Raw genomic sequence first — 288,358 nt, forward strand, 5'->3', positions numbered from 1 at the left:
TTTGCTTGTTTTCCCAAAGGTATTTTACAATAGGACCCAGGGTTCCCTTTAGCAATAACAAAAAAAGAGTTGAAGAGAGCTATTAATGTACTTTAAATGCCCTGCAACTACAAGAATATGAGGATTTTATTAGTCTTCAGAGACGATGCACAGGTGGGCAGCTGCTTAAAGCTGACAGCATGCCCTGCCCAGGGTAGCAAATCAGCAGACAGTGAAATTTGTTTTGCCCTCTAAAAGGAGCCATGGAAAGAGGGATTTTCACCATCCTGCCTTCATATTTCAGTTTCATTGCTTATGTTTCACTTGTCACATAATCGCGTACCACGGCAGGTTTTGATTTCTGCCACATTGGCACTTCTAAACGACTGCGACGTTTCTAAAACTCAACTGAAATCCCTCAAACAAAACCTCAGACTTTAAAACCTTAGATGGAGCAGGGACAGAAATCAGACTCTAACAAACCATAGTCTTAAGCCACGATCAGTGTGCTACCATCACTCTCAAATATACCTCAAGGCACCCAGCTGACCCCATTTATACCTAAAAATGTTAATTAGTCCAACCACAGTCAGGTGGATTTCATTACTGAGGCATCAGCAAACAGAGGTCTCCATGGTAATGCAAACGCAACTCCACCTCCTGACTACTGCTCTACCTACAGAAGGTAAGCACCTTTTTAAAAAAAATGTGCAAGAAAATTCCAAAAACTGTTAAACCATAAAGTGAGGCATCACGACGACAGGGTGAAGGAAAATGGGAGAATGCTCAGTGTCAGAAGAGCAAAGAGGAGAATGAAAGCTTTGACAGACACATCTCGGCCGGGACGACAGCTCCGTCAGTAGCCCGGAGATGGCTGCCTGATTGACAGCTAGCAGGTGGCGGCTTGAATGAAGTTGTCAGCTTGGCTCGTGATCAGCTGCTTGTCGCCGTGACAACAGCGGAAGGTTAACCGGCTACCCGAGGTGATTTCTCGTTTTACAACAGGGGTGGCCAATCTTATCCAGAAAGGGTCACTGTGTATCCGGGTTTTCACTGCAATTCCCTAATTAGATTATTAATTAGAGGACTGATTGGCTGAAGATCTTGTTCTCACACGTGGGTTTAAACAGCTGACCTAAAGGTTATCCCAAAATCCTGTATACACACTGACCCTTTGCAGATAAGATTGACCACCCCTGTTTTACAAGCACGAGAAAGTGGAATTCACGCCTTTGGAGAGCACTGTGTCAAAACACTGTTGAGCATGTAACATAAGGCGCTTTGAGATTTCTTTGGAGCATTGAAGTGTGAACCTGATTTGTAATCAAAATTAATGAAGATGATGACACTACAGTGAGTTGTGAGTTCGAATCCCACCTTGCTGCTAATTTACTATTACTATCTTTAAATAATATTTTGTTCTATAATACTACAATACTCTGTTTTTCAGGAAATCCTATGTGTACTGTTTACATTTACTTCTTTGCACTATGAGTACTGTCTTTCTGCTTTGTCTGTTTGGCATTATATGTATGTTCGTCTCTGCACTACATTCTTGCTACTGTAAGCACCAGAATGCCCCTCTGGGGTCAATAAACTCCAACTTTAATCTTAGTCTTAATCTGTATGTGTAGAGCTTGTGTCGCTCCCTGTTTCCTCCTGCACCCAAACACGCAGTCAGGCTAATTCGCATGTTTAAATTATTTTAAATGCCTGTATGTGTCCTGCAATGGACAAGGTGTAACCCCCCCTCCCCCACCCATGGACTCTGATCAGGATAAGTGGGGGACACGTGGATAGACATATCTAACCACAATTATCCATTTAAGAACTAGCTATTTTTATTATATTATGTCAGAATTATATTTAGCTTAAACTACTTATTGCAAAGTAATATACACCATAAATTAAAGTGAATTACTGAAATGATTGGGAAGATAATACAATGTCCTAATAATTAGGTAAAAATTAATGGCATGATATTTGCGTGTTATAATACGATTTTATCCATTAAAGGAACTGCTGGGAGATTTTAAAAAGTATTGCTTTATTCTCTCCTTTTGTAATTGTTAAACAGAATTAAACCATAATGAGATAATCAAAGTGAAATGTGTAAGATATTACAATGAAGTTACCTGCAGAGCACAGAGAGACAATTTCTTCTTTGTATTCATTAAACATGTTTTTCTCTTTAACTTCATGTCCATTACCAGACCATACCCCCCTCAAAAGCAATGGTCATTATCTCAGATGAAAATAGGAAAATGCATTTGCTGTTAATGAAAAGATCAATTAGAGCTCCGTTACTTCCGACACGTCTCGCCACTCAGCACCAAAAGCAACTAGTAATTCTGTGTCCTCCTCCCAGAGAGGAAAACTGCAAAAGTTTGCAAGTTCTGTTGACTTGTGACACAATAAAACAAATGCACACCAATATTTACACACTGCTGATAGAACACCAGCAAACAGTATATTTTAAATAGATCAATATTTATTTCAGCACAGTAGAGTCTATAAAGACTTTTTTAAGAGGGGTATCAGAAAAGCTATATATGACTTCTATATATAATTATAGTATATTTACAGAAATATCACTCTGTTTTTCATAGGTACTTTCATAAGTAGCATTACTGTGAGCCAGGAGTCTATCCCAAGAACCACAGGGAAGAAGAGACGCCCTTGAGCGGATGCTAATGCATCACTGGGCACACACACACTCGCCCATACACAGTCAGTCTGCTCAATTATGGCAAAAAATCATAATCATGATTATTCTGCTCAGTACTGAAATCCCAATTATTTAATATGATTACTCACTGACTTTGGAAATATGATGCATATATTTAACTTTTAAAAACACTAGTCTTGCCTTTTTTGAGTTCCTGGAACTCTAAGTATAATTCAACTGAAAAACAAAACAAAAAAGTAAGAGCTGATGGGGGCTGGAAAAGGGGGCCCTCGGATTATAACACAAGACAAAATGGGAGCATCTCTGCAAAACTAAATATTGCCACAATAATTGTTTTTTCTCAAATAATTTATTTTGATAATCGTTGGAAGCCAAAATCAAATTGTAAGTAAAATGTGATTCACTGCTCAGCCCTAATACACAGTCACAAAGTCTGGGGGGTTTAGAAACACAAATTCACCCAAGTGTATGTTTTTGACTGTGGGAATAAACTGGATTACCCAGTAGAAATGCATGCAAACACAGAGAAAACACACAAACTGCACACATACTGTATCCAAACCCCGACCAGGAGGTGTGAAGCCGCAGTACACAGTTCTAGTTTGCTCAGTGAGATTACTTGCACAATTCACTTTGATTAACCTCTCAGGGGTAATATTAATCACAAAAAAGATTTGGGAAGCGGGATTAAGTATGGAAAAATTGCATAAACTTATTATACCCCTCAACTGGAGGCATGCTTGCAATATGAGTCAGAAGCAAATCTTTTTCTCACTTTTGCATTTTCCTGAGCTGCATGTCTGTGAGCTGTGTGTAAAATGTCACGGAGCAATGTGGAGCACGTGCAGAACCCCCCACACACAGAATGGGGGGAAGGGGGGGGAACAAACCTTCTACACTGGAGGTGTGAGGTCAGGGTGCAGCCTGCTGAGTCGCCACGCCACCCGCCTTCTGTCATATGAGAAAGTCAACGTGAGGGTAGGACATGGCGTCCGTCCATCCCCCAGGGGGAGAGTCAGCTGTGCGGGTCTGCCTGAGCTACACCTGTGCCTTATTGCCAGCTTAAGATCTAAATTGCTGTGTTCATTTTGCCCCTGGTAATCTGGACCACATCCTAGATATCAGTCCTGAGACTTCTCTGGCACACAACATGATTCATTGAAACAGAATCTTTTTCTGTCATATTCTATTTTGTGTTGTTCTGACTCCTCCCTTATTCCTGGAAAGGAAACCCCAATAAATATACCCTTCCCTGCTAAATCCCTGTGTCACATGATTCTTTTCATTCAGAGTGCTTTTGATAGGCATGTAAAAATGCCTGAGCAGTATAATGTCTGATCAGTAGAATGAACAGATGTTTACGGTATCTATCAAAGCATCTAGAAAATAGATGGATAGAAGGTTAATATATCAACAAAGCAAAATGTATTACACATTTTAATACCTCATGTTAATTAAAATTAAAGTAAAATACTTTGACTGAAAATAAACTACCACAGTTTTCTTCATCATGTTCAAATGTTAGTTTTCAAACTATTCAGCCAAGCAAAAAAGGATTGATAATTAATACAACGCTACATAATTGTCAGTACCCAGTGACACTAAGCATGAAAGTATAGCTGTAAATAAGTGGCTACTAGCACAGATTCTCTATATCTCACTTGTTCAGCATGGCTCATTTCAGCCGTGTAGATGCTCTTCACCACAGTACAAGCAATATTCTTGTTATGTGAATGATTTTAGTGTATATTATTATATAAATTATTTATCTTTCATACACTGCAATTCTTCAGGAAAACATGGTGGAATTCTTGTATTTATTACAATTTTGCTTCGACACAATAAAATAAAACTTGAGAATAATATGATAAAATACTTTATTTGAAATTGTTCTCTCTTGTGCTGTAAACAAAATGGATGACAGTAAAGTCACAATTGTAACATTCTACTCAATTACATCTCCAATGATTAGTGTCTGAACATCTGGCACAGAGTCTTTAATGGAAAGCAGCATTATACACTTTGATGGATATCTGGAGGCAAAATATATCTGAAATTTTATCTCCAGCAATAAACTCTTAGAAAACAAATAGAAAGTCAAGATAAAATATTTGGAAAAAATAATATGATCGTCAAATCAAGTGGATGAGAAAATGGATGAATGAACAGGCTAGAATGCCTGGGATGTGACAGATCTCCACATCCTTTCTGAACAGTGCTACAACCTTATGGACGACATTGGTGTCTTATCTAAATCAGTGAAGATGAAAGGTACTAACACAATCATTACACTGATATAGTATGAGGAAAACATCATTATAACTTCAAAACTAAGTAAAGCACATATTGTGTGTGTGTGTGTGTGTGTGTGTGTGTATATATATATATATATATATATATATATATATATATCATATACTTAAGTCAGTAGTGCATAGTAGAAAAGCGCGGTGGTTTTGTTGGAAAAGTTGTCAATGGAGGCTTCCAGAAATTTCCATGCCTGATACCTCTGAGAATGGGCACATTCCAGCTTGTTGCATGGAGATCCTGTAGGATCCTGTACCTTCACAGCTCGTATATGCATCTATAACGCTAAAGGGAGAAGTGAAAACAAGCTGTCAGCTTACACCTTGTATTAGTGAAAGCTGAGCTAATGTCATGCTTTTGTTTTCTACTTTCTGCTTAATTCTCTGTCTTTTAAGCAATTTTGTTAAGTGTGAGTGGGAAGGGAATTGTTTTTCCACATTGACTGGCGTTGACTTTCATTGTAAAAATAAGATGATTTTCCTCAGTGACTGCAAAGGAGAGATTTACTGCCCCAAGCAAAATACAGATTCTGCTGTGTCTTTTCCAACAATATAACACTGGAAGCTCTTTCCTTCTCACACACCCTCACACACCCACACAAGCAGAGCAGTCAATCATTCCAAACCAACTCCAATGCTTACCACTACCTAACAATGTGGAAAGGCATGTTTTTATATGATAGACACCCAAGGAAAAACACTAAAACTTACTAACATTTGTTGTCTATTTTATGGAACTACTGCATCTCCAGCATACAAATAAAAGTCATGAATAAATTTTATATTTAACTAGGAATTAAAATGACTCATGTGCTCATTTAAGTATTCCTCCATTTTTGCTCAGTAGAAATAATATCTATAAGCCTGAAAGGCTCATACTACTGTGCCCAAATAATTGCATTTGTCTGAAACGTGACTGACAGCTAATCAGGAGAGCGTTCTCTAATGTAGGCGTAATGCAGACCAGGAACTTAAGAGCACTAGTGTATGACTGAAATGTATTCAGAGTTGTGCTTTATTCCTTGATCAAGTAACACCTGCCGAAGCCTGTCTGATAAACTTGTTTAAAGTTTTAATGCAAAAACAATACTGTCATACCTGCACCAGTGTAATAGAGTAGCAACGTCTTCATAGACACATTTGGTAATAATAATTCTGTAAAGGAATTTCATAAAAAATAATTCTGTAAAGGACACACTAGAAATAGTTGGTTCTCCTTTACAATAGACTTTTTTGCTTGTCTGCTCCCTGTGTTTTCCTTGGGTGTGGTTGAAGCTTGTTAGTCATACCTCTTGTTCCTGCCCTCCTGTTAACCAGCCACAGCTGCCTTGTGTTTACACCTTCGTTGTGTATTAGCGTTTCTTTGTCCTGTGATACTTGTTCAGTCATTATTCTCTGTCCACGTGAGTTTGCCGGCTTTTTCTCCTAATAAACACCCCTGTGAGGGGTTTTGCTTGCAAACAGTCTGCATTCGTGTCGTCCTTCCCCTGCTCCAATGTAATAGAGTGGCTGAAACACAACAACAACTCCACGGCTGTTCTTCCCCGGGTTCCAGCCAAGGATTTGTTTACCTCTGTTCCTCGCTTGATTCTGGAAAAACTCCACTTCTGCAACCAATGGTGGTACTGGTCTGATGCCGGAGAAAGGGGCACAATGGAAGACACATCTTGCTCTCTCCCCGTGGTTCTAAAGGAGCTCCTTGGAGATCCCCGGCTGTAGGGTAGTCACCCTACTGCATCGGATTGGGACAGGATTGGAGGCGATCTCCTCAGTCTCTACTCCCCGGACTTTGTTTGCTTTGCTCCAGTGGGTGAAAGATACGACTCCACCTGCTAATACGCTGCCAACCGAGGAGCCTTTACTCGAGTTGCTCTCATCCGCTGCAGCACTCCTGCCTGCCCAGTTCACCTCATCCAAACTCCTCAGTGAGCCCACTGCCGGCTAAACCGTCAGTTAGCTCCCGACAAGGCTGTTGTTTCATAAGCGCCTGACTAAGGTAAGGCCTCTGCTGCTCCGTGATCACCCAGCCCCAATGAAGCCACTGCTTCGCACTCACCCAATCCGGAAGAGACCACTGCTCCTTAAAAAGGCCACTAATTTTGCAAGTTCCCAGCCCAACTGAGGTCTCCGCCTCCCCGCAGATGCTCAACCTGGAAAAGGGCCCTGCTGTGCCTTGCTCGCTGCCCGAGGTCCCTGCTGTGCTCTGTCTGCTGCCAGAGGTGCCCGCCATGCTCTGCCCACTGACAGACAGGCAGCTCTTGCCTGCCCTGTCCTGCCCGCAGCCATCACCCAGACGGCTCCTGCCTGCAGGCCCACCTGCTTGCCCATGGCCACTGCCCTGTCTGTTTTCAGCCTACCCGCCCTCGGCCACCCAGGCTGTGGTCGTTGCCCTTTAGGCTCCCGTCTGATTGGCACCTCCTCGCTAATGCTAGTAACCTGCCCCAGGGCCCTCCTGGAGGAGGCCATGGGGAGGGGGGTGCAGCAGGATTTGGAGAAAAGGAGCCTTTTCCATTACCGGGCCCCTCACTGGAGTCCGCCACATCGTAGCTCGGCTCCCTCCCAGAGCCCTTTGCAAGATGACTAGTGGTCACATTATTGGCTTCTTCCACTGGCCACCACCAGCCCTGTTCCTGACACACCAGTAGCCAACGACCTGGTAACTGGCATGCCAGTCACTCACGACCCGGAGGAGTCAGGCCCAGAGGAGGAACTTGAGTGGGACTCTCTGGGCACTGCCCAAAGTTTGGGGACCCCAGCCCAGGATTTAAAACACACTGGTCCTTGACTCTGAAAATGTCCCTGCTATTGGGAAAAGCCCAAGAAAGGCATAGGCAATCTCCATCTCCCGAAGAGTGACACATGGGTACACTATTGGTGGCAACCGGGCCTGTTCCAGCTCCTCCCTTGCAGAAGCCCCAGGACCCTCTTTTCCCAGTTTCCATCCCTGTCTCTGCTCTCGCCTGATAGGTCCCACGACATCCATGAGTTCTGGCTTGGAAGTCCCAGTGGTCCCTCCTTGCCCTGTGGTGCTGGCAGCACCCCCTTGCTCGGATGTTCCTATAGAACCCACCTGCTCCAGCCTTAGTTCCTGCCCTGCAGGTCCATCGATGCCACTCAGCCCAGGACCAGCCATCTTCTCCATATCCTCCTGCTCACATCTTGACTCCCAGCATCCTGCCTCGGTTCCATTCAGCATCCCAGTCTCACCAATCTCACGGCATCACCTAATCCTGCTAACCGTGCAGTGCCTCCAGGTACCCCGGATCCACAGATGCCAAGGGGACCATCAAAAACCCCCAGTCTGACCTCACTCTCCTGCCTCAAGCTTTGCCCTCTCCTCCTGTGTGGCTTTGGTTCCCTCCCCCGGTATCACTCTCTCCTGTCGTCGTGCCTTAGTCCATTTCCCCTGTGATCCACATTAGTGTTTCTGTTCCTGTCGTTGTGGTCCTTTCATATGCTTGCCCTGTCTTGTTTCTCCAGTCTGTCCTCCCTACAGTCCTCGCCCTGCTCCTGGTCCATTCCCTGTCCTGTGGTGTCCTCTCTAATCCCCTATGACAGGGGTCTCCAACTCCGGTCCTGGAGAGCTACTATCCAGTAGGTTTTCTGTCCCACTTGGCTTCTGATGAGCCACACCTGCTCCTGGTATTTACCTGAGAACAGGTGTGGCTCATCAGAAGCCGGGTAGGATAGAAAACCTACTGGACGGTAGCTCTCCAGGACCGGAGTTGGAGACCCCTGCCCTATGATGTATTCCGTCAACCAATTCCTTTGGTCCCCTCCCCGGCTTGCCTGACACACCTGGTGTGTGCGCCTCTGGGGGGTTCTGTCAAGTCCAGCCCCGCCCTGCTTGTTTGCTTCCTACATTCCCCTTGGGCATGGCTGCTAATCAGCCATGCCTGAAGCTTGTTAGTCATACTTCTCGTTCCTGCCCTCTTGTTAACCAGCCACAGCTGCCTTGTGTCTACTGTACTCCTTCGGTAGTCATGTATATTAGCATCTCTTAGTCCTGTGATCCTTGGTCAATCATTGTTCTCTTTCCGTGTAAGTTTACCTTGCCTGTTTCTCCTAATAAACACTCCTGTGAGGGGTTTCGCTTGCAAACAGCCTGCATTCGTGTTATCCTTCCCCTGGTCTAACATAACATTGTTTATTCATAATGATCCAGTTAAATTTCTCTGCAGCTTTTGAGAAAATGTTCCAACAGATTATTACTACTAAAGGAACCTTTGCAGTGATATACTTGGGTCCTCCTTGATCTGGTCCTCCAAGAAGAAGGACCACCACAGAAGACCTCCTACACAGTTTTCTTCTCAAATATTCTTAGATGGTACTCCAACAAATTCTGCCTTTAACATACTGCTGATCTCAAGCGTTTTTATAATAATGTCCTTGTATCATAATCACAAACATATACCTAAGGTGTCATATAGCCTTGTGGCCTATGGTGCTTAAAACTGAACATTTTTTGGATTGAATTAATTGAATTTGTTTTAATATGAATGTATTTTTTTTGTTGTTGTTGATTTTTTGTTTTGTTTCACACTGTAGAATATAGGTATAGTGCTTGACAGCAGACCAGAAAACTGTAGAAGAAAATAAAATTACAGAGAACCTAGATAGAACAATATCTTTATAATTAAGAGATAAACAAAACATAAATTCCAATATAGCATCTATTTAGACTACGATTCAATTATGCATGAGCCAGGCTATTTTAATTAAAAGATAAATCTGCATGACAATCCACTTCTGAGTTAATCATTCAGTAAGGTACAATAAAAACAATACCCATTAAGCATGCCTTCATCCTTGTTTTTTCATCAACTGGGATAAAAGCACAAAATATGTAATAATTGTACATCTTTTCAAATTCAGATGTGAATTAGGGATTAAATGTCGTTTACAAAGTGGAAAGTTTCAAATATATAATATAAATTCCACCCACACACATACACACAGGATTCTAATTATATGTTTGTGGGGACTCTCCATTCATTTCTATGGAATAAACAGCATGATGAACTTAACCCCTACCCAGGCCTGATCTTAACCATAAGTAACATAACAAAATGCAAGACTTTTGGCATTTAGGTTTTTTGTTTGCATTCACAGATCTTGTGTCAGAAATTTTGTCCCCACAACATAATATATGCATACACACACACACACACACACACACGTGGGGTTTAAATCCTTATGTCCAAATCAGACCTTGCTGGAGCATAGCCCTACCTCCTTCGACATCAACTTTTTTTCTTAATGTAGGATTCAAAGTGAATAGTTTAACAACAGGTCAGTTTTAGAAAAACGTTTTGTTCATCAGCTTTAATGTTAATTTTCATTTTCAAGTGGCTGCCTAGATATCTGTCCCGTTTTTTTTTTACTGTGACATATTTCGCTTGCCATACAGTGGCCAATACGTCTCTTGCTAGCTAGACCTTTTCAGAGGAAAGATATGTGTAAGAATCATCCATCCATTTCGTGAAACCACTTGTCCTATTCAGGGTTGTGGGGGCTCCAGACCTATGGATGCATGGCATGGAACAACCCAGCATGGGGCGCCAACCCATTGCAGGGCACAAGGCTGGGAACAACCCAGCATGGGGCGCCAACCCATTGCAGGGCACAAGGCAGGGAACAACCCAATATGGGGCGCGAACCCATCATAGGGCACACTCACACATAATTCACTCACACATGCCCACCTATGATCAATTTAGCAGCGCCAATTAACCTCAGCATTTTTTTGGACTGGTGCAGGGGGGGGGGGCGATTGGAGTACCCAGAGGAAATCCCACGATGACACGGGGAGAACATGCAAACTCCACACACATGGAGCCACGGCAGAGACTGAAACCCTGATCCCAGAGATGGGGGGTAACAGTGCTAATCACTGCACCATCATGCTACTCCATGCATGTTAGAATCAGTCCAAGAATAGCTTATTTTTTATGCATTTTCACAGGGACATTATGAATATTAAGAATATTACTTGTAGTGATAAGCCATTTTGAACCATTTTTAAGTTTCATTTAAATTTTATATTTTAAAAAAATGCAAGTACTATTTACCAACACAGTACAGTATGTAACATACCCATATGGAATAATGGTAGGGTGACTAGATAATACATGTCAGGGATGACACTTGACAGTATTTGCAAACTACCGTTTATGGTGTGCCAAGTGTTAAGCGTTCATTTTTATGCACAAAATACATTCTGTGCCACAAAAAAAACATAATTTAATTTAATGACGAAATCAAGTAATTGTCATGCCCAGAGGGGTGGGGCAGGGCAGTTGCAATCAATTTCCGACTAATCACTCCGCTACTTAAAGCAGAAGCGATGTCTCACATATTGCAAAGTATTGTTCCCATGTATATGAGCCTTACTGAGTGTTCTTTTGTCTTGTGCCTGTCTTACCTGCCCTGCCGGTATGACCTACCCTGCCTGCCCAACTTGCCCTCCTCGCCCTGCTCTCCGGACTCATCCTCCTTGTTCCTCCCATCTCATTGTTGCCCCATCCCGTCATTCTTCATAGGACTGACCTCTCCGATGCCCAAACCCTGGAATTCATCATGACCACTCTTTTGGATTCTCCCCTTGGTCTACTGGTGTACCCGATTCCCTAATTAAAGTCCCGTTCTCCTGCATTCCGGGGTCCGCCTCTTCTCTGTGATGTCTGGTTTGACAGAATACTTCACCCGCGTAACATGGACCCCGCGCAGAACCAGAGGCTCCAGCAACAGGTGGACCAGTTAACTATGCTCGTCACTCAGATGATGGAGGAACAAGCTGGCTGGTCCAACCTCCCTGCCTCTCTGCCCAGGATGTCAGTTCCCGTACCCGTAGCCATGCCGGAGAAATATGATGGGAACCCTGATCATTATCAGGCATTTCTTATGCAGTGCGGGCTGTACATCAAGGAGCACCCCGAGCGATTTGTGGAAGAGACTGCTCGGGTACAATTTGTCATTTCTCTTCTCATCGGCCAGGCATTGTGGATGGACGACAGTCCCCACCTGAACTCGGCATGGGAGTTCCAACAAGCTTTCAAGGCTATTTTCGATCATCCCACTGTGGGGCGTAGTCTGGGCGAACGCCTCTTTGATCTAAAGCAAGGAACCCGAACTGTCGGCGAGTTCCCTTTAGAATTCTGCACCATCACTGTGGGACTGCACTGGCCGGAAGACTGTTTGAGGATCCTCTACCGCCGAGCGCTCAATCCCGAGATTCAGGACAAGTTGACGTCTCGAGGAGCCGGACTGTCATTCAAGGACTACATCGGATTGTCTGTCACCCTGGACAACACCATCCGAGAGCGCCGCCACCAACGTACTCGTTTGACCATCGCACCAGCCCAGCCAGCTGCGGTTGAGGACCCAACAGAACCCATGCAGTTGGGATGCTCCCCTCTGTCAACCGAAGAACGACTCCGCCGCAGAGCTCATGGTTTCTGTCTCTAGTGTGGCACTTCTAGTGTGGAGCCCTCCGCTCCTGTCCAATCCATCCATACCGCTCAACTCCACATGTTCAGGTAGGAGCCTCAGCTTTTTTCAGGATATCGCTTAAACAACTTACGGTGCCAGTGGTTTTGACCAGTGGGGAGGAATTGCAGTGTACCAGGGACTTAATTGACTCGGGGGCAGCAGGAAGTTTTATGGATGTCTTACTGACCAGAAAATTACAGATCCCACTGCAAAAGCTCTCCACGCTGATTGCTGTCTTGAGGGTTAACGGGGACAATGTGGACAAATTACATTCCAAACCGGGCCAATTACTTTACGAGTAGGGGCTCTTTACAAGGAATTGATAGATTTCCTAGTACTCCTCACTGCAAAGGATCCAGTGATTTTAGGACACCCGTGGCTGCAGACTCACAACCCCCAATTTGACTGGTCATCAGGTGAACTTACTGTATGGTCGCCTCTGTGTTTTCAGTTGTGTATGGCGATCCCTTGCTGTGCATCCCTAGTGGAGAGTCCGGACCCAGAGGACCTATCCGTCATTCCATCTGAATATTCTGACTTGTTTTTAGTGAAGAACTTTCATTTCAGCTGCCCCCTCACCGGGAGTGCGATTGCGCCATAGACCTCCCGGAGAGGGCGCCACTCCCTAAGGGCCGTCTTTACCCTCTGTCTGTCAATGAAGAGGAGGCTATGGAGAAATACATTCAGGAGGGACTTGCACAAGGTATCATCCATCCATCTACCTCTCCGGTGACAGCGGGATTCTTTTTCTTTAAGAAGAAGGACGGGGGGCTCCGCCCATGTATTGATTATCGGACCCTGAATGCCATCACCATGAAATTCCGTGAACCCTTACAGTTGATGCCTTCCGCACTAGAAGCAAACTTCTTCACCAAATTGGATCTTCGCAGCGCTTATAATTTGGTACGGATCCGACGAGGTGATGAATGGAAAACATTGTTTATCACCAGCACCGGACAATACGAATACCGGGTTATGCCTTACGGATTGGTTAATAGCCCCTCTATCTTTCAGGCTTTTATGTACATGGTGTTCCGTGACATGATTAACTGATTTGTCATTGTCTACATTGATGACATTTTAATTTACTTGCCTTCCCTTTTCCAGCATGTAGACCATGTTCGGCGAGTTCCAGTTCTTGGGGTACGTCATCCGACCCGGCGTGGTGGCGATGGACGAGAAGAAGGTGGCAGCTATCCAACAGTGGCTTCATCCCCGCACCACCAAGGAATCACAACGCTTTCTGGGGTTTGCTCATTTCTACCGCCGTATCATCAGGAATTTTAGTCAGGTAGCTGCACCCCTGACTTCCCTTACACGGGGATCCGGTTCACAGTTAAGTTGGACCACGGAAAGCAGAGACCGCGTTTATGTGTCTAAAACAAGCCTTCTGCGCAGCTCGTATTCTTCAAAAACCCCATCCGGAATACCCATTTGAGGTCGAGATCGAGGCCTCGGAAGCCAGTGTCGGGGCTATACTAATTCAGAAGAATCAGGTAACCAGTCGCCGACATCTGTGTGTGGAATTATGATGTCGGGGACCAGGAGCTCTTAGCCATTAAGCTGGCCCTAGAAGAATGGAAATATTGGCTTGAGGGGGCTCATCACCCATTCCAGGTGTTCACGGACCACCACAACCTGGAATATCTACAGAACGCAAAACGGCTTAATTCATGACAAGCTCGCTGGGCTATGTTTTTACATCCTGTTAAGAAGGATGTAAAAGCCAATGCCCTATCTAGACAGTATGACCCACCTGAAGCTGTCGACTGATCAGAATCTGTTCTAGCACTAACCTGCTTCACACACACTATTACCTGGTCCCTAGAGGAGGCAATCCGGACCACCAACGAATGTGCGGTGGCCCCGGCTCTATGTTCCCAATCCACTCCAATCAGCCGCAATCAGATGGCTACATACCTCCCATAGTACGGGGCACCCAGGGGGCTTCGTGACCCAGCGGTTAGTATCACAGAGATACTGGTGGCCAGGCTGGCGAGCGGAGGTTGAACAATATGTCACATCTTGTCCTGAATGCTCATAGCTCAAGTCGTCCCACCAACTTCCGGCTGGGCTACTCCAACCCTTACCGATCCCATCTCATCCCTGGTCCCACTTAGCGCTGGATTTTATCACTGATCTTCCCCTCTCCAGAGGTAATACCGTTGTCCTAACAATCATAGATTGGTTTTCTAAAATGTGTCGTCTGATTGCTCTTCCCATTACTCCCGAGTGCTACAGAATTAGCAGACCTTCTGATCACATGGATCTTTCGATATTATGGCATCCCAGAGGACGTAGTGTCAGACCGTGGTCGACAATTCACCTCTCAGATATTTAGATCATTCTGTTCGGAACTCAAGGTTTCCTCAGCTTCACCTCAGCATATCATCCCCAGTCAAAGGCCTCACTGAATGGACTAACTAGGAGGTGTCTAAAGCACTTTGATTGCTCTGCAAAGACAAACCTGCTGAATGGGCTACACATCTTGTCTGGGCTGAATACGTTTTAAATGCACTCATCACTCATCTTTCTCCCTTCCAGTGTGTTTTAGGATTTCAGTCTCAACTTTTTCCCTGGGATTCGACGGTGTGTTCCCCAGATGGAGGACTGGTATCAGAGAGCCAAGGAGGTCTGGCGGAAAACGCAACTCACTCTCTTTGGCTAAGCGTCCCGACAGAAAACCCAAGCGGATAAACATAGACGAAGTGCCCCGAAGTATCGAGTAGGTCAGTGGGTCTGGCTCTCGACCCAAATTCTGAAACTCCCATCATGCCGTAAGTTGTCTGCCCGGAAGGCAGCCGTAAGAGGGGGTACTGTCACGCCCAGAGGGGCGAGGCAGGGCAGCTGCAATCAATTTCCGACTAATCGCTCCGCTACTTCACATATTGTGAAGTATTGTTGCCATGTATATGAGCCTTACTGAGCGTTCCTTTGTCTTGTGCCTGTCTCAACTGCCTGACCTGCCCTCTTCACCCCTCTCTCCGAAACCATCGTCCTCATTCCTCTCATTTCATCGTTGCCCCGTCCCGTCATTCTTCGTAGGACTGACCTCTCTGACGCCCGACCCCTGGCATCCGTCACGACCACTCTTTTGGATTCTCCCCTTGGCTACTGGTGTACCCGATTCCTTAATTAAAGTCCCGTTCTCCTGCATTCCGGGGTCCCCCTCTTCTCTGTTTGCCTGGTTTCACAGTTTGCCTTGCTGCACTTTGTTCATGAAAGCATAAAGACTTCACTTTCTTTTGTGCATAGAAATCAAAAGGAATGTTTTATTTTGTGCACAGAATTGATATCAGCACTTTGCATTTCATGGTCAAAAGAGAGCTATTTTGTGGACGAAATGCATTTTGTGAATTAACGAAAGTCATTTTCTGTTTGAAATACATTTAGTGATTCCACAGAATCAATTTTGTCTGCAAAATGTGTGTACCATTCAGGGAATGCATTTCATCTTTTGCTGAATCACAAAAAGCACCACGAAATGCATTGCATCTTTTGCTGGGTCACAAGTGTGCATGGAATTCATATGCATGTGTGTGCAGACTTGTCTAGGATTGTAAATCTCCTGTTAGCCAGCTGATCAAAGTTGACAACCCTGTTTAAATGTCAGAAAGAGATATCTCTCGCGAATTAGGAGCATAACAAGAACCCTCCTTACCAGGGGATTTTCTAGCTATTGAAAAGATCAGGAGCTAAGGTTATGTGGGGCTTGACTTTTTCACTCTTGAAGGAAGATTGGCATCAGGGCTAAGATACTCGGGGCAAGGCTTACAATATTCAGGGCTATAGTAAAAGTAGTTTATTGTCTGACCTGACCCATCAAGGACAGTGTTATTCAGGGGGAAATGGCATGGTAAACGTGGCCTACAATTGGAGGGATTCAGCATCGAGATCTTTCATTGGCTTGGCTTAAAAATATTAAAAATGAAATGAAATTATAGTGCCACTAATGAGTACATACAACAATAAAAGTATGAGCCCAGAAGTTTTTCATATTTTTATTACAAGTTGAACATAATTACATTACAAAGACTGCAAAATCAAAGTTGGCTCTCCATCTTCTGGTCATTGGGAGGTACTACCCCCCCCTACAGGTGCGCACCTGCTACATACCTCTCATGACTCAGCAAAAGACGAAAGGCATTTCGGGACTCAGCTAAAAACGAAATACATTTCGTGGTGCCTTTCGTGATTCAGGAATAGACTAAATGCATTTCCTAAACGATACATAGTCATTTCGTGGGCAAAATTGATTCTCTGGAATCATGAAATACATTTTGACCACAAAATGACTTTCTTTAATTCACAATCTGCATTTTGTCCACAAAATGACTTTCTTTAATTCACAAAATGCATTTCATCCACAAAATGATTGTGTATCATTCACAAAATGCATTTTGTCCACAAAATGACTTTCTTTCATTCACGAAATACATTTTGACCACAAAATGACTTTTTCTGTCCACGAAATGCAGTGCTGATATCAATTCTGTGTGCAAAATGAAACATTGCTTTTGATTTGTGTGCACAAAAGAAAATGAAATCTTTATTCTTTTGTAGACAAAATACAGCAAGGCACTACTTGATTTCGCCATTAAATAATTCTTTTTGTATATTTTGTGCATGAAAATGAGCGCTTGACACTTGTCGCACCATAAACATTTCAATTAAAAAGACCTGTATTTCACTTATGCTTAGGCACTAAGTTTTTGCTGAGTACTGATTGGTCAGCTGGTTGAGTCTTTCAGTCAAGGAAACAAACCAGTTAAAGCACAAGAAGAACTGAATTTAGCTAAGCACAACTAACTTATTGATATCAAATATACATATATATATACACACCCGCACATATATACATACATACATATACAAGGTACATATATATGACATGACATATATAACTGTATGTATATGTCTGTGTGTGTGTAGTTGCTAATCGTAATCCAATACATTTCAATGGGCTAATAACGGTAATACTGCACTAACAATAATACATCCATCCCTTCAAGCCTTACTATAAAACCTCTGAATGCTGTATACACTGAATCTGATGGAAAAAAAACATATAATTAATATAAATAATATTACTAGAAGTCAAAACCAGTGTATATGTACCTCTTTAAAATGTGTGTTTTAAGGGATTCACATGAGGAAATACAAAGCGCAGTCATTGTATAAAAGCAGGCGATGCTTGTTCTGGGAGGCCGGACGTTATTGTGGGAAATACAGGATAAAACTATGCTGACATTTTACAAAAAAACTAACGAAAAAACACCGTTTAGATGGAAACAATATTTAATTCCTTTATAAAACATTAGGTTCTTTATTATGTGTATAACCATAAATAATTGCCAAGGGTAATAACAGACAGTGTAGATGTTATAAGCGTAGGAAAAACTGTACTGTTTTACACAAGAGCAAGGAGAGCATGATGATCAGAAGAACAAAGAACAGGAACATCATACTATCTGTTGTACATTACTGACAATGAACCGTCTTTTCCACCACTTGTTTATTACTGTTGCTGTTGTCATGACATTTATGGGTAGCAAAGAGAGATCATTCCAGGAATTGGTAGGGGAAGGTACTGTAACAGTAGCACTGGAGCACATGGTAAAGAGGAACATTCACACAAATACGGTGTTCAGGTTTGTTTTTCTTCTAATAAGTAAAGTCTCTATTTGTCCTTAGAAAATATGAAATAAAAATGAATTATTAAAATGCATTTTTTTTTCATAACATGTTGAAGCACTGATTTGTATACATGTACACATATGCAAAAAGGGAAACTTTTATCACTTGTAAGGAGAACATATGCTAAAATCTCTTTTGTGTGAAACATCATTCAAGAAGGGATCACACAAACTAACGATAAGGCAGTGGGAATTATACTATAGAAAAATGCAGGTCTGTTACGCCAGAACCCTAATTATAAAGCAACTTAGATTAAAGATACAGTCTAAGCATGTGTTCTTCTACTCCAGCATATATAAATAACAATAATAATAATAATAATAACATCTGAATGATAAAAAATGTCATGTCTTCATTGCCCTAATTAAGACAGAGTTCACTGATACCAAATATTACTTTTATTTATAACTTAGTAATGATAATATTAATTAGCCATTAAGATAAAATTAATTTAAAAACATGAACAAAAAGCATAAAAGTAAAAATTAAATAGTACAGTGACTTATGTTCAAAAGATAGCTATACATTCTTAACAGCTTCCATCCAAACAAAACTGAAATGTCTTACATCATATGATATAAAAGTGAAACAAAGGTTACACTTAAGAACATAAGAACTATACAAAAGAGAGGAGGCCATTCGGCCCATCAAGCTCGCTTGGGGAGAACTTAACTAATAGCTCAGAGTTGTTAAAATCTTATCTAGCTCTGATTTAAAGGAACCCAAGGATTCATCTTGCACTACGTTATCAGGAAGACTATTCCATACTCTGACTACACGCTGTGTAAAGAAGTGCTTCCTTAAATCCAGTTTGAAATGTTCTCCCGCTAAGAGTACCACCACACCAATCAGACAGCATTCTATGCATACCAGCCTGTCTACAATGTTATACCAGCATGAGAGTCCATCCAAAGACCATCCATAGTCATTTAATATGAGATGTAACGTTTTATTTGTTGCTTAATGCAGGTGACCGGCGAGGCTGCTGTCTGAGGTGACCTTCTGTCTGCCTGGCCCAGAATGATGGCCTTCATCACCTGGGAGTCATCAGACCATACATGCAGGATATATGTGCTTTTTAAGTAGTATTTTCTGATAAAAAAAAGTCTCAAGTTTTAAAGATTCCATGTTTAAACCTGCAATAGTTATGCTGTATAAACAAAAAATGTAATATCTCAGTATTTATCATACATTGTAGGCAGTGGTAGTTTGTTGTAATTGTACTTTTGGTGATTGATCTTAAATTATTAAGTTGTATAATGTATATGAAAGCTATGAACCCAGTACAATATTTCGATACACCTTTATAATATGAATTAATATGTTGCCTGACATATGGTGGCAGTAACTTGGCCCCTGTGTTGTTGCACCTCCCTGCAGCATCACTGGTGAACGAGCCGAGCATCCCCGGTGCCCCCCCGGCTCTGTCGTCATTGTTCCCAGGGGTTTCCATGTCCACACGCAGGGGTTTCCATGCCCACACGCAGGCGCTTGAATCGCCGGTCGGGGTACTGGCTGTTATCGAAAGGCATGCGGTGAACACACACCACGTGAGTCTTCAGGTTACCTTTTTGGCAGGCACTGTAGGGACAGTATTGGCACTGGAATGGCCTCTGTCCTGGATGGGGGACAAGTATGAATGGCATTTAATTGCATTTTTTTTGCAATATATTGTTATTTTCATATTAGTTTGACAAACTGATTGATGCAGGTTACAGTTTTACACCATGCAACATTTCTATTCAAAAAGTTACCTGTCCTGTGATTTCAGGAAACTTTCTCAATATTGAAGGTACCTACCACGCTAGTCATCAAGCTTAGCTACTGTGGTAGTTGGGCTGCACAAACATCATGATATTTGTGAAATTTCTACGAGTAAAATTGTGACTAAAAAAGAAATGAAATTACGGAGAATAAGCTATAGCCCAATACAATTTATCTACCATTAGTGTATCAAATAAGTTGCTGGTATTGCCTCGAGTCTTGTCAACAGACACAAAACAGTGCCGACAAATATAATTGTTGTGCAAGCGCACACCGCCATGACCATGCTGAAACGGTATATTGTGCAGCCTTAGTGATGCAGTACCTTGGGTTGGAATGGTAACCCGGACCATGTGTCGGCAATTGGCAGTTTTATTAGCTGTTTATTAGGTTTTCTGTAGCTGAGATCACATAGGGATGATATCGTGATTGCGGAACACGTGTACTAAGGGTGCAGCTTTGGCAGGAATGAAGAGAAGCAAACCCCACAGATGGGTGCGTAACCTGGGAAAATGTCATCACAAGAGGCCGCTTTCGGATGGGCAATATAACTGTGGTTCATGTTTGCAGGGTCAGAAAAAGAACACAATAAAGTTATAGCAGTTGGCAGGGAGAGCAAGTGAGCTGAATTATCATCTGTCCATCCGTCCCAAGACGGATGTCAGCATCACCTCCTCCCCCACAGATACATTAGTGATGGTACATATGTACAGCCTTGAATCCCCAGCTTCCTTTATGTTCCTTAATAAGAAACCATCAGGATATTACAGCTTATAGGTCTTCCTTGGAATGGAACCAGTGTTCATGCTTCACTTATATTAATAATAACAGATTTGTAGTGTACTCATTACCTCGATGCTCCCACTGATCAAGACCAACAATCATGTCCCTGTCACATTTCAGATACTCAGCAAGCTTATAGGAGCCTAATCCAGTGTTATGGTTGCAGGAATCAGCATCTCTTCACTTTTTGGTGTGTAGGGAGATTTTAATAACCTCATATTTGCCTGAATTCCTCCACTGGGTCCAGGAAGCTCAAATTAAAGAAAATTTAAATTAAACAGAAGGTTCTAAAATAGATGTTGAGTAGGTGCATTGAAAACAGATTGGCTGAACGTGTGAAATGTAAATCAGCATGATAAATCTAAAAACTTAAAAATATCAGGCTACAAATTCCTATGTCGAATCGAACCTATAGAAATGATGATGTCAACAACAGCCAGGAATCAACTGCATGCCCAGGTACTGTTACACATTACATGTTTCAGGGCCCTAATTGATGGAAGGAGCTTGATGGAAGGAGCTGCATAAAACAGAGGGGCCATAGCAATCTTTATATCATCCCATTTCACAATCGGAGGGAAAACTTGCTCAAACAAGTATAATTTTCTGCAGTATTTAAAGTGATCAGAAATTTGTTTCTTTTCATTGCAGGGCAAACTCAGGATAAATATATTTTAAAAGCTTCAGGAATTTCATATAAGGTTCTATACCAGACAAGGTGATGCCGAGTTTGGGAAAATAACAAAATATGAAGCACACCATTCTTGCCAGGGAAATTAGGAGAAATTCACACAGTTATTTCCCATTTCCGTGCTTGGATGGTTATGCAAATAAAAAAAGAAATATTCAAAAGGACAGCTCTTAGAGTGATACAAAATTAATTGTAAAAGGCTACAAATAACCACATTTGCATTCAGGTTATGATATGTGGAGCTTCATAGACACATATGGTAAAAACATCCTGGAAATACAGTATAAATGTTACAAATTTAAACAAAGGCAGCCACTATTTATTTAAGCTTTTACAGATTAGTGAAAAGACCTCTATTGTGACTTTATAGTAAATATTATTAAGAGTACAAGTGTGCTCAGAAACAGGATACTGATCCATGAAGCCAAGAAAATGAAGAAAAAAACAAATTATTCAAAACCATGGCAATTTGCTGTAAGAATGGAATAACAATTTACTATTGCAGATTCAGGAATTTAGGATACAAAAGAAATATTTTGGAAATCCAAACATGTGGAAATTGGGTTATATATCTTTTTTTTTAACCTAAAGTGTAAAAACGGCAGATTGATTACGGAATGGAGCCCAAGCTAGACCTTGCATCTATGTGGCTGCAAAGCCTTCTTCAAATGCTTTGGCTGTCTGTTCTAGGTGTGATTGTAAGTTCATCTGCGGAATGACAGATGTCTGCAGCCAGCTGCACAGAGGCATGTTAAAGTCTCTGTCTAATCCACTTACCTCAGAGGAGTCACACAGCCCTGAATAAATGGCCAGCAGTGCCTTACATTATATAAAACATGCCAGCATTATTCCCACGGACAAGGCAGCAGACATTCCATGTTTTTTTTCTCTCCCTCTCTCTCTGTTCTGTTTTGTTGTGCTTTTATCATCCCTGCTCTTACAAAAGAAAAACACACCTCTTCTTTGTAAAGAAGCCTACCTTCTCCCCCAGATCGGACATCTGTCCCCAGTCACGCTTGGTTCTACCCACTCAGCAAGGGTTTATTTACAGCACAGCGCGTCGGTGTGAGACTCACAATGTGCACAATGGGCCAGCAGCTATTAAGGCTGAACCATAAGGGGAGCACAAATTCCATTCTTCCTCTCTACATTTCAGTGGTACTGGGCTATCGCTGTGGAGGCGCTGAGTGACATGATTCAGGATGGAAGTCATGACACAACACTCCCCCCTGGTCGATTTCCTACCACCCTGCCCTCTGGTTAATATTGCCAAGTTGAAAACAACAGGGAAGAAAAGAAAATACTTACTTGCCTTGTTCTCATTACTTAGGAATGATATGAAATTAACCTCGTAACTTACTAAATGTGGGATTGAGGATGTGCTATGATATGACAGAAAGCCGCAGTTCTGCCACAGCTTGAACCGAAACAAGCTCTTTACCTCTCCCTCCCGCACACCCTGTAAAAAGGACGGGGAGCAGCTGCGTGAAGCTCCCTCTCCCCCCTCGGAAGCAGTCACAGCAGCCACACAGCACCAAATCCCTGCACATGGGCTTAAACACTGGATTTAACCCCGGCCTGACGGAAAGGAAAGGGGTTTCCAGACTCAATGGCTGAAGAATGCTGAGAAGATCAGTGGAATCCCCCTCCCCACTCCATTGTAACCCTAACTCCACCCACTAGCCCCAAAGTACACTTGTGCCTCTTTAACCTTCCAATAGATTAGATAGATAGATAGATAGATAGAAGTAAAAAGAAGTGCTCCCTCTAGTGTCTATCCTGCGCACATGCACACGCCTCCTTGGCAAAAGTACAAAACCACTATAAATTCTATCTGATGCCAGCGCTACCATCTGTCAGCAAGAATGCTTCACCTACATCTGCTTGCAGAAAGCACCCTCTCTGAGAGAGACAACAGGGCGAAGAAGGGACACGGAGCGCGGAAAGGGGGACAGGGGAGTAGCGAGGAGAGTGTTTGTGAGGATGGAGCAGCAGAGAGAGCAAAAAAATGGATTCATTTGCAGAATCTTGGTGAATTGCTCATATTTTATTTTAACGGCTCATCTGCACTTGACAAATCCCTGGCTCTGAGTGCCAGGGATGCCAGTGGGGATGCCAGTAGGCTTTCGTATGTCTGCATGTGTGTGTGTGTGTGTGTGTGTGTGAAACTATGTGTGTGCGCTGGCACCTGACAGACTACAGACCCCCTAATGGCTTTCAGATGCTTACAAACAGTAATTCTATCTTCCGAATAAGAGGAAAAAGCTGCAGGGGGAAAAAAAGGTCAGTTCGCCTGTTTCATTTCGGTTCCTGTAAATTATTTGGGGGTTAAACCCTGACAAGTAGCCTGCTGTTTCAGGATTACGGGGTCAGAGGAAAAGGTGGCAGCTGGGGGGGGGGGGGGATCTCCATGTAAACCAATAACAATTCGAGATCCACACAATCACTTTGGACTGAGATTTTAAAAAGGAATTTTAAATCAAGACGTTTCAAATGAGGTAAAGTGGCACTATCACAAATAATTGGAAGGGACTTTTGCATTAGATGTAGGTTTAAAAGGTCTTCACATAGGTGGGACTAAGGAGGCCCTATTGACTAACAAGCTTTGAAATATGTAATGGGTTCATTACTAACTGAAAACATAAAAATAGGTTTGCAGCCCTTTAGGATAACAACTGAGATTGTGTCACACGGCATGTAAAATTAAACCGCAAAATCAAACTGTATGGTACTGTAAATGCAGCCTAATAGTCTAAATATTGACACTAATTCTGGCGAATGCTTCTATCGCTCCGTGCATCAGCTCTGTTGGCTCATATGAATCCCTGTTCGTTTTTTTAAAGGGCGCCAGCTGAACATCATTAATTGGGACTATGCCGAAGGAAGAAGGCATGAGCTGGTGGCAGAAAATGTGAAAACTCTGGCCCTGTGCCCTCAAATCACCAGCTATGAGAACAGAACAACTATGTGAGTATGGAAGAATTACACTTTATTTCCCAGCTAACAAAAATGAGATTTCAAGATGAATTAATAATTTATGAACGAATTCAATCTTTGCCAAATGGCAGCACTAAAAAACAAGCTTTCCAAAAAGAAATTTCTGGACTACATATATATATATATATATATATATATATATATATATATATATATATATATATATATATATATATATAATACAGCGATATCGATATCACAGAAGGTGTACGTAATAAACCATGGGGCACCATCTGTCGGTGAATAATAACCTTGTAAAGCCTGGGATGTTACTCAGCAAACAGTGCTTGCTAACGCCCAAATCCCCTGCCAACGTTAGTGCGTAACTCCCTTCTATCCATCGTTCCGTTTCAATTCGGGATCCGTCGATGGGGTGTCAGGTGGGGAATATTTGTCCTTCAAAGCCATGTAAATAAAACGTTTTGCCAAAAATCTACAGAAAAATATAAACTAAAAAAAATATCTGTTCCCAATAAGACTATGCTTACATCACATTTATATGGATACTGAGCATTTACAGATGCAGTCCAGAAAGATAATTGAACAATTCCAAAAATCACATTTTTTTCATCAGATACTTTGATTATGAAATCTTTTCAAAAAATGGGACCACCCTTTTATACAGATCATGAAACTTCTTGGTGGAAATTTTGATGTTGCTGACTTTACGTCTGTACACGGGGAACCACATTACTCATCGATCACATAGAATGAAGAATGAGTACTTTGAGAAAATTTTAATAGATTTTTCTCACTTATTCTAAGCAGGACGGAGCTAAGCAGGTTTGGGACTGGTCTTACTTAGATACCAAACTAGGAAAGCTGGGTTGGAGCTGGAAGAGGTGTTGGTGTGGTCAACAGGTCAGCCCGTCCGGTGGTCTGTGTGGATCCCAATGCCCCAGTGCAGTGATGTGGACACTGTGGTCAACAGGTCAGCCCGTCCGGTGGTCTGTGTGGATCCCAATGCCCCAGTGCAGTGATGTGGACACTGTGGTCAACAGGTCAGCCCCTCCGGTGGTCTGTGTGGATCCCAATGCCCCAGTGCAGTGATGTGGACACTGGTCAACAGGTCAGCCCGTCCGGTGGTCTGTGTGGATCCCAATGCCCCAGTGCAGTGACGGAGACACTGTGCTGTAAAAATGGTGCCCTTCTTCGGACGAGATGTAAAACCGATCTCCTGACTCTCTGACATTGTCCTGGCTAAAACTGCCCACTGTGGGCCTATCAAATCTGGCCTCCTAATCATCCCCATATCTAACTGGTGAATTCTCTCCTTCCCCTTCGCTACCTTAGCTGTCGTGTGGTGAGTGTACTGGCACAGAATGGCTGCTGTCACATCATCCAGGTGGGGGCTACATAGTGGTGGTTGAAGTTGCTCCCCGTTGGTTCTGTACAGTGTTTTGGCTGTTTTGAAAAGTGCTATATAAATGTAACATTCATTCATCCATTCAGCTTTGAGGGGAGTATTTATTTTACTTCTTATTGCACTATTTGGTCCTAATCACAGTTACCTAACCCCGCTATGGGATGACATTTCTTGATGTCATGGGCAGAGTGCAGTGTGTCCATCATGTTGTAAAGGAGATGTCAACAGTGGTCTCAACAGCACCTCCAGCAGGTCTGCTCCAAGGCTGCTGAATTTACCCAGGGACTCCACACTCACTGAGAAGCTGTTCTGCACCGTGCTGACCCATCAGACCAGACCTATAATGCCACGGTACAGCTGCCTGTAACCATATGGCTGCATGTGTGTGTGTCTGTGTGTAGCTGGGGATAAGAGAAAAGGACAATGGTGAGAAATACACAATCCACTCAGCGTTTGACAATCCCACCTTTGCTCTTTCTTCTCTGCCAGCACTAGTAACGGCGGGTTTATACGTCATAGAAATATCCCCCTCACTACTCTGAACAAAATGTGTAACCATTTTGAAATATAAGGTCTGTACTCACATCATAGCTACACAGTCCTTGAGGGGACAAAACACACACACACACACACTGAAAAAATAATGTTTATGACCTTTAAGCACACTGGTAAGGGGGGGGGAGGATAGCAGAGAAGTGAAGCGAATTCTTCTTTAAGATAGCCACGGCATAAAAACGACAAAGCAAGCACTTTGAAAAGTACAGACAGTGTCAGCTTATCCTGCCGTACGCCAGGTGCTATCCAAGGACTTCCGGCCAATTAAATACCTGGAGGGAACAGAGCTGATACCAACCGAACGATAAGCCAAGGGGGTCCCATGAGCAAATAATAAGAGGATACTGAGGAGTTTAATTGTTAGGTCTCTGTTAGTAGCTTGATTGTTAAGTAATGTTGGCGTATACCATTACATAGTTATTACAAGGGAAAAAATGAAATGATTCTTCATTGGCAAAACACATTAGTGTTTTTTTTTCCCTCCACATATCCCATCATGCTTTGCTTTCTTGAGACATAAACAGTTGAGAGAAAGTTTGCGGTCCAAGTACAGGGTCAGCCATTTATCTGGTGCCCTTGGAGCTAAGAGCCACGCTTATGGGTCCAATGCAGATGTGACTATTCAGCTGAGGCCAGGACTTGAACTGACAGTGATCCGAGCCCAGGCAGGCAGACCTAACCCCCCGAGCCTACCCCCCCGAGCCATGCACCATTTCCTCATTTGTCTACGCTTATTTATTTAGTAGCCACTTTTGTCCAATGCAACAGTCAGTATATACAGAAGTATGTATCTCTTGGTAAGTTTTCTTTTACCATTTTTTGGTTTCCGTTTTGGTTTGTAATGCGTCAGGCATTACAAGGACAGCTAAAGACTAAACATTTCACCTTAGCACATCAATGAACGGACGAGCGATCACTGACTGGCGGCAAGTGAATCAAAATAAGCATCTATGTATTCTTGTATAAAAGGGGTGTTGTGACCAAGGAATGTGTTTCGCTGTATTGCCCTGTACACATTTGTCTGCGCACACATATGCATGCGAGAGATCTGTAGGGGATCGATGCCTCCTGACCTCACTCGCTACCAGGATACCTTCATTCATTCCTCATTTACTTCCATTCAACTGAATTCAATTGAAACATTTGAACATTTTGCATCTGAAATACTTGATAGATCGCAACAGCCTGCAGTAGTTAATCATTCAGCCCAGAGATGGTTTCATGGCCTGCAACCCCCCTGCCCCCCCCCCAAAAGCCACTCGGTCTCTCTGAGGCCCCGATTCGTCTGCTTTAAGTGAAATCACTCAATTCTAAAAAGTCAGTAGAGGACTTTGGAAGGGGGAGGGTCAGGAGAGGGCCACCTCCAAATAAGTTCCATTAATCACGGCCTGGAGTCTAATGTGACTAATACTTTACAATTAGAGGAGACAAGACGGAGCTAAAAGCCATCTATCTCTCTTACACTACATGATCATCGATTCATAATCCAGAGCCTGTGAGCGGCGCACAAAAAAATGCATTCATCAGAGAGGGGATTTGGTAAGGGCGGGGGTGTGTTTGTGTGGTTTCGGTGTGTGTGCATGTTCTCTGGAAGCCCAGCCGTGGGGGTGTAGGCCAGAGTGTATCCAGGGTGTATGGGGGGGGGGGGGTACTGAATCTGGAAATAATGACCATGTCGAGAGAGCGTGGCAGAAGAAAGCAGCCAGCAATGGGCGGGCAACTCAATGGTGACGGATGGCTCAGGGCTGACCATTGATACCCCACAGACAGGGAGTGATGGCCAGCTCTCCTTCTCCAACACGGCCATCCACTATTATCTCCCCTGAGCGATGGGGATCCAGGTCCTCCCAGTCACCACTCTGCTCCCACGTCCGCCCACCGCCGCGAACAGAAGACCTGCCCAATCCCACTCAAACCGCCCTTGCTTTCCTCCTCTCTTCGCAGCCTCTATTCTCTCAATAAGACTAACATTGCAGTAGGTTTGAGACCCCAAAACGCCATCTCTCTATCTGCCCACCCCCTGCCTATCCCTCTTTACATCCCTCTTTTTCTATCTCAGTAATCAGACGCTATCCATCTAAAGAAACGCACTGAGATCTGGCCGCAGACCTGTGACTCGAGCGCCACTTCCTGTTTCGTTTATCTTCACTTCCCCTCCACCTGACTTTCATTCCACCCCCACCCCCCCATACAAGCCCCAACAGGTAAACGGCACGATAAACTTCATTCCTTCAGGCCTGGTGAACCCAGTAGAAATGCCCGTTACACAGCTGGCAATGCGGGGCTGTTCCATTCATTTTTCATAAAGTTGCAGACGCTGCCGTTATAAAGAGCAGCCGCATGACTGCTGGGCAGCAGATCACAGCGTTCATGAAGCATCGCTACATTAATGCACAGCAGCAATGCCTGCGACTGGAAAACGAATTGGCTGAGTGACAACATTACCAAATGTGGATCTCTCCATGAAATCGCACATTAGACATTTCAAATGAAACTGCTACCCAAGCGAGCTTAGGAGAAGAGTCCTTTGTTCTGAAAATAGCCCCTATAATCCTTTCCATTAGCAGAATTATTTAATATAGGGATGGAAGTGTATTCACATATTTGCACAGCGTTCTTTGTGGAGACTTGAAACTTATTCTATTGCAACTGATGCTTAACGACGCTTCTACAAAGCAGATGGAAATCGATGATTAATCACGTTTTCAGTTTTATGTGGAAAAAAATAAACATATATATATATTCTAATTGTGTGTTTTTCAAGAATTCTTCATATTCTCAAAAATATATACCTTAACACAGACATTAACATTAACATGGTTAATTTACATGCATCTTTAGTTGGAAAAAAATAGTTTCACCACAATAGTTATGGAAATACAGCGTAAAGCATAAAACCTAGAGAAAATAGAAAACCTATAGACAGTAAGCTGGTCTCTATCGCCCCCTCGTGATGAAGGGAGGAAGTGCAGTTCAGAAGCCGCAATGCAAAAGCGAAATACAGCTGAAGCACATGATCAGGTTCAGCTGGGGGTCACCATCTGCCTGGTTACAACTGTTATGCTGGGACACATGGACTGAGCCTCACTGTCATATTAAACACATCAATCGATGCCAAACTGTATGAAGAGGGAGGGTGATGCATTCTGGCTATAGAAACAACAACGTGTTTGCTTTGGAAAATATATACACATAAAGATCATTAGTACAGTGTTCCTTTATAAAATCCAAGACGCAACTAAAAAGGAACTCAAACTATCAAATCAACCAATGTAATTTTAATTCATTAACACAAGCAGACACACAAACATGTGCAAAAACCAAAGGTTGGCATAGTGTTACCTGAGTTTTAGCCTTATGATTTACTCGTAAATAAGGAGGCCTCATCAGATGCTGAGTGAAGTTGTTTGTAATAATATGGTATTTCGAAAAGTGTAATCAAACGTATACTCCCAACAAAAAAGAGTAAAAGTTTTACTTTTTCAAGAAGTAAGTTTTATTGGAAACACATTCTAATATTATATGTGACTCACATCTGGTTTTGCGTGTCTGAAAATTAGCCAGGCGTTAACCTCCGACTCTATCGTTTAACTTCACAGCGCTGTCAACGGTGTTCCGTTAACAGAAGGGTGTGTTTCATCAGCTGCGGCTGGATGAAATGTCAGTCTATTTCGGCCATGCTAACCTGGAGTAAAGCTAAATGCAAGTAAACCAGCAGTGACCGCACACAGAGTACTGTACATATGTCATACGAGTGTCTATACTGTTCGCTTTATAACAGTGGTATGTGCAAGTTACAATATGCTATGCCACTGGCGTATCAAAAGGTTTGTGCGGAATGTCTTCTGGGTTATTCACATAAAGGAGGGCTCTGTTCTTCAGTTTCATGGCTGTCGACTTTGAATGAAACATTATGCTTGTGAGCATCTCAGGGGGGAAGCAGAGAAATATTTCTGCCTGACAAGTAAGCGCTGTTATGACAGACCACCTTCATCAACAGATATAACACATTAAGAAGAGGCCTTTTAAGTATTAGAGTATTATTAGTAATTAAAGATATATATATATATTATTTTATTTTTTTTGCATTAATGTACACCACAAAACAATTTCATTATAGGACCATGCAATTGTCATTTTCTGTTCCTTAACAAAAAGTTAAAACCCTTAATATGACTTTGCATATTTCTGCATAATCCATCAAATAAAGACCCATGAAAGGATAATCAAGAATACTGTTTTTTGCAGTCCAGGCCATATGTGAAACACATCTCTGTACAGTAAGTACCTCCTTTCTGTGTCATACTCAACTGCTTTTCATTAACACTGGTGATACATACACAACACATTCACATGCACACATAAAATGCTAAAAAAAATTTGTTACACAGACATTTACACTATATTGCTTTATTTATTTTAGATTTTATATTGTTACGTTTGTATATTTTGTTGCATCTGTGAAATACCCCTTTCCGCAGTTAATACCATGTTGCCAGAAGATGGCAGTATTGATGCAGCATTACTGCAATCGGAATCGAACCACATGCTACAGTACGCCAGTCAACATGGACTAAATAATTCCACTTATTCACATTCACAAAACCTAAGCACAAATGGATGAACACCTAATTCATGAATCTAGCAGTCCAACAGCTCTGGTTTTGACAAATAACCCCAGAGAATTCACACCCAGGGTGCATCACTATCTTATGAGCTATGCTACGTGGAATAAGCTTCCCCTGGCTACCTGGACCAGGAAAAGTTGTTGGAAAATGGATGGAGAGATGGATGAATGGGTTGTACAAAGTAGCAAAGTGATTCCTCAAAATCCTAGCAATGCAATTTAATTAATAGGATCATATCTAATCATAATGAGAGAAATGTCCTGTAAACCGCTCTGGGTGTCTTACAGTCAGCGACTGGGCTCTGTGTTGTGTACCAATGGCAAAATAAATAGACATGGTTTGAAAGCACTTTTTTATTGCAAGTACAGTTTTCATAGTAACAAAAGGAAAGCGCTGCCATTAAACTTGTACTGCCATGATAATACAACAGAGTTTACAAGTCACAAATCTTCCTGGAATGTGAAATGCACTGAAATCCATTTAGTTAGTGCCGAATAGACAGCCCTCCTGGGTAAACAAAATAAACCGAGCACTGGACGTCATTTTTAGACGTTTTTTTTTTTTTAAATAACAAAAAAGAAACAAGGGAAAAATGGATGTTAGTGGGTCGTCACACCACCGCAATCCCCGAATCCAATGCCTGACCGAAGGTACCGTTTTTAAACATTATTATGATCATTATTATATGTGTTATGCATCAATTAATTACACGGTGATTTTGGCAACTTTAAAGGCAAATAATACTAAGTTCATTCAAAGGTCATTATGGAGAAAAACCTCTGCGCATCAACAGAAAGGGAAACAAAATAATTGATTATGATTTCAGCAGGATATCTCACCTTAACACATGACAGACTGTGTGTGATCTGATGTGCATCACTGACATTCATATAACAAAGTCTTTATCAAAGCCATACAATACCTAAACTTCAATATGCAAAGAGATTTAGGACTGTACAGACTGAAGAAAACTGACTGGGGTGGGGGGTGTTCCACAGGAAACAGACACTTTTTCCACAATTTCAAGTGACACACAAACACGCATTTATTTATTTTTTAGTTCATTCGATAAGTACTGCTATATTTGTTAAAACCAATATTTCATGAAAACAATCACAGTGCAAAATACCTTCGTAAATTAAAAATTCCTCTATGCTAAATGAATCATGGGTATATTCTCACAGCACGTGAAAAGATTGTCAAAAGTGTTTATGTAAAAGGCAAAAAGTACAGTACTTGAAAAACAACCCATTCTAAATGCTAAATCTAAATCAGCTACTTTTGTAGATGTTACAGAGTATTGTTGTATCTAAGGCTAAACAATAACTACATTCTTTTTAATTTTGTATTCCTTTTTCATGTTATATATTTTTATTACATCAAACCATATCAGTAGTGAGTGATACTTTGCAACATTGACAGGTGGCAATATTTCATAAACATTTCAACCACTATAGTCCTTTAAGTCAACAAGATAAATGTAAATAAAAAAAAACAATATTTTCTCACATTCTTTTATTTTTCTATATATCTACCTATTTTGGATACAATTCTGTAAACTAATGACAGTTACTTTAGCAATTTTTGCAACATTCAAAATGTTGTTCTTTTTCTCTTTAATTAATTATTTGTTTATACATTTAGCTCTTTGAGAACTCGGAGAAAATCAACGGCAAGTATGACACTCATGCTTAACTCGCAGAGTGCTCCATCACACCTTCCATACTGTATATATCTGTTGTCCTTAGTCTCCACAAAAAAGTGCAACTGACCAATTGAATGAACTTACTGTAACAGCTACCATAACAGACCTGGACATTATTTCAATGACCCTGTTCTGTAAACAACTAGATTGTCAGCTAACATACATGAAACTCTGGCAGATACAAATGGAACGTAATTTTAAAACAGCCCAAAAACTGCATTCCAGTTAAAGAACATGGTCTCCCTCAGAAGTCTGTACTGCATTGCTAAGCTGCTACAGAGCTACGGCTCAGAGAAGCTTTTTTTTTATATCATAAGTGAGTTCTGTTTAGCTACTGGGCAGCAAGTGGAGTGGTAATTAAAGGACTCAAACCAGTTATCTGTAGTTTAAAGTCCCAAACAGAGTCCTGTACTCACTCTGGTACAGTACCACTGAGTCTTGTACTCACTCTGGTACAGTACCACTGAGTCTTGTACTCACTCTGGTACAGTACCACAGAGGTACTTCACCTGAATCACAGTAGTAAAATTTCCAGCTACTGTATATGAATGGGCATAGTGTACAACTGTAATTTGTGTAATCTTTAGATAAAATCATCTTGTCCTTCGATAATTTAATGTAAATAACTCTTTACTGAGAAGAATGGCTACATCATGAGCTCTAGTACCAAAGAGAGTGACGAGCTGCTGCACTGTAATATCTAGTAACCCTGGAGTGCTGAAGAACGTGCTGCCTGCAATTCCTGGTGAAGTGCTGCCAAAGTGAAAGAGCTTCCCACCTGGCACAGTGCTGATCTGAGGCGTATTTGACCAGGCGAGAGCAAAGTCTAGCCGCAGGTAAGATCAGTCAGGAGGAATGTAAAGTTGAACGAATAGCCAGTCAACAGCGTGAAGACATGCTCGCGCACACACACACACAGAGCTCAGAAAGTTGACAGAAAAGCATTGCATTTGAAAGATTCGCTTTGCATCCCACAACTGACAAAATCAGGTTTTCAGTGTTTCATACTGTTCCTTCATTTCTTGACTGGTAACTGACAGAAGCTCTCTCCAGCTGGGCCTTATGGTGTGTTCAGGGGCTGCATTCTCTGTAGTGGTGCACTAGCCTTTAAGAGAGTCTTCCATCTCACTGTCACCTAGGTTACATTCCTGGACCAGCATGGGGGCAGAGACTTGAGGGTCTTCCTCCTCCTGTTCTACCCAATGAGGAACTACAGTTTAAAGAAAAAATGCAGATTAACACTACATGGCTTACGGGCAGACGCAGAAAAAAGCTAGACATCAGGCAAAATTTGGTTCCACTGGAAAACAATGTCATTTTAACAAGACTGTTGTGCTTTGTGTTTTCCATTCATTCAATGCCAAACCCAACTTATCAACCAACAGTAATGCTGGTATTCTGATTTGTCAACAGAAAGACTTTTACAATGGAACCAAAATGCTGCTTTACAGAATTTTATTTTGCTTAAATGTAAACAAAATGACATTCAAATGACATTCAAATGACGGGGGTTATTGTGAACAGTCATAGGATAATCTAAGAAATTTAACTATGTAATGTGTAAGACACACATTCAGTGATATATATATATATATATATATATATATATATATATATATATATATATATACAGTATATATATATATATTTTTTTTTTTTCTTTCAAAACTCTTTTCCCAAGCAAGTTTAGATTTCATGGAATAAAACTTATTGTAATTTCATCAATGATATTCAAAACACACTAATATTCCAATCTGCAGTATTATTTAAAAGCTAATTTAAAAATGAAGTACATAAAATGTCCATGAATACTGCACTACAATTCTTTTGTGTAAGTTACAAGGCCAAAATAAAACACATTTACGTATCTGAGTAGTCTTTGAAGAATTACATTAAATGGAAATTCAAATAATAATCCTTTGATTTTTATCAATTATAGCAATATGCAATGTGCTTTCAAGTGATTAAAATGGCAAAATAAATTGTATAAACATTTATTAGCTTGTATAATTGTATTAACATTTATTTATATAAAGTTATTAGCATGATACATTAACATCAGAAGTAAATATTTTCAGTTTGACTCAGTTCAAAATTTAGAGGAAAACAAAACACTAGACGGTGGAAAAAACCATCTGCTTAAAACAATTTAAGTATTTTGAAATACAGTTTTTAATAAAACAACTGTGAGATTTACTTTTAAAAAAGGACAGTGAGATTTACTATGTTGTTCAGCTGGGTTTTCAATTTGGGGGTGCAAAGATTTATTTGAACTGCACTAAATTGCTACATTTCACTTACACAGGTCAGTTTGTTAGTCTTTATTCTGTTACTAAACACTTGAGAAAGTACACATGATTAGTGTAGTATAAAAACTCTCAAAATGGTACCAGTACTGCCCCCTGGTGGCTGTAGTGCACTTCTTCAGAGATTTAAATACATTTTACACAGAGGTTGAAGGTGCAGGTCTAGAAAGTAAAAATCCAGACCAAAATTCTGTTTCAGCCAATCAGTTGAGTACTCTGTAAATGTGACTCTTCAACTGGTTGGTTGAAACAAAACCGTGGTCTGGATTTGCACTTTCTGAACCTGAACTTTCCACCTCAGATTTTAAATGTAGGATAGCAATCAATATCATATATGCTTCTTTATTTTAATCTGCCACATTATACCCTGGGATTGTAGTGTTATTCCAATAATCTACTATGACTATCCTATGAAGTATGGAACTGCATAATTAACCACATGAAATTCTTATATCTGGCCTAATGTTTCAAAAAATTCTTTGTGCTTTCAGCCAATCAGCATTTGAGATTATGGTATTTTTATAATGTTACAGTTTAAATGAACAAGATCTTTTCATAGTAGGTTTAATAGAAAAATGCATTTTCAGTTTGTGCTGCACACTAAGGCAGTAAAATATATCACTAATGCTCAGCCTCCCCACAAAGATCTGCAGCAGTTGAATTTTTAAAAATCATGCCACTGGTGTGAGCGCCCTCTGCTGGTACATTGCAAGGATGCACACTGAGGATTAGCAAAGAGACCCCGGAGAAATAAAGCCATATGGTAAGAGGAAACGTATCCGCTGGATCCAGCTTGTGTTAATACAAAAGTGTCTTGGGTAACTGAATAGATTAACTCAATGGAACAAAAGGTCAAGCAATGTTGAAAACATATTGTAAAAATCAAAAAGGATGATGAGTAATACAGGAAAAGGTTTTTTTTTTTGTCCAATTAATTTCACGGTCTAAATCTTAGACTCAACATGAATCTATCTATTTATTATCACGTGGAGCCAAAATTCCAAAACAGACTGCATTTATATTTTACTAATTCTGTGTCCATTTCATATATTTAGTAAGAGTTACTCATTTTAAATTGAAAGATCGGTTCAATAGAGACAGACCCGAAGGTGTAGAGATCAGTGATAATTTACATTGAAGTGTCCTAAAAATTGCATGGTTGCACCCCACAGACAAGATGTCAGACTGTTAATTCAGTGCCATAAATCCTCATTTGAGGGGTTAAAGAGAGATGCTTTTCCACCACTTCAGACATTTGTTATTTTTTGACAAAGTAAAGCTCACTGTCCATCCAGCATCTTAACATATGTAAAAATGGCTGTTGCACATGTCCTGAGCACCAGGAAGGCATGAAATTTAAATGAATACAGGATGTTTATAAATACCATTTGCTGGAAAATAACAAAGACTGAAAGAATTTCCTATACAAAGCACAACAAAATAAAATAAAGATAAAAGACAGACGGCTTAAATTTAAAACAATAAAAAAAAAAATCCGAAACATAAATCTTCAGCAGGAATATAAGACATTAACAAGTAAGAATAAATGCTTAGCCACAATGTTTACAATTAGTTTATCTTTATTGTTTTGTGGAGAAAAAAAGCTGATAACCTTGGTTGTCTTGAATTGAGGGATGACTCTTGTTTGGAAAGGAAAACTTTATCCTTCTATAGTACATAAGAAAGGTTTATATCGAAGACAGTAAAATAAATGGCGCTTTTGTTCTGATTTATGAACTCTATTTTTGTGGCAACGATGACCCAATACAAAGTAAATTGGACAACTACTAACAATATAAGTTTAAACTGCAGAAAACAACTCTAGCCCATCCTGAAATATAATAAAAGTATATAATATAATAAAAGTATCTAAAGTGACTTTTTGTACTTGGATTTCAAATATTCAAACTGTCAATTTTTTTCTTTTGCTTTCTAATTATTCGATCTCTTCCACAAAGAACAAAAACATGCAACAGGGAACCGGAATCTAAATAAGGAAGTTTTCTGAAAAGTAGGAAATGTGGACGAGATAAAGCATTGGTGAAGCAGCTTCTTAGCATGCATGTAAGATGCCCTGGTGCATGCGTCACCCGTACACAAGGGGGCAGCTTGACTTTTTGGGGTGAACTTTACCCAGCAGCCCAGTGTGTGGGGGCTTCGCCAGGCTGGCAGCTGAATGTCGCGTCTCTTAATTCAGGCTTATGCCCGGCTCTCACAGATACCTCGAATCCTTATGCCTGAGAAATCCCACCCCTCAGCCCGATTCATCCCAAACTCTCTTTCCCACAGACAGGGAAGCCCGTCATATCAGCTTAAATACCCCCCCCCCCCATTAATGTTAGGAAATGACACTCTGTTTCCATTTGATCTCATAATCATTCCTGCTGAAATGATAATTAGTGCCAGAGTCATCCCAGGGAAATAAAGCAAAAGAACCCCATCATTGTAGAAAATACATCTGTCATTATGAGGTATTATCTTAGCTGATACATTGAGGACCAACAAGTACATTTTAAAATACCCCCCCACCCCCGAGTCTGTTGGTGGAGTCCTCTTTCTGATTCTTTTCAGCTGACATAATTCGGATTGATTCGTTCGGCAGATAAAACTAAAGCCACTTCTTCCCTTTATGGCTGGGACATAATACCGCTCTTTATTCACTAACAATGAGACATAATGGTGCTGGAATGTGCAAAATGACTGCATCTGAAATGACTGCAACGCACAAAGGGCCCAACACAAAATATGGCTGAATGTGATAAATCATTAAGCACAGATTACTAACATGTTCCTGCATCAACAAGGTCAAACCGAGGCTGCGTTCAAAAAGAAAGAAGAAGAATCTCCAGATATGTACAAGTCATCTGTGCATGAAGCAATTAAACGCTGTATTTTTCTGCCTCTCTTCCAGCTCCTTTATAAAAGAGCCTTTTGGTTTGACAACAGGAAGAGATGTGGTCAGCTGGAATTTCAGCCTGTGTGGAAATTGGGAGTCTTTTTATTTCTTTTAAACAGAGCTCATCTCAAAATGTATCTGCAGAATGAACATATCTGCCAATTATCACAGCCTTAGCATTCTCATAAAGGCCCCATCCATTAAAGGGAAGAGTCAAAGTGCATGTGTTTACGGTGTTTTTATTGCCTGTGCTTAGGTTTACCCAGCCTTACAGGTTTACCCAGGCCAACGTAGGCTAACCCAGGCTAATGCGAAAACACTTGCTCAGCTACGTATCTCAGGTTGTGTGCCCTGCAGAAGGAGATCATGATGCTGTTGTAGCTAAACCGGTAAACAGCATTTGTCCGATGTCTCCCTGACCAACAAGCAGAGATGTCTCAGCCTGAACAACGTCCCTGGTAGAAAAACAGGGGAACACTGAGGATCAGCTAATGAAAGGCCGGCTTGTGCGAGCTGCTCGTGCTAATCTCGGGCCGCTCCACTCCATGCCATATTATTCATACGTTCCACAGCTGCTGCATCTAGTTGCTAATTTTGTGTGCCGTCGGGTGGGGGGTGGCGGCTGTGCACAGCGTTCGATGTCACTGAAGCACATCCTGGGACCCCCTTTTCTCGCTGAAGCTGTCAGTCACTTTGTAGGAGAATAAAAGGTAGCAGAGCAGGTCTTTCATATCTATTATATCGGGAGCTGTCACCACAAAAAACACACTTAACGCGACTAAAAGGCGCAGAGCAGCAGACACAGATACACTCTGTCATGGTGCATTTTTTGGGGGTGCAAGGTGGGGGAGAGGATTGAGAGGACGGTCCCTTATGGTGCAGAAGTGTCTGAACAGTTGTGCTTTTGATGAGAGAGTAAAAAAAAGGAAAATGCATTGTGAACGACGTTAGATTGACAGATTTTGGATATGCGACTGTGACGTAACTTTTTCTGCGGTACAATTAGACAACGTTAAATTCTACCCACCCACTTGCCCCCGACTCTGAATAGTACATTGAAAACCTGACAAAACCTTTTGAAACTGGAACTGCGTAATATGGCCTGGAAAATTAAAAGAATGATTTCATGAGACGGGCTTTTCATAAAAGCCAGTGAATGATGTGGTGAATAAATTTAATCAATGCTATCATCCCAAAGATAGTCATTCTTTCCAAACAGAGGCTTTCCTTTACGACTGCAAAGCAAGAAAAACACAAGCCAGGCCTCACTCTTTATAAGGGATCATTTACCTCCTCAACTCTCTGATGACTCAAAGTTCTTGGTAAAACATCTGTTACTCACACTTACTGGATCTCAATTAAGATAGCACAATCCTGAATCAATTTCCAAATTAAAAATGCATTTCCCTTAAAATATAGTTTACAGAACTAATACAAAAGGCTTTTGGTGTTATAAGTTACCAAAATGTACAGTAAGTATTGGAAAATCTATATTTTTCAAAAAAGCCAGCATTAGTATTCTGGATACAAAAAGGCACAAATATACAGGTAAGATTATGTAAATTAAAATGGGGTATCCATTACTGGATGCATTTTTGTCCCATTCTAATTTAAAATCTCCCATTAAAATATCCTCTGAGGACTCGAAGGATTGCTTAATAGGATAATTATGACAGACAAAGCTTCCAGGTTCACGTTTCATCCGGAGCAGCTCGTATTTTAGACAGTTAGTGTCTCTCCTGTGAAATCTGTCATTTGAATTCTGTTAAGACCCCCCTGTGACAGTCCATGGCGTCATCCTTGAAACCTACTTACCTGAGAATGTACAACAAAATGATGAAACATAATTCAGTGAATGACTGCAATAGAAGCAGCATCTTGGCCAGGGCGTACCCCAGGCTTGTGGCCTGTGCTGCCTGCGATGGGCTCCAATCTCGCTCTGTGACCCTGACCAGGATATGCAGTTATAAGATGGATGGATTGCAATACAGAATTTTGCGCAAATTTTGTGTCATTTACATGTAAAGTTGTTCAGTACTTTTATTCAATATTAATATGTGTAAACAGTAATAATATAATGTATATAGTTTAGCATGAGAACTGTTTCATTTTGTGTTTAAATTAAAATGGGACTGAAACCTCAAATGCACTGGGAGTAAAACCTTCCATGTTGTGTATAAACTCCTGAGGTTCCAACCGAAATACAGCCTTACGCTGTTTCAGCCAACAGGCCCTGGCCCACTACTGGTCTACCGATTCTGAGAGATCCAGGATATTTTGGGTCCATTCCCATTTCTCATGACTGCTTCATTTAACACAAAAATGTTATATTAAATTGCATTTTCTGAGTAAGGTTAGATAAAAAGGCCCATGATCTTCCACAGGTTATTTGGGCCTCCATAAATACCCAGAATTCCCCTCCTCACCAGTACCATCACCAGTGACGTTTCTGCAGCACCTCCTATTTCTTGTGCTAGTATAAAATGGCCAGTTAAATATCCTAAAGTCTACATTATATTTTGGGTTTGCAAAGAGGTATGGCTTTAAAAGGAAGTTCACTGTTCATGGTTTATCAGAATTGTGTGATCTCAGGAGCCCGCAGGTCATTGAAATTCACTTTCTACCCAGAATTCTACCAGCTTTTAACCAAACACTCACTCAGTCACACACATTCTCAAGAAAAGTAAGGGTCGGAGGGTGGGGGGGGGGGGATGGGCATTCACTCAGCACAACCCCATTGGCCCGCCAGAAACGTGCATGCCTTCACCTGTACTTCCATTTCACTGTATTATAGAAGGCTACAAAAGGGTAAAAAAAAAAACGGAATAAACAATAATGGTGATTAAACATCTTGACAGATAGGATTCCTTCTTAAGAGATAGATTTTCAAGCAAAAGAATATACTTTGATGTATGTAAATTGACGATTTACATACATTATCTGCATTATAACTTGAATTACCTTAATTACTGTGTTTATATCCAAATGTACAGCTCGCTCAGCTGGGGCCAGTGTGAGCTAGAGCGTACTGTGTGAAGTTCAGAGCATGAGGGAGTGGGAAGACGCCCAAAGCAAACCCACACAAACATGGTAAGAGCATGCAAACCCCACCCCCAAACTGTGGAGATCATCACGCTGACTGACCTTCAATACTTCTCAGCTTGGAGGAAGAAGAAAAAGTGCTTCAATCAAAGTAGTGAAATTCCATCCGATTACAAATTTGCCCCATTTTAAGAAATGGAATCAAAATACATTTCAAATATGTAAAATTTGAAAGCTAAGAAAGAAGCAATGCACTGTAATTAAAAGAAATACTTATTCTACACAATGAGACCTTGAGAAGCTTTCATTTTTCTCTGGTGCGATAATGTGTTTCATCAATAATTTATTCTCAAACACTGTTCTAAAGCTTGTGTTCTGGATTTAATAAGCACAGCCATAACAGTATTTCACAACATACTTTAGATGAGCTGCTCTGTGAATCATTACTCTGTATGCACTTCAAATGCAGTTTTAATAATATAAGAACTAGCACTACAAAAACATCCTCCATTTTGGCATGCTAAATTTAGACCACAAGACTGGTCAAAACAGCAACATTCATCCTTGATGTTATTCTAACAATTTCCCCTTCCTGTTGTATTCCTCTAAACTTTTGTGTTGGTTCCTATTTAAGACAAAAGCAATAATTAAACCATAAACCCACAACATAAGCTTTTCACTACAAGCTAACTTCAGTTGGACTAACTTTGCTTTTAGGCACAATTCAGAATATACCAGTCAGCGTACTCTTATTGCTCCATTTGTGTCAATTCCCTGTTTATCTTAAATACCAAAAATAATATATGATGAATATATGTAAAATTATTACAAAGTAAAACAAACAGTCAACAATCCCTATCAATGCACTGTGCATCATTACTCAAACAGCAATACCTGTACACTCCTTCCTCTTTCCTTGCTGTGTTTTCTCCACACTTACATACTTACACTAATATCACAATTGTCTCCATTCTCACTTTTTAAAATCAAAGCCCCTGTAACATCACACAAGAGAATGACTAGTCTTTTGTAATAGAAACCAGTAATATATACCTGGGATTATAAGACACTGGGAAAAAAAAACCTTGCTGATAGATGTGCTAGATTTTGTTCAAAGCAACCTGACAGACTCTGCAGAGAATAGTAGTCTTTATCAGGTCAGTGATGCCATGTGGGGAAATGTTTAAAGTCACACTGATATTATTTTTTATTACAAGAACATTCTTCTCCTTTGCCTATATGTATATGTATAGCAGTGCTTTTAAATCGGGTGCAGTTTGTGAACTATGAAGAAAATTCAAATCCGCTGAGTATATTGGCAGACTAAGTTAAATGGGATAGATTTTTTGATCGACTGGAAAAATTTGTGCCTTTTTTTCCCCTCGCAGCATGCTTCAACCAACTCAGTGAAACTTACTCAGCTTCAGGCAGTATTTGTCAAGTGATGGGTGACTAGACGTATCACAAGATTGTATAAATAAAGATTTTTTTTTTGGTTCCCTGAAGTCAGACTTCTGAGCATCTGTTACTTTCTGTAAAGCAATTGTTCCCTAGAACTTTAAAGCCTATAGAGAACTATGGGAACAGTGCAATGCATGCTCTTATTAGGCTGATATGTACAATAGACTTGCTGCTGCTGTGTTACTAGTGAGTTCTGTCATCCTTTAACCCCTTGTTGACCCTCACAACCTGTTCTGGTGGCAGCGTACCCATGAATTGCGCAATATGATTTCACCATCTATCATATTCTTTCATTAGCTTTATTATTCTTTAAATAGGGATAACAACAAATAGAGTTTAAATTTTTAGCAAAGGTACCGAGGTAGCAACAGCTGTAAGACCCAAACATCCCAAGAAACACATATCGTTAATTTAACCCACCAAAAAGACAACCTGTCGATAAACATTTAACGATTCCATCCTCTGTGGCGAGACATTAAGCATGTCAGCTGCTTTGACTTAAAGTACAGTTTCTGCAGAAACTTCTAAAAAGTAATCAGAGCTCATGAGATGAGAGAAAAATCACACTAATGGTTAAATGTATTCCCTGTGTCTGGCCGCCATCTGGACGTATGGGCTGCACAATGATCTCTTGTTCAAATGAAAGCCTTTGTTTATCTGTCTATAACTGTCTGGCATGCAAAGATAAACAGATAAAGAGGGATCAATAGATATCATACAGAATCAAATGAAATAACAACAAAAGAATGAGCATGATGGGATTATTTTTCTGGTCCTTTTGAAGTAAGAATAAGGGGACAGAAACACTACTGCCCAAGGTGATTTCGGCCTAAAAGAGCTACAGGCTTGCAGAGCACAATGGTCTTTTCATGCTGCAAAAATGACATTCAGCATTTCATTATGCTCTTTGGTATGGAAGTAATGCCCTGCTGAACTGCAGATTAGGGAGTCAGCACAATACGGGGAGTCTGGATGTCACACGTTACGGGTAGCGAGCGACGGACGAGAACGACGGTCCGGCCATCAGGCGGAGACCTCGGGAGAAGAAAAGATTTGCGATCGAATGTCAAGCCAGCAGTTGCTGGGGGGAGGTGGAGGACTTGGGAGTAGTCAAACTTCCTCAGACGATGTGTGACATGCTTAACGCAGCGTGCTCAGGAAGTGTGCGGAAATCCTGGGGGTCAACATTTAACTGAAACCTCCTGAGAGATGCAAATGATCACACCGATGGATCGTCTAGCTTTAGATCCTCATGCACTTTCAGTGACTTAAACCAGCTACTTTATTATTTTGCAATGTCTAAAAATGGCCTCTAGGTGGAGCTGGTCTTTTATGTGTGATGCTAAATTTTACAAGATTAAAAAAAAGAAACATTATCTTGTGTTGAAATTATTTTTGATAAAAATGTAAAATGATGCCCGTGTGAACTCCGTAATAAAGCACAGTCCATTTCTGCAGCTCCTAATTTGACTAGTTAAATGACTCCTTTATATGTCCAACCGAGGAAGGAAACCATCAGTAAGCTGTTACTTATGCACTATCTCTGCTTTTCTTTGGCCCTGTCTTTTCATCTGATTAAGAAAAATGCAGAAAGTAGAAGTGTACAATGAAACAATGTGTTCTATTGCCATTCAATAAAGATAGCAACATTACACTCAGTCACCTTACATGTCTTCAAAAGAGACATTTACAGCCACCTTCATACTATCTCTGATGTTTAGACTTCAAATAGAATCCTACCACCAGTTAGGTGAAAGACAATTCAACCAGCTTAGTGTTGTATGGTAAATGTTTTTATCTCATTTAGTAGTTTCAGTTTCATGATATTATGATATTATATTTTCCAAATATTCAATAAGATTAATAAATATATATCATTAAATAAATGTCTAAATAAATAAACAATAAATGTCTTTACAGTGTTGTGTGGGTGAAATTACTATTGGTTCTCATCTTGTAGCACAACACAGACTTACTGATAGATAACGGTGAGATTAGCACATGCAAAATGTGACAGAAATACTGGTACGCTTCTTTTTTATTGACTGTTAAATATGTAAATTGGGATTTTTTTCTCCTAGGGGAATGGGCAACATCTTGGTAGAACAGCATGTAAATATATGCATAAAAAAAATATCACAACGATTAATGAAGGTGATTTGCAAGTGCAGTGTGTTGTATATTTATTACAGTGAGAAGGCAGGTGGTAACTGTAACTCCAACATAGATTTACACATGTACAAACATAGATGTACAAAGTCAGGGAGCATTAGAAAAGGTATGAGTAGGAGCCTCTATGATGTGGGACATCGACATGAGTAAAGGGAACATGGCTGAAAGGCAGTGCAGTACTCAGTACTCCATAATATGGGATTCTCAACATGAGTAAAGGGAACATGGCTGAAAGGCAGTGCAGTACTCAGTACTCCATAACATGGGATTCTCAACATGAGTAAAGGGAACGTGGCTGAAAAGCAGTGCAGTACTCAGTACTCCATAACATGGGATTCTCAACATGAGTAAAGGGAACATGGCTGAAAGGCAGTGCAGTACTCAGTACTCCATAATATGGGATTCTCAACATGAGTAAAGGGAACATGGCTGAAAGGCAGTGCAGTACTCAGTACTCCATAATATGGGATTCTCAACATGAGTAAAGGGAACATGGCTGAAAGGCAGTGCAGTACTCAGTACTCCATAATATGGGATTCTCAACATGAGTAAAGGGAACATGGCTGAAAGGCAGTGCAGTACTCAGTACTCCATAATATGGGATTCTCAACATGAGTAAAGGGAACATGGCTGAAAGGCAGTGCAGTACTCAGTATTCCATAATATGGGATTCTCAACATGAGTAAAGGGGACACTGCTGAAAGGAGGGGGGCAGTACTCAGTGACCCATAATATGGGATTCTGGATCTGAGTAAAGGGGGTATGGCCAAAAGGAGGTGCAGTACTCAGTAATCCATATTATAAGATTCTAGATATGAGTAAAGGGGATATGGCTGAAACGGAGAGTAGGGCCCAGTACTTCATAAACCAGCACCGTGATGCTCAGTACAGTCCACAGCTGTTCATCTGGCATGCAAAGATGAGCTTTCATACGGAGAGACCCAACCATGAACAGTGCAATACAGATTCACTTTTAATAACACAACATCTAATGCAAAACTGATGGTCCATTCATGTGCAATATGCCATTACTTGCACACACATTTCTTCCATTTTTGTCCATTTTAGAAAATTCATTATATACAATAAACAGATTTAAAAAATCTAAAATGGCGCTCCAAAGGTCTTAACTTAGCTCTGAACTTGTTATGACTCCATAAATTATTCAAATTGTTTTAATTTAAACAAATACAATTTAACCAATACCCCGATTACAATTTTTTCTTCTATGAAGACAGACAGACAGATTTTATTATTACTGAAAATTAAGGTGCGATGATGGAACGACAAATAAAAGACAAATCGGTCATGAAAGACAAGCGACAGGTCAGAAGGGGAAAGGGTACAGAGAACAGCGAAGGCACAGCATGTTGGAGAACGGGATGAATAAACATGGATGGTACACACAATGTACCAACGGAATTCAGCGTTTGCAAAAAAAAGACATGCTTATAGTACAGACATTCTGTGAAAAAATCACCTGTAAATGTATGACCTGTATGTCTAAAAGGTTGTAAGAAAAGAGAATTAATCAGTTTAATGCAGGCAGAAGTTCCTGAGCAAGGTAACAGTTGCAGACATAGACGCAGATAGAAGTACTTTTACACCAACAAAAACTTGAATAACTATTTATAGAGGAAGCTGGTGACAATCTGGCCAAATGTCAGCAATGTGGTCGAAACCTCATTAGTGTGCGACAATTGACGTGCCAGAGTGTATGTGGGTGGAATTTCACTGAGTGCCATTTTTCAAAACGGCACAAAATGTTACCGGGGGGGGGGGAGCATGTTGCATGACTCGATTCCGTTGATCTGCTACTCAATCGCTTTCATCTCCACAATGATCATATTTGTTAGGGAGTTGGGCAATGCAAATACCCATCATGCAGTTCTCCAGTGACACTGTTTTAACAAGTTCAATTTTTAATCTCTAAAGGAGACATACCCGTCAACTCAACACTGCCTGGCAATTACACATCAGAAATCTATCCATCCAACTTCCAATCACTTATGCTGCTTAAGGTCACAGGGACATAAAGATTACATACATTATAACTTCAGACCCGATATCCAGCATAACTTTAGGCATTTTCATAGATGAAAACTGCCTTTAAACGGCGATTTATTAAATTCACGTTGCAAACACTTTAATCTCAATAAACACTGAGCATAAGGTAGGGGGGCACCGTGGATTGGCACCGCAATCCATCGCAAGGTAAGTCAGCCATTGATTCACAGGTTGCCCCGAACAGCATGTCTTTTGACAGTTGGAACTCAGGAAAAGCTCACTGGAGCGATAAAAAACTTGGGAAGAAAGTTACCAGAGGGACTCATTTTTCAGTAATACCATACAATCAGCAGAAGTTCACCTACAGGTTTTCTATGCTTTTTTTTTTTAAATACTCACGTAGTCTTATTACAAAGCTCTATCATATTATTTTTAGTTATGTATAATTTGCTAAATTCATGCCTCAATAAGATGTAATTGTCTATTACCTGCCCTTTTTAAAGAAATTTGTGTTTTTCAGTATTTAGAATTAAACTACATTAAATATACTATATTTCTTAGAACACTTTATACATATTTTTGTTTTTGTTTTCTCTATCCATATAATTCCCATTGTACATATATTCAATATGTAACCTATAGGCTGTAACAGGAATGTTATAAAGAAGGGAAAATCGGCCCTTTAAACTTTGTGGGAATTTTCAGTGCTGTTCCGAGGATCAGACCTCGTGCTTGAGTCTATGCCCACTGCTGTGCTGTGCCGTGCTCTGGGCCTCGCTGAAAAGGCAGCTTCTGAGGTCTTAACTGCCAAGGTTACTTTGATATTCTCACTCCAAGTCTATCGGCAAAGACATACACAAAGAGCGGGCAGGAAAGTAAGGGGATTTACGAAGGCATCTGTGAAGGCGCGTCAGCCAGCGGCTTCTCCGGGCCTTTTGATGTCCCCCCCCCCTGCCAAAACTCGGGTCTCTGGCAGCCCCCATAGGCAGCATAGTGCACCATGTCACAGAGTCACAGAGGAGTCATTTTCGGGAACTCCTTTTCCGCTGTTATATAATGTTATTACTTTTATTACTACTACTACTACCACTATTACCACTAATAATAATAATAATAATAATTATTATTATTATTATTATTATTATTATTACAATGTATTTTGGGGTTATTTGTAACTGATTGTCCATCTGTGTACTGTATAAGTCTTTGTGTATCAAAAATATTAATCATCAATCTATCTATTTTATATGCACAGTCTATCGATACAAGAAGATTGTCAAAAAATAAGCTCAGCTTAGCTAAATAAAACAGTAGTAAGCAAAACAGACGTGGGTTGGCGGAAGTGAGAGAGTTAACAGGCCTTTTTAATGTCTCTGCATAACCAGATTTCGTTGGTGCTTAACGTAGGCTCTAAATTAAAGCATATCATTTTACAGACATATTGTGTGCATATTACTAAGGCCCAGCTGCTTGTGTCCTGGTTCTAAGAGCCATATGATTAAGTTAAGCAATATCAGATAAGATTTAGGCCTTTTTGCCATTGGCCTTACTCTGGAAGTGGGCTATTTGCGTTTTTCCTGGAAAGATATTAAATGTTAAAATGACATTACTTTTAAGTGTATGTGTAATTATGACCATACACCTGTGGCTCCTGTCATTTGTGACCGGAGCTTAATTGAAAGAAAGTATTGTTTTTTTACAAGGGTTCTTGTATGGGGATAAAATTATCCCATGGGGGGGGGGGGGGGGGGTTCGGGTGGAGGGGCAGGAGGAGTATAAATGATGGCCAACAATTCCCAGGGAGCAGATGTAATCTTCACAACAAAATAAAAAATGGTGGCTTATATGCAAATCAACAAGCAATTCATAGGGGTTATTTCAAATTCAGTGGTGGAATAAACAACAGATTGAATCTGAAGAAAAATATAACCTGTACAGAAATCTGTTATACAAATATTAATATGTGTCAGCACATTCAATACATGCATTAAAGGGTGTCTATTTAACATTGCTAGCCCCACAAAAACGATTAAATAAATGAGAAAAAAACACTGAAATTTGAGAGATTACAGTTAAACAGGATAACAAGCCACACAACATCCACTTTCAGACGTGTATTATGTACTTTACGTATCTTACTTTTCACTTTCTCTCGTTAGAAAAAATGACTTGGATTGTTACAGTTAAACATTAGCCATTGAAAGAAGTCCTCCTATCATTTCGGTTGCACATTTTCCAAGAGTCATATTTAACATCACGCAAAGTGATCCATTAGAAAGCACAGGTGAATCTTTTTGGTACTCATTAGCATATTGTCAAACCTGACACCAAGTAAGTTTTTCCAAGGACACATCAGTGTTTTAAGTTTTCTTTTTTTTGTTCTGTCAACTTTTATCAGCCCCTGAATGAAAGTGAAATCAAGTCACAGCTTCCCACAGATACGCCATACCGGATCGGCGATATGCATTTTGGTTTAATTCCAAGCAAAAGAAAACAGACGGTTGCAAATCCAAAGCTAACAGTGGAACGCCTTTAATGCTTATCCTCCTGTTATAAAGTTATGAAGGACTTTCAAGCATAGATTTACTGTAAATTTCAGGAGCGAATAACCATAGCAAAAATATCACTTAATTTTGTGCTGTGTTTGCCTGTCTCAAATGTCCTTTTTTTAAAATTGTGCACAAAAATCCACTTACACTGAGCAGCATATGCCGTGATGTATTTTTAAAAGTACAAAAAACAAGTACTGTGAAGTTGTATTTGTCTGTGTGTTTGTGTTTCTTCTTTTGGCTTCTGCCAATTTAGTTATAATGTCAGAAATGAAAATCGGTCCCATGATTCTTACAGTAGATGGTTGTTATTAATTCAAATGTTGGCATTTAAAAATCCGCTTCAATTGTAAGTATTTGAAATGCAAATAAACTGAATACACTGGCAAAGTAAAATACAAAAACACAGGAGGTAAACACATTTGAAATGATTCCTTTATACATTTACTAGTCCAAGATTTTCCAGCATTTTTTTCTTCTTAGAAAAAAAATTCAATGTCATACAACTTTCAGAGCAACTACAAATACATGAAGTAGCCCATTCCTTCCATCCATGAAGTAGCCCCTTCCTTCCATACATCCATCCATCCATCTAGTTTTACTCACTGGATGTGTTTCCCTTTCCCCATTATTTGTAAACTCCAGACATTATGGTGAGTGAACATCTCAGGAAGGTGGCCGTTCATGCTGTTACCACCACGTCTTGCACTAACAACCACAGCACGTTCAGAATCTCATAGATCAGGCGTCTTAGCCATTGTAATGCTTAGGTAAACAATAAGTGAACCCCGTGACCCTCTCCGTGTGCTATATATTTTCAGCTGCAGACACAAGATTCTCTCCATGGAGGAGTAATATGTTTATGTTAAAACGCAAGTCTATCTAAAAGTAATAGCTCTTCAAACATCTATCTCTTTACAGGTCTATTATATATCTCTAAAAAGAAAACAACCAAAAGTTACGTAATATCTGACAACAATATAAGCACAAAAGATTCATTATAAATGGCTCTACATATATCAAAAACCTGAGGACTTTTAAAAAGTAAGATTTATTCCAGAATAAATAGTCTGTAATGTGCTTGAAGCAGAAAGGATCAAGGGGCAGTTATTGGATTATCCTTTAACAAAAGCCCTACTGTTAGAGACAACGAGGGCTCCTCACATACTGTACCTTTCAGAATCAATATGTAATCATATCTGTTTTAAAAGGCTGATTCATATTACTGCAAATGCATGAGAAAGTTGTACCTATCTCCAGACCTGGGAAACTTGAGCATGATCTTAATGAGACCCACTTGGAGAGTGGTCTTTGTGAGAAGTATTACATTTGAAATAATAGCCCATTACGTTTTATAATGATATAAAGCATCTTTAGTTTTTACAGGACAAAGGCACTAACTGTGCTTGGTGCTAGGTCATGGTCATTTCATATGTGACTAGATAGAATAAATGTCAGATGCTGCCTTGGTTTACCGTGACCCATAAAGTCACTGCAAGAAAAAAAAAAAAAAACAGGTGTCTCTCTTTGCATCCCATTCAGCTAACTGCTAACAGCACTTCAGGAAATACAACTTGCCTAAGAAAAAGCACTGGAAGCTATTGCTTTGCAGTTCAAATAATTGAGTTATTCAGAAAAGTAAGCACTGCAGAAAAGATCTTTGCATATCTGACACTGTCTTACTTCATCTACAATAGACACAAAACTCAATGAATCATTCTACGAGTAAACTGTCAGTAACATGCCAGCTCCCTGACAAGGATAAGTGGAGATGGATGGATGGATGGATGGATGGAGGGACAGACCAGGAAGCTTTGGTAGAGCAACAAGTATCACTTGATGGGGTTATGAAACACCAAGAAAAGCATTTGTGTTTTCAGCCTGCATTTGGATGGTGGGGGGGGGAGTTGATATTCTGTTAATTTACCTCAGTGCACGTTAAATATGGTAATAATGCACATGTGAAATTGCACCTCGCATCGAGTGATAATCACACCACGTCACATTACACTCGATGAGAACTAGTGTTGCCAGCAGCGTGTGACACCTCTTAGTTACGGGGAAATACAGGACTGAGAGAAAATAATAATGCAAAACACAGGCTTTGAGGTCCTGACTTACTGGAAGTGCCGCATAAACATGTGACCTAGCAGGTTAGCCAATAGCTGCAGCCAGCTCTTCGGTATTTTCTAGGCCCCTTTACTTGCCTAGCTGCAACTTTTATCAAAAGCAACAATTCTTATCCATACAGTTGCCACTGGATATGGAGCAGGTTAAATACCCTTCTCAGGGTATTACAGCTACTGGACACCATCAGGTTATGAGTTCATCTCTGATACCCAATATCCAGGCAGTCTCCAATTTAAGAATGTCGTACTTACAGACAACTTGTACTTACAAATGCCATAAACCATATTATATTAAAAATTCAGGTTAAATATAATTATAATGGTTTGTAATAATGAACACAAACGCTACTTTGTGACACTTGTGAAAACATTGCGAGGCTACATTGGTTCGTCAGCTCAAGGTAAAGTACAGAATCACATATAGCAGAAGTGGACTCACCATCCACTCACACACCATTCACTCACACACCATTCGCTCACACACCATCCGCTCACACACCATCCGCTCACACACCATTCACCCACACAATCCGCTCACACACCATTCGCCCACACACCATTCACCCACACACCATCCGCTCACACACCATCCGCTCACACACCATTCGCCCACACACCATCCGCTCACACACCATCCGCTCACACACCATTCACCCACACAATCCGCTCACACACCATTCGCTCACACACCATTCGCTCACACACCATTCACCCACACACCATCCGCTCACACACCATTCACCCACACAATCCGCTCACACACCATTCGCTCACACACCATTCGCCCACACACCATTCACCCACACACCATCCGCTCACACACCATCCGCTCACACACCATTCACCCACACAATCCGCTCACACACCATTCGCTCACACACCATTCACTCACACATGCACACCTACGGGCAATTTAGTAACTCCAATTAGCCTCAGCATGTCTTTGGACTGTGGGGGGAAGCCGGAGCACCTGGAGGAAACCCCACGACGACACGGGGAGAACATGCTAACCCAGGCGGAGACTCAAACCCAGGTCCCAGAGGTGTGAGGCAACAGTGCTAACCACTGCACCACCATGCCACCCAGTGAGATATACAAAATGCAGTTTTTTGTTTGCTATGAGATACTATAGCTGTACCTTTTGTGGACCTAAATAATAGCCGACATGAGGTGGTTGCCCCTGTGGGCAGCAGAGGACTAATATTACCAGGGGGACCTACACCCCTTTACTGTCCCGGGGACGCAAACTGACCCCCCATTTTCCGCCCAAGCCGTCCTCCCTAGTACGCCACTTTGGACAAAAGCATATGCAAAAAAAAATTGTTAAATGTGCAACCCAAACGAGACAATATTAAAATGGTAATTAAACACGTGGATTAGATGATATGCGGAAAACATCAAGTTTAAATGGTTTGCACTTCAAAAGGAAAAAAAAAACCATTGTAACAGATGATACAGCTCCAGAGTGTTGCCACTTCTGGAGACTTCTCTCTGACTTAAATTGATTTGACTTTATATGTTTCGTGGCTGTGATAATTAGTGTACAGGAAACTGAAAGAGCAGTCAATGACGGAACGTATGTATATGTGTGCAATGGGGGGGGCTTCTTTGCCATGGAGATAGAACCTAATATAGACTGTAATCCAGTACATCTGTGAGCTCCCTGTGTTTGGTGTATGGACCGTATGCTTTTAATTACCGTAACAGCCCAAGAAGAACCTGTTCAGGGAGAATCACACATACGATCTGTTTTATTGCACTGGCCTGTAATTTAAAGTGTTTGGGTGCAGGCAGCCTGCCACTGGCCTGACAGCCTTGCGCCATTTACGACCTCTGCAGCTCCAGGTCAGGTCCCATGCAGCGAGGGCAAACGTTAGTCCTCTCCACCCTGACAGAAGTAATTGGCCACCAACGACACTATTAGAGTTAAGTGTACAATTCCGACGATCCCCCGCACGCACAGGCAACCACACGAAGTTGTCAAAAAGTATTGTACCAGAGCTAAAAATACCGCACAGCCTCGAACACATTTATGTGTTTTACATAGTTTATGGGTCTGACACAGACAGTGTGTGTTTCTGTTCTCATTACAGCCCTCCCCCCTCCCACTTTGCTCTCCTGCTGCCATGAGTAAACACACCGCAATGTGCAGCCTTCTCAGCGGCTAAACCTACAAGCTAAATGAATATTTCCCTTCTCCTGCTCCCCAGAAGGCAGCGTCCTTTGCGCACAGGACGGACAAACAGGGCAGGTTCCTTACTCTTCCACCAGGTGGGGTAATGTGCTAATGAAATGCGAGAGTCTGTAGGACATGCTTTTACCGTGCTTTACTTCTTTCTTCTGAAGTTTTCCCCTGAAGTTACCATATTTATTACCGGATGGCTGCTTCTGACGGTGCTATCAGAGTTCCTGCACGTTGAATGCAGCCACACTTATTGGACTCATGCCTATTTGTCTCTGCCTTAATCCTTATAGCACCAAATAGCTCCATTAATTGAATTAGCAATAAACAATAAACAGCCAACATAACTGAGCACAAAATGACAGCATTATCATTATATAATACAGTAACCTAATGCATGTGCTTTTATTTAAATAGCGGCTAATTTTATATGATTTTATGTTTAATTTATTCAATCTTTACAACTGCCTTTAAAATGTATATTTGATGAGGCATGTATTGATTTCGAAGTAATAGTTTCTAAATTGTTTTCTGGTATTATTTATTATTTAAATCTGATTGCCTTTAAATTAACATCACTCAATTAGTCAATAAATTGACATATTTTAAGGAGCTTAAAATACATTTCTCCCATTATCAGAAAACCTGAAAGAATGCATACTTTTTTGGTAAGATGATATCAGTTAAGATGGGATGAAAGAATGATCTATCATCAGCTTCTACCAGTCACAATACAGTTACATGCTTTGTTCCTGAAAATGGCTAGTAATGGGCTTGATGCCCAAAACACAGAACTGCCCAGTCCAACTGGCATGAGTTTTCTACCATTTAAATAGCAGCTTTTTATCAGTCTTGTGCCATATTGACCCATCATGGAAGGAAAGGCCCATTGTTAGCACTGTGATAACAGTGAACAAGATGCTTATATTGATGATCATTATGACGATGATGATGACACAGATGTAGACCCAGGCTTACTGACTCTGAGTCTCCATGGTCGTATGTGAATGTGATCATGTCATGGCCAAACTCCCCCTTTAATATTTGATGCAAATGGACTTTATTAGGGTGTGTACTTCAGTCATATTGTCCCACGATGGTTTGACCTGCTGACTGCCCGACACGTGCTAAACAATTTTAATACATGAAATAGTTATCTGTGCAACCCCATCAATTTTAATACATGAAATAAATTGTGCGATACCATGTGGGCTCAAAGCAGTCAAGTAAATAGCTAGTTAGCTAAAGCAAACAAACAACTTGAAAACCAAATAAGGTCTTCCATGTATGTCCACTAGCCTATTACCTAGTCTGTTATTACACGCCTAGTTCAAATTTCACAGAAATGTGAGTTACGTAATGGCTTTGGTTAAGTAATTTATTTAGGCTTGGCCCCTTTTTGGAGATGTGGGTGGGATGTGACCTCCCACAGTTTAATTGTATATAGAGCGTTACTTCCTCACAACTGGGGCCCATAAACAAAGTTGACTGATAGCCTTGTACCTATTTTCTTTTATTACACAGACCTTTTACAAAACCGTACTATTAATATGTACCTACAGAATCTGTATCGCATGCCTGCAATTTAGTGTAATTCTAGACTATTATTGTTAAGTTCTCACTGTGCTGTTTTCGACTGAACCCTTCTAATTTAGACTCATAAGTAAGGACAAAGGACACAAAAATTTGCACGATGTGGCACTGCTTTTTCGGATTTCCTGAGAGGTCCTTCACATCAAATGCTGGCAGGTCTTCAACACAGCAATCGCACTCTAACAGAGACTCAGTTGTTAGGATGACAGCTCACACCAGAAAACGCAGTACCTTTGACTAACACTACATATTCTATTCTGAGGATGCTATATGTTTACTTACTGTAAGTATTATATTACAAATCTGATTTTTCCATCTCATAATTCATCGTATCCACAAAAAGGGGAAAAGTTCTATCACATTCGATTACATTCTATCGGCATTCCGTTATTCAAAGTATATCTTGAGCTAACAGATTTAATAAAATGAAAGGTCAATAATAATGATAATAATAATCACCATGATCACCATCACGGTGGAAGGAATACATCAGATGGCATATTTTCAGGTCAATTTGTAACTAAATGTCCACCTGTCTATGGGTCTCTAAGTGTAACACTTGCAGACGCGTGAAAAGCTGTTAACTGCTGTCTGGTGTGTCCCTCGCCCTGAATAATGTCAACCTCTGTTCATGTCACCTTTAAAGCCTCATGAACCCAGTGGGCAGATGCTGCCAAGAGGATGAATCCAGAGGTTAAAGCACTGCTTGGCTGACTTCCACCTGGCAGCGCACAGAGCTTAATAAGGCAAGAAAGTACTTTTATAAGTAAGGGGACACGACGATTAAAGAGTTTGAGCTCTGCCTGTCAGTGGGTGGGATAGGGCTGGGGGTGTCCCTCATGACCTTAACGATCCTGTGCCACCCTAAGCTGTGTATACAGTGAAGTCTTATGAAAGCTGCTTTGGGGAACATCCAGAGGGGAGAAGATATCTCCCAACCTTTGATTTAAACTCAGCCCTCACCGCCGCACGGGAGGTCCTGCTCTGAACATCTCTATCTTTCCTGTCTACCACAGCAGGACTAAAACTGGAAGAAATTTGGTTTACAAATGTGCCAGTCAGCAAGCACCTCTGAAAAGGACAGCCATTTGAGTTTGTGTGTGCAATTTGTGCATTAAAGACAGCTAAAAAAATGGCTTTTGATTGTGAGTGAGATTAAAACACAATAGGTGTGCATTTTCAGACATTAGCAGGGGATTAAAAACTGGTATTCATTTTCATTACGAAGATTGACCCATTCAGGAAATTAAAATGACTTTTTTTAAAACCAGAGGGGAGACATTTTTTACAAAGTTCTGCCTTAATTGCAAGTACATTAATTAATAAAGGTTGCATTATAATTTAAGCAAGAAATTTTATAGTGGAATGGAATGCAATTAATAAGACTCTACATTCAGATGTAATAATATCCTTTTGCTGGAAATATGAAGTGAATGTTTACCCATGTAGTGAAACTAGTTGCATTACATTTATATTTGTGAGTTAAAATCTCATAGCTTGGAGCTAGTTTAAAAGATATACATGCCTTATTTCTGCATTACTGAGTGAAAGCAGAGCGCCTACTGTAATTACCCCAAATCTGGGGCATTGTAATGTGTTCTCATTTACCATGCTTAAAGAAAAAACATACTTAAATATGGAATACAACCTGGTTGGGAACCCTTCACACAAAACATGCTTGCTGCAAGTGACAGTCACAAGTGACAGTTATACGTGACACAGCTTTGATTTGTCTTTCCTAATACTATTTCTATTAAATGTGAAGGTTTATTTTGATTAGCATGCTACTTTCCGAATCAAATAATATAAATCAACATTGTTTTCAGTTTTACAGCAGTGAAATATGAAAATTAATATGGAAATTATATATTAGTATGTTAAAACAAAATAACAACAACAACAACAATAAATAATAATAATAATAATGATGATAATGATAATAATAATGTGTATTATTTGTGGTTTTATTTTAGACAAGCTTTAAATGATTATATATCTTGGACTGAATGAATAATAAAATATTGTTATAAACCTGTCTGAGAGCACATTCTGGAAAATACTGCTTTAGCATAACATGACATGGCACTCATGTCAACAAGATTTCAAAGTGATGCTTTTCCCTTAGGAGACACAGTTTTTAGGAGGATAGTTCATTCTTCACAACATAAAGATATTTATGTATTACAGATCTCTGAATGTCACGCGTAGGGGTCATATGAGGATAACTGACTGTGCTGCTGAGACAGACAAGGCCTGTCTAAGGTAGCCTCTGTCTGCAGACAGGGTTACTCTTATCCTTCCAAGTTAATGACAACATCAACAATTTCAATTAGCAATAAAAGCTTAAATTACTGCTCTTCACCAATCAAACTGCTGGTAAACTTGCTTGAAATAAGGTTGAAATGATATTTTTTTTCTTTTGTGCCACAGCAAATGTCATGAGTTAATGTGTGCAGATGTGGGGAGGTAAGGGGATCAGAAAAAGAGTTACTCACCAAACATGTCTGATCTCTTGGTGCCACTGGTGCCGTTTGAGCCGTTTCCAATGCCGTTGAACGCCGCTCGGCGCTCTGTGCTGTACGCCCTCAGGACAGACAACATGTTCATCTGCTGCTCAAGATGGGTCTGGCCTGCTTGTGGCAGCCCAGTGGGGGCTCCATGAGATGAAAGGAGGCTAAGGCCTTGCCATCGCTTCTCCAGACGCGGAGGCTGGGGAGGCACCGGAGCCTCCAGTCTCGGGGCCACCTTCGGGTCAATCTCGCTGGACGCCTTCGCCAACTCCTCGGCCCCCCCGCCTTCCTCATCCTCCATCTTCTCCTCTTCCGGCTCATCCTCTGCTTCCTTAGACGACAGCGGCTCTGTGACGGGCTCCATACTGTCATCCGCCATTGCAAGTCTGTCATCTAGACACTCCTGCTCTGTGGACGTCTCCATATCGCCGAACGGAATCTCGTCAGACGATTTGTCGGACGGCTCCTCGGTGGGTGAGACACCCCCACTCAGACCAGCAGATTTCCGGCTCAGAGTCTCAGGAACCTGCATCTGTTGATCGAGTGACCCAGGGAACATGGGGCCAAATCCTTGGGGACCTTGACCTCGGGAAGTTTCATACATAGTGAACTGCTTGTACAAGTCATTCTGAAAGCCACTCATGATGGCGCTGTTCAAATGGTTAGCCTCCTTGATTCTTTCTTGCTGGATCATTTTATTTGCATGTGAGCCTTGCTTGGAGGAGATGGCCTCATTGCCAAGGTGACAAACAGCTGGAGCCAGCCTGGCTTTATTCACGGGGGAAAACTCGGCCGTTAGTTCCTTGCTTGTGACTTTCACATCCAAGGAACTGCTCTCCTTGTATTTGCCTTTCCCCAGGTGATTGGCCTGCAAATGGAGAACCATTTGCTCTACAGAGGAAGTTCTGAAGGAGCAAAACAAGCAGCCGTGCCACACCACGTTGTCTTGGATGGTGACGGAGGATCCTGGCAGGGATACTGAATCTGGCCTGACAGATAGATCTAGCGGTTCATACTGTGATTTCTCGGGTTTGCCTTTGGAAGGCCTGGCATCTGTTTTTTCCCCGCTATTCTCGCCTCTCTTGGCTTTCCCATCGCCGCTCTCATGGCTGAAATTCTGCTGCTGTTGCGCTGGCGGCTGGCTCTCCCTCATCTCCTTGTCCTTCTTCAAGGAAGTCAGAGCGAAGTTGTCCATGAAGGCCTGCAGGGCCCCTTGGAAGCTGCTTCCGTTTCCCAGCATGCCGTGGTAGGCCTGGCTGAGGTCGGAGAAGCTTGCCGGCCTGCTCGTTGGTAACCCATCTGAGATGTTCAGGTTCTCAGAGGGGTTTTCAGAAGGTCCTCTATGGCAGTCTTGTTCCTGGTCCTTTGGGGCCATAATCCCAGGAGGGGTCCACCGGTGGGGCAGTGCCGAGGCACCCCTGAAGTCCATGCTGCTGGCTGTGCCTTTAAAGACACTACGCAGGACATCTGGTCTGATAAAGAGGCTGTTCTTGCTTCCTGCCTGCTCCTCCTTGTGCTCAGGGGAGTGTCCGGATGACGGGCCTGCACCATTCTGTCTCTCCCTGTGGTGCCTCTCCAGATGATACTTCAGCGAGGCTGACTGTGTCCCAGCGTAGCTGCAGTGAGGACACCTGTATGGCTTCTCGCCTATTAGGGAGAACGTAAGAAACAGACAAACAAACAGGCAAATAAATAAACAGATAAACACAAAATTCCTCATAAGAGTGAACTTACACGAGTAAATCGCATTCTCATTCTAATACCAGCTGCATTGTTTTGTAGAAGAATTATACTACTGACGTAACAAGAAGAATCTAATATTTATCACTAATATCAAGTCCTATATTTTTCATTCAGCATATGCATATTCCTGTTATCTGACCTTTCAGTCTTATAACAGAGAAGATGGAAAAAAAAATGCCAAAGATAATTCTCAGATGCAGTAAATGTTATGTTTCAAACATGTTTAAGTGAAATGCCAATTTAAAACAGCTCTAAAATTAGAATCCTTCAGTTTATTAATCAATGCGGTTTATAGCAGGTGTAAAATCCCCAAATGAAATGGTAAAGAAAAAAATGGAGGTGAGACTGGGTGGAGGCAGGAACAGATGGTAAGTTAAATGGATGGTTATTCAGCAGGAACTGTATATATACAATTGAAACAAATATTGAATGGAAAAAATGCCTGCATTACCATATATAGCAAAAACTATTTTTATTTATATTCCATATATGTGTTTACATACACTGTACTATTATACACATGGAAACCATTTCAGCTCTGACTGAACGCTGCATTGTTACGCAAGACTGAACTGAATGATTCAAGTCTTGCTCTGCAGTAAATCATGGATATAATTAGCAAATGGCATACTGCTCAAGTAATTTATCATTATTTGGAGGGCACCATTCCAGAAAAAAGGAAGAAAAAAAGAAAAGATCTGCAGATCTATTGCATTGTTCCCAAATAAAGGCTCGCAGATACAAAATCAATATAATATTAACAGCAGAGAACTAGTCAGAGGTATAGCTGCGTTTAATAATGCTTCAGAAGAAACCAAGTGATAGGGTTTTAATATTCCGGGCTAATAATAAAGCTATTTGTGACAAGAACTATAAATATATGATCGATAAGTTTATTTTCATGTGTTTTTTTACAGGAGAAAAAGGGAATTTTTGAATCCTTATGGACTGCTTATAATATGATGGTTAAATATGTACATATCCATTGGCGGGTGGAAGTAGATTGATAAGACAATTTGCTCCATCATAAATCAAAACTTCTTTGGAATTACAGCCTTTATCTCATTTTTGCATACTTTACTATTAAAGATAATTAAGGATCTCTTGATCCACTTTTTACTGTCATCTCAACAAACACCCAAACCTAGACGAAAAGGATAAAAAGCATAATATATGTTTTTATTATAACATTGTATTATGACGATTACTGTCCTTCAATACTGGGACATGACAGAGTCAACATATTTAATTTTTTATAAACCTTTGCAACTGCACTAAAAATGCATAAAGCCTGTTTCATTGATTATCTTTAAATCCACCCTTTGTCATTCAGGATATTGAATGAAGCTGCTACTACAAGCATTAAAGTCACATAGATGCACCGTAAAAAGTGGAAAGATTTCTACAGCTGCTTACTGCTAAACGGCACTTTGTCCAGAAGGGGACAATCTGTGTCTCTAATTGCTGTCACTGAAGCTTAGATTCATTATGTGACTTTCCCATTAAAATGTGAACATTAATTTGTATAATGAAATATCACCCACTACAGTGTTCATTAACTGTGGCTCACATTGTATACTGCACAGCGTTAGCAACCTAGAAACTGGAGTTCATTTAGTTAATGGATATTTTCCTACTCGGTGTTGGAGTGGAAATTAATACTGTAACATTAGCTCTTTAACTTTTAGAGAATTTTCTGTTCACGTTGTACCTTTCAACAAAATATTAGTGTGTCATTATTTTAGAATTTTATTTCATGCAGTAAGTGGTTTGAGTTACCATGTTTCTGTACTTGATGGAGATCTGCAGGTCTGCTTCATGTTGCTATAAATATACTTCTGTATCTTACTGTTTTTTATAAAACTGTGATCATCTGGATGGGGATAATTTTTATACTTGGAAACGTTTTTTGGGAACATTATAATGACAATAGCACCATAAAGTGGATGCAGCTGTTTATGCATCGTATCCCCTTATGCTACTCGATGCGCCGCATTGTGTCATCTGAAAATAAGACGATAAAATTAGATGCTGAACAGCTTCCATAATACTGAACTGTCCAGCTGTACTAGTAGCATTAGTAGCATTTTTGTAATTTTTTTTAGTAACAAACATTCTAATTGCAGTTGCTTTGACAAAGGCTTAAATGAACTGTATTCTAAATATCAGGGTAAAGATTCCTGATTATTTCAGGCTATTACAAGTTCCTGTGACACTGAATAGTCAGTTTTCCTTCAAAGCTGAAGTATGCGTTCATTATTTAGAGTTGTGGCTTGGGTGGTCTCCTTATTTAGCACATACTAAATCAGTGCCGCTTTCAGAGCTACAATAAATATTCTGTTTTGTGGGTTCAAGAAATCTCTCTCTCCTTAAATGTGTACTGAACACTGTGGTTGAAAACCTGGGCTTAAACTTTCTTTGACAAAGGAGTCTGATCCAAATTGTGTACAAAATCTTGAGGGGAACCAGTTGAAATATGACAAAAGAATTCTTTAGACAACGGACAGAAGGACCGGTGGGGAAGCCGTGAGAAGCCTGAGTGGTTTCCACATGCTTGCTGTTTCTGAAACATTTGAAATCCTGGGAGGGACAGTACTGATTTAGCACTGTGCAAGGTGCTGTGTAAACCATCTAAGGGTTTGCTTAGCAACTGCAAATGTAAATACCCAAATCAGAGCTGGGTGGTTACCGATTCCTACTGAGGTCATAAATAGATGTATCGATTAATATTTTATTTACCACAGTTCAGGTGATTAAATATCACTGCTTACTTTATCAACTTAAAGATTTCCCTTTAGTAAAAAACAAGTTAACAAATGTGGTTAAATTGTTGACATGGAATACTTTAAAAAAAATAATGCCTCAATACAATATTTTACACAAACAATAATAGTAACATTTCAGCTTTAGGTAAAGAACTGTTCTGTTTATTTGTATTTGTTAATAAGACGTCTTTAGTGTAGGATTTCAACCTGTAATTGGGAGTATAAATAAAAGTCAGATAGTGGATTGTTCCGTTGTTACTAACATGAGACATTTTGCATTCTTTTGCTGAGCCAAAGCACTTCAGGACAAAGCAAAACCTTGCAAAAAAAAACAGGTTTCCATTTCAAGGAAAAGGCCTGTCACTGTACCCCAGAGTAGGCCACTCGCTGTAACCTGAACACCTTCAGCAAAGATCATCTGTACAAAAGAAAAATGGATGAAAATTGTGAGCTTTGACAGTTGTTTGAAATGAAATATAATGTGACTTTTTATGTGATAGATTGGCATCCTGTCCAGGGGGATCCCCGGCAACTCGACGCATTTTTCCAGGGATATTCTCTAAGCTTAGTATAACCCTGTACTGGATAAGTGATTGGATGGGTGAACCAGCCTATGCCAACTACTATATAATGAGCTACATAATGTGCAAAAGAATGGGAAGTTATTCTGGCCCATTAGGCCCGGGCAGCCGCTATGCACCGTACCTGTGTGTATCCTCAAGTGGACCTTCAGGTGGTGAGATGTCCGAAATGTCTTTCCACAGTAGGGGCAGTCCTTTGTGGCCGACGCAGGCACCCTCTCCCTGTGCTGGGTAGGGGGCAGAGCAAATCCCACCTGCCTTACCGACTCGTCTCCGGCGTCTACGGAGAGACGACACACACACACTTCACTCGACAGGTTTTCACCGGAGCCAGTGATCGCAAACAGTGCATCTTCTGCATGTCACCCCCATTTTACTGCCTGTTTCAACCTGACAGATTTCTGACTGTTTCTATCCCTTTTATGAGTCTTGTGTTTCATTTTTCCCCAACCGACCCAAAGCACTCTCATCTGAATCCTTCACCCCCAGTATTATCATTCTCTGGTGGGCTATGATGGATTGTATTAAAACGAACAATACAAGAAAAAAATAGTAGCTAAGTCAACAGGGTTTATTGCTTGTTGTAGCTCCTGACTTACTGTAGGTGACACCTCCTCTGCCAGACTTATAAAAACGTAAACTGGGAATCACTTTTGCTAGACTACATCATATTTGCATTTATGCCAACTCCAGGTAACCAACAAATACAATTTGCCAACTATAACTATAAAGACTGGTCTGCGAGTGAACCATTAAAAGCTGTACTTAAATGTATAATGTACAGTACGGTAAACCAAGCAAAAGTTACAGTACACCATCTCCGCTTCCAGTAGATGAACAGAAATCTACTGTACCTGGTGATAGCAAGAATCCTTCTTTGGCTTAATTCATGTGAATAATTCAGGCTTTTTAATAACACTGTTCCAATTACTGCAAAAGTCATACGGCATCACATAACCACAAATATCGACGGTTTATTGCACGGGACATTTATGGTATTTGAAGGTTACCTTTCACATTGTGGAGATGTGTGTATTTGCCTGTGTGTGTGTTAGAGATGTAAGAAACAAATTACATTATATGTACCACAAAACCTGCAATCGCACACAAATATACTGACAGAAGCATATATACTGTATATATACACAGTATATACATACATGTATACCTGCACATAATACAGTGTATTGTAGCATCGCAGAACAAAGGCAAAATGTCACATAGCAGTCATGTAAATGAGTGACAGTTCATCAGTTATTCCAGCTGCTGTCTAATGCTGTATCCATCCCACAAAGAGTAAAGCGTGAGCAACACTTCAGAGATGCAGGCATCTCTGACGCACTCCCCCGGCATGCATGTGAGTCCGTGTGAGAGGCTGGAATTCTGTTCGAAAGCCTGTGTGATGAAGCGAGTCAGAAAACCACTCAGCTTGCCTTGCGAGAGGCTGTGAGAGGTGTGTTTTCGCAATATGGCGCATGTGCTCACATGGTAAAGTGTGCGTTTGTGAGTCTGATCAAAGTGTGAGCGTGCACTCCCATCTTAAACAGGAAAAAAAGAGTAAAAAAAACAAACTACAGCATACGCTTTTGTTGAACCACTCAAGTTAGACCACACCCTGTTTCCAAAAATAAAGAAAAAAAAACACAATCCATTTACTGTGCCCTTGAAATGACACTTCTGAGCATAATTATTAAATGATTATGATTACTGATATGTGACAAGCCAAGAATACAGGGAAGCAGAAAGACGAAAAAAATATCCTAAAAAGGGTTTAATTTTGACAAGCCACTGACCTCTTCTCTTTGTGAAAACCAGGCAAAAGGAACAAAATAAAAGTGTTTAGCATAGCAAGGGAGAGTATAAAATTTGACTACACTACTGACGATACATTAGCGTTTAAAAAGAGGTGGGGGAGGAGTCACATCCTTAATAAATATCAGTATAATAGCATCCGGCGAATACACTGCTCTGTTCTTTATTTGGATGGGTGCCATCTTTGTAAACGCCAGGCCCATGCATGTTAATAAATCTGCGGTTTACATACGTCGCTGAAACATGCATGATATAGGCTGTTAGTGAGGAATCTGAAACTCGCAGTATTTAGTAACCGCATGCCAATTAACAATAAACAAGGCTGCATTACTGCTGCTTTTATTACCTGACAAGCACGACTTCATGAATTTTTAAATTAACATTATTTGCAACACACCTTAGGTAACCAGGTACAGAAAGAAACGTTGAGGCACTCTGACCAGCGCACACATCAGCTGGTATCGCAGCAACAGCCACATAATCATTTCTGGATATTATGTCAAAATAAAAGAACATACAAATACAAACAAAATGCAACCCCTCCCCCATTAAATTTCTGTCACTTACTGTATCATACGTTTGCCCGGACAGGGCATTTTTTCTGACCTATGTGTCAAAAATATAAATAAATAAAATGTTTACTACACAATGTTTGCAAGATGAAACAGCCGCAAAATGTGTTACATATAAGGCTTGTGAGTAAACAGGGGCACCAGATGTTCTTTGATGTTAATAATGGCATTTATTATTAATATTAATTAGACTGCATTCAGCAATACATTTGGGCCATTTCCAAGTCAATTAAGCGAAATGGCATTCGGGAGATGTTGGGAACGACATTTTAAAGGCAGGTGTTCATCAGTCCCCTAATAAAACATTTTCACAGCTACAGGAAAACAACAATTTTGAGCAATTTTCTGTTGTCTATAGCAGAGCTACAGAACCTTGCACAAACTATATACATATAGAGATATATAAATGTATATAGGATGCACAGATAAATATACAGAATAAAGATAAATCTTTACATGGCACAGCATAAATCCATACATAGACTGAAGTTATATAGCGTATTTTTTCAAGGTTGAGTAGTGTGTCTGAAAAGTAAACAACTACAGGTTTAACTCACAAAGATTTCGTTTCAATGCAAATGTTCAGCAGAGCTCTGCTTTCAGCTTCACCTACTCCACATTTAACAACTGATAGGGGATAAATAATGTATGTACTGTAGTTCATTATAACACCTGACATGCCGACACCTGCAATGCATGGATCAGCAGTATGTTTTATGAATGCATCTGGGGCATCAAAATTGTTGTTTGCGTTATATGCAGGTCACTACAAATGCAATGAGCATATTAAGAAGAATGACTGGATGCTTAGCTGTGGGTTAGCAACTCAGCTACGCGGAGCTACCAGCCCTGTTCAGCTTCCCAGCCAGAAACAGTGCCATAAGTCTTTTTTTTGGCTGGAGTCCATCTTTGTTTTCTTTGTGAAGTCTGTTTCAACCCTTTCAAAAAAAGGTAAAGAAGCACTGAGCTCTTATTAATTTTATTATTATGCTGCCTGATCACAGTTGCTGATTAAAAAAATAGTTTGTGACTTGGATGATAATGGAGATGCCTGTTTATATGAGAGAGACAGAGAACAATTAGGTTTTATAGGCTTGATCTGCTGGGACATTGAATCTTTAGGATGTAAAGAATGGGATGTTATTTAGCGTAAATATTCACCCCCCCCCCTTCCCCCTTGGCAAGACCTGATTGTTTATCATTAGCTAAGGCCGGGTAGTTTCAGTCTTGTCTTGGGAGGGATATCCATGAATTAATTTTACAGGGATGTAGAAGTGAGTGAGTGTGAGTGAGAGAGAGAGAGAAAGAGAGGGAGGGAGAGAGAGGGAGAGAAGCTGTTTATTTCACTCAAAAACAAAGGTAAAATGCAAAAGAGAACATTAATCTTTCCACAAATGACTGAGTCATAGTTTAGCATGTATAACTCGCAGAGCAAACATCATAGGAATAACTCATGATCTCATTTTGAAGTTTATACCTTGTCTAACCGCTGAAGAAAAAAGCCACTCGAGGCTAACATCGGTTTTCCACTATATTAAATTAACACCTATTTTTAATAATGTCACCTGATCTGTAAGATGTATTTAAGGTTTCAAGCTTTTGAGCATTGTGAAAAAGGTAAAATATAACAAAAGAAACACATGGAAAAAATAAATGCAGATTTTAATAATAATGTACAGTGTAAACTTAGATGGTATATATACCTACAGTATAATCAATATTTTAAAGAATACCACTTTCTATGTTTTGACATTTTAATGATAGTATGATAGGTATTAGTATTGTAACTATGCAAACATGCAAGAATGGTAGTGCTATCATAATAAAATAGCCTTTATCTCAAAAAGGATAAAACATAACCAGATATGGCCCCTGACTGTCAAGCCCATCTTCTCTCCCAACCTACATTTCTCATGTATATGCAAGCCTGAACAGAAGGATGTGTCACTGTACGCGTATTCCTATTAAAATGAACATACCCCTCCCCTGCCTGAATGTTAATTTGTTATGAAGGTCATTGACAGAGAAAAATAATCACCATTAGGGATCTAACAATTTGCCATTTCAGAACATCTCTGCGCTGATGACTCAACTATTAATAGACCCCATCTTATATGACTAAAAACTATTCTGGTATTTTCACAAAAAAAAAAAAAAATCCCGTATGTCTTCTGTTACATGTCACATCTTTTATCTCTGAAGATCTTTGACATTTAGCACAAATTAATGGGACCCGAAACCCAAAATAAATTTACATCATGACTAGATATTGGAAAATTAAATACTCATGATTCAGCTTGAACTGTGACATCCTTGTGTTCCCATTATATTTATTGACGATATTTTCACATTTCACTTAAAAGGATGAGTCTGAAAATAAGGAAAAAAGTTAAATACCTCTGTATGCTTCTATATCAACAAAAACTGGTATTTATCTATGTATACTTCATTAAAGCAATGTATGACCACGCATCCCATGCATAGCGTACCGATGCCCTGTGTCATCTGGGGTAGGGTCTATGCCCCCCCATCACCTTCACTGGAATAAGATATGGATGGATGGATGGATAACATTTTCAAGGGAACATAATGCCATATGTATTGGTAATTGTTAGGTAAACAATCTATCAAAGCATCACTTTTTTTTATAGTCATAAAGTATATGTTGTGTATCTGTTATTGTTATAATTAATTTAGTATATTTATTATTATTGTTATAATATATTCAAAAGCTTAAATTCTGCAGGTGCACAAATTTATTAAATTCCAAAAAAAAAAACAATTACAGTGTGAAGCAATGATACTCTAAGTGCTGTTACTGCTTCAAAAAAGGGAGGCGGTACAAGATTGAAGTGAGCAGATGCTTAGTAGTTACGGTTGTGCTGTATACAATATTACGATAATACAGTAATCAACACCTTTAAAGTGAACGTCAGACAGGAAGCAGCAGCATGGCGGCTGCTCGCATCTCCATAAACTCGCTAACTCCCGCTGACAAGTTGGGGGATCTGAGCTTTGATTGGCCGCGCCATTGCTCCTTCACTTCCTTTCCTTACTCCTCAGTCGGTGCACTGTGATCCAGTGGGGGAACTTTGGGCACCTTGACTGGCGTTAACTACTTGTGGCACACACAGAGGAAATAGGTCATTAAATCAAATGAGCCCAACCAACCTCAGAGGATCCCTGAGCTGTTTCTAATCAGAATATTTCCGTTTTAAAGGAGCCAGAATTGCACTCCACAATGTCTGTCATTAATTTGGATTTTTTTGCTCCCTTTCCAATTTTTGTGGCTTTTTTTAATTGTGTAATATCCCTAAAGAGTGAAAAGGGCAGCCATTTTGGTACAAACTAAATAATTAAAGGTTACTTAAGGAAGAGCTACTTTACAGCTCCTTCGTACTTTAAGGAAGATATTTACATTCCTACAGAAACAGTACACAACGAATAAAAAGGAATACCACTGATTAGTCACGTATACAAATACAGGAACTACGCACCAGACTGACAGAAATGCACAGGAACATAGACCAAATGAATATACTGGTAACTGTATTGCAAGAGCATCATTCCCCATAATCTTTACACTTGCCTCTAAAGAGAAATAAATGCTAACCTTGGAAATATTTCAAGGTCATAAGAGTAAAATAAAATTCAGCAGTTAAAAAAAAGTGTGGTCCTGAAATGGCAGGGAAGGCAAATAAGACAAATCTATAAAGATCAGAGCACACTGTAATGATTTAAGTAGTAAGGTCTTGTAATAGCACTTGATGGACAACTGTATGAAAAAGATACATAATTTCTCGACTTGCCATTTACCCAGCATTGTGCCTGAAAGCAGAGCAGAATAATAGACAGTTTAAAATGTCAGGGAGCTAACTAAGAAAAAGAAGGGATTGGTCTGTAGAATCTCAATTAGAAACAGAGCTAATAACAATGGATTTTCTGAGGAAAGCGGCAAGATGAGCGGTCTACTAAAACACTTCCTAAAATGCTTCATTCCAATTAGACTCTTGGCTTGAATTGACCAGTGAGAAACAAAATATGTCGAGTTATGAAACCCGTCATAAGTATATTCTCTGTCATGAAATGCATGTATAGGATTTACCTATCTATCCCAGTGCAGACCTGCGTATTGAGCGGACGCCAGCAGCCCATGATTGTGTCAATTAATCTGCCATTGTGAGCTGGGGAACAGCTGCAGTGGGCCTAGCGGAAGTGTTGTCAAAGGGAAACAAAGCCACGCTAAGCTTCTGACTGAATCTTCCATTACAAAAGGAGGTCTAACACAAAATAAATTCATAAATCCATAGATCAATTTTTACCAGCACTAATGTCTGACCTTTAAAGGGAAAAGGTTTTTACATACTTAATTTCGGCTTGAAATATGGTCAGAAATGTGATACTTAGAAGGTGAGCCAAGTCCGTGGCTTCGAAAACAAACCAACTCGAGGAAGGTGAATGTGGAAGCTGGAAAGACTTGATCTTTCAAACAAAAAACACCAGGATTCATCAACCGAGCACTGTTATTTTAAAACAATGGGTCTAACGAGATTAGACTGAATCCATCAATCTCTGTTACGTGGCTTTAATTTTAGGGGATACTAGATTCCCTGAAAGACCAGCCCCATCCGCCCCCCCCCGAAAGACACTGTTGAGGGCAAAAGATCTGTTTTTGAGCATCAATGACATCATTTTAATGTAACTAATATTACAGACCATTCACATAATTCTCCCTACACATTCTTTAAAGAACTGCAGCAGAGATACAAGGAGCTTCCCAGGAAGAATAAGATAAGTCTGAATTAGCATCCATCCACAGTGCATAGCTGAAATACTGGTGTTAGTCTGCCAGATGGTTCCTCTTACAGCTTAGAACCCCTAATGCAATGACACCACTGGGACTTGTGAGACAAGAGTATCACCAGCCTTAAATTATACCTTCACCTGTCCATTTTAATACTCCATTAATGCAACAAAATAAGTAACCTCTGTCTCTTCATTTAGTTTGCTTCTTAAAATGCTTATTACCCATCCTTCTTCACACTACATTGATGCAATATCAAAATACAAAGACTGGCTATTAAACTTGTTTCAAATTTCAAATATAATTTAAAAATGCATGTATATTAGCATTTCTAGCTTTACACATTTGTCTGCCAAGTACTTCATGCAAAAATAATTCAATAGAGAAGTAAATGTGGGACAGTATTTATTTAGTACTCATTTAGTGCAGAATAAAAATCTTACTGTTATTATTTTAACCATGCCTTATTCCATCAATTCCCTGAAAATGCATCTAAAATACATGACTAATATAAAAGTTTATAAAAAATGTGACTTTATTAATTGTTAAATGACCCTAAGATGAGAATTACATGAACTTTAGTTGTTCCTACTATAGTACCATCACATTCGAAGCCGACATGTTTACAAAGGTTAAAAAAGGGAATCCTGTAAGCCACGGTGCAATAAACCAATATAAACTCTGTCCATTGTTCCGATTTAAAATGTAAAAGCAAAACACTACACTGCAGTTTCCCATGTAGACAGGGACATTGGAAATTGGAGGGCAAATTCTTACACAAATTCACGCCATGACTAACTGAGACTAAAAATGAACTTCATAAAAATAGAAATCATCGAAAGGGAGGCATGATTCACTTGAAAGAAACTTGATAAACAAAATGAATCGAGAAACTTGCTCTGTGAACTTCAGAAAAAGCATCTTTTCAAATTTCACTAGACCAGTACAATTACATTATCATATTGTATGTTCATCAGGACGTACAAAAATTAGCTGAATGTGTTGAGCTTAGGGAAGCCCTGAACCGGATTTCACGTTTCCCAGAATCCTCTTTCCGTTGGGCTTCATCTCTGTGTCTAATAGCACACACCTGCTACTGGCCACTGGAGAGGTGTGATAGTGCCATTTTGCAGCACATCACCTGAAGAAGAAGCCAAGGGATGTGGCATTTTGTCCTCAAGGGCTCACAGATCAACCAAGACTTGGCTGAAGTTAATATGATGAGAAGCCCCAGTAGATACCAGGTTTCTGAGTCTGCCCCTGAATCCTCTTGCTCTAAATCCCTTTGTCAATCCTTTGACAAACCCGCTGTCTAACAAGTTTGAAGCTCACTGCACTCTACACAACACAGTTCAGCCCGTCTCCAATGACTAGCATGTTCCTATCAACTCAGATATAGACCCCCAATACTGGCCTTGTGCATTTATCCTTCAGTTAAATAACATGAGTAGCCAGACTCACCGAATCTTTAAATGGCTCAATCTGTTTCTCTAACCTTCAAAACATTTTAAATTGAAAACAAGTTAAAGGAACCCCCCCTCCCACAACCCCCCACCACAAAAACAGCACAGTGTGACCATGGACTCCCTTTTATCGATGTGTGAGAAAGAAATTGATGGATCAGTCGGTTCTGACATGTACATTTCATTTAAGATTCGTGTTAACTGAAAAAAGACTCAACTGCATATCAGCCATATGGGCCAGAACACCATGAACTGTGAATGGAAAAAGCACCGTGACCCTGATACTAAAACCTCAAACAAGGCCGAGTGAAAAGACAGATGCAACCTTTGGAGACAGTGGCTTTCTTATTTACACACAGAAAGCAGACACTTTAGCAGTTTTCAATTATCACTTCTAATACTGTATTTGTGTACAAAATATACTAACAATACTCTCTACACAAAAGTTCACATCAAATAACATATGTGCTTAACTGCAACAAAAGGTGTCTGATGAACTAAATTATTAGTGTGAATAAAAGAGCATTGTTTCCATGGCATCCAAAATGATACATTTTCAGGACTGCGTGCATTGTACTAGCGGTTTTGATCATGGCATTTGAATTCTTTTATATATGAAATAAATAATTCTAATCACGGACTCTGTGTTTACTGTATCAGGAACAGTTTGTCAATTTAAATGACAAACTAATATCAATATAAATCTATGTATATATTTGAGCATTAAAAGTATAGCTATAGCCTGAACTACAGCTTGCCAAAATATCGCTTTCTATCCATCCAAATGAATTAATTTCGAAACCTAATTAATCCACAAAGGTTCCATGTCTTAATCCTCAAAGTCACGGGGGTTATGGTCCTCTCAAATGAGGTCAGTGCTTCTCCCAGAGGAAATATCGAAAAAGGGTGCACACTGTGCTCTCTTTTTGTCACTCCAGTACAAGAACACAGACTGCTGTTATACCATTTGGGTACAAGAGCCTAACTCCTCCCTGTCTTTGTTTCACCTCCTGACCCCTGCCAAACACCACACATACTCATAAAAGACCATTTTATTATAGCGTATGACATAATCTTATATAATAATCACTTCTTTACTTCATAATATGTAAGACACATATGACATTTAAAATATAACCACATACATGCCCTCGGAACATTCTAACATATAATACCTACTACTCTTTCAGGTTGTATTAGAGGTATTTTAAATCATAAGAGCAGGGAATATATAAACAAAGAGAGTTAAAAGAGATTTGATATCAAAGGATTTGAGAAGCAGGAGCTGGGCAGAGTGGACAACTGTTAGAGGAGAGACATAAGGCCATTGGGCCTTGGCAAGAATTGGGTTTTCTCCAGGGTGCCACAATGGTTGGCTTCTCACAGACACCGTCTCTGCAAGCAACTACACCTTTATGATCCACAGCGACAGAATCCTGCCAGGGTGGACTGGCAAACAAGTAGACATTATCGGTAGCCGGATGCCTTTTCTACGTACGTTTAATCTCCGCTGGTACCTCATTTCCTCTAATTAGAATGTTACACTGGAACTAGTTGGTAGCTTAAATATGGCTGAGGTTTATGAAACGTACGGGTTACGTAGCAATTTCCTAGCTGAGAATATGTACGTAAGGGAAAAACACACTCAGGCACATACACAAAGATAGATTTTACAAGAGGCTTCACAAAAGTAGGTAAACCAGGGGTCAGTAAAAGGCCAGACCACGACCCTAAAGGCCAGACCACTGACCCTAAAGGCCAGACCACTGACCCTAAAGGCCAGACCACGACCCTAAAGGCCAGACCACTGACCCTAAAGGCCAGACCACTGACAATAGACCCTATTTTCAAACACCTTGATTCTTTGCATTCACATGATCTTCTCAGGTTAAGATTGATAAACATTCACTCAGCATATACAATATAAAACAGAACATAGTACCAACACTATTCTTCCTTTACTGAGGCGTATGTAAGGTATATATCATACTGTATGATTGCAAACCAAAAAAATATGTTGTGGAAACTGATGAAATATTAACTTTTCCTATTTTTTTTCCTTGAAGCAGAACCATTCAGCATCAGTACCACAGCACTGTATTCCAGTGCTAAATGGTTAAAACATAAGGAATCTGACAAACTTAAATTGGAATTTACAAAATTAATCTTTCCGTATAACATTGTCTCAGATTTACAGTTTTACACTGAGTAACACCTGATCTAGTCACGTCCAATCGCATTCACGTTTGAGGTTCCTTGAAAATAATATACAGACGCTCCTCTACTTACGAACTTTCAACTTACGTACTTTCAGGCATAAATTGTTTTCCTTGGGCTCCCGTTTCCTGTCCGCAACATCAATTTTCTTTCTTCCCGCCAATCCCGCCTAGTACGACTTCTGGCCGCTACTCCCGCCGCGCAGCAGCGTAGCGTGCGTACTCCCAGCATCCAAGTTCTTTGTACTTGCGTATGCCCTTAAAATGATGTTGAATAACGACTTACGAACATTTCAAGTTACGAACGGTCGTTTGGAACATAACTCATTTATAAGTAGAGGAGCGTCTGTATATACACTGATTGAGAAATGCCTGAAAGTGGTGGTAGTATGACGTGTAACAGGTAGTAATACAGTATGTATGTAATAATGTATATATGATGGACAGCTACAATACTGAGATAAGCCCAAAATGGCTTGCGTCCACTGCGAATGCAACGCAAGGCTGTATTTATGAATGTTTCTAGTGTCCATGAATTATCTATCTATCTACCTGCTTATCTCAGTCCAGCTGTCCTTTGCCACCTTACCATAAACCAAAGGGAACTGACACAGGATGGCTGAGTACAGGACGACGAGTAACATACATGGTACCAATGACTCAAAGGCAGCTGGAGTGCCACATGCATAGCGTATGCGGCCACGCGTTGCGGGTAGCTGATGGGGAGCGAATCCCAGCCTGTTCCCTCCTACCTACAATACAGCAGAGTCAATTTATTCCAATGCGACAGTCACAATCAATAAACAGCACTGCAGATTTCAACCCAGATCTAGGTTTTAAGAGGGGCACATGGGGAAAGGCAGCTTAATTTAATTAGCTACTTTCTCCTTCTTAACACTTAAACATTAGGGGGCCCTAGTTCTAGACCTCCTGCATCCTTCGCGACTGCAACATTCGTGATGTGCCATATTTTGGTGACATCTTGCTTTATTTCTAAGATGCAACTTATGACCAAGCGAACATATAAGACACACAAGCGAAACCGATTGAGACTACCCAAACACAATAAAAACAATATCACTACATTATGAAAATGGCAGGGTTATTATTTTAAAAGGAAGTGCTCTATGAAAGCTTGGTATTAGGAGAGTGATGAGATGTATTAGTTTGCCATTTGCCTAAGGAGCAGCAGCAAGCAATCCATTGCATGCTGTGCTACAGAAGAACTTAGTACCATATGGCTGGTGAGAGATTTCCTCCCTCCTTTCTCCTTGCCTCTCTCTGACAGCTGGATGTCTAATAACAGGGGACAAGACGCTTGGCAGCTGCGAGCTGCAAGCGGCTCTTTGATGCTGCTCGGAGCGAACGCAAACTTTCCACAGGTGGACAGTGGGGACCAGGCGTATAGCTTTTGTATGCGCGGAGGACTTGCTGTGGGAGTTCTGGGCTTCTGGGAGCACATTAACACGCACAGCTGGTCGGAATAAGTGAGAATTTTTACTCCAAGAAAATGAGCGCTCATCATTTATTTACACGTCTATACGGGCTCACAAGAAGCCATTAAATCAGCTGCGACCAAGACCTATATGTGCCGTTGGTTTAAGAGCAGTTTAGCCCTACCTGTTTATTACACAAGACTGAAGAATAGCACACTTTTTATAATATGGATTAACTGTTTCAGCAGAAAGGGGAGACAGTAATCTTCCTCAGAAAGGTAGAGGTCCAGTGCTGTGACCATGTGTTGGGAAGAGGAAATACCCCCCCCCTCCACAAACCTCGCTACAGGTGCACATGGTTAGGGTGACTAAGTGAGGGCACCTCACTACTGGTTCTCTTGGGGGTCCATAGCCCACTTACTTTCATTACCGAAGCACATTTTGGCTGTTTATTTTCATTAGACCCTATATATGTGTAAATAACAACAATAGTTTATTCATGTTTTAACCGTAATTTGTGGACTTCCCAGCCAAGCAGCAATATCTCATCGTTCATAGATGAGGTGAGCAAATGAATGAGACTCTGCACACTCTGTCAATTCCCCCAGCAAGTCAAGTGTAAGCTGCATTTGCACAGCCCCAAGTTAGAGTCAAAAAAGAAAAACAAAACACATCACGGGTCATCGTGGGCATTAGAACTACTGAACCCTAACGTGCGGTTACACTGCAGAGTGATGCTGCTGCGCTCACTCTCTCTCTCTCTCTCTCTCTCGCTCGCTCTGAAACAATCACCTCACAACAAAAGGCTAAAAGACAACATTAAATAATAACACATAAAGATCTACCAATAAAATATGTTTACCCTAGCATCCCGCTCCATCACCATGACCTCCATACAGTATATTAATCCCACTCGAATCCACTATATGACTAATTATGTCTAAGTAGCATGATTATGTTTTTCTACTTCAGTGTGTATGTATGAGTGTGTGTATATATATATATATATATATATATATATATATATATATAGACCTATACATACTCCATCCCTATCCTTCTCTGTCTTCTCAGTGAACAGAGAGCCAGTTTGTCACTCCTGTTCTCTCAGCCCCCTGTTGCTGTCTGCTAGCCTGAGTCGTGGTGTAAAGTTTGGCTGGAGCCGCGAGGAGCAGCTGGCCCAGGCTAACGGAGAATAATAATGACCCCAGAAATCTGCCGCTCGCTCCACTACAATAGGGTGCTCAGTCTAGTGGAAAATTGCGTTCATCAGCTAGCTCTGCTCACTTACTAATTGACATTGCCAAATATTTTAAGAACAATTGGAATGTGCAGGCAAAAAAAATGGAGATCTTAATCCTTACACATTTTTCTTCATTTCGACCCCCCTGTATGCGATTATATGATTACTGCAGCAGATTAAAAGTACAGAAGAAAAACAAAACATGCAGACCTGTGACAGAAAAGGCTTTTAGGAGGTCTGCTCCCAAAAACAAAATAAATTCTGCACATTTGTGCTTGAATTAAACTTCAGAATCTGTAAATGTCATCTCAACTTTCCTATGAGCAATGCGTTTATTTGAGAGTGTTCCAACCCCCGACCGCCTGTATACATCTGTGTGCATGTGAGAGAGAGAGTGAGCAAAAGAGAAGGAAAGAGAGGAAGAGAAAGAGCACTGTGTGTGATATTTCCCATGAATAAGGCAAAGGTCAATGCATTTCATAGCTTTGCCTTAAAAGAGCCTCTAACACACTTTCTAATCTACATCACCAATTGGCAGACGTCACAATGGAGGAGAATCAGCTTACCTACATGCCGTGCGATATACAGGAAAAGAAAACCGTATAATTAGCAGGCTGTTCCCTCATTAAGTGTCAACTGCAAAAGATACATGCAAAAATGTCCCTAATCTTAACATCCCCCCACAGCCCACCCCCCAATGTATTTCATCACTTTCAATTACTGATTCCATAAATTGTTTTTTAAATCCCTGTATTTAGGGATCAAGACAGAGATGCATCCATTTCAGGAATGCTGCTCTTTCCTACAACAAAAGACATTTTATATTTCTGCTTTTAAATATAAATATTCAGATGGCCTCTCCATCTCAGTGAGGCAGCCTTCTGTTACGGAAAGATAAATATTATGTTGCAACTATGAAAACATAAAATAGACATGAGGAGGGGAAAAAAATGTGTGGCAGTTGTGCGGATACTTATCCAGGAGGAAGGCGAGCAATGTTTTGGCGAATGCGTGTATTTTAAAATGTGAAAGTAAACTGCAAGTGTTTCACCAGCGAAACACGCAACACTAAGCGTTTGTGCCTTTCATACATAATAAACAGGAAATCTAAATATAGTCATTAAGGCATTAGACAGAGTGCTAAATATCGGAGTCCAACTGTGACATGTTTTATCAAAGGATTTGGGAACTGGCTCATAAGGACACATACGGTCTTCCTTAACATCTTAAATATATAACGTTTTAGATTTAAAATATTGAAATATGAGCATGAAAAGCCACATCGTACGTGCCCCTTTTAGTATTTTGTGGTTAAATAAGCTGTAAGACAAAGTTTGGTGGTGTTACACATATACATTCTATTTGCATCCCATGCCTGTATATTAATATACTCAACAAACAGATGGAAGCTTAAGAATTTTAAAGAAAAAATATTGACCTAAAGCCTTTTATGCAGTCTTGTACTAAAGAGGAATTTTCCAACTGGCATATCTTCAACATAATAACTTCACAACAGAGTGAAGGCGGGTTTTCAGACTTTACAACAGTAGAGGACAACTGTGTAGAAAGAAAAAAAAGTCCTATATAGTTGTCCCCCGCTAATTAGCAAGGGAAATACAAAGATGAAGATTGCCCTAATTTCAAAACACTGCTACAAAACATGATAAGCCAGTACATAATAAATGTAAATCTGATTTTAACCTGCATAGTATGAGGACTGCATGTCTCTTTTAATCAAATAGAAAGATGTTTACCTAGCAACTCAATATTTATATAGTCAACGGTCTTGTATTTATATTAAGACTTAAGCTGTGAATGAGCATTCACATGAGCAATACTATATACAATGTTGCTTTTTCATACCTTTCATACTGTTCTGTGTGGGAAAAGAAATTATTATGTATCTGTGGTCATTCTCTTTTTTTAACTAGCTATCAGAGAGTAAGGGCAGTCTGTACTAATAATTACCCACATTGTAATTATGTAATTAGACGTACACCCATGTCTTAAAACGTAAGCCATCAGAAAGCAAATCCAATTTCAATTTGTATGGAGTGACTATTTTGCCTTTCTGTGTCTTACAGCTGTAAAGATCTAGGGATGTATGACTAATCACTGCCATGTTGAAAAAACACTGCTCCTTTTAAATATATTTAGACATGGAGGATTCAGTGCAAGGAAAATAAAAGCATTAAGTTTGGAGCCAGGAGCATGGGGGGCGGGGGGGTGTCTTGGGGGGTTTCAGTGACGTTCCCATTTTTAAAACGGTGACAGGAAGCTCTTTCTCTGAAGTCAGAGGTCCAGTTTCCAGCAGTTGATCTTGAATTGGGCTTCTCAGCAGTCAATCAGGTCCTCACAGCACAACATTTTCTGGTTCGCTGGTGTTATTTTCATGCACTCAGTAATTCAGGCAGCCTTTTGCCGGCATGACAAGCTGCTGTTACGAACCCCAACCCCCCCACCCCCACCCCCCGCAGCATGTCTGAGTCCTTCATGTCCCAAACCCTTTGCCCTGTCACACATCTCTGTCATGACTGTTGCTGCTTGAAAATGAACAAAAAGCATTGTTTAAACAGTTCTTCGCCTTCAGATTCTTCTTTACACATTATTTCATCATGTAACAATGGGCATTCATCATAAGCGGGTTCCTAAGATCCTCCTTTAGGTTTCATTATAAATTCACTTATACCATCATTTGGAGAGGCTCTTGTTTTCTGAAATTAAGTCACATTCACAGGACAAGTACATTAAGAAAACGGTACAGATCTTCACATACTGTAGGTCTGACTTGCATTCACAGACCGCAGAAAAGATGGCATAAACTGCAGAGGAAATGATGGCATTCATCAAATGAAATGCACCCTTTCTAAAATATATAAAAATTCACTTTAATATAAGATCACTTATAAAAAATTTGGAACATTCATAATATCGCTAAATGTTACTTCCGTATTGTAAACAGCCTGCCTTTTGATGCTAAATGCTCAATATTAAAAATGCTGTAGGTTGCCTATTTAGTCTGTGGTGTAAATTTGCTGGGCTCTGCTTTGCAAAGCCATGCGAGGACACGTGAGCTCGTCCGGCCCCAAAGTTGTGGCATGTGTCGTCGTGTAGCAGGTGACGGTCATAGAGGGGGGTGGGGAGCTAATCCAAACCGGTGGTTTAAATGCAGATAGAGAAACAGCCGGCTCAACCAGCAGGCTCTCCAAGAAGTAACTGAGACAAAAGGGGTGTTTAGGGCTAAAGCAAGCTGAGGATTTGACTGCGACCTGATGTCAGTGTTGAAGACAACAGAGAGCAGCCTCTACAATTCGCTATCTAGAGCCTCTGCCAGACTCATGCACGCATTTGTTTGTTAATGCTCACTTTCCAAAAATGATTATCAAACCTAAAAGCTTTTATATTTGATAGATTGACTTTAAATCACATGCCTGTATGAATGGGAAAGCATTTTAGCCTTTTATGTTTTAATATAGAAAAAAAATCAGCATATATTGGAACTAAATATCTCTAAGATAAAAATGGAAAATTTATTAGGACGTTGATGTCTACTGAATCTCATTCAGAACATTTATTAAATATTGGAATCATAATGCCTGTGAAAAACGGTAAATGGGAAAATGCTTGACTGTCTACCTGAGGATGGTGAGGAGGGACGTGGGCTGTCTTCCTGAGCGCTGCCGGTCTGGGAGATGCCCCCGCCAGTTCCACTCTCCTCTGTGACGTTAGATGAGCCTGGGGTGGTGGACCTGCTGATGGACTGAGACTCCGGGTCACTGGCGGAGCCACGGCGCTCGTCCAGGCCCACGCTCTGCTGGATCCCCTCGTCTGCATGCCGACGCTCCTTGCTGTGCACCCGAGAATGGACCGCCATCTGGTGGTAAGTTCTGAAAACCCGACCGCAGTCGGCACACTCACTAGGTTTCTCCTTCAGGTTAACCAGACTGTACTCGAGGGTCTGACCCAAGCTGGCATGGGACACAAACTCTCTGTGACCGTCAAAGGCACCATCATCCTTGCAGGAGGCTATGCTACCACCCTTGGCTCTGTGAATTGCCTCCAAATGTGACGACTGCTTGGAGCCCTCAGAGCCAATTAATGGATAGTTGTGCTTCTCTTTTGAAAAGGCCATGGTGCCCTTCGTCAGCTCTTCATCCTGGCTACGTGGCACACACTGCTGATCTTGGGGCGCGTACAGCCGATCCATAGCCATACCTCGGGCCATGATCTGCCATGCCTGGTAGCTGTTGAGGTGATCCATCTCTACCACCTTTGCCGCTGCCTGTAAGCGCTCCATGCAGCTAGATTTTAGAGGGGGTACCATATTTAGGCAGCTAAACAAAGACTGTTTTTCCCCCTCAGTCAATCCATGGCTTAGACCTGCTACAGGAGCCAACAGCTTTCCCAGCATTTCCTTCTCCTTCACTGCCACACCTGCTTTAGTCAGCATCTGGTGTTGATCAGACAAGTTCATTTTTTCAGCCGAGAGGAAACCACTCTGCAAGCAGGAGATGTATCGAGAGTAAAGGTTGGCATGAGCATCTTGAGAGGTGTTGTTCATGTTGATGGACATCTCGGAGTCGCTGGGCGGCTTGCTCTTGATTGTCAATTTGTTCAGGTGGACCTTCATGTGGTTCTTCAGGAACCATGGCTCCTTAAAACGCCTACCACAGATCTGACAGCAATGCTCGAAAGAGTCCTTGTGCTTCCTCATGTGGCCCTTTAGAAACCAGGCTTGGCTGAATACCTGACCGCAAACGTCACAGCGAAACTCATTAGTGGTCTTCTCCCCGTTGTTACTTAACCCTTGCCCCTGGGCAGACTCAGCAGTAATGTGGGCCTTCTCCACGTGGCTGATGAGATCTTCCTCCTGCGAAGCAGCATACTCGCAAAGGGTGCACTTGTAGGGTTTGTGTAGGATGCGGATGTGCCGGTCCAACTCCTCTCGCTTCTTGAACTTCCCTTTGCAAAAGGTGCAGCGGAAGCCCGTGGTCGGGGCAACCTGCTCATCATGAGAGTTGGCTGGCTTAGGGGATGGTGATGGTTGTGACAGGCTTTCAGCAGAGAGCAGACTGCTTGGTGCAGGGTGACTGCAATCAGAATTGGGTGGTTGATACTGGAACTGCACAGGCAGCTGCTGATGTGAGACAGCCGGAGTTACAGGCTTTATATCTGTCTGGGGCTGCATTTGACCCTTTTTCAGGTGTTTGTCCCTCAAGATGGCCCTCTCTTCCAGCTCGTGCAAAAGCCGGTTCTCCTCACGCACTCGGCCACGGCCCTTTCCAAGATTCCCCAGCTTATGTGTGCGGAGATGAATCTTCAGGTTGCCCTTCTGTGCAGCCCTGTGGTCACAGTAAGGGCATTTGAAAGGTTTCTCCCCAGTATGAGTGCGCATGTGCAGCGATAATATGCTATTGAAGCGGAATCTCTTTCCACACAGAGGACACGGGTACTTCCTGTTCTTGCGGGCATCCTCCTCAATGTCATTCATCTGGGATATGATGCCTATGTTCTGCCCATTCAGGAACTGTTGGAGATCCACTCTTCCATTCAAACCCAAGCTACTTGCATCAATGTCCCTGTTGAGCTGGTTGGCTAGCAGTGCCATTTGACTGTTGATGTGCTGGCCGGGGAGAGCCGTGCGGCTTTTCTCATCCAATGGGGTGGCTGCTTTTTCCTCTGGGATCTGCTGTCTCTTGGGGAAGTCAGGGAATGCATGGCCCAGCTGAGTGGTCAGCTGGTGCATCTTCTGGCTAATGGGATAGCGGCCATTGAGAGCGGCGTTTTTGAGATGGCCGTCAGCTTCCGGAATCGCCGAAGACACACCAAGGCACAGACTAGATTCCTCCATCCTAAGCGAAAAGAATAAACACAAAGTGCTAACTGGGGACCAGATACACTTCCACAACACTGTGTAGTAAAGCAATTACAGGTCAAATAGCGTACGTTTAACCGTGAAGAGAAACTGAACATGAATTGTGGGGGGAAAAAAAACCTGAAAAGATAATTAGATAAGTTTAACACCGCCTCCACCTCATAATATTTACTCCGATTGTATGTTATGAAGGCGAGATTCTATTGTCATGAAACTGCTGATACACAATTATAATATTACCAGCAGCACTTAAAGCAAAAGGGGCTACTTGAGTAGATAGATGCACTTATCTTGATAGAGTGAAATAGTATTTTTGGTTCATTATTCAGTGTCTCTTGTAACATATCCCTCCACAGACTTTCATCTGTCAATGAGGTGGAGTAGTATTAAGAAGATAAAAAACTATAGAAATAATGCAATTTGCATTTCAAACAACATATTTTGCAGAAATTGCATCAAAAGTAACTAAAACGATTGTTCAATAAATAAAACTGTTTTCTAATATGCTGCACACAAACACACCCTATCGTACTTTCAGTTGAATAACTACCCTGAAGATCCTGATTGAGTTATTGATTGACTGATCGATTGCTTTATTGATTGAGCTTTTCAATTTCAAGTTCTGAACTAATATCATACAATGTCAGCTGATTGATTCCCCACCCCACATTATTTAAGGAGCAGAATCAGTTAGTAGATATTAAATCTTACCAATATTAGAAAAAATATAACGTTTTGCTATTTACACATAGTTTTTCGAATAACAAACAGTTAATTTTAACACAGACTAAATCAAATCTTCCATTGCAATGTTTAACAGAACATTAACTGATGAGTACAGGGGAGTACCGTTCTTATACGTCACTGCTATTGCACAATCTAAAACTACTGTTTGTCCAATTGATAAAATCTTTGCAAAATCTCAAAACCAGTACAAAAAGGAGGCATTTTCTGAACCACATGTAACTGAACACAACTGTACCTTCAGCAGAGGTATGCTGAAAATCATGTTTATTTGACTTTTTTTGTGGTTTTAGCTTGAGAGAGTACCGACATTGAGATGCCTGCATTCTGGAGAATACTGTGTACCGAGACTTTGTCCCGCTCTCCTTAAATGGCTTAAACTTAAGAGCTAAGCTACCAGTGTTCCTGTTATAACAAGCGTTCGAAATGTGTACAGATTCTTGTGAGCATTCAGAGGAATTCCAGGAATTTACTAAATGGATGTATTGTAAGTGTTGTACTGTATACTGTCATAGACAATTCAAAGTCATACTGCCTACATGGTTTATACTTGTAAATGCCATATACAATTTGTTAGTATAATACTTAAAAAAAGACTACTACCATAAGACATTTAAATATAATATTGTGCTTTTGGTTAATTTCTTGCCACCATTCCAATATTGAACTGTGGTACTGATAAAAGTATAGCCTTATTAAAGACATACTATACTTTTCTTGTTTCTCTGGAGACATGGTTTTATCATGCATACACATAATAAATATATGAATAAAAGGTGTCACCTAAAATAATGGAACATAAAAGGAAATCTATTAGTTACACTTGCTTTGCAATTTTAGGCACTTATTGACCATAAATTATTGACAAATTTTAATTGCAATTAAATATTTATAAGTCTATGTAAGTATGTAGGTAACAGAGCTATGCAGTGTAAGATTTAAGCCAGACTGTGATCTGTTACTTATTCCTAGATCAAACACCAAACCCCAGAATATTTTTATATAACTGAAATATAAAATATAATTATTACATGAGTATAGAATTGCACATCTAATGCATCAGCATAGATTACCACACAATAACAATATTTATGGAATTACTAAATAAGTGTTTATTTTCAGGGACACAACATTGAAGGTGGTAGCTAATTACAATATTATTGAAGTAGCTAACTAAAAATCTAACTTGAATCGGCTAAATGTTTTATACATTAATTTACAAAAACTGTGCTACTGATTTCAAACACAAACAAGCAAGTAAAACAGAAGTCATACACCTCTGGCTCTTTTGCTCTCCCAAGACTTCAACTTCAAGATTCAAAATTCCAACGAAACATGAAAAATTATTAATACTCTTTATAGAAAGCAAATCTTCTAATTATATTTCATTCGGCCTTTATTTTATCCTTATGACATTCGACGATTTTTCTTCAATGAGAATAAAAGAACAGACAATAAACAGGTAGGAAGCCATATGCTTTTGAATCTATATTAATTATGCCATAGTTAATGGACTCTTTAAATATTGATGTACCGCAGACCCTTTTAATTCTAGGATCTTAAAAATCTTCATTCCATCACTATGATGAAGTTGCAAGATAATGTGGGGAAACTTTTAAACTCTGAAAGCTATTCAGTCATGGCAATTATGCAATGTAACTGTACTGTATGTTCAAACAGAAGTTTAAATACCTCACGCATCCTGTTTAAGCAACTAACCAGTCTTATCAAAGCAGCCAGGAAATGCTCTCAGTTCTTAGCAGATGCTACAATGTGTTTATTTGCTTCACCACAACTGTTTTCAGCTCTTAGTGGAAGTAAGGAAACGTGATATTTCTCTTTTGATCATAATGTGGTTGAAAGTTGGCAATTATAGTCAAGTTTCACGCTTAAATGTGAAAGGAGGAAAACAGACTCCTTAATAAGAGCAGAGTACATTTATTATGGACTAATTGAAATGAGGAAATCTAACTGGAGAGCTGCTCCCAGGAGAATGGGTGGGGGACTTAAGGGAGTTTCTGTAAATGTTTATTTATTGAATTATATCGGAAATGGGGTGGCTTTCTCTCCTAGGATTGGATGCCTTCTGAGAAGTGCAACTAGAGCAAAGCATTCCAGCATTTGCGTAGACCAGCACAGTGTGCATCGATGAAAATCCGTCACAATATACGGCTTTCATAATAAATATGATGCACTGTGTTTAGTCCAGAACCTCCAGATTTATGTACTCGTTCCATGACCTCCCTCCGAAGCTTCTACACAGGATTATTTTAACTGAATTTGATTTTATATTGAGATAAAGTGAAGAGTTTATTAGTTGGGTTAATGGAGAGATATTTATGAAGTGTTCTGCTGTAAATTGTGACACGGATTCCCTGGAAATGGCTTCTTGCATCTTTTGGGATAACGCATATCCTTAAACCAATTAGAAATTATACAAAGTATTACTATAATGCAGAAAAAGTTTTACTCCATGTATAATTTAGTGCAAGGTGAATGTAATCTCTATGCATTTATATATTACTATTTATCTAACAGACAAACATTTTTAACATGTTCTCTGAGTAAGGCATATTTCACTCACAGTTCTCTCCATAAGGATTGCTTTATAGGCAATAACCTTTTTCAGGACTGTTCCTTCACTGCTAACAATATTCAGTAGTTCTTCGGGGACTCATTCATTCTCGCTTCTCTTTCTCCTGGCATACATTTGATTTGCATCTAAATATGTATATTAAGGACAAAATATACAAAAATAGGCATGAAATCACCAAGAGTGGCCAGATGTCCGTGTTTAAATCCATGTAATACAAACTCTACTGATGTGAAAAAAGGGGAGGGGGGGAGCTACTAAAAAAGGAAATATATTCTTATCATAAAACCAGAATCCAATTTCATCAAAACACTCATTAAGCACATTATAAGGCAGGGCATAATAATCAGGACTAAAGCACCTGCCTCATTGAATCTGCTACACACAGACTATCCTTGTCCTTTTTTATGATACAAGGCATTAAATCATCAGTGTCCTACAGCTGGGATCTCTTGTCAGAAAGGCCTGGGCACCGACCGCAAGGCTGACGACACGGTGCCACCATCACAGAAACTGCTCGTCGGAGGCACTTGACGGGAGTTTGCAGAAGCCGGGGTACCTACAGGGGCAGGTTAGCGGCAGACCCCGGGGAGAACACGTTACCCTAACCCTGCCAACAACACCCCATAGGTAGATGGGTTTAATCTGCCCATCCCATCCCCTCTTGGCAGCACGCGGCTTGTTTGCAGATCCTCCACCCGTATTCGCTTCCGCCTTCCCTCACTTCTGCATCTGATTAGGTTAACAATGTGCTGTTATTTGCATGCTGATTTCACAGAGCCTCTCTTTTACAGCTGCTCTGAAAGCTGGCCCTGCGCTCAGTAATATGATCGCACAGCAGTCAGTAAATTCAATCTCTGTCACCCAGGTGTGCTCTTCACTTGGATCTAATTCCTTCCAAGCCCCCACTGCCCCCCCCCCCCCCCATTTTAGCTTTTATAAGCTTCCATTACAATCAAATGTAGAGGAAAACCACAGTGTTCCTTTTTTTAATTACAGACTAAAAAAGATTTCAGCGTGTTCAGAAAGCAACTTCAAAACAGGCTGTCATATAGACTTCTATTCTTATCACATTTAAATGTCAATAGTGTGAAATACTGTAAATACTGTAAGTTGTGGTAGACTTCAAACACCAATGCTCATTTAAATACAGATCTTCTTACCTAACTGCTTATTTTAAATAATTGCATGCATGTTAAATGTACATTTTTGTTTAATTATTATTTGATAGCTGAGTACTGTGCTTTATAATATATACATTGGCTTCCACTGTACAGGATGCTGATGTGACCTTACATTGATTTACCATTTTTAATTTTTTTCTTTAAATTATGTTATCATACCCACCCACCCCTCACCCCCTCCCCAAAAAATACACACACACACACACACACACACACACACACACACACACACATAAAAGAAACCCATGGGGCGGAAACGGCTATATCTAGGACAGAGCAAAATTTCATCAAGTTCCCTCCACCCATTTCCTTATTATAAACAGGTTGCAGTACTGACAACAGCTATTACAATTTTCCGCACATTGTACTTTACACCCAAAAGCACGTCTTCCAAGCCATGGTCCCAAAAAGGCTTTCACCACGTTCACAACACATTCCTGTGGGCTTCCTCTTTTAGCTCTGCTTGAAGTTTTTTTTTCTTCTTTCTTTTCTTTCTTCTCAAGTAAAATAAATGTTATCGCAATTTGAAACATTGTATGCAACACTCATCACCACTGGTCAGGGGTGTTTTATGGTCTAAGGTATTTACGAATAAAAGCAATAAAAATTCAGAAAAGATACATATCCATGTGTATAAACTTCTACTCTGATACAGGGAATTTGTTATCATTATTATAGTACAGAAATATTTTAAATAAAAAATGTAGTATCCGTATCAATCCATATCAATTACATATTTAAGAAGAACAAATTACCAGCTAGCCACATCTTTGCTCAAGTATTGTGGAGTTTAGTGTCTGTGTAAATGCTTTACAGAACCTTTTGATATGATTTCAGAAAGTTGGGAACACCTGTAGGACTCTATCCAAAGAAAACTTCAAAGTGTTATACGTCTATAAAGCGGAATAGTTTCTCAGCAAATCAGGATAACTCCCTTTGTCCAGGTTATATCATTTGCCTCCATCAGCTAACCAGCACAGAGACTCTTCAAAAAAGGTCAGTCCAAAAAACCTTGTCAACCTTGTGCAGCGTTAATGCTGGAAATGAGCAGAAATAAACGTCCAGTGGATGCACATGAAGAATCATGATCAAATAAAGATTTTAGTCTAAGAAAGATGGAAGTTGCAAAGTAAATTGGCTCGACATTATCTAAGCTGCTCTTTCGTTTTAACTGCTACTGAGATCAGAGACATAGACATCCACAGTACATACCATGTAATGCACAGACTACCTGTTATTACCTTTAAAAAAGTGAGAACAGTGACTTATTCAAAACGGATCATGGATTTTTTTAAAGAACCGAGTCCATTATGAACATTACTATATCATTCTTAAATTTGATATAATATTTAAAGTACTTCAGAAAAAAGCCAGACTGAACTGTACATCACATCAGTGACAGTGACAAGACGTCTAGAGTGTGTGCAGTTTAGTAATCTGGCTACGGACCCGTAGGTAACTCCTCGATGGATATGAACTGCATACAAATCACTAATAACTAAGTTCACATCTTTAAAGATGGTTGTCATGTCAGTGCTTTACAATACCCTGAGATTTATTTAAATGTATCACTACATTTTTTAAGGTGTAACCTTTATATGACCAGACCAGGAAAAATGTGCATTAGATGTGAGAATTTATGTGACACCAGCAGCATTTAAAATTTGCAGGAAATAAAGCTTACAAAATCATGCTTAAAAGAGATATACGAGTTGATGTGAAAATATCACCGAAGCCCAAACAAATCTGGAAAGAAGTCAATCAAAAATAGGAGGTGGGGGTGACTGAACTACAATGGAGGTGCAATCGGCCACTGGGATAGTAAGAAAGTTCACAGAGACCCACTGAGGGCCCAGTGATCTATCATAAGACCCGCCATGAAAAACACAAGTGTCCTCAAAATTCTTATCCCCTTGAATGTCGAGCATAAAGAGCCCTACTGTTGTTTTCTTTCCTGACAAAGCACTTTGATGGATTCTCCCTGGAAATAAAAAAGGGGGGTTAAAAAAAAAAGTTTTAACAAAGACACAGACTAAAAATAAAAGATGCTTGTGTGTCTGGCCCAAGACCCTGACAAAAAAACAATCAAGGAAATAACACTGAAAAGGGGGAAGAGAGATGTGTCAAATCTAGACCTTTCAGTAGCACTGAGGGTACAATGCTGGCCACAGATATGTACTGTATAAGTTTACTGTCTAGTGCTTATCTGTGAAACTGAAAATGTTCATACAGTAAACCTCAGTCATTCGGAATTCATTTGGAATGGATTCATTCCAGAGTGGCAGATCAGGGAAGGGTATCTGAAAGCTGAACTCATCTGACAATAAATACTAGAACCAAGAACAGCAGGCAATGCTTCACCCGATACCGAGTTTCACGTAACAAGGAATGCCTTCTTTAGACCTGAAAATTCAAAGGCAAACCTTCAACTTTCATAGTAACCATCAGCCACTAACTAATAAATTTAGATTACAATGAGCTGTCCCATGGTCCAGACACATTTTCTGTCTTTATGAGCATAACACCAGGAATCATACAGCCTGCATACGCATACACAACATTAGTGTATTAACACTAATAAATACATACGTAGTTTGCCACAAGCTGCAGTCATTCTTTGTCTCCAAAGCTTTGCATGTTTTCATTGCAGTACAGAACTATAAATATTCTCAGCTACACCAAGATGAGAAAAGACAAAAGACAGAGCATTGCTCTTAAGCACAGGCATTTGTGTTTATTTCAGCGCTCCATGCCAATAATGTTTTGGAATAAATGTTTCTCTGAATTCCCCCTCACTTTGTTGAATATATCTTTCTCAGTTTGCCTCATTTATAATTGGGTTCTGAAATGCTCTCAGTGTCTTTCCACGAAACATCCTTGTGCTGAATTCACACCAAGTGTTTGCATTCTGTTCTTTCTATCTATCTTTCTATCTATCTATCTGCATTATTTCACCACATATCCTACATAAACTACATGGACAGGACAACGCAAGTGTTCACTGCAACGTGTTATCAGTAGAATAAAATCTATACATTCCTAAACTACTTCCTAAAACTAATCTAAAATTTCTAGAAAAACAATATTGGTTTTAATACCAAAAGAAGAAGAAATATAAAACATAAACAGTGCACTGACATTTATGAGTTTGTTAGGGCCCCATTCCGGCAGTTAATATTTCTGCTGAATTATAAACGTAGCATAGGAAGAGGAATGTAGAAATATGGATTGATAAATTGGATTTGACACCCTACGGTACCAAAAAATACTGCATGCAAAACTGTTTATGTGGTCTGCAACTGGTGTATGACATTAGCATTTCTTATTTTACTTTTATATCTACTATATATGTCTACTTTTTATATTCAATATTTATAAATGCCATTAGAAAGCATATCATCAAAAAAAGAGGTGTGATTAAAAGACATGAAGTCCACCAACCAGATTGCATGTTTATGGATAGCTAAACTAGTCTGTTATGGAAAAATAAGACAGACTATGGCAACTGTCCATTTAACCACGATTTCTTTGTTCCCTGAATGTAATGACGTCTATAAATACTCTACTGATGAAAATTGCAAAACTTTTTGTTTGTTATAAACTTTCGCATCTTTTCCAGTTTCACCAACCTGGAATCAGGAAGCACCTTTGCAGTAAAGCTAAAGCACATACCTGTTAAGATGTGTAACATTAGCAATATGTGTGTTTCTTATGGAATATATTAATAGTACACAGTGAGAGACAATGATAAAATGATAAAAAAATATCGCCTCTTTGTATCCACATTAGAAACTTTTGAAAGCCACCACTAACATATGTTTAAAATGTCATTTAAAACAGAAAACAAAGGCAGACCAACAGGGTTTACTTCTGATATCCTTAGTTCATTCTGTCTCTCTCTCAGTTCACTTGGACCTCAATGTGAGAGAATCCATTCTGCATTAAGTTAAACACTGATTTCATCATCTGGGTAATACACATAACTTAAAATCGAAATCGGATATTAAAAATGACAGGCTATATGAGTTTGGTGACTGAGTTAGGGTCACGGAGGGAGGGGAGAGCGGCCGGCTTGTCAGGCACTATCTGTCAGAGTGAATTAGGGACGATCAGAAGAGACCGAAAGGGAAGGTGATTGTTATTAAGGAGCGGGGATCTGAGCAAGATGCCCAGATGTGGCCGTGCATATGAAGAACAGGAAACTAGCAGTTTAATTCAGGAAGCGCAGCCGCATGCAGAGCCCAGCACAAAGGATAAAAGTCTATTGTCCTCACTAATATGGAAGTGACTTTGATACTAGCGAGTCTTAGAGGGGAAAATAGCATATTTTCTCGATGAGAAACTTCCTATTACTATCTCACGAAAATACCAAAAAGAGAGGAAAAAAATAAAGCAAGAAGTTGACCTAAATGTAAAACAAAACACAATGCTTGAACCAACTGTTCACACAATCACACAGATTTTTTGACAGTCGCTTTTCAAACAACAGAAATGCTTAGTTTTGATAGGACGCCATAAGATCTTGTATGTGCCGGGGGCTCTGGGAATTTCTTAGAGTCGTGGTCTTGCCTCTAGATAGTTGTCACTGACGATAGATGTTTACAATATGCTCAAGGAGAGCGGGCTTGATTTGAGTGATTGTGACACACATCTACCCACATACAGTCTTAGAGGCACATTTATTGATGCTAAAGTTCCTACCTAGTAAACACAGGTCTTGTAATACTCAATAACATTCCAAACAACATATCTGTACATGTCTGAAGAGACTAAACATTTACTTCAGATTCAACCATTTAGAAAGAACATATACATTTATAGATATTATGGGTGTTTAAATTGAAGCAGAAAACACACCATTTATAATGTTTTAATTACGTCTGTGCTTTTTATTATGTGTAATTTTTCTATAGTGGAGACTGGTCTTCTCATAAACAACACTAAACTAGTTTGTTCTTGTATTTGTATGTTACTTTCTTCTGTCAGCTGGAGTTTTGAAATGTTTAAAAGGAGTTCATAAGCTGTAAGTACATTTCTAAGCTTCACATTTGTATATCCTTTGTATTTCGCTTTGGTATTTTTGATTACAAAACAGATACCTTTAAATTGTTTTTAAACCTGTTGCCAGTATTGCCAGCAGGAGGAACACTGAAGATGCGTTTGTGTTACTGGTACATGTAACTATTACAGCATTCAATAATCAAACACATTAAGTGTAGGACACGTGATACAGAAGATGCATGAATGAATGAATGACCGACCTGGTCATGGTGTAGGTAACGTTGACAAATAAGGGAGTACATCTTACCTTAACACGCTAACTTCATTCTTGTATAAGGTCTGCCAGGGAGGTTAGAACACACAGAGGCAAGAACTACAGATGATTAAGGGTGGCAAGGAATGAAGTCTAAGGTGGTTTCCACTTCCCTGTTATAAAATAAATGGGGCAGAGACAGAGATGGAGGTTAGGAGCAGAGCAGGACCCTGATGTCAAGTGCAATGTAACAAATGCGGCAAATTACAGCAAAACGCAGGGGTCAAGGAAAATTCAGCTGAAAAGGTTGAAGATGAAATTCAATCTCGTCCATGCGGCAAGAGAAAAATCTATCCCAAAACCAAGGCCACCAGTGTTGTGCAGCAGACGGGAAGCTAAACGCTGCATTGCACTGTGGGATCTTTTATTTTCATCAGATCAATAAGAGCTTATATTTGTCAGCCGTCCAAGTAGCTGCTACTTCTGACAGCCTCCACTTTATTTTCTCACTCCTCCTGCTGCTAAATCAAGCCCAGCTACTGCAAACGAAAATCAAGCCTTCAGGAATATTTACACGTCCAATCAGAATTCCATTTAAATATATATATATATATATATATATATGAATTGTTAAAACTTTATTGGCAAACGTTAATCTTACATAGCCTTTGGTTTATACCCTAAAAGAGTCACTGCAGAAGAACCCAATTCTTAAAGCTTAAATCCCCAGTATTTGTGCTTTTAGGCTAAATCATATCTCAGTGCTTAAACATCTACCTAAAAGGACAACAATATAGCACACAAAAAAATAAACAAACAAACAAATGTGCAGAGTAAAATCTTTAATTATGTGTAAGGCAAATTTTGCTGTTAGACATTTTAAATAGATTATTCCTGCTCCATCTGTGTCATTATTGATTTATAAGACATTACGCCACTTCAGCAAAAGAAGCATTTCCACTATTATATTCAAGCTCATATATACAGAACAGCTTTACTGGCTGAGATATAAGTACATATGTAATGCATACCTACACATATACTCATGTATACTTCAACCTGTAATGATCTTAAAAATAAATAAAATGCATTAAAATGTGGTGATAATAATGGGAGAAGAAAAGCTGAAGAAGAATTCTGACCCTGAATAAGAAGCATCATTAACATTTCAATATTATGTGCTATTTGTTAAGCAAGAGCAGATGTTGGTGCATTTAATTGACCTATATGTGAATTGCAAGCAAACCTTTAACTCGTGTTTTCTGTTGTTTGGATGCATTTCACAATGGCACTACTTCTGAAGATCCACACGCCAAGGTACAAAAAAAATGGGTTATTAAAACAAACTAAGAGAGAAAGAGAGAGCAGATGAGGCCATCTTAAAGAAAGTCTTCCACTTACATGGAGGTTCAAAGGTTTTCAAAAATTACAGGACCTTATTATTCCACTTCCATTCTATGTGTCGGCATTATATATATGTGTGTGTGTTTGCTGGTAAGAATGATAGAATGGTTGTATGAGGGAACAATGAAAATCTAAAATGCTGTTTTACTATGTTTCAGTCTGGAAGGTCTTGCCACTCCCACCCTCACTTGTCTTCTTAGGAATGTCATTACATTATATTAAATAGTCTCTGTCCAGAAGGCAAGAACCACCAAATATATAACAAGGCATAAAAGCCCCCACCAACCTGCAGCTATTGGGCTGGAATATATAAGGTCCGAAAGTCACAGAGCAAGTATGAAGCAGTGTTGAGTGTTCATAGCTTGCCGTGTCACAGGCTAATAGACACATAGCTAATGAATTACAAGCTTGGAGAGTATGGCAAGCTGACATTTTCTGGGAGCAAGGCAATTTCATATTTGCTGCGCAGAAATTGCATCACGTGGAGATGGCAGGAGATTAGCATAAAAATTAACACTTAAATTTCAGCTTATTGTCAACCCCTCACATTCCCCTTCTGCCTCACAACAATCAATTCCTATTATAAATCTGATTAGATTTCACGATGCTTATTATTCAAAGCATGTTCCTATGTGTGATTCTCAGGCTTGAAGACTATTTGTATAAATGTTACCAAGGAGTAAATAAATCTACCGTAGTTACATCTTCCGTTGTGCATGTTCCTTCATTGGATTCTTCTGCATTCAGTATTTGAGTATAATTGTCATTTTAAAAGCAAATTTGTAATTACAAAAAAAACAGTTTTTTTGTTTATTTGCAGATATAGTGAGCAAGTCTGTTTTCTTGTCCTTCTGCATTCAAGCCTGTCACAGAAAATGGGAGAATCATATAGCCACAAATCTGAAACAGAAAAACCGAAAACTGAAGAAAAACAAAATGTTCCAAAATATCTGATATTTATTTAATTGGATTGGTAATTCAGCATATTGATGGTTATCTGGTTATGTCCTTCCTTAATGTCAGACAATTGATCTTTCAGTGTTTAACTATGGAAACTTCTGAAACCGTAACGTGTGCACTTTTTTTCTCTCGTTCAAATCCTTGTCTACATTTCATCAATGCGAATAAAGTTTAACTGAGGCTGACGTCATAGTAGGTTTCTGTGCTGCTTTGTTCATCAACAACCTCAAATCTGTTCATTGTGAGAGAAAAGCCCTTATTTGGGTTTTAACCAAATTTTACATCTGGATATATACAGTATATACACATCTTTAGACAGCAATGTTCAAGTGCCCTCATTTGAGTATGATTTACCAAGACATTAAATACATACTGCTCACATACACATCTCTGACATTCATGCCTAAGAGTTGCACTAATACTGCAGACATTAATGTTTATCTATAAAGTAAAGCAACTGCAAGATCATTTCTGTGGAATTCTGCCTTGGAAAGATCTCTCTGGAAACTCTTAAGGTTGCTGCAGTAAAATATTTGTCCTTATACTACATTTGAAAATGCTGGATGAATAGCAAAAATGCATGTGCACTTGGGTGGCTTGGGAGATTCCTTCTTTGTTTAGTTAAATGCCATTTCATTGCATCCAGATGTCTTCAAACGTAGATCACCCACTATCCCTTTCAGAACAAAAACATATCTAAACATACATTATAACCACATTCCTCCACTGACCTTGCAAAACACAAATATGTCTCGCATCCTAGAAGAGTTAATGTTAAATTGAGATGAAAGTCAGATCGATGGACTTAATGTAATTGGTTAAAGGCCTCACCTGAAGTTTGTACACATTTTCAGCTGGCGACAAAAAAGGTAATTTTGCACTTGTTTTCAGTGTGAGTTTGGCCCATATGCTGGCGTAAGAGGAACTTTCTGAAAAAAGTCATTCCGTACAAGAAGCTATGCTTGTTTCCCATGGTGAAACATCGCAGAAAATAGCCAAAACAATTTAAAGTGCAAACAACAAAAGTCACAATAGCTACTACTACATATATCTACCGCTACAATATGACCCACCAAACTGAGAACAAACTGTTACAAAACAAACTAAATGCAGAAACAAGTTTTGTTTTCCAGCCCAAAATGCTGTCTGTCCACTATCTAGAGGACTTTCCCTCTGCAGATTCATAGAGATGTGGCATTTCATTGGAAGCTGGCATTTCTGAGCAACTATCATGTTTGCACTGATGTCTATTTTGCAGGCTTTTTGGAAATTATAAGGATGAAAACAAATAGCTACCATCATGTGAAATGTTGTTGTGAGTTAGTCAGGGAAAAGCTGGCGTTTGAAAGGTAGCTACTGATACGTTTTCCCATTACGGTATCAAACCATGAACATATATTGCAGGATAGTGCATTTAAAACAAAGGAAACTGTGATATGACACATACCTTTTGCAAAAGTCTACTTTCATACAGAAATAAGATCAACACAAGCAAGTCTTATATTTTTCAAATTTAGCTTTAAAAACGATGGCTAGTAACCTCATATTAATTAATAATTGTAATAAAAAGCTTTATAAGCCCTACATACCACCAGATAATTCCCGATTATAATCACACCTGCACTTTAAACTAGATGTTCACCTATTTTTATGTTAACAGGTTAAAAAGGGCTTGACCACCCAGCTACGAAAATGTTAGTATGTCTGTTTTCATATCAAAAATATGTAATTTATTTTCAGGGTATATATTTCATATGACTTATGAATAATAAACTATATATTTTGATACAGTTTCCAATTTGTCTATATTATACTTAAATTCAAGTTAAACTCATACATTTTCACCATAATCCCTCCATAAAAAGTTGCACATTCTTATTCTGTACGTGTTTCATGTGAATTCAGTTGTTCCCCAAACAGACAATCTTGTTCAATACTAGACAACTATCTTCTCTGATTTACAGGTATATTCTAAAGGTAAGTAATCTTTCACAGCAGTGGCTACTTTTTATTTCCACAAGGACACATAATTAACTCAATGTGCCCTGTCTTTTTGTCTCTTTCTCTTTTTTGTGAGGTGTTTAACGTTTGTTTAAACTTTATTGTGAAATGTTTGCATTCTCAACATTCACAGGCCACACACAGATTATTATTTCATACTTCATTTTGAAAAGTTTATACTTTTCAATAAAGCATCTCCCCCTCACACATACTCACTTTCAATCTCTCACTCATTCGCTCTTCCAAGAAACTAAAGATAAAACATGTTTTTGGACTTAATTTTACACACATGCACACACACACACAAACACACACAATTTAAATACACATATTATTTAGCATTTAGCATGTAGCACAATGTGTACTGTTCGATAATTTATCATTTTCCTTGCCAAATAAGCTGTAGTGGATTATATTAGAGAGCAGATGTCTATTATTGATTCACATGAATGATTCACATTATTGGTCACCAGACCTTTCAAGGCAAAGGTTTGAAGCAAGGCACACAATGAATGTGAAATCTGCATGCTGATCGCAATTTTTGTACCTTCTGTGGTGATAGCGTACCTACTGTTCTTCTCACGCAGCGAAATAACTTGTAAGATAGGGAAGGAGCCATCAGGACAAAGTGAAAGAAGGTTCTAAAAAGAGAATTGTCTGTTTAAAACTTAAATTCATTGTTACAGTCTGTCTTCTGAAATATAACAATAAAAAATCTCTTATATGTACAGACCCCATCAAGCTTATGCTTAAGTCAAATCCTCATTTATCAGACATACATTTCATTATTGTACTAATTCATTTAACTAATTTACCAAAAAATACCTCCAACTCAAGAAACATGACAAAAAATTAGGGAGAGTAATGTAAATCTTTCCAGATGTGCAATTCCATTTTGTGTCCTTGTATACTTGTCTACTACCTAATTTAATGTAAAACTGAATTACTCATCATGAGTATATTTAGTGAGTACTAGACAGAACCTGAAAGCATGACTTCAGGGTCAAAAGGTTACACACAGTTTTTATATTGCACTTCGCCTGAGTGTGTATTATGGAGGAAAGAAAAGGACTTGATCTCCTGAAAAAGGCCACTCAGATTAGACCAGGAGAAATCCAGTCTCAGTAGATAATCTTAAAACATATATGACTCAAACATCTTGGCGTCCGAACCATAGTATGCAGATTGTACAGATGGAAACTTCAGAGCTGGGCCTGTCATTTTTTGATTAAGAAGAGGAAATGATTTCACGTTAAAGATATTCTCCCTTATGTTGTTGTAATTTTAGTCCTCATGTTCTTTCCACTGAGTTAGAGAGATTTATTTAGCCCCTCTAGATGTTTAAGCAATAGCAACTTCACTGTAATCTCAACAGCCCATCTATTTTCCTTCTGATTGTCCAAATATCACAACTGTAAAATACATTTGCAGTCATTCTGATGTAAACAACTCGCGAAGCATCAACAGTATATAACATGCACGCATTGTGATTATTTCAAATTGTGAGAAAGAAGGGGGAAAAATTATACATTTTTAAGAAACTAAACAATCCAAATGTTTTGAATATTTCACTGTTTAGCTCCACTCAGTTTAATGAACTCTTGTCTGCTCCAAAGTCATTAGTTACTAATAATACAGTGATTGTACTGGAATACTGTGTAATTCATAACAAAAAAGCTCAATGAAATCTAAAAGATGTATAATTCTGTTCATACAATCTCTATATTTTAGATATTAAGGAGTGTTTTCCCCGTTTACCCTTGCCACAGTGAAGGGCTTCCCACATCTCAGCTGACCCAGACTGCGAGCTGAAGCTCACTGACGGCTTCCATTAGCATCGCTGAAAGAGCTTCTGCCCACCAGAGAGGCCCCCAACCAACAGCGTGACTTCATAATCTGACCAGGAAGAGAAGCGCCCCTCCCACTCCCTCCACTCCTCCCCTTTCCTACATTTGGCCTCCATTTGTCTGTCCCATATGAGTTCAGATCATCCCACTGATTTTATATATGGAGGTGAAGCTCAAGTCATCACTAACAATTGCATAATGGGGGAGGGGGCAGCCAATTAAGAGGACCACCTAGCTGTTTCCGACTGAGTCCTGTTCCACCAGTTACTCTGAAACAACTGCCAGACTGTCCAGAATCACAGTGTTTCTAAAGGTATTAACATTTAATTTTTTTTAAATAAACATTACTTGCATTTATTAAATTCACAATAACTTACTACTGCTAGTTATTATTACATGTACTTATGACATGCTAATAAAATGCACGTAACTCACAAAAATGATTCAATGATCAATTAAATGCACTTAAGAATAACATTTTATGTACTTACAAGTAACATACAATAACAAATGTAACTGTGACTGATAAATGCTAATTTGAAAATAAAAATAATTCAAGTTTCACATTATATCTCATCCTTGAGATATGAATTGCATGGTTTCATGCTAAATATTCTTTCCATTTAATCTAACTAACCTTTTTAGTACAATTCCTAGATATATACAGCTTGGTATTTTTGGCAAATTAATAAAATAGGGTGACATTCACCATTTGAAATATATGACATTTCTTCTGCTGTAGAACAGTGGTAGACATCCATCAATCCATCTGTTATCCTGTACAGTGTGGTAAAGGGGTGGGGTGCTTGGAGCCGGCCCACACACAGCACAGGGCATGCAGTGAAGAACCACCCCGGACAGGAAGCCAATCCCTCACAGGGTATGGTGATATAGATATTAAATGACATCAACTTTTAATGGCAGCAATTTGTAACCCCGATGCCAGATGTGACGTTTATTATTCAGCTAGTTAGTTCCCCAAAACAGGTCAGTGACATCCACATTCTCAACAGCATGAAAGGCATGAGAAAATCAGGACTTTCGACACCCTCGGTGGGTGGGATTTCCATACCCTGTCAGTCACTCACTGGCTAAACCTACTTCCCATTGTACACACACTGCATCATAATTAGCTTGTGTTTACATGACAATAAGTGAGCTTGTGCAAATAGGTGATGATTCTGGAATAGCGTTCGGTAAAATTGTGACTGAGTGTCACACCAGGCTCCAGACCACCTCCCCCCCCCACCCCACAACGTTGTAAGTCTTTTATTTATTTTGTTTTTATCACTTGTTTAACACCAAACTGTACCAGTAACAAGCTTCAGCACACAATCTTCAAACTTAAAAAAAAATATCTGCTTCATCTATTTATACAGCAAGACTGTTCTATACGACCTTGTGCAACAATATTCATTACATCATTAGGTTACTTCTTCATTAACTTTTCATCATTTATGGGGTCGCTTTTTTCTAATGGCATCTCTTTCTTGGAGCGAAAATAGACAACAGCACCAGAGGAATCCCCGGACAGTTTCTACTTGTGCTGAATTGTAAGATCCATATTATAAAAAGGCCCTTACAATATTTCCCAAAAAATACAAACTGTGTATAACAGTTTAGAGCTTAGCCTTTATTCCACTATTTGCCATACATGATGTTATTGTGCCCTGCCCACAATCCTGTCAAAGATGGCACTTCCACAGAGCACTTTGCTCTCGATATGTCATTGCAGTTGGCCGTCATCTGTCAGTGTTAACACAGACTGTATGAAGAAACCCTGGCCATAAATAATTTAAAAAAGAGGCAATTATAAATATAAAACCAATGATATTGTAGTAGGTCAGATCTACAATTGAATGTTTTATTTAAATGCCTCCTATTTGCTTATTTTTAAGGTAATTTTTTAGTCCTAAATGGCAAGTAGTTTGCAGTGAAAAAAAGTGGAATACACATAAATTAACAAGCGATTGGAATTACTAAGTCATTCATATGGAAGGGGGAATTTAGAAAAAGATAAACGATTTACAAAATAGCCAGACAGATATGTATGAGATACGAAAAGCGGTATGCTAATATCATCTAGCCTGTGTGACTGCACAACAGTGTCTATCGTCCCATAACATACTAGCCTCCCAGCACCAAATGGAAATCCTCTTGATGTCTTTCACTTTGAGCTACTTGGGGTTTCCTTCTTTAACAAAAGTCTATGGATAAAAGCCACTGGGCTCCCTAAGAGTCCCATTTTCTATGTTTAATCTGATATTCAGTACATATAACAGAGTGCGGACTAAATAAAGGAAACACCTAATAATATATTAATTTACAGGACATAATAAGGAGTGGGCTGCCCTGTGCCTTGAGAAAAGCTTCAGTCATTCTTGTAATGCTGTCATGCAAATCCTGAACTATGTGTAGTGTGGCACTAGAGAATGTTTGAACAAGAAAAGCCCTAATTTTTTTAAGGATAAAGCAGGTGAACATCTTCTCTGCATTATTCACTCTAAAACATTCCATAAAGGTTCCGTGATGTTTAGCTCAAGTGAAGGGAAGCCTTGGATGACGTCTGACATCCTAACATTCATGAAAGCATTCTGTGATCTGTTAAGCAGTGAGTATAGGGACATTATCAACATGGAATATGGGAACATAATTAAGGAACAGTGTTGGAAGCACCTGGCCCTATAATGACCTCATATTGCCTGTCTGTGCAGACCAATTACTGGACATAATGACTCCCATGAGATGGCTGCCCATACCAACAGACAGTGGGGGTTGAGGGCATCCTTTGGCTTTCTACAAATGGCGGCCAGTCAAGACAGGAGAGGAGGGTTAAAATGCCTCCTCACAGCATATTACTTTTTAAAAATTCTTTAGGGGTCCAGGTTTTGTGTTCCTTACACCAAGTCATGAGTCTTTGCTCCTTAGCCGTGGATGCAAGCAGGTATCGAATGGCAGCCATGCCGTAAATTCCAGGATTTCATGTAGAATGTAGACTTTTGGTCGAAACAGGGTCATAAAGGTACTGATTCAGTTCTTGGATATTTTTGGAGTACATCCTAGTGTTTAACCGCTAACCTGTCACATGTTTGCCGATTCCTATTGGTGAGCTTTGCCTTGCCATCACTCTTCGTCTTTGGCAATATAATTTGCACGTTCAGCATATGCTGTCATTATTTTTGAGAATTTTTTTTTTTACTAATGTATTAGAAATACGGGAATTGACTGTTTGGCCTCTTTGCTTGAAGTTGCTTTGAAAACTCACATGTCAAAGCACAGACTCTCATGTCTGTTATCACTGACCTAGCTAAATGTGTAATTTTTATTAAGTTACTGAAATGTACGTAACTGAAATCTTTTTCATGTGGTGTTTCCAAAGTGCATACTCAATAGGTCACAATTAATGTGACAAAGAATTTCTCTCTATGATTTCATAATAAACAAAACAAAATCTCAAAATTTATAAAATTGAAAACTGAAAACTATTATTATTAGTAGTAGTATCATCATTATTATTTATTATTATTATTACTACCACCAGACCATAAGATTGTTACATTATTACCAGACTATTGATGCGTGGCAGAGAAGAGCGACTATCATACATGATAATTTGATCATCAGATGCTCGGTGTGCATCGCTTCTCTCTCCAAGCTGCATTGTCATCGATATTGGCATGTGATTCACCCATTATGTTGACTGGCCTACACTACAGATTATGCCTGTCATTTTTTTCCTTTTCTGAAGTCATTTTACAGAAAAGTCATACAGATGAGCTTCTCAGATTTTTAAAGATTACCAATTACAGCATGTTTTACCAAATACTTCATTTAATTTTTTTCTGCCCTCTCTCCTTTGTCAACGATGCTTAAAATGTTTTTTTTTTTTTTTTTTTTTAACATGAAAGTATTTTAGCAGCTCATTCATTTCATATTTTTAAAACATGGATATTCTTCCCCTGATGAAAGACTACCTAGTGATACAGGAACGGATATTCCATCTGTCTATCTTTTTGAAGCGACGTCTCTTTTTAACGATTTGTGTTTTTTTTTGTTTTTTTTTTGCTTAGCATTGCTTATCATCATGCCTGTGTTAGAATCTTAACACTGCATTTCTGTGTCACAGACCCTCTGATCAAAATTAGTTAAAATGGTTGGAAGGGAACAGATGTCAGAGTATGCTGACTGCCAGAAAGATTGAACAAAGCCAATCACAGCCTTCCTGTCCAAAGGCAATAAAGGGAAGACCTGAAAAAACAACCACTGACATTAATACCAAATGTGCTGCCTGTCAGTTCCTAAAGGGTTGCCGACACAGACAACCAGATTTTGTTGAAATAAATTGGTTAAATGATTGCAAAGGATGTGAAAAGTATAGAATGACTTTTCAAAATGGCAGTGAAACACAATCCTTCAATGTGATAGCACACTAAGTCCTCTCCCTTCAATGATGAGGTCATTTTCCCCCATCAGATGCAACTAAGTCTGAAAATCAAGCAGCCTTTTGTTACTGCCTATCTAACTTTAGAACATTAATGTATATAACGATGCAAAATTTATCAAGCCCCAATTATGTATCACCTTTACACACTATCAGAGACGAGGTGAATTTATCGCTAAGGCTCCAGGCACTGCTGAGAGTTTGGATGGTGTTTAGCTTATGTTGGAGAACATATAAGACACTTAAAAAACAGAAATGATTCTAGGAAGAATATATATGAAAATCCATAACCGTGTCTCTCTCTAAGTGAGAGAGATAATGGCAGTGGCTGAGCTGCTTTGTGGAGATCATGCCGTGAACAGCTGACGTGGGAGCTGCACGCGTAAATGTTTGTGGCAGAGTGCCATCCCACAACCCTGGCTATGCCTTTCAGCTCCACGGCAGTCAGGGTTAAAATCAAAAGGAGTGCCGGATCTTACAGATGGACACAAGGCGATAGTGACTGGCAAAGCGAGTAGCTCTTTAGAAATATTTGCACGCTGAAACCGGCGGCATCTCGTCGAACGTTGCCAATCCAATTGAGAATGTTTGTCATGACAAACAGAAAAGACCAAAAAAAGAACAGACCAGATGCCTTGACATGTGAGATTTCTGAAGAAGGCACTTTTTCTCTCTGAGCGTAGGTGGCTACATTCAGATTCTGGGTAAAAAAAAAATTATAATAATAAGTCTCCCATGGCTTCTCTGCAACTGTCATGGAACATGACACAGACACGAGATCTTGGTGATAAGATTCGGTGACCTTTACCATTAGTCACATTATAATCCTTACTCTGTTTCATGTGTTGTAACATGCTGGCTGTTCGTGACCCTGCAGCTTCAGACCAGTCTGTTAGCATTTAGCCATATGAGACGCAAACCATCTATCATATGAATGAGACAAATAAAATCTGGCTTGATTCAAACATCACACTGTGATTTAGGCACAAGGAAGAAGCTGACTAGAGCTTAAGGAATGATTTGTTATTGGATGGCAGTTTAGAATACACAATGCAAATGTGGTTGTTAAGAAACTAGTTTGAAATCTTGTTGTTTTTCTATTGCCTGATTTTCCCTGCAATATTGACTAGTACATAGTGTACAATGATTTTGGCTGTATACGTTGGGCACGATCTGGATCAGGATGCCGACCAGAATCGGTGACTGCCTGTCTTGCCGATGTGTGTGGCACGGTCAGACACGGTTGGTCCCCATTGGCTCTGTTTTGGCCAACTGAGCATGTTAAATCAGCATCAAAACTAGTTGGTGAAACCAAGTTCTTTGATTCGGTTGTATGAAAAGCCATCATCTCTAATGGTGTTGGTGTGTCCCAGTGCAAATTTACACAATCGACAGGGGCTGATCACTTGTGGACCTCAGTCGCTGCTACTGTAGTGGTGTGCACTCAGCTTTAGGGACAGTATCAAATAAGTTCTGGACCATCACAATCTCTCAGGTTCATTACAGTAACAGAAATTCATTATAATTCAAACTGAGGACAAAATAATCTGTCCCTGCTTGACTTACTTACACCACTGTTGTAATTTGATCTACTGATCTACTAGATGCCTTACTTTTATTCTTTTTTTTGCTCTAATAGGCATTTTTTTGCAACAATAATCTCATATAATTTTCCCATCACTTCGCTGGGAGACAGACACAACTTCAAGAAAGACCAATCCACTTTTTCCCCAGGCTACAGCCTCTAGCTCATTCTGGAGATCCCTAGACATCCCCAACCCAAATGGGATTTTGTCCTGGGTCTTCCCCAGGACCTCCACCCTGTAGAACATGCCAGGTAGAGCTCCTTTGGGAGCTGACCGGGTGGGATCCTGGTTAGATCCCCAAACCACCTCAGGTGGCTCTTCTCAATCTGAAGAAGTGAGGTTATGTGTTGAGGTCCATGAACCCCTCACTCTGTGATAAAGAATGAACCTGACCAGCCTATGGGAAACAAACCTAATTTCACTAACTAGTATCACCAGCACTTACTTATATTCCCCGATTATTTATTTATTCATCCTTCGCTACATTACATGCCGTTTCTGACTGTAGGTAGACAGTCTAGTGTAGGGGTCACCAACCTTTTTGAAACTGAGAGCTACTTCACAGGTACTGAGCCATACGAAGGGCTACCAGTTTGAAACGCCCTCCTAAACTTATCTAAACTTCATGTATAATAAACATGTTTTAAATGCTTTTTTAGATATTGTAATTTTCAAATCTATATAAATGCAAATGTAATTAAAGAAGAATAGCACCAGGATAAAATTAAATTTTAGACGCTGCTCACTGGTGAGTTTTGCTATTTTTAGAACAGGTCCGTGGGCAACTCATGTGGTCCTTGGGGGCATCAAGGTGCCCGCGGACACCATGTTGGTGACCCCTGGTCTAGTGTAAAAAGTATGGGTAAAAATCCATGTGTACATTATTGCATATTGCCTAGGATTGTCTTGCATATAGCTTGTTATGCCGAGGGCCCAACCATCAAGACAAATCCCTTGTATGCTTGGCAAATGAAGATCTTTCCTATTCTGATTCTGATTGCATTCTTGACCATGTTCTTTCAGTCATTACTCATAGCCCATGACCATAGGTGAGCATTGGGATGTAGATTGACCAGTAAACAGCAAAGCCTCATCGTACAACTTAATAATAATAATCATTCAAGTATAACATTCTCATTTAGTCAGCATATCTATCTCAGAAGTAATAAGGTCATATAGTTGTTGCCATAATCACACATTATTTGCACAACTTCAGAACATGTTCGGCTGGACTATTACAAATCAGGTGTAATATTCACTGCTCAATTGAAATGAGGCAAAACTAGTCTACGACGTGAAAACTTTATTTGATTTCTGCTGCCAAAATGCTTCCGCAAAGGAATACAAATTATTACCTGATGGATTTTTATTTTTAAAGGGTCTGAAATAGCTCCCCCACCCCCACCCAAAAAAAAAATAAAATTTACGCGCTCAGTCAATCAATCCTATAGTGGCAAAGGAGCAGATGATCGCATCATCGTGTTAGTTTGCCTGACTGGCTCGGCACAAAGAAGGTGGGAACACACTCGCAAGCTGGGATGTCAGCACTCGAAAAATCAATCACCATCTGGGCTACATTTTCTGAAGAGGAGAAGGGAAGCTTGTGTGCCGTCGTATTCCAGGCATGAGTACCTGGCAGTGCTGTGGGAACTGTCCTAATCAGCCAGCAAATCAGCACTGTCCATTGTACTGCAGCCTCAAAATAGCCGTTTGCTGTACTCTAGCCTCTCAAAGCCTATAGGCTTATGCCTTGACCATGACTGAACTGCTGAACTTGCTTAACACAACATTGCTGCCGATTCCTTTTCGCTAACTGCATGATTAGTCTTGTTTATTATTAATAAACATATTTTAGAGTTAATGGAACAGATGTGTGATTTATTTTTCAGAAGGGGCAGTAGAGAATATAATTCTGATGTAGAAACTGTTCTTTTCAGTTAGACAGCTGCATGAAAGATACCACCTAAAGATGAAATAAGAAGAAGAACAGTGAAGTTACACTGGAATGTAACAGGGGAAAAAAGAACAATTAACAGTAATTATACAGGAAATTGTCCCTTTCATTCTTTTTTTCTTAAGAAACATTCTTCAGTGTCCTGGTGATTTAAAAATGTATTTTTTTTTTTTAGTTTAATGCCAGGAGCATTTAAGTTTGGTCCCCAACTGAAAAAAAGTTCCTGGGGACAAGGACATCCTTCAAGGTATTCATTTGATAAAAAAAAGTAAGCAAATCGAAATAATAAAACAAAACACTGAAGAGAAAGGTAAGGTTTGGAAGATACGTGTTTGTCACACAAATAAAACATGTGATAAACATGAAAAAGGTCACCTAAATTCTTATTTAGAGGACATAACCTGCCCTGGCATGAAAATGTTTAATTTAAAACAGTAGCTGAGGATTCATCCTTCCAGCTGCTTTCAAATCAGATAACAGGAGTTTCATTTCTTCATATATGCATGTACACACAGACACACACACACACATAATATACATACATACATACATACATACATACATTTTACATTTATTAAATACATACATTTATTTTACATTGTGGGGACCATTTTTCAGGTCCCCACAAAGATCTGTGAATGCAATCAAGTAAAACAGTAAAAAATGCCAAAAGTCTCGTATTTTGTTTGATTACTTATGGTTAAGGTTAGGGCTGGGTAAGGGTTAGGGTCATCATGTTGGGATTAGAGTTTTCTATAGCAATGAATGGAGAGTCCCTACAGAGGTATAATTACAACCCTGTGTGTGTGTGCGTGTGTGTGTGTGTTTTAGCTGAATTCTCCTCCAAAGCTGTCATTTGTTCTTGCTATGTGTCACGTGTATTTCCTTAAACATATCATAAAGCAAAAATGGGTTGAAACCATATTGAACTAAATGCTAAGTAAGACTGAATTTATGGATGAAGAAAACCTACTACAATTTAATGTTTAAATCAGTCTGACAATCAATGTATCACTATATCAATGTATCTGATAATCAGTTTATCACATCACTCTGATTATCAATTTCGGGTGTTTGAAAACATGCTTTATATCCTAAAAAGAGACACACTAAAGAAAGCTGATTGAATCCATTCCATAGTTACCAGCAACATTTATAGCGGAGTTTTATAATGCTACATTATCTTTAAATCAGTATTTTGCAATATGCTAGCTTTGTCATTATTTTTAAAAGAAGCAATTCTTTAGAGTAACAGTTTAACATTTTTGTTTATATGCAATTCTGTGTCCTTTATAACATTTTTCTTCCTCGGGAGTTTGCAATTTTTTATGGATGTGTTTTGTCAAATCACTACTCCAATCCAGTGAAAACTGGTGAAGGTGATCCAAGAAAATTGTTTCAATAGGAAATCAACATACAAATAATATAGCATAAACAAAATCTAGAGACAATGCTTAGGTTCAGTTGTTCACTGACTGAGACTAAAAGCAGATATACAGATGCAAAATAACCATATATATATCCCTACCTAGACATAAAAACTGGTTCCAAGTCCCATTGATCCCCACTGTATATAATTCTGCAAAGCCTGCAGTGTGCATTGTGTTCCGACTTTTCAAAACTGGCACAGTATTGTCCTTAATACCTAATTATTATTATTATTTCACTGCTACGCTGACACTTTTTTTCCCCAAAGTGATTTACCATTTACCCATTTATACAGCTGGATATTTTTAATGTAGCAATTTAAATTATGTACCTTGCTCAAGGGTACAACAGCATAGCCACGCAACATTTCGGGTTAGAAATCCATGCCCTTAACCACTGAGTTACCTCCTGACCTACATCTTTTATTCTGTCTACAGCATAAACGGTCTATAAGCACAATCCACATTTAATTGTGGTAAAAGATGGCTATGTGCATGTCTAAAGTATTGGGATTTTTTTATCATCTTCTAAATGGTTTGTGGAGAACAATAGAAATCTGAGCAAGGTTGATTTTAACAATGATTACATTATTTCAATGCATGCAGTTAAATAACCACAAAAGATTTCATATCCTGAGTTGTGCTCTCTCTTCATTTTTGGTGTTCTATTATAATAATTTAAAATTAGTTATAGTAAGATTATACAGGCATTAATATATAATATATCTCTATAGTATGCAGCGATGGTACCGTACCAAAGTCTAAAGAATAAAAGGTACATGGAATAGAAAATGTGCCTGACAACTTAACATCCTGAATCAACATTAGGAACAACTAAGTTTTGGTAGATCATCAAAAAGTTATTCATCATTTCATGCAGGAAATCCTCCTACACAAACACAGCCCTGACATTTTATAAACAGCCTAAAAATCCCAGGGCCAATCCAATTCATACCCTATTAGTGATGGGTCACTCCTTCTTTTGCGAGCAGCTGAAGTGGCACAGTCTTACAGCCGTCATCCTCTGCCATGCAAGCCAGTGCGCGCTGGCTTTAGACTTTCCTAGCTGACCACAGCAAATACAGCCAGTCGCCACAGTCGCTCAGATGTTCCCATCAGATACACCCTTTACCATGTCATTGTTGTTGTTATTATTATTATTATTAGTAGTAGTAATAGTAGCATCAGTAGTAGTAGTATTAGTATTATTAGTATTAGTATTAATAGTGGTAGTAGTAGTATACTCAACTAATACTTAAGTAATGTTTCAATCAATACTTAAACTTTTATGCTTAAGTAAATAAATGAACAAGATAATTTATTTCTTTTTTGTTTGTTTGTTTTTAATTTTTATTTTGCACAAATTAGATTATGGCGTCACACCCAAGACACCCCTTCCTGCGGTGTGAACCATAAATGCATATTTTCAGAGCTTGTTTTACGCTTATCGTGGCACATTTCTGCAGGTACCTGCAGTTTGCATGCTTGGATTAATCAAACTTTATGCATAAGTTACCGAATTTGACTAAATTGGTTTTATGAGGGTAAGGGGGAGGGGGGTTATTCTGATTACCAAAATAATTTGAACTTGCAGTGAACTTCCTTCGAGAAATACAACTGCATTACATTACGCCGTACAATTATTCACTTCATCGCCAGATGAGCAGTATATTGTACTCTCCCTCATATTTTAGCACATTAACTTTGCGTCATCCTCTGGAGAGCAGATGAAGTTTAAATCCAACGGCTGTCTTTAGAATTGAGGTTTGCTGGCCTCCTTTTTAAAATATAAGTACATATACTGTAAATCAACAGAGCTCTGTGTAGCCAGTATGAACATTTTTCCTAAACTGTATCCACATCTCATCATCACGTTTGCGCTGTTTTATTGGAGTCTTTTCGGCAGGTTTACAAGTGCAGGCATTACATAAACAAATCCTCATGGATGTGTGTGTGTGGGGGGGGGGCACAGCAAGCCACAGCAGAAACACAGCCTGGAGCGTTAGAAGGAACAGTGTAACTTTAAGGATCTGACCCACCTCTGCCATGGTGGCACTTATGAGATTAAATTGGAATTAGCCATGCTACGTTTACACAGGCCTCTCTCTGCACGCACAGACGTCAAACAAGGGCAGTCATCCACACTTATCATCATTATCATTATCACCCCACAGACTGAATCATGTGTACAACAGGACCATGCTACTGGATGAGAATATGCTACAGACATTGGTCTTTATCCAACCCTTTATATTCTACTCTCTCTCTCTCTCTCTCTCTCGACTACCTGTTCATACCCTCTGTCCTCTCTCACGTTCCCCCTGTTGCCTGGAAACAGTCTGCTGAGCTACAGGTGGTGAAAGTGAGCTCTCATGTCAACCACCTGTAATCACCTGCACTGGAATGACCTCATGTCGTAACCCTTCTGACCTCTGACCTCACTGAGAAGTGCTGGTTTTGGTATCAGATGCACAGGTAGCACTTGGAGTGTGACTCAGTGCTATAAGCGCCACATTTGCCCTGATTCAGGAAACCACACATTTCATTCCTTTCTTTGTGCAAAGGAGAATGATTCTACACTCCTTAGCTATGGAAAAAAGTGCATGATTAGGAGCTAAGCATTTATGATGTTTTTCCCCCATGAAACAGGCCAGGGGAAAAAAATAAAACTAGAAAAAAATAACATTATTAGAATTTGATATGTTGTTTGGAGATTGGAATGAAAAAGTTGCATTTTCAATAAGGGTTTCCAGAACACAGGACTTAATTAATTGACTAGGCAAACTGTACTGAACGAGGCCTAACAGAAGATCTTTTAAAAATGGTCTGTTTGAAAGTATTGACTGCACACTCTTACAGGGGGCTGTTTCAAAATATGTTCTATTCTCTCTCTCAGATTACAGAGTATACATGCAACTGACCTGCTATTATTTTTCAACTAGGTACATTAAAGACTATTCATTCACTTTCTTTTCATTCAACAGCTAATGTTTGACAGGTTGATTGAACCGGATCGCACTAGTGAACTAGCATAAAAACGGAGGACTGAAAAATAATTAGAATTACAATTACACATGATAGCCATTCTCTGTCTCGAATATACACAACCAAAGATCAGACTGTTTTCTGAGTAAGTACACCGACCTACCCTCTAATGGCTGTGCTCACACTGAAATGAGTCGTGTGCAATACGAAATCAGTCACACGTCTAAACTAAGATCAATCGTGTGTAGATTATGCATGATTAGAGTGCAAAGCTGTTGGAACAGGTCAGATGCAAAGAGCAAAAAAGAAATAATTGTAATAATGAAAGAAATAACAAGTGCCCTTCTCGCTTATATTCTCCCTGTTGAATACATAAGATTCCGTATGCTGTTTTAGGCTGTTAGAGCTGAAGATAATAAACAAACTGTGAGATCTTATTACGGGCAACAAACACTTACCATATGTTTGGACAGTTTTGATTTGGCCAGATAAGATGTTCTTGAGCAGGCTTTTCCCACCTGTTGCCTGTCAACACATTACAGACATGAGGTGTATAAAACTCAGTAAAGACAGTTTCCTGAAAGGAATGAAGTTTCACTGCTCAACAGCAAATGACATAAACATTCATATCTGCATCATCATAAATAAAACTATACCAATTGTAGACAATGTGAATTATTGTTATTATTATTTATTATTATTATTATTACTTCAAAAATCTAAGCAGTTAATTCCTTTCCATAAAATGTATAAATGACATTGTTAACTTTTTTTCCTTTTTAAAGATTTGCAATTATTTGAGTAAACAAAAATACTTTACACTGTGATACAAAGATTCAAAAACTCTTTTTTTTTTAAGTCTATGAAAAGTGAATTACATTCATTTCAGGCATACACCTAAGTGCACTGACCAAATTAATCTTAAATACAGCCATAACACTCATACTCTGATTGAATGCAAATCAGACAAGTAATAAAAAATAAAATAATAATAATAATCTAAAAGAGCATATTTCTTGTAGTGCAAATTAACAGTGTCACATTCAGAAACATTGTTTGTCAAGGATCCGGGCGGCTCGGGCACGGGAACGAGTAGCCACAGCAGGGGCTGACCCTGACATTGTTAGAGTCCACATATTTTTATTATTAGTGTTGTTGTTGTTCCTATAGGAAGAACTCACTCTCATACACACACACACACACTAACACACAAACACATACATACATATACGAGTGGAAGATACTTTTCTTTTGGTGGACCTCAACAGGATGTTGGTACATTTTAATAAAGACACTATAATGGCACACTATTATTAGATCACATTAATCATTATGGTGCCAAAGGCAGTGACAGCAATGCCAAGAAGGATTGAGAAAGCTAGTAATGGGTATAAATGAGCCATCATGTGACAAAGGGTTTTTCTCCTGAGAAAGTACAGTAGGAGCAAAACCAATATAAACCAGTTATCAATGAAATCTGAGTAACTGTACATTACATTCCAATACAAGGATCACACAAAAGGAAGACCCTACAAGTACAGAGACCTGGGCTGGTGTGCAGCAGGTGTATCAGACACATCTCTGTTATTCTGAACAGTGATAAACAGCAATATATCTCTCATCTACCGAAATATGGCGCTGGAGTTCAAGCAATGACCCAAACAACTAAAAAGCAAGTAATTAGAAATCACACTCAAGGAGTTTGGGTAAAATTAGACAAGATTCACCTATAAAAGATAGAGAGTAAAAAAAAAAACACTCTATCTAAAGTTATATCATCACCCTCTGCTCAGTAGAATGTCACTCATACTATTCACTCTTCGCAGAGTGAATCGCAGGACCCCAAAAACCTAACAGCTCCTTCACAGACAACAGTTCTAATTTCACAGGAATATATAAGGGTCCCTTTAGTATGGTTCTTTATTGTTTTATTATAATAATAATAATAATAATAATGACAACAACAATAATTTTCTGCCTTTGTTTTCACTACACAGTAAATTTGGCAGTATTTTTGAATATGCCTTTTTTTAACAATTCATTGTTAATTGTTCTGTTATTTTAGTTTGCACGTCTTTTGCCCCTGTTTCCGCCGGATCAGTATTTCATTAATTAAGAATATCAGACCTGACCTTTGCATTAATTACCTCTAGCTGCCCGAAAGCAGCTTTGTACTGTCACCTGACGGTGCTACACACGTCCAGCTTTCCATTTCCAGATACGTTCAGAAGGTGTTAGAAGAGAGAGTGAAAAGTATAGCGGATAAAAAACAACATGTCCTTTAAAATGTCAAGTGGTGATTTACTCAAATTTAACAGCACAAAAAAGTTATGAAACATAATTGAAAGTCAAATTAGAGTGAGAGGAAACCTTCCTTTCCAAATTTAGATGATGTATAAAAGCCACAAGTGTATCTTCTGAGTGAAGTGTCACAGAATAAATCCTAATGAAACATTAGGTTCTAAGTTCATCTGGCACTATGAAAAAGGAGAGAAATGATTACAGTATTTTAATAGATTCTTTCTATTAAAAGACCATTTTTAGATTTTCCAAAAAGGACACGTTTTATAACAACTCGACACCTTGTTGACGTGACTGCTGATGTGTGAAACGCTCATTCATTTTGAAAAGCGGATAAAACTTTGTGACCATATAAGGCTTGACCCCACTGTCAGACAATAATGGCCTTGTTGTTAAATTGGCACAGCCTTTCAGCGGCAGATCCTTCAATAGCAGGGCTCAACAACGGGGCGTTTTTCTCATGATCAGAAATAAAATGACTAGTGTCATTAGTCTGGATCAGAATCAGATATTATGTGTACTATTGTTTTTTTTGTTTTTTTTTCCCAACATCACAATGGAAATTTAATGGATTTCCATTTTTCAGTATGTTACACAAAGGTAAGCTTACATTTATAAGACCTCACGTGAAGGTCAAGATCCACTTGCAAATTCCATGCTGAAGATAAAAGGGCATTTCTCTGCAGTGTACCTGTTTGGAGGCTCGTGTTCTCGCGGTTGTCAAAGGGACAAAGTATCATACATTCTTTTAATCTGAAAGTTTACCTTAATCTAGGAAACAATGAGTAAATAGTGTAAATAATGTGCATTACAAACTGCTGCAAAAGCACAAATAGTTTGTGCTTGAATCATAAGATCTGTAGGTCTATTAAGCTGCAATTCTGCAAGACAAGAAGTTTGTGTTTGTGCAATGGAAATTATACGAGAGGAATACTCTTCTTGCCGTACCTATTATTATCACTATCATATAATTCATAAATTTTCTTCACTGGGCAGGTCCTAACTCAGGGAATGTGGGTACTTGACCTGTAATGGGAAACATTACCACCCCGGTTGCATGTTAACAAACAAGTCTCCGTTCACATTAACAGTGGTGAAAATTAAATTTGAGCTCTTTGTCTGTCAATGCCCTACCCCAACAACGGCCTTTTTCTTTCTTTTTTTTTTTTAGAGCACAATGGAGTCATTAGGGCTCTCTCTTCATTACTTCAAAAAACAATCATTAGACACCAGAGTATATACGTAATTAGAAAATCACTTCCTTTGCAATCCTGGCTAAGTAGTTTACATACTGTAATTACAGGGACAAAATCAATTTTTAATCATTTCACTGATTGGGCTCATCAGCTCAGTAGGAACATTGTATCCTGCTTGTTGTGCAAAAGTAACATCTGGGCTAAAACAATTACCCTTTTGTGTTCCTATTCAAAAAAGCTTTCTGCAAAAACGACCGCCGCCATAAAATCAAATTGCAGCCATCGTTTTGCCCTTGAATAGCGTACAGTGGATCCATTTAAAAGCATTATGAATCGATACACTGCATTATACTATTTTCAAGAAGCTACATATTGCCCTTCGCCATTAAATGTGTTTATTAATGCTTTGGATCTGTCTGTTGTGTTTTTCCTCCTGTATTTTGTTTTATCATCTACAGTATGCTAACTTAACATTTATTTAAAAGTTTCCTTTCTTAGGAATACGAGTTAATAAAGCAATGGTATGCAATACTGTGTGACATTTTTACAAATATAATACAGTAATTCATTTCCATCATACTTTAATTTATTTCTTATTTAGTAAAGATCTGACCTCTACCTCTGCGAAGACCGCAAATTAATCAAAATTTGAAAAATTGATCGTGCGTGATGTATGCAAATTACAGTCGCTTCTGTTTCTGTGATCAATAAGGTTAATTAAAAATGTGTTTTATTGCACTTTTGCTGTTCTGACATGCTCTTCACGCTGCCACTGTGAATGAAAATGCATTAAAATGACAGTAAATTTTAAAATACAATTTTTCACAGGCCCAGGACGTAATGTAACAAGGCGACAGTACACAGGTAGACAATAAGCGGAATTTTTAAGTCAAATTTTAAAGCCAAAGCAAGATTTGAAAAATAAACAATGGAAGTTTATTATACTATTGTGAGTTCTTTCATTAATCAGTTTCAATAACTGGAGGTCTGTTTGGCCATTCAGGAGAACTGATTGAAAACAGTCCACTGAAGATCTCTACCAGAGACAAACGTGGTTAAAGTTTCAGTGATAGTGTACAGATTACTGAGGGACGCTTTTGGAAATTATTATTATTCCCAAAATGCTCTTTTGTGATTTGCTTTGAAGGGGGAAGTGCTTGAATGTGTGGGCTGCAGAGGGGTTTTTGCTCATTTAAAAAGCTTTCCAGTTACACAATTAGTAGGGAATGTAGGGCAGCTTCCTTCGTGTTCCAGTCAGTCCTGCCGTAAAGAAGAGGAGGCTTTTCTTCCTCTCTACTCATGTACAGCAACAACAAGAAAAAAAAAAGAAAACGTGCACAGGCTGCTGGCATTGACACTCACCCAGGCCGAACGCAACACGACGTGGGCGGGCGACGTCCAAGTACGCACTACAAAACAGCGAGCGTATTGGCGCCAGTCGTCTGAAAACAGTGATGGGTCTCAATGCAAGGCTCGGGGCCCTTCTCTTGGACCCTCCGTTCTTTGCCCACGACTTTGCATTTATCTGTGACTCGGCTGATTAGCTGGCTTTGGGGGCCCAAGTCCAAAAGGCCCAATTATGACTTTGATTGTGTTTTTGAGCTGAAGTGATTTTATATTGTTCGTCCTTCAGATTGTCCTCCTACGATGGGCTGGTGTTAAACGTAATAGTTTAATGTGAAAAAAAAGTCCAAGTGCCATCTGTTTGCCTGTGGATTTCCAGTAATCGCTCTTGACTGATTACACTGATGACTATATGAACCTCTTAAATAATTATCTGGCAATGAAAAAATTTTAAATAATTATCATTAACTCCATCGCAACTGCAGCTGTGCCATCTTGACTATAAACAGCAAATAGTGTTTATCCTTCTTCTCTTTAAAGATGCCTTTATTGGTTTTAAGTAATTTAATTCCAGGTATTCCATTAACCAAACATGTTACTGCAAATGTTTTTGTAAATCTGACGTCACGACCATAAAAAGAACATATCTACACACACAGGATAGAAAATGGGTAGTTGCAGAAATTTATATTCAGCTGCTGTATTTTTCACAAGCTTCTGAACAGTCAATGAGGGCAACGGGCTCTTTTAAGGGTGTTTGTGGTATGTGTGTGTAAGGACTGACATGTAACGGGTCAGACACGGCCTCCCTACGGCAATGTCCTTAAATCCAAGGACCCAAAAATGCTGATGAAATTTCTACACACCAGTGTGACCGAAGAAGCAGTGTTAAAAAATAAAGTTTAGAAGTAAAGCATAATTATTACTCCTGCAATTTTACCCTGAATATCACACAGTAATTTCTCTTATAATTCAAGTACAGTACTAAGACAGTATTCGAACATCCAGGCTTAATCAGTCAGAGCCAATGTAGGCAAAACCTCCAAAGTGTCATACTCATAATCTCCCGTCAGTCTAAGTAATGTGGATGTATTGCCACAGGCTTGGAGAATAATGGGTGCACCTGTTTACTGTGTCACCTTTTTTGTAATTGCCTCCTTGAGCGACATTGGAGGAGTTAAAAAAGTATCAAATCAGACCATGTTTCAAGTGCAATTGTGCTTTAAAGACTGGTAAACGAAGGCCAGCGATACAATGCTTGTTTCTTGGTTAGAGAGATGAACAAGTTCTACAGTTATTACACCTGTCAGTTTGCCTTAAAAGAATTAAAGTAGGTGTTTCCTATTGCCATCGTATATACATCACAAATGAAGGCCACGATCAACACTTTCAGTCCCACCTTCACAAAACTCTGAGTGTGTGTGTGGGGGGGGGGGAGAGGGGGCAATTTGCCTTATCAAGGCCATTGTAAATCCAGAGGACAAAGTAGGAACAGAACAATATTTTGGCAGTCATAAACTATGTCATGCAACTCTTTGTCGCTGTATAAATTTCTGTTTATCACTCCATAAAATCAATAATGCATTCGCATAACTTTCCCAAAATGGCATTTGATTGGCAAATACGCAATCTGTGGACTGTAAAGTGGAGCTATCTGCTCTGCAGTGCGACAGAGTTTCTCCCTGTTGACTGAAATATCTCTGATCCTGGAGTAAGAAACTCGAACCCGGGACCCACACAAGCACTGTATCCTGTGTAAAAATAAACTATCCCATGCCCCTCAAACAGTCCATTGGGTAGGGTAACTCTTAGCATGCAACACGGTCCCCCATACCCCAATAAACCCCAAAGACCTCCCCATAGCACTTCTCTACATCCTACTATATTCACCCTGATCATCCACTTCTAATTCAAATACATGCATGGCCCTACCCCCCACATTCAGAACAGGCATGGCAAATGTCCACAAAACATCACGCTTAACGCTGTCCACAAGACCTCATTGTTAATAGTGCTCACATTCCCTCATACTTAACATTGTCACATAAAACCATCCACAATAAGTCATTGTAAATGCTGCCCACCATTCCTAACACTCACTTAACTGTCCACAAACCCTCATAGCTAACACAGTCAATTCAACACTGTCAACAAGCGCACACACCTAATACAGTCAACAACACTTCCCGCAGACCTTCACACCTAACACTGCCACCAACACTGTCCATAAAACCTTACACCTTCACACGATACACATAACCTCATGGTCAACACTGTCACACAACACTACTCACAAACCCTCAAACCTAATACAGTTACAACACAGTCTAAAGAACCTTAAACTTAATCCTGTCCAAAAAAATCTCCAAGTGCCACCACCATTGTCTCGGACATGAACATCTATCTGGCAGACTAACATCCATCTGGCTATGTGCATAGAAATGATCAGTCTGCTATGCTTCTGTTGACTCTGTTGTTTTCCTATAATTAGTTTTTTTTTCCTTGTATAACTGCATTCAAGGTTATTTTGAATCACACAATCCCCCCCTCCACCCCCAAATTAATCTGAGCCAATCCCTTATGAATGCACCTTGTTTTTTTCCAAAGCTTTTTTTAAAATTTATTTTCATATTATATTTTCCGCACTGAAATGAATCCAAACACGCAGAGAGAAAGTAAATCTAAATAATTTCTTGATTTTCTTTTGTGATATTGCTAAGACTAAACACTGAGGTAGCATGAACACGCCACTCGCTTGTAACCATTTCGAATACGCTAACTTTGCAATTCTTCAAGCCTTTCCTCTTAATAAACAAACCTCATTCCTGCCAGGGCTAGTTGTGCCAAATCCCTACAAGTTGCACAGAATATTGGCCATTTGCAACATTAGATGTCATTAGCATTAGCCAAATGCTCAATCAGTCCAATGTACTTGTACATGTTTGTCCCAACAGGGAGACCAAGACAGCAATACTCTATACAACAGAATAATATCAAACAAAAATACAGGCAACACATTAAAGAAGTCAGAGACTTTGGTATAAAGGTAATTTCCTACTGCACTAGTCTTTTTCTATCATCTCACAGCCTTAAACAGTTACAGTTAAAGAGTATGTCTGTAACCTTGGTGTTGACACTGCAACAGTCAGACGTGCATCTCATTCAGTAATACAAGGGGAGAAACCGCTGTGACAAAGAACTACCAAACATTTCCGACAATTCTGACGAAATACGACACAAGTGATCCAACCCATAAAACGCCACAGTCTGCATCCTCGCTCTTTAAAAGTGTAACGCGTAACCCAGTAACTTAGTTTTCAGCTGACCCATACAGTCCACAGGGGTAGGGTGCAGATGCAGATCTCGAAGCAGGCCACCCTTGGAGTTTGGGAAGGAGTTCCGATCATAGCCCCTATTTCAACAGCATGCCAAAGGAAACATACGCGCACACGCACACGCACACACACACACACATGCACGCACACACACACACCCAGACGCACAAAAAAAGAAAAAAAAAAAACTCACTTGCCTTAAGTCACAATCTAAATTGGCTCCCAAGAGCTCCTTACCCACCTTGTTCACTAATGCTCTGCGCACGTTCTCTGAGTGTTTAGCATATGCTGTGTAACCTGAGATCTTCTACACGTACATATTGTTTCCAGAGGTTGTTTTTTTTTCCTTGCCTAAACTATTTCCCATCAGGAGCTTAATTAAATTCAAAATAGTGCATGCATATCTATTTTCTTGAATTCTCAATTCCCGCTGCATTCCAAACGCACAGTTGTGGGAGAGATATGGAGAAGGCTTTTCTTAAGAAAGAAAAAAAAAAAGTTAAATGAACTCTCCTCCTGTTTCTATTTAATGTTGATGAGAGTCTCTCAGCATGTGCTACTTACTGCATTTCCACACTTTACAGCACTTGTGAGGAGCTTGGAGGTGTCTGGATGGCAACCACACTCACCCAGCACTACTGAGACATCAGGCCGAATGCAGCTGTAACAATTCTGATGGGAAATTAGCAACCAGTCTGAGACAGTACAGAGAGCTGGGGGGGGGGGGGGGCTGGAGAAAGCATTGTTATATGTGTTATCTTCTTTGGCAGAGACTTTTATTGATTGGGATCAATATAGCGAAATAGAGGCAGAATCAGAAACTGTCAGTCGGATTAGGAGGTGTGAATGATTATTTATCCTGTATATATTACATCATCTTCACAACCTTTGTGAATGTGCACATTTCAAACAAAAGGGAGAAACCCACCTTTTTCACAGAATATGAAATGATAGATGTTCCCTTGCAGATACAGCTGTTGGATTCTCCTGTGCTACAGTACTATGTACTAGTACTATGCTTCTGCTACAGTACTATGATTCCAGACCAGCACAGAATCCCTAAAATATTGTGGAAGATAGGAATAAATGTTGATTTTAAAAATAATTTGTAGAAAACAATATATGTAATGCATAATAATTTTCCTTTGACAGCAGTCTGGCAGGCAAAGTTAACATTTTAGCAGAAATATATTCCTTGCCTCCAATAGACCAATGTAATTCATTTTCCATCTCTGTTCATTAATCATTGTTAAAATTAGTGATCCATTTCTTCCACTCTGCCATCTGCACTCAGCTTCGTTACAAACATGACACCTTCCCGCATAATAAAAGCTGACATCCACAAGGAGCCCCTTCCAAATCGCATTCTACATATATGCACCTCCTCACTGATGCTGTTGTCAGACAAAAGTAGGTTATTTAAGCAGTTGCTGCTTTACAAGACACGCGCAGACACACACACACACACACACACACACATTAAGCTAAACTGGAATGTACCAGACCCAAGGCATCCTGGGCCCTGTACAAAATGCGGATCTCTGCATTTCACAAAGACTGGAGTCAACAAACGATAAGCAATAACGGCAGAAGAATTGTCATCATTACAAATGTGTCACTTATGCAAACGAGATTTCACAATAGATAAACATCACAAATTTCTCTGCCCTGACTTTTTTGCCTTTACCTTTTTTCCCCAATTTTTATTGAAAACATTTTGTTTTCTCATATACAACTAGAGCACCAGAAGACACCGTAACTGACCCACTGTTAAAACTACATCTGTGATAAAGGCCGGGGATAAATTCAGAATGTAGCATATTTATTACATCCAGTTAAAGCAGGCACGCTCTTTGTTCTCCCATTTTAAAGAATGCACCTCAGATGCACGAAAAAAAGGCGCTTAAACACGAGTGCAAGCCGCTTGGGAGCGTAGCGGGATAATGAGCCGCCCCGACCAGATGATGCACCTCTTAAAACACACAGCCGCGCCGCAATCCCCCGCATATCCAGCCCAGAAGTCGCTGTTTGCTTTCAGCAGGAATTTGCGCCGGCTACCCTCAGCCGCGCGTGGCCCCCTTAGCCAGCAGACGCAAACACGGGCTCCCCTGTGAGGTGTCGCTTGAGGCCTGTGGAACAGTAAATTAATCTATATAATGCCCAGGAAGAACCAGGCTTTTCACAGTGCTAACAGCCAAGTCCAACAAAGAGGACGGATGTGTGGAGGTACAGCTGCCCCCCCCCCCCCCCCCCCGAATCTAAACCCCCACCAGCCCCCTTACATATGTACCATATATGCATATATCCCACACACGCCCCCCCCCCCCCCCACCTTATCAATGAAAGCCAGTTTAAAAATACGCTATTGATCTGAATTAGACTGTAACCCGGGGTGAGAGCACAGTCACGTCTCGCTTACTGATCACCTGACACCACCAACGCGATACGAGGGGCGATGGTGTTTTTACTCTGTTTTGGCGAGTCAGTCACTTACGTACCACCACTCACCCTCTCCTACTGTATCACGCACACACAAACACGCTGACACACACCAATTCAAGGTCTGCGTACTGACACATTTAATTTCAGGTTCTTAGCACATCTGAATTACAGAAAAGTAATGGGGACACAGGTCAGGCCTCTCCGGGCTGATTAGCATCGTTTAAGAAAGCATTCACTTCTCACGCTCTGGCAGCCTCCTGACTCCGTAACTTGTAGTTCTACTAGTCGATACTGGCTAAATCCCATTTTAAATGGTCCTGGTCATCTCCTGCTTTTTTATTTCTAACTTGGATTTGGAATAATTTCATTAATATATATTAATATATTTTACCTGTCCTACTGCTTACAAACAGCACAAAAAGTGAAATGTCCATACACACAAAATCTGTCTTTAAGGGTGTAAAATTATATATTTTTTCCCCTTCTTCTTTCTTCGTAAATTAGATAAGCCATTCAAATGGCTTAAAATTTTGTAGAGCTTTGGGAAAATCCTACTTATGGCGGCAGTCCTGTGCCAGAAAGTTCATCTGGCCTGTAAATTTTAAGCATGGATTACAAATATTCAAATCATGAGCTTACTGCTCAAATACACATTTCCTACAGGGAGAAAGTTGCAAGGCATACACTTTCAATATAATTCCTCCCGTCTAGCCCTCCCCTTGCTAAAAAAACACACAAAGAAAGAATGCCAAATAAAGTTAATACATTTTCGTAGAATTATACGCAACACACTATTTGCTTCATTAGTGGAACTGAGAACTTTTTCAGTTCCTTATAAAGACCAGTCAGCTTCAATCTTTCCACCTGAGAAAACAGCATTTTTTATACCAAGGGAAACAGGTACTATTTCATCAAGTGCCTGGAAATAAAGCCATTTTTTTTCCTCCTAGCGCTGGGGCCTGTTAATACTGTCCTTCACCTCTCTAGATCTATATATCAAGATACAGAACCCACCTTGGGCCTTTGTGCCTCTTCCTGTTAAATGCCCAGCATCATCAAAGGATATGGATGGCACTTCTCCAGTGGAGTTGTGCATTAACTTCTTCCACATTTGTGAAATTGCAGGCAGATGCAACTGAAGTGTCTGGAAATGAACTGCCAAGACGATGTTAAAAGGGTGATTGGGTGTCATTAGGACTTTTTATGATGAATGGGCAACATCAGTGTCTCAACAAACAAATGGGCACCACTCAAACTGATTACTATATACTATTAACAGTTTGGATTTGGTATTTCAATATTCCAGATATTTTTCACGCAATGGTTCTCTAACCAGGATAGGTGGGTAGAAAACAGATGGATGTTTTTTTTTTTTAATAGGATGTTCAATACATGCTTTGCCATCGTAGTAATAAATCTGGGCTTTCTGAAGAAGTCTCCAGAATGACCACCACCACATTCAAATGAAGAAAGTGAATCAGACCTGTAATTTTTGTTGTATATGTTATTTAAGTTGTATATAGTTAGTTAATGTTGTATATCAAGATTGTATATCCAAACACTTAAATTAATATTCAGAGTGAAAAGCAACGAATCTTAATGCAAATCATATCACACAACCTCAAAAGAATCCTATGTTAGTAAGTGGCATTATAATTGTCAGGTTTTCAAGTATTTTAGCAATAAACATTTGAATACAATAAAATGTGATACAAGTAAATTGCAAAACAACTAAACGCAGAACAGACAGTGTTAATTAACAGAATTGACCCTCTGTTCCTACATCCTTCAAACCTCCTACACTTGTGGCATCTGAGGCCATCCCAGCCCCAGACGAACACACTCTGTCTGCGCTTTCAGGAGACAGAAATCAAGTGCGTGTGAATCCGAGGAATGCGAACGACAGAGATTCCTCTCAGCCACCCATATTATTCTTTCCTGCTTCACTCTAGCTGGCAAAAGAAAATTCCATAATTGAGTGGTACAGGACATGTGCCCCCCCATGCAAAGATGACAGATGGATTATAAAAACTTCAAAGGCGAGCATTTGGAGCACCGAGGGAGGGGGAGTAGGTATCTGAACTATCATCCTTTACCCGGGAGACAATGGCAGCATGACATGGCAGATACATCAAGGAACAGAGCAACCAGAAAGGCATAATCTTTCTTTTCACTATATATTCAACATCCTGTTATGAGCAACTTTCAGCCAAGCGTAAAATCTGCGAGGAACAGAGAAGGAAATGGTAAGGTTTGTAAGCTGCTCCTAGCCCTCGAAAGGTTAGCTGATATCTTTAGCTCTTCTTTTTTTTATTTAGGTGACTGTTTGTTGTTTGCTGGTTGGTGTATGCGTTGTTCGCTGTTGATTCTGTAGCTCGACTGAGATGCAACAAATGTTGGACAAGGCTGTAATAACACAATACAAACAATAAAGATATACACAACATCTGAACACAGGGATTGACTTTAATTGTGATTAACCTCTACAGCCTTCCCACCCCAACACACACACACAAACCCGAAACAGCCCTTCAATCTCGCTGCAAACGAAGCTACGGGAAGATAGATCGTTAACGATGGCGATGATCAAAGCAGTGTGCTGACGTAACCAAGCGGGTTGAGATCTACAGCTCCTGAGCAATAGGTTAGACAGGGGCTAATCAGTCCTGACCTCCGCAGTCACACCATTTAACATCAGTTTCGCAGCTCAGCCCTGCTGGAGTGCAGAAAAGTCTGAATTATGCTGATGGAAATTCCGCTGAGGCCCAGAGCAACTTCTGTCTAATGTATCCAGCGTTGCCACTTCTTACACACACAGACACACACATACACACCATTACAAAAAAACAAAAGGTAGCGCATACTCTAAATGGACCATTGTGTCATTCATATCATTTTTATCTCATCTTTTCCCTTCATTTAAGCTTCCATTTAGCTTTCTAGGAGCGGCATAAAACCAGTGAAAGTTACTTTTTGAAGCACACCGTGAATTAAACCTGAGCTTTATTAATGCGATTATATCCCAAAACGACGGCCTCCTGACTTCTCCTCACCTCACCAGTGCCTCCTGTATGGCCATGGAGACCTCACTGGTTCGTGTGTAACAATGGAGCCAGTGTACAGCTATTCAGTGTGTGATAACCTTTTCAGTGTGTTCATCCGGATTTTCTCTTTCGATCTCACTCGCCATGACCCTCGATAATGGGAAGGTTGTTTGGATGTAATGGACTCCTTCTCTCCCTTCGTTTCACTCATCCCCCCCCCCCCGCCGTTTTAACCACTTTGTTTACCATCTGAAAGTGGGACTCGTGCAAGGATTGAAAAGGAATCTAAAACACCATTAACATGAACGAACGAAAAGCTTCATACTCTTATTACACCATAAGAACATTTAATAATGAGCACATTCTCCCAGTTAAACCAACTTAGACAGTGGTTCACCTGTTTATGTAGTTCGGTTTCTCGATAAAGCAGATCATGTTAAGTACCCCACTCAAGCATACAAAAAAGCACACCTCCAGGGACCATTAAAAAACACCATGTTTTAAAACTCACCGTTTATACACAGTTTGGCAATTTTGTACAGCATCAAGAAGCACAGACCTCCTTCGTTCATTGATCATAATAGCCAATAAAAATTACTTCATTAAATGAATAATGTGAATGGTACAAAATATGGTGCCCTGGTTCACTTTGTCGTTGGTTCACCAACTCCAAGTCCATCTATATTTCAATGATTGTGAAATTTACTCCCACAACTGTTTGATAAGTCTGAAAGATTTGTCTTTCATTCCATCTTACCAAACACCTTTGGTCATTTTGGAATAACTGAACCAAACATTTTTGGACATGTTATGTTTGCTTTCTGCAGTTAGCATAGCTTAGTCAGTTTGGCTGCTCAGTGAAGCACATCTGCATCTCTCTCTCTCTCTCTCTCTCTCTCTCGCTCTCTCTCTATCTGACTGTAGAGGACTGAAGAATGGGAACTTTGTCAGATGAAATAACTATGTGGTACAAGGACTTGTAACAACAGTTAGCAGAAACATATTAGTGTTCTACATTTTGATGAAAGCCATGTCTAAACTGTGCAGGACCTCCATAATTAAGATCATTGCTCCTACAAATATGGACAGCAAACCTTGAGAGTATCCACCTCCAGAAGAGAAAAGAGGGATGGGAGGGGAAAGAGAAAAGGCCACATCACATCACATTCAGCGCCCCATGCATTGGGTATCAGGTCGAGTGTAAAGGGAGCCCCTAGAGGTCTGGAGAGTTAACTGGAAAATAGCTCCTATATTTCTCTTTAAAACAAACATTTACAACTGTGAAATATTACAAATAAATGGTGTTATTATATAAATCCTTTTAAAAAGATATCCATATATAGAATCCAGATAAATGACATGAAACAAATTGTATGATATTAGTAATGGGCTTCATCATTATGGGTAATTTGGGTAATTTTAATGCAGACCACTCCAGGTATGGAAGTTATTGTATTTCATGAAGTTTCATGATTTTTTTTTAAACCATAATTCATGAAACTATTGCATAATTACAACTACAGCCTATAAATATATATATATATATATATACACACACACACACACACACACACACAAAATGCAACTAAAATATATCCAGAAATATAATTTCATCTATAATAAATATACGTGTTTAAAAATGGTTCTCGAAAAGACATCTTTATGTCTTTAACAAGATTAATATAAGCAGATTTATGACGCCATTAGGACCTGAAATACCGGGAAAATGCTGAAATATAATTTTAATTGTTGTAATTCATTCCAGCTTAAAAAAAGACTCCAGGATACAAGCTGAAAGGGATGTGATCCCAAAAGGAGCAACACAAAATAATTGAATGTATTTATTTAAGGCTGTTAGGCTGTGGCAAAGTAATCCGTGGATTAAAGTTAAAGAAAATAAGCAGAAGAGGAACTACTGTTCATCTCCATTGGAAGAGGAATCTTTGCTGAAACTGAATAACTACCAGCAATGGTATAGCACAGTAAAATGAAGAACTGCTGTTTTAGGACTACAAATCTTGTCAACTGCAAGTGGTTTGAACGGGGAAATGATTTTGCCCTATTAATGTTAAAACAGGGAATAAATGCTGGATCTCACCCATTTTTTTTCCCAAACTGACTTCTGAAAATGGGTCACATTTTATTTTAAGGAGCTCTTTATATTGTTGGTATTGCTTGATCACTTATTAATGAAGAGTGATATCAACTGAGAGAGAAGAAACAACACATAGGTAAAGACTTCTGTTGTTTACACACTTCTGCTTATCCATCAGTATTGCAAAACCTAGACAAAATTAATTAAAACCAACCAGTATGAATAGAAAGTGGATTTTTCACAGTCAAAAAAATCCTCATATGAAATTGTTCTGCTTTTGGGCCACTTTGTAGCTGCTTACAGATTCCAGTCAATGTTACCAACCCAAAATGAATATATTAAATTCTAATAATATACAAGGGTAATTAAAGTCAACATTGATGTCTACCTCTTATAATGTTGATCACACATAACTTTAAATGAAGCATGATTTGTGTTGTGCATGAAAGACTGATAGAGCTGGACAAACATTCTAATAAGCATAAACAAAACAATAGCAAAGGCAATAATCTACAGTCTAGAATCTTCCGTTGACATTCTTATAATTAATTTGATTGATATGCAAAAGAAAATCAAGCAACTACTCACTGAAGTATAAAACTAAGCAGAATAAAGATGATCAAAATTTTGGAAAACGAGTGTGTGGAAGCCATGTTTTAAATCGGTTTACAGCTTTAATGGTGCAGGAGGACACATCAGCATGAATGAGCAAACCTTAGGGCCCAAACAGGTATGGAAGAGTCTCTGTGTCGGGGGACTTGCCTGAAAAGTCTTTTTAAATTCAGCACTGTAATAACACAGCTAAATAAAGATGAATTCTCCAAAGTAAACACTGTTTATTTTATATCTTGGGCTGTGGTTGAAAGTATTTTAGACAGAACTGACAAATCTCTCTCTCTCTCTTAAGTTTTTTTTCTTGTAATACACCTGTAGGTAATCTGTGGGGATGGAGGCGGCACTGGGGCATACTGGGCAAATAACGAGTCCCCAGTCAACCAAAGCAGGGCCTATTATACTCTGGTCACTACTACGTCAATTCCTAGTTTCTTCCCACATACCTGCTCACCTTAACCATGTGCTATTTTCATTCTTTTAAAGCTAAAATGTTAAACTTTGATCAGATGCATTTTTATTTCCATCTGGCTCACACTTGTACAAATAAATTCCATTTTCCGTCTATTTGTACAATGACAATACCACCCATTTGTCTTTGATGTTTACATATAAACCACAGCAGCATAATCGCATGCCGGGTTTTACCAATTCATAAAACAACTCAACCTTTATATATTTCATTATAAATAACACATAACTGTCTCAGAGTATTACGTCACACTTCCGATAGGTGAAATCCTCGCCATATTCTTGTAAACCTGGAAAAGGAAGATGTTTTTTTCCCCCCATTTTCATGACCAATCACTATCTCATGTTAGGCACTAATCTGTCTCAGAGCAAAGAAAAAAAAAAGGCAATGCTATCATTACCAGCCAAATCAACCAGCCGGTGCACGGAGAAAATCTGGAGGCGTTTGCTCCCTCTACTAACGCGGTGACATCATTACCGAAAGAATTAACAGCAAGAGCTGTCGGTCCACGGGGGGCAGAAAAACAATGCTGTAGTTAAGGCTTTAGCGATTCATTGAGGAATTAACACGTGTGGCCTCCAATAACACAAGGTTTCTATGGCTCTTCCGGAGGCCATGCTAACATGCTATGGGTGTTCGCAAAACCGATGACAAACAGCCCAGAATAACTGATAGAGCTGCAGCTTAAGGTAACAAGCTTCTATATACCGCTACTGTGAAATTCAAAGGTAAAGGCATTTAGCACATCCACATTTAATTGACTTTTCATTTCTAAATGACTGGTTGGCTAACATGACTGAAATCTTTAAAACTAAATTTTAAATGTATTATGTGCTTTAGTGGCTTATCCTTTTCGCTGTCATTTGAAGTGAAACATAAATAATCCAGGTTTAATTCTTCTTTTATTCCTAAACGAGAAGCCCATCAAAAAGACAAAATGTGTGACCAATTATATTTAATTCCCTGTAACATTCATAATGAATTGGAAACAGCTATATTTAACATCTGAACCTTCACCTACAGAGAACTATCAAAAAAAAATGCTTTTTAATTAACCAATAACGAAATATTTCAGTGACACTAAGCAAAAAAGGGGGGGGGGATGGAGAGGCTTTTAAAAAGCTTCAATAAAAACATTCTGAATGCATTCTTGAAATCTGACTGCTCTGGATTAGAAACTGTCAAAATATTTGCTACCGAGGAATTCCAACTGATCAGCTCACTGCAACAAAAGAGCCATCTTCCTTGTGTAACAATTATATGAAATGAGTACAGTCAGAAAACCTAAAATCCCCCAGGCTAAAACAAAAAAAAAAAAAAAAAAAAACAGCTATTGTAGTAATCACCCGTGAGACCTGGCTGGGAATGTACAGCTCTCAGAAACATTTCGCTTCCTATTTGTAGTTACAGCACTGATGGCCTATAGCACAGGGAGGTCAGGGGGATCTTAAAGGTGCATTTATCATATAAAAAAAACAGGTGAACCTTCACACTGCAGTATTTAAGTTTGCTAATGAAAAAAAGAAAAAGAAAAGGATAGCATTAGGTTTGTTCCATGAAGAAAATTTCAATAAAGATCCAATTATGCAAATACGGTCCAGGAAAGGCAGTTGAATATGCAGTATAATACGGTACTGTAATAGCTTCACACAATATACAACATTAGGCAGATTTACAAGGCAGCATAACATGCCTCTATTCTTGCAAGGAACCCTGTGGATGATACTTGATTTGTGTCATTTTTCCCCCAACAATCATCTTGCAGGAACCAAAGGATTGGTGCTCAGCGATGGGAACCAACTCAATGAATACTAAAACAAGTAATACTCAATGAATACTAAAACAAGTAATACTCAATGAATACTAAAACAAGTTACAGCTATAGCAGGACCACCACCCCAACCCCCCCCCCCCCCCCCCCCCGAAAAAAAAACACCCCCATGACAACCCTCCAATTAAATTTACTACAGCATTGCAGATATTTGCTACCATATTAAGTTTACCTCCTAGAATGTAAACGTGTACACAGGGACACTTGAAATTGGGTGATTGATGTGTGGTTGCCTGTTTGTGTAAAGCTCTTGTCTAAAAAATGATGTGGCTGTAATTGTCTGTTCTTCAAAAGATCAAACAAGTCCTCCAGAAATGACACACTACCGATTCACATGCAAAGCATTCACTTCATACTTAAAAAACAAAAATGTAATCATTATTCTTCTAATTTTTAATTTTGACAAAGATAAATATGTATAGGTTAGGCTCATCCGTATTTAAAGGAAAACTGGTTTATGAAAACAATATCTTGAAGTTAGAAGGTTACTCATGTAGAAAAATGGGGGCCAGAGAGCTAAGCGATCATGTCTCTCAAGGCTGAACAAACGGTTCCACCTTAACACATTCAATTATCGAATATAAACATCAATCCAAATCTCCAGGTTGGGAATCCATATTGATTTTTCCCAAAGCACCCGGGACACATGTGAAGGCTGCTGCAGACAGACCAGAGAGGTAAGGCGCAAGTATAAATGAGAATGCGGGATTATTTCTGTCCCATCAAGCCGCCCGTGGAATCGATAAGAAAACTTACGGTATAGGGGTACGATGCATCAGGAAACATCACGCCCCTCCAGAACAGCCCCACATCGCCCTGATTTACACATACTGCTTTATTACGAGATCAAACCTGTTATTAGAGCTGAATTAAGCTCCTCTTTATGCTTCACAAAAACAGCAGGGTTAATTTAACACTAAGAGTGTTTTAAATAGAAATAAGGCTGCGAGCTGTAATGGTGAGCTGAGTGTGTCCTTACGCCATATGCACGTGAAGCTTTTAAACACCTTAGTGAAAACTGCCTCATGCACTTTATGTGGAGAAACTGTCATTTAAAAACCATTACAGTTATGAATGCGTACAAATCAAATGAATTGGTTGCAACTTCAAAACAGTTTTTAAACCCCAGGTTTAGAATATAAAAAATATTTTTTCCCTGTTTATGTCCTCAGATGAAATGTAAATAAGAGGGCAAAACACTGCGAGATCTGAGACCTGCTCCCTGACCTCTGCTCTTAAATTGAAAAGCTGCAGCTTCATTTTGTAATAAACACAAATCCAATGAAGTAGCCTTCGACATTTTTAATTGCTCCAAAACATAAAAGGTCAACGCCACCTCTATTGAGCAATTGCGTTTATACTTTGTTAGTTGATGTCTATTCCTTGGGACACCTTTTCTATTTTTGTTACACTTTTGTTGGAAGAACATCACCGCTTCAGAAGACCCAACTTTTTCAGAAGCATAGTTTGTTTTAGAGGCCAAAGGTGTTCATGGAGTCACTGTCACATGGGCAACATCCTCAACACTGTGAGCATGGTTGACTTGTGGAGGTGGTGGTAGTTGGGGGGGGGGGAGCAGTACATGTATCAGTTAATATAGAATCTCCAGCATTGCACTCTCCCACTGAGACCCAACAAGAGCCATGCATCTGGAAGACAATTTCAAGCAATTAATAAAATAATCAGTAAGTGTTGAATGCCTGCTTGATACCATCTCCAGACTGGACTCACTTCACTGCCCAGAGACTGACGGCAATGAAAAGAAGTGAGGAAGCAGTTTGTATCCATCTCTGATAGAGCATCACACAGCTCCAAAGATGCAGTGGGAATTATTCAACCATGGTGCAAAACTGACAGGTTATGAGCAAAATGGGCCAAAATGGGGCAGCCCTCTCCACTCTTAAGAGACTCTGGCTCTCCGTACACTCCTGGGCCAAAATGGGGCAGCCCTCTCCACTCTTAAGAGACTCCGGCTCTCCGTACACTCCTGAGTCAGATGAGAGTTAATAACTAACTTTACATGTTAACTAGCAGTTAGAATCAGAAAAGTCAGGAAGCTGCAACATCTATCTAAAGAATTTAAGATTTTTTGTCATAGTGACTAGCAGTAGCCGTGATTTTTATTTATTTATTTGTTACTTTTAAATGGTCTTTGGAATTGAACTCGTTCCTGTCCATTGTATAAAAGGGCAGTAAAGACATAATATCCGCTTAACAAATACCAATGAACAATGAATGCTGTTTCATACGCATCTGCATGCACACCCACTATTCGTCTCTTTCCTATAACAATGCATCTGAGGGGAGGGGGGGGGGACAGTTATCTAATTTAAACTTTGCGGAAGAAAAAAAAACTCAAATAATTAAATATGCATTGTTTCAAGCTACAAGAAGTCATATCCTCTTAAAAAATGAAACACTTGGTTTACGCGGCTTTTAAGTTGTCTGCATACTCGGTTTACACCTGAGAGACATCCTTTTCTTCTTTAGATTTGTCCGCATATGCGCTAGATGCGTTATAATCTTGCACGGGTATTACACAGAAATCAATTTCAAATATTTAGATAAGAGAACTATTTTAAGACAAGGTATTACCACAAATTGTGCTTTAAAAGTTGAAATTCGATACAATAGGCTTCTGCAGAGTAATAGTTTCCCTTTTGTGAGTCTATCATAGACACGTATCATTCACTCCTATAATCATTATTATTTTAAACAAACTTTTTTCAATGACACATAAACATTTGATTTCTAATGATATATTTTTCATAATAAATTACATATGTAGCCGAATCAGTGAGCATTTTTTTCCCAAGAGATCTGATCACCCCTAATTCCGTTAATATTAAATATTCCTATGTTAATCCTGGGAAGAATAATTATTTTCCTGAATATTTTCGAGCAGCCAGATAAGACTGGAGCAACGTGTTTTTTATGCGTACCGATATTATAGATATTATATATAAATACATAATCTTTTATGGTAGGCATTTCTTAATTGTTGTATTGCCATCATAAGGTCCCTCAAAGCATTTACGCGGCGCTCCTATTCATCTGAGGTCGATCACTGCACAAAATGGCAGGTCTCTCAAGCCATCCCCTGCCATCCCAAGTTTTTTTTTGACACATGGCATGCTCCAGCAAAACTTTTATCGCGATTCCCCTCGCGATCCGTACTCAGGTCCCCCCGAAATTGTGAGCTGAAGCCACTGAGAGCAGAAAGTTTGAGGAAAGGATTGAAAGGGGAAAGTTTTTGGATCGCGTATACTGCGATAAGCGCCTAGCTGCCTGGCGAACGCCATCCCTCTCAAAGTGAGATGTTTACTCTCACGTCAGTCTTTTGCGCAGTTTTAAATATTGTATCTGTGTGAGTTGCACAGATTTAAAGCAACGACAGCGGTCAAATGAACCATGCTCGCGATAGTGTTCAATGGCTTTCTGATTTGCTTTCACTATATGTTGCTGTTTTCTCCCTTGATAATCCCATATGCAGACGTCACTGGCACGGATATTTAATTATGCTGTATTTTTAAATCATAAAACTAAGCGTCGCCGCGATGCTTAAAAAGACACAAACCACTCCTAAACGAATTAAGTTAATCCCATTTCCTGTTGTTAAAAGAGTCTAAAAGCTTGGTGCTTCTTACCTTAAAATCGTACCGCAACGGGCAGAGAAACTCCTGCACGTTAATGAAGCAGTGAAAAAAATGTGTTTATTGAATAATGAAGCATGTCCACATGATTGACTTGTTCGTTTTCCTGAGCTGATGAGAGGAAAAGTCCGTCTCGGACCTGTTAGGTTTTGCCCACTCCTAATATCTCGCTGTAACTGTTCCACTCGCAACCCGGCTGGAGGAGCGTTTCATTTTATTCCGTGTCTTTTCAGGACAGAAGTGTCCATTGATAGCGATCATCCAACATCACACGGCATTTCCATCTTTCAGCTCGGACACCCCCTTCCCCCTTATCTAATAGGTGAAATGCATTGTACCGTTAAAAAAGGAAAGGAGGAAAACAAGCCCATTGTCGTCGTTTCGCGTAATTCACAACAGTCTTGCGGCGTTTTGTGGTTTTGATGAGCCGAAATCTACAGCCTTGATAAAATAACTGGGAACATACGGAAGCGTCTAATCAACAATCTTAACCATGTGTAGCAATTATAAAAGCATTTAGCAAAGCACAAGCTGCTGTTGACCTTGAGCTCCCCTAAACATTCATTAAATTGTGTTTCTTAATAACGCACTCAGATAGTCAGTATGCACTGTTAGGCAGAGATTCCCGGCTTAATATGCACTGATACTGAACAACCAAATAAGAATTACAACAATCGGCGTTACACGGGAATATGCTCAAGTATCCGTGTAGTTAAACGTTAATTCTTACCTTTTTCCAAGAAACTACTTGAAGTGGGGTTTTTTTCTAGCGAAAAACTCCGGGGTACATGTGCGATAGACGGCGCGTCCTGAGCATCAGTCAGCGCTCTGGCGCTTAAGAGAAGTAATCAGCGATAAAATGACGCTGATCTGCACTGTAACCTTGTGGCGTGTTTAATGTAAATAAGCCAGTTATGCCTCCCATCGTTTGCACACATGCCCAAAACACGTCCGGCAAAGAAGCACAGTTTTCTTTTTTTTAACTCTTCTTGGAGAACCAGCTCTCCATTTAACGCGTAGTTTCAGGTGCGATGTTTTTGAAACAATGGAAACATTTATTTGTAAGTATGCATTCGTTTAGTGACAGACGTGCGCCAAGATGGACAGATCTGACTACGTTGTAACGAAGCGTTAACGTTGTTTTATGTGGATTTTCCCGAGCGGGTAAATCTGACAAACTTTTTTTTTAACTCCAACTTTGGAGAGTAATGTACGTGTGGATGGCACAGGCATAAAAAAATTAAATGTTACGAAGTTTTGTGGTAGGTTAGTCTTAAAGAAAATGGGGGAAAGTTTAATGAAATGATCACACATTTCACATACTTGAACCCACAAAAAGGGTATGTGTGTGTGTAATATTTCCCGATATAATATTTCGTTATTACTCATCATATTGTCATTCAAAATTTAAAAAATGACTAATTGCCATTCAGTCTTACCAAAGCACACTGTTCCCTATGCTTTTTAATTATTGAGAATCATGTCCTTGCTTCCGGTTCCAAGTGTAAACAAATACCTTGTTTCCAATGAAGCTGCATACCTATCCCATCAATTTTATTAATATCTCTATAGTTATTCAAGGAGAAATAGCTCATTATGTGGTGCTTGTTTAAAACTATTGTACCACTCAAGGTGTTTTCACCAATTGAAAAGCGGTTAAAAAAATAGTATATGAATTTTCATAAACTCTTTTGGCCTTTGATAAACTTCTGTGCATATGTAAAGACAATAAATAGACATGTGTTTTTGTCTCTGCATGGGTGTAAAAAGAGAATAGAATAGAATGAAATAAGAAGAACTGAAACTCAGCTAATAGAACATGTTCCTAAAACTTCCACTTATAAGCAGAGGTAAATTGTCACAGGTGCAATTCAGCTTCTTTGGACTGAACTTCACAATGTAGTAGTGATTTATTCTCACAAGCCCGATTCATAACCATTTTAGCACCTGTTCCACTAATAGCCAGTTCTGTGTCATAGACTTGTGGACCTTTAAAAGAACTGAAGATGTTCCTGTTGTTTACTAAATACCATGAGGGGTCCAAAGAAGCAGGTTCTTGAACAAACATCTTCCTGTTGGCTTTGAGATGATTTATGATGTTTCTTCACACACACAAAGATATAGCACAATAAAGCAATAGGGGACAGCAGAATGTTGTAGTTCTCTTGTATTTGTTGTAAGTTGTATTTTTACAAACCTTTGTGTATGTTTCTAACACCTTAGCAATGTTTTAATGTCTTTTCAAATATATTTTAAACACTCTTAATGAAAAGTTTTAAACTAAGTTACTCAGAGTGTAGGTCTTTCACTGAATACACAATCTCCAGGTTTAAACATGAAATTGTCCATTGTTTACCCTGAGAATATATATCTGCAACAGTGAGTCACTGTGATTCATTAGTTTAGATCAATTGGCTTCTAATAGCAGTAACGTTCTGGCTCTCAGTCCACTTTCCTTGGCACCATGGTTACATTAATGGGCTTTGGTTATGCTATGGGTGTTAACAACGTCAAGCCTCTCGTTATGAGTTCTGAATGACGTTGTTGGTTACTGTTATCATGCAGTCATAACCTTTTACACCAATGCTCACCTCACCTCACTAGTCATGTCTTTTTCGCTTCCATAATGCTTAGATCCCTGTCATAATTCTTGGTTGGACCCGTGTGCCTCTCAAACTCACTCCTGTCACTACCACTTACTTTGGATGTTCTGGGAAACCTCTCAACACCGGGGTGGCAAAAACTTCTAGAGACTTGTAGACATCTTGTATGTCTAATGCTCCAAGGAGATGTCAAGAGATACGACAGACATATCAGTTTGTCTTAAGCCCTGAGTGTGAGAGAGGTTACACTTGACAGTGTGAAAGATAAGCTGGAATCATTGCTTGTTTCCTCTCTCCTCTGTGAGTTACTATGTTTTCATCTGCAATATGCTAGCATAAAATATTGACACCACTGCTGTGCAAAGGAATATCTTTTACAGAACTTTTCCTTCACCTCAAATATTCTTATGCATAATTAAGCGGTGAATGTAGCATCATTTTTCACCAATGTATTTCATAACTCATTGCATACAGAAATACACCCCTGTAATGACCAAAAATGTGCTCCTCTACTTTTAGTGCAAGTGATTAAATTCCAAACTGATACCCAGGATTCTGTTTTCTTGTAATAAAACAGTTTACATTTTATACAATCCAGCAGTATTGAAGGTTATTCAGTGGAAGTAAGGAAGGTAAGACAGCTGATCGGGGGTGAGACAAAGACCCAGCTGGGAGCATCATCACCTCACACCTGCAGGGTTGCAGGTTCAAATGTATTCTTATCAAGTTTGTGTTAGTGTCTTCCCACGATCTAATAGCATGCTGTTAGGTGAATTAGTAACACAAACGTCCTTGGTGAATGACTTTCTATGTCGCCAATGACGGTTTGCTCCATCCAGGTCTATCTTGTTCCTGGGATAGATTCCAGGTGACCAAAACCCTAATTAGATAAGTGATTATTAAAAATGGATGGTTGTATAGTAACAAAGTAGACTGCCCTGTGCAAGACTAACAAGGTTATATTAAGCTACAAAACTGTGAGAAATTAAACCTAAGAGTTACATTTCACAGTGTGGTATTAAATTTCTAGGTATTCAGGTTCACAGAAAGAATGTTTGGGATTGACGGAATACACAAGGCTACACTGAGCAGCTGGTTGCTTCCACGTTTAAAATCTCTAAGACAGCAGTACACAAGAATAAGGTGAAGCAGGAGACACTGGGAACAACCAGAAACCAGCCAGGTAAAGACCGTCAACTTATCTGGCAGTTTCTCATGAATTGTTGGATGACATCAAATGACCTTCAAAAGGAATGGGACATGTGATGTACAGGTGTGAGGTGCACTGCGAGAAGCAGGGAAGAACCAGGTTATAATTCATATATATATACTGTATATATATATATGAATTATAAATTCACAGATGCACACCTGCACACTCATAAATTGAGAAATGGGTGCTATGGTTTCTTAATTTTTTCCACGGCTCTATACAAGGTATATATATGAAAACCTTGTTTCTGTAATAACTGTTCACTAAATGGGCCACAGATTACTAAAGCATGTATAAAGGTCAGTTTTGCGGTAATATCTTTATGGAGGACATTACAATCATTTGCTGTTTAGAAGGACCAATTAGTACCTCTTTGTAATAGGAAATTACTGACATTATATTATGGAATGAGATCAGCATCATTCAGAATTTTTCCCAAAATATATGTGCTAACTAAGCTCTGCATACTTTTTGTGTAATACAATTTAAGTATTATTGAATTATATCACTTTTAAAGGTAATGTTCAATTATCACATGTTTTCGTAGCATTTCCCCAACCACAATTTCAAATCTTCAAATTATTTATTTGTTTGGTTATTTATTTTATGATGCTTATGTGTTCCGTGATATAAATATCCCATATACTTTATGCCACATATGTACAATGGACATTCTCGCATTTCTGCCATCCTCATACAGATATGAGTTTTTTTTTTTAAAGGTGGTGACCACCGATTCTGCATTTACATGTAAACAGAACAGGAAGTGCACAGCATCTTATTAGAATAAGTTTCTTACATTGATCCTTGTCAGCTTAGTGACCTTTAAAGTTGCCTGTGCATAATAATGTAACTGTTTTCCCTATGCAGTAAAACTGTATAATGCTCTCTGCACATACAGACAACACTAATTATATATGTCATATATATATACACGCACACACACACACACACACACATATATATATAGTATGTAAATGATTGGCTTAAATATAAAGCTACCATTCATAAGAGCCTGATATATATATATATATATATACACAAACTCACACACACCTATAAACACACATTCAAACACACACACACATATACACACACACATATATATATATATATATATATATATATATATATATATACTGTATATTAGTATGTAAATGATTAGCTTAAATATAAAGCTACCATTCATAAGAGCCTGAGCATTTTAAGTTTTGAGAGTATAAGTGCTGCACGTTGAATTCCACGTTTCTTTGGCTACCAGCTGTAAGGTGGTAATGGGATTGCTTGGGGGTGGGGCGTTTGAGTCCAGCTTAACATTCTACAGTGCTTCCCTAAAGGAATAAAAGGGATGAGTGCAGAGTTTAAATTAATTGTGCTTCTCACATGATTTTTTTATTGTAATTGTGAGAAACGTGAAAGCGGAAAAAAAAAATAGCTATAGGTTAATTTCATCAACCCTAGGACCCAAGGGAGGAGATGAGCGCGTGTTCCCTCTTGGGTTTCACACAGGGCTGGAAAAGTAATGAAAGTTGAACAATTAAAGAAAAAAAAAGATTCAGGTGAATATGTTTGTGGTGTGTGTGTGGATTATGTTTATATCACGTTGTGGGGAACTAATATTTCCCACTTCTGGGACAAAGAATATGCAATTCTTGTACATTGAATGCAGGATATAGTCTAAACTGCTGTAGAAATATTGTGTGTGTTTGTGGATTAGGTTTATATTACATCGTGAGGACCAAATGTCCCCCACAATTTGATAAAACCTTATTATTTTGATGTTGTGGGGATCATTTTTTGGGTCCCCACAAAGATCTGTGAATGCAATCAAAAAAGTAGGGGCGAAAAGTATTTTGTTCGGTTACTTATGGTTAAGGTTAGGGCTGGGTAGGGGTTAAGGTCGTCATGATGTGATTAGAGTTTTCCCTATAGAAATGAATAGAGTCCTCACAAAGATATAATTACAAACCTGTGTGTGTGTGTGTGTGTGTGTGTGGGTGTGTCTGTGTGCACATGTATTAAACCAATATTGCTTAATAATCACAAAAACCCTTTGTGGCAAAAGCATTGAACATGATCTGTTAATTTACTAGTAAAAATTAAAACATTAAACTTAAAACTATTAATAAACTGAAAGTTTATTAATTATTTTCTCTCACCTGGGAAATGACAAATACATTATTTAAAACAACTAAGAAGAACCCACCTTGAAGTCTTTTCTGAGATCAGTCTTTTGATACTTGTTCCATCATGTCCACAAGAAGGAGGTCAATATTCTCCTCCAGACATATCAAATCAACAATTTGATAATTACATTGATATAGATTCAGCTCCAGTACAGACCAAACTCATTTTTCACATTTAAGAAGCTTGAATACTGAACATTGTGCTGTGAGGAGCTGGTGTGCTTTTCCTGCCCATAATTGAGGACTAGATTAGGCTTACTGGGTGCAGGTACTATGGGGACGCTACAGTCCTCTGAGTAACAGATGAGACCATTCCTGTAACTTGGCTTTTAGTTGATCTCTCTTTAACCGATTCCCAAAACTCCAAAAGAGGAAATCATTAAACAAAGAAAAAAAAAAGGCATTATTTTACACTTCACAAAACTAATCCTATAATTCACGATCAGCTAGCGTTGCATATTCACTAATTAATAACACCAATATGTATGAATGGTGACAACTTGTCAACTGTTGTTCTTACTACTGTATTTCCCATTGACATTTTACAGCAAAATTAAATGTGACTTATTTGGTTTTTAATGAATAGAAACAAAAGTTCAGGCCAGATATCTAAAAGAAAAAAAACCTGAATGCAAGTGTGACAACAATGACAGTTTTTGTTGAAGAAGCTTTTACACAGAACATAAAGAGAAAAGGCTAATTATAAAACCCCCCTACAGATATAAAGAAATAAATAAACTGCTTATGTGTTACCTGATTTTATCAAAAACATTGTAATTCTATTTGCATCTATTCATCTACAACCGGTGAACCTGCAAAAATGCTGAAATGCAATGTTTTTCATAGTTGTCTGATTTTTGGAATAATATATATTATGCATTCCTTAATCTTATATTCTCTCTCAACTTAGATATTGTTTTTTCTCTAATTACAATTAGTAAAAAACATAAATGGATTGAAAACTTGCAGATTAATATATACTTGCATCAGCTTTATGAATGGACAGTGTAACTACAAGTGTCAAAAAGTGGCTGTACTATTCTGTTTAAATGCTCAATTACATTTGACTCACCTTATGGCCTAGATAAAAACAGATATTTTTGGCAATTGTTTTTGTAGCATTTCTATTGTTTCTATTTTCAATTCTTGCTAATACAGTGCAATAAGCTTGTGTTCTTTAGTGAACCAGTCTCAGAGCTTACAGCAAGCCATACAATATGAGTGTTCAGAAGGAGTTCTCTTTCATTAATAGAGAAGCTTATAGACAATGGCTTTTCTTTTATTGTTAAAAAGCAGAATCATACAGCCAAACCCTTATATTGATGCAGAGACTGGATACAAGTGCAGAGTGAGGCATCATCAATAATACAGTCTACAATTGTACTCAAAATCCTGAAAAAAGGGGTCAAAACCAGGCAAGCAAACAGAGTACAAAAACCTAACCCCAAGCCAATAATCAGAAAATGGTCAGTCAACAGGCAGCCAAGCATCATACAGAAGGCTCAGTGATAGCAACAAACATGCAATAACTCAAAGAACTTCAAAGGGAGCAAGAGGCTGTATCTATGTAGCAACTAATTAGAAACAGGTGATCTCAAAATTCAGGTGAGGCAGGGTGTGAGAGCTGAGTTGGGCATGCTGGAAGACCTGGGCTGGACCTCGGCTGGATCTGGATTCCACTGGCCTAACCTGAGTGTCTGTGCTGAGGGATGTTCAGCAGACATACTAATCTGCAATTTGCTGTTACTAATAGCCATCTTCTTATCCTGTTCAGGGTCGTGGGGGACTGAAGCCTATCACAGGCAGTGAAGGGCACACACTGTAAGGGCAAGGTTGGGGCACACATTGGAAGGGCACAAGGTTGGGGCACACACTGGAAGGGCAAGGTTGGGGCACACACTGGAAGGGCAAGGTTGGGGCACACACTGGAAGGGATCCTATTCCACGGCAGGGCACATAGGCACACACTCAAACACTCAGTCATAGACAATTTAGAGACAGTAATTAATCTGACTGCATGGCTTTGACCTTTGAGAGGAAACCACATCATGACATGCAAACTTCACACAGAGTATGCATTACACTAGGCATTACCAACCTCTTTTTGACCAGGGGATATCCCGATTTAATAAGTTTAACCCCCCCAACCCCCTGCCCCCCATGCCTGTTTCAGTGTGAACCCAGAGTGAAAGTACCAAGCTACCAAAACCTGGCAATATGGAATAAACTCCAGATCAGGGTTTCAAAAAATGTGTTAAATGCACAACATATTTTGCTTGGATTTATCAAAGTATGCAGAATTTAGTAATAATCCTGAAAGAATACCAGCTGAGTAGAAAAATTATGGAAGGAAAGACAAAAAAATACCACCCTTAGTTTATTAAAGATGTCAAAGTAGCAGCGAAGACTTTCATGCCACAGTTTGTTTGAAATGTTCAGAGGCTCCCTGAAAATGAATAAATCTGTATTTAACATGGTCAGAACTTCATAAAATGTGTGTGCGACTTTCAGTCTGATGGGATGAAGTTGTATCTACTTTTATTTCTGAGATTAGCTGAATTTATAATTTTATTTGGTGTTTTGATTTGGACGGGAGCTTCCAGCATGTGTTTTATTGTTTGTGTTTTAAGCTATCACTGTGAACCCATGGCCATAAACTCGGCAATACTGGAGCGGCTATTGAAGACATTTCCACATAGAATACGATAATCCCCGTCGAATGGGGACAAGCTACATAGTTCTGACTTTGCGGCGGAATGATGTCACACATTCTAAGCATGTATTTAAAACGTAACTCCTCATCTCCACTTTTTCTTCTGAAGCAGTCGGGCGACTCTAATAAGCAGCTTCTACTGAAAGTATTTATCAGATTGAGAGGTAGGGAGATTACATCAAGTACAAATATATGTCCTTATTATCCTTCTAGAGAACAGCTCACCCTGCTGACACTGGAGGTGACATAGAAAGGGAGGGAGGGAGAGAGAGACAGGATAGAGGGAGACTGTAGGGGATAGAGACAGAAAGATGGAGCAAGCTCATTATCTCCCTCACTTTTGTATCACTGCCATTGCTTAGCTTTTATTTTCGGACAGTATCATGCACATTTCTCAGTAAACAGGACATGCAATGTCCAGATAACACCTGGCATATGGGAAAAATCAACATTTTTAAATTTGCTTGTATTTCATTTGTTTTTCTTTTCCTCCTTTTCTGATCTGCATGGTATGCAGAGTACCTCATCCTGTTATGCACATTTGATATTTTGGATTGTTTTGACAACCTGGATGTAATATAACATGTAATTCCTGTGTAATTTCTTTTCTTGTTCTTAATTGCCCTAAAGTATGCAAAAATCATATAGATAGTTTTCAGATGTACCTGAAAAAGCTGTTATAAACATAAGCAGATAAATAGGGTTTGGCTACTTTTTGAATTTAAACAATCCTGTTATGTAATATTGATAAGTAATATTAATCCTCAATGAATGCAATATTCTTTTGAAATGGCATTAGTATTAGGATAATACTATCAATTATATCTTTCATTGTATTCCCATCTGCCCCTTTCAAGATCTAAATTATATGCATTAGTTCGTAAATTAAGTAACGCCTGTCTGTATTTAGCTACATGCCATGAATATATTCTCTGCTTCAAGAAATAATTGGTGGTTCAGTGGTCATTTAGACAGTAACTATCTCTACAATATTCGTGTCATTTTGAGAAATAACTACCTCTTAACCTTTGACAAAATTCTACAGAAACTCCCCTGATTTGATTAATCTCACACAAAAACATGACTCAAAGAAAATGATATTTTTTACATTTGTTATCTAGAGCAATCTGCCGGAATATAACAGGTAATTTGTGCAGCTAATATTAAGTAATGGTGTGCTGCCAATCTCATTACTTTTATTTTCGAGACAATTAGATAACAACATACACAGGTCATTTGCTTTCTTGTGGTTTCTCTGTTTTATAACATTTGCATCAGCTAAGGAAATCAAAGAATATTTGCCAAAAAAGTTAAGGCAAAACTAAATAGAGAACTGCTGTAAAGACTAAAACGTCTAACCCATACACTTCATACTGTACCTTAAAGCTTCTTACCTCATTTTCCATTCTTGTGAAAGACATTTCTCTGTAAATGTCAATACATGCAAATCTATAATCTCCAGACAGATTTCTCATATAATTTATATATTATTAATATTCATATAATATTTAGATACATTTTTCAAAAGAATGTAAGTTTATTGTTACTTATCAATGCAAGGATCTGCAACTAAGTGGGAAAATCAAACTGGAAAACTGACACAGACACTTCTCTAGCTATATTTACTGCAGGAGAAAAAAAAACAATACTTATTTTCCTGTACATTGACAAATGTTGTTTTATTGTTTTCAGGGTTTATGTGACATCTGAATTGTAAAGCAGCGTAAATCCCTTTCATCATTCCTACATTTGGTATTTGTGCTGGGTACCTATGGGTTAACAGAGGCATTATGCTATGTTTAACAACATTGCATCTCCCTAATGGATGCACTGGTCTGGTGAAATTACCGAACATACATTATATTCTTATATACATTATATATAGTATATATTCTTGCAAGAATGTACTCCAGTAATTCAAAACTTGTACAAGTAGCAGGAAGGACAATGTCTGTGTAATTGAATTTAATTTCTACAGTTATTTTGTCTGTAAAGGCAGTTGTTTTGATTGTGTAATAATTCATGAGAGATGCAGATATGAACATATCGCTATTTATACAGCATATGACATTCATGCGGTTCTCTGCTGACAGTACCAACAGCCTGGCCAAGTGCAGTTTTTTTTTTTCAGGAAAATCTGCTCTAACATTATTTGAAGCGGCATTTTATCATAGTTTGGTTGTTCTGGGTTTTATCAAGATGCCCCACAGAGTAGGAAAATATTAGAAGACCAGAAACCTGCCAATTTAAACTTGCTTCAAAAGCATATTGACCACTCATCTGAAACTGTATTTCCATGTGCCTCGTCCTTTGAATTGCTAAAATCAGCTTGGCAAAAGACACGCTACCATAACATTCAGCTGTGGGCTTCTTTCAGCCAAAGCGCTTTTCTTTTGTGGGGGGAAAAAAAGCGAGCTTAGGTCTTAGCTGGGCTGGAGTATGGAGAATGCACGGGTCCATCTGGCACCCATACAGGAGGCTTTGTCAGGTTTGATCCAAGACACACTACTGCAGAGGGGTTCTTCTGAAACACCTGCAAAACACCTTATTTACTCACAGCGAAAAAAAAAATTAAATTGGCTCTGATATTGCACCAGTGTCTCTATGTTCCTTTTCACAATAACAAAATTATTTCTTTTTGTTCTATAAGAAACATTTCATTTCTGTTTTGTGGGTTTATTTTAGACAAAAGAGAAATTATCATATAAAACATATAAAACGTAATATATATATATATATACACACACACACACACACATATATATATATATATATATATATAATGTAATATATATAAATATATTTACATTTAATGTATACATACATGAGCTGAAAAATGTAAATGTCATGCATTCTCACAGCCAATTTCATTGTCTGCGGATAAAAGAAGAACCACACTTCACTATGGTGTTCGTGTAGTGGATCGCATTAAGTAAAACAAAGCCTTTCAAAGGGCCTTTCTGAGCTGCTAAATTCCAGACCAGGGAATGTGGAGCGAGTGGTAATAGCACTTCATTACCAGGTCACACATACCAGATAAAAATGGATACTAATGTCTCAAAGTCTTCCTCTCTTCCCCCTCAGTTTTCCAGTTACAGATTGGAGCTGGCTATATTCAGATGGTACCTGTGGTGTCTGAAGGAGGGATTTGAAAACCTGTGAGAGGCTCTGTGCTTTGGGGTGACCAGGGAAAGGTGTAAAGTATTTTACAAGAGGTCAGGTTTCTTTTCAGCTACAAGGTTTCATATCTGAATGTTTGGGTCACGTGTGACCATTAGCATAACAAGTTAACCCATGAATATCAGTCTAACAGAATATAACACCTTGCAAGAAATTCATTCCCATTATGACCACACAATTTTTCCATAGCTTTTTCCTACAGCACTGTATTGTATTTACTAGATATGCTGTAACATATTCAGTAAGTCTTAACTCATCATTATGAAAAGTGTTATGCATTCCAATAAATAATGTCCTGGTCCCAGTGAAGATACAAAGCCACGAGAATGCATGTATGATTGTAATTAGTAGTGATATGGCACTCTAATCAGAGCGACACGAAAACCTCGACACACCTGAGGCACACAGGCGGTCAGTAGCTTAAAAGGAAAGATAAAGCAGAATTACTGGGGGTTTAACCCATCAGAGGGTGAGACACCCCGTATGAGGCTTCTGGGAGAGGTCTCCCACCAGGAAATCGCCTGCACATTATTTCCAGGACTGAGAAGCGTCTTGGAAAATGAACTAAGTTGCACTGCCTTTAAATTCCAGGAATCCCGGAGAAAGCAGGATAGCACTAATGGGAAGACATTCTCACTTCTTCCTCTGTGATCCAGATGAAGGCTACTGAGGCTTGTTGAAGGCTCTTGAATCCGCTTTTATTGTATTTTTATTACCAGGTCTTCCTTTTCATTAAATGTGTATAGTGAGACTAATATTCCCCAACAGCTGCCATTGACATTGACTCCATGTGCCCTTACAGGGTGACATTTTCGCCGAAAGCTCCCAGTTTTCTGTGAAAATTTACCACAGCTTACATTTTGAAGCCTGAATACATGAACTTTCAATCAGGGATTAGCTGGATTTTGCTTCTTTTAAAATTTGGCCAGCATGGTGCCTATTGTTGGCAATGGGAGTGCAAATAGAATATGATTCATGGGCCAAGGGACCGCTTTGCTTATTTCAAAGAAAGACTTCAAACGACACAATTTAGCCTCCTCAATGAGAACGTGGTTGCTGGGTTTTAAAGTTTGTTCTATCCAAGAGAGTACCCAGAAATGTCACTGCGGTCAGGAAGTTCCAATCAGGTAAGTAAAGAAAAAGATACCACAATTAGAGCATCCATGTATTAATCCAGTCTATTTACTTTTTCAGATGCTGAAACATACACACACACAGGAGTGCAAGTATATCTTTGTGGGGACTCTCCATTCATTTCTATGGGGAAAACTCTAATCCCAACATGACGACCTTAACCCCTACCCAGCCCAAACCCTAACCATAAGTAACCAAATAAAATACGAGACTTTTGGCATTTTTAGTTTTTTGATCGCATTCACAGAACTTTGTGGGGACCCGAAAAATGGTCCCCACAAAGTCAAAACAACAGGTTTTTATCACATTTTGGGGGACATGTGGTCCCCACAATGCAATATAAACCTAATCCACAAACACACAGACACAGAATTTTCTAGACTACAGACTATATCCTACATTCAATATACAAGAATTGCATATTGTTTGTCCCTGAAATAGGATATTCTTTTCCTTACTTGTAAGGAATTGTTTATATTTCTGAGCTGAGTAAAGTGATCGCAGGGTACAGGCCTTCTTGTAATTCTTTAAATCAGTATAAGGACTGCTGGTGGTAAAGCGTTCAGCTATAGGGCTACTAGTTTACTAACCAAATAAGGGATTTCTTAGAATAGAACAATATAAATCTATATTGATAATGTACTATGTTGTATTAGCTTACTACTGTATGCTGTACTCTATGCTTACTGTCCTTGCATAATGATGCCGGTGCTGTCCCGCATGGTGCTGTATATCATGAATGGCAGACATACTTCAATAGTACTAATACTCATAGGTGTTAAGTATGTACATCAGCAGACCCTGGAATAGTGAGATACTGTACAGCAACGTCATAGACTGACCTGACAGTCTGCTGATCCTCAAGAGCTCAGCAGAACACGACCACTTCTTTCTTAACATTAGTGCTAATAGACCTCACATCCTTATATCTGAGATGTTTTGAGGGTAGGGGGCTGAACTTGATCCTCCAAGGTTTTTTATTCATGTGGCATAAACACACATTCAATAACAAAGATGAACACACTGGGAAGTTCACACACTTCACAGAACCTTTATAGATGCTATATAAACGCTAACAGGTTGAGCTGAGTTCTCAATACATTTATTGTACTTACACAAATCTACACAAAACAACTCAGTGAAAAAAACTAAGCACATTTGAGCAACCTATAAAATCAGATATCTTCTTTATGTATGTAAAAATGTATCTAAATTAATAAAGGGTGCAACATTCATGAAAAGAAAAATATTAGTATTTTTTACTGGAATGTATGGATAGTAAAACTATTATATTTGTCAGTCATAGCTGTAGAGTGACTATGGAAAATCTCCATTTCCCACTACAAATGGTGAGTATAGAAATGTAGGTCAACTAATTTTGGAATTTTTTATTTTCTGTAATTTATATGGACATTTAACTTTATATAGCAGAAGCTTTCGAGGATTCATTTTTAGTTGACAGGGTTTACTGCATTGTCAGTACTTTCATCGCATAGACCTTTATTGGAGTTCTTATTTCACTAGAATCTCTGTAAAGGGTTCAAGAATATAATTGTCGAAGTCCCAAAGCACTGATGACATTCACAGATGAATGTCACAAATGCGTAGATGAATTCTTAGTATGCAAAAAGAAAAGTATTTGAAGGCGTCACAAACAAACTTCTGACCAAATGATATTGCAAACTCAATTATGATGTTTAAATGCATCTGTCTCTACAGTAGCTGCTAAAGTTAGAAAATACATTCAAAGTGAAGAAAAAACTAGGAAAACAAATAATAGTCTAAAACTCTGAGAAGACATTGTGGAATACCACTGATTTCTAAGCTATTATCAATTGCCACGGTCATGTTAAACAATAATATGTAGAAGGTACATATCACTACCTAAAATGTTCTTGTTTCCTTAAATTAGCAGATGGACACCACTTTGGCAAGCCATCATGAGGCTAATGGCTACTCTGATGACCTGCAGAGTTCCACAGATGAAATATTGTCCATGGGTCAAAAATAGTTTGAAGGCTAAGGATTATTGATAACCAATCCACAAACTGGATTTTACAGTTTCTCCTTTTCTATAGAGGCAAGTGTTGCAATTATGTGAGACATAACAGTTTGCATATTATTCAATAACAATATAAATTCTAGATTTTTAAAAAATTATTTGACATTTGAAAATGGAAAAAAAAATTATTAGGTTTTGTATGATTATGTTCTAGAGGCATTGCTTAATTATTACATACCAACAGTTAAAAAGAGAAACATTTAAATTCTGGTAATCATCTCCATTTAGAAAGTGAATGTAGTATTGGTCAGTTCATCCCTAACTATCTTAATGTTATAGTAGCCATTTTTAAGGTATTGTATAATTATGAAGTCAAGCACATAAAATGCAACAGAACCCTCTTTCACATAAAACCAATAATGAGTAAATTCTAAACAGGCACTTTTGAGACCCTAAGCTGAAGGACGTCAATCTATAAGGTACATCTTTTCTTTCTGTCTTTATGTTCATTAGCCACTGATGATTAATGGTATCGATTGACCATCTATATTTCCCTTTTTGAATTTATGTTCCTTCAGCAACAATGTTGCATGATAATAATGATTCCTCATAACCACAAATGATGAATGTTTCCAATAAAATGGTGCCAATATCTCTTTGGTCAGCATAATTAGTCAGGCACAGTCCACTTCTTCTCCTCCTAAAGACAACAACACACACATCCACTTATTTTGTCATTCAGACATGGCTTTCTCTGCCCTGTCAGTAGTCAACTTGTCACATTGTAAAAAATTAGTTTGTGGACTGAGATTAATTCACGTTAATTATCATGAATTATTACTATTATTTATTATTTTGGTAACAAATTGAAAGAACTGTTTTTTCATTGTTCTTAAATAAAAAAGCATATATGCTTTAATTACATTTCAACATAGACATAGAACATGCATATTGAATGCATGTTTCATATTGAAAAATGCATATTGAATTAGATCACTGTGCTGTATAATGAAACAGAAACAGGTGTTCATTTGCCCAGAGTTGTTTGTAATATATTGAATAGTGAAATTATTTTGTTTACTTTCGTCACATGCTAAATACACTCAAGAGGTTTTGTTGTTGAACAGAAAAAACAGGCTTGATGAACTACTGAAAAACAATGTATTAGTATATCAGTCATGTATGACTATGAAAATGCATGAATGAAAGACAATGACCTGCAGGGGTCTCCTGCATTTTCTGTGCATGTGTTTTGGGTTCCTGTTTTATGATTTTAACCCTCAAACAAGTACTTGATTATTAGAGCAGTGTTTCTCATTTCAACTTGGTCCTCAGGGGGCCCTACACAGTCCATGATTTTGCTCCTGCCCAGGTCCATGCCAGACTAGGGGTCCCCAAGACACTGCATTAGAGATACAATTAGATATGTGTTCACATCAGATAAATGCTTTACCTGACATAGCTGGGGCACACATACATTATTTCATGTTCAAACTGCTTCCATGAAATGTCTCCAAGTGCTCCTGCGGTTTATTAGAACTAAAACATACAAGCTATCAGTACAAGCTATTGCATCCCTCAACTGTGCCAAATAAGACAAGCAGTTACAGAAGATGGATGGATGGATGGATGGAAGCCATGTTTTGCAGAATGATCTACCAATTTACGACTGGTGTTCATTTAGACTAAACAATACCAATGTAATCTCATAAAAACCTAAAGGATGAGCCAATATATTAGCCTAATCCAATCCAGAAAACACCTTCTGTCCCGCACTTGAGACATGCAAACATTGCCACAAGTCGGCATGATGCATTGGAAGGGAAGCTTTTTATGAATATTACTCAGTTCAGGTGACTTTTTAAAAATGGTTTTAATCCTTTCTGGGGAAGTTTAATGTGAGGGCATGTATTTCAGTGCAATGGCTGAAATGTAGGATAAGTGAATACTGTTAAGACATTTGTTTGGTTTGTTTTTTTTTTGAGGGGGGGGGGCTTTAAAAAAATGTATAATCAATTTAATGAGGTGTACTACTTTTAAATGAAAACATGAATTGCTTTTAATGTAACTTTAGTCTGGTTTCACATAGCCAGGTCTGACAGAATAGACATACCTTATACATTTTAAAATTGAATCTCTTATTGCACTTTATTAAATGCATTACAAGGGATTGGGGGTGATAGATGGTTTAGGAGACGGCGTCATACGTGTAGAAAAGCGCCCCGTGAAGAGCTGTAAATTCTCCGTCTGGTTTAAACTAGACCAAACGAACAGGTGCAGAGACAGAAAATTGCCGCTATAAACAAGGCTAGCCTGTATAATTTATCATTAATCTGCCAGCTTCTATGAGCAGTTTTGTGCTTATTTGCATTCTGATAACCATGTCATAATTCTTACGTGTGATTTGTCGATGCTTTTATGCTTGCCCTTCCTATTCCTGCTTATATAAATGGCACCAGTATAGGGGAGTGGACATGGTCATATACCTATATGAGTGCTCAAAATACAGCTTATATTCAGAACATTGCTGTCTTCATGTATAATTAGTATTTCCTTGGGTAATACAATGTGCTCATTGCTAAAGGTCTTGCACTTGATCAGTTAAATAGTTACTATTTGCAAGACCATTATGTATATATTTTACAAGGCATTTATTTTGCATTTTAAGTGATACTTGGCAGCTCAGGCTCCTTATTTATTTGCTGTAATTAATTAATGAAAAATCTCAAGGCTGCTCATGTTTAATAATTAATAAGTAAAATATTATATTAGCATTTCTAGTTTTGCATATGTTTCCAGAAATAAACTATTATTATAACTTCCTTGCAGGGTTTTCGTGTGTAATGGGAAACTGTGATTACTGACTACATCAACTGCAGTAGGTACGAGCAGTAATGACCAGTGTAATGCTCTCAGAAACGTTAGAGGCTCTTGAATGCATCTTTGAATGCATTGTCATGTATTTGAATCTTCCCTCCTTTATTGCAATCATTTGTTATATCATCAATGGTATCTGTGCTCTTTCAGGAGGTTATTAGTCAGATAGCAAGGCAATGATATCATGCATAATAAGACTTTCAATTAATGGATGGGCTGCTGTCCTTTATAGTGTGCATACTAGAATATGTGCCACGGGGGAAAAAAAGCTTTGTGAACTTTGCAAATATTGTTCTGGTTTAATACTTTTTTGTGATTTTGTGATCACCTTGCTCGCTCTCCTTCTGTGTCCCAATCACTGACTAAGATGCTCAATATCTATTTACTCAGATGTTTCAGAATGATTTTGCAGTCTCGTCTGCATATCAAAAGACAAGCAAACAAACAAATACATACTGTATACAGTACAACAAACAGGCAAAAAAGCAACTGCTACCCCAATTCTCATTTTAGAACCATACTTCATTCATCTTCAATTGTCCCAAGCACTGATTAGGCTATCGCAGTTTTTCTGTACATTATACCGGACAACAATGCAGGAGTGTAATCGGGAACGTCAGGAGAATTCCCATAAGACTGGTAACATTTCAGGCTGATTACTGTGGGTTAACAACACTGCATTTATGAAAGTGCCTCTCTGCACTGTCCAGCCAGCAAGAGATGAGGCGTTGCTGTCTGCTGTCTCCACCAGTGGTCGTCGAAACCCATGTAGCGTCATAGCTATAGCCAGCTGCAAGCCCCCCCCCCCCCCAACCCCCCAGGTAAAAGTTTTATAGCTTGACATCCCATTAGAAGATCCCACCTTGAGTAATTCCCCATGCTACCTTTGCCAGGATCTGCCACCTGCCTCCACATATAGACACACACATTAAACACACTTTGGTCACATCCAATATCTCTCTTTTCAGTACTTCTCACAAGTGAATGAATGGCCTTTTCTTGAGGTACAGCCCTGGTTTGCCTTAAAGTCCAGCTAATTATGGACACCTATGCAATTATTTGGTAGCAGGTACATTGCAGTGCTGTATACATTTCTCCCAGAAATGCTTCATTACCCATCTGTTTCATGAATTCCTCTACTAACCTGATGATCTTGACATTCCATGAAGGTTCTTAAGTTGCACTTGAAGTCTTTGATTCGTTTTATCAGGTTCTTGCCTTGTTGTAGTGAAGCCCCTGCTCTAATAGCTGTAATACTGCTTACGCTCAGCCTTGCTGGACTTATGCCTAGTTATTTCCTTGACAGCATGTATGTGTGCAAAGTGCTATTTTCCTTACTTGTACATTGCTTTGGACTAAAGTGTCTGTTAAATAAGGTATATATAAATATTAATGTACATTCCAAACTTGAAAAGTCAACAGCAAAAGTTGGTATCATGTGACAATGATTAGCCCCTGGAACATTTCTAGCAAAGGCCTTCACAGACTTTATCTTATCCTATAGCATGTATGCGGGCATTGAAGAAAATATTGATACTGAATTGTACAGCATGCAACAGGTGTGCACATTGTATAATGTTAGGGAAATTAAGAAAATGATAGGATACAGGTTTTAGGAGCCAGTAACAATATTTCAGAAAACTACATTTAGTTTCTTATGATTGATTGCAATATTTCTAGAAATCCAGGGGAAAATATGTTATAATATGTGTGGGTTTTTATTGCAAAGAAATGTGAAGATATAATTGTTATAACAGTCAATACATTACAAAGAAAATGCATGTTAACTACACGTGTTAGCTGGTACAAACTTGCAGAGCACAAAGGGGGTTCTCAGAACTCTCTCTCAGACCTAGAGACATTCAGACCATATCTCTGTCAGACTCACGCTTGACAAACCAAACACTAGGATACTTTGTTTATGGAACAGGATTGTGATGTTTACTCAGGAAAACACCTCCACACTCAGTCTAGCCTATGGCCTATTTTTAATGTGTGACTTAAAGTCTAACTAAAATAAATAATAAATCCACAAATCATTATCAATTAATGTGTGTGTCTGTGTGTGTGTATATTCTTGAAAAGGTTTAAGATTCCACAACGGTCTTTATATTTCAGGTTCTCTTGAGGTTACAGGCAGTCCACTTCTTATGTATTTGTTTGTTTGTGGAAACTAGAACGGACTATTAGCTAATTTCTCAGTTGTGTTTCAATTTGTTTTTGTTTGTTTGGAGGCATGACGGCTGCATTAATACAGGGTTTTGTTGACTGATCTGCATCATGTAACTTCTGGGCCGAAAGAAAGTCCCACTCCAGGCCTGCTGAACAATGACACTTTTCCCCCTCTTTCATTGTCGCTTTGAATTTGGGGTTCAAAAAGCAAACCAGCTCCCACATTCAACCCCATAATAAACATTAAAATGCATTGGCTGCCAGGAAAGAGATTGGGTTACTGAGGATTAAAATACCCTATGATGTTTTTGTATACACTTGAAAAAAACATAGACTTTTTAAGGAAGTTAATCAGCTGACAATTGTGAATGCCTTTTCAGTTACTTTTTCCTGATGTCAATGAAAAAATAAAAAATGAAAGCGTCTGTCTTCTAAAGATAATATATTGATATTAGTTTTATAATCAAAACTATTGAATTTAAAAAAGGAAAAAAACAGCAAAATCTTTAAATTCTGAATAATGTTCTGAACTACATACAAAGTGCATAAAAAACAGAAATACACTTCATAGAGATGTTTGATATATTGACTTGTGCTCTTAATAAGAGGAAATTTTGGGACGTTTATGTCACAACCATTGCTGAAAAATTCAAATTAGAGCATAACCCACATAAAGAAAGATAGGTGACACTTTGCTTAAAGCAGTCATGTATAATGCATTATATATACCTTCGTAAGGCATTATAATGCATTCATAAAGCATTATAAACATGGCTATGACTATTTATAAAAAGTCATCACATTATAGCCATGTTTATTATGCATTTTGAATGCTCTATGAAGCTCTCATATATAACACACTATAAACACCTCCATAACGCAGTACAAAGCAACCTTAATTCTTATATTGACCATTATAACGCATCATGAAGGTATCTATAGTGCATTATTAAACATGGCTATAATGTGTTATGCCTTTTTACAAATAGTTATAGCCGTGTTTGTGATATTTTATGAGTGCATTATAATGCATTATGAAGGTATCTATAATGCAGTATGATGACTGATTTAAGTAAAGTGTTACTGAAAGGTATATACTACTACACATATAGGAACACTTGAGAGACTACAAGAAAAAGACTTACTATGATAAGAAATACTATGACAGAAAAAGGAAGATCAATAAAGTTCTGTTGGAGAGCTCAAAAGTGTTCAGAAATATGAAGACATGTAAAATGACACTCAGGAAACACCTGAGATTGGCTCATAACACAGGGGACGTCCTGCAGCCAGCCCAATGGCAACACAAGAACTGCACTGTTGGCAATCAGTGGATGTCCAAGTGGTCCTTGCATGTTGTCATGCCCCCAGCACGAGAGGAGAGCATGCTACATAATGTGATTACAGTGTGAGTATCAAAAGAGGCATCCAGGGTCAATAATTCAGAACTACTGGTGTGTATAACTTTCATGGCATTTGGAAAATACTGAAAACCATCAGTGCGATTAGTGCATTTCTGTGGAACTTTGTATTAAGTGTACCCTATTCTTATAGAGGAAATGTCTGAGCATAATTAAAAATCAGCATGTACGGTTAATGAACATTTTAAATCAAGATACAAGCCAATGTCAGATATCATATATACAGGTACATCCTGTATGTTAACATATCTATAAAGAAATGTCTACTGTCTGAAAGATTGGATGGGGAGACGAATAGAGAATCTAGAAGCAAAATGCCACTCCTGTCCTAGATTACCGCAGAGTTTGCAGCACAATATACTGATTTGTCCAAAAAACCCCAAATTGATACAGCTTTTAAATTGAGTTATATGGGGGTGAGAAGTGAATCTGGATTGAACCATGAAGCACCTACAGCAGAGCTGCAGTTTCAACAGAATGGAATCTTCAGTTTTCCACTATTGGGCAAAGGGCTTAAATCTTTGTTTTTAGCGGGGCACTGACCATTTTAATGCCAGTGTCCTCTGTATGTATACAGATACACAACTGTGCAATTATTGATGAAATTCATGAAAGCATTTTACATTGTGATAAGAAACATGCTACTGTGTGTATGTATTTATCAAGTGTTCCATATGCATGCTTATGGTAGAAATGTCTGAGCATAATTAAATAAAATTCAGCATTTACAATTAATAAACATCATTTGAAAGAAACATGCCAGAGTCAAGTATGAAATATGCATGCTTACAAATCTTTTTCATATATCACATTTATATATATATAAAATTCTCTGTATTTACCTGTAATATCGTTTCTCTTAAAATGTTATAGATATATATATATTTCAGTCTTCAGCGTAATAAGCCCTTCAGGCATTAAAGGTTTCCTGATTTAAAGGCTCTTCCATTCATGGAAATACAGCACCACCTTTCTCTTTTTGCTTCCATTCTCTCTCACTTTATCTTTACCTCTCTCTAGAGAAATGTTTGGGTCCAAATCAAATGTGCCCATTTCTACATCCCAGTGAACTGAATGTGATAGCATTAGTCAGACCAACCATATTATTATGGATTAGCACTGTATGCGCCGGAAGGAAACCAATTTATCCTTTTAAACCCTGGGATTTTCCTCTTGCTAAAATTAAAAAGGGAAGCAATATTTTATAAAAAGATATTCAATATGTACAGTTTTGTACAATATGGACTATATGAAGTGAGATTAAAAAACATGTACAGAAGTGTAGTCAGATAGCAATTATTCATGAAAAAACTTCAATTCATTGTTTTCAAAAATTATTTATACTGCATAGCCACAACTGGTAAGTGTATCGAGTCTATCCAAAAGTGTTTAATATAATGACAAATTCAGTTACATCTTTAAAAATACAAAGAATTAATTTTTGGAAATCAAATATTAAGCATGGCTGACCTGAATGTCATGTAAAGTGCAGAGGAAATGCAGTTTTTCCACGTCTTTCACATGACTCAGTTTGGGAATGAACAAATCATCTCTCTGTGTGCCAGAAACAAAAACGTTATGAAGCTCACCTTTACCAAAAGTTGTATTATAAAGCCATTTCTTTGTTTTGAGCTGCCTCATGTGAAAACAAAGATCTATTGTTTTACATTTTGTGGAATGGTTCTAAACCCTGGAACAGCAATCATAACAGCCAAGTGTCTGTCAGTTTTGAATTGGTTTGTAACAGTATTGTTAAATAATACATTTTTATGACAATTTGAATCAAAATAACCCTTTTCCTTTCTAGCTTGAAACTTTTGACCTCATACATTGTAAAAATATCTCTGTTGCTCTTCAACATTCGTGTTTGAAGTGTTGTCATAAGCGTCCTCAAAAGAATTAAGGTACCCTTTGTGAATGCATGAAAAATCGTTGTCACTGTTGTATGGTATGTATTGGATCAGCCTTGACAACGTGCCGAAGGTACTATATCTCCTACCTGCTCTCCAGAGACCACAGAAAAGATGTGTCAATAAAATATAGGGATCTGCATTAAAATAAAAACAAAAGTTTAATAAAATAAAATAAAAGTACAAAAAAAACCAAAAAAATGATTTCTCAATAACTATGAGTAGTTAGACCAATTTCTCTAATACATAAACAATAAGCTACTAGTTTTTGATGTTCTATTTTTGATGATGAGAATAAGTGTTTTTATTTATGATTTGGATATTTCTGAAATACTTCCAATGGCTGACTCCAATTTCCAATGCATGATGACCCCTGACATAGATAAAGCCATATTTACTCACCATAAAATGAGTGTGTGGTGAGTTTCCTTCATGCTAGTGAGGTTGACAGGGAAGCGTCAGGTAGCTAAGTTTCATCTCCTCCTATCAAAGCTTTCGTTCTCACTCCAAACTTCTTGCATGTTAAAATATTTTATTTTTAATGCTGCTGGGGTTCAGTAGGTGAAAAATGTCTATATCTGGATTGGGATGGGGGTGGAGATTAATTATATTTCCTTTTTACAATAAACTAAATCCACCACATTCAATTTAAAATAAATATATCATTCATAGGATGCTGTTATGTCTACAACATGCTCATGTCCATAAGACATGAGTTAATCAAAGTAATTGTATATTTCTCTATTTAATATCTTTACACAAAATACAAATCACCAATGTATCTAAACCAATACATTATAAAATTACTGTGCACATGTACTAGCTGTCTGACCCTCAAAAAAAGAAAAAAAATACAAGTCACATTAGTCTTCAGAGAACAATCTGAAACTGTTATATTCTTGCATTCTTTCATGAGAAATAGTCCCGCAGAGAAGGCCAGCATGAAAACTTGTCTAATATTTACATATACATTTACTTTTACTACAATGTTAATACTGTAAATGAATTAAAGAAAAAAACTTTAATGACAGTTGTTTGGCCTTTTCATAAATTCAGCATAAATATATATGAAGGCAGAGAAAAAAAAATACAGCAGGCTAATATAAATGAATGAACTAGTCAGCCGTAAATTTTCTGCGAGAGATATGCTTGTTCTGATTGGAAAGGGCAGCCGCTATCTGCAATATTGATAATACTTTTCAAATTTCATCTGCTTTTGTTTGCATTCTGGGCTGCCTGTTTAAACACACCAGGAATTATAATGAGTCCAAACATTATCTACCAGTTTTTTCAAGGCTGAACATATAACTTTATCACAAAAGTGATTTGAATACTTTGGCAGAGTTGTATCTTTTTCATTAAACCTCTCACTATCAGGTTAGGACAGTAAATCAACCATCGGTCCATATGTCATGTGAAGTGGTCTGGTGCCTTTAGTGGTCACTATTTTTATAATTTCACTACAAAAAAATAGTAAAAAAATATCCAAACATGGTTGCAATACAAATGTGTGCTATAGAAGAAATGCTTAAAAAAGTTTTATTTGTGGTTATAAAGAATGTGTACTATTAGTTATGATATAATTTATGACTCATATTTCTAAAATACATGCCTCTAATCTGTCTATATTAATCTACTCAGTTTTGACACCATATATGATGTGTACTGACTAGTCTCCACATAAATACCACAGCTTCATTTGTGATACATCACAATTTATCATACATCATGTTTACCATATTCTTGGCTTTAAATACTGTTGGCCATAATCTTTCATCACATCTGAAACTGGCGTGACACTTTAATCTCTCAATGCCAAACAAATTTATTAGAAAATATGGGCATACAAAGATCAAATTTAAGAATAATACAAAATAATAAGAGGATTAGCCTTTAGCCAGAGTTAAAAAGATGAAACAGGTATGGAAAAATACACAGTCTGTGACATCAGCTGCAGGAACATTAGCAGAACTGCTGAGAGTCACAAGTACATAAGTATCAAATGGGGTTAGCACACAATGAAAACAAATCTACTTCTATTTCTTACTTTATTATTTAAGCTGCTCTTGAAAGGATACATTCTCATAGAAAAGATGTATAAGCACAAAATACTGTGAAACTTGGCAAGTCCCAAAGAAATTACATTGTAGCACACTATACCTAGAGGCCTGGATATTATTGACAATAAAATAACAAGCTATCATGCTGTATATCTCCCAAAACCCTGGGAATGACAACAGTATCAAAGTGATCATACAGAATTTAAGGTGAACAGGAAATCATCACTGATTAGGTGCATTGGAGACACTTATACTAATTACAAAAATATCAATAAATGAATATTTTCAGGCAGTGAACAGCATTAAGACTCTCAATAATGTAAAAATCATCTCTCTTGATTCACTTAATTAAAGCATGTGGCCTACAGGTATTATAAGACTCATTTATACAAAGGAATGTAATGTCATTGAATAAACCTGACTTGTTCCAGTTGACTCCGGTTGCTTGAAGCATAGGCCCAGGTTTCTACAGAATAATCCGCAGAGTTGATAATAAAAAGTGATACTTTCAGTAGGAATATACATCTTAATTTGCACCCATTTCAGAGGTTTTTCACCTGTCATTCGTAAGTTTACTTTCATATTTTGCTGAGCAAAGATTATTTGCACAAGACTAAACTCTTTCTTTACCAGATCATGTAAGGTTTAAGGTATTAAATTTCTGCTGTGTGTGCAAATGTATTAGGCGTTAAAATCATTTTTAAGGAGTGCCATTTCATCACGGAATGTGTCATTTAAGACCTGGTTCTTTCTTACCTATTCAAAAAAACTTAATAATGAGATTACTACAGAATGGTAATAGATGTTGCAGAAAGTCAGGAATCTAACTGCTAAAATGTATTTTTTGAATATTTTCATTCCTTTAATATTTGTCCTAACTTATCAGCATTTTAAATATTGATTCAAAATCATTTCACCTGTTCAATGACTTTTGCTGCGTATAAATGCAATATAATTTCAAGTTAAGACCTCACGATACACTTTGTCAGTCTAGAGTGTCTAATGGTTTTTGCAGTGTAAAATAACTACAGCGACTCAATACATGTTAAACTGATTTGAACTGTATGTGTGAGAGCTGAACAAAATGGTATAAAATCATTACAAGTAAATGCATATCTTTCTACTTTTTGGTAGCCCATATATCTAAATGTATATTGCATCATCTGAGAGGGAGAGATTCACACCACTGCTCATCCAGTAGGGTGTGTTAGCTTCCCAGGACACACCCTACTGATTTTCACAAAACATACTCTATTGCCATAAATATGAGTGAACAAAGGTACAGGAATGTATCTAATAAGGGTATTGGTGATAATTCAGGTGCTGAACTTAAAACAAAGCTTCATACAGCCTGTTGAACACAATGGTCGATGGTTTGCTAAGGATTTCAGTGATCTTTCCGTAGTTCCTTAATTTTTTCCATAAGCCCTGTTATTTTAATTGCAAAATTTTCCATTACACAAGGTTTTATTAGAAACCTTATGGCAGATATACACACACACACACATACATACACACTCACTGGCTACTTTATTAGGTACACCTTGTTAGTTTCAGGTTGGACCGACAGTGGTCCATGTTGCATGATAGTATCATGCAGTTGCTGCATACTGTACTGTATTTGTTAGCTGCGCCTTCAGGATGCAAATCTGCTGTTCCACCACATCCCATAGGTGCTCTGTTGGATTGAGATCTGCTGACTGTGGAGGTCATTTGACTACAGTGAATTCATTGTCATGTTCAAGAAACCAGTATGAAGATGGATCTATGCTTTCATGTTGTTTACACCAAATTCTGACCCTACCATCAGAACGCCGCAATAGAAATCGAAACTTGTCTGTCACTGCATGATTTTATATGTTGTGCTGCTGACATATCAATGGCTGAATAGATATATTCGCTTCAACGAACAGCTGAACAGGTATCTCCAATAAAATGGCCAGTAAATGAGTTTTTCTCCTAAAGCAACAGTGTTCTATATAATAGATAACATAAAGTAATTTAAAATAAACATTAAAACACTGTCACAATATATAGACTTAATATACATATTTTAAATAACTTTTATAATTTCAGAAGGGTAATTTACAAAACAAATACTTTGAAACTCATTTAACAATGGCAGTGATGCTTTCATTTCCTTTTGTGGTTTGTGTTTGTGTGTGTTGTCTCTGTCTCTGCTTCAATTGATTTGAACAGCTCTGCAGACAGAGGCTGAATGCTTAGACCAAGAATCCATAATTTCATATGATCTGATAGCCCTGCAATATTAGATAGATTTTTTTTCCAATATTGACATTAACGAACAAGCTGAGTTTGAATACTTTTCATTCTAGCGGAAAGCTTTTCATTACAACTAAGAAATGTTGTAGTGTAATTCAGAGCAGGGGAAATGGTGGTCACATTGTTTAACTGGGACATTACCCATAATAGTCTTAAGGTACAAGGTAAAACGTTTGAAAGCCTAAAATTTCGATTACATCTCTTAGTACACAGTAACCAGAGACCAATTTACCTGGAAACTTTGGCCAGCTCTGCATGAATGCATTACATTTCATGGAGAATGCCTTAAATTCCCCACAAATTAAACTTTGCAATGATTAGCATTCTTCTTTTTTTGTGTCTACCGCCAGACAAAAAGGGAACTTACAGCATCAGATTCACACATTTACTCAGGTTGTCAGTAGTATACTGACAGGCAAACGGATTTCAGGACTGCTCTTTGTGCAAGGTGAACTCGCTTTAGGAAAAGGTCAACAGAAACAAAAGACTGGCATCTCTGTGACACTTTACAACTTAAGATGATCAAAAAGAGAGATGGTCGAGAGGCAACTTTCCGAAAACACAGGCAGCACCATACTCCTGTTTCGCTCAGTTTCACCCTAAACCCACACCCCTGCCACTTCCTCCATGTTACAATCAAGAGTGATTAATGTCTAGCACAGATTCAACGAGATACAGGGGAGCACCTGGAACACCATTCATTTTTATAGCAGGACTATTTTTAAACAGACAAGAGTCTGTCATATTCATTGTTCACCATCACCGCCAACAGAAAATGCATTGCCTGGTCTACTGTTCTGTGGTTATTTCCTGTTAGAAGTAAGTCGTCTTGAACAACAGTCTTACTGTTTGCTCACTGTAATAATAATAATAGTGAAACATTTAAAAAAAAAATATATATATATATATATATATTTTTTTTTTTTTTCCCCATTCCCATCTTGAGCTCATTAAAGCTAGTGATATATCATGGAATTACCTGCCTTTTTTATATCAGAGACAAACCAAATGAATATGATCCCACCAGGGACATTTAAATGCTTCCCGTTATCCAAATCCCCAAGCTCTCAGAACCTCAGAACTTATCAAGCACCAACTGATAGCATTTAAACTGTCTTGGTTGCATTGCATTGCATTGCATTAATTAAAAAAGAATCTTCTTTTATGCAATATACATTAAAAATACTATGTTGAAATGAGACAGACGTGCCATAACACCCACTTAAATATAAATGTACATTCTTTTGAATTGTTTGTTCCCAATACACTTTCAGATAACACAGATAACCCCTTATTACTTATAACAGAATGGGATATAAATCGGTCTAAATTATGTTGATTTATCAATGCAATATATATTCTATCATCGTGGGTATTTTAATGCATATTTGTACATAGTTTGAAAATCAGAATGTATTTCTTCCTCTGCCAATGGTTTTTGGATGCTGAAGATAATATATAATATTTCTTATTTCCTTACAATACATCATTCAGTTCTCCCTTTTGCCTGCATGAAATTCATTTTCTAATGGAAATATTTGTTTTGTAAATCAAATATGTATTATGCACAGAATGCAAAGCACAAATTAAATTATGTTAATGAAATGAAAGAAATATGAAATGCATATTTCATGGACAAAACATAACCCAAGCGAACAGCAATTTCTTGATAAAATCTTTAAACACAATCTCATTCTGGGAAAGACATATTGCTACAGAAGATAGGGCCTCATTAAATTGCTCTCCTTTAATATCAATGCTTAGTATATGTGGGATTGTAAATAACCACCAGGGATGAGAAACCAATAATGAAATACTGTCTTTAATAGCATGCTATTGATGTCAGCATAAAAGAATCATAGCGGTGGAATATTGGAATTCTGGTGCATAAACACATATAGACAAAAACTGTAAATGATGATATTTAACTTCAGCTGACTGAAGCAAAGACGATACAGCTATTGACGCTTTGCCGAGAATTATGTTGATTTTACACAATACACCACCACCACCACCAACAACAAAACATTTTAAATGTAGCACTGGTTTCATTTATTGAATAATATATTCTGTTTTGTGGTAGAAACCATAATGCAAATAAAAGTATTTTAGCCTGATGTAGTAGCAAAAAATTTGAAATTTCTTTTGATCAAGATGAAGAAGCAGACAAGGAAACATCTTTTATAAGTGTTCCAAAACAGACACAACATATCTTCATGTGCTTAAATCTCATATAAAATAAACATAAGTGATTTAAAAAATGTGTACCCTGCTGATTTGTTTTTGTATTTAGACCTCTTTATATCAGTTTCTATGTCAGAATGCTGCTGTATCAGTGAATTGGAGTAAAAGTCATTTTTTGGGTAACCAGCCCAAGGCTATGTGTAATGCAGATAATAAGATAAACTACGTTAATATGATTTAATATATTCCATTAGATATTTCTACTGAGATGAAAAAGTGGTTTGGACAAGAGCTGACTGGCCATGGCTTGGCATGTCATAGAAATTTACTGCACATCATCCTTCATCATCCTCATCACCATCATCATCCTCATCACCATCACCATCATCATCATCATAATCATCATCATCATTTTTATTGTTAACATCACTATTACTATTGGCAGTTGCACCATCGTCATCATGAGCATCAAATTCAACATGGGGCTGTGGGGAGGCAGGGAAGCTGACTGACCAAATAAAAATAACTATTTTTTTTTAAACACATTTTCCACATATATTTTTTTTCTCCCAATCTTATGTTTAATTTCTTCAAGTCAAGTGATTTATGCTTTGATAATTTTATATGTGTGTCTGTGTGTGTTTGTGTGTGTATGTGTGTGTTTGTGTGTGTGTGTGTTTATAAACTATATACAAATATTATTAGACAATATGATCACAATAATCCTCAAAAGTCAGGCTAAAATAAAAAATGAGGCATATTACAAATTAAAATATGTTCTTTTCTCTAATTTTAAAAAAAGAAAAATAATATAGCAATAAAATGAATTCACATAACATAAATATATTTTAAATATAAATGGAATCTTTTTGAATCAAATCACGAATGCAGTATTTTTCCAATATTTTCTGCATGTACTCCATGCGTTTCTTTGACTATCCTGACAGTTATTCACAAAAATATAACAGGAGAATGATGAGACAATTTGAAAAAAAAATAAACGATTGTGACTAGGAGCTCACAACGGGTGTCAACGCTGGAAGCTGACTTACTTGGCAGAAGCAAAACCAAACACATCAATGTATGCAAATTGCTGAGAATGATGGCAAGGGGCCACAATCCCCAAAACTCACTATTAGGGAAAGTCAGGTATGTGACATGAACATCTCCTTAGTGGCCCAATGGATGGAAGGTTTACCCGAAATCTGTTCTGCTGCATGTTCCCTTTTCATGGCATTCAGTATAATTCTGTGACAAGACCAATGCAATATGAAGATCCTAAAAGCTTTGCTAGAAAACCTGTTTACGCCTTTAGTTTGGGATATTGTGTTTCAAATCCCATCTCACTCTGTTCCTAGCATAGCTTCTACAATGCTTATAGCTACACCATTGATTTGATATACATAATTCCACGTGTTACTGTGAAATTGAATGAGAAGATATTAATATAGCATCCTTACTAAAACTCCTTACTATTTATAAATAAAAATACGATACAGGCATTCCCTGGGTTACGAATGTCTGACTTACAGACAACTCATACTTACAAATGGACTGCCCTAAAGCATACTATATAAAAATTTGGGTTAAATACAATGGATAGTAATAATTAATACACACACTACTTTGTGATGCTCGTGAAAACATTGCACAACTTCAGCGGTTTGTTGGCTTGAGGTAGAGTATAGTACAGTACCATAAATAAGTAGCCTAATTAATAATAATAATAATAATAATAATTATTATTATTATTATTATTATCATCATCATCATCATCATCATCATCGTGTGCTGTATTATTATGTTTAAGATGTTTTAATGTATTTGGAAAACTTTCTTAGGTGTTTTATATGTATAGAAGGGTAAAATATATACTATGTACACATTTTACTAACTGTATGTTCCTTTTCCGACTTTCTTACAAATTCAAATTAAAGACAGACTTATAGAACATATCTTGTTCATAACCCGGTGACTGCCTGTACAGAAATAAACAGGCAGTTGGATCATTTTCTATCTGATTGGTATCTTCTCTGCCGGCATATGAAGCTGTAAATGAAGATTGGATGAGTTGAGTAGGAGGTGGTGAGTTAATGTTACCTTGGCATTGACTTTAGAAGTCTCAAGTGCGTCTTCCAGTCCTTTAACAACAGAAGAATGGAAAACACCTCTTCCGTGACACTTACATACAATCAAGGGCATAATCTATCCTCCAATTATGTGGATACATTTTCGTCATGCCTCCTTTAAGGGAAAAATATAACAATGCACAAATGAAAAGCTTTAATGCAAAAATGTAATAATGTAAAAATACCAATAAATCTACCGTTGCCATGTGTCGCTTTGATGGAATACAAGAAGTCCAGTGTCCTCCAATTTTGCCATTTTTATTTTATGCCATCTGGCCTTCTTGTCACTGGCAAAAAGAAAAGCAATTCATGTTCTAATTCCGGTCCCAAGCATGATAAATAGCACAAGTCCAGGTGCTACACTATGAGTTTAAAAAAAAGAGATTAAGGAAAATTACAGATGCATACTGTATAATTTCCTATTGTAAACAAGACCCGCATTAAATTCTGACAATGATTACAAGCTTCCCATTTCACAATACCTTCTCTTTTGCAATGTTAATCATTAGATATTTTAATTAGCTATTCTAAATATCTACGAATGCAAAAATAAATCTACAAATAGCAATTGAAAAAAAATCTGGTAATAAGAAAGGGAAGAATAACAGTCACAAAGGTCACAAACAGTGTGATTGTATCTATGGGCCTGAATCATGCCAAGTACACAAGCATTTTTTAACTCTTCGTGCCGTACGTTTCCAGGAGGGACAGCTCAAAGAAGCCATGTTCCTCTTTAAGCAGTTTTCTTTTGAAAAGGATTCAATCACCATAATGAATCTGAATCCAGGCAATAATCCTCTCCACAGAGACAGTTTCTAAAAGGTTATAGAACTGATAAAATGAGCAGCTTGGGGAAGTAAATAGTTGTATGTGGGGGAATCAATTATCGTAGGATACGCAGCACTCATAATGTTTAATAAACATCAGACTGCATCTTTGCCTGGGACATGGTGGATATGGATGGTGTTTGTTTTTGGGCCTTGCTGAAGCGTGATTCTGGTGATTGAGGGGTATTAGAAATACAGGATATAACTTTAATTTCATTTCTTGAAAGACAAAAACTCATAGAACTGTTATTAAGTCATGCTAGCATGTAAATATTTAATTACTCAAGACATTCTGACATTTCAAAATCCTTTAATTTTATGTATGTGTAATGCGAAAAAAATAAACAAAAACAAATATCAGATAAACAAAATATCAGAGTAAAGCAGTTGGGTAAATGTCTTAGGTTGAAGTGATATATCAATAAGACTACATAGGAATATTGCAAAGTCTTTTAGGTAATTGTACACTGGAATAGTATTTTGTGTTGTATAACGTACTGTACTGATTATATGTTTTTCATGGATTATGGCAATATAGAAGGAACTCACAGCTTAGGCTAAGCTTTCCTTTGGTGAAGAAAGTATCCTGGGATGTATGGGCCAGGAAATCAAAGAGAGATTACATAGCTGACCATGTATCATCCTTAATATATTGAACGTAGCCTTTGTAGAGATAGGGCAGTCATAAAAAGTGGTATTGTGCAAAACTGAAAGACTGTGTGGGCTCTTTTGCATGACTAATCTGTCTTCCTGCATTAGTCTTTTCAATCCCGTCTTTCTTCGTGCCTTTGACATTTTTTCCACACTTAGTAGGTTTGAGTGAATGGATACTATTAAACATTTTCAAAGAATTTATAGAAGCCGTGGATAGGGACTCTTTGTTTGAGTTTACAGTTCGTCAGAGAAAGTAATGTTTTAGTAATTCCATGAGGTGGGGGGACATTTTCAGAACATTTTAACAATAAACACAACATTGAAAGATTCTCGATTGTTTCTGCCTCTGTTTCCAGCCTGCTGCCCTAAAACAATCTGCCCAACACAAGCATGAGTGTGGGATGACTATGTAATACCCCGCTTACAAAAAAGTTTTGCAATCAAAGAGATAATTTTGTTTTATGAGCATTACCGACACTGACTTTGCATCTGATGCCAAACCTTTAGCACATCATTTCACATGGTTTTAATTAAGTCAGTGTCTTGCAGGTATAAATACTAGTTTTTTATTTCCCAAAAACTACATAATAATTAGTGACCTAATGAACCAGTTTAGTTGATTGTAGTGACAATAATCAGCAAATACATGCCAGTGATTAGCCCACATGAACAAAACAGAATGAACTGGGAGAAAAAGACATGTAACTCAGACAATACAATCATTGTCACTTCTTTATATTTATCTGCTGATATATGTTTTGCTATGTAGAAATCTCTCTGTGGAATGGAGATTTAACGAGATTGGGCTACTTAATTGCTATTTCATGTTCAAAATGCAATGAGTAACAACCTCCTGCACAAATATATAGACATGTACACACATCGACAAAATATTCCCTGTTCACTTCAGGTCCTTGTGAAGAAATTAGACAAGCCATGTGGATATTTAGCAGTTATATGTCAGGTGTAGCTTGAAGTTGATGAGCCTGTCACATCTGATTATGTCTCTGTCAGCGCTGTTGTCAAACAGGAAAATTCAGTAGTACCATTTATATTTGGTCAGACACATGGCAAAGCATCTGACACTCTCATGGGAGAGGGGGAGACGATCTCCTTCATACCTACAGTAGACTGCTGTTGTCCAAATTTTAGCTTTTAAGTTCGTGAGGTCTTAGTTTGTGAACCTATGATTTCTCATACACCAAAACGAAATTCTACATAAAAGGACCAAAATTGCTGGCTCTTCAATACATATTTCAATCTGTAAACTAATTTAAAGTCTCTGGAAAAAATATGCATCAATTATATGGGCTTAATTCACAAGGAAGGTTTAAATGTTAATATATTCAACAGACACACAATTCTTGGGCACATTAACACATTGATTTCATGAAACTATTGAGAAGTTTTTGATGGTGTGTTTTAAGCAAAGATTAGCCACTGAACAGCAATGATCATTAATGGCTGAATTAAACAGTAAAACCAGATGGGCTCAGTCCTTATGAATACCTTTCTACACATTTTGTTCATCAGTCCTGAATTTATCTTTCAGAACTATTACTTCTTAGAGCTTCCCTATAATTTATTTTTCTTGAGACCATGAGAATGGGCCTCTAAGCAAATCTATTTTTTGAAATGGATTGTATAATAATGCCAGTATAATGTGTCTGTTTTTTTTCCTCTCTTGCAACCATTTGAGGTGCTGAACTAAAATGCTGTCTGTCAATTTCCTTTATAATTTAAAAAGAAAAAAAATACACCTGAGATTATAAATAGTACCATTAACCCCTCAATGAAAGTATAAAGAGTAACGCTTTACTAATAGAAAATGAACAATGCCTGAATCCACCAGTTCTATTCTGCATCGTAGGCTTTGTTTTTCTGCTTTAACCAGTTATGGTTAACCGGTTCCTCTAATTTAAGGTTAGGAATATCTGATTTATGGACTCCTAAACTCATACTTACAAACTGACTGCGGTAAAGCCTATTATATTACAAAAGTTTGCATTAATGAATGCATGCACTACATGAAAACATTACTGCTTCAGTGGATCGTCGGCTTGAAGTACAGTACAGTACTATTTGTAGTTACTTGTATTATTTCTGTATTGTTATTATTAGGTACTGTATTACTACTGTTCCGACTTAGCTACAAATCTGACCTAAAGACAAACTTAGGGAACGGATCTTGTTTGTAACATGGGGAATGCTTGTATTGTCTGGAATATTGAACGTCGAGTTACATGCTATCCCCCAGCTGAACTGCGTCACCAGATCTCTCAAAATCATCACTCAGCTTGTCTCTCTAAGTCAGTAAGTATACTTCCAGTAAATTTTGATGCATTTTACCTGTTTCACATAATATATTTATACTGGAGGAGTTGATCCTCTTCAGGGGCTTTGTTACGTGATTAGGTGTGAAGGACTAGATCCCTTGACAGTACTCTATGATTTGATCAGGGTCCATTGACTAGATCCTCTCATAGCAACCCCAATCTGATTAAGGGTTCTCTCCAAACCATAACATGTCATTGTTTTCCATTCCCAGTCAAATTAAGGCATATAGACTAAAACTTCAGAGTTCCTTCCCTGTGAACCAATGGCTTAAAACTAAAGATCATGCTTGGTTTAGAAATAAGCATCGTTCTTTTACCAAATGCATGTAAATGCATTAAAATTATGTTGAAAGATCACAAGGTCACTGTCAAGATATTGCAGATGCTTTATCAGTACTGATATTATGGTCTGATTGCCGTGTCTCTTTCAGAGACACATATTCAAATAGCCCTTGCATAGATAATGGAAATAATAGACCTGGATGATGTAGGGAAAAAAAAAAAAAAACCTAGAAGAGAATGGCTTCTCAGCAACAACATTGATTAGAGTGCTTTGTGGCACAAAGAACAATGTCTCACACAAGCTTCCTCCTGTACCATGCCTAAAGCTTCGGAAAGGGCAGTCTGAGAGATTGTCAGGGCTGCCTAATATGCCTTTAGGATTTCAACACTAATCACAAACCCCAACTACATGACCAATTACTCTACACTCACTTGAATCTTAGTGACAGTGCCAACTGATAGACAGCCTGTGTCTTTGATGTGGGTGACCAATATGATATGAGAGACATAAATCAGTTTTGAACAGAGGAACAGATCTTTCTTCTCACTGATGACACACGCTCTGTAGCCCCACAAGATGAAACTTTTAAAATAAGGTAAAACCTATTTACATATCAATTTATATTAATATACAGTTTAGTGACAGTAATTCAGCTTCACAGTTTTTTTCCGTAAAGCTTTAATACTGTATGCGTATTTCTTTTGCCATTTTAAAAAAAATTCCTTTTTTTAAAACATATTCACTTCCAATAATAAATAATCCAAGAAATCCTTTGCACCAAGTATTAAGTGTGATAAAGCGGGTATTTCATTCTGAGCTTAGCATGTATCATTTTTTATTGACTTCCCTTGACAAATCAGCGAGCATAATTTTTAATTATGTTTTATTATTTGCATAGGTTACCAAAGTCCAAAGGCATCATCTTACAGCATATGCCTTTTCCAGATGGGGTATATTGAACAAGGTAAGCAAACATAAAATGAATATAAAGCAAGCATCTCCTCTTTAGTAGCTAAAGGGGCCTATACAAGATTACTAAACACAGCAATTGGACTATTCATCATTGCACATGTCACATGCTGACCTCAGAAACAACACCCTGCTACTTCTTCAGACATGGGAATTCCAGGATCTCTACATATATTCTGGAATGATACTGTAGATGCAATCATTTTTTTGTGTCATAAAATCCAGATGCATATTAGGACTAGTATTAACATGGAACACAATACTAAACATCAAGCTATACTATATAATGTTTAGTATTTTTTCTAGTGAAATACAATTCAGAATTAGATGATATGGCTTACTTCAGCCTCTAAGTATTTCAACACATTGCAATATTACAGTATTGCTTTTGGTATTTTGTTTGGGTGACATTTTTAAAGTTAACGTGTAGATTATTGAATATCTTTCAGTAAAAAAAGGGAGCAGTGGTCAAAGGTGAAGCCAAGGAAACTGGAAAATACACAATTACCGCAAAACAAATTTGCATTTGAAGTTAAGGTTAGTTACTCACAGAAGCATAATGGTATGCTAATTCTGCACAGGAGGACTCGCACATGCTCAGAAAGAGCCTCGGCATCTGACTGACAGGTCTCAGAAGAAACAGATGCAGAGAAACATTCCCCACAACCTCCTTTGATTCCCATTTATTCATTATTTTTCCTTGTCACATAATTGTATTTATCATCTCATCCTCCAGGCGTGTTGGATCGCATCAGATGGCCTAATTATTGTACACACTGTTCTCCCAACCTTTGGCTCTGCCTTTCCACAGGCTTTAGATGTGCATGACTGGTATGCTTTGGTAGGGGAGAAGGAACTACCTTATGTCACATTATCTCGTGCGAGTCTTCAGAGCTTTTGATTTGTATCGACCCACGAGCAACTCATCTGACAGGCCCCGCTATCCATGACATTCAACTGACAAAAATAAATAAATAATGAGCCCATAATCAGAAGAGGGAAAATATCATTGCTTAGAGCGCCATGCTCATAGCGTCCCGCTCCATGTCAAATGCATACCGACGAGATGGCAGATTGACAGAGGAGATGCATATTCCAGAAACATACGGAGCCAGAGCGGAGATCGTAAACATGGCGAAACCTAGGCTGCAGGAGAACGAGACATGAGAACGACAACGGGCTCTGCTAGAAGACAAGTCTGTAAGCAGCAATGTTTACTAGAAATTATATTGCCATGTGCCTGTATATTAAAATAAAAATCCTTTTGAGAGCAATCTAAGGTCATCCTCCTTTGTGAGTATGTTACTCTGAGTGCATTGGATTCAAAAATAACTATAGAATAAGGTCACATTCCATGCAGAAAAATTACCCAGAAGGCTTTGCATAAATTATATGTCTTAATGATTTGAAGTGGCTCAGATATTTCAGGATGTTCATCTGAGGTCAATTCCATTTAAAACAATGCAAAGACAGAGCTAAAGACAAATGACTTATGATGAACAGATAAAACATCACAGAGGGCTTCAGAGTCGGCTTTTATAAATAAAAGACGACGAAAAGGGAAATATGCCAGTTGCAGTGTTTAGGAACTAGGTCTTGATTGGTTAGGATTTATAATAAATAATACATTGTTGCATATCCTCTAGCTGCTTATCCAGTAAAGGATCAAGGGGCATTGGCAGCATAGGGCACAAAGATGAACACCTTGGAAGGGATGTCATTCATCAAAGCATACACATATACACACTGCCGCACATACACAGTCATGTTTTATGAGCAATTTAGAGATGCCTAACTGTATGTCTTCAGACTCCAGGACAAAACCCGCACAACACAGTGGGAGCAGTTCCTGGGCTCTGTATGGCTGCCCCATCTGATCTCATGCCTACCCAAACATCCTGCCTTCCTCCATCTTTTCTCTCTCCCATGTCCTCTGTTTCTGTGACAGCACGCCTATCTGTGCTTAGCATCAGTTTGAAAGCAAATTAACAAAAAAAAAATACAAAGTGCTTGAGTAGATTGACATTTACATTTATCTATTTAGCAAGTTTCTGTCAAACGCGAAGTGCGGCAGATAATGTATCAGTGACTGTGCATTTTTTTCTATTGCTTTACTTCCACATTGCAGTCAATCCCCAGAAAGTAGGCTGATGTTAAACGGAAGGGCAGCAGTTAAAACAAAATTTAAAATTGGATGTTTTCTTTTCATACGGTATCCTTAGATCTCAAGTGGTTGATTGGTAGGTAAGTTGGTGAGTTGCTGTGATCCTGTTAGGGAACAGGGGAAGTTGGGCTTCCCTGAACTTAGCTAAACAAAATGCTAATGAAAATAAATGACTTATCAACTGCCAGGCAAACATATTTCAGACATTTATCAATGTTTTCATAGATTTTTATAGGATCCCACCTGTGCGTATCTGAGCCAGATCCCACGGCATTTCTCCAAACATTGCCACTGTCGTTGTCATTAATTTTGGCTTATGTGGCTCTCTGTTGGCTTAAAAACACTATTCGCTAGCCACCCCCAGCTGTGCCACCCCCGTGTCAGAAAGCCCACTGATTTGATAAAAAAGAGAGGATCTGGACTGCTGTGCCTGCCAGATGTGATTTGCAGAAATTTAATCATAAAAGTTCTGAAAATAGGCAATAGATGTGTTTTGTACTGAAGAAAGCAATTGTGGTGGTAATTGTCGATATGTCGTTTCTTGTATTTAATTATGTATTAATAGACACAAAGCATTCATATGTTTGAGAAATCAGTAACACATAGGAGCGCTAGAAACATTTAAAAACTCCAGCACACATCCTTTCACTATCTGGTGTTATACCCACACGTTATAACAACATAGAACTGAGAACATACAGTAGAAGTACATTTTCCCATCTCTAATTGTTCAATGTCAATGGTCACTGGCATTTTCAGAGAAGACACCCCTACTGTGTCATCACATGGTATCTTCCTTCAGCAGATGAGCAATGGACTGCTGCCAGGTCTGGTCCTAGGTGGTCGGATGTTGTTGCCATGCTATCACTGATGAAGATCGACATAGCAACCCCATGCTTCCTGAGAGGGCATCAGCAATTAGGCCAGACAAGGTGTAAGAAGAGAATAACTGGAGAGATTACAAACATTTAGGCATGATAATATTCTCACAGACACACACACACACACACACACACACACATGTTGGTGTACCTATCTATCTAAATGGGGACCTTCTATGGGAAAAACCCTAATGCCAATCACGACACCCTTAACTAACCCCATACCCATCCCTAACCTTAACCATAAATAACCAACCCAAATATAAGACTTTTGACAACTTTTTTGATTCACAGATTTTTATAAAACTGAGGTTATCCAAATGGGGACCTCAAAAGATGTCCCCAAAAGTAGGGAAATTTCAGGTTTTACTACACTTTGGGGACAATTTGGTCCTCAAATATGATCTATGCAAACACACACACACACACACACACAATAGAGTGCATGTTCTGTTCAGTGGATGCCAAACATGTAATAATGGATAAATGTCAGAATTCTGTACAACATGCCCAGTCACACAGCTTCTTTAGACAAACTCCTGAAAAAAATATAACATAAGTCAAGTGGTTTTACAGCTTCTCAGCACAAATACACTAAACACCGCTACCAATCACCCAAATGTGCCAGGGAGGCAGGGTCTGTGGAAATGCTCCTGTTTTCTAGGTCAGTGTTACCTAGAAATCTGACAAACTTTTTGCCCAGAGTGATTGCATAAGTAGGATGCTTTCATCTATCATAATTAATGAGAAAATGCCACGGCCGTCGTTGCTTATCAGGGGTGTCACACAGACCAAAGAGAGTCACTCTAGTTGTCTCCTGTCACCCCCCCATCTCACTTCAGCTCAACATTCAAATGACAGCGCCACCTATCAGCCATGTCTATATATATGTCCAAGGTGACAAGTGAAGATATAGTGTGTGGACACATTAAAGCTCTCCAGATTCCAGAGGCTTTGTGTTTTAACCGTTAACGCTAGTTGACAATTGATGGAATCTACTATGATGGAAGAATATTAAATATGTGATGCATAAATCTAAAAGAGACTCAGGGTGAGGAAGAGGAGAGAGAGGAAAGGAAGGCCTCTTGTCCTGCTCCACAGTGAATGTAATTCTCTCCTTTTTAATGGGTTTAACTCTTCGGTCAGTCTGGCTAAAATCATCACAAGAAAAAGGAACAATTATTTGACCGACCAATTGCTTAAGGTATTTATGGCTCCCCTACTCCACTAACAGGCATCAGGTCTGAACTTCAAGCAAACCACTGCCCTTGGTATTGGAAACAGTGGTGATGATCTCAGACACCCCAGATATTTAATTGGATTTTGTTTGGAAATGATGGTACAATCTCGCTTCATTTAAACAAGACCATATTTGATGACATTTCCTCATATTGAGCATATAGGTAGAAAATACAAGAGACTGGGAAGCTAACTGATTACAGGTTTCTCTGTTTTTGGTATGATTTACAATAGACCAAAAAATGACTATGCGCGAGATTTGCCCATTCAGAGACAAATGCATTTCACAAACATTGCAATAGAATTAAAACACAGAAAAGAAAATTACCATTTGAATATATAACCGTCTCCTTCCACATCAAATCTATAATGCACTACATTTGTTGTTTATTGTTGCTTAAAGCCCGGTATAAAGACATAAGGATGGATGCAGAATTCCCCAGCAGTTAATAGTGCCACTGCAATAACAATAAAATGTCATCAATCTGCACAGCCTCCTGCTTCTGTCACACCAAGTTTGTACAGATTAATGACATTACAGCCCAGCTGCAGACAAGCTCTTAAAAGGCAGACTCTTAAAGGGGCCGCGATCCCCTAAACAAACACGTCCGTCACCTGGGGGTGGGCTGACTTTCTCCTCAACGGTCACCAAGAAGGACGACGGTGGTACAGCAAAAGTCAAAAGGGAGCCATTAAATGGGGACCTCCCCAGGATGTTAGCGAGAACAAATAAAGGTAACTCTTTAGTTAAGGAAAGGCTGTTTGCAAGACAAGGGGGGAAAACATCTCCAGATTGTAAGACAGGGGTGGGGAACCTGATCCATGGAGGGGTGCGGGTTTTTGGGGTGGCCTCTGAATCAGCCAATCACAGTGGGTCCCCAGGACAGGAGTTGAAAACCACTGCTTTATTATTGGCTGATTGAGAGGTCATCTGAAAAACCTGCACCCACACCGGCCCTCCATGGAACAGGTTCCCCACCCCTGTTCTAAAACAAAAAGCAAAATCTAGGAAGAGATTGTAAAACAATCAGAACAAAAAAAGAACAAGACTAAAAAGCTTTAACATCCAAAAGACCAGGCAACCTGCTGCCTTTTATAGTACAAGAGCAGAAATGGACGGGGGGCATGTGTAGCTACAAATGGGTCCAACTTTGTAATTAGTTTGCATTCATATCAGTTGTTCCAAGTGATAAATAAGCAAAGGACCTAAATCAATGGCAGATCCCAGGTTGGCACAGAAACAGCGGCTCAGTTTGAACCGTCCACTTGGTCCTGATCCTGTTTCTAATTCCATCCCTTCAAACCCGACGTCTGTTGTGGCTTCTCATTGGGGCCTGTTTATTTCTGATTAGTTTTTGTTTATTAGCCGTTTGTCGGGTGCCATCCTGCCCCCTTTTCCTCTTATTTTTTTATTGGTTTTGTGGTGCGCAATCGTGTTGAAGTGCAGCACGAGGACAAGGGAGCTTGAACCTTCCCAGCACCGGTGTCTTCCCTCAACGGCTACGCTGTTTGGAGATGGGAAATGAAAGAACACTCCAGTGAGGCTAAGCTGCCTTTACTGCACACACTGCGGCTCCTTTCCTACTGTTCAGCCTCAACACAGCCATCACTTCAACAACAGGCCATTAGATTTTTATTATATCAAATTAGGGCTGCATGGTAATTGCAGCTAAAATTTCATGTTAAACCAAGTGGATGCCAGAGATTTTGAAAAAATGGCCTATTGGCAGGCCTAATTCTACACAAATAGGCCAATATTAAACAAAAAAATGCAAATACAATATTGAGAAATCTACTGAACCCCATCATTCTTGTTTGCTCCTTATTTTTTCTAGTAAGGCAAATAAGACAAAAATATAACCCAAAATTAACATTAACATATACATGTTAACCAAAACACTTTTTATTTGAATAGAATATCAGTATTGTGTTGTACAATAGCTCCTTTTAACATAATAGCTTGCATCAAAGTAAAGAAAGCAGCGGAGCCATTATATCAGCAGTTCACAGGACATGGCACCAATGATCTCTGCTCAGCAGTGAGAAAGATGGTTAAATTACCCCATTTAGGACAGCCCCTGAATCCTCATAGACTGGGGCAGGCTGAAAACCAGCAGAGATTACAATGCATCAGACTCGGGTTGAGAACCTCTTCTCCACAGTCATGTTCCTCTTTAATGCCCACTCACAGGAACAGCATGAATGGAGCATGAAAGAAGCCAAGAACATGTTTTAAGTCATATTTATTATTGAATCTGTTATTCAGCATATTGGGTTTTTGCTGAAGATGCTGCTCACTGTTGCCATCTTCTGGACTGCTGGGAAATAATTACACATTATTTCCTATTTACGTTATCCCTCAAAGGTGGCAATTCAGAATAAAAATTAATAACACGTCAGGCTGCCACTGCTCTTAATGATAGTTGGAAGATAATTTACTAATTGTTGGAAGCAAGTTGGTACCATTGTGCTTGATTATTCTGTCAAACTATTAATATGCTTCACTAATGAAGAAGGCCGTCTTGGCGTTGCCCTTATTCTGTGTTCCGTTTAATCCCAAACATGTTCTGTCAGGGTTGAAATTGGCTACAGCAATGATATTATCATATATTTGAATCACCAGGACTTGCCTTTCATCATTAAGAGTATTTAAGAGTCCCTTTGCTTGTGGTAGGTAGGATTTTTTAAAAGACAAATATGTGACATTCTAAGCAACAACACACTGTATCACTTTTCTCTATTTCCAAGTTTCTTGTCTTTAAATATTTAACACTAGAAATTCCCTAGATCCCATCATAAGTAATCAAAAAGCAATTTAATATTCTCAAGATGAGAAATGCTTCTTCTTGTGGATTTATTATTTGTATTATTTTCTTATTTTAACAGACAAATAAATTCCATTAAAAACATCAAAAATACTATGACGAACAGAAAATCTGTGACCTACTTTTCATCTTCAGTTACACAAATAGAAAATTCATCAAGTAAATAAAACAACATTAAAAACAACTGCGTGAGAACTGAACTATCATCCAAATGGGAAAAAAACAGCACACATGGAACTGGAATTAAAAAAAAATCTTTTTAGGAATCAAAATATATTACTGGATTTTAGCTCCTGAGGTTCCAGAACAACTCTGATTTACACATAACTTCGATAACTGTGAAATAGGTGTAAATCGCCAACTTTAAAAACCCTTCGCTAAAAAAAAAAACCTCTATTAGCAAAATACTGCTTGTTTAAATTCAGTTTTCTTTTTTGAACTAGAAGTAGTTTGATCTGGGTCTAATACATAACAGAACCCTCAACCACAAGGCCAGAATTGGCAATTACTTGCACACTGCTGTGCCTTAAACCAGTTATCGCATGTAGACATTTCCTATTTATCCTTGTGTTATGCTACCGCCACAAGTTTGGGCTTAAAACACCCTGTTCCTAATTTAACACAGTGTGTTCACTGCATATGTGAGACGGAGGTTCGCTAAAGCTATAATTTGAGGCCATGTGATCTGATGGTGAGAAATTTTCTCCATAGTTTCATCTTACCAAGAATGTCATCCCTTTGACACTGTGGGTTTGTCAAATTCAATAACGGGTTGCAGATTTTATTACAGCATTACATTGTATGCGCAACTGAAATACTGTATCTTTCCCCCAAATAAGGGAAAAATGTTATTTTTATGTGTTTATAATTTGGACAGGCAAGCCTTATTTTGGGACTATAATGATTAACCTCGATTGATGCACCTGCAGGAGTTTGTGAGGCTCTTGGCTAATTTTCTCTTTTTAGTTAACTATGCTTTCTAAGGTTGCTAAGAAATTCTGAAAAAGACCTCTGTTCTCGGATGATCAGTTTAGTAATGCTTTAGTGAAAAATTATGTTCATCAAATGTATTTGTTTTCTGTGCTTGGTTTCACTTAGTAAAAGAAATTCCACTTCTTTCTCTCCTTCAGGAGCAAGGTTTGTGTGGAACTTGAAGCTTCACTTCAAATTTAGTATAAAATATTTAATCATCTGGGGTATTATCATAAAATAATCTTAGTAAATAATTTGATATATAATTTTTGCACTTGCATAGAAATTATTTTAACCAAGAAAACAGCGTTTACACATGATTATTTACAGTCTTAATTGAAATGAGTGCTAACTGTGGAGAGGGTTACAATCTTTATCAGATTGTAGTGAAGTCTAACTCTCGTAATGTCCCAAAAAAAAAAGCAAGATGACATATAATATTTCACCCATTCGCAGACCAACAAGAGACTACACATAAACTTAAATATTAGGCATGTGTATTTACATAAACTTGGCATCCAATAAGGAATGCAGGAAAGAAAACATAATGCAATCTGCAGTCATGTTAAGAATATTAAAGAATATTAAAGACGAAGGACATTAATTACATGCTGTAGTGGCAGGTGGTAAGTAACACGACCTCATAACCTGAAGTTTGCTGTTCCTGGGTTAATGTATATAGAACTACACACACACACACACACACACACACACACACACGCACATCACATATACAAACACACAGAGAACTACATACACAAAAGCTAATCAAATAAATGTCAAACATTAGCACGGTTAGCATCACACGCTGTCCTTCAGTGGCTCTCCACAGCTCATTCTTCCACAGACATCAAATCTGGATGACAGACAGTGGAAATTATTTATCTGAGATTCCGTTCTCATTGTGAGCTCTTTAAGTCGTCAGACCAACAAAGGTCATCAGAATCGGAGCCTGCTGGCAGTGGACACTGACAGGGCCTCATAATGCATCACTGTGTGCATCACATTTCAAACTTTTTTCTGACCTTTTGAATAGGCTTAGGCAGCATGTTAACACGGAAACTTTCAAATAGATCTCGGGAGCCGTCAGCAGAAACAAATACCAGGAATTGGATTATTATTCTCATTTTAAAGGAGGATCAGAAGAAAAAGGGGGCTTTTAAATAATAGTTCATGGGTAACTGCAATGAAAAAGATATAATTATCCACAGCTAATTACCTGACAATGGACAGCAGGGTTCATGCTGCATACTGTTCAGCATAATTAAAGTAGCGGACATACATCAGACAATAAAGTGACCATAACTGACCACAGAGGCAGAGGACACATAAACATAGCTGGTTCAGTCTCTTTTCCCAGCACCCGGCAGATCCTTGAGCGTACCTGGTGGCATCCCTTTAGACCCTGAGAAATGCAACATGTCAACACACATATGGTGTGATCTTTTAGGCACATATATGGTGTGATCTTCCTTATCATTAAAGGCATTAAAAGCAAGCCAGTAAAAGCTGGGGCGATACGATGTAGGTTCCCTTTAAGACATAATACAGAGATGCGATATGCACCGATCCCCCCTCTACCCCCACCCCCTGGAGCTGAAAGCCAAGGTTGCACAGATGCAAACTCCCTCCTGACTGCTGATTGCCAAGACACGTTTCCCAAGCCCTTCGCCAGCTGGGAGCCTGCTGATGAGGCCAGCGCATCCATTTCCGTGGTAACCATGTTCTCCCCATGAAATCACTCGTGACCCCCCCTCCCCTTCCCTCCAGCCTCGCACCCAACCTGCCTCTAACAAGCTGGACATCACCCTGTATAGATACCACCACAATGCATGCCACTGAAAACTCTACCTAACTGCATAGGCTTCAGACTTTTCCCTATCAATTTGTTTATTTTTTTTTCTCCATTTTTATTATTTTTTTTCTGCCTGGTTTTACACAGTATGTTATCATGTCTGTCTCTCCCGTCCACACAGACTTCCCTGCCTACTAGGAAGCAGGAAACAGAAAGAACCTGGGCTTCTCAGAAACCTGTAGCACTTCTGTCTTTGCTCAGTAGACTCTGCAGACTGTGCTCAGAGACATGTGGGAGAGTTAAGTGCTTATCTGCAAGAGCTCTCGCTCACTGATCCTCACTGCTGACGATCAAAAACTATGAAATGCCTGCCAGGTCCAAGACGCCAATTCTATATAATCCACCGTACCACTAGGGTCCGTCGGTTGTTGTCAGATCTTAACTGACTTAACATTTTTTTTTCTTTTACATAGAAGCTCTTCCCATCCAGTTCCCATTCAACAGAAGTTGGATGTTTGCATATAAATATACATAGATATTTAAAGTACATTAAACACATTTAATAAGGGGACTACATATAAAGGGCAGTTTAAAAAACAGTTTTTATTTTTGCATTAGTGTTTTATTGCAATCTGTTCCAAGTGGAAGAGAGCCTAAATTTGATGTCAGTTTTATCATAGATGCTATCATAGATGTCTTGCTGTTTGGGAGAGAGACGGACAGGATTGAGATACACCAGTACAACATGCTTGGTTCTTGCCCCCAATAACCTTTGATTATGCAAGAGAGAGGACTCTTGAGCTACAAATGAAATGAGAGGAAGAGGAAACGACTTTTAAAGAGGTTTATTCACATTAATATTTCCTCATTCCAGCTTTTAAATGGCACACTACAGTCAAACAGCATACGGACCCTGCGAAAAACAAGTAAAAGGCAAGGAGGTTTGTAATGTAGTTAAATGGCGGAATTATGGTGGACTGTTCATGGACTCTGGACATGAATAAAGGAAACGCAGAATCAAATTGGTGTTTAACATAATTAGAGTTCCCAATTCTTAAATAAAGCAGTTAATTTGGATGTAAGGAAACAAAGAAATGGTCACACAATAATATCAGTATTTTGCTGAATGATTAACCCCCACATTCATAATTGTTACGTGCTCACTCATATTCTCATTCATTATACTCAAAATTATATGTTATGTTGAAAACTTCAGTTATGTTTAACCACTTATTCTGGACACTTCTATCCTATCCCAGACAGTGTGCAGCACAAGGCTGAAGAACATGGGATGGGATGGCAGTCCATTGCTTAGTCTTTAGTAATATGAGGTATACAGTACTTTATAAAAGTTTTTTAAAAATTAAAATACTGAAGTGGAAGTCTATTTAAGCTTTCAATGTCATAAAACTTTGCTACAGAATAAGGTTTTATAAACCCACTTTTACAAGTGGAATATTCAATGTAATTTTTTGATTGTACTAAATTAAGTCAGGAATGGCTCTGTGCAACCATATTGTTGTCAGAGAGCAAAAATTCCCACAGAAATATATATATAGTTGCTCTATTGATATATTGTTATGTATTAAGCATATAATTTGTGATATATGATCTGTTCTAATACTGTGTGTTGTCTGCTACACTGACTACTGATGTTTACCAAAATCTCAGATAGTAATGACTAAATATTTACCAGCCTAAGGCAACTGTTAGTTTGCTGGTCAATCATATTAGAAGGAACATAATAATCAGAGGTGGAGATTTCAGGTCCAGAGAGTACAAATCCAGACCAAGATTGAGTATAAATACTCACAGTCACAGTGTACTCAACTGGTTGGATGAAAGAATCTTGGTCTGGTTTTGTACTCTCCGGACCTGAAATCTCCACCTCTGATAATAATAGTGAAAAAAATCTATTTAATAATTAAAGATTAAATCCCGTCATCAGTCAAGGTAATTTCCCATCCTGCACTTTCTATTATGCATTTTTTTTACAATATATCTCATTCATAACAGTGTAGTAAAAGACATCTGTACACTATAAGCACACACATATATAGACTGAGAAGCCATACCTAACAAGTATCATGCTGTTATATCCTTTGTTTAACTAAAATGCTAAAAGACACATTTAGCAGAAATGACATTAAATTTAGGCCCCAAACACAAGTGCCACATGCGGTCTCACATACATTAGGTGACTCTACATTTTTCTCTTCTACTTTTTCAATTCCTACCATATTCCCCACTCCATATAAGCCAAAAACTGATGACACCTACATTTAAGTTCTGCCAGAATAACTAAACTAGCTTGAATACAAACCAGTTGTCCATCACCTTCTGTCTGGTCTTATAAGAGCACCCACACAAACGCCTTCCATATGCTTTGAGCTGTGATCTTTAATGCTTACACTACTACACGAGTCTTTGATTTTTTAATTAAGTCTTTGAACTTGCAAATGTTAAGAGATTTACTTGTCCTTTGGCATATATGTGCCTTCTTTCCTGGGCTCCACATTATCTAAATGCACTTCAGGATGTTTTTTTTCCTTTTCTTAAGGCTGACTTTAGTTATTCTGGTCAGACCACACAGGTAAGTTTTCCCACTAATTACTAATTCAGACTGATCTTGTGCCAAAACCAACATCACTAAACTTTTAACTTTTTTCTGACATTTTCCAAAACAGTTGCCAAAATAATGGGAAGAGTTAACTGGGGAAAAATAAAATAAATAAATATATTTGGAAACTGTTTTCTTTTTCCATTTTTATTTTATTATGTTTCTTAGCTGACTATATGTTTCTATATTGAAATGATTCTTCTTATTATCATCATCATTATAAAAATACAATTTTGCAAAAATCAAATATTAAACAACCCAAAATGCTGTCATTTAAAAGCATTAGATTTCAAAAAGATTTTATCGCAAAAGGCTCCACTTACTGAAAATTATCATCTACCTTTAGAGGGGCACCAGGCCATTAGGGATTGACATTAAAACCAACCATTACCGTATCAGTGTGATACCAGTAATGTGGAGCTCAGTGTAATGAGTGTGAGATGACATTGAAGCCAGGGGGCAGATCAAGGTTGCCGTGCGTCCAAATCACTTGGCATGACTGTGACAGGCTACACACCACTTTGCAACCATTCACAGTTTTTTTTTTCTTCCCCTCAAATTATATTTAATTAATTTAATTATATTAATTATAAAGAAAGTCCATAGACTTGTTTTTTTAACACAAGTGAGAAAAAAAACACACAGTTTTCTGATTTTCCATCTGTGTAAATAATTTAGTTAAGTAAATTATTACAAAATGACTAGCTTCAAGGCTACAACAATATGACTGGCAGAGACGAAAAATAGCCTTTATGAAATGAACAGCTCATCCTGTCTTCCTTTGAGTAAAGGACGTTCCTCTGTTAATTTAGTATACACATGCTATCTTAGCTTCCTTTAACAAAGATATGGCAGATACAACACAAATATCTTAATTTGAGAACCTGGAGGCTACAGTTCTGTGTTAATTCCAATTGTAAGGAATAGACATCAATGAATCCTGCAAGAGATGGTATGAGACTTAGAGAATTAAAATGTAGAAGCAAATCAAAAGGGAAAGTAAAAAACAAACTACACAAATATGAGGCAATGAGGCAGATTTACTGTTCATATATCATTGGGAACGAGGTGGTGGTATAACGGAGAATTTACTGTCAGCACGTTTGCCTTCACAGACATGTTCTATCTTCTTTGTAAAAGCTCAAAAGAGTTTAGGATCATTGTAGAGCTAAAATGAATTTTAGAAAACAAAGCCAGGTGTTCAAATGAAGAGAGTTTTCACAAATCCCACATATATCTTTCGCTTGTGACTTCAGGGAAGGATTTCAGTTTTCTCTGATACTGAACTTAATAATCCTAGGGAAAATTAATATTAAGTCAAGGAAAAAGATGATCCAAAAAAAAATCAACTCTTTATGTTAAGTTATCTTAAATAATACACTTAAACCATTATGCATTTTATGATTATGATTTTTTTTTGTATCTGAATGTTGTTTGTCACTTATATTAGTGTTGTGGAACAACATGTATTTTAAATCTCCTTACTAGAAAAATGTAATTTTATTTTTTAATAAGTCACCTTATCTTCAGTGCTGTGCTTTGAAATTTCCCATCCTCCTCTGTCAATCTCCTTAAATTTATAATCAATCTTCCATTATCTCTAGATGGCTTGGTAGTGAAAGGTGCAAGGCTCTGTATTCTAACAAGAGGCTGTATATGTCTGTAATTGAATGATATAAACAATTGAACAGTGAATGAACATATTTCAGGGCAGCACAGTGGCTCAGTGGGTAGTACTATTATCTCACATCTCCAGAGCTGTGGCTCAAGTCTTGCCTCTGTTCTTCGAGTGTCGAGTTTGTATGCTCTCCCTGTTCTGTGTAGGTTTCCTTTGAGTACTCCTGCAGACTAAAACATGCAAGTAAGCTAACTGACATCTATAAATTTTCCACAGAGTGTACAATGCCTTGTGTGTGCTGTGATGTCAGCCTACTGACACGGTGTGCTGTGATGTCAGCCTACTGACACGGTGTGCTGTGATGTCAGCCTACTGACACGGTGTGCTGTGATGTCAGCCTACTGACACGGTGTGCTGTGATGTCAGCCTACTGACATGGTGAGCTGCTACCTTGCACCCTATGCTGACCAAAACAAGCTCCAGTTGTGACCCTGACCAGGGTTTGTGGTTAGGAGATGGATTCATGAACTTATTTCAACTGTAAAGCATGCAGTGCTGTAGTATGATAGTACAAAATATTCATTACTATGGAGCCCTGGAGGGGACATGAACAGTGACCAAAACGTGCGTACAACTTAATCCATTCGAGAGCTTGAAATAGCGAATTGAGTGCACGAAAAAAAAGTAAATCATGTGCACATATATTTTAGGGATTTTGTGACCTTGACTTAACGTAAATTTTGCACAAAATAAAATAATAATAATAATAATAATGTGTGGGCCCTCCAGGCCTCCATATATTAGTCATATTGACAATTCAAAGCTTATTTGTACACAGTTGAAAAAATTAAATGGTCAGGAAATCAAACCTGAAAATTCAACAGCATTAACAATGAATCCAAATGGTGTGATCTGTGTAAAGATACAGCAGGTATCATGGGATAGTGCCCCAATACATTTCAGCTGCAGATGGCTGAAGGAAAAGGTCAAGGCAAATTTTAGAGATAATTAGTACAATTTAAGATATTCACAGTCAGCTTTATGACATACAGACTCTCAAACTAATGAGAAGGACCTGGTAAATATTTGCGGATGGTTAGGGAATTGTAGCAAATTTCTGAATTGAAAGTGTTAGATGTTGGAGTAAAAGTGACCTAGAGACCCTGATAATGTTTCAAATTTGTATCCATGGATTGAATAATGTGTGGCGGGGGGGACATTTAAAAATCCACTGAAGACTAAGGAGCTGTTCTCCTGCCAGAGACTGATTCTGTGTAGTAAGACTGTATATCTGTATCTATATGTGAGAACTCAGGGATTAAGTAGTAAAGAGAATGATATGTGACTCCAGTTTGTATTTTCGGTAACACTTTACCTAAAGCACTCATGTATAATGCATTATAGATACCTTCAAAAGGCATAACACATTTTAGCCATGTTTAGTATGCATTATGAATGTTTTATGAAGCTCTCCTCTGTAATGCACTATATAGGCATGTTTATAATACTTTATGAATGCACTATAATGCATTATGAAAGTATTTATAGTGCATTATCTATGAGCTTTATAAAGCATTCTTAATGCATAATAAACATGGCTAGAATATGTTTATAAATAGTTATAGCCATGTTTATAATACATTACGAATGTATTATAATGCATTATGAGGGTATCTATAATGTATTATGATGACTGCTTTAAGTGTTACCATGAATCCTTTATCCCTCAGAATCCTTTGAAGCATTCATTTTGAAAAAGATTTTGATAACTGAATATGTATGCATTTAAAGAGCTGAATTTTGAACAATCCATTTCATAATACAAAACATTAGATTCCTAAATTAAAAGTATTATACATGGCACTCCATGTCTTTTCAATGCCATTTACCATGATTGTCCCTCAGAAATTAAGATAACTGAAATATTTAGTTTTCCGTAAAAGGGTTCAAAAACCTGTTGATGTTTATTTGAACTTATTTTAGTTGTTTCACTTGACTTTCACTTTTGCAGCAAACAAAATGTCTTAAGTAGGTTACTGTCTGTGCACATATTTCCATTAAACTGCTATTAATTGGGTCAGGAAAAACAAAAGTGCTTTGAGCAATCTGTCTCCGCTTCGCATTAGTTTGGTAACATATGGTGATGGAAGATTCAGGTTGGACTAGAAATAACTACATTTCTTCCATAGTCAGTTACATATTTTTGGGTAACTTTGCTTTGCAGCTATGCTGGATGCAACACTATGTGAGCAAATCATATACTTGCAATTGAATGCATACAGGAGGCAGACAGAGCTAAGAAGTATCTGAATAGCCAAGATGCCTGATCTAACCATTCTGAATGTGCTATGATTGTTGCCGCCGTAATGCTGGTTCCTACAGCTCAGCCGCCCTCCTGGGATTTTCACACGCTACAGTGTCTGGACTTCACAGAAAATGTTGTGATGAATTAAAAAAAAAAAATCCAGTCAATGGATGCCTGTGGGTGAAAACACCTTGATAGTGATAGAGGTCAGAGGAAAATAGGCTCATTTAAGACTCATCTAAGCTAACAGGAAGGCCACAAGTGAAAAAAATAACAGCTCGGTGCAACACTGGTGTGCAGAAAGGTTTCTCTGAACACACAACTGGTCTACACTTGAAGCAGTTCTGGAGGCAAAAGTTGGTCCTACACACTAGTATTTCAATATATATATATATTTCAATAAATCTCAAAAAAACAAGTCATAAGCTAGTCAAATAAACTAGATTGTTAAAGTAAATCATTCATGCATCTTCATTAAACTTAAAAAATTGTTTAGCTTTAAAAAATTTTATGCATTTTCCTGTACATACATACACATGCTGTAATACATGTCAAAAAGAGAACAATAAATCACATTCACTCTCTCTTCAGAAACATCTGCGTTCCAAAGCTGCTCAAGACATGTTGTTTTGCTTTGTAACTGTAGTAATTTGAGCACTAAAGCCTTTTAAAATGGATATATATTATATCACAGTCATTTGGCACACAAGTCTAATTAATCATCTCTAAAAGTGGGTCCAAATGTTCAAAGTAAAATAAATAGCACTGAGCACACTTCTTTGCTGGATGTAACTGAGGTCAGATTTGAAGAGAGTAATTTACTGTTCCACAAATGACTGAATAGTCCATAATAAAGAAGGGAACATGGCTGCCATTTAGTACCGCTTACAGAACAATAATATGTTAAAGTAATTGCTTAGTAATAACTGTTTGTTTTAAAATAGTTCATGTTTTGTGCATTTTCATGATCAACCCTTCACTAGATAGTGATATAAAAATAGCACTGACCTAATTGCACACACACTGAATGTCGGAAATACCTTAATGTTATGAGTGGTTCACAAAATCACAAACATATACATATATATGATGGCAAAATAAAAAAAAAACAGGCAGTCAATGGTGATTTAACATCTCTTGAACAGAATTAGCTATACATACGCACAAAAAAATGGATTTCAAAATGTCTTTGCTGTGTGGTTCAATCAAAATATTCTAGTCCTGGTAACAGAAACTGAATATGTATGAACATCTCAAATATGCTGAGTTTATTTTGAATATTTAATGAGATATAAAGTATAAGTCTATTTCAGCTAACTTAATAAAAATCACTCTTGTATGAATGTGCCACAAATGGAAACCGAATGTGGAGAAAACAGCAGCTCTGAGGCTCATCAATATTCCATGACAGAATGGCATAGCTATATTTCACCATCATGCACAGTCAAAATACCAACATGCAAATCTGCGATAGAATCTCCCCCCATGTGTGACCAATCACAACTCAGTCCTTCTCAATACAACAAATTAATAAGTATGACATTCTCATCTGAGCTGTGACCTCATTGAATATAATTTCAAATAGCTATGCGGGACATAATAGGGTTGGTATTAAAAAATATATGATTTAAATGACATAAATGCCCTTTTTATATAAAGGTGGGGGACAGTGCTTCATTTTAAAGAGATTAATGGACAAACCTGGTTACTACTGAAAGCTGGGTGAGGGTTAAGTCAGAAAACATTAACAAAAGGAAAATTACAGCATAAACAGTTCATAAAATCTCACACCCCCGATGACTCTCCAGATCATTAAATTTCTGCAACAATTAGACCTGTTCACATTGCGGGAGGCTGAAATTGTTGCCATGGCGAATCAGAGCCCTTAAGTCATATATCTTTTATTGCAGAAAGGTCATGTGTAAGCAGACTAATAACTTAAGGAGCTGTGTGACAGATTTCATCCAAGCATAATCACATGACAGTCCAAAGCCACAGTATGTCACCAGTTGGGGGTCAGAGAATCGGGTTAAGTTAATGGATTTTATATTCATCCTTCTCTAAATGATATAGGGATATCGGCAAACAAAATGCAATAAGTATTAATAATATTTTACACATTTTTGAGAATTGGTAGGATAATAAAACATTCTCAGATTTTAAAGCAAATTGAAAAGTTTAAATTGCATACCATGGTTAACTTATCTACATTCAAATGTCTCTCTGTACACAGAAGAGAAGCCCTTTGTACAGAGAATTATCTGCAGGCAATCAATTTTTTTCTCGGCTTCAAAATTACAAATATAAAACAAATCCAGTAATTGCACAGACACGGTTTGGGAATTATTTTAACGATAATTCCATGTTCATCTTAGATTGTAATGTGCCATAAATGAATCTCTAGACACCAAAAATTCTTGACTTGCAAATGACCTTGACACTATGACACTACTAAAACACATTGTTCTTTCTTATGTTTTGTTAAGATGTCTTTTTGGAGCAGATCTTTATAGGCCTCAGGTGCTTGATGACAATGGCTAGGCTTCCTGCACTGATGGGAGGAGCCTCCACTAGAGCCTCGGAGTCAGACATACGCGCTCATGCCCTTCATCTGCAGATGCCAAAACTATCTGCCAGACACAGACGAAATGCTGCCTCATAGGGCTGTGGAATGACTTGCATCTGCAGCGGAGAGCAGGTTTAATATCCGGCTGCTCAGCTGGAAGGTAGGTTTCCTCGCTCTCTGTAGGCTGACAGTTTCCAACATAAGGTATAGCTCTCCAAGGATGCTAAAATCTTTAACACCACATCTTCCCTGTACTCTTCCTGCTACCTACTGAAGTGGGTGCTAGAAATAACAAGGATATTTTGAGAAATCTGCATCTTTGGATGAGTAGAATGCCATGAGAAAAATGTACATTGTTTTTTTTTTTTTTAAATAATTGAATATAGACTAAAAAAAGTTGGTATGATACTTTTGGTGCATTGCAACTTTTTAGGCCCTGTATTTAATAGCGGAGATGGGGGCAATGGTGCGTGAATTAATAAAACGCACTTAAACTGTTTTCACCAATTCCCAACTTGGGAGCAATAGGAACCTTTGATAAGCAGCGTATCTAATTCCGACAGAAAAAAGGTTTCAGCACAGTATTATTAATGCTTTGGGTTTCCTTACCTCCTGCTGCTCTCACACAGCTGACTTCCATATCCTATCTTTGCTAGCCCATTGCCCCCATTTATTCTGGGACTGACTGGCTGAGGCACATATGTGAGCTTTTATATAGGTTCTAAGGTGTCTGCAGTATTAAACAGGTGAAAGCAAAATTCTGTGCAATAGTAACATGCAACAGATCACAGACAAAGTTCATTCGAAGGGCTTCTGACAACTGTCAAAAAAAGAGGCTCTTCATCATTTAGATCGTGTCTCGTTTTTCTTTGATGATTTCTGATGTCATCGTGATTGTCACTTCCTTAAGCCACTGGTACCTTTATAGTCACCTACGAATATGTCTCAGAAGCAAGGGAAAGAAAAAAATAACAGTGACCTCATTTGTCCGGTTCAGTAATTAAACGTATGATTAAATATCTTCATTACAAAGTCACATGGCGTACTATTGTGTCTTCTTAGTGACGTGTAGATGGTCATAAGTCCAATACTCAAAGACAGTAAATCATTCAGTCAAAAAAAAGCAAAAGAGTAGGATAAGTTTGGAAGGGTTTTGGATGTCATAGAAGGATAGGAACATATAAATTAAATATGACACAAAAGACACTTATCGCTCTATTGCGCCAGACTGATGATGTTAGATCTTGCCTCACTCATTTGCCCCAGACTTGTCAGTACTTTTCTTTGTCTTAGCAGAGCTTCCATATAAGCTTGTACCCGTATAAAACATTAATAATGGATAGTAACACTCAAAGGGGAATGAAGTATCTTATAAATTATTAATAGAATGTATATCCAAGGCGTTTCTTTTTTGGTTTGTACATTAATATTCCAAGAATCTTGCTGTTCAAAGAAAACAATATTTCACAATCTTAGCTTATCTTTCAGACAATATGGTGGCATTTGTTTAATTTTGCTTCCATAAAAAACAATGTTCATACATACCTACATTAACAGATAAATACATATATGCAGTGTATAAGGACGCTCGGGATAATGTCTGTATATCCATTTATCCACCTGAATTTGACCCATAAATGGATTTTAAGATATCTCCTCATTAAATTAACGTCTCAGTACTCAATAACCCAGACACCTTGCAGAATTCAGGTTTCAAAACAGCAATTTGACACCAGGTCATTAGGGAAACTGTTTCAAGAATACTCATTTTACATGAAACCCAACCTACCATGATTGATTCAGGGCTGTAAAAAGTATGTTTAGAGTTAATCATGAACAAAGCTCTCATAATTAGTATACACTGTGCACTCCACATCTACTGATAGTGACAAAATAAAATGAAGTGCTGATGAAAGAAGATGTTGGCTTTGAAACAACATCCAATTTACTGCCCTCTATCTATTTCAGCTCTATTTGTGATCAGCCAGTTAATATTGGTTTTATCCAGTTGTATGAGCAGACGAAGGGCAAATTTAGTGTCAATTTACAGCTATCTCTGAAGCATAAAGAATATGAGCGCTTCAAATTTTCAAAGCTATTTAGTTTTATTTTACCTTTCTATAAATTCTAAGATGTAGGAAGTGGATTGTTCAAAATCGCATTAGGAGGAAAAAAAACCTGTTCTTAAGATGAAAGGATGCAGCAGGATAAAAGCTAGTGAAAATAAGGTTAATTTTCTGCCTCATTTCCTGAAAGGATAAATGAGATGAGCACTCAGTGCAATTCAGATCAGTCTCAGCAGAGCCTCAAACAAGAGCTGGCCACCAGCCACCAGGACAGTGATGTTATTTAAAACTATCTAACGATATTCGCTCTCAGGACACGTACAGCATATGGCAGTATTACCACTGCTAATGTCATATCATTTATTTATTTAACAAAAGTATAAAAAAAAACACACAAAAAGATTTCAGATATGTGAACCTTTTCAGACAACATAAATTGAAATTTAGTAGGAAAATACAATTTATAGAGTATAACTGGTAACTGGATTAAAAAAGCTGTCCGTAAGGGCAACACGCAAGCTCAGTGAGTCACACAGTTACCTTATTTTATAGGATTTTGGGTTTGAATCCCACCACTGTTGAGATTGGATCTTCTCTCACTGTTGTGACTGGTGTCTGGTGTCTTTAAACTGCCAGTAGAGTATGACTGTGGATGTGACCTCTCACAGACTGGTACCCCAGCCTTGTTCTCTGTAATGCCTAGAATAGGTTTTAGTCTCTCTCCCTCACTCACCCTCCCAGGGGGCTAAGTCTTTGTGCCCGTGATCGGAAGATCACCGATCCAAGCCCCAGCTTCAGCAGAACACTCGCATGTCTGTGGGCCGTTGAGCAAGGCCCTTAACCCCCAGCTCCTGAGGTGCCGCATGTTGGCTGACCCTGCGCTGTGACCCTCCCCCAAAGTTATGGAAAGCAAAATGGGGTGGGCAAAGAGAAGAATTCCAATGTACTTGCACTCATACTTGCACAAATGGCAAATAAAGGATTAAGGTGGATGGAATTCTTTCTCTCAAAGAAGTAAAAAAAAAACTGAAGACTTTCTGGCACTATGGCTGGACCTAAATATAGCGAGCGCACACAATTGTAGTGGAGAAGTACTAACCTGGATTTACTGGATAAAAATGGTGCTACTTAAATGAAACTCTCTAAATGCATGTATCATTAGACCATCTGAGTGGAAAAGAATCATAAGAAAGCTTTACTGCTGTCCGACCATACATGGCCGGTCAATCCCATAGGCGACATAGGCTGTTGCCTAGGGCAGCAACTTCTGAGGGGGCGCCAGCCAGTTTCAATTTGTCGCAGATGGGGGGTGCTGGTGGTGATGCTTGCCTACAGCGCCACATTGGCTGAGACTGGTACTGCATCCATATACATATACAGGATGAATTGGAATGAAATGAGATTCCCCCATGACCACAATGCAACATACATACTAGACAGGCAATACATTAACAACAGCAAGTGCGGAAATGCAAGAAATTAGATTAATAAAAAACAGGACTGGACCATCATAGGTACTGCAATATAAAAATAATTATGTAGCAGTTTGTGAAAGTAGCCATAACTACTGTCATAAACTTGGTCTACATTTTTCTTCTCAACAGAGAATGAACCATTTTAGGGCAAATAGATAGAAGATATTTCCAGGGAATAGGGTCCAGCAATGCATGTGCTAGCGGCCAGGATTGGGTCTGCAGACAAGTGGCAGCATGTTCACAGAGCACTAAATTCAAAATACCCCACATGACAATGAGAAATATATGATTCTGTAAAGCACACTGTCAAGCAAGTGAAACCGTATACATTGCAGAGGGGCACCGCATCCCAGCCCCACCAAATTCACCATCATTATTGACTCTATAAATATAAATTATATTGTGCCTAACACACCAACACCCCACCTCATGTCTGTTTACAAAAAGCAGAATCCAGAATAAAACTATGCAACTTTTACATTCATAATTGCTCAATATGTGTATAAGTATCACAAGAGATTAAGCTAAGATCAGGTTTCTGATTAAACCAAGACACAAAGACGTGAGAATTCTATTGTAATGCTCCAAGCATTTAAAACCATCTAATGCACTCCCCCTTGTCCTTATCTCTCACTTCCCCATGAACAATAGGTCATGCCAGATCGAAACAGGCAGCTTCTCCCAGACAGACATTTCTGCCTGGATTTGGGATCAATACCAATCACTAATGTCTTAAGCTCTTTATTAATTATTCAACAAGACAACACAATGACATCATGCATTGCATCAACACCAAGTCATGTGCATGCACACATATGAATGCAATACTCACTACTCGTTTGATAGATAGATAGATAGATAGATAGATAGATAGATAGATAGATAGATAGATAGATAGATAGAGGGTATAGGGAAAACCCTGAAATACCTAATAATCTTAAAAAACACATTAAATATTACAATATGAATAGAGAACACAAGTACAGTATGCTCCTCTAAAATTATTTGGGAAATATTTAACAATAAAAGCATATGTTCTACAATAGAGGACAGCATGGTTCAGATTTAGATTATAAATGAAATGGGCAGTGGTAACAGGTGGTGTGAGTGAGAGTGAGATGGTTACCCTGGAAACACTACTTAATTAGATCCATTTAGGCAAGACACACCTGGGGTTTGTTGTTAAGACCAGTATAGGTGGATGGGTGTCGCCCATCCAAATAGAGCGAGGGAGCTGAGGAGGTACTGTAGAGCCAGACAATCTGCTAATGTGTGCTCTCCGATGTGGCAGAGGTGTTTATTGCATGTGGCCGCTGCCTCTTTATGGGCGTTTCTATGAGGATGGGGAGCTGCCGAAACGGTAAGCCAGAACTGCATGGGAACAGGCACGTTGTTGGGGTGGCGTGTCACAAAAACGCCACTCGCCAAGCGACAGGAAGCACTTCTACTCCGCAGACCCATGAAGGGGCAACCTTAGTGCTAGAAGCTATGACGTATACAAGCAGTGATTCCGCTCATTTCATTCCAGTAAGTCGTTACCTTTACTATACGGCTGCGATTAGAAAACCCCTGAGGTTAGAAAAGAGCACAGAGCATTACCTCAGTGAGATATTCCTTTAACTCACCAGTCAAACATCTGCCCGTGACATCTGCATGTCATTGTCGACTGCAAGGCAGAGGCGGATAAGGACCGGACATAGACACTGTCTACTCCAGAATTTTAATTTTAAATTTCACTAAAGCAAAAAAAAAAACTCCTAATTATTTGGAAGTGATTAGGCAAATGGCTGAAGTGTTTTTGCCAGCAAACGGATGTCAGGGCAGCTTAATTTCCTCAGCATTAGATACACTGAAAAGACACTGAGCATCTGTGGGCTGTATTGAATATCACTGCAAACCAATCGCACTTGTTTGTCTGGATTCAGACAACAGGTGGGACGATTAGGACTTATGACTATGAAGCCACAATAAATTAAAAATTGTGATTTGAAATGTACACACTCTACTCTGCATTCACTTACCAGGATTATTGAAATATTTTTAAACTCATGACCAATATCTAAAAGTATTAATTATCTAATTAATAAAAAAGTTTTAAAATAAAAGAAGCAAAAATACACAAATGTACAATTGTCTAAAAACATCTTGCTCTAATATCAAAATTATTTTAATCTACATGCAAATGTTAAGTGAAAATTGACATATATAATCACATAATTAAAATAAATGAATTGATAAAATTTATCGATGTGCCGGTATCATCACAATCAAGGGCCAAGAACTGCAATCTATCATTGACATCCTTAGAAAACTGTATGGTAGCCCTGTTTGAACACCCCCCCCCCCCCCACCCCCTTGTGCATGTTCACATGTCCCCCCAAGTTACACAGGATTCATTCCACAGTCCAAAATCGGCTGTAGTTTGAGAGTGGGCGCTTGTGTGTACCCTGGACTGGCAACTCACCCTGGGCGTAGCCGTGCCTTGTGCCCCTTCCTTACTCTTTGGGATAAATGGTTGGAAGATCGATGGATGGTTGGTGCTCCCAGAAGACATGTAAGAAAAAATAACGTGGGTCTAGCAGAAGACCCAAAGCCACAGAGAGGATGTATGAAAATAAAGTCTGAATAAAATCAGCTCCATTAACAAACACTCTACACTGATAAAAGCACATAGTACATGTAAAGGGAAAACTAACAGGAAACTGAATTTAATTTTTTTTTAAGACTTTCACATTAAATCAGGAAATATTAGTAGAGATGAAAATGTAAAGTGAATAGCATAAGGGCAGAACATATATACTTATTATCTAGCTATATATATACATATATACCTCTTCCTGATTGCTTTTACTTTAAATTCATTTAAAATGTAACATACGTGCATCTAAGTAATTTATACGTCATAATTTACCTTTTATGTGAAGCATGGATACGTTCGTCCAGGATTCTGTGCCAGAATTAAAATATATATATATTTAACCCAGGTACAAAATAATATAAATAAGCCAAATTATATACCCCTGTTGTCTTACATGAGCTGCTATACTATGGTCATAATGAGCCTCACAGTGGCATGTACTATTCTAAAACTAACCCAGAATAATTTACAGGAGGAACCACAAGAGGGCAGCATTTGAGCACATAGCAGAGGCTTAAATTAGTATAATGACAAAAACAACATATTGACACAACAATCTGAAAGGATTCAATCACATATACTGCTACAAATGTAAAATGATCATATAGATTATTAATCTACAATCTGTATTATTTTAAACACTCTTCAAGAAGTTGCCACATCAATGTTACCTATCTTTTGTGCACCCACTGCAACTACTGGACACCATCATGGTGAATTACGTAGCACCAATCCTACACTGAGATGGATTTAGCATATTTTAAAATTGATTCCTTTGTCAGCTAGTCTGTTTATTGCAAATTTTTTTTCTGGACTTTCGAGCGATATTTTTCAGGTCAGGGATATTGGGGAAATATATGTCTGTCCCGTCAAAACATTTTCAAAGTTTAAGTATAAAAAAGATAAGGTATGTATTACTGGATGTACTGACCTGCTCACTCGTCCTCTAGCCAAGGTGAGGTGTAGAAGGACACCCTGGTGACCACTGCTCCAACCTTCACCCTGTGCCTCTTCTGCACCAGCAGTCTCTCTCGATCACAGCAGGCCGTAACCGGAGCCATCTCTGACTGCTAGCCAGAATGACCGGCTGCTCTCTTTGGCCCCGCTGTGCTCCTCATCTCTGGCTAGCACCGGCTCAGGCCACATGGGTAGATCTCTTCCGCCTCATCTAGCAGGATGGCTACCTCATTATAAAACTACCGTAAAGTATTTGCACCGTGGAACGAAACAGAGTAACCTCCCCAGATCGGAGTGTGGAACACACATCAGTGCTATGCTTGGTCTAGGTCACAGTGTAATGGCTACCTCATATTCATCTCAGAAAATTTAAGCACTCATATTCTTGATTCACTTTTGTGGCATAAATCTATTATTGTCACAATGTTTGGGATAAGACCTATATGTGGTGAATTCCACAACTGGTGGAGGGCATACGCCCTGAACTGTTCTACCAAAACAAAGAAGTGCAATTATTTGAAGGCAATCACACAACGACTTTCAGATACACAGGGTGAGAGGTGCCAGGACGCCCATGGAGCGATGCACAGGCCCTGAGACAGGAATATTGCTTCTCTGCTGGATGCAGCTTGGAATGCAACTCCCCATATGAGACAACAGGGGGAGGAAAACCAAAAGAGGCTTTTCAAGGACAAACTTTAAGAACCACAAACTGGAGATTCCAGGATAAAGGGTCCCCTTTATAAATGTGGGTATACTCCTAACTTCCCTTTGCTGTCCCGGCACACTACAGTAAGTTACACTTTGCGCTCAGTTGATGAAAACTACGGTGGCCAGAAAAGATCATAAAAGGGGGTATCACAAACTTGTCTGCACTGGAACCATGCAGTAGTAAAAACTACTTATGCGATTAATCTAAACAGGTGTTAATATGTTTGAGATGGTATGTTAACTCAACAACGAAAAAAGAATGTCGAAAAGTAAATATCAAACTTTTTGCAAGACTGTTCTTTACAGTAACATTACTATGCAGTTCTGCTGCTGATATTGATTACTGTGTTTCTTAAACACAGAAATTTCATAGAACTTTTAAAAGTCTGGTTAAGGGTGATGTTACTGATGTGCATAAATCACTATAGATGGAACAAAAGTCAATTATTTAAGAAATATATACCTCAACAGATGTATTTTTGGTAATATGACCTCAGCCACACAATTTATGTTTGTTTGTTTCATAGTTACTTATGTTCTAAGTGAGATATAAGTGAGGCAGATAATACATAACAACCATGTTGTCATAGGTATACATGCTGCTAGGATGAGCTTCCAGTTCGGATGAGTGGCCAGTTACTAGTGCATGTAAGTAATGAAGCAAGAGCTAAGACATTTTAATAACTTAACATTGGAACTGCTGTTAAAATCACCACACCATGATGCTCTCTGGAACTCAGGAAGAGCCAAGGCAACAACACATTAGACCAAGTGATTTGCATGATTAATATTATCGTACATTTCACAAAGTAAAAATGGAGGGGGGGAAAGCGTAGCATTTTTTTCGGAGAAGTCAGACAAAAGATACTTTAGAAAGGATTCTGGGATGTTTCACAAATATGAATTTCATGGGTATCATATCATTCTTACATAAGGCTGACATCTGCAGTGAAGGCAACTCAAGAGGTACACTGACACCTAGTGGCCAACAGGCAGCACTTTCTTCATGGTAATTGGGGCTGTGTGTTGACTGACTGAAGGGAACATACAGTACATTATCAGACAGACTGCACATAAAATGTTCCATTCAGCTTACTTTAAAGATCAAATCATGGAGCCACATCTTCAGTGCTGCACCAGAACAATGGAAGAAAACTTTCAGAATATCATCTCACGATTATTCACCCGATGATGACCAATAAAATATACATAAAATATTCTTTTTATATCATATCTTCTTGCACTTTTTTCAATTGCCTATTTTAAGCCAACATGGGGGAAAGTAATTCAGAATTCAGGGATTCATTTGTATAGTGAATTTTTTTTAATCAAAATCTACATAGTATAATTGCTTCTTTTGGACACTGTGACCCTGATTACACAACTTGTGCTATTTCATTTGTGCTACATAAAAATAAAATAAAATAAACAAAAACTGGCAGTTCTGTGAAAGATAAAAAGTCAAATGTCTACTTTGAGAGGATACAAAGAGGCAGATATATCACTGTTCATTCTGTTCAGTGAACAAAAATTCTACAATTTATCAATATGAAAATTTCTAAAACATGTATATATATATATATATATATAACTTCAGTAAAATATAACTGAAAGCAGCAGCAACAAATAAATGTTCATGCAAATTATGAATTATTGTTTACTTAGTAAAACAATAAACTAAAGAAAGTTTCTATTTATTAATTAAATACTAATACAAATACTTTTTTATAAATGCACGTACATTGTTATACATGCCATACAAATAGGAAAGATTCTGCAGATAGAATAAAGGTCCTTGGCTCTTAGAGAACACGCACACTCTTATTTGTCAATAATGAAAACGTTCCTTTGTTTTTAGCCTGGGGCCAGTACGTGGTCTAGCTTTAATGACTTGAGGTCCGTAGTTCTGGGGGGTGTTCCACATAGCTGTGGCCTGTACTACGATCAGCCGGGGTTACTAGCTTATCGGGGTAACTTCTCGGATTTAAGATAGTCTGGGCAAAATGTAAGTGAACGAATATTGAGTCCATTTAAACTGTGGTACCTTATATCCGACAAGTTACCCCGATAAGCCAGTAACCCCGCTTCATAGTACAGGCCACGTACAGGATTCCTCAGTTTGCAGGGATAACTTAAGCTAGAAGTCAAGACTGTCCAATAGGAATGCTCTTTACCTCAACTCATATTGGACAATCATTACTTCTAGCTTAACCCAGCTAAAAGAGCCCCCAACCCGGTAAATTTTAATTAGTAGGTCCTTGGTTTAAGAAAGGTTGAAAATCCTACTACGTAACGTAACAAAATCCCATCATTACTTTTCAACCTAGCACCCACCGGGGGACGTTCAGCTAGAGTAACAGACATAACCCAGAAACAGATATAGAGCCCCCGTGTAATATTCAACTCTCATAGGATCCGTTCGTATTAATCTTCGTAAAAGATTATACTGGTCTAAAAACGTCTTATTTTTATTTATTTTGTTATTAATATTCATATCATTTCCGATACTTACTGTAATACGACGATGCAGTATAGGCTACTTGTATATAAATACAGTTTTCTGCATCACGTATTTCTTTAACTGACATATCTTATTCAAGTTACTCACTGAAGACTGGACAATTTGGGACTAGCAACAATTAACAACATAAAGAAAGCTTTAAACGAACGTACATAAACCAGGGTTGCCAACTTTGGTCACCTATACAGTACAGTAGGTGCACACACACACACGTACACACATTTACATGTATGTTACCTTTCTATTACCTTGTAAATACTGTAGATGTACGGTTTGCAAACTGCTCCAACACTTTTGATGTGCTAATTTTAGGTTTATAATGAAATAATATAGATTTGCCGTAAGATTTCTTGCATGAGAGTCTGGAGGAGCGAGTGTCACGCCAGATGCGTGAGATTTGGCAACCCTAATGAACTTTGATCAGTCATGTGATCCAAGGAAAAAAAACGAATCTTACCAACAGAAAATGGGGGAAAAAACTAAGTTTTTAAATTTGTTTGGTCGAATTAGATCTGTTGTGATTGGCATGATTCACGTTAAGTCCTTACCAGGTTAGGTTTACCTTAATGTTCAAGTGTTTAAAATAGCTTTTGTAAATAAACTACGCCTATTGTTTAATGTTGAAATAACAATTTTCCCCACAGGAAGTCCTTTTAACAAATCAAGTGTTCCTGCAATAGTTGAAGATGCATGTCGCGAAGCAGAGATCTACAGTTATGAAAGAATCGTAAGGATTACTATTTTGTTGTGTATATATCGTCATATTTGTCACTACAGGATCTGAGTCGAACGTGTATTTGAGTCGCGCATGCGCTGTTGATCTGAATCATCGCAACAACTTAAAACTATTTCAGTAATAAAGGACTTTAGATCGTCTGCCAAATATGCATCCTTTTCAGTTAAAAGTTTGAAGTTGAGGCCTAACTCATGTATTTGCATAAGTTTTCATAAAATGGCTGATTACCTTTAATTATCTGTATTGACACTGGCAAAGTCCCTCACGGGAAATGGACAATACGTTTTATTGTATTTGGTTGCTTTTTGTTAGTTTTCGGTTTTAGTTATTTTAGTGAGTTTTAGTTTGTAGTTGCTTTTGTATTTGACTCTCAACGCTGGCGCTTGCGCGACTCAAATCCACGGATTTTGACTCTGATCCTTCAACTGCAGCATTTATTAGTAAATTATACTTATATTGTATATGGTCTGCATATTGTAACTGTCTGCAGCCTGGTAAAATTCACCGCTTTTCTGCATACCTACTGCCGTATATTCACATTACTCGATCATCATGAATCCGCGGGTTATAGGACTGATCGGTTGTATTTCCCTGACACCCACGGAAGTATTTGAGCTGTTTTTGAACAGGACGGTCTCATCATTGAAAATATGCACGACCTTCCCTACACGCTGGCGGTGGGTCCGGAGGTGTGCGCTTCCATGACAGCAGTTTGCGCAGAAGTCAGACGGACTTGTCCGTCTCTTCCCCTGGGGATACAGATCCTTTCTGCAGCAAATCACCAAGCCTTGGCTGTAGCTCTGGCATCAGGTGCATAATCTGTCGGCTAAGCTAACATACAGCCAAGAATTTCAGAGAAGGTTGTGCGCATATGTTTACTTAATTTTTTTCCAGCTCTTCTCGTTTTAACGGGATATGAAAATGAAACAGACTGTCAAAGACCATAAAACTAAATATTTGGAAATAGTTTTACAAGTAAAGGACTGATGCGCACATTACAGTAGTGGCCGACAGCGTTAAATCTGTTCTTTTTCTAATAGGCCTTGATTTCATTCGTGCTGAAGGATATGTCTTTTCTCACATTGCTGACGAGGGTCTTATAAATGGATGTGCGGGCGAACTGCTAAGGTATCGCAAGCAAATAGGAGCTGAGCACATTCAGATCTTCACAGATATTAAAAAGAAACACAGGTAAGCTGTGCCAGCCTTGTGTAAATGGAACAACCATTCTGATCGTGCTTATTATTTGCAAATTACTTTTTACATCGTTATGTTCAGGAACTAAGGTCTTAGGGACATTAAACAATAATTGGGATACTGATTAACACAGGGGTCTCCAGCTCCGGTCCTGGAGAGCTAATGTCCAGTAGGTTTTCTATCCTACCTGGCTTCTGATGAGCCACACCTGTTCTCAAGTAACCAGGAACAGTTGCAGCTCATTAGAAGTCAGGTACTGTAGAATAGAAAATCTATTGAATAGTAGCTCACCAGGACCGGAATTGGAGACCCCTGGATTAAAGTGTATGAAGTATAACAGGGGTGTCAAACTCCAGTCCTGGGGGGGGGGGGGGGCGGAGCCCTGTGTAGCTTAGTTCTTTCCCTGTTCCACCACAAATGATTCAGCTCAAGAGCTGTGCGCTAATTAGCACAAGGAGTTGAATCAGGGAAACCAAAAACTGTGTAGGATTTCGGCCCCCCAGGACAGGTGTTTGACACCCCTGAAGTAGAAGTTTAAAGACAGACAGATGATGGAAGTGCACTTTTTAGAAGGATAAATCTTCTCCTCCACCTTTTCCCTCCAGCTCCCACGCTCTTACATCAGATGTGAACGTGGTGGAAACAGGAAGAGCAGCAGAGTTCTTCCTCTCAGATGGATTGATCCTGACAGGAACAGCCACGGGAATACAGGCCAATCCGGCTGATCTCCGAGGCAATTCCTGCTACTTACACATATTTATTAGTCCTTTTATTACAGACTGTATGCATCTTTTTCAGTTTCATTTTCCGATATTTTCCCATGATGGGACTGGTGGTAGACATTAAATAGAGAAATTTCCAAAGTAGTCCACTTTGAGGACTTAACACTGCATGGGTTTCATGTGGCATGACGTCACCGTTGCACTGTGAGGGGAAAAAATACCAATTTGTAACTTGAGTAAAATTACTAGTTACTGGGCTTGTACCCTCAAGGGTCTGCTAACTGTAGTCTAGCATAGGTAAATGCACCTTTTAGCCTAATTTAAGGTAGAGTGGACTCTGAGGAACATTTTCCTACCATTGGGGGTACATTCATGTTGTTTGTACCTTGGGGAACAAAATGTACCAGGGCTGTACCATTTTTGACAGTATGGTTCCTCAAGTTCCTCCAAATAAGTTTGCGCAGGATATTTTGCTGTACCAGTTTAGGTTAAGGACCTTATTTGAGAAATGTACAGCAATATAGCTTAAGGTTCAATTTCTATCCTTTAGATGAATTATCCCTAATTGGCGCTGTACCTGGCAAGGCCACAGTAGCTAGGTGTTGATTCAGAGGAAAATCATGAGATACCATTACAAAAGTCAGAGGGCAGTTATGCCATTATACCAGTCCTCAGCATGGTGACATTTCATTAGCCTGCATATCACCTGCAGTCTTAACTTTGCTTCATCGCTGCAAGTGAGGCATCGCTGAAGTTTCACCAAGAGGGTCTCCCTTTACCTTCATAGCCTGTAGAGTAATATCTAATCAGCCAATCATGTGTCAGCAGCACAATGTATAAAATTATGCAGATGCAGGTCAGAAGCTTCAATTAATATTCACATCAGACACCAGAATGGGGAAGAAAGGAGATTTAAGTGTTTTTGAAGATGGCCTGGTTGTTGGTGTCAGACGGGCTGTTATGAGGATTTCAGAAACTGCTGACCTACTGGGACTTTCAAGCATAACCATCTCTAGGGCTTACAGAGAACGGGCCGGCAAAGAAAAAAAACATCCAGTCAGTGGCAGTTCACTGATTAAACAGTCACCAGATCTCAATCCAGTAGAGTACCTGTGGGATGTAGTGGAACGGGAGATGTGCATCATGAATGTTCAGCCAACATATCCGCAGCAACTGCCTGATGCTATCATCTTAACATGGATCAAAATCATTGAGGATTTTTCAAGCACCTTGTGGAATCCAACCTGATACTAACATAGTGTATCTAATAAAGTGGCCAGTGAGTGTATATGACAGCTGAAGAGTTGTCAGTGGCCTATATTCTGAAATATATATTTATGTATATTTATTCTGAAATGTATGGTATATTTACTTAGGTCTTATATGTAGCTAAATGTTTTGTTTTCTATGCTCTATACAGAGTATACTTCTTTGACGGATGTAACTGGCATCTCAACAACCAAAGCTGGCCAAAGATTACTGTCCTGCCGTGCTTTGTTACATGCTAGATGACACCTATTACGTTTCTTTAAAATACCTTTCCAGTAGTCACAGGGAAGACATTGCACAGAAGAAGATGAGGCCAGGAATCCATGTTACCCTGCTGCCTGGAGTGGAGCAGTTTCTATCAGTGGTTCTTTTTTTCTCAGACTAATATACCCATAAGTCCATATGTAAATTGGCAGATTGATCTTTGCACTGTTTTACTGTATGTAATGTGCTTTGATATTTCTTTCATTACCTTGGAACAATTATTCTGATTGGTTATTATCTGGTATCATACTTTTCCGTCTTATCAGACGCACATTGTCTCACTTTCTTGCAGAGGTCTCGCAGGCGGTTAGAATCCCAGTCCTCATTGGCTCTGGAGTAACTCTATCCAATGTGGACCACTACCTGGATGCAAGTGCAATGATCATTGGCTCCTATTTCAAGAAAGGCGGTTATTGGGCCAATGATGTCGACCCAGAAAGAGTCAAGAATTTCATGGGGAAGATTCATGAACTCAGAGGATGAAAACAAGTAGTTTGAAAAGATCCAAAAAGGTCTCAGCTTCTATGAATAATATAGCTGAAATGTGTACGTTTTGTTCAGGTCTTCAAACACATTGTGTTTTGTTTTGGATTCAGTAAACTATTGAAAAAAAATGTGTCAAATGCAGATTTATGGATGAATCATTAGTTCCATATAAATGTCAGTATACAGTTATGTAAATGCAACCCTTTTTTTTAACTTCACTGACAAAATTTCACAAATATTACAATGGATCTTAATTATACAGTATTAATGGGATACAGAGAAGGCATTTTTAACTAATGTCGGCTGATATGTTAACCAATATGGCGTTCACCTCTGAGGCTAAAATTACTTTTTAATAAGAGATGCGATTCGAAGATGCGACATATACAATCATAATGTGTTAGAAACAGTGAATCGTTGAATAATCATCCAATTCAAATACATAATCTGTTTCAACAGTTTCGCTTCATTAGACTTGTTTCCTGCTATTGAGTCCTGTTGTGTAACACAATTGTACCACATGAAGCTCGATATTAAAAAAATAAAAGATAATCTGAATAGTAATTGTTGTTGAGCTGGAGCCCCCTTCAGAGATGCATACTGCGTCACACAAGAAAAAATAACTAGTTACATTGTAACATTGCATTTCTTTTATTTTCTTGGCTCACACTTCAAGGATCAGTTCAACTTCTGTATTTAACCAAGGGTACCAATACCAAGGGCTCCAGTGATTCCAACCAGCAAAGTCCATAACTGCTTAAAAACTATTACCTGAACCATTACCTCTGCTAATTAACCAACACATTATTAAATACATCTTTAGAATTTTTGTCCAGAAGAATATATTATACATTATTGCATAACATTGTATTTTAATTCACACAATATTAGAAACATTGAACTGCGAAGTTCAACTCAAAGTAGTCTTAAAAGTCAAAGGACTGACCAGACAGGACTGCAAAATACTACTTTTCCATGTAAACAAAAATTCCATGTAACAATAATTTAGTAAGAAAAAAAGAGTAATAATAATCGTATCCTCCAAAGAAACAGGAGGAGTAACAGTAACCATTGGACAAAAGATAGTTACTACAAATAAAAGGTTTCTATATCATTTTTCTGAAGAGGTTTATTTCTGCCGACGGCTAATCGAGAATAGGGTCACAGGAATTAGCCAAACTGTCCATAGAGGTGTACCTGTGTGACTGAATGGTGTGTGAATGTGTGCCCTGCGATGGGTTGGCGCCTCATCTTGGGTTGCTCCCTGTCATGCACCCGTAACTTCCAGGCTAGGCAATGGACCCCCCACATCTCTGAATAGGACAAGTGGGTACAGATAATGGATGGATGGGGTCACAGGGATGAGAATAAAAGCCAGAGGCTGTTGAGAAATATGTCATGCTTATTGACACTAGAGGGCACCATACTTTCATGATTATACTTCAAAAAGCATATTCCTGAGCAGGGAGAAAGCAATGTATATAACTTCAATTAAATTCGTAATGCTAAAATAAAATATAGCTGACTAACTGCTTTACATATAATTAACGTTATTTTAATGAATTATTTAAACATGAAAAAGTATGCTGACTACTGTCCAAATCATTAGTTTAATAACACTTTTAAGAAGTAAGATAGCGTGGAAAAAAAGCAACTTCTTAAGTGTTATGTTTTAAGGACATGGCTCATCAGCAGTTTCTTTTTATTTCATAATTATATTATTTGCAAAACATCACTTTGAAATTATAGAACTTAAGATAGTAAAATGACCCCTGAAATATGCCAGTCATGGGACTGGTGTTACTAAAGTAATACCATATATTACAGACAATTTCAGTTAAATGAGAGAGAAATGAGAAAACTACAAAAGATGGGCATTGTGAACATTCATATGATAAAAAAAAAAGTTATATCACAACAAAAAAGCAATATTTATAATAATATTTATAACAATGTCTTAATTTCTTTAGCCCTTCAACAAATGTTTGCAATTCTTTCTGGTCACATTATTGTCCCAATTAAAGTGTTGCAAGAATAGCTCCGTTGGTGGAAGATATCATGCAGCTTTGTTGCCACTTGGCCACAAACCAGAAGATAAAGGCTGCCTACACGTATTCTGCCATCGGAGCTCTGACAGCTGCTATTGGAGCCCTAATGGGTGGCCTGTTTTTCGGTCCCTTTGGGATAGCTACTGGTAAATTACTCTAAATATAATTCCAGTGAAGCAGTCCTAAACCATTCATTACTACATACACTCACTGAGCACCATAGTAATACTGGGTACTGCCTCCCTTTGCTCTGAAAACAGCCTCCGTTCTTTGTGGCATGGATTCCATAAGATGTTGGAAACAATCCTTTGCCATTCTGGTCCATGCTGACATGACTGCATCACACAATTTCTGCAGATTCGTCAGCTGCACATCCATGCTGCCAATCTCCTGTTCTGTCACATCTCAAAGGTGCTCTATTGGATTGAGATCCGGTGACTAGGAAGGCCACTGAAGAACACAATTCATTATCATGTTCATGAAAGCAGTTTGAGATTACTTTTACTTTGTGACATGATGCATTATCATGCTGGTGTAGCCATTAGAAGGTGGGTAAATTGTGGCCATGAAAGGATGCACAACAATGCTCAAATAGGCTGTGGCAATAAAGTAATGATCGATGACATTTTCTACACCATTACACCAGCAGCCTAGACTGTTGCCACAAGGCCGGTTGGGTCCATGGACTCATACTGTTGACATCAAATTCTGACTCTACCATCTCAGTGCCTCAGCAGAATTCGAGTCTCATCTGACCAGGCTATGTTTTTCCAGTCTTTAGCTGTCCAGTTTTGGTGGGCCTGCATCCTCTGCAGCCTCAGCTTTCTGTTTTTGTCTGATTGGAGTGGAACCCGACATGATCTTCTTCTGTTACAGCCCACCTGCCGCAAAGCTCAACGTGTTCTGAGATGCCTTTCTGTACAGAATGTTTCTCATAGTGACCATAGCCTTTCTGTCACTTTTAACCAGTCTGGTCATTCTTCTTTGACTTCTCTCATTGACAAGGTGTTTCCGTCCACAGAACAGGATGATTTTTTCTTGTTTTTATTTCACACCATTCTGAATAAACTTAAACATTGTTGTACATGAAAATGCCAGAAGATTTCAGTTACAGAAATACTCAAACCAGCCCATCTGGCACCAGCAATCAAGCAAAGGTCAAAATCACTGAGATCACTTTTTCCCCCATTGTGGTATTTGATGTGTAAAACTCCTGACCTGCATCTGCATGGTTTTAAAAATTGTGCTGCTGTCACATGATTGGCCGATTAGAATATTGCATAAATACGCAGGTGTACAGGTGTTCCTAATAAAGTGCTCCAGTGAGTGTTTATGGCAGTTGGCCTACTAGAGGGCAGCACATGCTCATGTTTTGAAAAGTACCTATTATATGCAGCTCTGAAAAAAATTGAGACCACTGTATTTATTTATTTTTTTAAATATGTATTTTTAAATCCTGGTTTAACCCTGATTCTCCTGACAGAAGGATACACCTTCTGCTTCCAGGCTTAAAGTTTCTAAGACACAGGAACAAGGTGACACAGGAGAAACTGGCCAGGTAGAGGGCAGAAGCTACTTTCTAATGCCAAAGATGACCATCAACTTATCTGGCAGTGCCTCATAAATCGGAGGATGAACTCAATTCACTTTCAAAAAGAATGGGAAACATTAAATGGTGTGAAGTGCACTGCTAGGACAATGATAGGAAATACTGCTAGGAAGAGCCAGGCTGGAGTCATACGCACATATACCCATAAATAGAGAAATGAGTGAAACCAAAACTTTTGCTGTGGTCTCTAATTTTTTACAGAGCTCTGTGTGTGTGTGTGTGTGTGTGTGTGTGTGGATTAGGTTTATATTAAAGTGTGAGGACAATGGGATAAAAACCTGTTACTTTGACTTTATGGGGACCATTTTTCAGGTCCCCACAAAGATCTGGTAATGCATTCAAAAAATTCAAAATGCATTTAGTTTAGTTACCTATTGTTAAGGTTAGGGCTGGGTAGGGGTTAAGGTCGTCTTGTTAGGATTAGAGTTTTCCCCAGAGAAATGAATGGAGAGTGATGAGTTAGTGATGTATTCTCTTCCATATTCCTGTGTTCAGCTGCCAAATTCCAAAATCATGCAAGACTTAAAATCATCTGTCACACATATTTTCTGGCCCTGCATTTAATAATTTCATTCGGTTAAATAAAAGCTACATCATCTTATTTTCAAATATTCTGATGCAATCCTCACTACTGCAGTGTAATATTGATGCAGAAAGTCATCTTTCACTTAAACAACATCCTCATCATCTCAGTCCACCCATGAAGACTGTGAAGTTGAATATCTTCCTGAGAATGGGTTGGTAACAATTTTTGGTCTTGGTGTTCCTCTTGTTTATTAATGCTGAAGCTCAATGGGGCGACACTCTACTGTACTGATTATAGCAAAGTCAGAGCCATCACCAAGCATGATGCTTGCCCTTTCCTCATATGGACTATTGTGTAAACAAGGTTGACTGTCCCTATTATGTGACAAAGCTTGATTTGCTAATAGGCTACTGGCAGGTACTGGTGGTATCCTCTTTAACCTGCCTCTTGTGTACTGATAGATGTGAGGTTGATGATGGCCTGTAGATATATGACAAGCATATGGATTTCTCCAAACACATCAACTCATTTGAAGTAGCAATCCATATGCTGTTAAGCACCTTTCGTAGTGGTTGATCATCCAATTAATTAGTTATTTCAAGAAATCACATTTTAAGAAGAAAACCATATTCAAAGTTGTATTGAAGTTTTGCTGAATGATGCTCTGAAATATTACTGAGTAGCTTTGTTGTCCTTTAGGTTTATGCTCTTTTTCACTGAGCTCAAGAGAGTCATTTTAGTTGCTTGTGTTTTTATTATTGAGAAGTATAGTCTATATTTGTCACAATGAGCACATGTATGTCATGCAGGAATCCCGGGAGACAGGATGTAAGTGCGAGTGTAGATGTTTTAATCAAATAACAAAACGAAACCAAATCACTGTACTTAACACAAACTTCCATAAACCAAATATTTTGCTAGTGCGGTGGACTGGGCTAGAACCAGAGATAAAGAAGAGCAAGGAGGCACTTTGGTTTGCAATAGGAAACAAAATGCTAGATAAAGAGACGGAAGACTAACTTAAATATAAATCTACACAGGTGGAATCCATGAGGACTGATGAGGGATATACTTAATGGGGAAACATATTGGGAGAGAGTAAAGCCTGGCTAGAATTCTGGGGACTGGGAACACTGGAGGGATTGCACCAGCGTGACAATATTAATCTAGTTCTGTAGAGTTGCTAAGATAAAAGCTGTAAAGTAAAGGCAATTTGCTGCTTCATGTGCCTGAAACAAAACAACATCTGAAGCAGTTCCTAGGAATGGCTGGTTATTTCCTGTGTTTCTCTATTTCTCACTATTTTGCTGAGCCCCTTAATGCTCTGGCTGCTACAAACTGTGATAAATATTTTAAACTGAAGATAGATGCCAGTGCCCGTATCAACCCTATCTGTTCCTTCTCCAGGAAATTTGATAAACACCAATGAATTATTCTACTATAGAAATGGAATCGTTGGCCCCTTTATTAGTGCTGCGACACTTTAAGCTCTCTGTCAGTAGTGGTGCTAACTGACCAAACTCCTATCATTTTATGCAGAATCAGAACCAGTGCCTGTTGCATGACATTCATTACAAGAAGGGATGTGCCAACCAAATGCTTTATCCCGTTCTTCTGAATCCTGGACTACTATTTACATCTGATGAGCTCTTGTGGGTGGGGGTTCTCAGATTTTTTTCCCCCTCTACATCTTTTTTCTTTGTTTCCTCACCTTTTCTACTCTCTGTTCTGTAGGATGATTGCTCTGTTTGGTTTGCCAGCCCATCACTTTTGGTTGCCTTTGGTTTGTAAATAGTTTATATTTTGCAATGAATTCACAATAGGTTCAAACGCAACACACATCACTTTGCAGAGCATAATGAATGATGGGTGATGGGTTCACATGAAGATCATTTTGAAAGCTATCCAGTGATACAATAGTTCAATATATGATAACGTACTTGGAAGTGTTTATTTAAAAAAACAAAAACACACACATATGTCTGGTACTGGCAACATAATGCTTTTAAAAATGAATATCTTGCCTGAATCACCATTATTTTTAATTAAAATAAACATCATGGGAGGCATACAACAACTATGACACAATGTGCTTTGTTACTTAAAATATATAAGGTCATATTTGTTGACATAATTATAAAAAGAAATGTGTGAAATGACACAGGTATAGTTTTTCTCTTACAGAACTTTTACAATCTATGATGACTGGAATGTAACAGTGTTTAACTGCTCAACAGTCTGCAATAAAACAAAATGTATATATCTAAAAAAAATGTAAAAAGGTAATTGATGCAGTGCAATCAACGGGATAGATGCTACTGAGAAACTTAATGCATCACTTTGAGTATGGTATTTGTAAGAGCAAAGCTCATATTTATGGATTTATTATGTTTTGCTATCATGCTTTTTACACAGTCCATTGTATCCATTGTATCTTTTAGACGAGTCTTTGTAAGTCCCAGGCAAAATGTGCCTTGTCTTTTAAGCCTTTTCCATAACTGCCATTTGTATAAGTCCTTTGCCTTTTGTCGTCATGGTTATAAAGCGTTCCAAGTTGTCATTTGATTGATGTCTCTAGGTAACACACAGGAAACGGACGGTATGTAGTATCAGCAGGGCAACACACAGCGCTGGGTCAGTGGCTTTGATGGCTCCAGAAGCTGGTGGGAGGGAAGAAGAAAAAAATCACCAGTCCGAACTGTAGCCAAGTCCACTTCTACAAACACTGCATATGTTACATTGATAATTATATTTAAATATTATAAACCAAGCTTATTTCAAACATTAAGTTTTTTGTTCAGAAATTAAAGATCAATGTTACTCTTCAGTTGCTGTTTTTTGCATTTCATTTCCTATCCAATTTTTATTGCTTTTACCATAATTTAAAAATGGATGACTGACTGACAGGTTGAAAACGCTGATAAGCAATCTTAACCTCGAATCTTGACATAACCCTGAGTACACATCAAGAAAGATTCCCTACTGCATGCCCAAGAAAATAGCAGAACAAGATGTATTCTTCTCTATTTCCCTTAGTTCTGAACTGCCCTTTGGCAAGAGACGAGATCTGCCCTCTCATTGGCAGGGATATCTCCCTCATATAACAGCAAATGGGAAGGGCTTTTACCCCATGCCGAAATAACAGGTGTATATCTGACAGGCTCAGAGAGAGCTACAGCTTAAGATCTGTTTATCATCAAGCCCTTTGGAAACTCTCCACTCCCAACCTTCTCAAGATACCATCATTTCTGCTGCCAGTGACTACTGTGAAAATCTTGAAATATGCATTGAAAATCTCCGAAAGGATATGTTTCAAATTTTATTTTTGAAATCTACCTCATTTTTGCTGCATTAATACACAAATCACCATTACACTGCCTCTGCAAGTCAAGTTTTCCAACAACAGAACAGCATAAGGAATGTTCCTAAGACAAAAAAAAACTTTCTTTTAAATTATGAATTAATTTGACATTTCGATTTTTCTAACAGTAATTATATCTTGTTTTTTTAGGTTTAGTTCAATGTGTCTATTGACATTAGTTCAATGTGTAACTTGACTTTAGCCTAAATGAATTTCGGTCTCATTTTCTCATATAACTCTGTCAATGCCTGAGTGAATAAGAGAAAACTATCAAAGGCTCTAGTTTTTCACGAATATTTTTCTACTGAAAGCAAGGAAGCACATTATGGTTCAGATGCAGTCCATCTCTAAGTCTGTCCAACAGAATAAAGGTGCTGACAGCAAAATTTACCGTTTATCAATGAAAAGAGCTCATGTGCTTTACATCAGTTTCTAAACCAGGTATTAAGAAAAAGAGAGTAGCTGAGCATTCATTACAATGCGCAGCCTCCTGCTGTCTAGGCGCAGTGAGGTGTGGCCCATTCATGTTGTTATGGTTCAGTAACAGATGCAGGAGTTTATTTTATGTCTTTATGTCTGAACTGAAGGAAATAAAACTCCTGCTCAGGGACAATTCTAGGATTTGACCCTTAGGGGGGCTGAGCCCCCTGATGAAATACTGGACTTCATCTCCCCATGATTTTTATTTTATTTTTGTGGATACCCACAATGAAATTTGCTGAACAGGGGATGCAAAATGGATATGAAAATTTGGGACAAATCACTAAATGGTTAAAAAAAAAAAAAACAATTTTGGGGGGTCGAGACAAAAGATAGGGGTTCTAAAGCCCACTTAAATAGGGTAACTGACCCTTCCTTTCCTCCATTACTTTTGACAACGTTGAAACTTCAAACAATCACAACCTGTTTAAAAATAACTGATGTAATTTAAAGCAACAGGCCATTGAAACCCAGAATCAACAAAAGTTTAATTAATCAGTGAATGACTTCCAGGACAGTGAATCAAGTAAATTATTTAACAGATTAAATTAATGAATTATTTAAAATCTAAAATTATTGAAGTTGGTCGTATGTACAATACTATGTATATATTTTACAGCAGGCTACGAGAAAAATAATGCCAGATTCCAAAGATGACAGGTCTATGCTTCCTTCCCACTCAATATACATCAGGACACTAGTTCACAACTTATATAGTTGTCCTAATGACTGATAACTTCAGCAGAAGCTGTACCACGGTGAAACTGCCAGAGAACAATTTTGGCACATAGTTTTTCCACATCATATTTAGACTAGGGCTGTCAAAATTCACGGGTTAACGCGGATTAATCCATCATCATGATTAATCTGATTAAAATTTTTAACGCAATTAACCCATCTGAAGCGCATAATGACTCAAAATCCCTGAAATGTCTCTGTCAACCCATTTCTAGCAGTTTTGGTGCGTTCCATTTGCCCTCGGAACTCATATTCCGAGTCGGATTCCAAAATTTGAAGCCGTAAATAATGACATGCGCGCTCCCGTTTCTCAGAGATCCAATCTCGGAGCAGCGCAGAGTTCAGAATCTAAGATGGCTGCTCCCTTTATCAACAGAAGGGAAAGTTGTAGTTTTATACTGTTTAAGCACTACTTCTTATTTGTGGCTCATTAAATCGGTCGTACACACTATACCGTCCAACTTATCTGTGGACGTGTTGCTACAGAGTTTTATACGTAAAGCACTGTGCATAATGTGTTATCAACTGATATTGGTAACAATGGCAATTAACCGGGCTAGAATTGGATTTCATGATTATTCGGATTATTTGTCGGATTTACGGTAGTTCGGGCTAATTGTAAGTGAACGAAGGTAAAGACCATTTAAAATGAGGTACCTTAAATCCGCCAAGTTGCCCGGCTAAGCAAACAATCTTGCTTTTTGATATGGGTCCGTGGTATATTGCACTTCTGTGGCAGATGGAATGCATCCCACTTGTATTCAAGATGTTCAGTAAACATATTAAGTGCATATATATTCCCTTTTTTCTTGAGTCTGTTTGCTCATTCAAAATGAAATATAGATTAAAAATGAATAACATTTAATCGTGATTAATCTAAATGAATCCACAGCAACCGTGTGATTAATCTGATTAAAAATTTTAATCGTTTGACAGCACTAAATTAGACATAGTTCAAGTCACGCCTTTTCCTGATATCAAACATTCATGTTCATCAGGAATGTATAACTGCTGGGAAATGTGCCAGCTAATATATGGTGTCGGGGAAATGCTAACGGGGTCACCCTGAAGGGAGCGTGATTTCTAGGGATATCCCTTCTATACATTCATTTTCTGTAACCACTTGGGTCCGGAGCCTATCCAGGCTACAGGCAAAAAGCAAGGGAACAAGCCAGGCACCAACCTATTCCAGGGCACACTGACACACCATTTGCTCACACATGCACACTTATAGGCAATTTGGTAACTCCAATTAACCTCAGCATGTTTTTGGACTGTGGGGGGGAACCAGAGTACCCGGAGGAAAACATGCAAACTTGATCTCCTAAGCTTATGAGCCATGGTGGAGACTTGAATGCTGGTCCCAGAGTTGTGAGCCAACAGTGCTAACCACTGCACCACTGTACTGCCCCGTTTAAAGGTCATAACTAATCAATTTGTATTTTCTCTTTCAGTGTAAAGTCCAATCATATTTTTAATACTGTTCACACCGCAGAAATATTTATTCATGTACTTTATTCCGGCCAAAATCTGCATTAACATTGAGGATCATAGCACAAATGTGTTATAAGTAGAGACTGAGACATTTATATAGTACACTGATTGTCATGATCGTCTCTGTCACACCTGCCATGTTCCCATTGGCCAGCAAGGGGATTTGCTGTTTCCCATTTCTTCCTCTCTTGGTCCAAATCACTCACATCTGTCCCTTGTCTGGTCCTTGTTACCAAAGGTACGTTGTTCCCTAATTCAGTCATTGTTAGTGCTGTAGATGTTACTGCTGCCGCTTGGTGTTGATTGCCACTCGTGTAGTTAATCCTAGTGTTTTCTTTTACTGTTTACCCAACCTTCCCCTTAATTTACGTCAGACCTGATTCCACCTGAGTTGTCCTCCCCACTTCCTCATTTGACACCTCATGGTCCTTTTATTTACTACTCATCTTCAGTCGTGAAACTGAATCATGGTCACGCTGGACACTACGTTTCTAAGATAAGGTTAATGACAGCAAATTTATAATTTACACAGTGCTGCTCACCATATTTTAATTATTTAATTATTCTATTTTGTATTAATGCAGTAATTTTAATGGGGTTTAAACTTTTTTTAATGCTATAAATGACATGAGGCTTTTCCTCAGTTATATCATTGCTGCCACATGCTTGATAACAAACAGGGCTCTATGTCTGAAGCTAATACAAATTTACAGAAAGAAAATGGGTTTGTGCTGAAATAGCTCACGTTGTTTTGTCTAATATATCTTAACTGTAATCCATTTGCTTTTATTTACCCAATGAAACATGAAGAAATGCCTTCACACTCCTGGAGATCGCTTGATTTTATAAATTCCAACAATTATACAAACACTGCAACCCACTGCAGCAATGCATATTGAAACAAAGCTACAAACACAAGGCCAGGAAAATATTAACTGCAATTATTCCAGCGATTAGACATAAGAATGAGGGAATGTAAACATAAAGTTTCTGCCTGGTGGACAAGTGACACAAGTGACAAGTGTTACATGGTAATAATCCAATGGACAGACTACTGAGATAACAGTATTAATTAAAGTGCCAGTGATGTGTCACAAAGAGTCATAAGCCCCTTAAAAACACAAAATTAAAGGTCCCAATAAAGGAAAATAGTCTAAACTACATTGTAACAATTCAAGCAAACAAATATAACATTTTTACACTGCACACAGAAAGTTAAGCTAGTGGAGCTTGTAAAACTACATTGGCTTAATTAAAGACCTGAGGTGTGGGGGCAGAGTTGTTCTCCAGTATGTGTGGTCATCAGAAAAGAAAAGAAAAACCTGTAACATTCATATTACATAAAATATCATTTTAATGCCAATGTATCTTCAGAAACATTATTCCCATGTAAAACCAAAAAAGTGCAGCATTTCAAAAAATGTCTGACAAAGCATTATGCAAAACAGCACCACCCTTAGGTTTATAAAAGGTATAAAGGTATAAACTCCAGTGAAGCAAAACATACTCTGTTTCACAAAGCTAATAGACTTAAATGTGTTTCTTATAACCTTCAGTTTAGTAGATAATTTGATAGTTATTGATCATGACACGTTTTTAAACCTACCAAGTAAAAGAGTGATTCACCTTGTCTTTCTAGTTATGTGGGTCATGTCAGTTATCAACCCAAAGATGACTGACACACATTTAACCATTCAGCACATGAGTTAAACCACTAGGCAAGATAAATTTACTTGTTCACCAGTATTCCTTGTTGGTTTGTGGTCAAAGCATTTATATACTCTAAGTCAATGGTCTCCAAACTTTAGTTTTACAAGGTAGCTTCCTAGATTATTTTCCAAGTCGCAACAGGAGGGTTCTTGATACATTCTGCCAAATGGCACAGTTCCTTGATAGACAGCGATCGACTGGAAATGTCTCACTGATTGATTGACGAAAGGCACATGATACACAAATAATAATAATAATAATTAGGATAAAAAAGAAAGAAAAAAGGCTCTGCTTACCAAAAGAGAATATTGATAAAAATGGTTATATTCTTCTCATTGCCGTATTGCACATGTCTTCATTTTAGTCTAGAGGTGTAATTTCTCTACCAAGTCAGAAAGGGATCCCCATATGTTATAAAATGTTTGTCTAATTTTTTCAATCTTATGAAAGAAAGAATGTCTCCTATCAAAACAAGGGACAATTGGAGACTTACACCAGAGTAAAATCACACTGGGATAAACGTAAGAATATCAGCTTTATATGAAGAAAGCACCATTGAGGATGGGAGGGTAACAAATAGAGATGTGGATCACTAATCCTCAGACCCAATGACCTTGGACTAATATTTATACAGGGTTGGGCTGAACCAAAATGTATGTGTTAGGGTTGCAGGGACTTGACGGCAGTGGTCCCAAGTGGGATCGACATTGGGAGATATTTTATTTAATTTAACTTGGGTCCAGTGGATGCAGTGAACTTTTTACACTGAGTTAGGCCATGCTTTGCATGCATTGATCAAGAATTCACGCAATGTAGGGCTGAATCCCATAGTCCCTCAAGAATTTCCTTGCTGAGTCTTTATAGTATTAAGGGCTGCTGGATGCAGAGAGTGAATTTTATTATAGATATGTGAAATCATACCCCTCATATTTGGCAGAGGCATGAAGATGAAGTCTATTTGAGTAATGTTTGGAGTATTAGACAATTGAGGATATGAGATCAGAAGATATCTAAGAACTGACAGATGAGTTACAATGTACAAATCCTTAAATGCCTTAATTTCAGTCAAATGTAGGTATTAACATCCAATAGAAAATGTCTAGGACTACAGTATAATGAATATTTTACATTTTATATAAAGAGATATATGATTTCTTTGTCAAATATCTCAGAAAGACAGAAGTGTTAAACAAACGTAAATAATATTTTCTTTTATTGAGATGGGAATGTTGAGACTGCACTGTGTCATCCTGATATGGACCAGCAACCCTCTGCTTCATACTTTGCAGCCGTTCCTAGATCATCCAAATATGTGCATATCCCATTAATCTGCTGGGACCTCTGGTGTAATAGAAATACATGATTTAAAGTCCTCTTTGAAGGACAAATTGCATCATCCATTGTAGGATTTCAGCTGACGACGTGGTTAGATGACGAACAAGAATCGAGCTGCACATATGTGCAGGTATAAACACTCTCAAATATCACATGGGATTCTGCAATGCAATTGGGTGATGGGATAAGAAGCTGTAGAAAAATTAGAATGCAGGAGGATCCAAAACGAAGAGGACTGGAGGAAAATATCCCAACAAGAAAGAGAGCAAATGAAATATTAGCAGCATGGTTTGGGAAGATGTGTGCCAGCTGCACCAGACTAACAAAGGCAAAGTATTTATACTGGCAAATTTCTTTGTCCTGCCGTCTAAATGATGAGGGAAAACAGTTTGTTAGAAAGCAGGGCACAGAAAAAGAGAGGCCCTTATCAATACTCAGTCAACTCAGCAGGTTTGTCTAGGTAGAAAAATGGCCACTTCTGAGATTCAGCAGCTACAGTAACTGAAATGAAAATAAGTAAATCTAACACACACTGGTAATTAACCCCAAAAGAAAACAAGCCAAATCAATCAATGTTCTAACTACGTCAGGCATGGAACATGGTGATCCCCAATTAGGCAGTCATAGCCATTGTAATGAAACGGCCTGCCATTACTGCTTGGTGACTATTTTCCCGTCCTTTGTGACTCTGCCGCCCCCTGCTCACTCTGGTAAATGGTGCTCTCTGGTGAGTCATCCCGCAAACAAAGGCTTCACTCGCATGAGCTGGCGTGTGCTGTGCCGGTATTCTCCTCACGGATTTGCTGCCTCTGTCACTTGTTCTCGCTGCGCGGGGGGGTAACTGAGTGTTTGGGGGCTAGATGGGATGTGGGGGTGGGGGAGGTAAACTGGCTCCCATATCGCTGAAGCGCTTGGATAGTCATCTGTGACTGTCGGTCGTTGCTGTTGAAGGTTTGCAAACAAATCCTTCTGACTCCATTCTAATATCATTCCACCTGCAGGCTTTGTCAGGCTTGCAAGGGAAACACATGCTGTCACAAATCTGCTCTCTCCTGTTTTGTGAATTAATGGAACAGTACAACACACACAAGCACTTGCCCACCTTCCGAAATGAGACCCTCAACAAGATGGTGGATCCTGTTACTTCTACAGGCATATGTTGCAAATTAACCAATGGATCAATGTCATAGAGACTCACACAGGTTGCAACCATGGTAGTGGCATTGTATTTGTGATAAACTACACACACAGACCGCAGGAGTATATTTGAATCCTCAACCGTACATGTGTGAGTAGCAATGTTACCTTCTTAGCAATTGTGCGACCCCTAAATATATGTGACCCTTTTCGGAAAAAAATAAGATGAGCGTCCACAAGAATTTGACACAGGGTACTCCACCAGGCTGAACGCGTAACAGCCATGCTCAAATTTGATATCCGATCAGCAAGTGGAACTACTCTTTTCAGATGCTTCACGTGACCATACAACGTGAGGTTCCATCTCCTAAGCTTAAGAGGAAATTCAGTTTTTATCCTCTTATTTGCAATATGACTGACAGCTATGCAGGCATCATCCACAACTAAATCCTCACCTCACAAACATTTTTTTCAGTGTAGAGACAAGCTGTTATCAGAAACAAATATGAGGCTAATTTGGTTTTTATCAGGCTCTTACGTGTCAAATAATGTTCTTCAAGACTTCCATTTTGAAAATAAGTTGCACACACATTTTCGCAAATAACAACAACCAGCAGTTTCTGATGTCACCACTAGGTGGGAGCATAGATCTTTGACTCACCAGTCCCATGTTGCTGCCTGAGTATGGCCACATTGCCAGGCTGTGGTGACGCTGAAGATTTCGTTGCTGGGGTTGCCGCTGTTGTGCTGGTTGAAGCCAGACCATGTCCGGCTGGCAGAGGCACCCGAACTTTTCCCTGACCTGGCCCAGAGGTGGCCCGACCACTGCCCACACTGTTGCTGTTTCTCAGAGGCCACCGGTTCTGAATGTGGGAAACAGCTTCCTCGGCAACCATACCATCACGTGGAGTGACGTGCAACGTGGCTTGAGCTCTGTGTTCCTGAGTCTCGTCCGCGTTGTTACCCAACACCCGGCACTCGTACATCCCCTCGTCCACCTTTCGCACATTAGAGAGACGAAGTCTGTGGGATATGGCGTTTCCCTGGACTCGGACAGTCTGCCACAAGAAAGAGAAGAACAATTTCTGTACACACTTCTCTAAACACACTGGTGCTGTACTTTCTGCTTTTCAGCTTCAGATATAGGCCTATTTCGCTAGTTAGACAGCTGAAGAACAAGGACACACTTATTCTTTGAAGCTGAACTGCATAACAATATGATAATTAGCAAAATAAAACAAATTCTGTCTTTCCCCTTTGAAACTGAATTGCGTAATGTGAAATTTTAATACTCATAAATAAATTAATAAAGCAAACCATGCATAATAAATAACCACAGCAGGAGGTAAAAATCAAGCATTATTATTAAAGTATTACATATAATTGATATATTTCCATATTTCAATGCCACCTAATACGTAGATGATAATATCAAAATCATGATGATGATGATGATGATGATGATGATGATAATAATAATAATAATAATAATAATAATAAACTCACACTTATTTTTGTAGCATCCTTGGTAGCAATCTGAAACCGTAAGTTTGAGATGTATTTTGGTCAAACAAATACCACAGCATGTATCACTACATCTTTGTCCTTAAAAATACCGTATAACTTTCCATATTTCACATCCAAGCGGTTTTTTCTATGCTGTTACAGCCTGCAGGTCCGAGTAGCGGTAAAAGGAAATTATGCAATTGGTTGTAATCTTCGATACATAATGTCAAGTTACTTCAAAGACTAGCACTGCATTGTGTGATTTGAAAAAAATCATAAAATCAGTCATTTCACTAGTTGTGTAACCATCTGAAACTCACCTGCAAACACACATACAGTAGGCTACGTAAAGTACAAAATGCCTTCTTTGCATTTTATCCAGTGTAACTTTATTTATTTTTTTTAAATCACTATTAGGTTGAGTTCTAAGTTGCGTAAGTCTGTAGCTATAGAGGTACCTTGGCTCGGCTTGCCGGGACGCTCATCTGTACCTCGTGTGCAAGTTTTCTAGGTGCCGCTTCCTTAAGATACCACCACTGGATCTCCAGTGAAAACGGCGTGGATCCCGTTGTCCGAAAAGCACAAGGCATTTCAATATCTTCCCCTTCGCCGACATTTACATCCCTCGGGATTTCAGTAAACGTCGCTATTCAGGGCAGAAAATCAAATGAAAATTGTATATCAGCCACCTACAAGTTGTAATTTCTGTGCGCTTTTTGTTAGTTTATTTTTGTGCAATGGAAAGCTGTTTGTGTAATAGGTATTAATGTTTAAAAAATGTGTCCCTGTCTGACTAAGGTTGTTATATTTTGTTCACCCTATATGAAATACAACATGTACTGATATAGGCGACGCATCTAAAGTAGCCAAGAAATCTGCCTTTTTCTTTAAAGCTTTACACATGTTCTATTCTAAAATTATTTTATACTATTAGCGTGTATGCATAATGTAGTCAGAAATGCCACGCTTCATTCATTTTTATGCGTGTGCCAGATGTATTGCAGCATCAAACATCCATTTCATTAATATAATGGATTTTGGTAAATAAAGCTTTCAAACTCTTGCAACCTATATATTTCATATAAGAATCATGCAAATTCAAATATATTCCACAAATGCATATTTAATGCATCGACAATAAGAAATGTTGGTGTTTGCAGATTACACAGAGGTAGGTCCTGTATACTTACCGCTTACGAATAACAAGAGCGGGGCATTTATCACGAGATAGTAAATCACACCGTGGATTCCCCGTTTTTCCATCTCATACATAAGGTAGTCCGATTAAAGAAAAAGCAAAGAATAAGTACGGATGCTCATCAGACTCCTTATCTTTGTAACACTGACGGCTCGGATGGATCTTGGTCTCATTTGTTTTGATTGTTTTTTTATTGTTAAATTATTTCCTCTGGATGAAGAAGGTACTCGATCCCCATAATAGCAGTAAGGTACTCCCAGCGTCCCGTCAGCAGGATAGAAGCAATTAGTAATATCCGAAAGTCACAAATACTCAGTTACCTCCCTGTAAATATTATTTCCTTCAGCATGAAGAGCTTATTTCCCCGATTTGTGTCAAACTACAACTAAACTTATTTTCGACCGTGCAGAACATGCATATTCTGATTTCCTGCAGACGACACGGTTTGCCGGGAATTTCTCCACTACCCATCACTACAGCTTGCCACAGAGGACCCGCTGAGGACAAAATATATCCTTGTTCTGATGGAGACCAGGAGATCGGCCGACGGTTCCCGATTTTGTCTAAGTGTTTGGGGGAATCGCAGTGAAGAACCGTGTCGGCGCGCGCGCGTGCGTGCGTGCGTATGTGTGTTCCCTATATGGTGTGATACTTCCATAAGTTGAACAAGCATTGAAACCCAATCAGCGAAATAAATCAATACACACGTTGTGGGGAATCATTCCAAAAAGACCAAATGAGTATAAGTACATAAATCACAAGAGAGCATTGTCTGCATATGCATGTATAAAAAAACACCCAGCTAATCTGTTTCATCTGTGCATATTAGCATATTATGCAACAATTGTGTGTTGAGCGACAAGTTATGTGTGTATTTATCAGTTTCCTGGGATTTTTATCCCAAGATCAATCTTAGCAGTGATCATTGTGTGCAGACATACTGACCACGAACTCCTGCCTCCTCTTGGTATTTGTCTGATTGTTTGTTTTTATTAAGCTTTTTTTCTATTTGGAAATGTCTTTTAACTCGTTCAGCTTACCATCAGTGTTTATATAGAAGTATTTGCTCATGGGCTAATTTACAGGCAGGGAGAGTATGAGTAAACAAGAGTTTAAAAATACAATTTTAAAGCAATGTGCCACAGTACTGGTGTGGTTAACTGAGGGTATGTCATTCCTCATTACCACTCCAATAGTCATCCAGTGTCATCCAAGAGTGTCCATGTAATTCAGCAGACAAATTAGCTACGGTTTCCTAAACCAGCCTCCCAACATCTGTGCCAAGAAATCATCAGTTCGTTGCCCTTCATCTATTCAACAGAACAGCCTGAGAGTGAGGGAAAACAATCAATCAATCAATAGAGCCACTGAACATTCAGCATTCAAAGACTATATGTTAACTTAAGTTGTGAAGCTAAGGGTAGCAGTCAAGTATCAGCTATTGTTTTCACTTTCACTTGACCTTGATAGCGAGATTGGGCTTTAATAACACAACAATCTCCTCCTTAATGATGTCCCCAGCCCTGTCCGCAGACAGTGACAACATCAGACACTTTAAAACCACTGATCAGAAAATCACTTGCCCTTTGTAACCAAACAGTAATAAAAGTTGTGAATAAATATTTTTGTTGTAGTTCTGTATTAACCCTATAGTGTCAAGAGTACAAGTGACATTTGTAACTATTTTTGGCGGCAGCATCGATGAGAGTTAAGCTCAATCTAATGGTCATGGGTTTTTCACTGTTACAGAAACTGGAGGAATCAGCATGATTTCTAGATTTGCATGTACATCTATACAAAAACGACACAAAGATCTTTCATTTTCATTTTCACGTTCTTGCTTATACTGTATTTACTCATTGTTGTGTAATATGTTTGGTAATGATTATATTATAATTATACTGTATAAAATATTTACATTTAAAAGTTGAATAAAGTGTAACCAGATTCTGAGTATGACATTTTTGTTTTTTGTTTTGTTTTGTGTGTGTCTGTTTTTTTTTTAAATTATGAATCTAAAGGGGTTATTAGATATTGGATTAATGCTTCCAACCAATTATCTAATACAGGGTTACAGGTAGCCTGGAGCCTGTTCCGGGCAGCATAAGGAACAAGGCAAGGGAACATCCTGGACAAGATGTCAATCTAACCCATGGCACCCACACAATTATAGATTATAGGCAACTTAGAGACCGAGATTTGTTCATTTTTGAACTCATGGGAGAAAGCTGGAGGAAAACTGTGCTGCACAAGAAGAACATGCATACTCCTCACAGACACAGTTGCATGGGCTTTGAGCCACCAAACTCGCAAGTGTGACCCACTGATCAATAATAATAATAATAGTTATTATACTCAGTGGCCACTTTATTAGGTACTCTGTTGCCTACAAAACTGCTATTAGTATAGATGAGTTGATGACACTACTTGTGCTGTACCGAGCTGTTAGATGCCTCCTGTGGTCTTACTGTTGGCTTTATTGATTCTGGCTATTCTCTTCTGACCTCTCTCATTTAACAAGGTGTTTTCACCCCCAAAATTGCCACTGACTGCATGTTTTTCTTTATTTCATCATCCTCTGTTTACTCTAAATATTGTAGTGCATGAAAATCCCAGGGGTTTCAGCTGAGATGCTGGAACCAGCACCACTGACAACAACAATTTCAGCACATTAAAAATTACTCAAATCATACATCCTAGCCTTTGAATTTAAATGACTTTGCATTGCACCATAATCCACCACTGGGGTTGTGAAAAAAGGGGGCCGGCTTTTGATGATGGCACAGCATTTATGACCAATGTGTTGAAAGGTAATGAAGAATCACAACATATTTTTGACGGGGGGGGGGAGAAAAATTAACTGTGCTCTCCAGCCTGTTACAGATGGGTAGGTATGATATGCTAGATATGCAGCTTCAGTATTTCAACAGAAAATTTGGATTTCAAGTATACAGTATTACTGAAAATGCCACTAATATGGATCATGAGACAATTTGATGCAAAGACAATTTGTGAAGGAGAAAGTACTTCCTCGTTCCTTTCTTAAAACAGAAAAGCAGTCTTGTTGATTAGATGACACTTCCCAGTGTGCTAGGTCCCTTCAACAATAGTGGGAAATTATCATAGTCAGAGGAAATGCCCGTGGCAGAGATTATTGTTGGGTGAAGTGGTTTGGTCCTTCACAATCAGTGGCAACCAAAAAAAAAAGTAAAACCAAGACATTGTTTTCCCGATTGTTGTAACAAAAAGTCAGTTAAATAGCATCAGTTAAAAAAATAATGATAGTACACTAAAAGTTCAAATAATTTTGCTGCCATTTGTAATCGACATCAGTTGACCTGAAAATTAAATGCATCATTTAACACATTTTTAATGTACAAAGAGCTGCCAGAACGCACCTAACAACTGAAAAATGTATCAAATAATGTTGTAAATCACGATTAAGGTTTTTGCTCTGCATACTCCTGTTTGTATGCTAGAGGTTTTTATACAAGCAGGGACCAGCATTTGAAAACATTTAAGGTATTCTCTTTGAATGTGAGAGGAAGTACTGCAGCTTCTAGTGTGAGCATTGAACTGTTAAACAGGCATTCCTCTGATATGTCATGTTAAACATTGATGCCGAACAACTCTCTGTGTGCTGAGCTTATTACTTTGAAGCTTTGAAGACATGTATACTGTATATGGAAGTGGTAGCCTATAGATTTATTCTGCAATATCCATCCATTCATTTATCCATCCATCCATCCATCCATCCATCTATCCGCTTATCCATCTTCCAAATGCTGATCTGTTATCATCACTTCATCCCTTCATTTATTACCAGCTATAAGTAACCTTAGATCTTCCCGACCAAAGATCTAGTGCATACTGTATAATGCTTTAATGGGCCAGCAATGACAGTGGCAGCTGCAGCTACAAGACCAGTCAGCTGTGGAGAGATAAACCTGAAAGAGGTAATGAAGTTAGCAGTGATGATCAGAGTTAGCTTGGCCACAGTAATATTCAAGAAGTACATGAATAGAACAGAAAAAGGCAGAAATTCTGTAGGTTGCATGGGACATTTATATTTTTTAAACAAGTCTTCTTTTTCTATTCAAGCATTTCACACATTATCAGCCTTAATAGTTCAGTTCCTTTTGCTGAAAGCAGACACCCTGAGAGTGATCCATGTTTTTATTACTAAAACCAATAACAGCAACATTGTACAACTCCTATCTGCAGATGTCAAGTATTGGGGACAAGAATATCAGTCTTGCAAAAATATTACAATTCATTTGAAACATAGCTACATGTGTTTTGCTAATGTTTAGGATTATAGAGACTGGAAATGAAACTGATCAAATATGAACACATTGAAACATCATGCTAATCATTTATTGGTTTCCTTAGGCTTGACCTCCATGTCATGTTCTCCGATTTGTCCATGTAACCTGTACAGGAATTCTAATGAAACAAACCTTGATATTATTAATGTGTTGAAAGCCAATTACTTTTAAGTCCATTGAAAGCCTCGCAGTTGTGCCAATAAGCAGGGGTCTCAATATGTAACAAGACAGAAGACATATTTTCATACTGCAGAGCTGAGAAGTTTTGATAACAGAGAGTAGATAGTAGATGATTGTGATGATGATCCTGTGTAGCAGGACTCCTGTCATGTTAATCCTACCAAACATGACATCATGAAAAAAGAGAGCGAGCATCTTGTTGAACCCGTCTTGCTTGAAGTCCATGGAGATCCCCTTGATTACTGGTTCCCAAGCCAGGTGGCATATTGGGCTTTTGTACAGACTACAGAAAAGTCAGTACTCTGATTAAGGCTGACTTCTCTCCCCTATCCAGAATGGGGGATTGTGTGCATTGGATAGGCCAAGCCAAATTCATTACAGGGGGTCCCCAGGTTACAAACAACATCCGTTCTCTAAGTCTGTCTCCAAGTCGGATTTGTTCAGGTAAATCTGAACAATAATAATACAATACATAATAATAGTAATGGTAATATAATAATAACAACAAAAGTCCAGGCTACAAGTTCCACTCACTGAATGTACCTCTGAAATCTCAAGTTTTGCCACCCCAGGTTGATTGTACAGCATAAACTTATGACCTTTGGTTTAAAAAATGCACCCACTACATTCCAAAGCTTAATGAATCGAGTCCTAATTAGTTTTGATAATCGTAAAGCTTACCTGGATGTTATCGGAATAAACAACTGTAAGAGTGACGTTTGACTAAGTCACCGCGATGCCTTATGCTTTGTTTTCACATCGCCAAGAAGCTTCTCTGGTCCTACACCTTGTTCAATGTGAGTTTAGTCATGACTCTGTGACATATTTGGGGATACAGGATTTGCCTTTTGGAAACCAAAACCGAGGCTAAAGGAGAGATTTACGCTTCCTTTGAGAGCCTAGATACTACAGAAGCTTCTGTAGGAATTTTTGAAATGTTATTTTACCTCTAACAAACCTTCTCGGTGACACTGTACTTTTTGTGTGGTCCTCTAATTGTCAAGCTGCTTCTGATACAATCAAAAGTTTGCTGTGCAGTGCTTCAGTTCCCTCTGCGCCTGATTTCACTAGATCATTCAAGCCTGAGATGGATGCTAGTGGTACTACTGCTGGTGCTGTGTTAATTGAAGAAGAAAACCTTTGTGTAGACCACTTATTTTCTAAGACGTTCAACCACTATCAAATCAATTACTGCACAAAGGCTGATCATTTTACTAGCACTTAAGCACTTCAGCATCTTTTCCAGTTCAGAATCTGTTCTTGTGGACATGGGCAACAACCAACTTGTCTTTCTGCAGCATATGTGCAATACTAATCAAAAAGTCACATGCTGGTCTTTGATGTGTCATACATTCAGGTTCAAAAAACATTGTTGCAGATTTACTGTCTCTTGGTTACCTTTAATTAAAAGAAAAGCAACTCATAGCTCTCCTTGGAGGTGTTATGACCCCAGTCATCGTTTTGCAGATCTCCTCTGCTCTGCTGCTTGGGTATGTCTTTTTGCTTCCGATCTTCCTACCATTTTATCACATACCTCTCCTTCCAAATAGGCTGATTTCCATTTTATCACTTCTTTCAAAAGGACAGTGAAACACTGAAGCAAGAGGCTGATACTTTGAATCTGTCTTGCTTTGCGTGATTAACTACTCTGTAATTGATCATACTGTAAATGTGTTTGACCCTTCGTTTGGTGCTCGATTTTGTCTAAACCTTCTAGAATTTGGTTGCACTGGATCTATATCTTTAATATATACATGAATATTGTACACATTGTAACTGCAAAGTAAAGTGTGCAACACCATTTGTTTTGATTTATTTTTTATTTGATTTATTTCTTATTTTTGTTTTTGACTATAGAGACCTTTTTGTATTTTGTTTAGTCATGTAAAGAAGCTCATGCTCTCTAGGTAGCAGTGTTTTGTTTGTTGTTCTGGCTTGGTAGACTCCCAAAGCTGTCTCCCTTACCTTGGTAATAAATTAATGACACAAATTAAGCAGTGGTCTCACTCAGCTTCTGTTGTGTCTGACCCTAGACCAGGACACTGAAAACCAAATAATTTTACTGAATAAAATTTCAGACTAGGGGTGAACAACACAAGAAAAAACATAAATGTAAATTACCTGGTTTGGATATTTGCAGGAGTCATTTTTCCATTTCTCTTACTTCTTTCAAAACGTCTTTTGTTCTCATATAACTCAGTCCTGCCAATCTGATCCATATATGTCTGCTTTCACTTTTCTGTAAAAGTAAAGATATGACAACACGACCATGTTGTCTACCATAAGTCTGTCCGCTTCTTTTTTGATTTGTGGAAGTACAAAGCTTGCATCAATCACGTTACACTAATTGTTTCCCTTAGCTCATTGAAGTTGTTCTCATTATGATATTTCACAAAGGTCAGCCTAAGGGCTTCAGTTAGGTTGACTGCTTTGGTTAGATCAATCTGCGATAATTGAAGTATGTCAGGCAAAAATGTGTTGTCTCCTATAATTGTTATGAACATGGAAACCCTATGGAATTCAGACAGATTTGAGATAGCCCTTTCGATTCTATCAGGATTGGTCTCTTCTGAAATTTCTTTAAGCACTCTTATTACCGCAGTCATTCTATTTAAAATATTCCAGCATGCAATATAAGAAGTCCACGAGTCTTACTGAGTTTTTGGTGCTCCTATTGTACACCACTGAACATTTCTTTTTGTACATCAAAGACATGTTTTTGTGCATGTATGAGCCTGACATAAATACATAGAGTCTTTCAAGCAGCTTCTGGAAGATTTGTCATACAGACCACAATAGCCATGTTCTGGCAATGTCTGACATAAAATGCATATTTGGCCATCTCCATAATTCTAGCTTGAACACCAGAGCATTTGCAACTCATGACAGTAGCTCCATCATATCCCTGGCCCAGCAGATTCTCTTTATTCCAGCCCATACATCTCAAGACAAGAAATGACTCTATCTGTCAAATCAGCTGCATCCATATGCTCCTCTTCTTGGTTCTCAATAAAACTTTCCTGTACAGCACCATCACAGTAATACCTTAGGACAACTGACATCTGCTCCCTCATTTCACATTTTTTTGTTAAATAAGTTAAATGAATGAATGAATGAATGAATGAACATGCTTGCAGGATACATGACACATTTTGAAAACAGCATGGCTCTTGTTGATCTCCTTAGTGCCTTCTCTATTGTGGAAGCCAACACTTCAGCTCTATACACAACTGGACCCTGTGTAACTCTTTCAGATTCAGCCATCAGTAGTAAGATTACTAGTCAGCTAGTTTGCTAATGCTAATGTTAGCAGTGTGCCCTTATGCTATTTCCTGTCTCAGATAAGAAAAGATACCTTTATTGTCACTGTACAAGTACAAAAAAAATTATATTTGGAGCAAGCGTAAAGAAGCTATGTTAAGGATAAAAGTATAAAAAGAGTAACATGCATAGACTATAAGTACAAGTAAAATGTATTATAAGATAAGATATAAGATACACACATCTTGTCAGGTTCGGTTCCTTTCCTGCCCCTTCTGTATATCAGTTCCCCGTTTTGGCCACTACATACTTAGTTCCGTATGTTTTCTCCAGTTCTGCAGCCTGCCGTGTGGCTCAGTGGGCGATTTGGGTATCCAAGCTCCCCTCTTTGCTGTGGGTACGAGGCTGGTCTGAGGCCAGCTGCAACAATGATTAATAGCATATTTCATACTTTCCGACTTCCTGTCCTGTCACCATAAGTTCCCAAATTAGGGTTATGGTTAGAAAGGTTATGGATTTTTCAAATATCAAAACCCCATTTTATGATTGTTTAGGTCCCCTGTATAATGAGAAACCACTGTTTAGCTTGATTTAATAACATTTCATACATTTCAATGGTCATTTCTGTCACCTATGTCCCAAATCGGTTTAGCCAAATGAAGCTAGGGTTAGGGTTAGAAAGTTTATGGCTTTTTCTGACATCAAAATCTATTTTTTTTTTTATTGTTCAGGGCTCCCACATAATGGGGAACCACGGTTTAGTTTGATTAAATGGTATTTTCGGTTCTTGGATTAATCGTGTGGTGGTGATTTTCTGTATTTCACTTTGTATTAATCTTCCGTTTACCCTCGTTGTTTTAGTCTCCCTTTGGTCCCTCATTGCCCACACCTGTTCCTCAGTCTTCTTGGTCTCTAGTGATTAACTGTTAACTGTTCCCACCTGTGTCTTGTTAAACTTGATTGCCAAAAAACAATGCAAAATCAACAACAGTCTGACACACATCTTTGCATGTAAACCATCAATTAAAAATCAGTATTTTTGAGGATCGATACAATATCCCAAGGCATAATATTATGATGCTCAAATGTCTTGATATTTTCTTACACCCCTACTGCAAAACACTGTAAAATCTCATATTGAGTGGTTTTATCAATGCACTTACTAGGCCTTTTAGGAAGGGATCACTCAGAAGCTGTAAAATCTCTAGAAAATTTCTTTGAGGTTACTGATTCACCGTGACTATACTGTGCAATATTCATGCATGTCAGCAAAAAAGTTTGATGCACTTTTGATATGATTTTTTTTCATTTCCGATCATTCTCAATACAGATGAATTACTTTGGAATATTCTTCTGTGTTCAGTCCATGCACTCATTACAGTCACCTGAGTCTCTGACTTAGCGTGTATGCAAAATCCACTGCCTTTGAATCTGGCCTTTTTTCCCAATATGAATATCCGTTTTCTGATCTGAACACACTTTTAGATGCATTTGAAAGTGCAAAATGTCTCCATGCAAAGCAGTATTCTGCATTCATTGATTAGGAATAATCTAGCCGTGGATAATCTATATGCAACTCAAAGTGGAAACTTCTCATTGCTATTCCCTGTAAGGTCTTGGGAAATACCTTTAAATGTGGCTGCATTGGTTCATCATTTACATTTTTTTACAGTTCTATAGGCAACAGTTTCCAAGACACAGGTGCGCAGGTGCATCATGCAACATGGGATGTTTCATGTCAATAAAAATATGGCGGAAGGCAGTAACAGTGCTCCAGAGATTTTAATGTTTAAGCACATTTGATATAGTTTAAATATTGTAGCACTATGGGATACCCATCAGGCAGAGTCCTGTCATGCAGGACCGATGCCAAATATTAATCTGCTGTTAGTAATGCTACAACACATGATATCACATCGTGAATCTGCTCTAACGTGATTGATACATTTCTCAGAAACGGAACCATTCTCCAGAAGCAGGAACTTTTGCCACATTCACACTGTAGAACTTGGCCCAACTGCAGTCCCACTGAGGCAGTTCTGGAACCCTTTCTTAGTACTGACTCCCGACTAGGTAATTTAAGAACATAAGAACATAAGAAATATACAAACGAGAGGAGGCCTTTCGGCCCATCGAGCTCGCTTGGGGAGAACTTAACTAATAGCTCAGAGTTGTTAAAATCTTATCTAGCTCTGATTTAAAGGAACCCAAGGATTCAGCTTGCACTATGTTATCAGGAAGACTATTCCATACTCTGACTACACGCTGTGTAAAGAAGTGCTTCCTTAAATCCAGTTTGAAATGTTCTCCCGCTAATTTCCACCTATGGCCACGAGTTCTTGTATTTGAACTAATGCTGAAGTAACTATTCGGTTGAACAGCATCCAAACCTGTTAGAATCTTATAGACCTGGATCATGTCCCCCCTCAGTCTCCTTTGCTTGAGGCTGAACAGATTTAGCTCAAATAACCTTTCCTCGTATGACATTCCTCTAAGACCAGGAATCATTCTTGTGGCCCTACGCTGCACCTTTTCTAAGGCCGCTATGTCCTTTTTAAGATATGGTGACGAAACCTGTACACAATATTCTAGGTGAGGTCTCACCAAGGAATTGTATAATCTTAGCATTACCTCCCTTGACTTAAACTCCACACACCTGGAGATATACCCCAACATCCTATTGGCCTTTTTTATTGCTTCCCCGCACTGGCGAGAATGAGACATGGAAGCATCAACATACACACCAAGGTCTTTCTCATAATCAGCTACCTTTATTTCAGTAGGTCCCATAAAATACCTGTACTTTATATTTCTGCTCCCTACATGGAGTACCTTACATTTGTCTATGTTAAATTTCATCTGCCAGGTGTCAGCCCAGTCACTAATTAAATTAAGATCCCGCTGTAGCTGCTGAGCCGCTAGTTCAGTATCTGCTACACCACCCACCTTGGTGTCATCTGCAAATTTCACCAGTTTACTGTATATATTGGTGTTTATGTAAATTAGGAACAAAAGTGGTCCTAAAATTGAACCCTGCGGTACCCCACTATGAACGCAGGCCCACTGTGACATCGAGCCTCTTATAACTACTCGCTGCTTCCTATCCGTTAACCAGTTATCAATCCAAGTCGCTACAGTTCCTAAAATACCTGTCGCTTTGAGTTTAAGTGAGAGCCTCTTGTGGGGAACAACATCAAAAGCCTTTTGGAAATCTAAATAGATGACATCATAGGCCTTCTTATCATCAACTTCCTGAGTAGCTTCCTCAAAAAATTTAATTTGGTGAAATTATTTTAGATTGTGTGTCAAAAGTTTTTGAACATTTTCAGAACATGTTCATTTTAATCGTGGTATTAAATTACCATACCATTTCATCTCTAATAACATTTGGTCCACATTGACTTGTGGGAGATTTTTTACTTTCTGCCTCCTGATTACTGTCCTTCATTTCTTCCATCACTTGATCATTTTGCTGTTCTATTCTTCTGCCTGTTTTTTCTGTGCCATCTCTCTTATTCCTACCTTCTTCCATCTCACAGCCCTTCTTCATTCATATGCCTGACACTCATTCCTCTCTCTTCTCTCACAGTCGCTTCCATATAATGTCCTCTCTCACATTCATCTGTATTGCTCTTCTTTGGCTCTCTTGCCCTACTGTCCTTTTCCATTTTTCCCCCAAGTCTCCTTGTTTTGCTCATGTCGTCAACATTTTTTCCATGGAAAAAACTTGCAATCTCCACTTTTATATTCATCTTTCCATCTACAGCAGAAAAATTCAAAATAGGAATGCATGAATAAATATAATGAGCACATACTATTTATTTTAAATTTACATTGACATATTCTTTCATTTGGCAGGTACTCATAAATTTACAAGGGAGTATACAGCAGCATAGCCTACATATTACATGGGGTCTTTCCCATGGACTCTTATTAGAGAGTTTCCAAACCTGAATACAATGCGTTGATGTTGATACACAGCCCCCCAGGCAGAAGCGGATTTAGAAATTTGCATGGGGTGGCAAGAGAGCGGCATGAAAATTTCAAGTGGTTGCAACATGAAAATATTCTTTCAAATGCACAGGTATGATCTATTAGATTTTTCTTAGAATTTATGCTGGAGTTTTATTGAATATAATAACAATAATTTATCCCGCATTTAATTGTAATTCCCCCGCACCCACTGCTTTTCTCCAGCTCTAGTTCAGACTTATAGCCTACGCTTCTGATGCAGTAAAACACACACACACACACACACACAAAACGTTAACCTTAACCACGAGAGACCAAACAGAATACAAGTCTTTTGGCATTTTTAGTTTTTTGATTGCATTCACAGATTTTTATAAAATTGAGTTTCCAAAAAGAATAGTCCATACATCATTAAAATTACATTGTGGGGATATTAGGCACATACACAAACACAGCTATTATTTTTTAACTCCTTGTTTGTTTTGTGACGGTATCAGTGATTCTCGGTTATAGTAGTGGTACCCTATTTTTCCACGGTTAGACTAATAAAAATGTGTTGTCCATGTCCTAAAGAACTTGCGTCGTGTGCTTCAGACTGTGCGCATTAGATCGTTAAAATAGGGGTCAGGTACTTTTCAAAGCAAGGTGCAGTGCTCTTGCAGCTCGGCGGGTTGCAATTATAATGGTTGATCTGTCAGGTAGTAGAAAAGGACACTTCTTTACTGAGGAAATAGACCTGATCGTGCACGAAGTTAAAGTGCGTAAGCCATACTATGGCAACAGCAGGATTCCACCAGAGCTCCCTGCGGTGAAGCAGGGGTGGGAGGAGATAACGGTGTGCATGACTTCGTCTTCTGGCATCACCAGTATGGCCGCACAATACCGAAAGGGGTATATTGTAATCTTATTATTTTTAATGTTTGTGCTCTGCCGCGCATCTCTACGTGTAACAAGCAGTGTACGTGTGCTGTGCACGAGTTAATGTATACGCATATTATTATCTCGATAAAGCACTCTTAACAACAGTGAAATACTGTGTCGGTATTTTAGTAACCAATGGTTTAATTTGATTATATTTGTGTTTGTATAAAATGAAACTAGGAAAAAATTCAATTAAATTCATTATGTATTTACGTAAGGAAATAATGCCACAAAATGATTGAGTCTATTTACATAATGTTATATTTTTTTGACAGTATGTTTAGAACAGTGGTTAGAAGGCTTTGATTCACATCCTGTCCTGACTTTGCTGTTTTAATTGAAGATGAACCTTCTCCAGGGGTATGACAGCAGCAATTTCTCAACAGGTAATAAGGAACATCAACGTCTAGGCCAAAACAGAAACATAATCTTGCAGTTCTCCAGATGTGGCCATTAAAATCAGTAATGCCTCTTACACAACATTTTAATGGTATTTTTTTAATGGAATATGCGATTTGAGCTTGGGGGTTGTGAAATACAATACCAGTCAGTTTGTCTCTGTGTGTATGCATATGTGTGAAAGATCAGTTTAGCAATCATTTATTGACTACTTTACATTTCAGCTGTGATTACAGCGTAGGTTTCTTAAACCACATTTATTAGCGTCTTGTAGGCCTATGTATCAGCAGTCAGTGCAGATGTATCTTCATCGTGTATTTTCATGTTAAGACAAAGCAGAATGGCTGTTTCTTTACCAACCATTAGGCAAACCTATGTCGAAAGTGCGCTACATTTTACAGCCATTCTTTTTTCAACGGTGGTTCTTTCCTTTAAAAAACAAACACCAGACCTCCCAATGCTCTGTATAAAAAAATCCTAGAGTCATATAATCTGGTGGTTTCCATTTTTAACCCCCACACCCCTGGTAGCTTTATTTAGTACAGGCATGATTAAGTAAAAGCCTTTTTTCTCAGCTGAATTGGTTTTAAGATCAGGCGACAGCGCAGTGTGAAGACGGCACCTCGTTGGGGGCCCCAGCCGCTTCGGATGCCCGGCTCTCCCCAGGCATCTTCTACAAGTAATTTGCTTCATTTATTTCACTTCAATGCCCCCTTTCTTGTAAAATATTTAGTGGAAACAATTACACAAGGATGTTATTTTAAAGACTTCTTTTCTGCACACGCCTCGGGGAGATGTAGAACAGATTTCCAGCTGAGTTAGAGAGCATATAAAGCAGCTGTAACGGGGAGCTTCCTATGCAACTTTACCGTAGGGAAAGTCACCAAAATGGCAAATGCTTTGATGTGCAAGACAAAAAGGCTTCATCGTGTTGTTACAATTGGAGGAATAATTAGTTTTATTTAAGTAATATTAATAATAATAAAGTAATATAATATTAACATAATTGGACCGTTTTAAAACTAATGTATTGGGTAAGATAAAGTAAGGCGCACTTTATTGTCCCGAAAGAAACTTTTTTAGGGTCCAGTCCACTGCACCACACAGCACACTTGTCAATGATCTCAAAATAAATATGCATGTAAATACATAGATCATTCAAACTCAAACAAAAAATGGGCTTAAATTCACATGTTAAATTTATGCCAGTAAATACAAAAAATAAAATACATTTAAAAAAATTCTTTAAAACAATAAAGGATGAATAAAAGACAAATAATAAAACTAGTTATAATCAGAATAGAAAGTAAGAAAATGAAATGTATTAGTCATTGGTCAGAGTATAGTATCTGATTTTTTTATTTGCACAAGCACCCAGATATGTAGATGGTAACCATTCTTACCATATTTGTTGAATCAATAATTTACTGTGCAGTATATTATGATGGCAATGGATGTTGTGATCGTCTACATAAACAGTGACACTGATGGCAGTAATTTGACTAATAATGCTCTTGGTCAAATACATTCACTACCATTGTCATGTTACTGAGCTACATTGAGCATTTTTTATTGAACCTGATAATTTTATATAGTAAGTGAACAATTACCTACAGCTCTTTATTATGTTAAGTTCTATAAAAATACATTTGCACATAAGTGCTTTGATTAGAATTCAGGCCATTTAATAATGGACTTAATTTTGTCTCAGTTAGCGGAGGTGAGCACCAGTAAATGGAATGAACAAATAGGGATGAATCCTTTGTCACATTTAACAGAAGGCCTGGGTTCTTACAATTAGCTGCAAACTCATATCTCTTAAAAAATAACTGAATAAATAGTTTCAAGTCCTTCATGTCAATTCAGTTTCTTTCATTTTTGATAGTTGTATAGTTGTCCCCGATTTAACACTATCATAGATTGCTATGATAATAACTAATGGTTTTTAGTAGTAAAATGTGAACAGGACAAAGTCAGTAAGAGAATGACGTGAGTAATTTATGAGAGCAAAGAGTGAGATACAGACACAGACAGCCACCCGGGGTCCATAATCTGTTTTTTCCCAGCACCCCAAGGAAATGATGAAAATGTACAAGTGAGTACATGCTGTTACAACAGAAATGTTTTACCTACACATACAGAGAACAAATTGACAACTCCCAGTGATACAGTCATTTTGTAAAATCACATTTAACACAGAGGCAAGTTTCATATTTTTCAAATACAACCTCCTCCCCAGTGTTTTCATCACCAACAAGAGAATGGTAAACCAGTAGGTGAATTTTGAAATTATTTTATATATGTTAGTGGGGGGCATTGTGTGACTTAGCTGGTTAGGCCCCTGTGTTTGTCATTAGAAGGTCACTGGTTGAAATCCTTGGGTCAGCAGAGTGATTTCACCTTTGACCTTTGGGCTCATGACCTCCAGACTGTTTGACCCTGCCCTAAAATGCAATTGCTTTAAAAAAAAAAAAGTGTTTTCTAAATAAAAAAATGGTAAATTGTATGTTAATTAATACAGTCATGTCAACATCTCTGTGACTTAACTCTGATGGGACACTGGGACAGGAATAATAAGGGAAGGTGTGGTGATGACTGAGGTCACACGAAGATGGACCATCAAAAGCTAATGTGTGTAACATAACAGGAGACATCACCATAGCTGGTCTGCTCTCCTCCTTGGCCAGCAGTAAAACATTTTGCTCCCTAATTCCAGAATCATGTCAAGGAATACCATTTGCTTGCATGCACACTCTTTTCCTCTAATACATACACATCTGTTCTTCATCCTGTTTTTCAAGTCTTTCGTTCCATCATTCTCATTCATTTTGACATTTTATATTTATGTGTTCTATGTCTCATTTCAAATTTATTCTTCCAGGTTAATAAATAATTGAAACAGCTAACATTTCCTCTTTCTTTTTTTTTCATAGTGTGATTCTTCCATTAACTCATACTTTGCAGTTTCAAAGGAAACATGCTTTAACAGATTCTCTGCTCCTCGCAGGATGCACATGTATATAAATGCTGAATATAAATCAGTGGTGCATCAGGACACTCTGGCAGAGAAATTCACATTATCACCCTGCTCTTATGTACTGAATAATGGCTTCACAATCAAGCTGAAAAATGCAACACTCCATTCACCAGACTCCTCGGCTTGCCCCATTAGATGTGTATTGGATGTTGTTTGTGTCTTTTTTTAACTAACCAAAATGTACATCACCTACCAGTGAATTTCATCTATGGCCATGTGCCAACTGGACCACTCAGCTATACTTATAAATTGACGTGTTGAATTTTCATCTAAATACCAGCAGTGGGTTGAACAAGCTGAACGTAAGTTCAATAGAAAGGTTGGGTGTAAAGTGCACCTTAAATTTTACGTTAAACTAACACTGTGTTCTCAGGGGTCCAACTGGGACACTATATACTGTATATGTTATGCTTGGGTGTTCTTGGATATATGTGGTTGAATCAGGTTGAAGATGCTATTTGCTTTTTTTGATTGCTACATTCTTTCAATGTATGTTTATGTGTATTTTGTAGTTCAGAGTTGTTTTTCAACATGTTAAAATGAAAATCTGCTTTTCAGTTGCTGATTTTATTGATTTACAGGCCACCAGTGGTTGTATGTAGGTACTCTGTGCTTTGCTTTAAAGACTTTAGTCAGTTTGTTTTCAAAAAGCATAAATCATAATGAATTAATAAAGTGATTATATGGCTGTGGGGTGACATGGTGGTTAGCACTGTTGCCTCACACCTCTGGGACCTGGGTTCAAGTCTCCACCTGGGTTACGTGTGTAGAGTTTGCATGTTATTCCCGTGTCGTCGTGGGGTTTCCTCCGGGTACTCCGGTTTCCCCCCCACAGTCCAAAAACATGCTTTCCATCCAGGGTTGTTCCCTGCCTTGTGCCCATTGCTTCCGGGATAGGCTCCGGACTCCCCGCAACCCAGTAGGATAAGCAGGTTGGATGGATGGATGGATTATATGGCCACTACACAATCTTTGCTGACAAAGAGTTGTACATTTATTATAATGTGTGCCTGGACATTCAAAAGAATAAAGCTTTCAGACTAGACTGCCACCGTGAGTGAAGCAATATCGGGCTTCAAATGGAGAGCTGTCTGATATATTGTATGTTCCTTTGCTTCTCCTTGGTGAAAAAAACTTTAAATATTTCTTTTAAGGACCTCTGAAGTCAGCCATACTATGGTCTTTTCACTGTAATGCTATACTAACAGGCAGCTGCTGATAGCTTAAAGTCCTCAAAATGTATTCAGCTTTTAGACAGTATTCACTTGTTCTACCAGAAATATTCTCATGGCAGATCCAGAGCAAACTGAATCCAAGCTGATACCATACACATAAAATAATCCATAATAGTCCATTTTTCATTTTATTTTCTCTGTGTTAACCAAACCTTCAAAGCATTTGACTTAGTACTGGGTTTAACATTCTGTATATTTTGGTTACAAATCAATAGGTTACAAATCTAGCCATGGGATTATGGTCCCAGAAACAAAGACTGTTGTTTTCCTGGAACTGATGTCACTGAAGTAAGTTAGTAATCACATTATTAAAATTAACATTCTTTCTTCTGAAAATGAATTAAACAACCCTCCACCAAGCATTCTTGTTGATATAGATCTAGCCATAAAATAAGCATTAATCTTTAATACCTGAAATGCTCCTTGTTTTATGTTCATGATATTATGAAAATCAAACACTGTAATAGAATTTTTAAACAATAAATTGTAACAATTTCTTGGGAATAGCATAAATAATATTATGCATATTTCTAACCCCAGATTACATATACTGTACATGGATTAAAGCTTGTAAAACTACCCAGACAAATATAAATATCATTTATATCAGAATTTCTTTAATCTGTTTTTGTTTTTTAATGTACTTATATGTTTTTTATGTCAACTTTGCAACAGTGTTGTAGATAATGAAATGGTGTAGATGTGTGCAAAGACATTATATTTTGAGTCCTATGAAAAGTAAGTTAGTAAAACAACAACAAGGTACCTTTGTATAGTATCTCTTGGGGAGATTTCATTAAAGATATGAGCAAATTTTATACTTGCTGATACATCATCTTAGTAATTTATATCCAAGGTGAAAAAGAGAGAGAAGTTAATCAGCAGAAATGAGCATATGAACTTACAAAAAAAAGACAAAAACAACAAGCGATGTTCTGTTTATTTTTAAAGCCAGCATAGGTCGGCTAAAATATTAGTTTCCAAAAAGACTGGCATCTTCCTGTGCATATGTAGTGAAAGCTCATTTGTCACCTTCATTGTTTGTGTCACCAGAGTTTACTGTGAAGCACAAGAAAGCTTAACAAACATTATTGGGTTTTATGTGACCATATGACCATCCTTTAATTACTGTTATCCCGTTCACCTCACAGAAAATACTGCAGTCTCATAAAATAATAAGGCTGTTCACTTGTTTGTTTATTTGTTTATGGTAATTTCACTTTTACTTTCTTAATGAAACAGCTGTGTACCTCCTGTTTCATTAACTTCAGTGTGCAGTAAATGTTTGGAACAATGTCCCTCTCATGAAAGTGCAGCGTTGTTGACTTCAAGAGACGTGTATATCCCTCTTCACTGTTTTCTTTCTTTATTTCTCTCACCTTTTGTATTTAACCCAACCTCTTTCATAAACTGTCCATCTGATCTATTAAACCCCACCTTTCTTGTCATCAGAAAGAAGCAATCTGCTGAAATAGTTACAGGCAGACTACAGGATTAATGATGCATATGCTCTATTATAAATCAGCCATGTGCACAAGCGAAGTTAGATTTAATCACTAGAATCATGAGGAGTTTGTCAGTTTTTTCATAAATAATTTCCTCACAGCGACATATTTCACTGAATGTAATTTTTAACTTAATGTTTTCAAAAGAGAGATTTGTAAATGATGTTAAAAGTCTATTAGGAAAACAGGGGAGGCAAAGTCAAATGTAATACACCTTTTTAAAAATGACATTTTGGAATTAATGTGTTTCACTTTTTTAAATTATAGATTGCAAACTCGGCCCTTTCATATCACAACGTCCACTTGCAGAGTTAACTGAAAATAACATGCTACTTGTACACAGGTGGCGTTTTAACACTCTACTTCGGGTCTTTCATCCTTCATCTTATGACCTGCATTCTGGCGTTTTACTGCCTGCTGTCTGCTATGACAATTCTCATTTAAGACTGAATGCACTCTATTACAATGCAATATGTATGCATCTTAGCATGTCTCCACCATATTCTATAGGAAATTCTGCCACTACCGCAAATTCACATCAAGATAATGAAGTATTCATAAAGGAATCAACAATGATTAGTACGTTTTATTGCGCATTTGGTCAGATTTTGTCAGACTTATGATTATTATATTTCTGTAAAAGAGTATCACACTAATTATGTCTTTTGGGTATTTAGATTTTCATTCACCTGAAAGCTTCCCTGCAAATGATGAAATTAATTAATGCCATTTTGTCAAAGTGTCAGCAGTGTGCCATAAATCTATACACCGTATCCGTCATGGGCTCATATAATTTCAGTGTGATTTGATTCTGCTTTACTAACTAGGCTTTTAGAATATAATGCCAGTTGTGGCCTAATGGTTAGGGATGCATGGTTGTGATTGGAAGGTTGCTGGTTCAAATCCCCAACCACAAAGCTACCACTGAGGTACCCTGTGCAAGGTACTGCTCCCTGGGTGCTAAACAATAGCTGCCCACTGTTATGTAACGTGAGTTAAATGCAGAGGGAACATTTTGTTGATGTGTGTCAACAATTAATCACTTTCACTCACCAAATCCAAATTAATGGATATTTTCAAGGACACTGGATAGACAATTTCTCAGAATCTTGATTTGAATACTAGGGAAAAGCCACATTTAAGCTCATGATGCTGTTGATCAGCTATTCATTTGCACAAACATATCTTCTTATCTTTGGAACGTTGGCATTAGAGTTTATGCTCTGTTGATTTGACATCATTTTGATGCTAACAACATAAGCTGCATAGACTTAGGACCTTTATTTTTTTGTGTTGCTGTGATGTCTACTAGGAGTGTTGATGCACACACATCTCTAGTCAGGTCAATTCTCTTCCTTTGGATCTTGTTTTTATTCTTCTCTTGTTCCCAAGGTTATTTTCTCACAAGGGAATTTATTGAACTACAGGAAAAATAACCACATATGAAGATATATACATGCATAAGGGTAAAAAGACATCCTTTCAGATAAGGTTTCCCTATTTAAATATGAAAGCATAACTATCATGGAATAACTTTGCTGACAAAAAGTGAAAGTTTTACCCTTTTCTGTATATCTCCTAGTTTGAGTGAAATAATTTACAATGAATAATTTAGTAGTGTTAGCTAGGAAACTAAATATTTATACTTATTAAATCAATTTCAGTGTATCATCAAATAATTGAGTGTTTGATAATAAATAGTTATAAGGACTTTTTAATTTTTGCCGCCTCTGGCACCCACAACTCATTGTGGCTCTGGTGAATTGACAGATGGCCACTGTCCAGGGTGCTGAAGGAGAAGTGTGACCACCTGTCACAATACGGGCACCCATGCAGTCAACTGGCGATCAAGCACCCTTGACAAGCCGCATCCTTAATTCCTCCCACCTGGAGGGCACCAATTTCCTCAATTTTACCGAGAGCCTATTGGTCCCAAATAAGAGCCTGTTGGCCCCGTTTTGTCTTTTGCTGGAATTTCCTCACTGTTTGAATAGCACACAACATCATGCATCCTTGGATTTACATAATGAAAGAATGGATTCAGCTCCTCCACCAATAAATCACTTTCAGGAGAGCTGAGGGAGAGCAGAGAGAGGAGCGTCCAGGCCTGGAATAGCTTGCAATCAATTAAAGCAAACATAATAGCCAATCTCCCCAGTAGATGCAAGCTCATTTAAAAACCTAGTGTACCTTAAAGTGAGGTCTAATAAAACAACAGATATCTTGAAGGTGTATATTGATTTCAGGAATACAGTGTAACATACATCATTGATTTCAATTTTAGACATTATTATTAATAAAGTATCAGTGAAGATAGAGAATACTGTATATCCATGTGTCACAACTGTCGAGTGAGCAGGGAATGGGGAATAAGGATCCGGGAAACGGAGAGTCAGGATAGAGGGGTTTATTTGGGGAAAAACAACAAAGCGAGGTACACAGACGACAGACTTCAGTAACATCAATGACTTCAATGACGAGACTGGGGATACATACTGTGACATGGACTTAAATACACAGGACTTAATGGAAACAACAAGAAACAGCTGGTAACATCGGGATTTCACACGAGGTTAACGAGGGGGGCGTGGCACACGGGAGGATTGGACAAGCCGGGCGTTACACCATGTTTCTAATTTCTCATTCTTTTTTTGTGTACAGCCAAATAAAAATGAAATGCACATGAAATGCGCAAGTGGGAAACAATAAAAAAAAAAGAATTGAAAATCATGATAAAATACTTCCCATGAAAGGGTTTATAATGTAACAAAAGAAGACATAAAGAAAATAGTTTCATATGGATGATACAATCATCATTCACCTGAACAGTATGTGTTAGAACTGCGGAAGGAAACCTGGAAAAAGTTACTTAAAAACAACTATGAAGTGACATCATGTTCAGAGCAGTTATGTAGGTATGAGGAACAGTGCTTTACGCAGTTTGCTAACGCAGCTGTGAATAAATATAATGCAGTAGTTATAGTATTTATTGTGCATTATTTATTATACATTTTAATTTGTATTTTTATTTACATTTAATATAGGTAATAAATAATCTATGTGTTAATTGAAATAATAGAAAATGTGTAGTGAGATCATTGATTAAAATAGTTTTGAATGAATAATATTACATAATTTCGCCTAATCCTAAACAATAATATGATTTATATTTTGGGATTTCATGCACCTTCCAGCATCCCCCAGCCTCCCATACCCAGAAACAGATACAATGCTTTCAATAAATAAACATCCAATGGCACAGTTTTGCTGAATTGCACAATTAATTATGGATGCCTATAGAACAAGGAGTGCCTCAGGAAAAGTCTGGCTGCTTTCCACTCCTGTGGCTTCATTCCAGGAGTTGGGCAGTTGGCTTTATAAATGCTGAGGTCAATGTAACCACACAGTTTAATGGCACCAGCATATACTCCGAGTTGCCACTTTATTAAGTACACCTGTCTAATGCAGGGTACAACCCACCTCTGTTCTGTCTCCAGAACTGCTTCAAGGGTAGATGAGCCTGCATTCAGAAAAGTCGTTCTCCACCCCACTGTGCACATTACACACTGAGCTGGTATTTTTGCACTCACAGAAATGCTGTGTCTTTGTCACACCATTTTCCTGGAAACTCTAGACACCAGGTTGTCCAGGAGAATGACTGTGTTTGAGATTATGGAACCATTGAGTTTATGTCATGGTGAAAAGTGCCCAGTGCCTTAAATAATAATAATAATAATAATAATAATAATTATTATTATTATTATTATTATTATTATTATTATGACAAGCACAGAATAAATTACTATAGACCATTTAATATTTACACAAATACTGTAAATTTATTATATTCAGCTGCAAAGCTATTCAGTCCTAAATAGCTAATAATTAATTGCATAATAAATAATTTCCAACCAATAGTGGAGCCAGAAATCATGGTATGGGTGGGCTGGCAGAAAATCAGGTGGGTCAGTCCCATAATAATTCAACTACTTGTTTTTTTATATCAGTATTTAAATGACCTGTGGCATTACCAAGGCAAAATGAACAAAGAGAAAGAAAAATCGGTAAAACTTTACAATACTGGTACACAAATAAGCATAAATAGTTAAAATAATGCCTGAGTCACAATGAGTTAATGTATTCAATATTGATTAAAACATCAGTAAATACTGAAGCAAATACCTTAATGACGCATTCATGACTCACTTCACTAATTAAGTGTTAATTAATGGTAATGCCTACTATCTACAGGGCTGGGTTTGTTGTTGCTGGGGCCTCACCCACAGAGTCGCTTTAGGGCCCCACCCCACCCCGGTTTTCAAAAACTAAATAAATAAGCTCTAGTTAAATAAACATTCTTTTTTGTGAACTTCAAAAATTTCAAACCACTTTTCTAAGGAAATACCTTACCTTGAACTGCGATGGTACAGAGCAGCTTGGATGCTACCATGTTAGTTCCAAGATACCATTTACTCAATGCAAGATACCAGTTACTCAACCCTGAGCAGTCTAATAAAACAACAGATATCTTGGAGATGTATATTGATTTCAGGAATACAGTGTAGCATACATCATAATTTTTAATTTTACACATTATTATTAATAAAATTTCTATTTTCAGTGAAAATAGAGAACATAATTTCTCTTTCTGTGTATAACCGGCCGGCAGTCAAAGAAAATGATGTACAAATGATATTTATGTTGGTGTACCAAAAGATATTATGTCTGTAAAAGTATGACCATTTCAAAACCACTGCAAAAGTCACCCCAATATTTCCAGCACCCATCCAATACAATACAACCATGCATTTTGTTACTAGACCAATAATAATAATTAATAATAATTAATAATAATTGGTACTTTATTGATCCCCGTGGGGAAATTGTTTTTACGCCTCCCTCAACTTGCTCTTTGTAGAGCAAGCTGTCCGCGAAGGAATAGCAATAATACCAATAATACCAATAGCACAACTTATACAGTATGACTAATCAATACTGTCACTGACTTTTTTAACAAATTAGAATAATTAATGCATTGAGCTTGTGGTGGAATTTAACAAATACATGGAATGGCTAGGATGCCCTGAGGAGAGGTTTGGGAACTGACATGGTGTTCTTCCAGTCATCCAATAAGACATTAGTAACTTTTTGGAAAACAGAAGAAACTTATGTTAGGTTTTATTGGCATTACTCTAAATTTGCACTTTACTGCTGTCCTAATCATTAGTGAATGCATTAACTCATCGTGACTCAGGCATTAGTTCAACTATTAATAGGCCTATATGCTTATTTGTGTACTAGTATTGTAAAGTGTTACCGGAAAATCTATTTTCTTCTCAAAAGCACTTTTCCTCTGATTGATCTGACCATGCACACACATACCTGTCAGACATAATTGTTATATCATACTGTATCGTTCACTGTGAATGCTGAGTAGGTGGGCCTGAGTTCCATCTGGGTTGACCCAGGTCCACCTGTCCCACGCAATAATTTCCATCCCATTATGTAATAACAGATTGTGGTTGACTATACAATATACTGATTATATACTAATCAGTCAAGGAAAGCATAATAGTTTGATACTTTGGCCAAAGTGAAATTCAGGTAATCACTTGCTTGAGAAGGACTTTTCTCTGAGAATTATAAATGATACTATACTGTAGTCATCATTTATCCAATACAGGGTAGTGGTGGCCCTGGAGCCTATGCCAAGAAGGAGAGGAGGCAGGGAACGCCCTGACTCACACTAAGGGCGATTCTCTGCTAGCCTGTTGTCTCTTTACGTTCCCCAAATGTTTACATTTTGCACTTCTGGTCCTTGAATAGTCTTATTAGGTTCCTGTTTGCTAGACGTTGCTGTGCAGCTCCTACTCCAATAAAGATGTAATATAGAGTCTTCAGCGTCTAAGTTTGTGGACTGAGGGAGGAAACTGGAGTATGATTTTGCATGAGCCTACAGTGGGGGACCACTGAGCTTACTGAGGGGGGAGAAATAGGCACATGGATACACTGGCATATTCAAGGGGGCTCGCACCTTACACAGGCCCTGTAAATAAGTAAAGTCATTTATAAAAGTCATCCTGCATATTACAGGATCACCTCTTACATACTATGTTCAACCCCCACCCCCCAACCTCGTCCAAAGTCCAAAAGTGGTAACCCTTGTGGGGCCCAAGATGAAATTTGTCCGGAGGCCCAGAATTTCTAGCTACAATTCTGGTGATACCCATCGTATCCCCTCAGAATTAAACACATACTGCCATAACATCACACAGAATGTGGCACAAAATGCACAGACGAAAACATTCTTGTTTAAATACACACTGTTGAATGAGGTCAGAACGTCAAACCCTAATGCTTGAGAGAGGCTCGATGAGCTTAGGATGTTTCCACATATGCGGAGAATCGCAAAGGGTAGATCTCGGCTCAAATCTGCACTGTACCACTCAGTGTTTGTGACCTAGAAGCCTGAAGCGACAGAATGAATTGACGTTCTTATGCTGAGGATGGGAAATCAACTGGGACCCATTCTTTGGCTATCAGAAGAACATTAGTCTGTCAGGCACCTAAGTTACTGCTTGTTGGTGATGATCTCAGCTGAAAACATCACATTATATGAATGCTTCTATTTCTGGCAACTGGCAGCATACTGAGGATTGACAGGAAAATAGATGTTGCAAAGAAGGAATAATCTTAGAAGGAAACCTGCTTAACTCAGCAGGATGGCTTGAATACTTCCTTACTGACAGACCTGGAAATCAAGCAAAAAGCCAAGGTCACTCTAAAATCTATCAACAAAAGGAAAGAAGCATAGGTCTTGAATTTCTATTCAAATACAATGTAAAATTCTGTAGTAAATATGCAAATTTAATCAAACTTGTCAAAATTGGAATAACTTTCACCAGTATGAATGCAAAATATATATCAATCAGAAAAGCTTATATTAAACCTACCTGAATGGACTCAGTAATCAGGCAGTTATGTTAAGTCACGCTATATAGACAAAAGGTTTTAGATGCAGCTCTTAATGACTGAATTTCATTTAGGCCCATTACCACAGGTGTATAAAATCAAACACCTACCCATGCAGTCAGGATTACAACATGTCATTCTGCAGAACTAAGTTAATTCAAGCGTGCTGCAATAAGTTAGTTTGTGAAATTTCTTCCCTGCTTGATATTCCACAGTCAACTGTAAGTGGTATTATTACAAAATTCCACAAAGTGGAAGCTTTTAGGAACAACAGAAACTCCACGTAAAGACCACGTAAAGTAAGGGAGGTGGGATCGCCGAGTGCTGAGGCACATACTGTAGTGCATAAAAGTTGCCAACACTCTGTTGACTCAATAACTGCAGTTCCAAATTTCCTCTGGCATTAACCTCAGCACTAAAACTGGAGTTTCATGGAATGAGTTTTCATGGCCGAGCATGCAAGCCTTCACATCACCAAATACAATGCCAAGCGTCGGATGCAGTAGTGTAAAGCACACCGCCACTGAACTCTGGAGCAATGGAAATGTGTTCTGTGTCTGGCAAGCTTCTCTGTCTGATGAGTCTGGGTTTGGCAGATTCCAGGAGAACATTACCTACCTGAGTACATTCTGGCAACTTTAAAGTTTAGTGGAGGAGGGATAATGGTATGGGGTTGATTTTCAGGGCTGGGTTAGGCCCCTTAGTTCCAGTGAAGGGAACTCTTAATGCTTGAACATACCAAGACATTTTGGACAATTGTATGCTTACAACTTTATGGGAAAAGCTTGGGGAAGGCCATTTTCTGTTCCAGCGTGACTGTGCCCCAGTGCACAAAGCAAAGTCCTTAAAGACATGGATGGGTGAGTTAGGCATGGAAGAACTTGACTGGCCCACACAGAGCTCCTACCTCAACCTCACTGAATACCTTTGGGATGTACTAGAATGGAGACTGTGAACCAGGCCTTCATATCCAACATCCTGACCTGACCTCACAAATGTTCTTCAGGATGAATGGGCAAATATTCCCACAGATACACTCAAAAATGTTGTTGAAAGCCTTCCCAGCAGAGGGGCTGCTGCTATAGCTGCAAAGGGACCAACTCCATATTCATTTCTATGGATTTAGAATGGAATGTCATAAAAGTGCTTGTAGGTGTAATGGCCAGGTGTCCCAATACTTTTGTCCATATACTGTATTTACAAGACTGGTGAATCCTTTAGACAACATAGGGTGCTGTCTTGCCAGCCATGCTAGCTGATGCTTACCTAGAGTGTCGCGTTGGCGAGGACCGGTACTGTGTATGTAGATAGAAAATCTCCTTCTCTCACTTTTTTCTATCTCTCTCTTTTCTTTTTCTCAAATACTATGGGAATGAAGCTGCAGCTGAGCTACTGGGATGTAATCACGTCTGTGAGCAGTCCTGCTCACCCACTCTACTCCCCACCAAGCTGATCTCCCTGGGGGCACCTCCCTGTCTCAACTCACAGTGACAGATGAGAAGCACGCAGGGCACAGTGCTCGCCTCTCCATTTACAATGCTGGAACATGGGGCTTTCTTAAGGAATTGAAGACGTCAGTCACTGGAGGGGAACCAGCTTACGTCCCAAATCACCTTCTGTGGCTTTCTGCCATGCGAGATCTATGATGGCTTGATTACCGGTACTAGGGATGAGCAGAAATAATAGAATGCTGGTCCTATAAAGCCCGTGACTTGGGTCTTGATGGTAGGCAGGTGCATGTGCTGGTCATTGATCTTGCAGACTATGGTGGGCACATCCCACAATGCATCACAGGGCTCTTTCTGGGCAAAGCCATTGAAGCTTGGGTAGGCCAGCATGCCCAGTAACATTATCCTTACCCAGATTTAGAAAAAAAAATTAAATGCACCCTTATAATATAACAACATGTTTTTCATGTGAATGTCAAATTTAATTCAATCAAGTACATAAATATAGAAATAGAAATAAATACAGTAGCTTGAATGATTAACATTCTAATGTAAATTGAAGGCCAGATGTTATGATGCATTTAATTTACTTTTAATTTATTGAAAAATATTAACTATCTGACTGAGAATCAACAGATTAGTGACTAATGAAAAAAATCATTTATCTGTTGTACTGTATATTGATTTTGTCTAGTCACTATTGTGAGAACAGCACTTATGTAGAATTAAATGAGAATGACTTGTCACCGAACACCGCATGCTTGACATCTCGGAAATGAAAATTGCCTATTGTGATGGGAGACAAGAAGATTGCAGATTTGTAAGTATTGTTTCAGCTGAAATTTTGTTTATATAAATTGTTTCAGAGCATCTTTTCATCTGTCTCCATAACTATAAAGTTAAGGTGCATGTATGAATGTGCTAGCAGAAATGTAATAAACATTTAAGTAAACATTTAATGTCTTTCCTTCATTTAAAAGGGCACACATTCTCATTCATATGCCAAGCAAAGACAACTATGGTACGCATTCAGTTTTTGACTTTTATACGTGTTACACTGTCCTTAAAAGGGTCATAGTGAGCCTGGAGCCTGGAGCCTGTCCCAGACAGGGCAGGGAACAGGGCTGGGGTGAACCCTAGACAGGATGCCAGTCCATTGCCGATCACACATACACTACAAGCAAATTAGAGATACAAGTTAGCCTAAGTGAATGTTTGGACCACAGTGGGAGAGCTGAGTACCCAGAGGAAACCGCCATGACTGAGGGAGAATGTGCAAACTCCACAGACACAGAGCAAAGGCAGACTGTAAACCTCAGGCTTGGAGGTCCGAGGCAATAGTGCTGCCCACTGAGCCATGAATAACAGCTTCAAAAGCTTGAATGAGCTGATGTTTTTCACAACAACAACTGGAGGAAACGCACAGGGAGCCCCACGCACACAGAGCGACTGGCAGGATTCGATCCTCTCAGGGTGGACGACTTCACTGCTACCCGCTCAGCCCCCAAGCACAAACACAGCAGGACTGTAATCTGCAGTCTTTTTCAGCTGCACTAGCAGCTAACATTTACATCTAATAAACTCTTTCTCCTATGTGATGTAAAACTGAGGGCAATAGCACAATATAGACATATGTGCTGTCAAGGAGTCAAACAGGCACAAGTGCAGTTAGCCTGAGCTTCTAATGAATGCCCAGATACAGGTGAAGCAGCATTACGATATTAGGTTAGTAGAGCTATTCCTGGAACAGATAAATCTTGAGGTGAAATATTATTTAATAGATATACGTTGTATGCATACCCTATTTCAAATTGTAATTATATAAAATATCCATATGTCCATATTATTTTTAGTTAAAAAAAAAAAACGTATGTGTGTGTGTGTGTCAAATATACATTACATTGTGGGGAACAAATGTCCCTAATGTCCCACAATGTGATAAAAACCTATTATTTTGATGTTGTGGGGAGCATTTTTTTCAGAGGAAATTCAATTTATAAAAATCTGTGACTGCAATCAAAAAACTAAAAATGCCAAAAGACTTTTTGTTTGGTTACTTATGGTTAAGGTTAGGGCTGGGTAGGGGTTAAGGTCGTCATTGTTGTATTCGTGTTTTGCCCATAGAAATGAATGGGCAGTTCCTACAAAGATATGAGCACATGTAAAGTGTGTATGGTGTGTGTGTGTGATGACTGCGCGCGGGCGAGCAGGGAAACAGGCGAGAGAGCCGAAAATGCAAGTAAACAGGGTTTATTTAGGACTGACAGGACGACTGGGGAGCACAAGGCAAACCACGTCAATGACAGACCTGGGGAAACATACTTGAACGTGGACTAATTACACAAGACAAGCAGAAAATAACAGGCAACAGGTGATCACAATAGGGGTAGCACGCGTAGGTAATGAGGGGGCGTGGCACACACGAGGATCGTACGAGCAGGTCATGACAGTGTGTATAAAACCCTGATGCACGGAAGTAAAAACATGACAAATGACAAACTTTAAAGAACACGGTTGTATTTATACCAACTAAGATAAACTGGCATCAATCAGTATATCAAATATGATGCCAAAGATCTTTATCTTCAAATGACAAATTGTCAATTGAAATAAACTGTTCTTGAAGCATAGTATATCACTTTCTGTGTCAAGATGAAGCTGTCACTTATCGCAGCTGACAGTGTTGGGGAGGTTTTCACTATCTCAAAGCGATGTTGATTTACAGCATAGTAAAAGTAGTTCCTGGTGTTTGGCACAACCACAGCTAGAAAACATAAAAGGCAGTAAATATTGTTGTTTTCATAATCATAAATGTTTTTCTGAAAGAACAATTGATGGCATCTCCATAAAATATAGATGTTTGGTACATAAAATAAAATATTTTTAGTTATGTATTTTTTCCTCTCATCTGCAATTAAGGTAATTACCAGAGAGTAACCCTGTACACTTTGGTACTGAACATGAAAACAGCTTGGACTTTCTTCCAAATCCTTATAGCAGATGAAAGTCCCATCTTATAGTGCAGCTTGTTCCTTGCTTTATTCACAGCTGGAATGTTATCATTCTGGTATATTTTATTTGTGCAATTCTTACACATTTTCCATACAGTAAAATAAAAAATGTTACAGCATTATATCGTTGGAGTTTTCTTATTCATCATTTTCTGCTATGTACCACTCCATTGTCGTATCATTGGCCATTCTAAACATTCCACCAGGGAACATTGTCTCATGACACTGTATGCAATGTAGTAAATATGGTTGGTGTGACAATAAAGCTCCAATTGACTTGATTTGACCACTTAAGTTGAGAATATTAAAGAACATATGAACACCATTTATGTAAGTAGGAAATCTATACATCAGTTGTTGGAATTCTAGGATCTTGTTCAAGGTTGCTAAACAGGTGACTTTAACAATATGCCCATCTTATGGAAATGGCATGAAATGGCGTTTTTTCTCTTTTTTTTCTTTCTGAAAGAAATGTTTTAAAACACTTATTGTCCTTCCATTATCTCGGGTTTAAGGCTTTGGCCCATACCTGAAGCGTGTCATATTTCACAAATGGTCAATAGAAGATCAATATGACACTCACTATGGCCCAGAGCCCATCAATCCATCAATAAAGACATTAAGAGAAGGCAAATCAGTGTTGGAGGGCACTTACAAATCAATGAGAAATAATATAATCACACTATGTCAGAGCATTCAACTACAAAGAAAATGGCCTTACAGAGATTTATGCCCATGATCACATGAATACACACATATATATATATGTATGTATGTATGTGTGTGTGTGTGTGTGTGTGTGTGTGTGCGTGTGCGTGTGTGTGTGTGCGTGTGTGTGTGTGCGTGTGTGTGTGTGTGTGTGTGCATGTGTGTGTGTGTGTGTGTGTGTGTGTGTGTGTGCGTGTGTGCGTGTGTGTGTGTGTGTGTGTGCATGTGTGCATGTGTGTGTGTGTGTGTCATACCACTCGCCAGGTAGTAGGAGCTGTTCAAGGTTACATGCCGCACTGGGGATTTGGACATGAAGTCCAACACAGCAAGTTACTGGGAACTTAGAGTGAGGTGGAGCCTTTATCTCCTTATTATTATTATTACATTTTTTGTCAGTTGCAAAGACACTTTGATGAGGCCAGCAGAAGCCGAATGACGTAGCGTTAAGAAACTCACTTTCAGGAAACTCACCCCATATGAGCAATGCAGGAACCATCTTAGAACAGCACTTCTCTTTGCAGTCATGCTAATTTCAATTGCTAATACACTAGACACAATTGTCATCTGGAAATACAAAAGAAAACTCACAACCTTCGATTCCAAATGGCTGATTCAAAGAGGCTCACCAACCAGCACATACACACACACACACACACACATAAAAGAGGTTAGAGGTGTTGTAGGTTTATTTTGATATGGAAAATGATAGGAGAAGACACTGGTCAAGAATTTGGAAGCTGAAGGTGAGCATTTTGCATGTATGGTGAAAAAGTCAGTGGGAGTGAAGACTACAAAGAATAGAGAAGAGGACAGGGGTCTTACATGATATATGAGCAACTATTGTTGACCATGTCATAAATCATGGTGGTCCATGGGTTAGACTAGCCTAAAGGGTGCCACGTTCATGTGTGGCATCAATAATTTTGACATTTAGGAATGAGAATAGGCAGGACTCCACACAGCAAATTTATACCTGTATAATATGTACAATATGAGTTTGATATCATGTATAAATACAATAAATGTACTCAAGGGAAATATACTGTGTCCTTATAAAGCTGAAAGAAATTCCCCAGCAGGTGGGTGAACCAAGGTGTTCAGTGCTGAGTAAGGGGCAGCAATTTTTCCAATGGTGCAAGCAGAATAATGCAATTCGTTTGGGTGAAATCCAGGCAGCTGTAATTGCAGACCATACCCTCTCCCATATTATTCATACCATCAGATTTTCAAAATTGAATTGATGTTTGCATGAATGGATAAACTCATCACCACATTGGAATGAAGCACATTTACAGGTTGCCCTTTCTTAAAAATTGTAATGGCTATGGCATATATGTATAGGAAACGTGTCAACATTGTAGTTGGTTTACAAATACTTACTGTATTCCTTAACACTATCCTCTTCATTTCACAAGAAGAGAGAGGGCTGTTCAGGGCTTCATGTCTAGGCTTCTCATTACCTGGGATAATGTGACCTTCCACCACACTTGACTCGTCAATGAAGGGTTTGTAGCTTATTTGCACATGATGCGTTCCTCCCTCCCTACTCTGTTTTTTGATTAAAATTGAGGAATCTTCTTGTTCGGCAAGAAAATGTGTATCATAACCAGGCCCATCACCAAATGTCTCTCGAAGGCAATCAATTCTAGTGGATGCATTGCGAGAGAAAATACCCAGCGTGCTACGTAGTCCAATCATCAGGATCAAATGGAGTGAATTACCGTTTCAGTCAGCATTTATTTGAGTATACTAAAAAGCAAAATCGAGATTTTATTTTAGTTTGTTTTTGGCAAGACATTCTGTGCTTTTTGGTGGGGGATGTGCAGAAGCAGTGCATTGAAATGCATGTAAAAATTTATCAAGGTTTGCAGTTTTTATACGGTTTCAGTAATGGGAACAGAGAGATCTGCACAATGTAGTGAAAATGTACAGTATTGTATTTCCAGAGGACTATTAAAAGTGCAGTAAACAAATGTTCAGCAGGATAGGTTATCTCTGGTAAAAACCATTTTAGGAAAAAAGAATACACTCTTTGTTGTGATATGTTTACATGCCTGTGGCATATGGTACACCTGTGTACAGTGGCAGTGCATAGCAAGCATGTAGCACAAATGCAGGCTGAATAGTTTCAAATTAAAATGAGTGTTTAGCATTTTATTATCCATTGTTTTAGTCATTTAAAGAATACATTTGTACGATAGTGGAGTTTGCTTTTGTGGTGTGTATTTAATGTTGGGCTCATTTTGTAAACAGAATGTGTTGGTTTGCCCAGAAAACCTATTTTCTATGTGTTCTCTGTTTTTAAAGTGTAACTTAAGAGAGGACAAGTATTCAAGCAACCAATAAAAGAGCACTGTGTCAGGCTGCATGTTATTAAAGAGAACTGGTTTTGAAAACATAAACTCAGTATTGAGAATGCATGTAACCGTATCAGACACTGGAGTTTTGGCATGACTATACCATATACCCTTCACATTGTTGCAGTCTATAATGGGCTATATAGACAGCTCTTACAATATGAGGAGGAACAGGATTGATGCCCAAAGTTTCATCATCATGGTCAGTTGGGACATGGTCAATATTAACCACTGATTTACAGTGACAGACTGGTTTGGCGCTCGTCAGCTATGGAGTGGGACTAATTTTCAGCCTGGGAGTTTTATGCCCTAGACCAGCCCATTTTTTCTGCATTCTGGTGGAACTTTGATAAATGATGTCATAGTTCAAGTCTAATTATCCCGATAGATTTATTACTGATATTCCAAGAAGAAAATAAATAATAAATAGCATATTGAACTATATTCAAGCAGATTGACTTTTTCAGCTCTGCCTGGTTTCTTTCTAAGATCCATTGTTTGAGAAACTTCCAGTGATAAGCAATAGCAACCGAGTATTGCGGTCACTCAGCTGTCAATGACAAGTGATCGCATTGACTCACGTGCCATTTGCACATTTGTCTATGCAGAGCAGTTGTGGTCTTACACTCACTGGATAACATTCTGAAGCGTTTCTGCAGAATTTTAAAATTCTAAAATTATATAGTTTCCAACTGGCTCATGCAATTTTAAACGTCAAATTATTTTGTTTCTGATCAGCACAACAGCTAAGTGGCAACCAGGAATTCTCTCCCAATTCGCCACTCTGGGCTTAGGCTTCAGCCATGCTTATCTGTGGAATTCCTTGCACCATATCCCCTATTCCTGCTCCGGAATGCTATGGTTGAGGCATGTCAGGTGTGTCAGGGTTGGATTCAGCATTCCAGGAGGTATTTCTCTCACTGAGAACTAGGGAAGACTACGGAACACATGCTGCCCAACATGGGGGGCTCAATACATTATAAATGACCATATTTGTAATTCATTACAGTTATCACAGATGTGTTTTGCCTGATGTTGCGAAAAGCTTCTTATTTTTTAAGATGTAATCATTGTATTTACAATAATGGATCAAATGTCCTTATCTCTGGCATGAGACACAGTAAACAATAAGCCTCACACTGAATGACTGAGTGCACTGTTTAAGTCATGCTTCAGTGAGGATGTTGTGTGTTTTGTATGTGATTATCTAGAAACTGTATGTGTTCATTATCTAATGCCATGTGCTGCTGTTTTGATTGAGTTATTCATTTTGTCTGCAAGTGTTTATTGATTTGATTGACTGGTTTGATTGAGAGTTTTGCATTGTGCAGTATGTTAGTGTTTGTTGGCCACGTAGACTGTCATGTAGCTACAGTTTTGACGAGTGTCGTTAAGCAGCTGCAAAAAAAACTAAACTAACTGAGGAGCTGAAGACAGACCTTCCCAAGAACCACATAAATTATTTCAGTGGCTCATGGTTTCAATCAAACGTACAGGCAGCCAAGTAGTTCTTCCTTGTCAGTTCTGTATATGACATTCCCACAAAACGTAAATTAGAAGATTGTCAACTTCAGTATGCCCCCACAATGTGATAAAAAAACCTGTGATTTTGATGTTATGGGGATCTTTTTTTGGGGGGGGGGGATTCAATTTTATTGAAATCTGCAACTGCAATCAAAAAACTTAAAATGCTAAAAGACGTTTGGTTAGGGCTGGGTAGGGGTTAAGGTTGTCACTGTTGAGATTAGGGTTTTGCCCATAGAAATGAATGTACGGTTTCCTGGTCCCCATAAGGGAAAACTCTTGAAAATTGCTATGAAAAAACTAAAAATGCAAAAACTTTTGTATTTTGTTAGGTTACTTATGGTTATGGTTAGGACAGGGTAGGGGTTAAGGTTGTCATAGTTAGTGTTAGCATTTTTCCCATTAAAATGAAAGAGCGGTCCCCATAAGGATATGTTTACCCTACATGTGCGTGCGTGTGTGTGTGTGTGTGTGTGCCTTGTCCTGGGCTATTCTGAATGGACTCCAGACCCCTGCATAGGACAATTGTGTATAGAAGATGGAGGTTCTTCTAGAAAGAAATTGAGTAAACATTTTTTTGATGTATTTTCCTAATTACAGGAGTGACTATGCTCCTTGGAGGTGTTAATATCATGCCCGTCCCGGGTTCTCACACTATCTGCATGATTCTTTTAGGGATGCAGGTATGGTCTTTTGTATTGAATTAATCAAGTTCTCATCTTGAATTCAGATTTCAGCTACTTATTTGTTCCTTCTAGCTTTATCTGAGGTTACCAATATGCACATAAAGAATGTCATTACACTCAGGTGTATGATCAGAACAGAGAGATTTTGAGACTACTGGATCAGTAAAAGTAAACAATAACAAAATGTTTTAAAATGCAGCCTCTGGTGAAATATTACAGGAAATATTTACCAGGGATTTCAGTTCTGGAGGTAGTATTTCATCAGCAGACAGAAACTGAATGTGTCATACACAGCCCAAAGAGCAGGAATGAAAAATACTAGGTTATGGATGGACAAGATAAGTAGCCTTCATTTAATTTATAATTCACAGAACAAAGCCCTTACCGAATGTGTACATTAAGCGATCTGTGATTTTTAAGAGGTTGTTGTGGGTTAAGTTAAACCATAGGAGGTTTATGACTATGCAGGAGAGAGAACTTGACAGAGAATGTAGGGGTTTTTAGGGGGTGTATTGTATTTTCACTGAAGTGACAGACAGTATAGATGTCTGTGCTTAATAAACCATGACGGCACATAGGGATGAATTGTTATACAGGCACCTCTAGTCAAACCTGTGTACCATTCACATTATTATGCAGTATTCCAAAAACAAACCTTACTAGAGATTTTGTGTTCATTGGATACCAAGAAATAAAGCAAATAAATCAACAACAACTGAGAGGAATTGTCTAGTTGAAGGTGATCTTTTCCGTGGCTGTCCTCTGTAGAGTACAGGGGGAAAAGTTGTATTAACACATCAGAAAAAAGAGAACCCCCCCCCCCCTTAAAAACCATTTAAATTGGATTAATTGGAAAAAGAAAAGAATTCTTAGTTTCTCCCCTGTGTTGTAAATTGTTTAGAATGAAGGTATAATTTGCAGGGCCAAGAAAGAGTAAAACAATATATCATTACTATAACACAATAAATATAAAATAAAATGTAATGAAATTTCATGTTGTTCCTTCTGCATCTTGAGCTAATTATTGTAAGCTTACCTCTCTTGGATGTCTTCAGTAAATGAAGTGATCTGATCCTTCCCTCCATTATGCAATTTTACAAGGTAGGTCATTTGCGGGCCAGTCAGTGCTCATGCCTAGAGGGAGCGTCTGACAGGGACACTAGATTTAGCTGGAAGGAAAACCTGCCATTGGGACAGCAATGGTGTTAATTGAAACAGCACTGCCTCCCCTCCCCCTAACCACTCCTCTTCCTTCCAGTGTGACCCACTTGCTCCGCACAATCCATTAATTTCAGGAATTAATTTTGTTATGTAAAATCCGAGCACATGCCCGCCTCCCCTCATGATAAACTTTATAGAGTCTTTGAAATGAAAAGTCCCTTGAGTCCACTATAAGATGTTATTACACGCATGACTCTGTGTAAAATACATAGTTTCATGATACCTCAGTGCCATTCTTCTGGATTAATATTTTCTTCCTTTCATCTCATTCATTACAATTCAGGCTGGTTTCAACATAAAGGTAATGGTTCTGCATCGGGATTATAACCTCTGTCATCAGTGTATGGGCAGGGATTATAGCCCTCTGTCATCAGTGTATGGGCCTGGATTATAGCCCTCTGCTATCAGTGTATGGGCAGGGATTATAGCCCTCTGCTATCAGTGTATGGGCAGGGATTATAGCCCTCTGTCATCAGTGTATGGGCCTGGATTATAGCCCTCTGCTATCGGTGTATGGGCAGGGATTATAGCCCTCTGCTATCGGTGTATGGGCAGGGATTATAGCCCTCTGCTATCGGTGTATGGGCAGGGATTATAGCCCTCTGCTATCGGTGTATGGGCAGGGATTATAGCCCTCTGCTATCGGTGTATGGGCAGGGATTATAGCCCTCTGCTATCGGTGTATGGGCAGGGATTATAGCCCTCTGCTATCGGTGTATGGGCAGGGATTATAGCCCTCTGCTATCGGTGTATGGGCAGGGATAATAGCCCTCTGCTATCGGTGTATGGGCAGGGATTATAGCCCTCTGCTATCGGTGTATGGGCAGGGATTATAGCCCTCTGCTATCGGTGTATGGGCAGGGATTATAGCCCTCTGTCATCAGTGTATGGGCAGGGATTATAGCCCTCTGTCATCAGTGTATGGGCAGGGATTATAGCCCTCTGCTATCAGTGGCAAATACAAAGTGTTTATTGTAGCCCAGCAAACTGGGATACATCACATGTTAGTCACAGAGATGGAGCTATTTTGGAAACTTTAGATTAGAAGAAAATTAACTTGATTGGCTGAAGTTGGGTTAAGGTAGAGAGTGTCTTGCAGCATGTGATAATCCCATTGCTTAGAAGCCTAATATTTCCTGAGTTTATATACTTTAACACAGAATATACATGGTTCATAGCAACTGAGATTAAATACATAAATATAAATATGGAAGTTGTCACAACAGCTGATCTGGTCTAAACAAACAACAACACATGTACTTTTTAAAAGTAACAATTAAATATTTAGGATTCACTGATAGGATTCACTGATAGGATTCACTGGCTCAAGGGAAGAAAAAACAGTGGTGAGTCATATCTCATATGTAGAATGATACCAAAACACTAAATTTCAGGAAAAAGAAACATTTTGTCTGATTTCTATATCAAATGTCTGACTTGTACTGACTGAGAACAAGGGGTCTCCTCGGATTTCACACTGACATCTGAATTCTGGGCCTTAAATGACCTCTTAACCTAACTGTACACTGTACTTTGAGGGAATCGGATTCAGTATGTGGAACTGATTTCCTTTGATCAGCTGTGAAGAATATATATTATTTGTTTGGCAGATGCTCTTATCCAAAGTGACATATATTTTGAGGGTCATACAGTCCCTGGGATAACTGGGGATAGGGGCCTTGCTCAAGGGACCAACAGTAACACCACTCTGCAGATGCTGGGATTCGAACCGGTGACCCTCTGACCGCGGGCACAGTGCCCTGACCTGCCTATCCACACACTGCTCTGTATGCATAATAACAAGGAGATTTTGCTTAATCTAGTATGGCAGCACCCTGGCACATTGCTGGACAGGTCATTCGGGTTAAATACGCAAAAAGACCCTCATTAGCTGAAAGCACGAAATGAGGCCAGGACCTAACTTAAATTAACTTAACACACAACAACCTCTCAAAAAGCACAAAAACTCCCTTCTCACCAAAACAGGAGGCCTAGACTTGCAAGCACATCTCATACTCCCTCTTTCAGAGAGCCACACACAGCCCTCAAACTTTAATGAAACCAGCAAACTAATCGAGGTCAGATGGGTTTCATTACCTGTCATATTTGTTAGAGGAATGATGATCAATTACCATGGTGATGTCACTGATCAGATTATGAAGATATTACACAAATCTTCTGTCAAATGCTTTAACTCATCATGATTAGAGGAACAGAGATTAATAAAGCTCATTTAAATACAAATGAATGCCCTTTGCATGATATGTAGGCGGTGCTGGCATGTCACGGGTGCCCATTAGACAAATGTAGGTTTTAGTATAGCATAATATAAACAAAGTGTATACATGAAAATCTCCATTTAGAAATTTTTTATAATCATCCCTCATCATCCTGCCCAGAACAGGTAGACAGAAGATGGATGGATGTAGATTCTGAATACTTTGATGTTGAACCCTACCATGTTTCCAGTAAGTCGCATCAGCAAAGCATGTGGTTCTGTGTTTTGGTACAAATGAATAATTCATCAATGGTACAGTACCTATTTGAAATGTTTTATTTTGCCTAGTTATGGTAACTAATAAATAGATATTTTTATCATTTAAACTAGTTTACTATTATAACGTTTGACATGGCTGCCTCTTTTATAACATTCTTTGTACTGGTACCCACCACCTGAAACATAAATACAAACATGCTGGATTAATCAATAGGTCCCACGTTGAATTAAATCGAATATTCAACAATCTTTACAGTCAACTTCAGAAATTCAGTGAGGAAAAATACACACATGCAAGTTTGTATTCAGATCTTTGTGGGGACCATCCATTCATTTCTGTGGGCAAAACCTTAATCCAACAATGACGACCTTAACCCTAACCCAGCACTAACCTTAACCATAAGTAAGCAAACAAAATAAAAGACTTCACATTTTTAGTTTTTTGTTTGCATTCACAGATTTTTATTAAATTGTTTCCCCACCATAAAAAACAATGGTCCACACAACATCAAAATAAGGGTTTTTTATCACATTGTGTGGACATTTGGTCCCCATAATGTAATAAATATTTAACCTGCATCTGTTAGAGAATTTGTAATTGATCTAATACAAAAGCAAATGTTTTGTAAAAAAAAAAAAGATATGTACATAAATCCCATATAATATGGATTTATTTTTTAGCTTTTAACTTCTGAATCTCTGTTAATGAGTTTTGGAAGACGTGGCTTTGATTGTATTGGCACTGATGCAGATTTAAAACCTTGAGCATTAATGGGCGCAGGTAGAATTTAAATAAGTAAATAAATCTTTATTTATGCTGGCTACATTAAATGTGACAAAATCACTGGAGTTTTTGTTGCGATTTACATTTATTTATGTAGCTGATGCTGTTGTCCAAAGCAACATACATTGTACATTAAATTATCGCAGTATGACCACAGAGTCTGTAGACAGCATCCTTTCGAGTACCTCGGACTCATGTTCAGCTGGTGAGAGAGACAGTAAACCCTCTTGGATATTAAATGTTATAAAACATAAAATCATTGTTTATATTACTTTACAAGAACATATCAATAGGAATAAATATATAAAATATATTGTATATAAAGTATTCTGATTATCACTCAATGCATAAGGCTTGAAATGAAGCCTGATTTCCATTGCATTTAAACATTCCAATAGCGTATACTAACAATTGGCAGCTGTCAGTATTACAGTATCCTCTTCCAGGCTGGAGTTTCATATACCACAGAAGCTCAGAATTTCACTTGGACCAACTATACATTAATTAAAAGTGGAGTCTGTGATGATTGTTGTTCACTTCTTATTTGGGAAGTGATTTATCAAGTATGTCTTCCTGTGTTAATTATTTGATTCTCCAGTGCTGATTCTAGTGCAAGGAACAAAAGAGAATTCGGTAACAGGTATATTCTAGATCTCCAAATCTTGCATGCTCAGTGACTGTTTAATATTACATTCCGATTTTTTGTGAGGAGCATTTTGATTTTAATTGGCAGCATCATAAGCATAGCATGTCCATGCTAATGCACAACACAGCAGACTTGTTAGCATCTGTTTTGTAACAGAGAAATATACATAAGATATATTAGTTCTTACTTGTTAAGTGAACATCTGTCCAAATTGCTTAATCCCCTGTGTTCTGATCAGAAACACTGCAGCATGTTTACCACACGCTGGCCACTCATGCATACAGGAACAAAAAAAACTCAGGCTGTGTATTTTAACCGTACTTAGAGAAACTGCAGAACTAAACAAAAAAGAACAATTGACTTTAACTGTTAAATGTGATAAGGGATATAAAAAAAATGTCAAATAATGTGCTAGCTGGGAGCTAGAACAAGTTATATCCCAGTACCAACTGTATCACCGAGTAACACTTTTAATTTCCGGTTTAGATGAGATTCAGGGTCACACCCACATACACACACGGAACTACCAATCAGAAAAGCCCTTGACAGTAGAGCCCTCTGCCTTGGAACCTATCCCAACCTTGGGCAAGAGGCAGATAAATCCAGAATAAGATGTTAGTCCATCACAGGACACACACACACAAACATAATATTACTTAACATATATTAAAGATGTAGTGTACTTTTATAGGAATAAAACCATTATTCTGTTTCTCTGACGTTTAGCTGAAAGCTTCTGTGTTCTCACATTGACTGACGCCAGATGAAATCTGTAGCTTTTGGCTATCAGGAAGCCAGCTCCTCGCCTTAGAGATACATCACTCGGAAAAATGATTTATTTAAGCAGAGAAATTACATATTTTACTGTCCTGCAGAATTACAGAAGTACGACATATTGGAAGACTCAGTAGTCAACACAGTTACTTCATGCCTCCATTAGAGGGATGGGGTTTGAGTCCTACCTGTCCTTGGTATGTGTAAAGTTTGCATTTTCTCCCCATTTCACATGGATTTCCTCCCTTATTCCAAAGATATGCAATAAGGCTAATTGGTGTCTCGAAGTTGCCTGCAGCCTTTAATTTTGTATGTTCCTGGCAGTGGTGCCTCGCCCACGCTAGACGCCGGCTATGCTGCCCGGGATGGGTTCCAGGAACCCCGTGACCCTGACAAAGATAAGCGGCTAGAGGATGAATGGGAAACAAAATGTTAATATGCTACTTTAATTTTGCTTCAGAACACATTATAAAAATGAAGTAAAAGTACAAAAGAGTAATAATAACATAGTGGAACTTAAAAAAAAAAAAAACATACTCTGCTCTGTACTGATGTTTCCTTATAATGCGTTTTAGGGGTAACTATTCTCAAAATCCCATTATGTTCAAATTGAAGTAGGCAGCTTTCAGTGTTAAGAGCACAATAGCCAGTATGGTGAATTTATATGTTATTTTACCTTGAGGATAGAAAAGCAGCTAGCTCCAACTAACAGTATAAGATGGCAATTATCCATCCATCCATCCATCACTGTTTATTGGTCCTTGTGCTCGGAGCCTATTGCTTATGACAGGAAATGTACAGAAATGGATGCATATTATAATCTTATTATTATATATTTTCAACATAAACACACCAAAATATTTACATCTAAAACTGCCTTTATTTACATTTCCTGATCAGGATTATGGGCCATTGCATTGCTGCTTGTGCTAAACTTTCTCTTCTCTCAAGAGTGTGTTGTGCTGATGTTTGTATGAGCACAGTTTTGTTAAACGGCTTAAAATAGAATACAACTTGCAGTCCCTCAAGGAGGAAACTGAGGAATGCTGCTTTTTCTGGATACTTCTGTGTGTTTTGTAGAGCTGCCTAAAAGCACTTTTTAACTTGTCCTACTAAAGCACAGATGTTAAAGTTGCACATTATGGTAGTTTTGATAAAATATTCTTAATAGTTTTGCAGAGTTAATCAAATGAAATTGAGGATTTCACCCCTTCAGATGTATATAAAGGAGAAATATGTCTCCAATAAGGTATTATGATTAAAGGTTATATAGCAGGGTAATGTAGCACAGTTGGGTGGAATGCTGGGTAGAACCCCTGTCTCTTGGCTCTGGTACTGGGAGTTTGAATCCAGCCCCTTCTCTGTTCATTTCGAGTTCATGCGTCCTCTCTCTGCGGTGTGTTTCTCCTCCCAAGGTCCAAAAACCAGTGCAGGGTGTTCCCCTGTCTTTCCAGGGGTAGGCTGTAACCCTGTACTGCATGAGCTATTTAATGACTGATTATTGTAATAAAATCTGCTAAATAAATTAGATGTCTGATACATAAACAAACACACAGGCATGCACATAAGGCAAACTTTACATAATGTACAAATTATCTTTGTTTAGGTGTTTTTTTTGCAATAATCTATTATGCTGCAGAATATTATGCTGCCAGAGAGCACAGCAGCTCTAACAAGTCATTCTTACAGTCTAACAGAATAATGTCCTACTGAATGTATTGAAACCATCAGCATGCTACAAAGATCCTCCTCTGCTGCAATCATCCCACTATTACACTAGATACTAAAGTTTAAATTGTAAGCACACACACACACAAAAGAAGGTATTAGGCCTATTTCAGCTTATACACAGAAACATACTACAGTATTACACGTTATTCTTTAGTGTGTGGTCTTTGAACAAATGTATATAAACACATCTTACACCACTGACTGTCAATCTCAAGTAATTATACTGTATACAACCTTTCATCCAAAGTCTGGAAATAGACCTGAATTTCAGGTTTGTGCAGTCTTTACTGTCAGCAGTATGGTTGCCATGTTCAATCTGAAGAAAGAAGGGAGGACTCCCCATGATTATACTGCAACCAGGAATTGATTAATTTGCCTCATTATTTCCCGAAAGCAAACTTTCGGAAATTCTGATTCTCCTGCATTGTTTTTCATTCCTTATGCATGGATGTCTGTATAAATTAAATGAGGAGACAAATAATGTCTTTTAACACTATAATAATTTGCTTAGATTTTGGATCAAAATAATTAGTTAAAAATGAAAGTAACATTAAGACACTTAAGTGGCGTAAACAAGTGTTACGTCCACAGACGTATTATTTAAATTGTTGTGATTGGGGGGGTGGTGTTGCTGTGGCGTCTGTGGGGGAGGTGTTGCTGTGTGGGTGTCTTCTTTTTCAGCTATAATGCAATGCAGATATATTTAAAGAAACTTTATAGTCTCCTTTTGATTGTCATGTTTCTAATAACATTCAATTTCTGGAAGTAGGTAGATAACAGCTAGTAATGCTAAAGATGCTCTGTGGAGATCTGTGTTCAGTGCTCCCAGCTAGTGCTATGGTCCTGGTTGGGGAAGCAGACAGATTTTTACAGAATATAAGAACATCCTTGAACAGCTTTAACCACTGTTTCACTTTGACAGAGCTTGACATTCAAGTCAATGAAAGTAAATATCCATTATTGAATGAAGTCTCCTTGCAGTTTTCCAGCACAAGGATATCTAAATGATAAAGATGTTTCTCCATTTTTACTGTAATGAGGAGATTGAGTAAGGTTGTGTGGTAGTAGAGAATACCAGCAATTAAAAAATAAAATTAAATGAAATAAAGCTGAAAAGATTAGTGAGATCATAGACTGTCTGATTTCACTAATACAGATGCATAGTGAAGATGCATGAAATGAAGAATCTGTTTATTTACTCTGTTTTATTGCTTTATTGGTATTGTGTATACATGTTATTCAATAGTACAGGAATATATAATCACTGTGGTAGAATCCATTCATTGACTGTGGGGAAAAGGTAAACACACACCCCACATAACAAATATTGTAAATCCATATGTTTCCCCCATATCTTGAATTATAACGTGGAGCGCAAAATCTCTTTAAAATATCAAGGAAAGACTTTATAATTGGATTAGAGGATGTAAAAAATACAAATAACAAAAAATTGTAGGCATTATGTGACACAATGAAAAAGGTAGTGTGTACTACCAAAATAAATCACCGCATAATCATGTTTATGGCTTCACCCCAGAGTTGGACTGAAAAAAGGAGAAAAAAAAACAGAATTAATATATATATATTTTGCACCTGATCATCATTTTCATATTTATCTGCAAGTCAATAATGGTAACTATAGGCTTTCCAAGCATTCATTCTATCCTGTTTGGTCCAAGTGATGTGGAAGCTCAGTATGCCATTAGCTTGATGGATAGTATATCAGGAAGACATGACCGCATGCATCCTTCAGCAGAGAGCACTCTCTAAAGGAGAGATTTGCCAGATCTGTAAATAACCTCATTTTTCTTACTCGGAATGTAAACACCCCCACCCCCCCCAGCTTTTCCCTCTACACATTTGTAACTGTGATTGGGAACTATGAGAGTCATGTGCTTGTAAGGGCACAAATACACGTGGTGAGTGTTTATCAAGTAAAATTAGTAACAAATCCATAGACATTAACTTAGTTGGGCTTTGGTAATTCTTGTTTTAGTGGAGCATGCCTCGAACAAAAATTCATTGTGCATGCCGCATGAATCACTATGAAGTCTGAAGGCATGATAAAACGATATTGAAATAAAGGCAGAGGCTACAATCATTAAATAAATCATTTTATTAAGCCGAAGTCAGTGTGCCAAATCAGGAGGTCAAGAGAATAACAGTATGCCTTGTACAATTAATGATGTGAGTTAAGGATCCTCCATAATAGACAGTGAAATTATGGTATAGCTGTTTTTTGTCTGTATTTATTATTCTTCATGCTGTTCAGTATAAAACTTACTCAGTTCTATTATTAATTAAAACTGAATAGCAAGGAATCAATTATTTTCTGCCTGCCTTCAGTAGCTAAACAGCCAGAAGAAAATATCAGTTTTCTGTAGTGTGCATGTATTTGTTAGTTTGTTTGTTAGCTCAAGGCATTGCAAGTAGACAGCATGGTTGCCTGCCACGTACAGGCCACAGTTCAGTTCCATCAGCAATTTCAATATCTGACGAGGTGCTGAGCAACATGGAATACCCCAAGGGACAATATTGTTACCAGTCTTGTTTACATTCTACATCCCAGACTTCAGATGCAGCTCTGGCTCATGCTTTCTTCAGAAGTTCTTCTAATGATTCTGTGATTATGGGATGTATCACTGAAGGAAATGAAGAAGAATACAGAAGTCTTGTGGAGAATTTTATTGGGTGGTGTAAGGAGAACAGCTAGCGGTCAATTCATCTGTGCATCTCTCCATGCATTTTGCCTTCATGTAGTTACGGTCAGGTTGAGCGGGAGGTGAAGCATATGTTGGGAAGAAGAGGAGATAACACAGGTCAAACCCAGAATGCGAACTACCTTTGATTAGCCATTCTACTGTTTCAACACAATTACAAATAAAAGATTACAAGTCAAGTGGAAACACTATGGCAGCAACAGCTATAATAAATAAATCAAGCTACCAGTTTCCTTAAGAGGAAATAAATAAAACTACATTTCAGCCACCACCAGATGGGAAATGCATTAAAGCTCTGCAATTCACACAATGCAATTCAAAGGGAAGATGTACAAATTTATAAACATTGTTACAATAGATACCAAATGAAAATGCCTGAATTCATGGAAGACACTTTATCACTTACAAGGTAAGACCCCCCATTACAACAATTCAATTAATTTGCACATTTCATTTTTTTCACTTTTTTGACTGTTGTCACACTACTGAAGAGCCTTTCTCTGACTGCGAACACATTTTCAGTTTTAGTTCATGTTACTAGGACTTTTTGTTTTGGTATGTATAGCAATCAGCAGTAAGTTGGGTGTCTATTGAAAAGGAGTTTTTTGTGTGTTTATAGCATCATTGAGTTTTTAAATATTTCAACATGTATTTAGTTATGCTAAGCATGTTACATTTGGCAATCCTTCTAATGAAGTGTGAATCTTAAAATGCATTATTCATTAGTACCTTCATTATTTATTAATGGAACAGAACAATTATTGTATTTTGCAAATTCTCAAAATAAATAACTGTTGGCTATTATATGACATCATCTTCCCAAACACAAAGTCAATGATGACGTGTTACATACATTTGTTTTGACCCCACATGGTCCTTTTGTTTCTTGCAATAACCCATTTGTAATAAAGTTTCCCTGCTGTCTGAAAACTGCTCCCTGGATCATATCTCCTTTTCTAAGTCAGGTCGTAATTTAAAACTTTTCACATACACTATTTGGACAAAAGTATCAGGACAGCTGCCACTCTTCTGGGAAGGCTTTCCCCAAGATATTAGAGTGTGCCTGTGGGAATTTTTGCCCATTCATCCAGAAGAGCATTTGTGAGGTCGGGAACTGATGTTGGCCATGAGGGTTTGGCTCGCAATCTCTGTTCTAGTTCATCCCAAATGTGTTTGACGGGGTTAAGGTCAGGGCCCTATGTGGGCCAGTCAAGTCCTTCCACACCAAACTCACCATATCTTTATGGACCTTGCTTTATGCACTGGGGCACAGTCATACTGGAATAGAAAAGGACCTTCCCCAAACTTTTGCCACAAAGTTGGAAGTATAGAATTGTTCAAAATGTCTTGGCATGTTGAAGCATTAAGAGTTCCCTTCACTGGAACTAAGGGGCCTAACCCAACCTGTGAAAAACAACCCCATACCATTATCCCTCCTCCACCAATCTTTACAATTGGCACAATGCAGCCAAACAGGCACCATTCCCCTGGCATCCACTATACCCAGATGGGTCTGAATGAAACACCAGAATTCAATGATTAAGACGTGTTGTCCAAATAGTGTACTTTGGGTCATTCTGGATTGGTGTTTTTTTGAAAATACTGACTGTTTAAATACATAGAGCACTATAATATGTGAGTTATATGAACTTGTTGTGTGACAGTAGGTTTTGTTTTTGAATTCAATTATAAATAAGTTATACAGGGTGTTTGCAGAAATCCAGATGTGAAATTTAAGACTTTTTTGGGACTTTTTAATACCGCCTCAAGCCAAATTTAAGACCCAACTCTAAGTGGAAACATGCTTTATAAGAATCAATACCCATATATTTACACTATAATGGCTACTCCCACTTTTCATTGAAGTAGAACATGCGTTAGTTATTAAGAACCATTGTATTTAACTCAATTTTTTTATTATAATAAGATTTATGGCAGTAAGTTCGTTAGTAAGTATAAGTTGTCCTTCAGTCAGACGTTTTTACCGTGAGGGACTTACTGTACTGAAAATTCACTGTTAAACCCCAAGTAATCTGGCTAAGTCAGCTATACCGACTTTGTAGTATACCCCTTAAAATCAGTTACATTTAAACATAAATAATTTTTCCCAAAATCAAACTAAAATATATTTATAACCTCGAAAAAATAACTATCAATCTTAAATTCAAGACTTTTTACAGCCTTAAATCTACTTTTTAATTCCATGCTGTCTCAAGCAAACTTTTGAATGATATATTTTATATATACAATGTGTTTGCGTTTCTTGTAATACACAGTCTGGGAGCAGTGTATGGCTCAGTGGGATAGGACAGCATGTCTGTGATCAGAAGGTTGTCAGTTCAAATCCCTGTTTTAGCAGAGTAATTTCATTGTTGAGCCCTTGAAGCTAGGCCCAGGGGCGGATTAATGCACAGGCTAGATATGGCTTAAGCCTAGGGGCCCCACATGTGCCAGCCTGCAAGGGGGCCCCCATTGGCGCGGAGGGGGGCGGGGTTGGGGGGCCCACAGACTACTGTAGCCTAGGGGCCTCTGTACACCTTAATCCGCCCCTGGCTAGGCCCTTAACCCCTAATTGCTATAGGGACTGTCTGTTACTGCTAAGTTAGTGTCAAAATGGCTTAAATTATTACATAACGTGTAATATTACACACGGTATATATCAGCTAAGACTGAGCATGGCTTCCCAAGCTTTGCAGCCCAAAACCCCCAAAGAGATTTGCAACTTGTCAGAGATGAGGGAGGTAGCCCCCCTCAGTAGATTTTGCCGGCCGGGGGGTGCCCCCCCTTGGAAGATTTCCCAGATCAATTATGGTCACAGTGGAATTTATTAAAGTTTTAAAACCTTTATCATTCTCTGGGAATTATCTTGCAAGAGGATCATATAATCTCTATACAGTTCTCTGTACAGCGGGAATTTAACATGGCCACCCTGGTTAATGTTCACCCTTTTAATGGACTGTAATATGCCTCTTAACCTTACCTCAACAGGAGTGTGAAAATCATAACTAACAATAAGCAAACATAGAGGGAGTATCTTTTTAGTTCACTCCTTCAGTTCATCTTCATTTAATTGCTATGGAGTGTCATTCAAAAATAAAGAACAAAGTTAGATGCAACAGTGGAAATGGCAGAGAGCAGGAGAATGCTGGGAAATTAGCTAACTCTCAGAATGGGAGTATATTAATAAAGTGGTTTGTGTACTAACAAGTTCTGTGGCAAACTTTTTTTATACAAATATTAAAAAATGTCATGTAAGGGAGAGACAGTGGCTATTACAAATTGAATCAAAAGTTTTCAAACCTAGATGGGTTGGCAAGTTAGAAACTGATTGTACTGCCCCTTTCTAAAGTTACTTGCTATTGTACTGTCACTTTCTAAAGTTACTTGCCATTGTACTGCCCCTTTCTAAAGTTACTTGCCATTGTACTGCCCATTTCTAAAGTTACTTGCCATTGTACTGCCCCTTTCATAAAGTTACTTGCCATTGTACTGCCCCTTTCTAAAGTTACTTGACTGCAATGGCTATGCTTAGCTTGGTAAGACCTCTAAACAATTAGAAAGCAAGAAACCTTATAAGCCGTAGCTTGGATGCAGAGAGCAGAGGATGTGGCTGGGCTGGGGCATCCTCTCATTTGGCAGCTGCTTAAGAGTCTTCTTTGCCAAAGAGCTGCGCCATGGCCAGGCTGCAGGCCAAATGATAATGAAACGATTTTTGGCCTGCTGAAGCTCACAGGCTGCTAAAATTTCTGCAGCCAATGGAATACGAGTGGAATGACAGTAATCAATCATCAGCAAAAGCACACTTTCTCCGTTTTGGGATCTTCTGAAGGTGCCCAATGATGTCCTTTGTGACTGCTGACGAATCTCTAGCATGACTTCAGGAAAGCCAGTCACATCCATCATCTGCCAGCTGCTAAATACAGCAACAACCTCCGTGTTTTCACTTGATTTATTTCTTGAATAGATTTAGCAAAGTCATCATTAACACATATTTAATGATGATAAGGTTAGATTTGTTCAGGTCAGTCTGAGGATGAATATGATGCTATATTCCTATTCAGTCTATTTTTAGACTGCAAATATTCTATAAAATAAACAGTATGTAATAAAAAGACAGCATACTACTTTGATGTATATTATTGCATGTTTATTATTTTTAAATGAAACATGCATTGTTTGTTTTGTTTATTTTTATTGTATTCTACCACCAGTATTGTTTACATTATACCACATACCAGTTTATAATATTTTTATATATAATATACTTTTATATTACTATTAGCAAAGGGACTATGCTTTAAGCTCTAACATTCACAGTTTTCTTACAGATTCACATGATATGAAGACTGTTAACATATTTGTCTGTATTTTATTTGCTTTATTCTTCACATCAATTTAAAAAAAAAAACTAAGCTAATCAGATGTTATCATATGTAATCATGTTTTGTAATGCATGCAATAGTTTGACAAAAATCCTCAGTTAAGTGTACATTTATATTTTAAATTCTTTACTTCAGCAATGTGTTCATATTTATACTCAGAAGTTATACTCTAAATCACTGAAGGATTGCTTTCATATACTGCTGCATTAGAGAATTATTATTACTATTATCTAAATATTATTGTTCTTTTGCAATTCATTTACTTTATAGAATTATGTGATATAATGTTTTTAAGTGTATATTATGCTCCTTTTCATTTGCTTTTTCCCTCTTGTTTTTTACAGTGAATATAATCTTTAGCAAGAAGAGTTTCATTTAGTACTGAGTAACTGAAGTAATGTGGACTTCCAAAGTCCTCAGAAGGCAAAAGGTTCCCATTAACTAATAACTTTGTAATACTTACAAAAATGTGTATCTAGTACTTTAATGTGTTTTTGAGATGGTCATGAAAATGATTATTGTACAGTATATGTTACATACATGTCACTAGCAACCCAAACATAATAGTGTCTGTATGTTTACTTTTTTTTTTAAGTAGGTCTCCCTCCAAGTTTTCAAACTTTACCTAAATCCTTCTCTTTTTCTGAAACTTTCTAGCTCCCATCACCCTACATTCTTTACTTTGGTTGATGTCCTCTGTGCCCTGTCAGCATTGTATGTCCTACTCACATACAGTCTTCATCATGCTCACTTATATATTCTGTCTTGTTTACCTATCATTATGCTCAATTTTCTCTTCCATTTATACATCTACTAATTTACCATGTAATATTTATTTTTCTTTATTTCTACATTGCTTACCATGGTTTGCATACTTTGTTTTAAGAGGCATTCTTTGTTGTAAGTCTTTGGGTCTTACAAATCATTATACAAATTAAATGTATTATTATTATTATTATTATTATTATCATCATCATCATCATCATCAGCCCTGGAACAGGAATTGCAGCTTGTCCTGCAAAGAGCCTATGCATACAATTGCTGATATCAAGACCTTTTTGAGAACCTCAAAGCCTAGTTAACTGGGGGCTCACTGCATGGGGAGACAGTCCGCGTTCCCCATTAATTACCATCAAATTTCAGGAATGACTGGTCATCACAATGATGGAGCACCATGACCTTAGTCCAGGAAGATATTTTTACCCCTGGGACATGCCGTGGATGATTGGCTGCCCCTTACTTGTCCAACAAGTCCCCTGAGCCAGTGTCTGCTTGTAAGGCCAACCCAAGGCGTGGGACCCTGTTTTGCCCAGGTCTGGATGGGTACAGTATATGAGACTCACAGGCCCCGCTGTGTACGACAAGGAAAAGGCCCCTGCACATGGACACTGTAACCCAGCGCTTATGGGGGATACGGTCTCGGATGATACATGAAGGTAAGCCCCCTCAGCCCACTAAGCGTCTCATTAAGGTGTTTCTGCTCTCTTTCATAGCTACCTGGGTGCGGATCCCCAAGGATCTGCTGAAGCAGGTTGACTGAAGAAAAAAAAAAAAAAATGCATTGCGCACCTCTAGTAGGTCCCGGCAGTACATGGTCCTCCCAGTTGGGCTGCATGAGTCTCCAGCCACCTTCCAATGCCTGACACTTGAGGTCCTAAAGTCTAGATGGAGCACCATAGAAGATTGTGGAAGGTGCTGAGTGACCTCCTGGATGCAGGGCTCCCCACCAACCCAAAGGAGGGAGCTCCATCAGGGGGAAGACTAAACAAGAACATCATGGAAAGACTACTGTACTTTAACAAAATGTAAAAGTAAAACTTCCAAAAGCATAATGAATGAATGAATGAATGAATGAATGAATGGATAGAAAGACAGATTAATTGATTGACTGATTAATTGATTGATTTACCTATTCTCGCCTTTCTGTGGCAGACTTTGTGGAGCCGTGTGCTCTAGGAAACCCATAAGAAATCCCAGCTGATTTTTCCCACTTACACCCGAATATTAAAGCTCCCAGTAACAAACAACAAATTAAAGTCTACAGTTTGACTCATAACAGCCAGGAGCTTTAAGGCAGCTGAACAATTTCACACATTAAATTAACTTTGAAACAATGACGGCAAAATGAGATGACAGTCCAAGGCATTCATGTCAGCATACTTTAAAATTATTCAAGATGCAGTAATTAAAAAAAGAAAAACAACTTTTTTTAATCATTGCATGGAATCAAAATGTTAACAGTATTCAAAAACAAATCACAGAGAAAAAAAATGCAAAGCATTTCAAACATTTTATGGAAGTTCAAGCATATAGGATCTTCTGCTGCTGAAATAAGAGGTACGGTTAGCTTTCCATTTGCCACAGTCAGATCCCTGAGGGAGAAAATATTTCCAAGTATCAGGATTAAAATAGGATTTTCTGAGGAACAAAAATTATACTATATGATACTATATTGGCATATAGTGGTTTAGTTCCAGGGTATATTCACAGTGGTGCAGTCTGACCTGTATGACGCAACAGCAGTGATTCCCATAAATGTTACACCTACACACGGTGCCAGAAAAGGCCTTGGTGTCAGGAGGTGACATGCAAATCGGAACCAGGATGGGGATACTCATGCTTTTAGGAGGGTCTTAAGTGCAGTACTAATTAGCCAGATAAATCATGTCTGTTTCCAGCTCTACATCTAGAATTTATAAATCTAAAGCGAATAAAAACAAGGCCTGGGAGACGGTCCAAAATAAATTGTCCTCTTGTGTTTCTCATTGTGTCCTCCAGTAACATTTATTATTTATTATTGTCCAAAAGTGCAAGAAAGGATCTCCATGAAAGAGCAAAAGCTTCACTGCTGACTGCATAAGTTTAGCAAGTTGCTAAGGCAACAAAATGTACATCAAATATCTTAAAGGATAAATCAATTATCAATCCATTATAAGTGCCGCTCAGCAGGTAAAAAATCTGGAAGGAGACTAAAATGAGCTCATAATTTGCATTGTTCTATCAGTGAAACATTTTTTTGACACACCAGTGATTTACAAAACAATGGAGAAACAAACATACAGATGTACGAAATGTATCAGTTAAACATTCAAAGAAAGTAGATTCTGTCAGAATGACAACAATGTGTTCCTTAGACCAGGGGTGGCCAATCTTATCCACAAAGGGCCGCTGTGTATGTAGGCTTTTGGGGTAACCTTTAGGTCAGCTGTTCAAACCCAGGTGTGAGGACTCTTCAGTCAATCCGTCCTCTAATTAGTGACCTAATTAGGGATTTTCAGCAGAAACCTGCGATATTAAACTAAAAACAAAAGTATATTGGTAAGCGACTGGATTTTCCGATGAAGAAATATGGATACACGAGTAAAAAAAAATGTATTAACTGAAACATTAAATGTAATTGGGGTGCAAAAATAGTTCCATTTGCTCAATTTTTGCTCAGCTACATCTCATTTTCTGCACTTCTGCATAACTTCCAAGTTAGCACTGGTGCTTATGGTCAATCAATCAGAAAGCTATCACTGTAAGTGCCTCCAGGGTAGCTTGTGTTCAAACAAAAAGTACCTAGTCTAGAGTAGGTACTAAAAAAGGATTCTGGAACTGCCTTTCAGGAAGCACAATCGGGCAGAGTTCCTGCTGTTTGAACACGACAAACGTCCCTGGTTCTGTTCCAGAAAAAAGTTCCATATGTTCACAAGATCAAGAGTCTTCTGCAGATAAAAGGAAGAAAAAAATGGTAAGAAAAGTGAAAACATATACTGAAAAATTACGTATTTGCACCCACATTCAAGTGAAATCTTATATTTGTCTGTCTCAATTATTTTACCTATAGTACAATAAATACAATAAAAGACTGAGTTTATTCGCAATTACTGGGAATCTAACTATTTTTAATGCTAAAACCTGTGTTTATAACCAACCATACATTTTCAATTCTAAGCAGGGATTCTGCTTCAGGGATACCTGGAGGACCTCAACCATCCCAGGTAGCATATAGGACCTCAACCATCCCAGGTAGCATATAGGACCTCAACCATCCCAGGTAGCATATAGGACCTCAACCATCCCAGGTAGCATATAGGACCTCAACCATCCCAGGTAGCATATAGGACCTCAACCATCCCAGGTAGCATATAGGACCTCAACCATCCCAGGTAGCATATAGGACCTCAACCATCCCAGGTAGCATATAGGACCTCAACCATCCCAGGTAGCATATAGGACCTCAACCATCCCAGGTAGCATATAGGACCTCAACCATCCCAGGTAGCATATAGGACCTCAACCATCCCAGGTAGCATATAGGACCTCAACCATCCCAGGTATCATATAGGACCTCAACCATCCCAGGTAGCATATAGGACCTCAACCATCCCAGGTAGCATATAGGACCTCAACCATCCCAGGTAGCATATAGGACCTCAACCATCCCAGGTAGCATATAGGACCTCAACCATCCCAGGTATCATATAGGACCTCAACCATCCCAGGTAGCATATAGGACCTCAACCATCCCAGGTAGCATATAGGACCTCAACCATCCCAGGTAGCATATAGGACCTCAACCATCCCAGGTAGCATATAGGACCTCAACCATCCCAGGTAGCATATAGGACCTCAACCATCCCAGGTAGCATATAGGACCTCAACCATCCCAGGTAGCATATAGGACCTCAACCATCCCAGGTAGCATATAGGACCTCAACCATCCCAGGTAGCATATAGGACCTCAACCATCCCAGGTAGCATATAGGACCTCAACCATCCCAGGTAGCATATAGGACCTCAACCATCCCAGGTAGCATATAGGACCTCAACCATCCCAGGTAGCATATAGGACCTCAACCATCCCAGGTAGCATATAGGACCTCAACCATCCCAGGTAGCATATAGGACCTCAACCATCCCAGGTAGCATAGGGCAAAAGGCAGGGTTACACTGTGGACAGGATAACAGCATATCACAGTGCACATGGGGAATGTAGAGACTCAAATTAACCCGAATACATATCTTTGGGCTGTGGGAGGAAATCTGAGTACCTGGAGGAAGCTGCACAATATAAAGAGAACATGCAAACGTCATACAAAAAGGTATGACTGAAGCCCCATCCCTACAGTAGCTGTGTGAGAACAAAGAACAAAGGCCCTTGGAAATTGGTAGGAGCATAATTGTGTCAAATAGAGTAACTTTTGTGATTTTTAGTCGGGGGGAAAAAAGGAAAAAATATTTTTCTCCTAAGTCTCCAAATGGCATACATATACAGAAAAAAAAGCATTTCAGCAAAAGTTCTTTTTAGTTATGTTTCAGTAATATAGTTGTGTGTATTCTTTCAATTATTCATTGCACTGGTTTTACTGCATGGTCTGTGTTTTTGAGGGAAAAATTGGATGAAAACATAAAGAAGATATTAAGATTTTGGAAACTTTTTTTAATTAATCTCATTTACACTTCATTGCTGTACACTGGAATATCAACCATATAAACACTATAAAATTTGAAACTAATTATATCATTTTAGCATTTTAATCTCTACCATAATACTGATAGAAAAAAATACCTGATGTTATTAGGGATTAGTGATATTATTTTAAAGTAAATATTGCACATTTTAATGGATCTTTAATAAGGGCAAACTTAATTTGAAGATATATTAACATTGTGTATAATAATGTTTTGTTTAAAAAAGTGCAATGTATTCTGCCGCATTTCAGTCCTGAAAAATAGCAACAAATAAGTCCCTGTAGCATTAAATAGCTTTAGATGATACATAATTAAGGGAAAAAAGCCTTTCTTTGTAAGGTACTGGGAAAGAGAAACATTTTGTGATGCAGTCATTTCCATTCTTCATGGCTAAATATCGACATGACATACTACTTCTGAGATTAATGTAATTATGCAATTATTCCATTTACAACTATGGTTTGCCCACATTATAATTAAGGGAAAAATTTATACTGGGGGATGGACTGCAACACTTATCCTCAATAGCATGAACACTGAATTTATGCTTAATTTTTGGAACTTACCTCAGCCATGAGTTTGAAGTGATTATTTTGTGATGAATAATTACCATAGTTACCATATATTTGGGTGTTAAACTTACAAACAGTTCCATGCAGAGGTATTTCTTGTTGCATGGAGAGTGCCATGGTGGCATTTCACACCCATCTGCATCACCCTAAATGCAGTGTCATGGAATAGTATAGACGTTCATGATTTCAAGGTGTGCGTGTCTGTGTGTATCTGTGTATGGATTATGTTTATGCTACATTGTGGGGACCAAATGTACCCCACAATGTGATTACAAACCTGTTTTTTTTACATCATGAGGACCAGTTTTCTGGTCCCCACTAAGATCTGCAAATGAAATCAAAAAATAAAAATGCCAATAGTCTCATATTTTGTTTGCTTACTTATGGTTATGGTTAAGGCCGGATAGGGGTCGTCATGCTGGGATTAAAGTTTTCCCCATAGAAATGAATGGAGGGTCCTCACAATGATATGTCCAAAGAAATTTTAGATGTCTTACCAACCAATGCAAAGCCAGTGCACTTTCTAGCATTCAGAAAGTGAGTGAGACACATTCTTTTTTATCTTTTTGGAGAGTGGATTTACTTGTGTATCTTTTAGAAACACACCAAGCTGCCTACAAAGGAGAATGATAGTGTTGCATCACATGACCTGGCCACCTGACATATACACAGTAGAAGTGGTTAAGGAGGAGCTTGACCAGATAGTGAAGGAGAAGCGGCCAATGAGAGCTCAGCGTATATGTGGGACCTCCTTCAGGACGGCTGGAAAAGCATCTCAGGAGGCCTCCTCATGAATCTGCCGTAGAGGAGACAGTGGGGTCAGCCAGTCCCTGGGGCCACTGGGGTTAAGGGCCTCGCTCAAGGGCCCAATGGTGGCGTCACTCTGCTGACCACAGGATTTGAACTGAGAACCTTCTGAGTGCCAACCCACATAGCTGCTTATGAAGCCCCTGAAGGGACCTGTGCAAAAAAATTAAATGCTCTTACTTTCATGCGCACACGCGAAAACAGTTTGTGATACTTTTGTGAAAGTATCATCGATTTAATTTTTTTGCACAGGTCCCTTCAGGGGCTCTGTGGCTGTCCCCCCCACCCCTGCCCCCAACAATTATTATTATTTTTTTCCTTTTTTACTCAGTGTATGTAGTCTTTATGTCTATATAATTATTCTAAAATGTAGTGACTGGTACAAATAAACTTTCTATGGGTAGGTCAGTTCAAACTTTTGACTGTATACTAGCACAGTAGACAATAAATATACTTAGAGTGCATTGTACCTAAATGAGATACTGTTTGATATTTTGTTGCTTGAAATGCTTTTTAAAATATTTTTGGGCAATACTGATAAGGTGTGATTCATTATGATAAACTGAATGGAACTGAATTAACTTGCATAAGGTGAACAACAAATTCAGTTCTTTCTAAAGCTGATCTTCAGTTGTGAGGAGAAAGGAATAGGTACAACAACACAAAATCCTTTTTGACAAGCATTCCCTAAAAGTTATGGGAGGAAATTACATCAGAATTAATGACAGAATGAAGTTATCTGACAGGAATAACATGGACTAAAATTGCACAGTTATGTGAAAAATAAAAAAAATTCCACTATTAATTTTGAAGAGCCAGTTATATCTCATATATAATATATTCTACATATATTTAAAACATGGTGTTTTAACACAGCATGATCATAATTATTTTTGCATGGACAGTTCAGTTGGGTACTTTTAATTGGTACTTTCTTACAGAACTCCTCCAATTTTAATAGTGTTAACAAATTTAAGCCTGAGGCAAGTATTTTGGCTATTATGGCTATATTTTAAATTCCAGTTTAACACATTTGATTTCCCTTAGAATTCAGGGTATGACACTGAATGTACATGCTTCAAGAATATGGTACCACATGTTAAACTGTTAAACTCAGTCATGCTATGTAATTACACAAATAAACAGCAGACCAGCATGCAGAATGCAGTAGAAAAGCCAAAACTATATTTCACAGGTGGCCCATGCTGCCTGGCATAGGACCCAGACTATTTCCCAATCTCTATCTGTACGTATTTTATGTATCACCAATTATTGGAGCTGAGAATCTGAGAAAGCATTCCATTATACAGTATTATACACAACCAAGACCTTTGCCCAAGAACGACTAGAATTTCTCACGTCTATGTTAAGTGACAAATGACAATAAAAGTCAAATCAACACCAAGTTCCATATATGACCAATGCTGTTCTGGGTTTACTGAAGCTTTGAATTATGTAAGGATGTACATAATGGAACAGGGTCTTACTGATATGGTTCTGATTAGAATGGGAAAGAGAAACAGGCCACTGAAGGAACAACAGAAGGTACTTTTGCAAATGCCATAATACAATCTAAAATTCACTAGGCATACCATGCTAGAAAATATAGTCTGTGGATTAACAGACGAGTCTGGTTTTGATGTTTAGAGGACATTTGTTCTGCAACACAAAGAAAACTAAAAATTACGTTCGTGGGACAGGTTTGCCATTTTATGTTTTCAAATTAGTATTTTCCCAATGTCCCATTTTCTCTAAATTATTTAAATGAATCAGCACATTAAGTATCGGGTAAATGACTTAGCATCTCCTTGAGCTCTTGAACTAGGCAACCAACCCTTTCTCCATGGTAAATCTTGTTTCACAGGTTTAGAACACTCAGCATTCAGTGTACACAAAAATAGGTTTTTTTTTAGCGATCTCACTGTCAAACAATGCAAATTTGCATTTGTATAGTTAACTGTTACTCCCTGCCACAAAGCAGTTAAGGTTTCTAATCTCCTGGAATGGAAATACTTTCTGACAGAGTAAAGACTCCAGAGGCCATTAGGGATTAATTATGTGATATTTTTGAGACCAAGGCATATCTCACATCTAAAAAAGTGTACATGTGAAAAATTTCCTTTCATTAACAGGATTAACTGTGTAAAACTCAGATGTTGTTATACTTAAATTTTTTGCTCTCATTTATATAGCATTAATTTCCTAGGTACGATTCACACTACCACTTCATGAAGTACTACAGTAGTATATGTAATATGAGTTTGACAATACACTAGTAAATATAATGGTTGGAACAAGGTCCAGTAAACCACTGGTGAGTTATCTGGTGGGTGTTTCTCTAACCATTGTAAGCTACAGCGTACCTGCTCCGACCCTATTGTTCTCAAACTTAGTACTGAATAATTTAAGGACGGACAATGTTTTGCTAAATGTCTATCACTTGTTATTGTGCTTTATCTTGTACTAACCACAGGTAGAGCAAATAAGTTCACTTGAAATTCGCACAGAAAGGAAGGTGAGGAAAGGATGCTGCAGGTGAAAATCACTGAGCTGTCTGAGCCTGTGAGCCTGTTCCTGTGAGCAGGAACACCTGTTTTTTCCAAGGTGTTCAGTATTCTGCAAACATGACCCAATGAGTGCTTGTGGACTGCAGTCTGGATGTGAGTTTAAATGCATAAGCAGATACTGCAGAATTTTCCCAAGATACAGCAAAAAGGAGACATACTGTATGATGTTCCCTAGAAAGAAGGATTAGCATTGACAGTTTGATATTTCACCAGCATGAACAACTAACCCTTGCGCTCTGAATTACAGAATAACAGTTAAATGGGGTTTCTGGCAATCAAGCAATCAGAATAAATGTATTAACCTGTACAAAAGCTGTCACATTGATGGCAATGGCCAATAAGGAGCATAGTATGTCACTGACATAGTTCCTTTGAATCATGTTTTCAGCTTCTAAACACATAGATAAGTATGAATAAGCTCAGTAATACTTGACAAAACTAACTGGACCTAACTGGACACACCAATAACAAAGCCTGGGATTCACTGTTTTGTCCGTTTCTATACAGAATGTTAACATCTTTTGCATCATAGAAAACATTGACTATTGTAGTGGAGGATTAACAGAAAGACTGATGTTACCCCCAGAGTTTGTTTAAACCCTTCAACAGAATCTGACTACATTACCCCCTGTAGGACCAATCAAAATCGTCATACAGGCCACCATGACAGGAGAGAGTAACCAATAACCACAGACTTACTAACTGACACGCCATGGGTGAACCAGGGGACCTGTACTAGGGGATGATCATTCTCCTGGAAGGGAGACGTTTGGCAGGAAGAATCAACAATCTGCTGACATATTTCTTAACATAGCCACCTAATGAATAAACCATAATAATACATTTATTATAAACATGAAGTTTAAAGTATCAATGCATTATAAGAGGGGGGGAAAAAGCATCACAAAATCCAGACTTTTCAATATTTTCGTCTGACCTTTTTTGGATGCAATATTAAAAGTTCTCTTACTGGTAGCAAAAAACATAAATGACTTACACACTTCTAGCACAGACGCTTGCAAGAACATATTAAAAAGATATCCCAGTATCATAGATGTTACCAGAGAGTCTATTTTAATGAACCAGAAAAAAAAATACTTTCAGATGCATTTAATTATCTTTCAAGGCAAATTACCTAATAAGATATTTCTGATTGTGAATCAGAAATTTAAGACATTTACAATTCTAAGTCTATGGTAGTATTACCATCGAAAACAACAAACCAAAAAATATGACATTTAACAAATTAAACAGTGTTTCAGTATTATTAACTCATTGTTACAATATAGAAGCATACATAATTACAGTTTAAGATGAATACTAACTTATTAAATGAGTACCAAAATAATTTACAAGAGCAGACAATGGTTGACAAAGAGTTTAAATAGCTAAAAATAGCTACAGTTGCTAAAAAAGACACCTAAAAAATGTTAGAATATTTATCTGAATTTCAAAGAGTTTCAGAGAGACCTTAAATTTAATTCATAGAGGGCATACCATAAAAGTGCTATAGTTTGCCGCATTTGTGCATTCATAATTGTGGCATCCAAGCAGGGATAAATATTAATACAGCTGTTAGATTTGAGATGCAGACCTCCTTCATCTGAAACTGCCTACTTTATAATGGTGACTTCACACACATGAAATATAGAGTTGCACAGTAGCTATGGCTGCATCATTAAACTGTAGGAAGGAAAAAATAAAGTTTATATTCATCATTATGCAAATGCAGTAAGAGCACATTTGGTTTACTAACAGCTGATACTAAGCTGACATCATATAGTTTGAGATAAATTACCAGCTGTGCATGGTATTTAAAATCTTATTAATAATTAGCTATGCTAAAAGGTTCACTGCATCCAAATAACTGAAGAATAATCTGAACCAGATTCCGTCAAACAAATATAGAAAGTATGTGATAAAGTGTCAGTTCTATTGATGTAACTGAAAACTCCATGTTGTACCACAAACCTAAAGCTAAGGCAGTAAGATGTTTCCTTACTACCAGTATATTTTGCGTGCATTTATGTTGTCGATCCAGGGCACAGTACGAAAAAAGGGATAAAATGTGGCATATTGCATGCTTGGTGTATTCACTACATGCTTGATATGTGGCATCACATAAAATCTACAGACCAACATGAAAATGGTGTAAGAATATCATACATTAATCCTGTACTAAAAATGCGACATCACCATAATAACAACACATCAAACCCACAAGGCTGAACTGAAAAAAGCATCTATCACACGTCAAATCACATGACAGTACTGAAATGTAAGATATATTACGTATCAAATTCACAAAGCAGCAGTGAAATAGCGATATGTAAGTATTACATTTTAAACCCAAAGGGCCGTACCAATATGAGTGATAATGCAAGTTCATAAAAAAAGATGACCCATAAAAAGCTAAAACATAATTAAGGCACTGAAATGTGTCTTTCACAAAACAGTGAGCCGATACAAGGCACTCTGACCTTTATAAATAGTCTAAACATAGATTTTCTACTACAGTATGTATATCTAAATAGGCCCTGCGATTGCTTGGCACACCATCCTGGGTTGTTCCCTGCCTGGCGCCCGTAGCCTTCAGGATAGGCTGTGGACACCCCGCAACCCAGAATAGGATAAGCAATTTCAGAAAATGGATGAATGGACAACTAAATGCTAAAATAATGTCATACTTCGTTTTTTCGAAAAAAAAAAAAAAGTAAAAAATACTCAATAGCAAATCCAAAGCTTTAGCACCAACCTGAAAGAATGCTTACTTGAATGCTGCCTTTCGATTCTTCAACTTTTAAAACTGAAGGAAAGAACAAAGCGAAACCACTGCAAATATATTTGAGAAACAAAGGCCTGTCTTCATTCTAAAAGCAGGTAAAATGTTTTGTGTCTGTGTGTGTGAAGAAGCCATGACTTGTCAATGTAACATTTCTGAGAAAACTGAAATTACTTCAGGTGGATCTACTGTGGCATCTTTTATTAATTTTAGATACAAGAGCACACACAACTTAGTATGTATAAGGTCAATTAATGTAATATAAAGATGCATGTGTTTATGATGTAGTTCTTTCTTGACAGCCCAAGAAAACTTTAGATAATTATTGACAATGCAGAACCGCTCCTAAATAATCCATTTCTTAAATCACAAAAAGTCGTCAAAAAGGTCTCACACAAAAACAGGATGCTCAAAAATTTAAATATACAGTGGAGCCTTACATGTGAACTGAAAGATTACATTGAAGCAATCAGACATACCACTTCCCTTCAACTTATTGCTTTCCTATTACCCATTTCAGAAGTACAGATTCAGTCTTTGTAATACTTCGACGAGTATCAGATTTGATTCACTTGAAATAACTACACAAAAAATTACTACAGATCAAGTAAAACTGAACTTTATTTCAAACTATCAGACTCACTTCCAGCCCCCAAAATGTTTTGTCTGAAGAACAGGTCGTTAAAGGTACTGAGGTCACAATATACAGAGCACTGCACAAGAAGCATCATGCATCTAACCCACAATAACAGTTTCATCATCTGGGAACTCATAAAAGGGAACCTCCAGATTAAGGGGTGCGGGACCTTTCCGAATTCTACCTGAGGCATCATAATGGGAGCCATGACAGGGGCAGTAGTAGCCACCATAATCCCCTGCGTTTGCAATAGGCACACAGCCAAGGTGAGTGCACACCCCGATCACAATGACCCACTTGGGATTTTGGACCCTATCTTTATCATGCTCTGGGTGCCGCAACTCGGAAAGGTTGACTGCAGACTCCGTTTCGATCTCTTTGGCGGTTCTGTGACGGACGAAGAGCGGCTTGCCTCTCCACTTAAAGGTCATGTTCTTGCCTTCTGGGATGTCGCCCAGTTTGACTTCGATTTTGGACAGGGCCAGGACATCTGCAGACGCACTCATAGACGAAATAAACTGGGTGACAAGAGTCTTGGCGGTATAGACGCCCACCACGGCGGTTGCACCGGTCATCAGATAGGAGAAGGTTTTTCTCGACTCATAGCTGTCTTGAGAGGACTTCCTGGAGTCCTGGACCTCGAGCCGTCGATAATCAGAGAAATCTGGGATCTTGATGTCTGTGTGAGCAAAACGCACTGTACTGGGAGCTAGGGACAAAAATTAAACAAGATGGTCACAAACAAGTTCATGTCATAAATCAGAACAGCTTTGGAGTAGTGCAATTTGTTTCTACTGTTTGACCTTTGTGTATAATGTCATACAGCCTATCAACATCACTGAGGGAAAGAAAAAAGTGTCAGTCAATGTTTCAGTCTACATGCTATAGGCAGTCAAAACTTTTTTTGTTGCACTTAAATACGTGTGTTTATTTAGTTTAAAACGACGCAACTTGATCTTCATCATATCGCCAGTACATGTTGAGGGCATTTATTTGTAAGCTAACCGGCTAAGTATCTGCTAATTTAAACTTACGATCTGAATTGTTAGAATGGAAATTTCATAATCCATAGTGCATTATGCACAGTTTATTATTTATCCAGTAGACGTGACTATTTAGACGGTAGATCACATTTAAAACGTATGCTTCTTAGTTAGCAACTTTGCCCATACATCGCTTCCATTTGCTACCAGCTATCTTCGGCACAGACGTGGCTTTCTTTTCATCCTCGCACGACTGCAAGGTTACGTCAGACACATGCAGAAAGAATACTAAACGTCTGCATAAGCCAAAACTGTCCATCCCCGACACTGAAGTAAATGCCACAGCGATATACTCACCGCTGATGCCGACTGAAATCGCGGGTGCCGTCCTTGGACTCTGGCCTGTTAAGGATTCGCGACACAGGATGGGTTTCTTCACGTCCAACGGTACTTTATCCACTTTGGTGACAAATACTGGAACAAGGGCTTTAAGCGGCCCCGGCACAGCATAATTTGTAGCCTGTAAGTACGGTGACAGTGACCCACAACGAGCGGCAATTGACAACATCTTCTCGGCTACAATGGCACCCACACGGTCACATCGACCTTCTCGGATGTGGAACCGGAAAAACGCGCTGTGCGTGTGACGTTGACATGACGTCAACACGCAAAGTCGTAAAGAATGGTGTATGATGTCCAGCAACATCGGTATGTAAGCTTCTACTCAGGATGCGTTTTGGATGTTTGAAAACAGCAGTGAATGTTCAGTTAAGGTGGCCATACGTATAAATTGTAATGCAAAATCAATATCGAATGAGCCCCATTAATGCGCTAATTATACATGCATACAGTATTTTTCCCTTCTCCCTTTGTCTTCTTAATTAGGTGAATGCTCTGCTGCTATTATTTACAATACATATGTCTGGCAGTTAGCAGGGTTTTAAAATAGAATATTATTTTGAGTAATTAGCATTTATTTGAGTAAGTCATCAAGCCAAACACTGGGCAAATAAAAACCCAGAAGAATAATCCAGCATGTTTTACAATGCATTCAGCTTGTGTTACATCCTTGGTAACTTAAGACTAACTCAAGAGAGTATATGGAATAAGAAGTACTGACTTATTAAATATTAAACTCACTGCTTTGTGTTACTACTGTTTGTTGAAACAAAGTAACCTGTCTGTCCTTTTAGGGGGATATACAGTATATATACACAAACACACACACACACAGTATATATGAGGATGCACCCATTACAAGAACAAAGATGACTGTCTTAAACCTGTTAGTTTTACAATTCTTCTCTAAAACTTACTTAAATGAGATTCAAGAGAAGCAGCCATGCAGAACAGAATTATGATTGATGATGAAACCTTTTAAGCAGAGACACAGACCATTTAAAATAACACATTGCTCCTAACTGACAAGAACAGATGAGTTTTACTGAATGGAACACATTAAGATTTACTGATATTAGTACTTTCTGATGAGTAGACATAAGCTTGCACTCGACAGATTAGCCATATGAGAACCAAGTATGTGGAAAAGCTGAGCTTGCGGGTGTCAGCTTTGCGGTGGATGGCTAAAGCTGAATTGAGGAGATTCTACATTTGTGTGCCAACTGATAGTTTCACGTGCTCACGCGAAAGTATCTCGGCCCACGCGAAAGTAAGTCATGTGCATGCGAAAGCATCATTTTATGCACAAGTCCTTTTAGTGGCTCCGTACCGTACAATTCAATTGAAAACAAACAAATTTGTTACGGGGGAAAATATTAAAAAAAAAAAAAATGTACAATAAGCTGGTTGCATAAGTGTGCACACCCTTAAATACCATCCATCCGACTGCTATTTGGAACTGTTCATAATTCCCTCCACCTTCACTAAAGCCCCAGTTCCAGCTGAAGAAAAACAAGCATGATGCTACTACCGCCATGCTTCATTGTGGGTACAGTATATGGTGCCTTTTTGGTGATGCACAGTGTTGTTTTTGAGCCAAACATACTGTTTTGAATTGTAGCCAAAAAGCTCAACCTTAGTTTTATCAGACCATAATTTTTCCACATGCTTTTGGGAGACTATTTTTTTTTGCGAAATTTAGGCGGGTCTGGATCTTCTTTGTAAGAAAAGGCTTCCTGCTTGTGACCCTACCCCATAGTCCAGAAATAGGGAGAATGCGGGAGATTGTTGTCACATGTAGTACATAACCAGTACTTGCCAGAATTTCCTGCTGCTTCTTCAGTATTGCTGCATGTCTCTTTGCAGCCTCCCTTATCAGTTTTTGTCTTGTCTTTTCATCAATTTTGGAGGGGCATCCAGTTTTTGTAACATCACTGTTGTCCCATATTTTCTCCGCTTCTTGATGACAGTCTTTACTGTGGTTCCATGGTACTGCCATGGAAATATTTTTGTACCCTTCTCCTGATTGATACCTTTCCACAAGCCTTTAATGCTTTGTGAGCTCTCTGCGAACCATGGCTATTGCTATAGGATGCAACTGAGTAAATGTTAGGAAAATCCAACTAGGACAGCTGAACTTTTTTGGGGTTAATCAGAGTCACTTGGTGTGTTCCAAAAAACTGAATGCTGTAATTAATTCAAAAAGTGCTTCAGCAAAGTATTAGTTTAAGGGTGTGCACACTTATGCAACCAGCTTATTGTATGTTTTTTATTTTTATATTTTCCCTCTAACTGATTTGTTTGTTTTTCAATTGAATTGTACAGGTTATAGGTCACATTAAAGGTGGGAAAAGTTTTGAAGTTATTTATTGTGGACTCATTTTTTACATCAAAAAAATCTGGCATTTTAACACGGGTGTGCACACTTTTTATATCCATTGTACACACATGTGTCTTGTTCTGCAGACTGTGCACACAGCAGATCCTCTATAACTGAAGAAAAAGGAGACACTGATTTGGGTGAGAGATGTGTTGGAAAAATATTTGTGTAACCGCTGTTAAACCCACATCTTGTACAATGTCTTTTGGTTAAATGAGCTAAACCTCAAAACTCAAATTATTTACAAGAACCTTCAGGTAACTAGGAAACTACTGTAACTCACATACTTTCTTCTTCAACCATATGATTCCCATAATAATTAGTATTTTAATAATAATAATAATAATGACCAGAAGTCTTTGCAAACATGAAGATATTAGTAATGCCAGAATCTAGAGAGAACATTTACAGTTACAGGACAGCAATGAAGCCCCAAATTTCTCCATATTCCAATTGT

At 38.4% G+C, this 288,358-nt stretch overlaps 4 protein-coding genes across 14 annotated transcripts; 1 reads left to right on the top strand and 3 right to left on the bottom strand.

Moving 5' to 3' along the window:
- Positions 1 to 16,452: 16,452 nt before the first annotated feature.
- Positions 16,453 to 198,217, bottom strand: LOC111849650 (zinc finger protein 536-like). Of its 10 annotated transcripts, XM_023822719.2 has the most exons (9): positions 195,945 to 198,217; positions 195,287 to 195,322; positions 194,840 to 194,950; positions 110,847 to 110,913; positions 91,838 to 91,956; positions 79,770 to 81,985; positions 62,712 to 62,867; positions 57,484 to 59,145; positions 31,285 to 33,861 (listed from the first exon to the last, which is right to left on the bottom strand). In XM_023822719.2, exons 6-9 carry the CDS (start codon positions 81,982 to 81,984, stop codon positions 33,752 to 33,754), a joined length of 4,143 nt encoding a protein of 1,380 aa, XP_023678487.2. In that variant the 5' UTR covers position 81,985; positions 91,838 to 91,956; positions 110,847 to 110,913; positions 194,840 to 194,950; positions 195,287 to 195,322; positions 195,945 to 198,217; the 3' UTR covers positions 31,285 to 33,751. The 10 variants fall into 10 exon arrangements, 8 of the variants coding, with proteins under 8 accessions (XP_023678480.2, XP_023678481.2, XP_023678482.2 ...); XM_023822712.2 differs by lacking the exons at positions 31,285 to 33,861; positions 110,847 to 110,913 and adding an exon at positions 16,453 to 19,780; XM_023822713.2 differs by lacking the exons at positions 31,285 to 33,861; positions 194,840 to 194,950; positions 195,287 to 195,322; positions 195,945 to 198,217 and adding exons at positions 16,453 to 19,780; positions 133,444 to 133,734.
- Positions 198,218 to 199,605: 1,388 nt separating this feature from the next.
- Positions 199,606 to 204,440, top strand: LOC111849641 (uncharacterized protein F13E9.13, mitochondrial). The gene is made up of 6 exons (XM_023822700.2): positions 199,606 to 199,753; positions 199,847 to 199,929; positions 200,568 to 200,748; positions 200,979 to 201,129; positions 201,741 to 201,868; positions 203,683 to 204,440. The coding sequence occupies exons 1-6, from the start codon at positions 199,612 to 199,614 to the stop codon at positions 203,871 to 203,873; spliced, it is 876 nt and encodes a 291-aa protein (XP_023678468.1). The 5' UTR covers positions 199,606 to 199,611; the 3' UTR covers positions 203,874 to 204,440.
- A 5,548-nt stretch (positions 204,441 to 209,988) lies between these two features.
- Positions 209,989 to 221,725, bottom strand: LOC111849647 (V-set and transmembrane domain-containing protein 2B-like). 2 transcript variants are annotated; one of them, XM_023822706.2, is made up of 5 exons: positions 221,011 to 221,725; positions 220,312 to 220,466; positions 219,821 to 219,850; positions 218,976 to 219,372; positions 209,989 to 210,719 (listed from the first exon to the last, which is right to left on the bottom strand). In XM_023822706.2, the coding sequence occupies exons 1-5, from the start codon at positions 221,090 to 221,092 to the stop codon at positions 210,634 to 210,636; spliced, it is 750 nt and encodes a 249-aa protein (XP_023678474.1). In that variant the 5' UTR covers positions 221,093 to 221,725; the 3' UTR covers positions 209,989 to 210,633. The 2 variants fall into 2 exon arrangements, with proteins under 2 accessions (XP_023678474.1, XP_023678473.1); XM_023822705.2 differs by having other exon boundaries at positions 220,279 to 220,466.
- A 62,380-nt stretch (positions 221,726 to 284,105) lies between these two features.
- uqcrfs1 (ubiquinol-cytochrome c reductase, Rieske iron-sulfur polypeptide 1) lies at positions 284,106 to 285,761 on the bottom strand. The gene is made up of 2 exons (XM_023822728.2): positions 285,480 to 285,761; positions 284,106 to 284,848 (listed from the first exon to the last, which is right to left on the bottom strand). The coding sequence occupies exons 1-2, from the start codon at positions 285,688 to 285,690 to the stop codon at positions 284,238 to 284,240; spliced, it is 822 nt and encodes a 273-aa protein (XP_023678496.1). The 5' UTR covers positions 285,691 to 285,761; the 3' UTR covers positions 284,106 to 284,237.
- Between the last annotated feature and the right edge of the window lie 2,597 nt (positions 285,762 to 288,358).

This window comes from Paramormyrops kingsleyae, chromosome 13 (genome assembly GCF_048594095.1).
Source record: "Paramormyrops kingsleyae isolate MSU_618 chromosome 13, PKINGS_0.4, whole genome shotgun sequence".
Taxonomy (NCBI): Eukaryota; Metazoa; Chordata; class Actinopteri; order Osteoglossiformes; family Mormyridae; genus Paramormyrops; species Paramormyrops kingsleyae.

What these genes read in the sequence shown, in the direction of transcription:
- LOC111849650 (XM_023822712.2), bottom strand. Translation starts at nt 81,984, where the DNA reads ATGGAGGAATCTAGTCTGTGCCTTGGTGTGTCTTCGGCGATTCCGGAA. An exon ending in CCACTTGAGGATACACACAG is followed by an intron (nt 59,146 to 62,711) that starts GTACGGTGCATA and finishes TCTCCCTAATAG; the next exon opens with GCGAGAAGCCATACAGGTGT. An exon ending in CAAGAGATCAGACATGTTTG is followed by an intron (nt 19,781 to 57,483) that starts GTGAGTAACTCT and finishes TCCCCCATCCAG; the next exon opens with GACAGAGGCCATTCCAGTGC.
- LOC111849641 (XM_023822700.2), top strand. Translation starts at nt 199,612, where the DNA reads ATGAACTTTGATCAGTCATGTGATCCAAGGAAAAAAAACGAATCTTAC. An exon ending in TCTACAGTTATGAAAGAATC is followed by an intron (nt 199,930 to 200,567) that starts GTAAGGATTACT and finishes GTTTTTGAACAG; the next exon opens with GACGGTCTCATCATTGAAAA. An exon ending in CAATCCGGCTGATCTCCGAG is followed by an intron (nt 201,869 to 203,682) that starts GCAATTCCTGCT and finishes ACTTTCTTGCAG; the next exon opens with AGGTCTCGCAGGCGGTTAGA.
- uqcrfs1 (XM_023822728.2), bottom strand. Translation starts at nt 285,690, where the DNA reads ATGTTGTCAATTGCCGCTCGTTGTGGGTCACTGTCACCGTACTTACAG. An exon ending in GATTTCAGTCGGCATCAGCG is followed by an intron (nt 284,849 to 285,479) that starts GTGAGTATATCG and finishes TTTTGTCCCTAG; the next exon opens with CTCCCAGTACAGTGCGTTTT.
- LOC111849647 (XM_023822705.2), bottom strand. Translation starts at nt 221,092, where the DNA reads ATGTATGAGATGGAAAAACGGGGAATCCACGGTGTGATTTACTATCTC. An exon ending in GCTCTTGTTATTCGTAAGCG is followed by an intron (nt 220,467 to 221,010) that starts GTAAGTATACAG and finishes TGCCCTGAATAG; the next exon opens with CGACGTTTACTGAAATCCCG. An exon ending in CAGGCAGCAACATGGGACTG is followed by an intron (nt 210,720 to 218,975) that starts GTGAGTCAAAGA and finishes CCCTCCCACCAG; the next exon opens with CTTCTGGAGCCATCAAAGCC.